Consider the following 288,358-nt stretch of genomic DNA (forward strand, 5'->3'; position numbering starts at 1 on the left):
ACACTTGCACTTATTTCTGCAAAATAAGTAAGATAAAAAAAAATTGAGGGGATCGGAGGACAAAGCGCATGAGTGCGGTTTTTGAAAAAATTGAGATCATAATGATTTTAATTAAAACTAGTCTTGAAATATATTCTTTGAAAATTTCGCTACTAAAATCCAATTATTAGGCATCAAAAAGTGAGTTTGAACTTTCTTTCCGCTTTACGGCTGTATGTAATTTTGATACTTAAAACAGGATTTTCTTGAAATAGCTAAAACCGAACATGCACCTTTATCTCTAACTCAATTCAGGACAAAATCAAATGAACTAAGGGTACAGACTTTTCCAGCTGCATGAGTGAAAAGGTTCAATTATTAGGTGTGAGCTCTCTCATAAAATAGGTGATGCTAAATTTAAGGGTTTTCAACCCCCCTCCCCTTCGTAACGCTTTTGTATCATAGCCTCCTAATCTGTTCTATCCTTTAACATGAAAAAACAAAGTGGAGTAACACTCCCTTCAAGCCGCCTCCCTCCCTACAGCACTATACCTATTATACATGGTGGCCCAGACCTACTGCACCAGGCCTTTTTTTCGGTTAATTTGGGTCGTACGAAGTCCAGGATCGCGGGGATGAATAGGGAATCGACCCCGAGGAATCCGAATTGCATGGTCCCAGAGCCCCCCTGGCGCCCCTTAGGGCGTAAAGAGGGGGGGTGTCCGTACTTCAAAAGTCAGGGTTTATGTCAAAATTTTGAAATTATTTCATCGGAATTAGAACGTACGGAAATGTTTAACTTAAATCGTCACCAAAAAATTCGAAATCGGTCCATCCGTGTCCAAAATACCGACCCTTAAAGATAGGGGACAGAACCCCCTTTCAAAAAAATTCAAGTTCGTTAAATTGACGTGGAGACTCGGAAAAAATGTGTATTCATGGGTAGTTGACCCCAAGGAATCCAAATTTGAGGGTCTTGTTGTCCTCAGAGACTTTTCTGTCGGTATTTTGGACACGGATGGGCCGATTTTGAATTTTTGGTGTCGATTTAAGTTAAACATTTCCGTACGTTCTGATTCCGATGAAATAATTTCAAAATTTTGACATAAACCCTGACTTTTGAAGATGGACCTACCCTTTGCCCCCAAGGACCGCCAGGGGGGCTCTGGGACCATGAAATTCGGATTCCTTGGGGTCGATTCCCTACTCATCCCCGCGATCCTGGACTTCGTACGACCCAAATTAACCGAAAAAAAGGCCTGGTATGGTAGGTCTGGGCCACCCTGTATATGAACAGCCCATGTGCCATGTGTTCAATTATTTCTACCCTTGATGGTAATTACACAAACATAGTGAAAAATTATTCATTATTGTTTGGATCACTTGAAGGTAAATAAGCACCGAATATAAATTAGACAGATGAATTTATTATAAAATTTTTGATGAGAGCAGATGAAAATCATTGTGATTGTGTGACAATGTAGTGTACATTATTCAAAGTAAGAATGTATCAGCTAGGCAACTAGACACATGAATGCCCATTATGAACCATTCTAGTTACGCTATGGTCATAAATAGCACAAAAAACCATACCTATATGGAGTTTTTACTGTTTCTTACTTTAAGACATAGTGACTATTCTAGCGCTAACAATACGTATCTTTAATATTTTGCTTACATAATTTACAACATAGCTAGAGAGATGGGTGATCTTTTAAAACTCTTGATTTCATTCATGTATCATTCGATTTGGAGTACTTCAAGAAGAATACAATACAAAATGCGATTAAAGATTTAATTATGGATTACAATCGATCAAACAAAATGACCGATAATTAAAATACAATAGGTCAGTTGTACTGGTCATAGAATCATGTTTTGATGATTTCAGGCTAGATCAGAAAAAATTGTAAGACCTACCAGAACACTAAAGTATCCACACTCAATAATAACGATGAAAAAGTCACCCCTCCAGGAACACAGCATGAGGGCGTGAACATCGCATATTATAGTTTCTCCCACCTTCATTTTATCCATGGGTTACGAGAAGCGACCAGTGCAAATGCGTTTATCACCGACTGATGAAACCAAGGTGGAAGGAACCGTGCGGTATGTTCTATCTTGATAGATGACGTCATACGGGTTACGAGATGGATACCTTTGTTAATGTTAGACATGGAGACTAAACGTTTAGACCGATGTTATTATTTTTTGCTGATCCATAACTTTGGACCTTCAAAACGAGATTCTGTGACCAGCGCAGTTGAGACTGACCCATTCAAAAATAGATGATCCTTCAAAATGTTTGCAGGACCAACCGAGACAGATATGTGGTAAAGTTTCAACAATTTCCCGCAATAAGTTGGTTTCCTACATCTAAGAACTCGGAATCCATTGAACCTTTATAGTTGACCATTGAAGTATTTCTTCCTCGTGGTCAAAGTTTAAAATTTTCATCAAAGACCTTGCAAAAAAGAGCCTTTGAGAGCTTTTAGCGGCTCATTGTCGATATAAGTGAATGTCGAAAGAAATGAATTAATTTCATCGGTGCTTCACGGTCAAATATCACAGAGAGTGCTTCCAATGATTAATTGGCCAGAAGTGAAAAACTATCCTAATTTCTTCAATTTGATTTCATCAGAGGATGTCACAATCGTGGGAGCTGGGCGCTTTGCTGTTCCAGTAAATATTTCAACCTGAAACAAAAAAAATGCCATGGAAATGTCATTATAAAAACAATAATCAGGTAAAAAAAATAGTAAATTTTCATGTGTATGGGAGAAAAACAGAACAGTCAGCCATTACCCATTAAATTCAGCAATCATTAAATGCCGTCTTGCCGATCTCTTATGTGGTTCAGCATGATTAATTTTTTAACCAATAATGTCTCTGTGCGTCAAGCAATACGCATTGGTGGAGCGCTCACTTTTTTGCGCGACGTTAAAGTCTCTAGTGTTTACAGCATTTAGCCGTCTTGGGAATCCCTCGTGTGTTTCAGCGTTATTAAATTTTTGACTAAAAATGTCTCCATGCGTCGAGCGATGCGTATTGGTGGAGCGCTCACTTTTTTGCGCAGCGTCAAAGTCTCTGAAGTGATTACGCTATTTAGCCGTCTTGGGAATCCCTCGTTAGTTTCAGCATTATTAAATTTTTAACTAATAATATTAATAATGTCTCCATGCGTCGAGCAACACCCGTTTGTTCGTCGATACGCTTCTGTTTCTGCGCTGCGTTAAAGTCTCTGCAGTGATTCTAATTATTAAAATTAAAAAAAAAAAAAACTCTGATCCAATTTGAAAAAGAATATTGAATTCAACGGAGCAATTAGTTTTTTTTCTAGCATTATTGGTACGCGAGAAAATCAACAGGATACTTTACTACTTAGATTACTACTTTACTACTAGATAAATCGCGCATTTTCTTAATGCTCGCGGGAATTTGCCAACGAAATGTTTTATGAATCAACCGTGGTCAAAGCAGACACCAATTGCACAACTAACTATTCGAACTCCAGAGTCGTCATGTGGTATCACTTCAAAATGAAGGAAAATCATACGCAACATTCCGCCTGAGCCTGACGGCCTGACTCAAATTTTAGACGTCTATGAGTGGGGGTATTCTGCATACGACCATAGAGAAAAAAAGGAGGTGTTTGCATTTTGGGCATCTTGGACTTTTTTTGATGACGTAGGTCAGCGTAGGAAATTTAGCTGAATTGGAGCCTTTTTTTGGGATTCCGTAATCCGTAACTGATGAGAATATTTATGAATTCGATTTTCTGAAAATTGCAAGCTCTTGGAAACTGCTTATTTTTTCATTGCGCTATCGTTTCCCTGGTAAAAATTGGCAGTAGAATCTGTGTTCCAAAATACCATAGACCTAAAGCCGGCTGTAAGATTTTCAATAGCTTCTATAGCCGGCTGCACAATATCTTATAGCCTTTTATAGCCGATGGCGATTGAGCAACAGCCAGGCGATTAAGTGTATGCTACATGTTACTAATTACGGATGCTAGGAATTAGCGAGTTTTTGGACAACCGCTCTATTTTTGGGCCGTATCTTGATTTATTTTGGGCGGAAAGCTCCGTACTTTTGAAGGATGCCTGCCATTCCTAATATGTTGGAGTGCCTTCAATTTCGTATGATACTGTGCAATACCTCTGGTGTGAAATAGTTGCTTCAAGCGCCGTGACACGCTGCGACGCGGCGAGCGGGCAGCCGGCGCGCAAAGCGCCTACGAACCTAACAGGGATACTTCACGCATTGCGCAATGCGTGAAGTATCCCAGTTAGGTTTTTAGGCGCTGGTGCGCGTTTATCGCTGGCAGCACGCCACTCCGCTCTGTGTTATGCTTCAATATAATCTTGCGGAGTCAGCGTTTTTCAACTCATGATTTTGAAATGTTTGCACATCCTGTATGGATTATTCTCATTTTAATTGATGAAAAAAAATATATATTAAAGGAAAATATAATGTGTGTTTTGTGAATATTATGTTGGCTCCGTATCAAACTTGATGATTTCCAAAGCACACGAATTTCTACACAATTTCTTATAGCTTTTTTTAGCCGATGGCGATAAAGTGTAAAGCCCGGCGATAGGAACTATAGCCCAGCTGCATACTTTTTTATTGCTTCGTATAGCCCAGCTGCATACTTTTTTATTGCTTCGTATAGCCCGGCTATATGATTTGCTCCGCTTTCTACAGCCAGCTATATGATTTTCTATTGCCTTCTTTAGCCGGCTATAAGAATTCCTATGGTATTTTGAAACGCAGCTCCTATCGCCAATTTTTACCAGGGTTACTAAGAAAAACTGTTAGTGTCCAACACATGCAATAGAATGTATATGTTTTACCCCCTGAAAAAATCCGACGAATAGTTTTGATTTTCTGAGGTTTTGAAATTCGATTATAGACTTGAGCTGAAATTGCGTTTTCGGGCGATTAGGCATTTCCTGTAAGGCATGAACAGATGAACACGCGCGGCTAAAAATCTGACCATTTTTCAAAATGCTCAACTTCTAGCTTGATTCCATGTGGTTAGCATAGTTTTCCTCAAAACAATTTTCGAACACGCTTTTTCATACTTCAATGTAGCCACATACGCATTTGTAATCAGTCATATGCTCAATACGTTCTTGAATCAACTCATGATATAATTTCAAGCATTTTTTAAAGAATGATTTTTTCCCTTAAATTACACCATTTCTAAGAAAATCGATGATAAAACTCATCGTACCGACCTACGTCATCAAAAAAAAGTCCAAGATGCCCAAAATGCTAACACCTCTTTTTTCTTCTCTATGGTCGTATGCATAATACCGGACTTATAGACGTCCAAAATTTGAGACAGGCGAAAGGTTGCGTAAGATTTTCCATCATTTTGAAGTGATGCCACATGACGACTGTGGAGTTCGAATAGTTACCTAGTTCATAGTTGTGCGATTGGTGTCTGCTTTGACCATGGTTGATTCATAAAACATTTTGTAGGCAAATTTCCGTGAACATTAAAAAATTGCGCAGTTTATCCAGCTGCTTTGTAAAAAACATACAGAGACTATACGTGACTTTCGTCTAATTATCACGGCTGATACGCGATGTTTCCAGCGGTTTTGCAAAAAATTGAGAAATTGCGCATTTATCATCTCAATATCGCGGCAAATACGCGTTTTCGCTAGCGGTTTGGTAAAAACATAACAAGTTACCCATTTTTCACAGAATTATCGCAGCATTCCTAAATTTAAAAAAAAATTGAAAAAGAGGAGGAGCCAAGATATGCCTTTGTTTTAATACGACAATTTACATGCTGCCTAGAAATATTGTAAATTATTCCCGGCCCAAAGAAGAAAAAGTAGAGAAAAAGGAGAAAAAACTAAGTAGGTAACAAAGAGCAGTTAGTTGTTAATATTTCAATTCTTTCAAGTTGAACTAGGACACAAATTGTGGATTCAATATTTACAACACTTGCTTTGCAGCAAAAAATTCCCAAATACTCAGCAATGCTGACGCACAGTGCCGGTTCGCGATGGAGGTTCTAGGTACTAAGCCGCAGCCCTGTGAATATCCCTGACTTTTCCCTTACTTTCCAACTGGTTTTCAAATTCCCTGACCCTTGCAGCCGTACCAAATTAAAATGAAATTGTTAATATGTTAGCTGGGAGCTGATTACTGTAATTTTTGTTGTGAACATTATGTTTTACATGAAATTTGAAGGAGGAAACATATCGATGTGCAAAGTGCAAAAGCACGTATCTCCGTTCATAGACTGTCTAATTGTCCGCATCCTAAGGAATGTCAAGAAATTTTGATGTCTTTTTTCCCATCATGTGTTCACTGCAGTGAAATGCATGTTGGAAATTACAAGGGTTGTAGAGTTTACAAACAGATAAGGAAAAATCGTATAGGTAAACCCAAACCCAGCGAAAAACCTGCTACTTTTCTGATTAGAGCCCTCGAGAAATTTGACAATCTAGGAAAGTTCATATGCAAGTGTTGACAATTTGAAACACTGCAAGGGAGATAGGTGCTTGGCACTCTGGCCACCAATGTATCAAAATGTTTAAGTTTGTACCTTGCCTACTTAGTGCAGGAATCTAAAAGAAAAGTGGATACTCGCATACCCTTTCTTACCGTAGAGAACAGTAGAATCTCCTAGCTAGCCAATGAGAGTCTCCGATCTTAGACTAGTCGCAACGGAGCGCAGAATGGACTAGTACCGTTGTGCAGAGCATGATGGGAGAATATATATCTTGCGCAGTGGAAAGAACAGTAAGTTTTCTCGCTTTTTGTGACCTTCACTTCAAGCTTGATTATTTCATCGAGGAAAATTGATATTCAGTTGAAAGTTTTAGAAAACATACTTCATCATGCTGTCCAAACATTTAATCCATAAAAAAGTTTCATTTCTACTCTCACAAAAAGGAATTGAACATAGAAAAGTGGGATTTCCCCATAAGAGTATGTGGTGATTTTAATTCCCGCTATGAGCGACTAGTCCACAGCTATATTGTGCGAGTACTCACTTTTCTTTTAGATCCCTCTCCTAGTGGTCCATTGTGAGAATTAAAGAAACTGTCTTACCTTGGCCTTCTTCTTCGCCCTTTTTTCTATTTCAGCAGTTTGAGCTTTCAGCAACTCATCATAATAGGATTCTTTCCCCCACTTTCCTGGGTCATAGAGTGAAGGAGGATAATTCGTACCAAGTTCATTAATACCACAAAACTGAATTAACTTCTCATAAATGCTTGGGTTGCGGAAGTCTTTCCTGCTTTGGATCATTTTGTTGGTGTCAATCCTCTTTGTTTTCATTAAGTCAAGATATTTGTTAATTTTGTCTTGAAGCTCTTTCGAGCACCGTCCTGGTGGTTCAGGTGGCAACTGAACATCATCGTCTTTGGTATCGTTCAAAGTGCTTTCATCGATTGAGGTTTTACTGGGATCCTCAGATATATCCATTTCGTCATCTGATGCTACTACATCATCGTGGCCGTACGATACAAGTCGGGACAGAACTTTGTTGCCAGTCTCTGTTGTCTTTTTTGGTCTAGGTGGTGATGGAGGTGATTCTGGTTCTTTAGTTTCATTGTTAGCTTTATTCTCACTTGAGTGTCTGCGGTCTGATTCATGAAATTCTTCTTCGCCTTCTGAGTCAGTGTAAGTGCCAGCCAAGGAATCTAGCGCAGCCATTTTGATCCACTTACCACTAGCAACTTTTCGATTATGTTCACTATTAAACTCGCAGAAATTTGAGAAACTATGATGAGATACAAAACGAAGCAACTACAACGACAACAAATGACGCGAGAATGAAAACATCGATCGGAAAACGTAGAAAAAAGAACCTCAACCAGATATGCACAACACGAAAACACAAACATAACCTATAAAAGCTCAGACAATGTTGTCATTATCTTGCTGACCAATCAGAAAGCTCAGTTCACATTTTAAAATAATGGACCACGCCAATACCACCACGCTGATCTGGCAACATACATTGTTATGATGATTTCACTACATAACCTCCAAAATCTGACAATACTTTTGCCGCTCTTTCTCGGGTAGTTTCTTTTCTTTGCTCGCATCGTTTCTTAGAGGAAAAACAGTTTCCTTTTTTATGCAAATACCATCAATCAATTCTAGTTCTCAGTGTTTTACTCTCCTGCATGTTATCAACGGTTTTTATATCTCTGCAACATTTTTACAAAACAGGATTTCCTCCAATCCATTGAAGTATACTCCTGTCTCCTGTCATCTCATTGCTTCGCTAGCAGCTTGAAGGTATAAAAATCTTACTCATTTTACTCATTTACATTCCTTAAAGTTGCGTTGTATTGACCGGCATTAATGCGTTTACTGAGCACAGAGTATAGAACGGTTCCAGTATTAGCTCTGGAACTTGCAGTTGAATATCTATGTGCACAGTACGAACATAGAGAAAAAAAAGGAGAGGGCTTTTTTTTTTATCCGTGGAACGCATGGATCGCGATATAGCGGTTTGGGCTGGTTCAACCAGCCTGAACCAACCTCAACCTACCTCGGAAGAGGGATCCGAGCGTTCCACTGGAACACATGGAACAGTTGGATCGCGCCAGTGGAACGCGATAAAAAAGTGATACACGTTCCGTTGTGGTCCACTGTGGTTCGGATAAAAAAAAAAGCCCTGAGGTGTTTGCATTTCGGGCATCTTGGAATTTTTTTGATGACGTAGGTCGGTGCGGTGATTTTTATCATCGATTTTCCTAGAAATGGTGTAGTTTATGGAAAAGATGCATACTTTATCAAGTATTTGAAATTAAATCATGAGTTAATTTAAGCAAAAAAATCGGACATTATAATCCGTTTTTCATACTTCGAATTCCGGATTTTGTTGGCCAGGTTGTACCGACCTACGTCACAGGGTAAACAAACCTCAAGATGCAAACACCTCCTTTTTTTTCTCTATGCAGTACGAAGACGTCATAATGCGGCAATCAAGCTGCATTTATCAGCTGCGCTGAAAGTTGCATTCACGTGAATGTTCTGTGTGAGCCAAATTTTTTTTCACGCATTACCTGTATAGCCCAAAACGATTGATGAATCTTCAAAATTTCTCTGAAGATTTTTCTTAGAGCTGCCGTCTCTTGTCTCAGACCATAGACTTATAACACAATCTAGGCCGGACCTCAGGCAGGAAAGGTAAGACAGCTAGGGAGGTAAAGCAGGGTAAGGACGCGTCCACAGCTTATTTAATGCAGCCTGATATACGTGTCTTACCACCTGATACTCATTGTAGGAGCATGGCTGCGCCAGCACAAGTCTGTTTGGCTCGAGGGTGGTTTACTTTCACTGGAAATTTAACGGCACTTAAGGCTGCCAGCAGCATACTTGGACCAGAGACCAAGGGCAGCTGGATGATATCAGTTGCTATCGCCTCACCGAAATATCCTAATATGCTGTCTAGATTGTGTTATATGTTTATTTTTCAGACAATAACCTCTTCACTTTTCCAAAATAATTTCTCTTTTGGAGAAACATTTTTTTTTTGTCCAAAGAAAATGTAGTCTTGAAAGAAGATGCCAACTTACTCTTGACAATTTTTCTCTGCCTGATGATTGGGAAAAGTGCGTCTTACACTCAGGCAGTAGCTAATGGTCCATACATTGAAAAGACAATGAATTAAATTGTGGAATTTTCTCCAAGAATTTTTTTGCTCAATTCCTTCTTTTTGCAAATTAAAACAAGGAATGGAAAACTGAGGCTCATCTACAATATTTCTACTTTTTTGAGGGGTCAAAGGGAGCTATGCATTTTTAAATAAAGGAAGGGAGTTTAGACCTGCATATGAGTCTTTTGCAGGGTGGAAGGGGCAAGAAACCTGATTTTTAGGGTATTGTGTTTTATGAGTGGCCCATATTATTGTATCCTACACTTTGTCTAGAATTTCTCCTCTTTTCATACCTCTGATCAAGCATTTTCTCTTACAGAATGGGCCGAAAAAGCGAGAAAAACAAGGAGAAAATCCTGAAACGTAAAGAAGAGAAAGCACAACTTACAAAAGCATGGGCTTCTATCAAGAAAGCGAATCAAATTGATGATCCACTTGCTGAATTTCCAGTTTTCCACAAGTACACTAAGGATGAAAACGTTTTTCTCCTGGAAACTAAAAAATTTGAAGCCGTAGACGCTGACACAATGGACTGGATTCTTGATCTAGAAAAGAGGAACATGGAAGATATGTACAACAACTGCAGCTGGGGCTGGAGTGATGAAAAGAAAAGCGATGAGATGAAAGATGACCGTGCTAGGTATTTGATAGCTCGAACAGATTATGGGAAACCTGTTGCTTTCTCTCATTTTAGGTTTGATCTTGATTACGGGTTTGAAGTTTTGTACTGTTACGAACTACAACTGGAAGAAAGTGTTCGTAGGCTAGGTTTAGGTAAATTCATGATGCAAGTTTTAGAGCTGATTGGTTTTTCAAATCGTATGCGTAAAGTAGTGTTAACTAGCCTGAAACACAACCCTCACGCCATGGCATTTTTCACCGCCTTGAATTACACAATGGATGAAACTTCCCCTGATGAAGAATATGAAGGACCTCAACCCTATGTTATCCTCAGCAAAACAAACAAGAAAATGTTAAATTTCTTCTCCTAAATCTAAGTAAGCACTTACTATAGCTCTTGCCACATTATTTTATTAACTGATTAAAACTCTACAAATTTAAATGAAAGATTTTGTCATAAATGACACATGTGACTGCCAAGTGTTGAAAGCATGGGAGAATGCATGATTAGTTTTTTACTTTTTCTCATTGTTTCGTAGTATAGAAAATCAGCCTCAGTGTCTCACTGAACTTGACTGTTCCAGTAAAGTGACTTTAACTTTAGGCCTGTTTCCAGGCCAAAAATGCATTTTACAAAACATTGATTTTCCCCTAAGTAATGGCAAGTTAAGTAATGGACGAAATGAAAAGAGTAACATAAGTGTTTTAATTGTCTATGCTCTATTGATTGATTTCTTGTTTTAGCCAATTGATTCTGAAAAAGTCTAGTGTTGCATATCCTATCTGCTTTGTTCCCGGTTCAACTCATTGATGTGTCACTTGCCTATGAATTGTAAAAATGTTCGCACAAAATTTCGAACCATGGATTTTGGATCAATTTTTTTTCCCCGAGTCTATCAGATTGAGTATTATGCACACCTTTCTGTCATCCTATCTAACTTACAATATCACATCATGACGTCAATTAGTAATTAAGCTTTCCTTTGCATGATCAAAGATTCAAAAATGAATAAACCTCATTCTCTACAAATTGTCTTGTCTTTTTTTCTTCAAATTTTTTCCCAACCTGTAATTTCTTTGTTGAAACTTTGCTATACCTAATCATAACGGCAATTGATGACTTTGGTGAGTGCAGTATGAAGAATATGCATATGACACTCCTTAAAAAGTGGTTTATTGTATCTTTTGAACCAACTTTTTCCCCCGTAAACAAAAAAAAAAACACTTCAACTCAATTTATATAAGTAGTTTGGCAACATAAATGCACTTTTTTTGAGCCAAAACATTCTTGTACATCAAAATTTGTAATTCCTTTTTATCAGAAGGTCACAAACATTTTATAATCCTCTCTTCATCATTAGTGAATTTGACAGGCACTGTTTGAAAATTGAGCCAGGATAGAGGGGGCAAAATAAGCTCTTATTTGTTTATAAAATTAACTAACTATTAAGCCTACATATACTGCTAACATTCAAAATTTACCCCCAATTATTGGGCCTCCAGTGACGTACTTTGTAAGTACTTATTACTTGCAGGAAGAAGTAAAAATCAAAATTTAAGATAAAGAAAGAATCATCTATCAGTTGAAAATAACAAATTTAATTCATTTTCCTTACATATAAAAGTATCTATTTACAGTAAGTATGGAAATATGTAAAAAAATGAAATGCAAATAAAAAATCAGACCTGCTCCGGTAGTGGTTTTGAACTGGGGCGTATAGCAGTTGCGAATATTCTCACACCCTAGATATGATTACTCCGATCGAATAATCTGAACCATAGATTTTGCTACAAGGCAGAAATCACTACTAATTCTAATAAGAAGCTCATCCTAAGTAAAATGTCCTTTAAAACAGATAAGCAACATGTTCATAATTGCATACTTTCTGTAATGCAAATTTGGTACAAGGGTTTGTCTTTTTTGTGTTACCTCATAAGATTGTAAGAGATTGGGAAACTTAATGAAATGTACAGCAAGATATCAGATGCAAGTGCAAAAATTGTCATGAACTGCTATCATGACCTAGCTTTACGTATTCATCCCCTGTCTCTGCAACTATCCAGAAAAATCTTAGATAATATTAGGAAGAGCGCAAAGACCCATTTACAATAGATTTACTAGCAGTGAAAAAAAAATACAAAGAGGGCATAAAGGAGTAATAATTGGGTTCTAAGTTTAATGAAGAGTAAAAAAATAAGTGATAGCCTAAATGGAAGATATCAGCTAAACACATTGAAAGAATTGACCACACCTTTGCAGGCAAAATATTTTAGAACAGGAAGGAAAATTTGATAAGACGGTACAAAGACTAAGTTCTTTCGTTGAAACTGTAGTAAGAATTAAAAGATATCACGGGGACTAAAATTAAAATTTTTTGAAAGCCGTCCATCTAGACGGAAATTATCACTAACTGAAATGAGATCATGATTGCACAAGTTGATTTACCTCAATACAAACGGTTGGCATGGTTCAGAGCTAAGCAATTACATAAAAAATTACAACCGACAAAACATCCAGCACATACTTTTAAAAAAGCCATAAAATAAGTAGGTAGTTAAAGCATTTGAGAATTTTTAACTTCACAAAGCAGTTATTAAAAAGGAACTTGTCTTTCTGTGATCTTCCTTGACCAATAGAGCTTACATCAAAAACAATTTAAAAGTTTAAACTTGTGACCTTCACCATTTATTTAAATTAAAAATCTTATTACAGCTTCAACAGTCGAGAGAATCCATTGGTAGGAGAGTTGCTGATACTAAACTGGATATGCGCAATGACTTTGACCAAAATAAGCTTGTTATCAGTTCTCTCTCTCTGCAACATTTTTGTGTTCAATGAGAGAAACTCCATGGAATAATAACCAACCAATGCCTTTAAATGTGGTGAGGATAATGGAGTATGCAGTTGAATAATCATTGAAGCAAGAGTTACTGGTTTGCAATAAAATATTTTCTCAGATCAAAATCGCTAAGATTACAAGCCAGGCATGTATTCTAATTTCCAGTTTACTTGTGCCCCTCTCCGACCAATGCCTCGAAAATATTGCGAGAAATAGTTCCTATTAAAGAGAGTGTCATAGACAATTAGTGTTTGACAGACTTACGAGTAAAATTATACAAAATAACAAATCAACAAGTAAAAAATAAACGCTAATATAAATACAAACCTAGCTCAGGTATTGGAAGCAAGTTTAGGATCTTAACTCTTTCACAAGGATCGTTTCACATAAAGCTGAATATCAACTGAACGAACGTAAAATCGTGATTGGAATCATGTTTTGAAAAGTGGTTAAAAATTTCCAAAAACTGTTCTTAAAAGTGAGAATTTCATGCATTTGAAAGGTGTTGAATACATGAGATCAACTTCACATTGCAGGAGAGACATCATCTATACTCTAGAACTAAGTAGTACAGCGTAAGGAGTGAATTCACATTATTATTTTTTTTTTTTTTTTGGGTACAATTAAAACTCTCTCTCTCCAGTTCTGATTCCCTCCTCGAAGTCACTTTGGTCTTTTTATGGTGATGATTGGTTGTATAATTAAAGCCTGAGACCTTTACACTTATTTGAAAGGCCTTACGCTTCAGAGATCTTCAACTTTCTGGCTTGGTTTCCACCATCTAAATGAGCCCATCAAAATGGGTCACACGCAATTGTTGAATGTTACTATCAAAATTAAATGGCGTTGCTACTTTTTGATCAACATAAATCACAAACAGTATATCGAATAAATATCGATTGATTCTCAGCTGGTGATTAATGGTGATCAAAACTTAGAGACACCTCTTAATTCGGATCGTTAACAACTCAGAAGTCGCATTGATGACCTATTATGATTGTGAAAACCAAGTTTATGGATAAAAAAATTATAAGTTTAACTTTGATGAAACTTTCCAAAACCTTGGCATTAGATTATTACTTTGCTGAGCTAGAATACAGCGGAACGTCTTTCATCACTTGAATTATTTTACACTTACTCTTTACGAAAGTACTACTAATTGTTGCAAATTATCGAATTGCTGCTCGCATGTGGTCTTATAAGTTTTACCAGCTTTGTGTTGTATTTTGTTAGGTTTTGTTATTATACAATAATCACATCCAACATGTCAAGAAACATGGTACTGTTCCTCATTTTCAAAATGTTCGAAACAGGTTTTTAAAGTACAAACTAAATATTTACAGGTCTTGCAGGCTGCATTTGCGAAATAATTTCGGAAAAGAAATAAACAAAATTTCACCTCTAGCTTAGAACATTCTTTGACACATTAACATTTTATCATTATGTTCTTGAAAATGTTCCTTGAAGGAGGATCTATCCAGTTCTGCTTGATAACAAACAGGAATGTAAAGAGAGCTAAAATGATGAGGGAAGGAGAGTAGTGCATCTCTTGGACTTGAGGTAATGTTGGCGACACGTGTCCTAATACATGGAAATTGACCCAGAATGGAGCGCCCACTGAACAATGAATCGAATGTACTGTTGAAATTACAATTCTTCTTTTGCTGCCTTGGCTGTTCCTTTACGGTCGAAGCCTTTCAGCTCGTTGGTCGCATGCTTAGCGATGTACTTGACAAAATCGTCAACTTCTCGGCCACCCTGGGAGAAAACAAATCAAAAGAGATAAGTAAGTATGAAACTAGTTAAACGAAAAAATGAATGAAGTGCATAAAGAAAAATAACTTAACGTTTCAGAGGATCATGGTTGGGGAATATATAAATTAAGACGCACATAGTGGGAAAATCAACAAAATCTATGTAAAACGAAAGTTAACCTACAGCATACATGGAACTACTTACAGTAAAAAACTAAAACAATTTTGGGAGCACCTTGTACCCTTTCTTAGCGCATATGCATGAATCGTTGAACACTCATCTTATTTTACTGCAAAATGAACTGAAAAATAACTAACAGATACCGTAAGTTTTCATACTTTTCATTGTATTTAGGAGGAATTGAAATGTGTTTGTAAATTGGAAGTTCCATTCAGGCATTATAAGTTAAGCTGGATAGCATCCATTCAGGCATTAAAAGTTAAGCTGGATAGCATCCATTCAGGCATTAAAAGTTAAGCTGGGTAGCATGCAAGAATCAGTCAACTAAATGCATTCTCAATTCTTCCCTTCAATTATAATTTTGAGTTGACTTTCAAGCTATTGTACCTTTAAAAAAGCCTTCATGGTAATATATAGTAATATTATCATAAAAATCCTGTTTTTCAGAATCATGAAAGTAAAACTTTAGACAAACTTACATCATAGCGGACTGGACTAGATTTAGAGTCTTTTGGGAGCCAGAATAAGGTTGGGAAACCTCTTACATCATACGTTGAAGGTACATCATTTGCAGTGGCGTCCATCTTCACAATAGCTACATCTTCATCTTTCAACTGCACAAACAAAAAAATAGGAAAATTAGGATTACAAGAAAAAAACTGCACTTAAAATGATAAAAAAAAAAAAAAAAAATTGATTGCTCATAAAGAGGCTGTAAAATGCAGCAAGTTTAGGTTCGCTTAAAATTTTGGTTCAATAAAAAAATAAAAATAAAAAAAGAGGTCTTCCGATTATGAGTAAAGTTTTATTAATCTCCGTTTCATGAAGATGACACTTAAACATAAGGCACATCCAGCCGCCCAAATAACTTTTAAATTTCATTTCATGTAATGCCACAACTACAGTTATCAAAAGTATCCAAAACATTTTCACAACCAACATTAAAATGAGGCATATGTCACAGAGTTGTCAACATGTTTAAAGAAATTTTTCACCGCTAGAGGATAGCGACATGCTACAGTGGAGATGACATAAATTCAAACAAAAGCAGTGAGAATTTTGAATTAAGAATTTTATGAGAAGTCAAAATCATCAAGATGAATTTTTCGATTCAATGACAATTGTTAAAATTAACCACAATTACGATTAAGAGTTTGATTGATCGCGCAGCTCTAAATGTTCATGATGAAATTAGATAAAAACATATTTCACAGTCATTGCATTTCCTCCTCAGACCATCTTCAAGCATGATTCATAGAGAGAAAATTTCATGGAAGATTACGGTTCACGAAAGTTTTCCCATTTAAAAAATTAAACCATTCATAAATAAACGGTTTCCACGACTGAAGTTTCATTTGAGTGGTCACAATGGGCTTATTTCATTCAGTTACAAATCAAACACGCACAGTACCTTTTCTCCCAGTTCATCAAAGACTGGAGCTAACTTCTTGCAATGTCCGCACCAGGGAGCATAAAATTCAACTAAAGTGTCTTTGCCGTTGTTGATGACAACATCATCAAAGTTCTTGGCAACAGCAGTGATGACTGGTCCACTGTTGTCATCAGGGATTGGTTCCGATTTTAAGTAAGGTTCAAGTTCGCCATCCTTCAACTTCTGTAGGAAATCTTCAAATGTTTCAACTCTGGAAGAATAAAAATAAGTCAAGTCAGATTAGAATTTATGTGATTGTGACGTATGAATGCAGTAAAGACCATTGTTTTTGCCGTTGGTATTAATTCAGACCAAGCTACTAACGACCTTGGCTGGTGTTAATATTGATGCTGTCAAGGGTGTTTTTCTTTTTTTTTCTTAATTTTTTTTTTCATTTCTGTTTGTCATTTTTTTAAAAAAGCAATTTTTTGAAAAGCTTACCAATACTTAAGGCAATTCTATGCTTGCTTAAACTGAAATACTATACCTTGCAGCATTATGATTAAAGTCCTTTGATTGCAATGTTACTAAATTGAGATAGGACTGATGCGTTTAAAAAGTAACAATTTTTTGACTGAATATAATGAAAATAGGAGGGGAAAAAATACAATAAAAATTGGGGATACTGTTAAGCAAAAAATACTGCCTTTAATACAGACAGTGATTTGAGTATCAAATACAACACTATTGCCTGGAGGAAAAAAAAAGAAGGCCTGATAACGCTAATAAGCTGCTAGCATTGGATACACTTAAGTTGCACGGCACATTCATTAATTTTACTTGAAAAACACCGAGGACGAAAACAGGATGAGAATTAAAAGAGAAAAATCCTGTGTGAAATTTGAGAAAAATTTTAGTTGACCAATAATACAAACAGATACTGTATGCTATATTGTACATCCATGAATGTGGGCCTAGACTATAAAATATAGTATGCATCAGTCTACTACAAGACTTTTCAACCGTGGAAAAATTTTAAAAATTTGATAAAAATACATGCGGAAGTAATAAAAAAATTCATTACTCTGCTGCCATGTCTTTGGCAATCTCTTGATTCCTGATATGGTCAATATCAGGAGATTTTCCCGGTAAAAGATTAAAGCTAAAAAAATTATAATATTCTATTTAGACTGCAGGACAAAGCTAATACTTACGAGAATTCTTCTTTCAGGATGTATTTTTTGGAATCTTTAGAACGAGCAAGTATGACAGGTTTGTCCGTAGGGACAAAGTCAAGTCCATATTCATTTAATTCGTGTTGGAAGTCATCTTTGGCACTGATGGCAAATGTGAAGTCATCCTTGAAGTTCTGGGCAACTTTCAGGATTCTATTACGCCAGTAGTTGGATCCTGCAAATAGAAAAACAAATAATGAGAAGATATGGGACTAAGTCTGACAAATGATGTTAGAAATTTTAATTTGTTTTTATTCCCTGACATCTCCTGAATTTTTCTTGTTTTCCAGGAAAAATTTCTCCAATAAAACCCCAAAATGTTCTCTCACTTTGTTCTAGATTTATTAGAAAAACAAAGTTTGTCTTCTAAGTTCTAAGTTCAACATTTTATAATACATCAACCATTGTATAAAATAAACCATTTGATATTTTGTTTCATTTTTCAAAGCTGAGTCAACAAACTAAGAATTTAAAAATAACTGGATATCTGAGCAGAAAGAGAATGAATTTCCTGATGAATTCCTGGTTTTTCGATAATTAAGTCATAATGAGCTTTGAATTGAAGTTCTTGAAACTTACATTCCAAAGGAGCATAAACTTTCTCTGAGCAATAATCAACAGAGAAAGCAGCTTTGAATTTTTTTCATTCTTAGGAAGTGTTCTCACTTTCCGGAAAAAAATTGAAAGAATGCGTTTTGTTTTCACTGCCAAAAAATTGCATAAAAAAGAGCACTTTTCTGTCTTTTCTTGTGTTTGGTTTCATAAGCATGAAGTAATATTTTACAAAATGAAAAAGATTAAAAAAAAAGGAGTTTAAATTGAAATATTTCTTGATGTCTGAAGGCCACAAAGTTGTGGATTTTCTCACACCGTGGGCGAGCCAAGACTTTTGCTCAGCCATTTTCGGCACCCCTCTGGCATTTTTCAGGATTACTAGCTTACCTTTGGGATTCTTGACGTAGTCTACAGCATAGTAGGCAATGACATATGGTGCTTTGAATTCATCTTGATTCTCCCTAGTTCTGTGTCCGACTAGTCCATGCCTGAAAATTTTAAAACAAAGTTGTATATAATTACTTTGCTCTTGGCTTCCGTTGAAAATGTTAGAAACTTGGAATTCTTTCCTACTCTCAAATAAACAAGTTCGAAGTCTCAATTTTCTAAGGAAAAAATCTGATGAAGGGTCAAAATCCAAATCATTCATTGATAGGCTTGGAGGACAAGACTTGTAAGTGGAGTTCTTGCTATTTCAAAAAACACAAGTTTAAAGTTTCAAAATTACATCAAGCCTTATGGTAGAAAGGAAGTTTAAACTCATTTTTTGAAGCTTTGAAGTAGGCTTTTAGTCGTGAATTTTACTTGGAATATACTTTCTAACTAGTTTTAGTGGAGTTAATGAATAACTCAATTTTTTTCAAAAACTACACTTATGCGCCTTGTCCTCTAAACCCCTCCATTGATCTGTATATGTTTTAAACAAGTTTTGTGCACTCAGGTTATACTGAACTTGCCTCTTGAGAGGCTTTACGACTATAGAAGCAAAATACTGATCACTTAATGCAAAAAAATTTTGTAATTAGATGAAGCATTACACACACTTGCGAGTTTGACATTAAAAGAAAAATTATGACTTACAAGTTGGATGAGATCCAGGCCATGACTTCAGCATCATTGTCTTTGCCGCTGTAGGTGACAGTGGGTTCTTCAAATTTGTTCTTCAAATGAGGTGCACGGAAAATGATGATATGGTCACTGAAAGTCAAAGCGTTTTTTTAATAACATAAGCCTGAATCGAATTGTTCTCCTTTGCAGCATATAAATGAGCAAGTTCTTTAAACCATCACATGGAAAGAATAGGCACTTGAAAAGAAGAGCGTTGCAGAGAGATAATTAGCTAATGGCATCCACTGGTGTAATAAAGATGGAAATAAAGAGCATGAAATGACTGCAGATAATTAAGCTCCACAAGAGTGTTGCCAAATTTTCCTTTTTTTGTCCTACAACGGTCATGAGAGTGAAAAGAAAAAATCTTTGACGTATGCAAAGTGCAGTCCCTTCAAATTGAATCAATCATGAACCTATTAAGATAAAGTTTCCTTTATTTCTGTCACAAAATTAAAAATTGAATCGGTTGATTTTAGATGCAGTTTGGCAAACCTTAAGTAGCTAAAACAAAATTGGCAACTGTTTGAGAAGTTTCTCTAATGATGCTGAAAAATTAAGAAACAGAGGCAGAACATAGGAACTACAATACTGATTACTGAGCTCATGGAGTCTGCTCATGGCAGCATTTCAAAATTAATTCTCAAACATTAATTTTTTGCAGTGAAGCAAACTAACGTCTATTGTATATTCTTCTCAAAATTCAAGCTATCAAAAAGATGTGGAAAAGTTCATTTGCAGTCTAGGTATTACAAAAAAAAATTCTAATAGAGATATTGTCAGCTACACTTGGCACTTGTTCATATTCAGTTTGCAAGCAACCGCGATGCAGTTGTCCAATAGGAATAAAGGATTAACTACTGCGCTCTTGATCGGGCTGTGTTCAATCCTCAAATGCTTGCAAGCAGAATGTAAACAAGTGCCTGCCAACTTGGCAGACAACACTTCTAGGATGACTTATCTGTTAGTATCACCGTGAATCTAATCATTTGATTTTCATCAGAATTTTTTTTCTATTCAATATCCTGATCTGTAAAGGAATTTGTAACCACTCCAAACATATCAATTATTTACCATCAGTTGCAAGTTAAGATAAACTGCCATTCCAGCTGATTGCTTGATGTTTATTGATACTTGGTTTTGTTCATTTGAAAAAAAGATGAAAAGTGGAAGAAAATTTGCATCGCCCCTTATTCATATTTAAATTTATAGATTTTGTTTAGCTATCAGTGCCTTGAAAAAAAATAGGTAAAGAAGACTTTTCTAAGATTTAAAAATTCCAATTTTAAAAATGCTTAACTGCTTTTCTAGTAGAAAAAAATCTAGAACCACTGAAGAATAAAAACCTGTTATGCAGGCAGACAAGAATAATTTATCTTCAATTCTGATCATTAAGACAAAAAGAAAGCAGAGAACCAGAACAGTATCTTACCTAGCCTTCTGTTCCTCAAGCACCTTTGAGTTAGACGTGTGAGCAAATCGGTACTTCTCCTTTAACTTATCAGCCAACTTGAGGAAGACACCCTTGAGACCAGTTTCCTTGGCAAAGAATCCAATAACAGCATGTTCGTCCTTGCTGATGAAGGCCTTCAGATCCTCGACAGAGGTGAGTTCCTTAGAAGCAGGCTCAACCTGAGATCTCATGTACTTGACAATACCATGGGCTTCTCTTGGTCCGTTGTATTCTTTCCACATTTCTCCATTACGGAAGATCTTGAGGGTTGGATAGCCACTGACTGAATGCTTGTTGCAAGTCTCTTTTCCTGCTTCTGTGCAGTCCACCTACCAGGAGAAATTCATACTTGTTCTTAGCGTAATTTTCAAGATAAATTATAATTCTGAAATATGATGTGTCACAGGGGCTCAGAAAATGTTAGGGCATATAAAAATGTTTTGGTTTTTCAAGACAAGTGTAGGTACTTGATCTTGAGGGACAAGTGTAGGTACTTGATCTTGAGGAACCAGTGGGAGGAACATTACATAAAATAGTAACGAAATCTAGCCGGCGCCAAATTTCTAGATATTCCCTACATAATCCTTCAGATGCTAGAAATACGAAGAGATTTTATGTTTTTGACACTTGAGGAAACCATGACTTTTAATCTTAATGTGTCACACATTTAGGTTATGAGTGGATGCTAAAAGAGCTGAGTTGAGTCACCTTCCTTCATGAAAAAGTTTACTTCATTCCGCTTGCAGTTCAATGAAGGCTAATTTTATTGTTAAATTCCTCATTTCCTCAAGAGATGGCACGAGTTTTTAGGAGCCAAAAATTAAGTGAGGTTCTCATTGAACATAAAAGTTAGGTAGATCGTATCATATAATTACATACCTTTGCTAGAGTGATAGGTGGGTCATTGCCAACAAGTAGAGATGCCGCTTTGGTATACTCCGGTTTCAGTTTCTTACAATGTCCACACCTAAAATAAAAAGAAAGCAAAAGATTTTGCTACAGTACTGATCGTAAAATAATTTAAATTATAACAAATCAAAAGACTCAGAATTTTTTAGGAATACCTCGTGGTCCTCAGTATGGAGCTCAGTTTTAAGATTTCAGTTGGGTGGTGTTATAAGTACTAATTGTTATAATGATGGACAGTTGTATAGGTTTACAAAATTAGCCAAGTTCAAACCAATATAGGAAATTCATGGAATTGAACAAATACAAGGAAGATCTGCTTAGAAAGACAGACTCATGTAGCTTCCGTAACCTACTCTGTTTACTGAAAGAAATCACCTTTCATTGCTTACTAAATAGGTTTGCTATGAGGCTTGCATCCGTGCACTTTCTCACCCCACTCCGAGTAAAAGGCAGAACTGATTAGATCCAACTATCAGCAAGATCTCTTCCCTCAGGTAAACCATACTTCAGGAGTCAACAGATAACTAACGGGTGAAGAGATGATCCTCGAAATGAATATATTTCTGCTTACTCTTAGAATTGAAATACTAATTATGTACGGCAGATAAGGAATGAGAAAACGTGTTACGGTTCTCGCTACCAAGGCAAGCTTGAGAAATGTGCATCGAGGTGCTAGACTTGACATGAGAAAAGAATCAATGAATTTTTCCAGCCAACTGCAAGGCATGGGAGGTCTTGAGGAAACTCAGGTGCGTAAATGGGGAAAGTGTCAACTGAGTGATTATGAAGTGATACTGGATAGACAACGGACAAAAAGACTAGGTGAGAAATATAAGGTGCTGGAGCTTTGAATGATAAATTCACTGACGATCAGTGAGAAAGAACGAATGACAAGGCAGCTTGAAGATGCGATCAGCTTAGGATGAAATTTAAGAAATAATTACCATGGTGCGTAGAACATGACAAGCACAGTCTCATGTTCCTGTATCCTAGTTGAGAAATCACTATCCGTTAAATCTAATTCTTCTTTACAACTAACGTAAACTAGTAGCACAGAAAAGACAAAGGCCAAAACGAGAGACCTCATGATTAATTTTAACAACCCGATATTCGCAAAAAGTAAGTAGTGACGGAGCCGGCTTCGAAAACTCTTCCAAATTTCTGCGGATGATAACCTCTCTAGGGCTGAACAAAAAAGACGTGTCGCCCGAATATATGTGATATTGTGGCGAACTCTGATTGGCTGTCGTGTGGCCAATTGGAAACATTGTGTATGACTCAGTGTTGCCGCTTCACCGCTTCCGTGCAGGATTTCCTGGAAGAGAAACTTTTTAAAGTGGCACTTTAGACGAGGGGGGTAAGGGGAGAAGGGAAAATAGTATAATAATCTGAATAAACCGTCTCTGATAAATTGTTCCAGGTAAATGATCCACGTAAACGACAATTACAGTGGAACTGTGATCGGTAGGTGTACACCTGTACCTGTACACTTAAGAGTTCCTTAATTCATTTTTATTGACACACATAGATGAAAATACAGGTGCATGAAAGTGGATTAAATCTTAAAATTTTGTGATATTTTCTTAAAGTTAAGGTTTATCTGCTATCCTTCTTTTTTTTTTTTTTTTTTTAAATTTTGGGGACAGCACTTGATCAATATTCCAATTTTTGAAGCTACTGAACATACTACGAACAGCTCACAGACACAGCAATTCTCTGGTCTCTGCATACACTTCTGCGGCATACACTTTTATGCACGTCCAGCAGAAAATATATTAAAATTATGTACAAATGGTCAGAATAAAACTCTGTGAAAAATGGTGTGGTGCCAAGAAAATCAAAGCAATAATGTGTTTCAATAGAGACAAAAACAAAAAAAAATATAAATTGGAAAAAAAAAATTGTTCTATTCAATTCATGTAAAGTTTAACAAGCAATCTTTCATTTTTGATTAGGTGAAAGCTTAGAGTTGTGTTCTATTTTCGACAAAAAAGAACTGGCTGCAGTCATTTTACAGCAGTCTACAGCAATCCTTAAGCTGAGCATGATCTAATTACTTGTTTGACACAGCACAATGAGATACAGTCCATGTAGACAGAGGCTTGTAGAGTTATAGACAGCTAAAATAAGAACACAGGTTAAAAAAGAGCAGATTGTTTTATTATTTCTGTTCTCATATCTTTAAAAACAATCATCGAATGAGTAAAACAGGGAAGATAGAAAAAAGTACAGTTTAGAAGAATATAATAACTTAAAATTAAAAAATCTTGGCAGATGAGAGTTTTAAGGTACAAAAATTCGAATTTACAGAAATCTGACAACAGAATACACTGCAGAAGGATGTGTAAAATTAGAGGTAACCGATTCAGGGATCAATTCAAAAATCCATTTTAAAATTCTAACAAAGTTCGCAAATGCAACCAAAAAATAAGATTGTTAAAGCTGAAACTGAATTTAAGATAAGTTTCTCGTCAACCTCACTCTTTGTGGAGACACATTTCATTGGCTTTTTTGAAATGTAAAATATATCACTGAGCTGAAACTGCTCTGCTGGCCAAGCCAATTGAAAGCCCTAGATCGGACTTACATGCAACCACAAATCATCCTGAATATATTCAAGTGCACCCATTTCTCCAAGCAAAACTTGGCTTTTCGGGACAAATAAAGAGTTTTGGTATTGTTCTAAACTTCTAATGGAAACAATTAAATTTTAAATACTCGAGCACTTATCATACTTGCTTCTTTGCGCAACCGATTGCTCAATTTTCAAATAACGGAAGACAGGGTTCGTTTTTTCACGGCCAATGACCATTACCCCTTAAAGTAAAGAGCATCTTGGACATCACTCCCTCTCTCAAGGTAGCTCTGGCATGTATCCGGGATTTGCGATTTAAGTGTTTTTCCGTATGTGATATTTTGCAAGAAACACGATGGTGGAACTAATTTTCCCTCAAATGAACTTAAAAAAAGCTCTCAAAGTTATGACCGCAGTGAAGGAGTTCTCTCTTGTTACCCTGAGAGACCCCCTCACTACCCAGTCAGACTCTTCATGCACAAATAGGGAGCAAATACATCAGGAGGGTTGCGGTGCTTTCAACCTTGGAGTCCCCAAACAAAAGGGCGACCCCTCTAATGTATTTGCTCCCCACCTGTGAATAAGAAGTTTGGCTGGAGATGGATTTGGACTCTCAGCGTAGCTTGGGGGATTCCCTCCACTACGTGTTCAACATTAAGAGCTTTTTTGAGCTTGATAGTTACTTTCAGAGAAAACCATTGGCACCATCAAGTTTCTCACAGAATTTACAACCAAAAAAAAAACTTAAATTGCAAAGCCTTGACGCATGTAAGAGCTCCATTTGACATTGATGGATTTCTTAAACACAAAAACTATTATTAAAATCATTGCTTAAAGAATTTCACTCCAAGAATAGGAAAATGCTTACTGAATGGAGGTAAGGCAAATTTGACTGAATGTACTGTTATTTTCAAAATGATTAATGTTCTCTGGTCAATTTAAAAACTAACTCGATTCTGACAATCTTTCAATTCGAGCACTACATCTGCTACTGGATCTACTGGTATTTACAGATGGTGTAGAGGGTCTATCGTCCGATAATTTTTCGATCACAACACTACATCTGCTACTGGATCTACTAGTATTTACAGATGGTGTAGGGGGTCTGTCATCTGCTAATTTTTCGATCACATTGCTACATCTGCTTGAATTCACACCCGGAGTAGACGGTCTGTCATTTGGCAATTCTTCAATTGCATCACTACTCCTACCGTTACATCTACCGTTTACTGTTGGTGCGGAAGGCTCAGACTCAGCATCTTCTGGTCCGCTCTGGTTGGCCTGGTGCACTTCAGCTCTTACTTCTATCCTTTCCATTCTGACACTACACCTGCTAATATTGAGGAGTTCTGGTTCTGGCTGGGGTTCTTGTTCCGTCCTTTCTTGGGCTCTTGCAGCGTTTTCTTGCTCTTCTAAAAGCTGGAGATCCAACTCCACCTCTTGAGCTAATTCTTTGTCTGCAGCTAATAGAGTTTTCAACTGAAAATATACGAAAGAAAGTCAGAAACCAAGAGTCTAACTCCTCGTAAGCAGCAGATGGAGATTGCAACAGGAAAAACACAAATGAAAGTTGAAAACCAGCAGTTTATATTCCTTAGTGTGTAGTAATTTTTAATATCTCAGGATTCTAGTGGTTTCCTGAGTTTCGCTGAATGGTAAATTAATATTTTCAAGGAAAAAAAACCTCTTATCCTTCACCATTACGCCTACCAAAAATTCAGCTGATTGAATCTACTTCATTGGGTATCTTAGTACGATTCTTCTTATTTTCAAGTTTTTTTTTTTTTTTTTTAAATCAGATGCCAGGTGCCTCTTTTTTTTTTGCCGAAGCAAAATATTTGAATTGTTGTAGGCGTCTTTATCCACAACGAACACAGGTACTAACTGCATTTACACAAAATGTTTGTAAATTAAATTGAACAGAATTATGAGGAGGTGCAGAAAATGCCCGATTTGGCAAATCTTGAAAAAAGTGGAACATTTTACCGGGCCATATTGCTATAAAACTGCATGTTCGGCGTTTTGGAACTTCCTGCACCCCTAGAACAGGAGTCTGGAACTTTATGCTGAGACTGGACCCAAACCCAAACTTACGCACTTTTAGACTGCGACAGAAGTTCGGCCATTTTGACTCTTCCATTTACTTTACGTGTAAAAGTGACGTCAGACAATCTGTTGCATTCTAAAAGTGCATAAACTTATTTGGTATGGACAATATCAATTTGTCTTCTAAACTATTTTGATAGTATACCAAAAGTTGATATAATACCACGATATTTTGGAGGCTATGTTGCATTCAGTTTTGAGCCAATAAAGGGCACAAAATAGCATTTTGATCCCACAGTTCCAAGCCTCAAACCTGAAAGGTTAAAACTATAAATAACTTTTCCTCAGAAATACGTTTTTGAAATGCATACTTCCACCCATCATCGTATTGTGAAGTAGGATAGTTAAAATTTTCCTCCAGTACTTCTCTGAGTGATGGTGCTAACGTTTCAGTCTTGAGTTTATTAATGTTAAAGGTAGTTTTTTTTTTCCTTTCTTTCTTTCTTTCTTTACCGTCCTGCTTGCACTTCTTGTCCAAATTCCCCCTTAACGGTAGATCACGTTCTTATAAGTTGCCCACTTTATAAAGATATCCGAAAACGTTTTTTTCCCTACCCCTTACCCTCTCTTAAAAATTTACTTCTGAATACTCATCCTGTAAAACTTTTTGAATTTATGCGCTCCACTAATCTCAGAATTTAACCTTTCCCCTCAACCCTTTTGTATTTTTACTGATATTTCCATGTAAATTTATTACTGTTTACTGCCTTCTTTAGAGGTGTAAATGGCCTTAGATGCTAAAGCACCGCTTTATAATAAACTTATATTACTACTACTACTACTTTCTTTCTTTCTTTCTTTCTTTTTTTATTTTTTTTGTGGAAAGTGACAGGCATTGAAAATTGCAGAGCTCTTTTGATGTTGAAACTTACCTCATTCTTATAATCTTTCATGAGTTCTCTTGTGAAGAGCATCAACTCATTCAGTAACAACTTTTTCTGCTGAAGGACTTTCTTTAGTCGAATGATGATAGGGACAATGAATTCAACAGCCTGCGAGCGAACAGCCTATATAAAAAATAACGGAAAACTGTTACAAGACCATAATGATGTGTGTAGAGAAGAACTTATACTTGAAAGAACAATGTTATCTGTGAAGCTAACTTTTAAATTATTTGCAATTTGTTCAAACTCAACTGTAGCAAATTGAAAACTTGGAGAAAAGCTGACCTTTTTGAGACACTTTCTACTCAATTGTGGTGATTAAGTATAAGAAAAAATTTAATTAATTGAAAATTTTCAATTTTTCCTTATCAGAATTTCAGAACAGCGCTTTTGGACACTCTCGAAAAAAAAAATGAGATAAATTTTAGAAAAAATAATTATCATGACAAATTATTCCAAGAAAGCACAAATGATGTCCTATTTTTGTGCAATAGAGTCTTTGCCTTAAGAGTAAAGAGAGGTGGCTATTTGTAATGAATTAATCTTCTAAAATAATACGATTTTCTCCCAATAATTTTGAATTGTTTCGAGATCATAACCACTCATGTTAATGTCACCTACTTAAGATCATATGTTGGTATTTATGCATGAATGTTCAAGTTCAAGGATAAAAAATCAGTGATGGTTCGGTAAACGTCAAACAGATCATTCGGTATTGATACTACTTTTATTATTGATACTGATACACGGGATGACATACTGATTAATTGAGTGATTTTTCATACCTGGTTCAAAACTGCTTTGGTGACAGCGATTTCATATTCTTGTCTCTCCTCTCCGAGATCGTCATTTTCTGGTTCCTGCATTGGCACGGGCCTCAATTTAATTTCTTCCGAACACAATACATGCAAAGCATCTTTCAAAAGTATAATTCCTTCATTTTCAAGTTTGATTTTACCATCTGCCACACCATCTTAAACAAAAAAGGTATAGAGATTATGTTAAATGAGCTAAAAGACATGCACTGGCCCTGCCCAGCAATATGAAAGGTAACATTCTCACTTGACACTTTTCGACACTTGAGAATGATTTCCTTGGAGATACAATCATTGTGAAAAAATCATCCTTGACTTAATAAAGTAGCTTGGATTATTTTCTTCGGATGGCAAATTATTTGGACGTATTTCTATCAAACGAAACTATGTGCATTAAGACATGAGCCCTGAGACCCATAAGAATACATGCATAACAGGGCTCACGTCATAATGCACATAGTTCCGTTTGACAGAAATACGTCCATATCACAGTATTTTCACGCCGTTTTAATGACCCTGTTTCCTGAGATATTTCCTATTTAAGAACATTCTTCATTGAATTGTTCTCTTAAATTAGTTTTCTTCAAGAAGAGAGCAACCTCCTTAACTTTGAATGTTACATTTCTGGTGTTAGTTCCAAATAGTATGAACAAGGAACAATTTGAAAGCAATTATCTGCTGCACCATTTTATCAAACAACATTTATAATTTTTGCAGAATTGCAGAAAAGTGAAAGACCCTTAGGAGAAAATAATTAACAAGGGCTCATCTGGCAACCAAGTATGAACTTTTAGCGATCCAAGTTTGAATCATTTGCACATTGATTTTTTTGTGGGGGTCTAGTAACGTTTTGATGAGCAACCACAAATTCTTCAACATGGACAGACAAACAAACATGCTCTATTCCAGTCATCACAAGTCAAATTAAGTCAACACTATGCACCTGTCTAAACAACAGAACTTACTGCTCTCGAAATCATGAATTGACACTTTCATTTATGGCCCATTTTTTAACGTTGATGGACCAGGTATTCATGCCTGATTTCCGATTAAATTTTTTTTCAAATTTCCTTTAAAAAATTACTAGGCATCTGACCGAAAAGAAGAGAGTCAAACTATTGCAATGGACTATCACAAAAAACGTATTGATATGAAAATAGTAATAACAGATACTTCACTGTGTTATTCAGCAACTAGAGGAAAGATATCCAACCTCTAAAAAATGTCAGATGCTTTTATGGAACTATTTTTATAGAGCGCATTTTTAATCAGTCAGCAAATAAAATTATCTTTAAGCTCGTGTTTTCTTCGGTATCTTGGAGAAAAGGTTACCAAGCTGATTAAAAGGACAACACGCACAATACTAGGAAATTTGACACAAACTAAATTTTATGATTTTATGATATGATGAGTTTTTAAAACCGAACTTTCTACAGGCCAATCTTGAGAAAATCGGGTCTTAAGAGTGCATTTTTTGGCATTTGTACTTGCATTATCACTGGAAAAATGTAGGTAATTAAGGAGCAGGCCATTCTTCTCTCATCTTGCGCCAGCCGGAGAGATAAGACTGCATGTCACCTCAGTTTAAAACAAAAAGCTCTACATTGATTTACAATTAGCCACTTATTCGTAAGATAAGACATATTAAATTGCCAAAAAAGCACATTTTAGACCTAACTCTTGATTTTCTACTCATCAGTAGACAAAAGGTTTTTGTAAAATAAGAAACTATCTAATTTTGTGAAATTATATGAGACAGATGTACAAATTTACCTAAAATATCCGCACAGAGCCTCATGAATATTTTCAGTCTGTGCTCGTCTGCAACATGCTCCAACATATATTTGTAGATAAAGTAACGTTTTCCTTGATTGGCCGGACCTTCCAATGAAAATACCTCCCTTTCACGGCTTGACATCTGCATTTTACAATACGCTGGATGATCCTGTGGACAAAAAAACGTCATTACTAAGTCTACAAAATTTAAAAAAAAATACTGAACAGAAAAATTGTGTAAGACCTAGTGTGATATAAATTACATGATGAGAGAAAAATCATGATTTATGCTAATAACGGACAGCAATACCCCAATTTTGCAGCAACTTGTGACTAAGACCCTTGCTAGTTATCGAAACTATCACATAGATGGAAATTCATGGCAAACGTGAGAGGTTATGGAAGGTTCTCTAAAAATTTATTGGAAAAAATGTTCGTTCAGAGGTCAGAACAAAGTGAAACTTTGCAACCAAGATACAGAGTTTTTGAGTTTTACTTCCTCTCGTTTTAAGCTAAATCTATTAATCATAAAATATACAATGGACTTACATAATAAGCATTATAGTAGAAGAGGGATTCAACAAAATGCTGAATGATGAGAGACGGGTTATTTCGTAAAAAATTGTTAACGAAACAATCGGAGATAACTTCTCGAATTTTCTCATTATCATCGTTGAGTCTACTGAGCAGGTGGAAGAAAACAGGACAACGTAGTTTTAGGTAGTCTTGCTGGATCAAATCAATTAGTAGCATCAGCGTAGTGGATCGGACTTTAACTTCGGGATCACATAAGCAAACACATATTTCTGGTATGAACTTTTCTACCATAGCTGTGTACCTGAAAGAGAGATTGAAATGCATTTTACCTTCAAATGATAACTTCAGGACTATTGAGCATTGTTACTGATTATTTTCCTAAAATTCTCGGGCCCATTGCAAGGAGGAAAAAGTACTCACCTGCAACTGTCACACTAACGCATGCAATTTCTCGCGTTTCTTTGATTCATTAGATCTTTAAGAGATTTTCAAGGATTTCATTTGTAAATCTGATTTTGATTGTTTCTAACTTTGATTTCCTCTCGGATTAACATGGACTCAGTGTTATTCTACCATTCTGTAACTTACAAGATTGGGGCCACGTTTTTAGTGTTTTTTCCCCCTCTTAAATGTCAAACTGGGTGAAAAATAAGCATACCGTATACAGAGATCTGCCAATGCTGTGATGGTGTTAATTTTTATCTGCGGCTCTCTCACACGGCGTAGCAGTCGTCCAAACAGAGGAACAAATTCTTTTGCAATCAAATCTGTCTGGAGGGCAAGGCGCCCAAGGGTGACAACAGCCATTGCAGGTAGAAGTCCAGTCATGAATCTCATTCTTACATTTACACCTAAAAGGATTTTAATTAAAATTATTGGAATGCATGTGCACATACTAGGTTATTCCTTCAGTCAGTATTGATTATTGTGATAATTTTTGCTCTCAAAATTTCAACATTATTTAGTTTCTACATCTAGTTAGACTGGAAAAATCTTGATTAAATGATTTAATGATTTAATTCAATCTTTCGTACCCCCCTTTCTTACCTGTTTTTATTTTTTATCACTTTTGATGTAAATCTTTTAATTCTATTGTAACGTTATTGAATGACAAATAAACAAAACAAAAAAAAACAAAAAAACTGGAAAAATCACTTTATCTAATTATTTTAGTTTGGTAGCGTTGCTTCCATATTTTCTGGAGAGAAGTTGTAGGGATTTGATACTTTTGACAGATATTATAAAAAATCATTGAAAAAATGAATAATGTTTTTATGTTTTTGTCAGATATGCTGAAGCACGATATGAAAGAGTAGAGAGAGACTGTGTCTTGGTGAAATTAAAAATAAGACCCAACTTAAGAGGAGGAGACTAAGTGTCCATATTTCATGACCTACGTAATGTGAATTCTCAATTTAATTCACGACCTTTCTGATAGTGATCTCTTCTAGTGATTTTAATGTCAACATTAAGTTTGAATGAAAAGTTAGGATAAAAGAAATAGTAACTTTACATACCGAAGGTAACGTCTACAAGGTTTGTGATGGAAGTGATTGCTTTTTCACTGATAGGTCGGCCTGTTGGCCAGAGTACTGCAACACACCCTAAAGTAAGAATACGACGACAAAGAAGTTCTTCGTCCACCTCTTCAACCGGAGTGTTCTTATCCAATTTTTCTTCAATATACCGCTCACACTCCTGAAAAAATTATAAACTTGACGTCAATAATGTCAAGAGAATTAAGTCAGGAGACATTTTTGTTTCTCTAAAAAAGGAGGGGTTTCTTAGCAAATTCTTGTGTGTGAGCTATCAGCACACCTTGTCCTGAAGTACCTTTACGGTCTGATGAGGCTGCTATTTTTCACAATGGCTCCCCTGGTCAAAACATAGTTGCCTGGTATGTCTGTCCATTGCATTGTTATTCCTGTAAGCTGATTTACATGGTAATAAAGCATTTTCTCCAGCTCTGAAAATGACCATACTGCCAGTAAAACTACTAGTATTCTGATCATTTATAATTTTTGAAGGAAACATTCTAACAGCTTACTGAAAATTTAATAAGACGTCTTCACGCATAAGTAGAATTTCAAGGACATTATGGTTTAAATTTTGTTCTGTTTTAGATTTTCTTGACGAAAAATTAATTTAACAGCCGATAATCATTATTTATTTATTATCTTTTTAAAATAGCTAAGGAAACAAAGCATGCACTTGTCATTTAACTCAATATATAAACTTAAGAAATAAAAGATTTAATAGAAATTCTCCACTCAAAATTTTTCCAACGAAGGATATTGATTGGAGAAAAGAAAGAATACAGATAGTAAAAATTGAGAATCAACTACTGGACTAAATTCTACACCATAAGATTAATACACATCCCTCTTAGTGGCAAGAGAGAAAGATTTGTTTCGCACTCAACGGTGAAAAGCACAGGTAAAAATGTGGCCACTAATATCAAACAATAGAGAATTTTCAGCTGTCTGAAATTGGATGAATTTCGTGTTTAAGTGGAAACTACTGAGTCAACTGAACTTGAGGGTACCCTCGGTTCATGAATTGAACAATTATTGAGAAAATATGACAAAATGATCTAATCTGCTAAAATACGTATGTTTAAATGGGAAATGCTGCCAGATGACGTCACTAGGCGGTGCATTTTCTCACTTTTAATGCTATTTTTATACTATTTCCCACATCAGAAAAAAATTGTAAAAAATACTGTGACATCAGCTCTTTAAGCACTTTCAGATGAAGCAATAAAGAATTTGCATGCAAATTCTCCATTTAGTAATTATTTCATCTGCCCCACAAAAACAGTCCCGACATGTTCGAAGACACAAAAGCGAAAAATTATGGACCAAAACATGATGCCTTCTCAGCTGAGGGCCATGCCTGACCAAGATCTTTCAATCCATGCACTGTTAATAGTCTTAGCCCAAGTATCAGATAGTAAAATGCCTTTGTTATGAATTGCTTTTGAAATTAAAAAGCTAACCTGAGTGATGGATACAGCTAAGTTTCCTTCACCATTAGATATTGATCTAATATCAGCAAGCAGTGCTAGGATGTCGAAAGATTGTAGAATGAGCTGATGAGGTATAGAAAAATTTTTCAGAGCTGGTAGCAGCTCTGACACAAGATTATTCTGCACTTCTTTGCTAAGTTTCTTGCAAGTAAATTTCAATGAGTCCAAAACCATTTGACCAACATATATATCAGCCTGGAAGAAGCAATTGAAATTCAGTATGAGACAAAACATTCTAAAGTAGGTAATATCACAACAAAGATGAGTTCAGGGCAGAATATATGTAGTTTCATTAAAAACACAACTGTATGCTCTCCATTGACAAAAATGCCTTTGACTGATACTAAAAGATACAGGATAGTCAAATACTCAATTTGAAAGAAATTTGCCCACAGCACTGATATCGCTTTTCTTGCAGAATGTCTCACTTGATGATTAGTGGTCTGACATATCCAAAGTTTCAAATAATAATTATCTTCTAGTTTTTAACCAAATGAAGCTACCGATTTCTTGGATGATAAAACACACAAGACACCTTTATAATCTTTGAGACTTAAGGAATAAAATTACACCAAGATCTTATTTTCAAGGATAAGAGAAAAGACAGCAAAATAATACCTCTCTATTAGCATGGATGTAAGTAGCATAGTACGTCATTATGAAATTTGGATTGTTGATTTGGTGGTACTCCGTCATGCAAACCACAAACAACCATGCGTTTGCGTTATTTTCTGTTCCAATATGAGTTTGAAGAGTATTAATCAATGCCTGACTTAAGTAGAAAGAAAAAACATACACATTAGGCCAAAAGTAGTAAGTTTTAGACAAAAGAGGACACAGGAATACGAATGTTTCTACTTAAACTTTGAGGGCGTAAGTTCAGCTGTCATTCAAGTGCTAATGGGTCAGAGGCACCCATTTATTTCAAATTCATTTTCTGAACGTAGGGAATGTACTTCACTACTAGAGATTTTTGCAGATTTTTCAATCCTAAAGGGAAAAGAAACCTTGTCTTGAAAATGCCAAAAATGGGACCTATTTTAAACAATACTTTAGATGGGTACAGGTGAAATAGCCAGGCAGGGAAGAGCGTTTGCTGATTGACTGAACTCCGCTTGAGGCATCGCTTTGCTATGTCAACTTGACCATCATCTTTAGATTAATCATAGTTTAATAAGCTTTTTCTCCCCTTAGAAATGATTTTTTGAATTTTTTCAAGGACTCAAGGTTTTTTCACAAAATTTTACATAAGAGATTCTATCCTAGAACCCTGCAGGAATGATCCGAGATGCTGAATAATTTGGAACATGAACCTTTGATAAAAGATGCGCGCTTTATATCCTCTGCCATTAGCAAACTCCGTTTAATAAATGTTAACATTCCTCTTCGTAAAGGCCCTAAATAATGGAAGCAAGCCAAAGTATCAATTACGCAGCAACAGTCTCTCTTAAAACACTTCAAAGCAAAAAGGTCACAATATAGCAAATGGATATCCATTACTCTTTAAAAAATGGCTAAATCGTTACATGGAAGGAATTTAGTTCAGAGAAGCGTAAAAAGTAAACAATCATCACTCAAATGAGAGAATTTTCTTGGAAAATATTTTTTTTCATTTTACTCAATAAAAGAACTTACTTAAAGACATTAGACGCAACCCAGTGAGCACAGGCAAAGCGTAAGTACTTGCGGAGATTAAATTCAGAAATGAGACTCAATATTCGCCAAGGCAGCTGTGTCGGAGGAGTAATAGACTGATTATGCGGCGCCATGTTGTCAATTAGTAGTTGAGCAAAAACCTGAAAAATTGAATGAAACGTAATGTAACTTTTATTAACATTTTTTGTTGATAAGCTTTCACAATTCTGATTTCATGGCTTTAAAAGAACTAAAATTACCATACTCCAGATTTGGAGTAAAATATATATTCATTACATTGTGACAACTCCAAAAATTTTGAGTTTGCTGCAGGAAGGTCATGCTATAAATAATAAAAAATTAAACCAAGATTTGAGACAGTGTAGTCCTTCACATTTCATTGTGTTTTTGAAGCTACAACCGACACAGCCAGTTTCTTTAAATTAAAATACTATACAGGGGTGCAATTTTGCAATCCTAGGATTGCTACAAACTTGTGGCAAATTTGAAGGTCACGAGGCAATTAAAAAAAAAGATTTCTTTTTTTATAAATTTAATTAAGTACGATTATTATAAAAATTAACAAAAAACACTTACTTCAAGCACTTTTTCTTGAGCCTTTTGCTCAGTGTCAAATAAAAGAGGCAAGACTCCTTGTACCCAATATTTACAGACTAATTCATTTTCAGGATAGCGCTCCAAAAGAGTTGTCATACACTGAGTCAGAGATTTTCTGATTAACACAGATCGATCGCGGCAGTTTTCTGTCAAAACCTGTTAGAAAATGAACCATAGATTAAAAAATTTCAAAACAAAATTAAGAGAGTCCTTTCATGTACCATACTGTTTGGCACTTCACAAACCTCTCAGTCATGTTCAACTGCAGATTTTCTTGACTTTTCCATGATTAAATGGCCTTTGTTCTGAGACATAAAATTTGCAGATGGAAATTAATCAGCTGCTTGAATTGAATTATGAAAGACCAATAAAGCTGCACTTTATCTGTCATTAGGCTAAAGGATTTCTTTAGCATGAGAAGTTACTGCAATGTTTCTGATTCATACAATGTTAAAAGTTTTAGACATGATCAAAATTTGTCCTGAGTTCAGCTATTTATCAATTTATAGTTGAAAATAAAGTACATAGTTCTACTGTGAGGAAATAACTGAAATTGACAGCTGCAGGCTAAAGTATCACAAGACGCCATAGTGCAAAACTTCGCAAACTTGTCCAGTTTTTTACCGTATAATTCCTTTGTCATCAAGATTAATGCCTGAAATTTTCGTGAAAGTCTGAGCAACAGTCTCAAAGAAAAATTAAAACAATATTAAGATATCTGGCAATATATGGTCCAGACATAAATTGTGCTTACAATACTTTGGCCAGAGGGTGACAAAATAATGCGAGAATTACCTGAAGGAGTTCATCATTCATCCATCGAGGATGCAAGCAACAGATAGAGGCTAAACACATCAATGCTGATTTCTTGACAAATACTTTATTATCTGCTACAAACACATCCAAGAATTTCAGGACAATTCTGGCTCCAGGTAATGGATTTTCATTCCATTCTGTTTCTTCTTCAATGCATTTGAAAAATTCATTAAAATCTGGGAAAGATCGTTTCAATTCTGCTTTGGTCACATTTTCATCTTCAGTCTGATACGGGGTTACAAAAATTCCCTCAATGACAGCTCGGATATTTGGGTTATTCGACGACAGGGCATTTGAAAAAACAGTGAGTGCTTTTGTTCTTACAGAGGCTGCATTATCTTTGCAACGAGATAAGACAATGGCGATTAAAAATGGATATGTGGTGTATTTTATCAAAGGAGAATCCTCATTTGTGAATCTTACTAGCGCTTCTAATATGAGTCGTGACATGATTTCTAGCGCATTGATACGGTGCTTGACATTGTCACTGTGGCAAAAACTATAGATCCAAATAACAGTTTGGCCGTAAATATCAGCAGGCACAAAACTCAGTATTTCAAGAATTGTTGATACTGCTTTTATGCGCAAATCTGCTTTGTCAGGGATTAAAAGACATAAGTGTTGAATAAGAACTCTTACACCAGGGTAAGAGGCATCTCCTAGAGTTTCCATCAAGTGCTTCATAAAATTAATCACATTTTCTTTGATTGTCAGATGCTCTCTGGCAGCTTGCTTCTTTTCAACAAGAAATGCTGGCATTAGCTCTTTTAAAACTGCACACACAACCTCAGGAACTTCTCCTACATCTGGTGAGCAAAGAGCTTTTAAAACATTGAAAGCATTCATTGGTAGAGCATTAAAACCTGTAGCATTTGTCTCATATTGTGTTATCACAGTGCTCTTCTCCAGTCTTGTCACTTTGGCGAGCCATTGAATCAAAGAGGCGAGGGACTCTTCTTGAGATCGGAAATTTATTTTACGGAAGGCATAGGTGAATCGTTTCAAAAGAGCATTCAGCCATTTTTCAAGGTGAGATCTTTCTTGATGCGATAAGCTTTCATTGTTTGTTTCGTCACCATCTAGGGAATCATCATTTGTCCGATGTTGAATGTTGCTAGAACGTGTTTTAACAAGATCACAAAACTTTTCAAGAACTTCTAGGACTGAGGAGAATAAAATTGAGTTAAAAATATGGAAAACTTGACTTCCAGGAACAGCTAATAACATCACATAGACGCTGATGGCACTTAAAGCCGTATGCCGGGCATCTTCGTCGTTTGATTCTGATTTTGCTTGATGAATAAAATAGCTAAGTAGACATATCAGGGCCTTGTGTCTAATTTCTTTCTTGATTAGGTACTGCCAGGACTTCACGTCGATATCATCAGCAATGGATGATGTGTTAAGAGATAAGCGTGCTGTACTTGCAGAATCATCAGATTCTAACCAAATCTTGAAGCACACAGAGATTTCATCTAGAACATCGACAACTATGATTTCTTCTAAATATGCTTCGTACTCCGGTGGTAAAACATCTATCTCAGAGAAAGAATTATTCCAAACATTACTGACCCATCCAGTGGGAAGCTTCTCCAACCCTAGTTTATCAAGCGCACTTATCACATCCATAGTGGGTCACTGCACCCTTAATCACTATAATTGAATAAATAATTTAGAGGAGTCAAGTTTGACCGAGAACTAATGTAAAATTCCGAGATAAACGATAATATTTGCATAATTTGGACAAGAACTACATGATTGTACCAACGAGATTGTACACACCACACCACTTTTACTTTTCGGACGTTAGGAATCAAGTTTGAATTGATAGCAAAACATCAACATAACCTACAAGATTCTAACGCTTACACTGTTGCCGTTGTGTGATTACAATTTAATTTCAATGAAATTTTTATTATCTCTTGGGGATTTTCAATTTTAAGGTTCCTTGCATTTTAAATTATAAAAATTGCAACAATGGTTATTTAAAAACAGATCTTCTTAAAGACATTTTTGGAGTTATGAGACTGTGAATTATGTCACATGAGACAACATTGTTACCGTTTCTGAAGCTGATTGGCTAGTCGCTTCCCGCTTCAAATGAACAATAATATTTATGCGGGAGTACCAACACCGGAAATTTTTCTCAGGTAGAACATTTTTACCTTATTAATTTAGGTTGTGGAATTAAGTCATTGATTTCATAAAATTTTAAATTTGTGATTGATTGAAGCGTGGCTAAAGTGAATTCATGGAGAAGATCTAACGATTTCCTAATTCCTAAGAGAAGCATATTTCTCTTTCTGATGGTACCCATGATGGGGCATCTGCTATCGACAAATTCAAATTTTTGGCGGGAGTGACGATGAGCGCTAATCAAAGACACAGTGCTGCTGCACTAGTAACAAAGTGAATCACATTTAGGAAAACGGAACGAGCGCGATTATGTACAGCGTTTCCAAAACTGTGCAACTTCCTCTTCCTTTTAAAAGACTCAATAAGTGGACAGTATTAAAATTTGCACAATTATTTTCCTTTAAAATTGACAATTTTTTGGTGGGAAGCATATAAAATTTGCTGTTCTCTGAAATTGTTTACATTATTCTGAGGAAGCAACATTTTACAACACTGTAATCGCACTGGTTCCTTTTTACTAAACGCGATTCTTTATTATTTATTTTGGACCTCTTTTGATGGAGATCACATTGTTGTGTACATCAGATTACGCCTTTATAAAGCGACCATTTCGAATGAAGATTGATGGGAAAAATTTTGCTAGGTACATGAATTCCGTTTTGGTCTATATGCTACTTGAAGAGTGGCTGTGGTTTTTAACTTATAAAATGGGACTAATGCTTTCATTTGACCTTCCTCTATGTCTGTCTGATTTAATACCTCTTTTCGAGAGCAAACTTTTTTTTCTCTTACAACAAATCTTTCATCTTTAAGATTGAACAGAAGCACTTTAAAAGTTCGCAAATCTCTTCCTCGTTAAAATACTTGCAAGGGAAGAAGGTATATTTTGCTGACATACCTCCGTTATTAGAATTCATGCCAAATAGGTTTATGCACTTTGGGAGTGTGACAGAAAATCAGCTGTCTTCGGTATATTATTGAATTTAAATACAAAAATCAAGATACCGGATCCTCTGTTGCACTTCTAAAGTGCGTAATCTTACTTTTCATAGACTCTAATTTTCTCGTAATTTCTCCTATTTTTCCAAACAGCCTTGATAATTTATGAATTTATTTATGTAACCAAGATTCTTGATTACAAGAGCTCTAACCACGGCTGGATAGAAGAACCTAAAATTGGGAAATTTGTAAATTTTTTATGAACTTGCCGTGCTCTATGAAAAAAATTTTTTTTTAAAATGTACCATCACCGAAAAAAAAAAATGATTTTGATTTGGCATTCTGGATGTAAAAAAAAGTGTGTGAGAACAGCAGTTACTTTAGCAATGCCAAGACGTAAAACTAACTGCTGTGGTGGGTAATTCAGCATTTTAAAAGTTCTGGCTCACTTTTCATCATCCAGAATGCTAGATGGACGTGTTTCTATATACCGAACGGAACTATGTGCATAATGACGTGAGCTCTGTTATTCATATATTCTTATGGGTCTCAGGACTCATGTCTGAGTCGCGTTTAAACTCGGGTGCTGGGCGGTCACTTGCGTGATCGCTCTCACTCCAAGTTCTCTTTTTTGCTGCTCCGTCGTGTTTCATCGCTTCAATTGTGCTCCATCCAGTTTAGAAACAAGTTTTACACCCTAAGCTTCGAAACATCCGTGTGCTACTATCTGAACTCAAGATTTTTATCCTTTAAGACCATAGTAATTTTTGTGCACCATCTTGGGTTTAGCCAACAGTGCTTATTGATAATGATGTGATAAGTGGCACTCGGGAACTATCACATCTTAGATTAGACTTCTTCGTTACGTAAGACCTATACGCGACTCAAGTGAAGGCTGTGACTCTTTGCTGCTGCTAGAAGGTGTGAGAGGGGGAAGAGCGTTGTTTGCTCATAGGAAGGGGATATGCCGGTTTTATTGAATGAAGTTTTGGCCACTTCCCCGGCTTCCCACAACTATGTGTGTCCAGTTAGGCCAGCGTTTCGACTCTACTTGAGGACTCAAGGTGCTGGTGGAAGGGTATGGCTGACATGCGAGGAACGTGACTAACTTTAGGGGCGGGGTAAGAGGCATCTCCTAGAGTTTCCATCAAGTGCTTCATAAAATTAATCACATTTTCTTTGATTGTCAGATGCTCTCTGGCAGCTTGCTTCTTTTCAACAAGAAATGCTGGCATTAGCTCTTTCAAAACTGCACACACAACCTCAGGAACTTCTCCTACATCTGGTGAGCAGAGAGCTTTTAAAACATTGAAAGCATTCATTGGTAGAGCATTAAAACCTGTAGCATTTGTCTCATATTGTGTTATCACAGTGCTCTTCTCCAGTCTTGTCACTTTGGCGAGCCATTGAATCCATAGAGAAAAAAAAGGAGGTGTTTGCATCTTGAGGATTTGTACCCACCTACGTCATCAATGTAAACAAGACGCTCGTTGAGGGTTATGTTGACGCTGTAAAAACGGACCATAATGTCCGATTTTTTTACTTAAATCAACTCTTTATATAATTTCAAGCACTTTTTATAGAATGACTTTTTCCCTTAAATTACACCATTTCCAAGAAAATCGACAGGATAAAAACGTCGCTGTACCCAATGACGTCATCAAAGCTATAGATACTCTATGAAAAATTCCAAGATGCCCGAAATGCAAACACCTCCTTTTTTTTCTCTATGCATTGAATCAAAGAGGCGAGGGACTCTTCTTGAGATCGGAAATTTATTTTACGGAAGGCATAGGTGAATCGTTTCAAGAGAGCATTCAGCCATTTTTCAAGGCGAGATCTTTCTTGATGTGATAAGCTTTCATTGTTTGTTTCGTCACCATCTAGGGAATCATCATTTGTCCGATGTTGAATGTTGCTAGAACGTGTTTTAACAAGATCACAAAACTTTTCAAGAACTTCTAGGACTGAGGAGAATAAAATTGAGTTAAAAATATGGAAAACTTGATTTCCAGGAACAGCTAATAACATCACATAGACGCTGATGGCACTTAAAGCCGTATGCCGGGCATCTTCGTCGTTTGATTCTGATTTTGCTTGATGAATAAAATAGCTAAGTAGACATATCAGGGCCTTGTGTCTAATTTCTTTCTTGATTAGGTACTGCCAGGACTTCACGTCGATATCATCGGCAATGGATGAAGTGTTAAGAGATAAGCGTGCTGTACTTGCAGAATCATCAGATTCTAACCAAATCTTGAAGCACACAGAGATTTCATCTAGAACGTCGACAACTATGATTTCTTCTAAATAGGCTTCGTACTCCGGTGGTAAAACATCTATCTCAGAGAAAGAATTATTCCAAACATTACTGACCCATCCAGTGGGAAGCTTCTCCAACCCTAGTTTATCAAGCGCACTTATCACATCCATAGTGGGTCACTGCACCCTTAATCACTATAATTGAATAAATAATTTAGAGGAGTCAAGTTTGACCGAGAACTAATGTAAAATTCCGAGATAAACGATAATATTTGCATAATTTGGACAAGAACTACATGATTGTACCAACGAGATTGTACACACCACTTTTCGGACGTTAGAAGTATAAAAGTTGTTGTTGGTTTGAGTATGGTGCAATCTGGCTTTTGGCCAATCGGCGACCGTTGTAGCGTTGTGATAGCGTGGGGGCGATCGGGAGTGTACTACTACCAATCGCAGGGGTTCATAGAGCTTGGCGAGGCGAGGGAGGCCTCGCTGACGACCTTCCAAGTCGGTGAGGTAGTGGGGGGATTTCCTGTTGGCTGACAGCCGAGCGGGTGATTTGAATTTACTCAGCTTTAGTGAAGTTGCTTTGTTCCGTTCCTAACGGGTGCTATTGCCGCGAGGATTTTTATTTTTATGGGGAAATTTCTTTTCTCGACGTGTGGTTTAGGGTTTAGCTTGATAGTGATTTGGAAATTGTTTGTTTCTTTGATGGGTGGTGAATTCTATGAAGTGGTGGGGAATATCTTAAGGATCTCCTGTGTCTGCAGTAAAGAATATGTCGAGTATGTGTCGTCTTTTTAGTCTTCTTTGAGTTTCGCTGTTGTCGAGTAATGACAAAGCCAAATGGCTGCGATGGCCTTCCAATCGATGAATGTGGCGTAAAGTCAGTTCTTTTACGTAGTCTTTGACTAGTGGAATGCGAGCATTTCTATGGATCACGTCAACGAGTTGGTACTTGTGGCAGCCAGTTATTATACGGAGAAATTTATTCTGCGCTGTTTGAAGAGGTTGTAGATTGGATGGGGCGGTAGTGCACCAGATTTGAGAGCCATATGACCAGCAGGGTCGTATGACTGTTTTGTACAGGAGGAGCTTAGAGGAGAGAGGGAGGGGGCTTCGGAGGAGCCAGGAGTACTTATGAAATAGGGCATCGAGCTGTTTTCGCTTGGCAATTATGTGGCTTTTCCAGGTCAATTTTGAGTCGAGATGGACGCCTAGGTATCTTGCAGAGTCTTTGATTGGAATCTGGACTCCGTGAAGGAATACAGGGGGGAGGGGAAGCTTGCGGAGCGTGAAGTTGAGCATAGATGATTTGGTGGCATTAAAGGAAATTCTCCAAATAAGGCTCCAGTCTTGAAGTTCGAAAAGAATATTCTGTAACTCATCAGATACCGTTTCAGGGCTATTACGAGAGGATAGATAGGCTGTGTCATCGGCAAAAGTTCCAGTAAAGACGGTAGGAGAGGTGGGCAGATCGTAGGTAAACAGGAGATACAGAAAAGGTCCCAGGATACTTCCCTGTGGGACTCCTGCTGAAATTTCTCTAGCATCTGAAAGGGCGTTTTCTATGCTCACTGCGAAAGAGCGGTCAGCAAGGTATGATTTCAGTAACAGATAATATTGAGGGACAAGCGTTTTAATTTTGTATAGGAGTCCAGGGTGGTAAACCTTATCGAACGCACTTTGAACATCCAGGAAAATGGCTCCACAGTATTTGCCCTCTTCAAGAGACCTGGTTATATAGTCGACTACTCTATGGATTTGATCGATTGAGGAATGTCCTTTTCGGAACCCGAATTGGTGGGAAGGTAATGCTAATTGCGGGCAATCAAGGAGCAGTCTTTTTAGCAACAGCCTTTCAAATAATTTACCAAAAACAGAGAGTAGACTAATGGGCCTATATGAGGATGGATTATGTAGAGGTTTATCAGGTTTGTGGAATGGGAGAAGAATAGCGAACTTCCAGGCTGTTGGGAAATAATTAAGTGAAATCATTGAATTGAATAATGTCGACAGGGCGGCTAGGCCTTTCTGTGAAAATTGTTTCAATGTAAGGCTCGTAATTTGGTCATGTCCTGGGGTTTTGTGGTTGGGTAGGGATGCGGCTGTGGAACGAATTTCTGATGGAGATATGCGTTTGATAGGGAAGTCTAATGGTAGGGGAGATTCTAGGAAGGTGGATATAAATTGGGGAGGGGGTTCGTTGTTGACTGGAGTGAAGACTTTTTGAAAGTGGGAAGCGAAAATCTGAGATTTTTTCTCGGGAGAAGAGACCCAATCTCCTGTGTTGTCTAGTAGGGGGGGGGGGGGGGGGGGGCAAAGGGCGGCGGGGGCGTGAGAGTGATTTGCTAATTTTATAGAGGGAGTAGTCTGAGTCTGCGAAAGGGGCCAATTTTTCGATAAATTCATCGAAAGTATTCTTTCTATACTTGGCCTGTTCCTTCTTTATGCGTGTCGTGAGGGAATTAAGTTGGTTTTTTAAAGCTGGCGTCCTCTGGCGTCGCCACAATCCTCTCAAAACTCTCCTCTGCTTAATCAAGTCTCTAATTTGTAGTGGTACGTTTATGGGGGATTTTACTACTATTGGTTGGGCGGTTGCTTCATTCAGAGCGTACTTCACTGTTTCTTCAAGGTGGGAAATTTGATTGTCTATGTCCTCAGTTGTGGGCAGGGTGCGCAATTTGATTTTTTGGTCAAATTCATAGCGGAATATGTCCCAGTTAGTGCTCTTATTATGGAGACAGTGTTTTTTTTTTGCTTGAAGACAAAAGATTTAGAAAGATTGAGAATTACCAGGGAATGATCAGAAGTTTGCTCTCGGGTATCCTCGATGAGAGTATAGTGTGGGCTCAGTTGCTTACACAGGAAAAAATCTATCAGATCTGGTGAACGATTTAAATGCACGGGCCAATAGGTCGGGTCCCTCCCAGAAAGCGTGGAGACGGACAACTGCGTTAGCACAGATCGAAGGATTCGGCCTCTGCGATTGAAAGTGCGAGAGCCCCAGCTTGGATGTTTGGAGTTGAAGTCTCCTCCTGCAAGGAAGGAGGGGCCTAGGAACTGAACAATAAGGTCTGTGAAGTGTTCGTGGTTGGTCATATGATAAAATTCAGGATTGGGTGAGACATAGATTGAGGATATTCTGGTTTCCCTATTGTCTAACAAGACTGAAATTGAGCAGCACTGGATTGCAGGAGATACAAATGAGGGCAGCAGGTGATGCTTTAGATCTGACGATATAAGGATCCCTGCTCCTCCTCGACGAATGTCCCCATCTGGAAAAGGGGTACTGTAGAAGCTATACCCTCTGATTTTTATGGTTTCTTGAGAAAAGAGGTGAGTTTCAGTTAAGAGTAATATGTCGAGTGAGTGAATAGTGAGGTAGTCTTCAATGGTAGATTTGCTTTCAATGATCCCATTGACATTTAGCAGGCCAATTCTAGCAAAATTGAAGTTCATGGAGATTTGCTAGGAGTTGGTACAAGAGCAGTGAGTTGTTGGAGTACTTTAGAGAGTTGTTTTCCCTGTTCTGCTAGTTGTTTCTGCAGTAAGCAATTTTGTTCCATTAGTTGTTTGTTTTGTTCGGTAAGCAGAGTTATAATGGCTGTAAGTTGGTTTGGGTCGGATGGTATTGTTGAGGTAGTGGCTTCGGCGTAAGTTCTTTTGTTTTGGTTTTGGTTATCCCGGTGTTTAGATGTAGGGTTACCTGACCAAGGAGGAGTAGGTTGAGGGTTGGTTAAGGGGGGTGGTTGCGTGGGTTGAGGGATGGTATAATCATGGTCTTGGGGTACTGGACCTCGCGAGAAGTTTGCTGTTGAGGTGACTTTCTTGGCTTGGGGGCAGCCTTTGTAGTTGGCCGGGTGATCCCCAGTGCACAGGATGCATTTGGCAGCTGAGGTTTTTTGTCACATTCGGCAGTTTTGTGCTGTCCCAAGCATTTAACGCATCTAAAGGGCATTGAGCATCGGCTCTGGACGTGGCCATAACGTTGGCATCGTCGACATTGTGGTTGCCATGGTGATTTTTTAGGGCTTTCTATTTTAACTACCTGATGGCAAAGTCCTATAATATTAAAAAGTTCTTTGCAGTTGTCTTGTTTTTCAACGTCTACGAAGACAATAGGGATTGGTTCTAGGTGTTTATTAAAAGTATTGGGTTGCCCCTGAACCGGGGTGAGAACCTGTTTTTGGGCTCTATTAGTTCTCAGAACTTTGAAGCCTTTTGCTTCAATTTCTGTCTGGATTTCCTCAAGTGAGGTTGAGGTGTGAATGCCCTTAATGACAATTTTGAATGGTTTCTCTTCCGGCAGTTGGAAGTAAAAGAATTCTGCTTCTTTGGCCTTAAGGGCTTTTTGGACTTTTTGGAAGTTTTCAACTGTGTCGAATTGAAGTTTAAGCATGCTTCCAGATAATTTGACGGAAAAGTCTTTTATTTGGAGATCTGTGGAGATCCAGCGGGAAAATTTTTGAATATCCGATATATCGCTAAGGAATAGGGGCCTCGGTTTTACCATGTGGAATTCGGTTTCTGTTTCTTTAGTGAAGGTTTGGAATTGGTTTTGGGTGATCACTGCACCTGGTGTGATTACATTTTTGGGTAGGGAGGCTGGTTGAATTGATAGCAAAACATCAACATAACCTACAAGATTCTAACGCTTACACTGTTGCCGTTGTGTGATTACAATTTAATTTCAATGAAATTTTTATTATCTCTTGGGGATTTTCAATTTTAAGGTTCCTTGCATTTTAAATTATAAAAATTGCAACAATGGTTATTTAAAAACAGATCTTCTTAATGACATTTTCGGAGTTGTGAGACTGTGAATTTTGTCACATGAGACAACATTGTTACCGTTTCTGAAGCTGATTGGCTAGTCGCTTCCCGCTTCAAATGAACAATAATATTTATGCGGGAGTACCAACACCGGAAATTTTTCTCAGGTAGAACATTTTTACCTTATTAATTTAGGTTGTGGAATTAAGTCATTGATTTCATAAAATTTTAAATTTGTGATTGATTGAAGCGTGGCTAACGTGAATTCATGGAGAAGATCTAACGATTTCCTAATTCCTAAGAGAAGCATATTTCTCTTTCTGATGGTACCCATGATGGGGCATCTGCTATCGACAAATTCAAATTTTTGGCGGGAGTGACGATGAGCGCTAATCAAAGACACAGTGCTGCTGCACTAGTAACAAAGTGAATCACATTTAGGAAAACGGAACGAGCGCGATTATGTACAGCGTTTCCAAAACTGTGCAACTTCCTCTTCCTTTTAAAAGACTCAATAAGTGGACAGTATTAAAATTTGCACAGTTGCACAATAGACCACTAGACACGGTACGAATTTAAGCATTCTGATACATGTTTCTTAACCAGAATTTCACGTAGAACACGATTCGCGCAACGAAAATTATTGAAACCAACTCCTTACGGAGATATTAACACTTTTATTTCACATTGGTTACGAGGCAGTTCGCTATGATAAGCGGTCCGACTCGGTCGATGTTGATCAAGCGGCTCCCTTATCAACTACATTAATCTTCATTGTGTTCCAACGTTTGTGAGTGATATGCCGGGCGGTGGCAGGAAACCCCTCCCCCCCTCCGGCATAATCCACGTCGGAGTGCTGTGTCTATAAACGTGAACAATCCGCCCAACTCAAGTTCCTCAAATCTAAACGACTGGCTGGAAATACCAAAGAAACCTCCCACATAGCACAGAATATTGATATAATACTACAATAGTACTGACACGTCAGTAGTGTCAGTATTTATAAAATGCTGATGTATCCTGATTTAATATTATATCAAGACTATGCCAGTATTTATTAGTTACTGATTTGGAGCTGTCAAAATATTGTTACAGTATTGGCCGAAAAGGTTGATTTCATATGGAAATCAGGGTTATGACAAGGTCATCAGAACACTGCAGGACACCGACAATATGTATGCATTACTACCTTAACACTGACACGTCTGTACACTCAGCGCACTCTGTCAAGTAGATATGAAAGTTCAGACGATGGTCGTCATTTTCATAGTACTACACATGTATTACATTTGAAACATGAATTACACAAGTATACAAGTATTGAATATTATAAACCACTTACTTGATGTCCTGCGACGTTTAGTAGCGTAAAATACCCGGACGCTCTCAGGTGGATTTGAACCCGAACCGTGGAATTCCTAGCTCAGTATTCTGCCATTGAGCCACAGGGAGCTGATGGTGTTTCGGGTTAAAAACATAGAGTACAATAGAGTCGCAAAGTACTGGATCGCCGATGAAGTCACTTTTCGAGGCTGTTTTGTCCAGTTCTCCGGAGACTAGTGTGCGGCGACTAGCGATGACGCATACGCAGAGACTCGCGCTCAGCGCTCCCCACTCCCGACAGTCCCGACTCGGCTCCGTTCGTCGGCTAGACACACACTGAACCAGCTAAAATAAGTAGGCCGGTAATAAGTCTGAAATTGAGTCCATATATGAATATTATCTCGGAGTAACATACATTAATGGATTCATTATGGCTTTGAATATCTATTTCAAGCAAAATTTGCACAAATTAATACCGATGGAATTAAAAAAAGTCGAAAAAACACAAGCAGTCGCTGATTTCTCCATAAGCCACCGTGTAAAAAAATGCCGGTTGGTTCACACTTGGTATAAGTCAGAAATTAAATTCCTATATGAATTTTATCCAGGAGTAATATACATCAATGGATTCATTATGACTTTGACTATCTAATTATAGCAAAATTTGCACAAATTAATATCGATGAAATTAAAAAATGTCGAAAAAACACGGACAGTCGTTGCTTTTCCCGTAAGCCGCCGTGATAAGAAATGCCGGTTGGTTCACACTTGGTATAAGTCAGAAATTAAATCCCAATATGAATATTATCCAGGAGTAATATACATCAATGGATTCATTATGGCTTTGACTACCTTTAAATAGCAAAATTTGCAAAAATTAATGCTGATTGAATTATGAAATACCTAAAAAACACAAGCAGTTCTTGATTTCTCCATAAGCCGCCGTGTTACAAAATGCCGTTGGGTTCGCAAATGGTTCACTATTTTCGGAGCACACGCGGCTCGGAAACGCCTGTTCATGGATTGGCTTCATCGCCGCTCCAGTACTTTGCGACTCTATTGTACTCTATGGTTAAAAATCACGCCTGTTAAGGCTGTTATAGCATGCATAGCATCAGTGCGCGGCTCGACTTTCATCATAACTTTGATTAACACCGTGTTTTCTTAGGCTTCCTTTTCTTCCTATATTTGTTTTTCATTTTTTCGTGTTAATTTCTTCTCGTGTTATTTTTTTTTTTTACCTCGTCAGCATTGACTCAATACTGTTGTTTGATATATTAATTGAAGGTATCAGTGTTATATTCATGCTGACGCGGTATACCTTTTAACCGACAATCTTAATATCATACTGCATTAGTGTTGGTGATATCATGTCAACATCCAACAATATGTATCAGTATTGACATAAGATTCTGTGCTATGTGGGCTGTCCGTCTTCCCCATCATACTGATCAAGATTGGGAAATCAGGTGTAGAATCTATGAAGTGCAAAAGAAATCTAAGGAAAATCAATTGGAAATATTATCCTCTGAAACTTTAGATTCAGATATGGATACGAATAATATACCGTCATCGCAAAGTGTTTCAACGTCGCAAAACCAATTTGTGTCAACGCAAAATAAATTCTCAATTTTAAATGAACTTTCTAATAAAGAGTCAGAAGACATTAAACCACCACATATTTTCATTAAAATCAGTGCATCTTGTGCGGACCACTCAGCATTAACTGCGTTTTTAAAATCAGCAAACATTTCTGTCAATGAATTTATGATTCAACTCTTAAATAAAAATCAAATCAAATTATCACTCTCGAAAATTAACCATTATGACGAATCACTCTTTTACGTGAAAAATCTATAGAATTCTATTCTTACCAAAAAACCCAAGATCGTCCTTATCGTGTCGTGTTACGCGGTCTTCCCATTTCAACTCCCGGCCCCCTCATAGCCGAATTTCTTAAAAAACACGGTCATGAACCTGTTCGTATTCACTTGTTAAAACATTGGAAAACAAAAGAACCCATCCCACTTCGAGAAATAGACCTAAAAAAAGCGCCCTCTAATAAGTTTATTTTATAAACATTAAATCTTTCTTCTGTGAAAATCAACATTTCAAAATTACTTTTGAATCCCCTCGACCAAAAAAATACGTGATCCAATGCCTAAACTGCCAAAAATATGGTCATTCACGCAATTTTTGTGCCCTTAAATCTATCTGTGTCAAATGCGGTCAACCACATAAATCAGAACTTTGTGACAAACCTAAAGAGGCCCCGTGCTCTATGCGGTATTACTGGACATACTGCAAACTACAGAGGATGCTCTATCTCTCAAGCAATCAGGAAAAAACGTCTCGTGGACAAGAAACCAATTTTCTGGAACCATCAACCAGTCCCTCAAAATCAACCTGGCCCAAAATATCAGTCTGGCAAATCATATGCAGCCGCTACAGCTTCCAAAGGAGAAGCATTAAACACTCCAACACCGGATATCATCAATCTCTTATCTCAATCTCAAGCTCAAATTAATCAATTAGTTAACCAAATTTCAAATCTATGTTCTCTTTTAACTCAATTTCTCTCGGCACACATTCGCTCTTGAAAAGCCTGTTCCCCTTTATTAATTTACTTAAGACGTAAAGTCTTATAAATAAATCCTCACGCCTCCAAATGTTCCGTTAAACGGACATTAAAGGAGAAACGGTTTGTTTTTGACGGAAAACCCGTCATAAACGCAACCTTAAAAAATGGAACCATTGTTAGCCAATGAATAACTAGGTTCTACTTTCCACCTGTTCATCTTAGGTTGGTAACTAATAGATTAAAACTAGTTTACTTAGAATATATATAGACTAAGAATTAAATCTAAACTTTTTAAAGACGAAAAGTCTAAAAGTCTACATGTACAATTGTTATATTTTATTTGTGCAAATAAATAATAAAAAAAAAAATTGGTTACGAGGAATTTGAACTGCCCGCTCACAAGAAACTCAAAGCTCTACGTGAGTCAAAGCGCGCACTACAACGATTTCAGCAAGCTTCTCAATCAAGCAATGTTCATTTCCCACCATGTGTTTTTCAAACTATAAGTAATTTGCTATAGCTGAGCCAAAGCGTCAAGATTGAGGTTGCCAGATTTTTTTATCGCAGAGACGTTCATGATAACGTTTAGAGCGCGATGTGAATCACGTAGAGCATTGAGTTTTCATGAGCGGGTGATTTCAATTCACGCACAAGAATCATCAGATATCTTCAGAAGGAGTTGATTTCGGTAATTTTCGTTGTGCGCATCGTGTTTTATGTGAAATTTTGGTGAAGAAACATGAATTAGAATGCCGAAATTCGTACCTTGTCTAGTGGTCCATCGACAATTCTTTGGTGGGAAGCAGATAACATTTGCTATTCTCTGAAATTGTTTACATTATTCTCAGGAAGCAACATTTTACAACATTGTAATCGCGCTGGTTCCTTTTTACTAAACGCGATTCTTTATTATTTATTTTGTACCTCTTTTGATGGAGATCACATTATTGTGTACATCAGATTACGCCTTTATAAGGCGACCGTTTTGAATGAAGATTGATGGGAAAAATTTTGCTAGGTACATGAATTCCGTTTTGGTCTATATGCTACTTGAAGAGTGGCTGTGGATTCTAACTTATAAAATGGGACTAATGCTTCATTTGCCTTCCTTTATGTCCGTCTGATTTAATACCTCTTTTCGAGATCAAACTTTTTTTTTCTCTCTCTTACAACAAATCTTTCATCTTTAAGATTGAACAGAAGCACTTTATAAGTTCGCAAATCTCTTCCTTGTTAAAATACTTGCAAGGGAAGAAGGTATTTCGTTGACATACCTCCGTTATTAGAATTCATGCCAAATAGGTTTATGCACTTTGGCATTGTGACAGAAGATCAGCTGTCTTCGGTATATCATTGAATGTAAATACAAAAATCAAGATACCGGATCCTATGTTGCACTTTTAGAGTGCGTAATCTTACTTTTCATAGACTCTAATTTTCTTGTAATTTCTCCTATTTTTCCAAACAACCTTGATAATTTATGAATTTATTTATGTAACCAAGATTCTTAATTAAAAGAGCTCTAACCACGGCTGGATAGAAGAACCTAAAATTGGAAAATTTGTAAATTTTTTATGAACTTGCCGTGCTCTATGAAAAATTTTTTTTTTTTAAAATGTACCATCACTGAAAAAAAAAAAAATGATTTTGATTTGGCATTCTGGATGTAAAAAAAAGTGTGTGAGAACAGCAGTTACTTTAGCAATGCCAAGACGTAAAACTAATTGCTGTGGTAGGTAATTCAGCATTTTAAAAGTTCTGGCACACTTTTTATCATCCAGAATGCTAGATGGACGTATTTTTACCAAACGGAACTATGTTCATTATGACGTGAGTTCTGTTATGCATATATTCTTATGGGTCTCAGGACTCATGTCTCAATGCACATAGTTCTGTTTGGCAGAAATATATCAAAATCAACTTCACTAATTTTGCGTTGTGATACTTCATCGCCAGCATTGGCTAGTGGTTCATAGGAAGCTAGAATTCCTTCCAAATTTTGTATTTTTTTGACAGATTTCTTAAAAGGGACTCTCAGTAATGAAACAAAATCAAAATCAACCGAAATAGTTTATTCTTATAAATACACTAGGAGCAACATTTAAACTTTAACAAAACTTAAAACTAAAATAAATAAACGATCTATTAACTAGATTCATCATCAGTAACTTCTTCGACAAGAGGTACCTCCATATGTTCTCTAATGGCATTGTTCAGTCTAAGCTTGAGCCCAGCTTTTTGTTGAGTTGAACTATCAACATTGTACCTAAGAGGAATGTACTTGCGCTCATTATTTAATTTATTGATCTTTTCCACCGCCAGGTGCGGAATCATTATATGAAAATTCCTATACTCGCTTGCGCTAGTCTCTAAGTCTGATTTGGGGGTTTTGGACCCTTCATTTTCACCCTTTGAATTTGTATGAGTGCCTAGGAAAGAGGTGGGTAGGTACCTCAGCCTCCGCGTGGTGCGGTCTGATTTTTGGTTGGAGGAATTATTTTGACTTGATTCAGTTATAAACGGGGAAAATGCGAGCCTTGCATACTTTTCTGCTTGCTCTAAAAATTGAATCAGCCGTTGTGGTAAATACTGTACAGTTAAGGCAGAGTAAGATCTCTCTGAGGACACAGGAATCTGTGTAAATTTGGTACTATTTGTCCGCCAATGTTGCCAGGATTCGGTCGCTCCAATTGACGGAGGATTCAAATCTTGCTGCGGCATCCAACCTGAGTCATTGACTTTGATGCCTCGAGCGCGGATCATCGGGGCTTTGGTGGACGTTGCCTTCAAGATAGGCTCTTTGATTTCCGCCCTGGCAGTTGTCACGTTGCGGTGTAAGAACGCATCACTCTCACCATCTATCACAAATTCATACGGTCGGTCCGGTTTTAAATTAATCGATTTCTCTACATAATTCTCACTACTACTATTGTCATTTTTCAATGAGTAACTGGAACTTAGTGGTATACTAGGTTGTGTAACAGCGGAGGGCGCAGAGGCTGTAGAACCTCCCGTAGAGTTTAGAACTTTATCTTTCGCAACGCTGGAAAGTGTTACGATGTTGTTCACTGTTGACTCGGTGGTGCCATTTTGCAACAGCTCTGGTTCAGAGGTTGTAAAATTTTTGGTCGTATTATTGTTGGAGTCAGTGTATTCTGCTTGCAAGAAGCCGCGTCCACTGTTTTCAGGGTCATACTTTCTGAGAGAGTCAATGCTGTTCCCTGGATTTCCAATCTCTGCGTAATCAATGACAGGCTTCCATTCTACATTGTAGTAATTGGATTCTGCGTTTTCTAATTTGTTTTTGTCCGACTCCCTCTCTGAGCTTGAATTTCCTGTGAGAACTTCATCGCCAATCTGTATCACTTGAGTAAGAGGTCTGTATTTTTCAAAAGAGTTGTTGTAGCTGTTGGCAATAATGTTATTGTTGGTATCCTGAAAAATAAAAAGAAAAGACTAGATCAATAAAAGATTATGAAAGTTTCTTTCATCGAAATTTTGATGTACAGTTTCTATAGGATATACAATTGTTTAGCAAAACTATCTGGAATATTCACAAGTAAAAATACGAAATTAGAAAAAAAATGTCTTTCAGTTAAAATGTTCTTCTGTAGGTAAGTGCTGGATATGTGTTAGTTTTCTTTCCTTTTTTCTTTTTTTTCTGAGGCACAGTAAGTACGCAATAGAAAAATATTTTATTTTTATACAGCAATAATCTCCTAAAACTAAGACATCCTCAGCCTGAACATTTTGGGACTGGACCTCCAGTGTTTTCCTTTCACCTGTTTCATCATTATCAAAGTGTACCTATGGGGGACTGGCTGGGGCTGTCCATAAATGAAAAGTATGAAGATAAGAGAGGTCTTCAATAGAGTTACTCTTACTTACAGAGAAGGACATAAAATGCACTTCAACAGGGGAAAGAAAAAAAAATCAGGAAAATAGCTAGACAGTTAAGAAATTTATGGACAGATTTAAAGTTCATAGTGAGACTATATCTTGTGAACAGATATTGAGAATGTCATGCTGCGACTTTCGTGAATCATTAAAAGAGGGCCCTGACATAAAACTGGAATTGTATTACTCAAATTTAGATTTTGCAAAGTCTACAAATTCTATGGATGATTAATGAAGTGATTGATAAAATCTTATATTCATGGATCCTGGCTGTATTTTGACAGATTTTTAAGAAGATTTCAATTGCACATTTTGCAAATATAATGAAAAAAAGGCAAGTGATGTACCTGCTGTAGTTTGGGAGCTATGCTTATACAAGAATAAAATGTGGAAGAGATTATTACAGGGGTTTGTAATTGTGCTAAGATTTGCACTTAAAATTCTGACAACTGTTGAAAAATAGGAACCATGTACTTACATTATTTGCTTGCCAGACTTCATCTGAAATTACGGAGTTGCATTCACCGGATAGTAATGGCAGGACGATGCCAATGCCCGATTCCAAAACTAAATCTTTTTTGCACACAGACAAACTGGAAAAAAAAGCAACACAATTTAAGATGAATGAAATGACAGCAACTTGGATAAAATTCAAATCCACTCAGGCGACGTCGATTAGGCTGGGTAAATGTAGATGATTGGATCAAATCTTAATTTGGGTAGTCAATGAAATATTTGGGGGGGGGGGAAGAGGGAATCCGATGATAATAAACACCATTGCGAATGATGTGAGACAATATTATAATTTGATATGCCCGCATAAAAATAAAACTCAGCATTTTTACTGCTATAATGGTGATTTTTCTCACTAAGTTCTAAGGAAATTTTAATTTGAAAACTGTTCTTTACTGAATGTCTTGAATTGTTCGTGAAAAATGCCGAAAGTGTAACCTTCCACATCGAAAAATTGCAATTCCTCCTATATGAAAGTATTGGGGGGAAAAAATGATAAACCTCTTTCTTAGAAACTCTTAGATACCTAATAATTTTTTTTCCCCGAAGAAACAAGATTCTCTTTGTATTTTTCCAAAATTTTAAAGCAGTTGACCAATTTGTGCTGTTCCAAATAAACCTACTACATCTTTACCTGACACTGTAATTTTTGCTCTTAGTGCATCCTTTAATATTTTGATAATTGAATATTTTTCATCCACCAGATACATATACAAAACATTCCGCTTATTTCAAGACCGAGCCTGGATGATATCTATTACACTCATAATTAATACCGACTTTAAGATTAATTATAAGCGAAATAGATCAAAGTAATCCAACTTTTAATGAACTGTAACATCTCAACAGCCTTTTCTCAGTGTTATCTATTAAAAAGGAGGATATAGTAATTGAATATTTATTCAGAACAATATGCACACCTTTTCCCAAATGTATCAGTGAGTGTGACTTTATCAATACTCCATCTTGGGAGTCCACTTGATAACCAGCCGCTGTATGCTATGTAAAGAACTTGGACCGCTCGAAATTCTTGAAGTGCAGGGTGAGGAACGATAATACGGCTTACGGTTCTTCCAGCTAGAAGTTCTTCATCCTCTTTTCTGCATTAAAAGAAACAAACGTTAGGAATTACACACATGATTGTAAAGGGGTTACATGATAAGAGGGGGGAGGGGGGTATCTAGAATTCTTGTATTCAGTAGGTAGGTATTGCATAATTAATGGACTGCCCTCACGAACTACCCTGTTGATTGAAACATACGCACAAATTGGAGTAAATTTTGGTCATTCACTAAAAATTGACCTGCCATTGAATCTCAAAACACTCTGCCGTGATTTCTTGTTCCAGATGAAGTTTTTAAGCCTAAAAATAACGAAAGAAAAAATGCATAAAAAATTATTACAAAATGCAAAATGGACGCATTAATGCTAAACGGAACTATGTACATTGGATTTGTGTGCAACATAGTTCCTTTTAGCATTGATATGTCCAAATGTGTTGGTAAAAACATTGATACTTACTCTTTTTTAAAGCTTACCAAGTTCAAGTTTTATGGGAAGTCAAGACAGAGGTTCCAATTTTAAGTTGATATTTGTTTTCATTAAAAAGACAACATTTATTTAGAGTTCATGCAAACCAATCAAACAGTAGTCCTTTCGTTAAATGATTGTAATAATGAAAAAGGGTAGTAAATATGTTCTGCCAATTTTGGAGTACCAATTTCGGAGCAAATTAGAGTGCATAAACGAAGTAAATTCAACTAAAGAAAACATGAAAATAAGCTCTATAATTGCATAGGAATGCAGTAATGATGGAGGTACACTTACTGAGTGATGGTAAAAGTTTCATTCAGTTCGAGATCACCAATCAATGTAACTTGAATTTTTCCGAAGCTAATGGCAGGAGGAGTTATAGGAGTGGTTTCAATTTTCACGAGATACTGATGAGCTGAAAATTAAAAGACACAATGCAAGCTGAGTTAAAATATAATTTAATATGATGTTGCAAATCTTCAAAATACACGATACCTAGTCTCTTGTTTGAAGTAACCCCTGAGCAAAAATGGCCAAATTTAAAAGAGCTTTTGTGTAGCCAATCACTAAAAATTTCTGACTTGAAACTTCGATTAGAAGCATACCGTTGGGAAAAGGATAAATGATGAAGATTTATTTTTATAAAAACCAAAAAAAATTGACCTTCTGAAACATTAAGGGCTGCTGACGAAAATTTAGGGAAATAAGCTTTTTTTGAGAAATTGTTTGTGGCAACGAGCATCCTCATCTCTCAAACCCCACTTCCAGGGCCACATCTTTGAATGGATTCATCAAATATTGAAAACTGTTTAACTTATGATTTTGATCATGACTCCTTTTCTAGATGAAACCTCTCTTTGTAATACTTGTAGATGTAAGGAATGGCTTCTAAGACTTTAAGAAAAGGGAAGCATAATTCAACATACTCTAGATGAGTACCTAAACGTTGTGGTCCAGTAATTTTGGTATTAAATGGTAGGGGAATTCTCTCTTGAAAAAGACGAGCCAGGAGGAAGGGTTAGGATCTAACTGGCAGTTCCACAAAATAATACATTAGAATTTCAGCCAGTGATAAAATGAAAAGGATATTCCCCTGCGTCAGAAAATACGTGCCAAAGCATGCTATTTACATTTTTCCTTTTTATCATTTGTTTTCTTCCTAATGCAAAATTTTATACCCAACGTATTATCGTTTAAAAAATTTGCCCCCCCCCCCCCCCTCGATGCAGCCAAGCGTAGGTAAAAGGCCTAATCACAGGAGATTAAAAACCAAGAATTGATCAAGACTAAAAAGTATCTATTGAGTTTCTACTCTCTTAAGACTTTTTTCCTGAAGAGAAGACTTTCCTCTCATGATGCTATTCATTCCTAGACAAAACAAAGAAAAATAATATTCAGTCAGAAGGGATGATTCAGAAAAAATCCTACCACAAAAAGGCTCCTCCTCCCTTGTCAGCAAGTAGAGTGTTCCACGGCCGTTGGATTTATCAGCATAGTAGCCCATATTACCACACTCCGTTTCGTCTTTGCAGGTGAAACATTCACCCTTCAGGTATTTGTCATAGGATTCACAGGCAACAGCAGGAAAATGACAACGCGGTGACACACTGTCAGTGAAGAATTTGTACGCTCTGCGGTGGTTGCACAAGCTTCGTCCATATACTTCTGAGGCAGCTAAAAACCAAAATAAATCGAATATATTATAAAATAAATAAATAAAAAATAGATTCAGGATTACCACTGCATGTGTCCCCTCTCACAGTCAAATCTTTTTAGAGATTCATCGAGGTTTATATAGTAGATATGTAATCGTCCTAAATGTCAAGAATAAGTTACTTAAAGAGCACACATCTACTGTTGTACAACAAAATTTTTCTTCAAATTTCATCAAACATTTCATCAATTTTAACGAATGTAGACCATCAAAATAAAGCTTGTAAGCTCTGAATTATCTATAATTTCCATCATCTACCAGCCACCGGCTACACAGGTTTAAATAATCTAATGTTCATTGTATATAAGAAAATATCCAAGAAAAATAAAAGGAAGAATTCGATAATTAGGCTAACTTAATAGTTGCGTACCTAAACTAACCACCTACAGTGTAATTAAAAATGTGGTACATAGATTGAATCAAGCATCTACTTACACCATAAGATATCGGTAACAGCTCCTACAAATAAATTAGTACAGCCTTTCTGCATTCGACCTCCATTTGGGTAAAAATCCACGTGGCCCATTGGTTGCCATGAACCAAGACCTCCCAATATTAGATTTTCTCCGTTTGAGTGAATCACATCCACAAATTTGGCATCAGTGGAGTCTAATCTTGCTCTTGGGTCTTGGCTCTCGAATAATGGTCCAGCTGGATCCAGACCTAATTAAAAATCAACAAAAAATTCGGTTGATTAATAAGAAATTCCACATGATTTTTCGTAACTAAGTAGTTCATTCATTTTTAAAAAAATTGAAAGATCAGAATTTGTCTTAATTGAATGTGTTGAGGAATGAGCATATTCACTTTTTGCTCTAGATCAAGACAGTTCAAAGTGTGTATGATATCATTTTTCATGAAATACTTAGCTTAAAGTGTATCTCCTTTTAAATAAAAAAAGGCCGCTCACATTAGTCTGAGTCTTCTTGATGTTAAAATCTATTGAAAAAGTCATAAGATTAGAATAACTCATATTCTTCAGTAGAGCCACTGAGAAAAATGTTAGCGTACCTGTGATACGGCTGAGATTTTTGAGTTCAGCACCGGCAAACCCTGCTACATGGGCACCAAGACTGAATCCAATCATATGTACGTTATCGATGGGTAATTTCAATTTCGTGTGGAGGCCCTCGACTAACATGGCAACCTGCTTCCCGACTAGCCTCGTGTTAGCTGCTGCTCGCACATAGTTTGGGATAGTCGCTCCGTTCTCCCAATCCACACATATCACATTGCAATCTTCCTGTAAAACAAAAATTCCAACTTAGTCGACAAAATAACATTAATACCTGACCATGATCAAAAAAGTGATTCCTGCCTAATTTTGCGATTCCTAAAATACATTTCATAAAAATACTTGAAAAGGCAATACATGCTGCTAATGCTGGCTGTCATAGGGGGGGGGGGCAATGTCATGTGCATTTTAGGTGATCATTTTGAGATTTAATGACATTTGGCCTCCATACCCTCCCCCCATCCCACTTTGGCCTAATAAAAGTTTGCCTCCTCTGAACACACTTTTAACAACCCCACAGCTTTGGCAGAAATAAAACATCTTAAAAAGCCTGTAGCTTATTTTTTGGGGCTCTAGGGGGTTTTCTGTCAAAATCTCAAAAATTAGCCAACCTGAGTCCTTGAGGAGCATTTTGCGACAAAAGCATTGAAATCGAATTCAACTTTTTGCAATTAATTTGCAATTCTTTTACCATAAAATTGTGACATACTTGCATAATCTGGTTACCAAATGCCGATTTGGAACGATCAGACGAAAGATTAAAAATTTGCAATGCACAAAAAAGTTGCAATTCAATTTTATTGTCATGCGTGTCAATAATAGGTGCCCCTTCATTTAGCTGATAGGCAACAGGTACAACACTCCAATACGGTAACGAATAACGATAATTTTATCATGTCATCGCAATTTATTGCACCATCTCTTACTTGGGTCAACGAATATCACCTAAGTATACTGCTATAAACACAGCGACAGACAAAAGAGAAATGGAGTGATCCTATTGGTTGAAACAAGTGGTATTTTACAGACTAAGGGAAAAAAGATGGACTGACTATAAGGAGTATCTCGCGAGTTGCCATTCGTTTGTCTACTACATACTTACTCCACTGTAACCACCTGCTTCCATCGATAGGATTGCTTCATTTTCCATTTGCCCTCTGTGTCTATCGTTTAGAAAGGTTGCGATTTGACTATTCATTCTTATGTAAAAGTTCGCGAGAAACACGATGGTGCCACTGGTTTTCTCTGAAATCAACTCCCAAGCTGAAAAAAAAGCTCTTAAGTCGAGGCCAAAATGGAGGGGATATCCCACGCTATTCTGAGAGTCCACCTCTACATCGAGACAAACTCTCCATGCAAAGATAGGAAGCAAATACATTGACATGGCTGCCACTTTATTTGGGGACACTAAAACCGAAAACACGACATCACTGCTAATGTATTTGCTCCCTATCTTTGCATGGAGAGTTCGCCTTGATGTAGAGGTGGACTCTCAGGATAGCGTGGGATATCTTCTCCATTTCCGCCTCAACTTGAGAGCTTTTTTTAAGCTTGGGAGTCGATTTCAGAGAAACCCAGTGGGACCATCGTGTTTCTCGCAAACTTTTACATATGAACAGGGTGTCTAGTATTTTTTAATTTTGAAAAATCCTGATATTTTTCTGATTTTTCCTGATATTGCATAAAAAATTCCTGAATTTTTCATTTTGAAAATCCCTGATATTTTCCTGATTTTGCTCGACTCCAGGCACGGTAGGCAAAAAACAGTAAGACTTTCTCCGCTGAAAAGATTCGCGTAAGAAAAATTCCTGATAAAACGTCCGAATTTTCCGATTTTCCTGATTTTTTTCCTGATCGGCCAAAATTCCTGATATTTTCCGATTTTTTCCTGATGCTAGACACCCTGAATTGAATAAATGGTCAAATGACAAATTCCTCACACATCGACGGTGAAACTAACAAGGCACGTATCTCGTTTGCGGTGTTTAAAAATCTACGCTCGCATTTTATTTTTTTAAAGTCGACCAAATCAATATCATTCCTTGAAATTTTCACAGAATTTTCTCCGCACAAAGAGAAAAAATCACAGAAATTATCAAGACTAGACGTTAAGTAGTTTTTCATTTAAAAAATAAAGTATGACAGGAAGTCTGCGACGTCGCAAACCGAGATACGTGGTTTGGTAGTTTCACCGTCGACATGCAACATCCCCATTGGATTGGAGGTATATCTCACCACGGTCATGAGAGCGGAGCGCATCTCGTAGACCCAGACGTTGGCGCAGGAGCTCCCGAATCCGTGGACGATGACTTTGGTCGGGGCGGAAATGTTGAAGGCCTTGCCGGCCCAGTCCCAGACGGAGGACATGTTCCCGAAGGAGACGTCCAGGAGCGGCGTGTCCCCGCGACGCCCTTTCCGCGAGTTGTAGAGCAGGAAGCGCGTGTTCACCTCCTGCGGGGAGCTCGGCAGCATGTCGATGTACCCGTACGGGCCCGACTCCTGGAAGCAGCCCACAGACTGGTAGCAGATCTTCGACTCGGCCCGCCGATGCCTGCTCATTCATGAAACATGAATTCACAAAAATGAATAATAAAGAAACAGTATGAGAAAAACAAGTGAGACATCAAAAGGCAAGGAATTGAAAGGCGAGGAATAGATTCTAGAAATTGAGTTGTGGCGGTTGATGAGCTCCATGCCTCATTGATTACACCACGAGACTAGATCAACTTTCTACCGATGCGATATGAACAAGACGTTTCTCATCGAAACAATCTATGGAGCTTCAACCGAGGGCTTTGAAATTCCGTTAATATTATTAGAATATACAGTTTACTGAATCTTTTAAACATTATTGCTGATTTTACACAATAAATAGATACTATAAGAGATGAGTTCGAACGCCCATTTGCATCCAATAGTGTTGAAGACAATTGCTCTCTGGTAATTACGTCATGCTGGCAATACTTTTTAGGGTCCAGTGTTATAAAAACATAAACCTTGATTATTACGATTAGAAACGTAAGCTCCCGTTGCATATTTTTTTCCTTTTCGAAAGGAAAGCAAACCAACCTCACTATACATATGTTTTAAATTTTTACAGGATTCACGCAGTGAAAAAAAGTAGTGAATCTTTTCAGGGAAAAGCATGAAAAGTTTTTCTCTTGAAAAATAAGGTATGTGGGAAATCTGTAACATCATGCACGGAGATGGTGATTATCTTGTTTCAATCAACGACGACGATTCAATTCCAACTGGTACCAGCTACGTGTTACGATGGCTGACTAGGCAACTATTACAACACAGAGGAACTGCGTGGTATCGTCGTAAATTGAAGGCGCGCTAAGAGCGCGTCAAAGATCAAGCATTCTCCGCTTGAATTTTCATTTTAGATAGACTGAGGAAAACCGCAAACATCCACAACTCCATACCGCTCTTCATAACTTTCAACCATTCTCATTGACAATTGACAAAGTCTATGTTTTTCAACTGTGTCATATTTTCTTTAAGTGAACATCTTTAGAGGTGGAATCGCTCATCTTCACCAAATAACCATTGAACAATGCGGTGAGCGAATACAATCAAAACAAGGTCTTCAAAATGTTAAATCAATGACTTAGTAGAATTTAGTCCAGTAGTTGATTCTCAATTTTTTAGTAGTTTTCAAGTAGTTTCCACTTAAACACGAAATTCATCAAATTTCAGACACCTGCATATTCTCTATTGGACTTACTTCTACCGAACGGAACTATGTGCTTTATGACGTGAGCCCTGTTAAGCATATATATTCTAATGGGTCTCAGGGCTCATGCACATAGTTCCGTTTAGCAAAAGTACGTCCAATTTAGAAGATGTTTGGACGCGTTAGGACGAGAAAAATGAGGAATAGACTTACCTGTGGTGTTTTTGTTTTTTGTAGTATTCGGTGACCGAGTCAAGGACAGCTTTGAAGATTCGCGCATCGTTCACTTCGTCAAGTGCTTCCTGAGCAGGGCTAGCCCACTGCGACCCACAACTCCAACCTGCCAAAACACAAATCATAAAGTTCACTTTTAAAAGTGTCGAACAAACACCCAAAAAGACAAAAACAATGCTTTTAGCGTAGACGGTTGAACTTTGAAAAATATTTCGATCGTGGTTTCTTCTTAAACACTTACGCTCTTCTTCTCCGATAACTTTGTCCGACTCCATTACAACCGGACTGAGTTCAGCAGAAACAAACCAAGGCACATTTTTGAAAAAAATGAGTCGTAAGAGATTTTGAGTTCAGCGAGTGATATACTTTTTGGGATGAATCCCGGATTTTTCAGGTCCTACACATCACGCCTTTATGTTCAGGTAAAAATTGGATTACATTTTTCAATAAGGAACCACTATCTCTGGCTCTTCTTTAAAAGCATCTTTCTGCACAGGGAAACCAATGCTTCTTTAAAAGCACCTTTCTGCGCAGAGAAACCAATGGCATTTGTGTTGTTTTTAAAATGAGCCAGAAATAGTGGCTCTTTATAGGAAATGTGACCCAATTCGCCGTCTCCCGGGCGAAGGAACGTAACTCCATTCCAAGGTTGCCAAATTGATTCAAACAATTACTTCCTTTACTGAAAGGTACATGTGCAACTTCGGTTCGAAGCTTTCCTGATTTTTGCATTAAACCGGAGGAAAAATCCTTGAAATTCTCAGTCAGGAACATCCAAGATTCTCCCAGTTAATATGCAATATGCGAGGAGAAATTTGGCAACATTGAATCGGAGTTACGTTTTTTCGTGACGGAAACGACGAATTGATCGATTAACTACAGAATCACTTTCGTCAATCCCGTTCACACGTTAGAGATACTTCTTCGTGTTTATTCATCAAGATTTACGTAGGGGCCAAGCAACAGCGACGGACGAGCGGTATTTGGGTCAATTTTTGAGAATGAGGACGATCCCACCCTTGGGAGCCACCGTTACTCACGTGTCACGTATTTACCCGTTGAAAATGGACCCGAGGAGCGTGAAGGCGTGAAGCTGTTGGTGTTCCCCTTCCGCGGTGCGTGAAAAGTCACACCGCCAATCATCATCGAAACCGAAGTTGGGTCGCGGAAGGTCACGTGCCTCGGAGCCTGAAATCCAGCCTCGCCCGACTTTGGACTTCGGGATTCGTGACTTGCAAAGTCCTGACCGGGTCCAGCTCCGGCCCTGCGACCGGGATCGGAGTCACCATCGCCGCACGGTGGATCGAGTCAATAGGAGAGGTCGGACAAAATTAAGAAACTTTAAAAGCTTATCAGGAAGTCTACTAAACTGCCGTGCTAAGGAAGAACGCCGTATGAGCCGTTGCCAAGTTTCCTCCGATTAAAACCGAAATTACTTGGGAAATTCTGAATATTAATTTTTCAAATTTTCAGACGATTTTGTGCACAATTTAATCTAAAATATCTGAAAATTTCAAGGAAAAATATGCATAAATTTTGTCAAAAATACAGGTTTTCTCAATGGAAATGTGGCAACTCTTGAATGTTCATACAGCGTTTTTCCTTAGCCCGGCAGTAAAACAGGCTGTCCAAAAACCAGTACTTTTACAGTGCATTCCTAAAAAATTCAGCACCTCCTCAACAGAAGAATTCAGCACTTTTTCAGTACCTCCAACAGACGAAATTCGAGAATTTTCAAAAATTTGAATTTCCCGCTCAAATTGCCGCAAAAATGGAAAAAACTCCGGATTTTCCGGCGAAATTTCTGCACTTTTTCAGTACTTCCGGACCGCCCTTGAAAAATCAGTGCTATTTCCGGATTTGTAGACACCCTGCGACTCCGTCGAACTAAAACTTTGAGATTTTAAAAATGATTCCATTGGTTTTCTCGTGAAATTTTCTTCTAGAGGCACCCCTCAAAATTAAAAATGAGACAAATTAAACAACAAAATTTGCAGTATAGGTCAAAAATTTCACGTCCGACCTATCTGATTGACTGGATCCACTGTGCGCCGGGACGCAGGACGCACGAGGGACTCGCTTCGGAAGTATTCTGGATTGGTTCGAGCTGGGGCCACTTGAGCGGTTTTGATGAGTCAGTTACGCTACACTGCAGTTGAGTGCACTGAAAAAAAACTCCGGCCGTGGAAGCCGTACTTACGGGCTATGCCGTCCGCGTTCTGGGCTCAGAAGCCGAAAGTTTCGGGAGTCCGGACCAATCGAAGCTACGGCTCCGAGCACCCGGAACTTTCGGCGTCTGGGCCCGGAACGAATGGTATGTCTTTATAGCTACGTGACTTTTTTTTCAGTGTGCAGAAAACTGGAAATCTCAATGCAGAGGGAAAAAGCTCATTGGAGCACCATTTTCCTTCAAAGAGATACGCAACACTAGTTACGACCTTCAGCAATGCAACTGCATCTTTGGGAAAATTGTGCTCGAATGAGCTTTTTCCCTCTGTATTGAGATTTCCAGTCTTCTGGATTTTAAAGCACGTTGGCCACATTTCCAACTTACTGTCCACTCAAAAATATTCCGATCGTATTTCGAGGAGATACTTTGAGTCATTTCTTCTTTTTAAAAAAATAACAAAAATACTCGAAGAACTTTCAACGTTGCAGTGGAGATACGAATTTTTCAACTTCAGTCATCACCATTCAAATCTTGTCCAAAAAAACAAAAAATCAGAGCTTCAATCTGCGAGAAATGAATTCAGCAACTGCCTCTGCATTCGACAAAAAGCCCGATTCGAAGCCTGCCTGACATAAGGGCGTAATAAGACTTGACGATGAACCCTACTGTCCATGTAACTCAATGCTTCCTCAGACTCATCTCAAATTGAATCAGTGAGTTCGAAAACACACCAACTCGGAAAAAAAAAATTGTTCAGGAAACACCTCAAACTGCGCAACAGGCGAAGAAGTTAGTTTGAGAAAAACCTTTTTGGTGCCAAAGGACAAGTACTTAGAGACTTTGTAAAACACCAAGTTGAAATCGATACACCATGTTTGATGACAGAGAATTAAGCGTTGAAAAATTTCCGAGTTAGTGTGTTTCCGTTCTCACCGACTTTCAGAAATTGATTTTTCATAGTCTGCCCAGAAAAATTTATATCTCTCGACCTGAATAACGCTGGAATATTTATATAACTTGCTGGTACAAAGGTATACTGAACCGGAAAAAGAAAACCGCAAAATTGGATGGTCACCCGTTTCCCTTTAAATGGCCAAAAATTGGTAATTCCAATGAAATAATTCAATTTTTCCCTTTTCCCGTCGCTGTTTCGAGCACTTCCGATTGAAATTTCAAAATTTCCTTTTGGGTGCAGATGCTTCTATCCACAAGTGTTACTAAACCGTTAAAAAATGAAAATCGAAACAAACCCGAGTTGGTGTGTTTTCGAACTCACTGATTCAATGGTAGTTACGCCCTTCTGTCAGCCGAGCTACGAATTTGACCATTGACCCCCCGACCCGGCGTGTCGTTATCCGGCACGGTCAAGATTTTGCCGGGCGCATTCCACTGCAGCAGGGCGGGAAGCGAGCCCACGACGCACAGTGGAACAAGCTAAGATACGAGATCGGACATGAAATTCTCGGCTAAAATTTCAAATTGTGATGTTTATTTCGTCACAAATTCAATTTCAAGGGGTGTTTTTGAAAGAAAATTCCATGAAAAACCAATGGAGCCACTTTTGAACTTTCCTCCCTATATTTTCGATAGTATAAGCTTTCAATTCAATTTCAAGGGGTGCTTTTGGAAGAAAATTTCATGAAAATCAAATGGAACCACCTTTGCACTTTCTTGCTTTATATATTCGATAATGTAAGTTCAATTCAATTTAAAGGGGTGTTTTTGAAAGGAAAATTCATGAAAAAACCAATGGACCCTCTTTTGAACTTTCTTCCTTCATATTTTCGACACTATAAGCTTTCAACTCAATTTCAATGGGTGTTTTTGAAAGAAAATTTCATGAAAACCCTAATTAAGCCACTCCTAAACTTTCTTGCTTCATATTTTCGATAATATAAGCTTTCAACTCAATTTAATGGGTGTTTTTGGAGGAAAATTTCATGAGAAACCCAATTAGGCCACTCCAAAACTTTCATTTTTCATATTTTCGATAATATAAGTTTTCAATTCACTTTCAAGTGGTGTTTTTGAAAGGAAATTTCATGAAAAACCCAATAAAGCCACTCCTAAACTGTCTTGCTTCATATTTTCGATAATATAAGCTTTCAATTCAATATCAATGGGTGTTTTTGAAAGGAAATTTCATGAAAAACCGAATTAGGCCACTCCTAAACTTTCATTTTTCATATTTTCGATAATATAAGCTTTCAAAGTTGCCAGACTTTGTGAGACTCCTCCTAATGATTCGGTCCATTGTGCGCCGGTCCGGGCGGCTAGAAAATAGACGCAGCTTCCGAGGTGGCCACGACGGGGGCAGGGGGCAGAGAGCAGGGGGGCACCGGGCAACGGGGGCAGGGAGAGTAAAGACACAATGACCTATTGAACGGCCGGGTACTGTTATTCATCTCGTCACATCCACATCACAACCTGAGCCGGTGACGTCATCCCCAAATGATCCCAACGTCTCGCACCGGTCTCCTTCCTTCCATCGAGGTCTCCTACCACACTCGCCCCACCGCACGGTGGAACGAGTTGTTAGTTGAGATAGGACATGATCAAAACCGCGAATATGATGTTTATATGTTAGAGAAGGGGCGAAGTAAGCATTCTCCACTGAAAAAAAATTCTCGGCGTTTTTACCGCGGTCTGTTGGTACCTTTACCATCTCACTTTTTTTTACCAATTAGTGGTAATTTTACCAAGACAGACTGGTAAGCTTACCTAAAAACCGGTATTTTTACTGTTTTTTTTTTCAGGTAAGAATACCACTTTTATTGGTAATCAATTCCCGGTGACTTCGCCATTTTGTCTCGATAATTCTACCCAAGTCGATAAAAAATATTGGCGCTTTTACCAAGGTCCAGTGAAATTACCGAGAAAGTCAATAATTTTACTGAGATTTCTCGGTAAAATTACCAATTCCATAAATGGTAATTTTACCAAGAAAAAACTGGGATCCAATAGAACTCTGAAATCTTGGTAATTTTACCCTTTTCTTAGTAAATACACCGAGATTTTTTTCCAGTGTGATCTCCTTATCCAAATTTTACTTCGAACAAGATTCGCGCGATGAAAGTCACCAAAATTATCTCCTGACTAAGATATTTAGCGTTATTTTAGACGTAAATTCAAACCTACGCTGAAAAAAAAGATTGGTAGAACTTACCATTCCTTCACGTTGTATTTCACACAGCATCAATTTAGAGTCAATTCTGCTAGACAAACAGGTAAATCGTCACTGTATACTGGTACGGGGAACCATTCCTCTGGCAAAATCGACTATGAATTCATGCTGTGTATAATACAGCGTGAGGAATGGTAAATTCTACCAATCTTTCTTTTTTTCAGTGTACCTTATTTTGCCCTTATACTTTCCTCCCCGTGAGTTAAAGTCCCTCGACAGTGCACAAGTAGTTACAAAATATAAGCTGTGACTGATTATGAAAATCTAATGCTTATGAATTCTTTTTTGCGAGGAAACATGACACCAAAACGTGTATACCCTTTTTGCTCTTACTTTCCTTACCGTGCGTTTAAGTCTCTGGGCAATGCACTGATCGATACTTAGAACGAGAGGTGACTGATAATGGGAATCTAATGTTTATCAATGGACCAGTTGAAAAAAGTACGAACTGAAGCATTTCTAATTCATGTTTCCTCACCCAAGTTCTACGGAGAACACTATTCTTCCGACGAAAATCACTGAAACTGACTCCTAACTCTGCTGCATTTAACGTTTTTTGAAGCGTAGATTCAAACCTTCCGCTCGTGAAAAAACAAAATTCTATGAGTCAAATCGCGCACTAAACTTAACCGTATAACAGTCTCTGCGGTATGAAGATATGGCAACCTCAAGCTTGAGGCTTCTGCTCAGCTGCTGCACGTTAACTTTTGAACTCCTCCGCGACGGAAATTTTCGTCTTGGACTTTCAAAAAGCTTCATTTTTGGTGTAATTTATTTGGGGGAAAAATGGGTGCTGGTAATTTACTTTTGGAGACTGATCTTAACTCCTTAGTACTTCTGGATAAAGTATTAGAAAGGAGAGAATGCTTCAATTTGCACCTTGTCTGTGGTCACGATAAACACTTCTACAGGCGTATTTGTCAAGGAGGCTTTTACGCTTTGCATCTCACTTTTTTTACCAATTCTTGTACTTCTCGCATGAACAGAGGTACACAATACAACCGTATTGTCTGTTTCATTTTCATGTAAAAAATTCTCGCATTTTTACACGTCCGTTGGTACCTTTACCATCTCACTTTTTTTACCAATTATTGGTAATTTTACCAAGACAGACTGGTAACCGGACCTAAAAACCGGTATTTTTACTGTTTTTTTTCAGTAAGATCCACTTTTATTGGTAATCAATTCCCGGTAACTTTGCCATTTTATCTCGGTAATCCTACCACAGTCGATAAATAATATTGGCGTTTTTATCAAGGTCCAGTAAAATTACCGAGAATGTTCAATAATTTTACCGAGATTTCTCGGTAAAATTACCAATTCCATGAATGGTAATTTTACCAAGAAAAAACTGGGATCAAATAGAACCCTGAATTCTTGGTAATTTTACCCTCTTCTTAGTAAATACACCGAGATTTTTTTTTCAGTGCGCCATGTCCGAGCTCTGCCATCAATTCGCTCCACCGTGCATCGGGTCCCCGCTCTTCCGGACGGCTTTGCGCCACCGATCAGGTGCCCATCGCGAGGAGGCTTTTATGACCCGACCGGGTTTTGGTAGTCGATAAAAATCATAACCCACATTATGAAAACAAGGTATCTGGAAGCGAATCTCATTCCAAGGTTCGGAGCCACTCTGAAGGCTCTACCTCGTCCCGTCTCGCCGATTATCAACCTGGATTTAGAAGTGAAATTGATGAAAGACTTAATGGCACAGAACTGTTTCAGAACCACCTCGAAAAATGCGTCAAAATAATCTATCAAAAACCTGGAGCACAAAGTTCAAAGTTGAATCGATTTATTGCACATACACTGAACAAAAAAACCGCTAAAATCAACACATGAAATAGTGAAAAAAGGTGACAACTCATCAAAATAGATTAAGAACACCGGGTTGATTTTACTAATTTGGTGATTTGTCACCGTATTTTAGCAATTTTTTTTTTCAGTGTATAGTTGCACATATTAATGCACATAGTTCTGTTTGGCAGAAATACGTCAATTTCTTCTACCAAGATCATCATATTGCGGAGCAGGGCCGGATTAAGGGGGTGGCCACATGGGTCGCGGCCCATGGCGGCAAATCTAGAGGGCGGCAAATTTTGCAATTTTTTTTAAATGTAGGTATAAAAAAATATCGGATTTAGAAAAAAAAATTACAAACGAGAAAAGGCGACAAAATCTCTCATTCCCTGAGAGTATAGTAATTTTTAATTTTGTCGTCTTTCAGTGATACAAGAGACAGCATCTTTAAGTAGTCGAGTTAAGAGAGAAACCAAACACGCAATTTGGCCTGGAACGGCGCGGCGCAGAGAGCAATGATGACGAGGACTTGAGATGAAAAGGAGAAGCCCTCGGCGCGGCGATCGGCATGTAACACATATTAGCGCCTACAAGACTGCACGAATACTTCACGCATTGCATCAAACACAGTGCAGTCATTGCGGTCAGCGTGAAATGGATAGCGCCTACAAGAATGCATGAATACTTCACGCATTGCGCCAAACACAGTGCGGTCAGCGTGAAACGCATGGCGCCTTCAAGACTGCGTGAATACTTCATGCATTGCGCCAAACACGGTGCGGTCTGCGCGGCGCGGCGGCGGAAGTTAAAACCATTAAACCACATTCATGTTTGTTCTTTCATAATTTTTTTGTTCATTTCTTATGAATGAAGGCCTTGTCCACACAGAGATAGGTTTACGAAACTTAACTTTTGCTAGTAGTGTTGACAGGGCATTCCCAAAACATGTGTTCAACACGAGTAAACGCGTCTTATGCACCCCTCCCCCTCCGGCACGTTCACTTGATGGTTTTTATTGATGTTTCAATACGAATGAGAACGAGGCGGCAAAATACAGGCGGCCCATGGGCGGCAAGTAGGTAAATCCTGCCCTGTTGCGGAGAATTTCAATTCAGTTCGATTCAGACTTGTATGAAATTATTTCAGTTACCAAGCATTTTGGCAACGTCTCTTTCCTGTCTATATGGCATCCGTCGGAAAATGAACCAGCGCCACTAGCGGTTAAAACTAGCGGTTTCAAAAACCTATGACCCGGTCTCTGTATAAAACCACAAGTTTTAGAACAACGATCAGACGGACAGCTTACGTGCGTCCATAGTAGGCGCTGTTGTGATTGAAGACGAAATATTTTAAAGATTCCTAGCGGGTTACCCGAGAAACAAGCAACCCCCACACACAACTCGATATCAGGGATCGACACCATTTTCCTGTATTTAAAGGCCTGTCGGTAGCAACGCTAATACATGTATAAATTAAAGTATAAAACAGAGTATAGCTATAGCGCACTGCGGAGTTTTAATAAAAGCATATTTATTGTATCATTCAAAGCCTTAAGGATTTCAGTTAATATTATACAGTATACTATGCGTTAATGCGTCATCATAGGTTAAAAATGCATGTCTTACATGATTCCAATCAAAAGTTAAATGCGAGAAAACACTTTAGGTAACAGGTAGCGGATTCTCAGATGGTCATTACGAAGAGGAAATTTTGAGACTATACCTCTGTTTCACCCGTTTATATTGCTCGCATAGGCAGTCTCAAACATACTTTGTTTCTAACGACTGCATATTGACGGTAAAACTGCAAAAAACGCGTATCTTGTTTGCGGAGTTTCGAAGTCTTTGCTCCCATTTCATTTCATCGACAGACGAATTGAATGCTCGAAATTTTTGCACAGGGCTCTTCAGACATAGAGGAAAACTCATGGAATGATTTAAGAAATGACGTTGAGTACAATTTCTTCATTTGAAATTATAAAAAAATAATTATAACAGGAAATCAGCTTCGTCGCGAATCGATGTAAAACGCGGTTTTGCAGTTTCAAGGTCGATAGACTTGGAAATATGAGAATTATTAGGGGTAGAATTTCAGGTGACAGACATTTGGACCGTGTTGAACAGAAAGGAACCAAGCCACATCAGCTATTGCCAAATTTAATAGGGCAAATTAACTTCTTCCATGAAAACGATTATTCGGATTTTCGTGCATATTTCAGTGAATTTTTGTCATAGTACGAAGCGAATTCCTCAACGTTTTCAAAGGGATCCGCACATACCTTCTCTCGTAAAAAATTAAATTGCCCAGTTTTTGGTAATAGTTGATGTGGCTTGGTTCCTTTCTGTTGAACGTGGTCCATTTTCAATAGAGATGTTGCATGTGTGAGGGATTTGAGATTTGACAATTGATTCTTATGTAAAAGTTTACGAGAACCACGATGGTGCCACTGGTTTCCACTGAAATCATCTCCCAAGCTCAAAAAAAGCTCTCAAGTTGAGGCCAAAATGGAGGGGATATCCCATCCTGCCCTGAGAGTCCACCTCTACATCAAAACAAACTCTCCATGCAAAGATAGGGAGCAAATACATTGACAGGGCTGCCACTTTACTTGGGGAACTCTAAAACTGAAAACACGACATCCCTGCTAATGTATTTGCTCCCTATCTTCGCATACGGAGAGTTTGTCTTGATGTAGAGGTGGACTCTCAGGATAGCGTGGGATATCCATTCCCATATCCTCCATTTTGGCCTCAACTTGAGAGCTTTTATTGAGCTTGGGATATGATTTCAGAGAAAACCAGTGGCACCATCGTGTTTCTCGTGAACTTTTACACAAGAATCGATGGTCAAATCGCAAATCCCTCACACATGCAACATCTCCATTGATTCCATTTCATTCATTTTGTTTCCATTCCTTCTTTCAATTACAGCCGGCAAGAGCGCTGAGTATGGTTGCATTGGAGGGCAAGCCTGACTCGGAAGAAGGCGGTCTGCTGTGCCACGCTGCGCTGGACAAAAAGTAGGATGTTTCAGGTTCTTTGGTCTTCGGTTCATGCCAGTTCACGCCACTTGCACCTGCTGACCCCGTGCTGCAATGCCCCCTTGCTTCTCCGCCTCTCTTTGACTTTTTGCAGCGACCACGCTATATTTTGAAGTTCTTTCCAAGTCTTCATGCACTTCAAGAATTTAATCTATTTAATCGTCTTCAATTTTCGAACATTCGTTGAGCACATTAATGAAAGAAAAATCCTTCCAAAGGAATATTAAATGTGTGAGAGTCATGAAGCCTTCTGGACTTCATTTCCTCTCGAATCCATTGCTGCCCCCATTTTTTTTTTTGGGGGGGGGGGGTGTCTATAACCCTACGAGTGTATCAAAATGAGCTCGCTCATATCGTATCGCTTCTGATTCTGAATCCTGACCCCCCCCCCCCCCCAGCAGATGCAAATGAGTAGCAAATTAATGAAAAATAATAAGTAAAAGATGGAAAACTAATGTTGTCCCCATTAAAGTCATGCTTTCAGGCATGCATGTGGTACAGCAAAGTATTTCGGTGGCAAAGAAGAGAAGAGTATAATCACCGACTTTCAAAGGAGGAAAACACTCCGGAATAAACTCTCGCCTTGGAGGGGTTCCCGAAGTTTTCCCCGTAGGCATGTCAAAAGCTGAAACGATTAATGATGGTTAACTAAGCAGTGCTTCGAGGTGATTTGTTAAAAATGCATTATTACATTTTGTGGAATGATGACCTGCTGAGATTTGTCGATAGAGCGCAACGGGTGGGGTCAGAACAATTTGAACATTTTGAGTGTCCAACAAAGGCAAGGTTTCGCTAAAGGTATACTAAATTTACCGATTGTTCCAGGTTTCCCCCGTTTCATGAATTTGTCTCCCTGAAAACCGTACCGATAAAATATTTTCATTTATATTTTTTTATAAATGTTTGTTCTAGAGTTAAAGAATATTTATCCGTAAAAATGAAGCAAGAGAGAAAATTTACAGTCTTCTTCTTAACGTATGGTATGACATTTTCAAGGATTTTATTTCCGACACTATCAGATCTTCCCAGATTTTTGCTCCTTGCATTTTCCTAAATTTTTCAGGCTCCGGCCCGAGTACTGTTGCATACACGCTCGAATCTCAAAAGAATGAGACCTATCGGTTGATAAAAGTACGCATTTATGTTAGAAGTAATTATAACATAAATTAATTAAATCTACAGGAAATACGAAGTCCACAAATCAGATGCACGAAGTTCTTTTTGATGCCAATCTTTTGCACATGGTTCCAACTAGCATAAATCCGGAGGCGGATCCAGCAATTTGGCAACACCGGATTTCCTCCATTTAAACATATGCTAAATAATCGATTTTTGTCATAGCATCTGGCCCCTCCAAACATCGATTCACTTTCATAGGCTTAAATGGAGGAAATCCGGTGTTGCCAAATTGCTGGATCCGCCGATAAATACGTCAAAATGAGTGGAACTTAGGATATTACGGGAACCATTAGAATTGGGACAGGTAAACTACTCGCGTGAATATAATTACGAAAGAGCGATGAGGCGAGTAATACTGACCCCGGTTTAACTTCCGGCTCCCTGCCGCTCGGAATCGTTACTTGTTACCGGTAACGTGTAACTTTATGCAACACACCGTTGGGACTTCGTGAGCGCCGCTGCGAGAAAGAGGAAGCTGCTTCGGGACCGAGGATGCAGTTGCCAGCTATTATACGACCACCAGCGGACTGATTATCGAAATTGATGGACAAAGCTATAGACGAAGGAGCCATAGGGAGTATGGAGCGAGCCTATTGGTTGAAATGGGTGGTTCCTTTGGACAAAAGGAGAAAATTATAGACTAACTGTCGGGTCTCTTGTGGGTTGCCGTTAGTTAGTCCATTGCGACCACCCGATTTCACCATCCCTCCATATCCATTTTGTCTTCTTTGTCTACTGCTTTGTCTATTAATTTCAATAATCGACCCGTTGAGCAGCGGGCTGATTATTGAAATTGATGGACAATGCTATAGACGAAGAAGCCATAGGGAGTATAGAGCGATCCTCTTGGTTGAAATGGGTGGTTCCTTTAGACAAATAAGGGTGAAAATGATAAACTAACTGTCGGGTCTCTTGTGGGTTGCCGTTAGTTAGTCTATTACCTACCTCCTTTGTCCATTAAAATTTAAAATCACCCGCTTCCACCAATGGGATCTCCATATCTCTTTTGTCTCCTTTGTCTATAACTTTGTCTATCAATTTCAGTGGCGTGGCGTGCTTTGCGATACACCGATGTTCTGCCATTTAAACCTATGGTAAAGAATCGATTACTAAGGTGCTCGCTGCGAACACCCTGATTATCGATCTTTTTCCATAGGTTTAAATGGCAGAACAATCGATAGATCGCAAGGCACGCCACGCCACTGATCAATTGGACGTATTTCTATCAAACGGAACTATGTGCATTCACACATGGGCCCTGAGACCCATAAGAATATGTTCATAACAGGGCTCACGTCATAATGCACATAGTTCCGTTTGATAGAAATACGTCCAATTTCAATAATCGGTCCGCAGTTTCGATTGCATGCAAGCAGGGATGTCGTATGCTGCCGTGCTGAGGCAGAACGCAGAGGCGCGTCGTGCTGTGCGATTTATCGATTGATACGCCACTCAAGCCTACAAAAAAAGATCGAATATCAGGGTGTTCGCAACGGACACCTTTACAATCGATTCTTTACCATAGCTTCAATGAGATATCGATAATCGATCATTCACGCCACGGCATTGGAAGAACGCAGTATGAACATCCAGACGTTGCCATGGGTCCTTCGATAAAAAAATTATTTACCGGGGAAAATGTTCACATTTTTCTTCCAATTTTTCGGACATTTTCCCCCGCAATTTAAACGGAGTAATCCGAAAAATTCGAGGTAAAATAAGGACGACTTTCCTCAAAAATACATGCTTTATCCAGAGACGTTTGGCGACTCTCGGGTGTTCATACGGCGTCATTCCTCGGCACGGCAGTGTGAGATAGAAGCACTTCAATGAGGTTTTAGCTTTTTTTAAAGAGGCATTTCTGCCTGCACCATCTGAACGACGAGACATCGTGACGAGTTTTCTGGGATTTAGGCATTTCCTGACTTTTCGATGACTTCTTTAGATTTTTGTGCATAAAATTCCTTGACCTTTCAATGTTTTTTTCTTTCACCTCATCTTGATTTTTGATAAAAATTCTACTCCACCAAGAGGGTCTCGCGAGCAAAGGAGGACACTCCATCAAGGGAGGTCTTAGAGACTTTCTCAGCTTCAATCAGGGGCGGATCCAGCAATTTGGCAACAACGGATTCCCTCTATTTAAACCAATGTTAAATAATCGATTCTTGGAGGGGCCAGGTGCCCTCCAAAAATCGATATACATCGCCATGGGTTTAAATGGAGAAAAACAGTGTTGCCAGTTTGCTGGTTCCGCTAATGGCTTCAATAGAGGGTTCGGAGAGACTTCATTAGTTCCAAGAAGAGAGTCTGAAGGGCTTTTCTGAGAAAATGTTGACAAGATGGATTATCTCAGGAGTCATTTTGAGCTGCTTTTACAAAACCATTGATTGACATATATTTCATGACTTATGAATTACTTTATTTTTTGTATTTTGTTCTAATAAGACGCAATTTGATATTTAGGAAGACTCCTCCCATTTTACACGGAGGGCCAAGAAGATTTCAGGGGACCCACAGTCCCACACCCACGCCTCCCGGCTACCCTACTTCCGCCTTTGTGACAGGATGATCTAATCTGCTAAAACACACGTGCTCAAAGATAATGCCACTCTAGCTAGCTGCTAGTTAACTCGACGCTGATTTGAGTTTGATACAGCTCAGAGCAGAGCAAATTACCTGTCCCATATCTCGCATGCGCTTCATTAAGATGCAGTCCCGGACGACTCGTGTCATTATTCACCTCGGGTGCCCGATGAAAGTGATAAAAACGGCGGCCAAAAGCAGCGGTAACGCACATCAGCGCTGTCGTGCTCAGGAAAAACGCCGTATCAACCCTCAGGCGTTGCCGAATTTCCTTCGATAAAACACGAATTTCCTGGTAAATTTGTGAGTAGTTTCCTTCCAATGGAGATGCTGCATGTGTGAGGAATTTGCAATTTGACTGTTGATTCTACTGTAAAAGTTCGCGAGAAACACGATGGTGCCACTGGTTTCTCTGCTGAAATCAACTCCCCAGCTCAAAAAAAGCTCTCAAGCTGAGGCCAAAATGGAGGGGATATCCCGCGCTATCCTGAGAGTCCACCTCTACATCAAAACTAACTCTCCATGCAAAGATATGGAGCGAATACATTGAAAGGGCTGCCACTTTACTTGGGGACTCTAAAACTGAATACACGGCATCACTGCTAATGTATTTGCTCCCTATCTTTGCATGGAGAATTTGTCTTGATGTAGAGGTGGACTCTCAGAATAGCCATTTTGGCCTCACTTTGAGAACTTTTTTTGAGCTTGGGAGTTGATTTCAGTGAAAACCAGTGGCACCATCGTGTTTCTCGCGAACTTTTACGTAAGAATCAACAGTCAAATCGCAAATGCCTCACACATGCAACATCTCAATTGTTCAGATAATTTTGTTCGCAGTTTCAGCTAAAGCTCCTGAAAATTTCAAGGACAAATCTTCTTAACGTCCGACATGAATAAAGATTTTATCGAAGGAAATTTGGCAACTCTCGAATGTTCTTACGGCGTTTTTCCTCAGCACGGCAGAGCGGGGACGGGGCCCAAAACGAGCGCCCATTCATAGAGCGTGCGGCCTGCACGGCCCCATTTTGGCCTACTTGGGCCTCCGTCTGTGTCTGCGATGCACCATTCGACCCCCCCCCCCCTCTCCTATTCTATTCGCGACACTGGATTCCCAATGGGCAGATTGGGGACTCCCGAGGGGAAGGGGGTGGGGTTGAGGGGGCTCTCGCATGGCGCGAAGTTCCCGTACTTCTCACGTTCCACCTGATTCCTCGATACCACGGTCCATTTCCGTGTGAGTTCCGACCACAAAGCTACGCTGCCAGGGTTGTCGGTTGAACTTGGCCTCCGGAAGTGGAGAATCGAACACTTCCGAGCGTCTCCTGAGAAATCTCCCGGCACTTGAAGACATCGCGGGTGTGAAATTAAAGTGGTGCGTACCCGAGATTCATTAAGCTGTCACATGATCGAACTTAGTGCATTGGCTCCAAATAGAGAATTTGCAGGTGTTTGAAATTCGATGAATTTCGTGTTCCAGTGGAAACTACTGAGTGAACTGAACACGAAGATACCCATGGCTCATGAATTGAACTATTATTGAAGACGATATGACAAAATGATCTAATCTACTGAAATGCATGTGTTTAAATGGGAAATGCCGCCAGATGACGTCACTAGGCGGTGCAGTTTTTCACTTTTAAATCTATTTTTATACTGTTTTCCTCAACAGAAAAAATTATGAAAAATAATGTGAAATCACACTGAAAAAAAAAGTAGCTTGGATCAAGCATGATATAATTCTTGAATTTGCCGCAAAGAATTTTCTTTATCTTGCTTTAAGCTGGCTTTTTATTGATTCAAGAAAAATAATGCTTGGGTTAAGCAAAAAAGTAGCTTATATTAACCAGCAAAATTCTTGATTTAAGAAGAAATACTTCTTGGCGGCAAATTTAAGATTCTTTTTTTTCCAGTGCAGCTCTTTAAGCGCTTTCAGATGAAGCAATAAAAAATTTGCATGCAAATTCTCCATTACTTTCAAACTGTCTTAATAACAGGAAATGTTCGTACACAAAACCCTAAAACATGAGCGCATGAGTCAGCATTTCATAGTACTTTCAGCGGTTGACTGGCTATTTGAGAGGCCGCAGGACAGATAGTCATTCGGAGGGCGTTCTTGGGCGGAGGGGGGGGGGGGGTTGTTCAGGTGTTCCAAGGGTGGAGAGGTGCATGCAGGGTGGTGCTATAGGGCAAGGGAGCATCACGAAAAGTCTCGCGCTGATAAAAATATTTGTGTTCTTGCGTTGACTTTGGTTAATATAGGAAGTGAAACACGAACCAAAAAAAATGTTGTGTTGATTTTGGTACAGATTGCGGTGTATTTGGCGTAGAAAACAATAGCCTGTGTCACACTATCAAAATACTCCATCAAAATGTCAAGGTCAAGTGCTATGATTGGTCCAAGTCATCGAATAAGCCAATTACAACACCTGACCTTGATATTTTGATGTGACACAAGCTAATGGAGAGTGGGAAAGTGCATTCCTCACCACTCGTTTTTTATTAAATTTATAGAAAAGAAATATTTTAGAATTCTAAGAATTCTTGAAAGTAGAATTTCTAGAGATTTCACACAAGAAAACTAGCTGGCATTCTCTCTTGAAATTATCAACCGAAGGCTGGGGTTATTCTGTGTTTTACTTCCTGTCCTAACCAAAATTTTGTGTTGAAATTTCTGTGTGTTCTTTCGTCGGGCAACAATCTACTCCATGGTTGGTTTTGAGTCGCCTTTCGTAGTATGCAATGACCGGTGCATCGCCCAGGGACTTTAACGCACAGGAAGAAAAGTGAGGGCAAAAAGGTGCGCGCTTATGGTGTCTTGTTTCTTTGCAAAAACGAATCGATAAACATTCGATTATTATAATCGGTCACCTCTCGTATTATGTATTGCCTTGCGCATTGTCCAGAGACTTAAACGCGCTGCAAGGAAAGTAAGGAAAGAAAAAATTGTCATCGGCCGAACGATAAACATTCGATTATTATAATCGGTCACCTCTCGTATTATGTATTGTCCAGAGACTTAAACGCACTGCAAGGAAAGTAAAAAAAGAAAAAAAATTGTCATCGACCGAACGATAAACATTCGATTATTATAATCGGTCACCTCTCGTATTATGTATTGTCTTCCGCATTGTCCAGAGACTTAAACGCACTGCAAGGAAAGTAAGAAAAGAAAAAATTGTCATCGGCCGAACGATAAACGTTCGTTTATTATAATCGGTCACCTCTCGTATTATGTATTGTCCAGAGACTTAAACGCACTGCAAGGAAAGTAAAAAAAGAAAAAAAATTATTGTCATCGGCCGAACGGTACACATTCGATTATCATAATCGGTCACCTCTCGTATTATATATTGCCTTGCGCATTGTCAAGAGACTTAAACGCACTGCAAGGAAAGTAAGAAAAGAAAAAAAATCGTCATCGGTCGAATGTTGACACGACATTTCGTTACCCTCTGGCCAAAATATCACAAGCGCCATGTGGCGTTTCAGAATTTTCCGCCTCCATTTTATTTTTTCACACAGAAATTGTTGGTTGAATCTGTTTGAAAATTTCACCGAATTTTATCGGCAGCGCAAAGAAAATTCAGTGAAAGTTTCGGACAGCTTCTTTGAACGATTTCCCTGTAAAGAAAGAAAATGGCGGCGGAAATTTTGAAACGTCGCATGGCGCTTGTGATACCTCGGCCGGGAGGTGACGATTTTTCCTTGGCGTAAGAAATCTTGACAATTACATCTGACCAGCGGACTGATTATTGAAATTGATGTACAAAGCTATAGACAAAGAAGACATCGGGCGGGAGTATGGAGCGATCCTATTGGTTGACGTGGGTGGTTCCTATAGACAAAGGGAGAAAATGATAGACTAACTGTCGGGTCTCTCGTGGGTTGCCGTTAGTTAGTCTATTACCTTCTTCCTTTGTCCATTGCAACCAATCGCTTCCACCAATAGGATCTCTCCATATCTCTTTTGTCTCCTTTGTCTATAGCTTTGTCTATCAATTTCAATAATCGGCCCGCTGAATCAATAAGACTTTCTTATTCTTTTCGGACTAACCCGTTAAAAATATGCATAGAGTATAGGCCACTTGGACGATAAGATCGGGAGACGTAACCGCTTTTCAAAATCCCCGTCGAAATCGTCAAGTTGCTCACGCAACGCGCGCGCGGTCCCACCGACCCGACCGAGCGGGACCCGAAAACGGGGCGCAACTCCGCCGTGCTGAGGAAGAACGCCGTATGAACACTCGAGAGTTGCCAAATTTCCCTTGATAAAACGTGTATTTTGGACGACATTCATGCGCATTTTTCTTTGAAATTTTCAAATATTGTAGATCAAATTGCGTACCAAACTGTCTGACAATTTCGGGGAAAAACATTCACAATTTTCCGAATGATTTTGGTTTCTATCGAAGGAAACATCGAAGGTAAATGAACTTCCGAAGGTAAATGAACTTCCGAAGGTAAAGGAGTAAATTGCGTACAAAGTTGTCTGAAAATGTTGGAGAAAAATATTCACGATGGAGATGTTGCATGTGTGAGGAATTTGCGATTTGACTATTGATTCTCATGTAAAAGTTCGCGAGAAACACGAAGGTGCCACTGGTTTTCTCTGAAATCAACTCCCAAGCTCAAAAAAAGCTCTCAAGTTGAGGCCAGAATGGAGGGGATATCCCACGCTATCCTGAGAGTCCACCTCTACATCGAGACAAACTCTCCATGCAAAGATAGGGAGCAAATACATTGAAGGGGCTGCCACTTTATTTGGGGACTCTAAAACTGAAAGCACGGCAACCCTGCTAATGTATTTGCTCCCTATCTTTGCATGGAGAGTTTGTCTCGATGTAGAGGTGGACTCTCAGGATAGCGTGGGATATCCCCTCCATTTTGGCCTCAACTTGAGAGCTTTTTTTGAGCTTGGGAGTTGATTTCAGAGAAAACCAGTGGCGTCATCGTGTTTCTCGCGAACTTTTACATAAGAATCAACAGTCAAATCGCAAATTCCTCACACATGCGACATCTCCATTTTCCCATTAAATTCTTTCTTATCGAAGGAAACTTGGCAACGTCTGAAGGCTCATACGGCGTTCTTCCTTAGCACGGCAGAACTACTCGTCGCTTGCGTAACCCTTCTGGAAAGCTCGTCTCCCCGCTCGAGCTCACACGAAAGCTGCGTGAGGCACGACGAAAATCGAGGGTATCCAAATCGAGGGAACCATCTCCATAGTGACACGAGCCCTGTCAACGCGCACTCTTACGGGTCTCAGGGACCAAGTCATGGTGGAGATAGTTGGTTTTGGTTTGGAAACGTCCACTTATTCCCCACACGAACGCAAATCACGCAGCTCGTTCGATTGGGTCGTGGGACATCGGTGATCGCTATTGCTGATGGTTTGAAGTTTGACGAACTGAGGTGGTGATGGATGATTGGTTTTATTTCGGCTTATATCATAAGTGTGGTTTCGTGATAGGTGTTGATGTAAGGGTCATAAACACGATCTATTGACGGGTTTGATGTGGCGTCATGTGCTGAAAGCGAAATCACGTCGGTGAGATCAGCGATCATAGAGTCGAAACTATGAGCACCTCGACGGTGAAACTGCAAAAACGCGTTTCTCGCTTTGCGACGGCGACGCTCCGGACCTTCCGTCATAATGCGTTATTTTAATGGAAAGTTTTCTAACGTCACTTCTAGGAACTTTTAGACTTTGCAAATTGTGTGTTAATTTACTATTTAGGTTGTCAACATATTCCGATACATTTTTACTTCACATTTTTCCAGCTCTCAAAAAGTCCATTTTTCAATTTTTTTAACCCTTTTTCCCTATCTTCTTCTATATCGACATTAATTTTAATTACTGAACTTGCAACTGATAGCTACATAGATTATAGCCAGCCAATCACGCGTTTGTCTCCCACCCGTGACGTCAGCAAGACTATATAAGCGTGGGTTGCCCTAAAATCTAGGTCTGTCTCAATCACAACGTCTGTAATCTTATTCCATCTCTCTGAACTCTTGTGATTTTTCTGAACATCTAGACCCGTGGAACGTACACGTACACTCTCAATCTCTCTCTCGCGCCCTTCAATAATTTTGTGCCCTTTCTAGCGATATTACGTTTTTCTATTAAAGTGTTTTCTTTTCCGAACTGTTGTGTAATATTTGTGCTCAAATTTTCCGATAATAATATAATCGAATCTAACTCGAGAAAACTCAGTGTCATGACACGTTCGTTTTCGGTTGAGCCCTTATAGTCACACAGTTAAGACGTTTTTGCTAATCTGAGGCACATCATAAAGACATGAAACATATTCGCAGCAGTACCCGTACTGTCTCCCAGCCGCAAAAGCTGGTTACACATCGCTACGCAGAGTGCGAAAATAGTTATTTACTCTAATCTTGGAACCCTTGAAATCAGGATCAATTTTGGACTGACACAACCGCATCTGACCAACAGCGTCGAAAAGATCTAGAATGCCGTCGAAAACGAAGAAGTGGTAATTCTAGACTAGACGTCGATAGGAAAAGTAAGCTCGAACGAAATTAGGTGATGCGTGATCCAGTTGATCATGAGTTACGTAAAAATCGTCAAAGCGTTCTTCCATCGCTGATAACTCTTCAGACTTGACATGAAGAGAAAACTCAGGCTCTCTTCAAAATGTGGAGAGGTGAAGTTCTAAACTTAAGTACGCCTCTCGCCCTCAGACCGAGAATTAAGGTCAATTAAATGTGAACTTTTCCTTTTTCATGCATATTATTATATTTTAATCAATTAATCGTGTACGTTGTGGTTGTGGTGTCGTGAGAAGTATTGTTGTATTCAGTCATATTTTAGAGCAGGCGGTAAGTGAATATGCGTATGGTGAATTTTTAACGGCACTGTTTTTGCAGCAAGTTGAGGAGTATTCTTCTTACTGCAAAGAGACGCCCTGGCATGTTAAAAATCGTGTAAATGAGCTAAAAAAATAATGATGATTACTCACCGATGCACATGATTATAACCTGGAAACAGATTATCAGGAGTGAGGTGGGTGCACAACGACTGGTCATGGCCAAGAGGCCCCTCAATCGGATCCGTAGCAATTAGTTGTCACTGAAACAAAAAACAAAAAATAAGACTCTAAATTAGAATTTTTGTAAACGGAGAAAAACAGTGAAATGAGTGTTCATGCAAATACTTAGATTGGTAAAAAAATATAAAAAAGACTTTATTCCCTATTTGAAAACTGCGTTAAGACCGCCATATTCGAAAGGGACAGCATCAGAAACTTCGCGCTAAACTTCGATTTTAGAAACTCAGAAGTGATGAAATTATGCCACATTGAAGTCAAGATGAAGACTGTAAGACAACATGCTCGGAAAAAATTCAGAAAATTTTGAAAAAAAACGATTTTTGAGATTAGACAAATTTCCTTCGAAAATTTTGACGGTTATTTTTGAGAAAAACCATACGCGTCGTTCTAAATTTTTGCAGATTACCTGGTCTCGGTTGTTCTTCTTCTCTATGTATCCTGACTTGGTTTTTTTTCCTCATCCGGGACAAAGTGGTTTTCCCGTGTTTGGCTTTTTTCTTCTTTGAAAAGAAAAATTAGTTTTACTTCAAAAGCTGTTAATTCCGGCAAAATTTTTGAATCTTGTATTTGATTGGTTGTTTGACATACAGTAGGTATATATAATTCGACTTTATTACCCAAACTTTTGGCAAGGTCCGCAATATTCGAGAAAAGCGGAGCATCAGCGTAAAATATCAGCGAGAAAAGTCATTCTCAACGACATATAAATCCTTTTCGAGAGCGTCGAACACAAACTGAGGTCCGAGCAGAATTATCATCGTCCAATGAGCCTTGGGAAAATTTGATTCCCACCGCATGGAAGGCAAGGACTGATTTGAGTCGATAAGTGAATCCCCAAAACACCGAGCCGGAGCGTGCATTGACCGCGGCTGAAATTATTTCGCCTCAATTTTGGCTAGCGCTTTATGCTGCCGTGCTAAGGAAGAACGTCGTATGAACATTCGAGAGTTGCCAAATTTCCTTCCATAAAATGTGCATTTTTGAGGAAAGTTAAGAATATCTTTCTTCGATATTTTCAGAATCTTTCTGTAGAATTGTGAACTAAATTATCTGAAAAATTGGGAGGAAAATATTCTTAAATTTACCAGGAAATTCGCGTTTTATGAAAGGAAATTCGGCAACGCCTGAAGGACCATACGACTTTTTCCTTAGCACGACAGTATGAGTGGCGCCCTTGAACCGAGTTGGGTGCAATTACGAGGAAAACTACCGCTGGAATTGCAGCGCGCATTTCGTAATCGTCGTAATCCAGCCACCCGCACTAATGTCAGCGGCGCACAATGGATCGAGTGAGTTGAGTGGGGGAGGTCTGACAAAATTTGGAAAATTTAAAAGCTCATAACTCCGTTCATACAAAATTTTGAGGCTTTCAGTGACTCCATTGGTTTCCGCGTAAAATTTCCGTCTAGGTGCACCCCTTAAAGTTTAAAATATGACGAATTAAACATCAAAATTTGCAGTTTTGGTTGAACATTTCATGTCAGACCTCTCTGATTGACTCGACCCACTGTGCGGCGCAGTGTTTGAGCTGGCGGGATGCACAACGACAGAGCTGTCACATTTTTGAACGGACGCGCAGATACGCTCTTGATAACGGCAAGCTCTCTAAAGCATTAAGGCATGGGCGGAATTGGGACTTTTCGTGGGGGCAGGGCGGAAGGAAACTTCGTCAGAGGAGTTTAAGCAGACCAGAGTTGCCACAGAATGTAGAAAATGAAATTCCCCGACATTTCCCTGATTTCCCTAGCACATTTTGGTGAAATTCCCTGACACTTATATAAATGCCAGATGGTAAAAAGACATATACAAGGGCCCACGAACGATGATCCCTGAGCCGCGGTATTTCTTGCAAACACTGGCAACAGCGACACCCCGGCCCGAACCGATTCTCGAGTTCGGGACAATGCCGAGCCGAGCCACAATCGAACCCTAATTACTTACGCGTAATTTACAATTTCACCCTCCCGCTAGAAAAAACCAAAATTTGTTGAGAGTTGTGTAACATATTTTTAGCAAGTGTTTCGTTACTCTCCTTTAAAACACGAGTAAAAAGAGGCCTCGTTTATAAAAATCGGTAAAATAGCAGCAAAGTTACAGTTCGAGATACGATGTTATAAATAAAAATTGGACTTCGCTTCAAAAAGGAAAAAGAAGGAAAAAATAAAAATTGTATATAACAATTATGTATGATTTAGCTCAGAATTTTACGAGCAATCCAACCATGTAATGGACGAAGAGATTGGGGCAAAATTACAAGAAATTGATCTTTTACGAAAGGGCTTCCTATGAAGAATTTTGACCTGAAGATAGGGGTAGAATAGCAGCAGTCCGCATACAATAGCTTTTCGCGTTCACAATACCCGGTCTCGTCGATGTGCGTGCTCGACCCTGCAGCGTTGTCATTTACATGGTCCATGCGTTTATTCGCCCGATTTTTCAGGGATCATCGTTCGTGGGCCCTAGTATAATTAGAAATAGTTTTCAGGCAAAATTTGTCTTTCGAAATGTCAAGCCCATTTTGAAAAGCAAATAAAGGTGACGTGATGATTTTTCCCTGACATTTTCGTCATTTTTCCTGACATTTCCCAGGTTTCACTGACTTTTTAAAATTCCCTGACATTTCCCGACATTCCCTAACTGTGGCAACCTTGCCTGTAGAGGTGGACTCATGGGATTCTCTCCAAGGGGGGTTTCGGGGATTTCCTTAGCGCTAAAGGGGTTCATGGGAGATTTTGAAAAATCGAGTCGGTTCAGTAGCAATTTTGGGCTGTTCTGACCAACGAATTGATCGAATTGACATTTCAAAGGTGCAAAATAAAGCACATTTCTTCTCCAGCAAAATCCCTCATATTTCTCGGGAGGAGCCAAGTAAATTCGGGGGGGGGGGGGGCACGCCACCCCATACTGGTTCTGCCCACGACTTTAGGGCCGTATTCATAGTTGTTATTTAAACAGATCATTTCCTTAGGGACGACCTGTATGGTTTGCATTGTAATTGAGGGAGGTTTGAGGCCACCGTAAACATATCATCCCTAAAAGCAAACAATTTTTATGAAACTCGAGTACAATTCGATGGTTGCACAATCAATGCTAGATCTTAACAATGGATTACAATGATTCGCGACTCCGGCAAATACAAAATGCAGAAGAAAATATGCTGCAGATTTTGAAAATTTTAAGGTAGATCCCTTTATCTTAAAAATTTCCAAAATTATTAGATTTTTTTCCTAGCTGCTTTGTGTTGCTTGCAGTAAAAAAGCACTAAAATCCGTAGTAGGAACCTACTTCCACAGTTTGACAGTTGCACTGTACTCAAGTTCCGCGAGAGTTGTTCGTCCAAATTTCGTATTTTTTGCGGTGATAAATCATTAAAAACCCCTGGTGACGATCTATTCCTGAAATGTGCTGCCGAAATTTACCCAAATTTCTTAAAAATTGTACTTTTTTTATCCTACATTAGCGATACAATACGCCGATTGTGACAAAAACCACCCAATTCATTTTTCGCCCACTTCACCATGACGCATCACGGTGGTTTTAACGATTATAGGATCGAATTTTTCGAAGCAACAGCGCAAATCACCGTTCTTATTCGGGCAATCGTTTATTTCAATTAAGAGTTTCCAATTATTCCAGGCCACTTAGCGCGGGCCCCACGTTTAGCCCGGCGCGGCGACTGCAAGTCAAGCTCCGGTAATTCCGGGCTCGTGTCGGCAGAAAATGACGTCGCACAGCACGAGGGCCCGAGGGGGGGGGGCGAGGGGGAGCCGAGGGGGCGAAGGGGACCTCTTTACGAGAACTGATAATTTGCCCACGAGTCGCGCGCCCGAGTGCCAGAAGCGCGGGAAATTTTTAGGAAGAGAGAATTAGAAGAAAATCTGATGCGCGAGTTCCAACTTGCGGCTGGATCCTAAGTCCAACAATCTAATTTTTTCGCAGAATTTTGGGAGAAACGCGACAGTGCCACTGGTTTTATCTGAATTCAATTCCCGCGCTCAGAATGGAGTCTTGCCATGACTGTGCGATGTAAACTGCCGTACTGAGGAAAATGCCGTATGAACAAACACGGAAAAAAAGTAGCTTGGATCTAGAGTCCAAACTCTTGAAAACGATGACAAGAAAAAATACTCATGATTCAATCGAATTTTCGCTTAAATCAAAAGGAAATCCGCTCAAATTAAGAAGCTTGATTGGTTCTTGATTTAAGCAAAAATCCGATTGAATCAAGAGTATTTTTTATTTATTTATTTTATTTATAATTCATGTACATAAATGCCACACGTTGTGGCTATAATACTTGTCAACCCCACCCCCCATAAATATTACACATTAATATAATATAGGTACGTAAGAACACAGGAAAGCATTAAGAATATTACAAAATTTTACAAAATAAAATAAAAGGTATAGTAAATTACAGTTAAATATTATTAAAAAAATCATTTAAAGAGTAAAAAGCCTTGCCAACTAGTAAGGCTTTTAGACCAGCCATAAACTCTCTTACTTCCCATTTCTGAAGAGCTTTTCTCAGGTTCAAGGGAAGGTTGTTGAACAGTCTGATGGCAGTATGAGACACAGACTGTTCAGCAACCTTCAGGCGAACAATTTCATAGTTGACGAAAGGGTTTCTCATGTTCTTTATCATGTCCTTACGAATCAGGCCGGTGTCAATGGCAAATTTTAGGCTGACTAGAATAAAAATAGATGGAAGAGTTAAAAGTTGGTACTTTATGAATAAGGGTTTACAGTTTACAGTTACAGGGTTTTTCTTGTTAATGTTTTTAAGAGTATGGAATTTAGATCCAAGCGGTTTTTTTCCAGTGTTCGGGAGTTGTCAAATTTCCTCCGGTAAAATGATTTTTGTTGAGGAAACTGATGAAAATTTGTCCTTGAAATTTTCTGGAAAAGGTAAAATTGCGAAAACAATTTGACAAGCAAAAATACTCTTGATTCAATCGGACTTTTTCTTGAATCGAGAGCCAAGCCTCTCAGTCTAAGCGGATTGCTTTTAGATTCAAGCAAAAATCCGATTGAATCAAGAGTATTTTTCTTGTCAAATTTGAGAAAACGGACTCCCGATCCAAGAGACTTTTTTCCGGTGCAGACCCACACTGAACAGATGTCCAAAATCGGATGAATTTCATTTTTCAATTTGCAGCCGTATACGTCATCTGAGGACGTCTTCTTGTGACACGTGACGTTGACAACTAAGAAAGAAGAGTGACAACGATGACTAGGGGAATTTTAGCAGCACGACGAAGCGTGGAGTATCCACCGATGACGTTGCAGCGGCAATAAATCATCCAACAATCAGCTCACTTCCAACTTCCACTCTGACACTCCGATCATTGGATGTCGCTCAAACCTGTCAACTCGCTCGCGATTTCAAAGATCCAGTGGCGTGGCGTGAATTGCGATGTATCGATTGTTGTGCCATTTAAACCTATGGTAAAGAATCGATTATTAAGGTGTTCGCTGCGAACACCCTGATTATCGATCCTTTGCCATAGCTTCAAATGGGGATATATCGATACATCACAAAACACGCCACGCCACTGCAAAGACCATGTACGGGGGGGGGGGGGGGGGCTATCAAGTTTCATATGACAGATGACTCCCTTGCAATTCCTGAAGAGTGTTGACAACCAGACAGTAAAGCCCCCCCCCCCCCCCCCCCCTACCGTTGTGTTTCTTCTTCTTTCACTTTTTTTATTTTTTATTTAAGGCTACGTTTTTCTCTACACTCCATGTAATAGTAGGGTAAATGGATGGATTTTGGACCCAGGTAGAGTTTAGATCGCACGCGCCAAGGGTGCAAAAAATCCTCGATCTGGCGGGCAACTAATAGCGTAAAATTGGGGAAGGGGCAGCTGGATCGCACCAACATGATTTTTTACGGATTTTTGACTTTTGAATCCAAAAATGACCTTGCTTTCATTCTATCCTTCACGGATTTTGGGGCAAATCTGAATTTTCCCCACCTGAGATGGTTTTTTTTTATTAAAACACCAGAAATGACTAATTACCATTTACTTAAATAGGAATCATAAAAAGGAAGGAATCCAGCAATCCTCGATCCACAGAAAGATATAATTGATTTATTGACTAGAGTAATCTGTACAAATTTTAAGAGACTTCTATATTTTTTTATGAACTACATGATCAATAAAGCAGCAATTTCACGTCTGAAATTATTAGCCAGAGCGAGTAGAATCCATACTATTTATAAGCATTAGGACACTATTAACTTCAGAAAAAAGCTCGACTCTTGGGGAAAATTCCAATTTTTCCGGGGCAAACCGAGCTGATTCGAGGTCATTCTCGGAATCGGAGCTAAAAATCCACCAAGAATCAATTCTGAACTTTTTGGCAAACCAACCCGTGTTGACTAGTGTCATTCATACGGGAAAAAGTACTGATCTTCAAACTTATCTATTGCCTCGCCGGCCAGGTTGGCCTAGTGATCAGCGCGTCTGACTCTAGGTCAATAAGTCTCGGGTTCGAATCCCGGTGGTGGCGTCTAATTTTCACGGAATTGACGAGTAGATCTGCTGAAACAGATTCTTCTCGGCCCTAATCCTGGAAATTGGAAAAGCCTGGAGCATGGAGATCCCACGATGTCTACGGACACTAAAACATTGACTAAAGTTGGCTGAAGGTGCTAGACAGAAAGCCATTAAACCAGCAGGAACAAAGGGAAAAAAAAAAAAAAAAAAAAAAAAAAAAAAAAAAAAAAAAAAAAAACTTTGCCTCCCCGAACGAACTGCTTACATAGGAAACACACGGTCTCCATAATGGACGTATTTATGTTAAAAGGAACTATGTTACATGTAAATCTTATGGACGTAGTTTCTTTAACATATATAAATAATATAAATCCATAGTTCCAACAGTTTTGATCTTCAAACTTGTCTTTCGCCTCTCCCGAACACACTGCTCATATAGGAAACGCGAGGTCTCCAAAATGGACGTAGGTATTTATGTAAGAAGGAACTATGCTGCACGTTAATCCTATGCACACAGTTCCTTTTAGCATAAAACACGTTCAAATAACTGTCAAAAGGAATTATGCTGCACGTTAATCCCATGCACATAGTTCCTTTTAGCATAAACACGTTCAAATAACTGTCTCCAAACACGGCCCTTTCTTGGAACCTAACCTAAGAATTGTTACAGCACACGAGCGTCACCAACTGTCAAGTTACTCAAAATTCACGGACGGTTACAGGTACATATTACGAGTTTCACCGTCACAAGGCGCTGATCATGACTTCAGCGCTCTCTCTTCGGCCGCCGCCGCTCCTGGTCGATAGTCAAACTTTCGAAAGGAGGCGCGGACTTTTTTTTTGAATAGAGGACCGTGCAAAAAACTCCCACTCTCTTGGTTTTAGCGGAGGAAACGGCGTGAATCTGCACCTCATGTCTTTGTGTCGTTCATGCGGCTCCGCGTACAACTGCCAATTCACGAGGCAAACATCCAGTTCCGGGTGACGCCATGCGCGAATTAGTGAGTTTCGCACCAGTTTTTCGCTTATCCGTTGAGTTTCTCACTGAGAAAAATACCTGGGAGGCCTTGAACTTTCTTCACATGAGGCTCGGTGGGAGATGATTTTGGAGATTCGGCGGTTCATCTTCACTGAAAAAAAAATCTCGGTGTATTTACTAAGAAAAGGGTAAAATTACCAAGAATTCAGGGTTCTATTTGATCCCAGTTTTTTCTTGCTAAAATGACCATTTATGGAATTGGTAATTTTACCGAGAGATCTCGGTAAAATTAGTGAACTTTCTCGGTAATTTTACTGGACCTTGGTAAAAACGCCAATATTTTGTATCGACTGTGGTAGGAGTACCGAGATAAAATGGCAATTGGTTACCGGGAATTGATTACCAATAAAAGTGGTATTCTTACCTGAAAAAAATTGTAAAAATACCGGTTTTTAGGTAAGCTTACCAGTCTGTCTTGGTAAAATTACCAATAATTAGTAAAAAAAGTGAGATGGTAAAGGTACCAACGGACCTTGGTAAAAACGCCGAGAATTTTTTTTCAGTGTTGATAGCAGCCACACTTGTGCCTTCTTCTGATGATAGCTAGCGAGGCGCCATCAAGGAGAGCAGAACCGATTGATCCATCTACAAAGGTGTTTTTTTAGAGAACACGTACGCACTAAAGCTGCCGTTTCATCAAGAAAAACAAAAGCGAAAAATTTCATGAAAAAACATAGCTTAGATTGGAGAAATAATTGTCTTCTTTCGTTCTTCTTTTTACTGGAATTTGTTGTGTTTGGGGGAGGGGGAAGGGGAGGAGAGAGGGGGGAGGGGGAGGGGGTTAAAGAAAACACTTGTGAGTACAAGGCTTCGTTAGTTTAACATAAGACTTTTTATTTCTCATTATTTAAAGAAAAGTAACTTTTGTCTTTGAAAGTAACTTGTGGAGGGGGATCATACGGGGGATCATACGGTGTAATCTGCCCGATGATTTGTGGGAGGATCGATTCCGATGGCGATTTGGAGTCGCAGAGCGCTCTAGTGCGCTGAGGTAGCGGCTTGATATGTAAGTACTTTGTCTTCCGATGATACGTCTGATTCTCGACGCATTTGAAAAGGAAAAAAGGGAAAAAAACTTCATTTGACTACAATCTTAAATAACAATCTTTCAATCCGAAAAAGTCTGTACACCGTCACAGTCACAGTCTGTTGTAAAAGTCTGTAATTTTCCTTAGAATAAAAGAAAATACGTTTTCCCTCCTTAAATTTGAAATATGCTTGTAGGCATTCTTGTCAGTGCTTGATAACATTGCCTATTAGACCCTTTGAGAATGACATGCACCAAGAAAATGTCAAAACATTGAAAACTATCGCCTTCGATTAGTTTTTTTCGGGTTTTGCACGTATTTCCCTACGAGATGGATCGTTTTTGACCTGCATGATCGATGGGCTTTTGGAAAAACGAAAGCTGATAATTTTCCTCAACGAAATTTGGCAACGGTGCAGCGAGTAATTGCCTACGTAACACAAGGCGCACGCGCGACTGAGGTGGATCGGTGCACCCGATTAATTACAAATACACAATCCGGTAGCGCGCGCATCTAGCGATGCGATGCGATGACAACGGGATGAGATAAGATGCGATGAGATGAGCGCACGGTTGCGTAAACGGCGCGGCGCTGCCCGGGAAAATGGGGCAAAAGACGACGCAGGCGGAAAAGAGTCGCCGCGAAAATTGAGGGCGAAAGGTCGCGGATACGCCAGGGTGATGTAAACATAAGAATACTGAAGGGATTGGAGAAGGAAATCCAGCTTTAGGAGCATTTATAGCGAAACGTATGGTGAACAAACTGATTTTGGACTTAGGTGGATGAGATAAACTTTTGAATCAAGATAATATAAGTCCAGATCAGGGGTGTAGAAAATGTGGAAAAGTCCCTAAAATGTGGAAGGAAGGCACATTTTGAGGGGCTAAGAGTCGAAAATTACAGGAAAACAGAAAAAAAGGTAATCCTTTTTTTCAGATTGATGGGAAATTTTGAGGAAAACTGCCCCTTAGAGGAAACGATGCCCCTTATTCGATCTTCGTTAGATGCTGCGCTGAGACTAATGTGAATGATACAACTATATCAACGCTCAAGATACCCAAATTGCCTAATCTCTAATTGAAGGAAATCTTGCTTCGTAGTTTCCATCGTGTCGACTCGATTGAGATTTGCAATAATGCATTTAGCATTTTCAAAGCATCAAAGGTACTCTCGTCTGATGACAGTTCAGCACGTTAGTAATAGACGTCCTCAAAGCATTAGGCTAAGATGATCCCGGAGAGTAACTTGTGTGCGTGAATCAAATTTCCTGCATTTTATGAAATTCTCCGGGAATGTTCGATTTCAATGAGGTTTTTAACGAAATTGAAATCCCTAACGTGTTTTTTTTTTTGGTTTTGTTTTTTGGTTGTTTTTTCCGTCACTTAGAGCCCTAGGCCGGCTCATGAAACATATGGATGGACGGACAAAAACGCCTGGCAATGAATACAACATAAAGTTTCGCCGTGAATACGACTTCCCAGAGAGCCTAGGGTCCAGTCTTAAAGCTCGATGAGCATCATCAAATGGAGAAGTTGCATGTGTGAGGAATTTGCGATTTGACTGGTGATTCTTATGAAAAGTTCGCGAGAATCACGATGGTGCCACTGGTTTCCTCTGAAATCAACTCCCAAGCTCAAAAAAAAGCTCTCAAGTTGAGGCCAAAATGGAGGGGATGTCCCACCCTACCCTGAGAGTCCACGTCTACATTAAGAAAAACTCTCCATGCAAAGATAGGGAGCGAACACATTGACAGGTCACCTTATTTGGGGACTCTAAAACTGGAATCACGGCAACCCTGTCAATGTATTTGCTCACTATCTTTGCATGGAGAGTTTGTCTTGATGTGGTAGTGAACTCTGAGGATGGCGTGGGATAACCCCTCCATTTTGGCCTCAACTTGAGAGCTTTTTTTGAGCTTGGGAGTTGATTTCAGAGAAAACCAGTGGCACAATCGTGTTTCTCGCGAACTTTTACATACAAATTAACAGTCAAATTGGAAATTCCTCACACATGCAACATCTCCATTACTTCTTAATATAGGTACTCTACCCCGCTCCCCGCATCGTCCGCCATTTTTGGGTCTTAAGGGCTCCATTCACCCTCAGATGGCTGAGCCAATCAGAGGTGGTAACACCAGTGGCCATACTCTCTTAATATAGACGCTATTAGTGCCACGTCACAGTCGGTATCGATTGTATCGAACTGGATCCAAACAATCAAACATAACCTCATCTTGACACCCTCCCAGAATTTCACTGTCAAAAGCCAAGAAACTGGAGTGGCATAGGAGTGGCCTAAATCATGGTGGCCCTCGTGGGTATTTTCACCTTTCTGAAACTGCTTTATCCCGTCAACTTAACAATGCGGGAACGTTCCGCGATTAAAAGAGCTGTCTCTAACACAACTTTTTTCTCAAACTGGGCGAACTATCTCTGAAATTCTTTGGTTTCATATTGAATAGTAAGGTTATGTTTGATTGTTTGGATCCAGTTCGATACAATCGATACCGACTGTGACGTGGCACTAATAGAGTCTATAGGTGCTCTACCGCTACACTAGGGTGATGACGATAACGATGACGTGTAGCTGGCGGTGGTGTCCATGGTGCTGCGCTGGGCGCCGGGCGTCGCCACCGGTCGCGCCTGGGTGATTGGTGTCGCTATGAGTTGGCAGCCGAGAGCACTTTCTCCTCTCGCCCGGAGTACGACTCCGGCGATGGCGATGGACACGAGACCCAGGCCCAGACGTCCAACACCGACACCGGACAGGGGACACGGGACATCGGACATCACACATGCGTGCGCCTTGTCGCCTCGCGTTTGCCCGCTTCAAAAGTGATTTCGCGACGCGACGCGCACTGCGGACGGTCCGCCGAAATTCCGATCGTGACGGTCTTGTTCTTGTCGCACGAGCCGAAGACGATGCGCCGAGATCGATGGAAACTGGATCCGATCGAATCGAACTTGAATAGAGTCCCTTTATAGAGAGAGTTGAGACAAGGCGGCTTATGGATGTCACAAACGGGAAAAAAGATTACACAAATAGGACTTTTTTTGTAATCTTTGATCATCCCATTCCCGAATTCCTGTCTCCGTTGGCTCCATAGCTCCTCGCCGTACCCCTGCCATGCTTCGTAGAGACCCTTTAGAGAGAGTTGAGACAACGCAGCTTGTGGATGTCACAAACGGGAAAAAAGGTTACACAAATAGGACTTTTTTTGTAATCTTTGATCATCCCATTCCCGAATTCCTGTCTCCGGTTCCTCTCTCATTCCATTTGCTCCTCGCCGTACCCCACCGGGCTTTGTAGAGTCCCTTATAGACAGAGTTGAGACAACGCGGCTTATGGATGTCACAAACGGGGAAAAAGATTACACAAATAGGACTTTTTTGGTAATCTTTGATCATCCCATTCCCGAATTCCTGTCTCCGTTTCCTCTCTCATTCCATTTGCTCCTCGCCGTACCCCACCGTGCTTTGTAGAGTCCCTTATAGACAGAGTTGAGACAACGCGGCTTATGGGTGTCACAAACGGGGAAAAAGATTACACAAATAGGACTTTTTTTGTAATCTTTGATCATCCCATTCCCGAATTCCTGTCTCCGTTCACTCTCTCATTCCATTTGTTCCTATACCCCCCATTCCCCGGTCAATTCCAGTTTATAATCTTTGCAATTGGTGAAAATGTAATTTTATTCCCGTTTGTGACACTAAAGGCCTAAATTACGGGACTCGATCAGAAATGGATTCGCACTGCCATTACTCTCAGTATGCGCTCAGTTCCTTTTGATTTAATGTCAAATCCCGCTTTTCCATTTTCTCAGAAGGAACTATATCCACTTTTAGTATATTGTTTCTTATCCGGCTCACCACGAGCGCACCCCATCTTTCTACTTCCACATAGTTCCTTTTAGCATAAATGCGTTCAATTCCGAGTTATCCCCTTTGAAGTTTCGACTCACTATCTCCCAATTGACCACTAGACAAGGCACGAATTCAAGCGTTCTGATACATGTTTCCTAGTCAGAATTTCACGTAGAGCACGATTCGCACAACGAAAATTACTTAAACCAACTCCCAACGAAGATATTAACGTTTTTATTTCACATTGGTTACGAGGAATTTGAACTGCACGCTCACAAGAAACTCAAAGCTCTACGTGAGTCAAATCGCGCACTACAGCGGTTTCAGCAAGCTTCTCGGTCGAGCAATGTTCATGTCCCACCATGTGTTGTTCAAACTATAAGTAATTTGCTATTGCTGAGCCAAAGCGTGAAGATTGAGGTTGCCAGATTTGTAAATCGTAGAGACTGTCATGATAACGTTTAGCGAGCGATGTGAATCACGTAGAGCATTGAGTTTTCATGAGCGGGTGGTTTGAATTCACGCATCAAGAATCATTAAATACGAGGGGCGTTCAATAAGTAAGTATCCCCCCTCTCTAAAATCAATAGGAATGGACCAATTTGAAAAACTTGGGCTCAAATCTTCCTTAGGATATTTTGAGTTCAACAAAACAAACTGCAACAAAATCGGACCATGTGCGGCCGAACGCGAGCCGTTTGAACGCGCCGAGGTGCACGCCGCTCCCGCCAAATCCGCGGAGATTTGAAGTCCGCGACAAGAGGAGAGCTTCTCTGCCAACGCTTCAGTCGTTCATCACTGACGAAAATCAAAGAAGTTTTTGTAGAATATACCTCACCTCTCCACATAACCAGCTCGATCCAAGCAGGTCTGATACTGATTGTGAGACTAAGAGAACAGCTTTTGGATACCACGCGTGTTGAAATCTTTCAACTGGCTGGGGATGAAAGTGTTGACGGCTTGTTTGACCTCTTCCACTGATTCAAAATGAACTCCCCCGAGTTCAGATTTCAGAAAGGAGAATAAATGGTGGTCTGGTTTGCCATTTATCACCATATCTAAAATCTGAAATCGGGGGAGTTCATTTTGAATCAGTGGAAGAGGTCAAACAAGCCGTCAACACTTTCATCCCCAGCCAGTTGAAAGATTTCAACACGCGTGGTATCCAAAAGCTGTTCTCTTAGTCTCACAATCAGTATCAGACCTGCTTGGATCGAGCTGGTTATGTGGAGAGGTGAGGTATATTCTACAAAAACTTCTTTGATTTTCGTCAGTGATGAACGACTGAAGCGTTGGCAGAGAAGCTCTCCTCTTGTCGCGGACTTCAAATCTCCGCGGATTTGGCGGGAGCGGCGTGCACCTCGGCGCGTTCAAACGGCTCGCGTTCGGCCGCACATGGTCCGATTTTGTTGCAATTTGTTTTGTTGAACTCAAAATATCCTAAGGAAGATTTTGAGCCCAAGTTTTTCAAAATTGGTCCATTCCTATTGATTTTAGAGAGGGGGGATACTTACTTATTGAACGCCCCTCGTATCTTCGTAAGGAGTTAATGTCGGTAATTTTCGTCGTGTGCATCGTTTTTTTCGTGAAATTTTGGTTAAGGTACATGTATCAGAATGCTGGAATTTGTACCTTATCTAGTGGTCCATTGTAAACCACCTCTTTGATACCCGACTTAGCAGCTCCCATTTGCAATGAGGAGCTTCCTCTTCGAAACGACCACTTTGACCCAATGTACTGTTTGGTGTCCCAGTGACAGAGGCCGAAGAACCAGAGCGGTCGGTGTGAGCCTGTCGGCGGATATAGGCTCCCGATCGGCGCGGCCGTTCCGGGCGGGGGCGTCGCCACCGCGACGGACGGACGGACGGAGGGAGGCGGCGGCGAGCCTGAAAACCGCGAACGGCTAATTGACCTCAAAATCGGAGGATGCCACAGGGCGGCGGGGCTTTAATTGTTGCGTTAAATCCTCTAATTAGAGGCTAATAAGAAAGATACGCTCGCACAGGAGCGCGTACACAGTGCACACACACAATGGAAAATTTGTGTCAGAGCTGCGACATCCGTCGCATCGGCCCCGGCCCGAGTTCACACGAACCGGAACGAGGGCCGCCGACGCAGACCCGATGCCAGATTTAACCATATATGACGAGATAAATTTTCGCAGCCCGAATATTACGTAAAAGAAACACAAAATAGGTACAGGCCTCAAGGCTAAAAATAACGAAGTTTAAAACATACTACGGTTTAACCATAAAAAGTTTAAAACCATAAAAGTTTAACCATATGAGGACTTATATGTAACAATAGCGAATTTGAAAAATTACCTTTTCGAAACACATTCAAAAAACTGTTTTGGCATCGAGAAAATTTTGAGAAAATACTTGAGATGTGATATTCGACATCTATACATTATGCCAGAGCCAAACATAATTATTCAATTTTTGTGTGAACAAAACAGTTTTTTAAGCGTGTTTCTAAAAGGTAATTTTTTACATCCGCCATTGTTACATATAAGGTCTCATATATATAATACAGCCTATTTTTCAAAACAATATAAATTGAACATGAAATTGCAGAATAAACGATTAATAACCCGCAACGACCTTATGATTAAAGTATCAATCTATAAAGAAGAAGAAAGATTTGATACATTAACGGTTTCGACATTAAAAATAAGAGTGACAATGGTTGCACAGTTTGCTGTACAGGTTCTACTGATTAGAAAAAAACCGAAACGAGTAAACCTAACTTTTATACAAAAATAGGAGGTGGGAAAAATTTGCGGAAAAAAACCCTGTTTTGCGACGTGGTCGAGGAGATCACTGCAGATCTGGTATATTACCGTGTTGGTCTTATCGTGGTAATGCTCTGATCACAACATGGAACCGCGTTGATAACATGTTAAATAAAACTGAGATGTTAAACATGAGATGGTTAATAAAACTTGCGTTCAGAAAATTGTTAGCACTGCCTTTTCTCGGCGCTGCAGCGGTGCAGGTCATAAAACACCCTTATTTCAGGCAAGACTCACTGGAAAAAAACACATTGGATCTAGAGTCCAGACTCTTAAAAACATCGACAAGGAAAAATACTCTTGATTCAATAGGATTTTTGCTTAAATCAAGAACCAAGCCTCTTAATTTGAGCGGATTCCCTTTAAATTTAAGCAAAAAACTGATTGAATCAAGAGCATTTTTTCTTCTCAATGTTTTCAAGAGTCTGGACTCTAGATCCAGAGTTTTTTTTCCAGTGCTTCATTGAAAAAAAAGAAGAAAAAAAAAAAAAAAACTACGGCCATGCTAGCTGTACTTACGTGCTATATAGACATACCGACCGCGTTCCGGGCTCAGAGGCCGGAAGTTCCGAGCGTAGCACCCGGAGCAATCGAAGCTACGGCTCCGGTACTCGGAATTTTCGGCCTCTGAGACCCGAACGGACGATACGTCAAACTGGATTGCATTTTGCAAAAAGGAACCACTAGCATTGCAATGTTGCTAAGATTGTGCAACTTCATTTGTCTTGGAGGAAAACCCCGATTATCCATTAATAGTTTCTATTTTACTCGCTAAAAACTGTAAATTTAAGACAAAAATTACCATCTAAATTTCATAGTTTTCACGATTTCCGCAATTTTATTGCAAAAGATGAAGTTGCACAATCTTAGCATCATTGCAATGCTAGTGGTTCCTTTTTGCAAAATGCAATCCAACTAGCCCGTAACTTTTTTTTCTGTGTACGAACGAGTAGGAGGTTCAATAGCATCTAGAACCAGAACCGTGAGTAGGGCGATGCTATGGAGCCCATAGATTCGCAGCGGGCCCGTTTATTTGTGCGTCGTCATACGAGGACGGTGCGGAGCGCGAATGGACGCGAGATGCTCTCGTTTCCCGGACCGGAGTAGTGAATTGGAAATGGAGAGACCTCCGCACTGGCCAAATCCAAATCCACGCACGAATAAATTGTGACACAGCACCAGCAGCACCGCTGCCGCCGCGACATGCTTCCAGCCGTCGTCTTCTAGAGTCCCTTTATACCCAGAGTTAAGACAACTCACTTTTGGTTGGGCTGAAAGTGGCCTAAAAAAAAATCCAATTCTGATTGGTTCTCGCTCATGGAGGCCGAAACGAGTGCACCAAGATGGCGGTACCTCGAATGTGAACAAGAATAATGAAAATATTACCTAATTGTGGTTTATCAAGAGTAAATTGTTATTTCCTTCGGTCCAAAATGAAAATAGATTAAGAAATTATTCACAAACCAATCTCATTTTCTTTTTAATTGATCAATTTGTTGATGTTGTTGTTTTTGTGTGACAGACATCGCAGGATTCCTGATCCTTATCCCTCAATATCGTTCGTTTGGGTGCACTCGTTTCGGCCTCCATGGCCAGCCAAGGCCGGCTGCCAGTCAGCTGATAATCGAGTTGTCTTAACTCTGGGTATAAAGGGACTCTATCGTCTTCAGCTCTCAGTTTCACTTCCCGATTGTCAATGCGTCCATTCCCGTTTTCCGCGGTGTCAACTTTCGGGATCGCCGCGGAATCGTTTCAGCTAGCTGATTGACTATCGAATTTGATCGGAGATTGATCGGTAGCGACAAAGCGATAGACAAAGGAGACATAGGGAGAGCTATCCTATTGGTGAAATGGGTAGTTCTGATAGACTGAGAAAGAAAATGATAAACTAACCATAGAATCTCTCGTGGATTGCCGGTAGTTAGTCTATTGCCTACTTTCCTTAGTCCATTGCAAAGCGATAGACAAAGGAGACCCAAGGAGTATGGAGCGATCCTATGGATTGAAATGGGTAGTTACAATAGACAGAGAAATAAAATGATAAACTATCTATAGGGTCTCTCGTGGGTTGCCGGGAGTTAGTCTATTACCTACTTTCTTAGTCCATTGCAACCACCCGCTTCCACCAATGGGATCCCTTTATATCCTTTTTGTCCTCTTTGTCTATAGCTTTGTCTATCAATGTCAATAATCAGCTCGAGTTAGGGATAAAAATGAAAGTCATGCAGCTCTAAATGAGGAAGAAGGGTGCGAATAAACTTGTACAACTCTGCCGTGCTAAGGAAGAACGCCGTATGAGCCTTCAGATGTTGCCATATTTTCTTCAATAAGTCAAATTTACAGGGAAAATTGGACGTATTTCTGTCAAACGGAACTATGTGTATTAAGACATGAGCCCTGAAACCCATAAGATTACATGTATAACAGGGCTCACGTCATAATGTACATAGTTCCGTTTGATAGAAATACGTCCAAAGTGTGCATATTTTTATACAAAATTTTCACAAAAATTTTGTTCGCGATTTAATATATAATATTTGAAAATTTCGAGGAAATTTGTGCAGAACTGTCTTGACAAACACATGTTTTATCCGAGGAGATTTGGCAACTCTCGAATGTTCATACGGCGTTTTCCCTTAGCACGGCAGAGCTGTCCTGCCGCTCAAATTGCATAATCGTTCGAATGAAAGGAGCACTCATGATTTACGCATTTATTTCCCTCGCGAAAATTATCAGGAGCTGTTCTCCTCACTACATATGTTGATATGAAGCGCTGTCACCGATTCTCGTCAAAAACAAACGGAAAGAGCAGAGATTATGTCAGAATTGGAGTAGAAACATCGTGCTCTTACCGCGGCTACTTCCCAGAAACCAGGGTATCGATTCGTTTTGTCGCCCGATGTCCCGTATTCGCGATTTTTCGCGTTTTCCTCCAAATCAATTTCCGCAACAAACGAAATCAAGCGCGAAACCGGCCGCCGCACAGTGGATCGAGTCCGTAGGAGAGGTCGGACAAAATTTGGAAACTTCGAACGCTTATAACTCCGATTGTACAAAACTTTAAGGCTCTGAAAGGGGTTTCATTGGTTTCCTCTTAAAATTTTCTTCTGAAAGCACCCCTTGAAATTTAAAATTTGACGAAATAAACATCAAAATTCGCAGTTTTTGTCAAATATTTCATATTCGACCTCTCTAATTGACTTGATCCACTGTGCGCTGATCGTGATTCGGGTTCAGCGGAGTGGCATGGCTTGCGATGAATCGATTGACCTGTCATTCAACCCTATTGAAAAGGATCGATTATCAGGGCGTTCGCAACGAATTGATGGTTTACCATAACTTCAAATGGGAAAATATCGATAGTCAATTACTACGCCTCGCCGATGTTCGGGTTCTATGTTGTACGGCAAAGGAGATGTACACAGAGAAAAAATAATCTTTTCTTTAAAAACGATCCCGGAAGATTTCAGGCCTCACCTGATTTTTTAGTCGTGGTTGAAATTACACTTTCGAGCTATCGATTTTATCGGATTCGATAAAAATGCAGCATGGTTATCAGGATGCTCTTCTGCATTACTAGAGAAGTTAACAAGCCCCCTTTCTTTAATTTTATTACTATTCTTTTCCACAGCAGGACCGATATTATTTCCTATCTGTGGCTGTTCCATAAACGAATGGCGGGAACAATAATCGAAAATGATTTTTTGAAACAAGGCATGGCTATCTCAACTAGAATCGATTACTCATAATGGATTTAAATGAGGAAAATAGTTACTGAAATCGAGAGGTGCCTTTGTTTCCCATGTTGGAGAGCTTTAAGAGAAAAATCAGATGCAAAATAAAGCATATGAAGAAGGAAAAGATAAGGTCAAAAAATTAAACTGTCATGCTTCCATTATCCAGCTCAGCCTCTTGAAACAGCCAAAAGTCGACTCAGTCACCTTCCTCATGGACTACATTATTGCATTACGTAATTTTTCCTTGACATCTTCTGCAATTAATACTTTCATCCTTAAGATACTCATTTGCTCGGCTTAACCGGGAAGATCGAATTTAACCATTCGAATAATTTGGAGTCATTTTAAAGGGAGAATAAATCCACTAGGTCTCATTTAGATCCTTCGGACCGAGAGAGGATGACCGCATAACTATAAATAGATAAGGGCTGTTGCCAACTTTTGATGATTATATCACTTGTTGCACTTTGTGCAAGTCTTGCCATGATATACGTCTAAATTGAAAATACTAATTTAAAATTGACCTCATGTTTAAAAATGAGTAAATAGGTTTTATTTCATGATTTCAATGTAATTCCTGGTCCAAAAAATCAATTAAACAATATTTTAAATCTTTTCAAATATTCTGCTAACAACGTCCGCCATTTTTCGGGGTCCAAGAGGCCTAGGATGGCTGAGTCAACCAAAAATGGATCCCTTGGTTTTCCATTATCTCCCGGCAAAGGTCCTTCGAATTACTCAACTGGACGTATTTAAATAAATGAGGAACCATTTCCATTGTGACATGGACCCTGTGACCTATAAAAATACAGTCATGGCAAGGCCCTTGGCCCATTTCAGGGTGGTAAGAACTGCTTTCTTTTGATTTAAATACGTCCAAATACTTGCAATGATGAATTCAGTGTTCGAAACTCACAGGCGCCAACAGGCAAAATGCGCCTAAAAAATCGGCCATTGCGCCTAAAAATGAAGGCTCTGCGCCAACGTAGCCCGTAAAAATTGCCCCCTAAAAATCTGAATTTTCATATCAGGTGATTATTCGAAATTTTCAGCACTACAAGTGAAAACTTTTTCTATTCTTCACGATTTCATCCTTTGCATTTGCTTTTGTCTTCCCCCAGTGACAGCTACTTACTAGTTATCTGTTACGAAAACATCTTGCATCTAACTTTTCACTAAATGCGCCGTAATACGTAGGCAAAAAGGTAATTTGGCCCCTACAAAATCTTCAATGGCGCCTTAAAATCAGGCTTGATGCGCCACTTGGCTCCTAAAACTCAAAGGTGAGTTTCGAACACTGATGATAATTATGGTCAGTGCTGAAATAGTTGAAATCAAAGTTGACGTCGATGTGAATTTATTAATATTGATATTTAGTAAGAAATAACCGGAAGCTGGTGTTAAATTCTAACGGGCGAAGCCATTTGAAATGCAAATCCAAGAAGCAATCGCGTTGTCTGATATTGAGGCGCACAAACTCGTTCCGGTCATCGGAGGAAGTTGTAATGGAGCTAGCTTTTCATATAGAGCCTCGGCTGGCAGCGGATTAAAAAAAGAGCGACGCTTTGGTTTCCTCTTTAGAAGAAGCCTACTGTTCTGAACCTATGTCCTTAATTTTTTGACGATTTGTTTTTTCCCTTTTTTTACCGCAATCGCATTCAAGGGCCTCTTCCAGTTCCGGATGTTGCTTGAAATCTGAAAATTCATCTTCTAGATCTGCCGTGCGACGCAAAAACGCCGTAAACGCCATGTTACATTTTTTGGAAACAATGTATCATAGCAGGAAAACTTGTCTACCTCGGGACAATGTTTTTACACAATTCTTTCGCTAATAATATCAAGCACTTAACTTGAAAATTTGAGGTGCATAGGTAAAACAGTTTTTGTTTTATAAAGTGTTCACTTCCAAAAATTGAGGGAAAATATTGATGGATTTACGGCGTTTTTGCTTAGCATGGCAGAGATGAGGCGCAGACGAGACTGCAGCTTTTTGAATGAGGAAACAGGGAAATCTACTGCGGAAATGAATTCGAGTAATTAATCGCTGAATAAAAATGAGGATTAAGAGAGGACGAATTGTAAATAAAGGCGTGTCATTTTGATTTTCAGAGAATGTTAACGGTTGATGGAAAGCTAGTCATATTTTTAACAGTTTTCAGTTATGGTCAATGGCGCACTACATGGAATCGATGATTGCTATGGGCTACATTACGGAAAAATTTCAAGGGGAAAGGATGGGCTAAATTTTGCTAAAGCGGCCAAATTTGCGTGGGAGGGGAAGAGAGACGCAAAACCAAAAAACGGAAAGTTGGAATTTTTTTAGCCAACGTGCTTTAAAAATCAGCATAGAGCTGGAAATCTCAATACAGAGGGAAAAAGCTCATATGAGCACAATTTTCCCTCAAAGAGATAAAAAGTTTGTGAAAACTAAAAAAGTCGAGGAAAAATGCCCTAAATCTTTGCCAAATATTTAAGCATTATTCTTAAAACTGCGCTTCTTTACCCATAAACTTCAAACCACTAGAATTCCGGCAAGATTCAACATATTGGAGCGTTTTCTGTGCCATTACTTTCATAAAATACTTCCTCTGAGAACTGACACCGATACCTCAATTTTTAGCTTGTTTCAATTTTTCGTCAAGAAAGTTCCATTTCCCTTGGACGGTCTCATACTGCAAATAATTAGTTTTATACTAAACAAGTTAATGTTACTAGTACTATTCATACCATACTCCTATATCGTTGAATTCACTTGTTATTAGATACGAACACGACCATATCTTGTCTGTGAAGCCAACTTTTTTCCGAAGACGGGGGATCTATTTTTAAGGCGCTCAGACAAAACATCCAATCGTTAAACAGACATGGAGGATCCCAACACCAGCTCGATAACTACTAGGCCGGTCAAAAACCTGTCAAAAGTCACAAATAAATGATGCAAGGACCCGAGAGCAACTACCGAAAATTAGTCAGATTTTATCGGCCGTTCGTCGCCTCAAATGAGGTTGTAAGAAACTCAATAGTTGTAAAAAACGGTCGGGGGATGAGGTAAAAACTCGGTTGACATGCCCAAAAAAACCACTCCATTTTTTCCCCGTAGCTCATCCGCAGTTCAAGGTCAAGCCAATACGAGGCAGATTCCGCCCAGATGTAGATAATCATAAACGACGTCTCGGGCCTATGTTGTCTTGTTAAAAGTTTTCGATAGTTTATACGACTTACAAAATGCAGGTACCGCACTTTTAATGATGATGAACCACTAGACGAGGTACGAATTTAAGTTCTATTTTTCTTCTTCAAAGTCTCACGGAGAACACGATTTGCGCAATGAAAATCACCAAAAAATTAACGTTTTTATTTAGCACACTGGAAAAAAACACATTGGATCTAGAGTCCAGATTCTTAAAAACATCGACAAGAAAAAATACTCTTGATTCAATCAGATTTAAGCTTAAATCAAGAACCAAGCCTTTAAATTTGAGCGGATTTTCTTTTGATTTAAGCTTAAATCTGATTGAATCAAGAGTCCTTTTTCTTGTCAATGTGTTCAAGAGTCTGGACTCTAGATCCAGTGTGTTTTTTTTCCAGTGCACAGGTCCCAAAAAATTTTTATTTTCACCAAAAAAAGAGAAAAAAGAGTCCATGTAGTGAAATCGTGCACTACTTAGATTTTGGTAGACTCCTGAACAGCAAGAAACAACTGTGCCGGAGTTCCTAGATTGAAAATGCTACACTGGAAAAAAAAACACATTGGGTCTAGAGTCCAGACTCTTAAAAACATTGACAAGAAAAAATACTCTTGATTCAATCGGATTTTTGCTTGAATCAAAACGAAATCCGCTTAAATTAAGAGGCTTGGTTCTAGATTTAAGCTAGATTCTGATTGAATCAAGAGTACTTTTTCTTGTCGATGTTTTTAAGAGTCTGGACTCTAGATCCAATGTGTGTTTTTTTCCAGTTTACATTTTCATACGGCAGAGGCTTACGGTAAAGTTTAGTGTGCAATTAACTCAAACTCTTACGTTATGGTTTTGAGAAACTTGAAAAACTTTTTCTTACCCGGGCGTTTAAGTCTCCACGGTATATAACAGCTACGGAGTATGAGAGGACATAAAGTTAGGTACATTTTCTCTCGGAATTTCCTCAATGCATGATTTTCCTCCTTTTTAGAGAAACAACCTTTAAACCTTAGAGAAACTTCTTCTTGCTTGAGCGTTTAAGTCTCCACATTTTAAAATCTTAATTTCAGATCATATTTTTTTTCACATTTATCGTCCGAGTTTAAACTCTTAGAGTTGCTAATCAACATATGTTTAAAAATTCACTGAAAGTTGTTCTGTACATGAATTATTAAGCATTTTATGATCCCGAATTTGCAAGACATCTGTAAGCTCACATTGATTGATTTTTTTTCTCGTATGTGTTCATAACTTTAAATGAAGGATACGTTTCATCCTACTTTCTGCTCGATTCAATGAATGTATTACGATTAATTTCTTCATTAACTCGTCTGTTTGATAATTAATTATTATTCACTCATAATACATGATATACGTAAAGGAACGTCCATTCATTTCTTACTTAGAGTAGCAGTTGATGTCAGTAAATCATAAAATGTATAAAGGCACCATCAAATACGATTGATCAATCGCTCTTTAGTTACAAATCACGTCATTGATACTAACATAATTCGGTAAGTAAGGATTTAAAATTAATCGAAATTAAGTTACTACCAAAGTCATACATTTTTTTACTGTCTAGTTGATTTTAAAATTTTGCGAAAAATACGATGGTGTTGCCGATTATTATTAAAATCAATTTCCAAGTAAAAAAAGAAGGTATTGAAGCTAACAATAAGTTCATGATAGAGATGTAATCCTGCTTTAAAATAGAGTCTTCCTCTCCAGTTAAATTCTCTATATAGCAATGAGGTAGCACACAGTAGCCTGATTGCCATGACTGTGATCTAAAAATTACAGCTCTTGACACATATGTAGAGTGACGTCTTTATTTGATCCCACTAAGAGGGAAATAGAGATAACATTAGGACTTAAACGTTTCCGCACTTGAGTGCATGATAAGACGGAAGAGAGGAAAACAATTCTAGATGGTTTTAAGGGTTCTTGCGGTATAGTTTGGCAAATGATTTTCATACGGCTGATTTTGCGTCAGAGTATAGCCATTAGGTACTTCTTAGTGGAGGAAATTATCTAAAAGACTTGTGAAAAGACTCCCTTTTCCTCAGGATCGTCTTATGCACAGAGGGAGTGAGAGCCAGGTATCTTCCAGAAAAATGATCCGGATAAACGCATTTCTCATAAAGCGTATTCCATTGTTATCTCAATTTTGAAATATTTTCGAGGCTTAGAAGTTGACAATTTAAAAACAAAAAAAAAAAAAAAAAACAAAAGAGAGAGAGAAAAAACAAAAAGCTTAATCAGGGACCTCGCGAAAATTCGTTACCGTCCGGCCGAGGTATCAAGCGCCATGCGACGTTTACAAATTTCCGCCGCCATTTTATTTTTTTCAGAAAATTTTTTGGTTGAACCTGTTTGAAAATTTCACTGAACTTTACCGGTAGCACCAAGGCAATTCAGTGAAATTTTCGGACAGCTTCGTTGAGCAATTTCTTTGAAAAAAAACAAGCGGGAAAGTTCTAATACTGTCGTATTAGAAAAGCGCTCAGGTGTTAGTAAATGTATTTAGTGAAGAAAGGACGTATAAACTCCGTCGACTTGGCTGGGAAATGGAAATAAAACATCAGCTGATAGCAAACAAAGGTTACCAAGGAAACCGTAAACGCGTATTTTTGTTTCCCGAAAATGAGCTCACCGTTGAGCTCATCAGGCGCGTTTTTTTTAGGCTTCATTTGAGTTCAACGATCAATTTCGATAAGAATTACTCTACCGCTAAGAAATTTTCTTATAGACAAACGATCGAAACTACCTGCGCATTACGTTAAAAGCATAAAATACAGTTTTCACAGCTTTATTTATTTTAAAAATGGACCCCCCCCCCCCCAAAAAGCCTACACATCGATGAGCTGGTGCGCCATTTAAACGCATTAGCACTAGTATACTAGTACTCAGAGGCAAGTCGAAATCAAAAAGCGCTGCCTATCGGCTGAGCGCTTAATAAGATGGCGGCAGAAATTTTTAAACGTCGCGTGGCGCTTGTGATACTTCGGCCGTAAGGTGACGAATTTACGTTAAAATTTCGGAGTCCCGTCTATTCTCCCTCATCAACGACAAAAAACCATTTTGTCTCCGGCAACACCGGTTCAGGTTCTCAGAGCTCATGAACCGTCGAGCAAAGAGCCAATCCCTCCTCTGAGAACCCGAGCACCGCGCGCGAGCAATAAAAAGACCTCATAGTCTAAGTTCAGTGCAAGTTCACGAGCAGTTTCTCAAGGTCCCGCGGGAAAAGTTCAAGAACCCAGCCTCGAGCGGTGGAGAGGATCTCAATCCAATGCATCTCAATGGCCAGGAGCGAGGCAAGAATGATCGATTATCGATATTTCCCCATTTGAAGCTATGGTGAAGCATCGATTATAAAGGTACGCCCTGTCTATCGATCTTTTTTCATAGGTTTAAATGATGGCTCGATCGATAGATCGCAAAGCTCGCCACGTCACTGTCGGATCGCGGGGTCGGGAATATTTCCCAACCCGGTCGGTATCGATGACCGCTGGCCGTGTCAAAATTTTGAGTTCGGCGGAAATTTTAGAGCCCAAATGCGGACAGTCACCTCTCGCCCTCTGAACCTTGACTTGTGTTTCGGGAGTGTTGAACTCAAAGTCACTGCGCGTGTCATTCTTAATCGCGTAAGACATAGCGGGTATACTAGATTCTTGGTGATTTTGACCATACGTCTAATAGATCTATACTGCCGTGCTAAGGAAGAACGCCGTATGAGCCTTCGGAAGTTGCCAAGTTTCCTTCGATAAAAACCAAAATCATTGGGAAAATTGTGAATGTTTTTTTCCGAAACTGTCAGACAATTTGGTACGCAATTTGATCTGCAATATTTTAAAATTTCAAGGAAAAATATATGTATAACTTTCATCATAAATACATGTTTTATTCGGGGAAATTTGGCAACTCTGGAAGGTTCATACGGCGTTTTTCCTTAACACGGCAGTATAGTAGACGTATTGTTATCACAAATGGGAATCTAGTACTTGCTTTAACTATATTTCCTGGAGAGCATACTACAGCTAAACAGTCCAATACCCACTAACATTCTTTTGTATCAGCGTCTTGTGTTTGGAGCTAAAAGCTATCGGATTCAGATGTAATTCTATGGCCTTTATTTGTACACTGGAAAAAAAAACCACATTGGATCTAGAGTCCAGACTCTTAAAAACATCGACAAGAAAAAATACTCTTGATTCAAAGAGGCTTGGTTCTTAATTTAATTAAATCAATCAGATTTAAGCTTAAATTAAGAACCAAGCCTCTTAATTTGAGCGGATTTCCTTTTGATTTAAGCTTAATTCTGATTGAATCAAGAGTATTTTTTCTTGTCAATGTTTTCAAGAGTCTGGACTCTAGATAAAATCTGTTTTTTTTTTCCAGTGTACGTAAGTCAGATTATCGATGGCCAAACTGCGAGTCCATGTATCTCCGTTGCGGTTCCAAAATTTCCGATCCTATTCTACTTTTTTCGAGAGAAACAAGCCAACTTTGCAGCTTAAAATTTTTGAAGAATATTCTGCTATAATCCAGAGGAAAAATCAAGGAAGTTCTCAAGAAAATACAATGTGTTTAAAAAAAAAAAATAAATAGAAAGATAAAATCAAATAAAAAATAAAGTATTACAAACAATAGAATCGCCCCAGTTCCCTATATGCCTTCTTAATCCTACCGTTTTGTCTATAGATTTCATTAGATAAAAGATAGGTAGAGTTTACCTTGAGTCGTTGATGGTTGGTGCGGAGGGAAGACGGAGCGGGAGTGCCCAAGCTCGTTATATGAGTTGCGTCTGAAAAATCGAGCGCAGCATAGTTTGCCACTGCCGAGCCAGCTTGATCCTCGATCCAAAAAGGATGCAACAAAAATGCGCCTGAAAACATACAAAAAATATATCCTGTAAGGAAAAATTCTCTGTAAAAATGTGCATAATTTTATACGATGTTTAGTCCCTGAATAGAGATTTACCTTGAAAGCATGTCATAAAATAGGAAAACAATCATATGCAAAAATGCGCCTAAAAACAAACAAAAAAATATATCCTGTAAATAAACATAGTTTCTATTGAGTTAGAATAGCTGAAGTACATCAAAAAACAAAAGTAAACGTCGCACGGTGAATCGAGTCAATTTGAGAGTACGGACAAAATTCGGAAACTTTATGAGCTTTTGACTCCGTTTATACACAACTTTGAGGTTCTAAAAATGATTCCATTGGTTTTCTCGTGAAATTTTCTAACCCAAAATTGAAAGTTGCCACTCATAGGTTGTTCAGAATCGCGAGAAAAAAAAAAAAAAAAAAAAAAAAAAAACCGGACACATTTTGTTGTTTCGAACAAAACACGTCTCTACTCTACGTCACTTACTACACCGTCTTTCTTTATCTAAACCCGCCCCCCCTCCATTTCTCTTTCTCATTTATCCTTCACATTTCTCCTTCACATTAATAACAAACTTCTGTCTCAATGACCACCAACTTGAAGCCTCCCCCGCAAGGAGCTCCTCCGCCTCCTCCACACCACCAATCTGTCAACAGTGACCGCGGACGGTGGACACGTAAATTAAGCAGGTTTCTATTCAACATTCACAAAGAGACTTTAACGCGCGATAAGGACTCTAGAGAGGAGAAAGTTCCCGCTCAACACAACGAATCTTGGACGGGACTTTAAAGTGGAGGTTGAATAAGACTCCTCAACTGTCCGGCGACGTGCTCATAGAGATGGATACTATTTCTCTCCCCTCCCCCCCCCCTTTCGCCCTGCCTATCTCTGCGCAGCAATTAAACTATATAACAGACACAAAAGAACGTCCTGCCCCACAGTAGACCGAGTCAATAGGAGATGTCAGAAAAAAATTGGAAAAAACGCTTATCACTCCGTTTAGACAAAACTTCGAGGTTCTAAAAGGGGCTCCATTGGTTTCCTCCTGAAATTTTCTTCAATGGAGATTTTGCATGTGTGAGGGATTTGCGATTTGACTGTTGTTCCTTATGTAAAAGTTTGCGAGAAACACGATGGTGCCACTGATTTTCTCTGAAATCATCTCCCAAGCTCAAAAAAAGCTCTCAAAGTGAGGCCAAAATGGAGGGGATATCCCGCCCTACCCTGAGAGTCCACCTCTACATCAAAACGAACTCTCCCTCCATGCAAGGATAGGGAGCAAATACATTGATAGGGCTGCCACTGCCACTTTATTCGGGGACTCCAAAACTGAAAACACGGCAACCCTGCTAATGTATTTGCTCCCTATCTTCGCATGGAGAGAGTTTGTCTTGATATAGAGGTGGACTCTCAGGATAGCGTGGGATATCCCCTCCATTTTGGCCTCAACTTGAGAGCTTTTTTTGAGCTTGGGAGATGATTTCAGAAAAAACCAGTGGCACCATCGTGCTTCTCGCGAACTTTTACATAAGAATTAACAGTCAAATCGCAAATCCCTCACACATGCAACATCTCCATTAGCACCCCTTGAAATTTAAAATGTGACGAAATAAACATCAAAACTTGCACTTTTAGCCAAAAATGATATGCCCGACCTATCAGATTGACTCAGTCCATCGTGCGCCGGTTTTCCACTCATTTACATGGGCACATACAGCCGTGCTGAAGAAGACCGCCGCATGAGTCATCAGGCGTTACCAAATTTCCTTCAACAAATAACGAATTTTCAGGAAAATTTAGGAATATTTCTTTGCCACTATTTCAGAGGATTTCGTCCGTAATTCGATCCGGAAAGTCTGAAAATCGCGAGGAAAAATATTCATAACTTTCTTCAAAAATAAATATTTTCCGAGAGGAAATTTGGCAACATTCGAATGCTCATACGGCGTTCTTATTGGGCACAGCGGCGCACCGGGCTTCTTGTTTCGGGTGGACCGCGGAGAACCGCGTACCTCGCGCAGGGATCGCTACGTGCGTAGGCGGTTTTTGCTCGGCACGACGGAATGGTTTAATTAATTGCACGATGGAACGCGGCAAAGCGGGATTCGCCGAATCGGGGAGACACGCGCGAAACCGTATTCCGCGCGCGAATTCCGACTTTTCGACCGTTTCGGTGCACGCTTGACTAATTGATGAACGCGGAACTGTTTTCATGCGTGCACTGGATCTGTAATCGAGGGGCAGGGGGCTGCAACCAGGCCCGCCACATTCTATCTCGGGCTCTGGTACCAGCTATGAGGTCCGGGCCCCAGAACTGGCACCCCCCCCCCCCTCGAAATGAAAATTCCCGCCAATGAAAAATGGCGAGAATTTCAAACTTAGCAGAAAATGGTGATGTTGCATGTGTGAGGGATTTGCGATTTGACCATTGATTCTTAAGTAAAAGTTCGCGAGAAACACGATGGTGCCACTGGTTTTCTCTGAAATCAACTCCCAAGCTCAAAAAAAGCTCTCGAGTTGACACCAATATGGAGGGGATGTCCCACGCTATCCTGAGAGTCCACCTCTACATCGAGACAAACTCTCCATGCAAAGATAGGGAGCAAATATAGTAGCAGGGTTGCCGTGTTTTCAGTTTTGGAGTCCCCAAATAAAGTGGCAACCCTGCTAATGTATTTGCTCCCTATCTTTGCATGGAGAGTTTGTTTTGATGTAGAGGTGGACTCTCAGGGTAGGGCGGGATACCCCCTCCATTTTGGCCTCAACTTGAGAGCTTTTTTTGAGCTTGGGAGTTGATTTCAGAGAAAATCAGTGGCACAATCGTGCTTCTCGCGAACTTTTACATAAGAATCAATAGTCAAATCGCAAATCCCTCACACATATGCAACATCTCCATTGAACTGAGCGGGAAATGTTGAATCATGGTCTGTTAGAAGGGTTAGTGAATCGAAGGTGTGCTCCTTTGCATCGGACTATCCAAAAGCGACGAAACTCTCCGTTCCGTTTCGTTGCAGACTTGGCATGAAGTTTGAAATAAACGCCGATTTTTTTCATTCGATTCTTATTGGTCCAATCGCTCCCGGCCAGAGGGAGATCAGACAAATGAGAGCCGGGTATGAAAATCTTATCAACTTTTTTGGTAGTTCTTTTGTCGATGCGGGCCTAGGAGAGCGCGAGGCGCCTTCTGGGGGTTGCACTGAAAAACAATTCTCGGTGTTTTTACCAAGGTCCGTTGGTACTTTTACCATCCCACTTTTTTTTACTAATTATTGTTAATTTTACCGAGCTGGTAAAATTACCTTCTTGGTAAGCATACCTAAAAACCGGCATTTTTACTGTTTTTTCAGGTAAGAATACCACTTTTATTGGTAATCGATTCCCGGTAACTTTGCCATTTTATCTCGGTAATTCAACCACAGTCGATAAAAAATATTTGCGTTTTTACCAAGGTCCAGTAAAATTGCCAAGAAAGTTCAATAATTTTACCGAGATTTCTCGGTAAAATTACCAATTCCATAAATGGTAATTTTACCAAGAAAAAACTGGGATCAGATGGAACCCTGAATTCTTGGTAATTTTACCCTTTTCTTAGTAAATACACAGATATTTTTTTTTCAAAGTGGGCAGCGTAGCGGCCAGGGGTATGCTACAGCCCCCTAGTATATCATATGATTGACGTGGTTATCGGTATCGATTATTTCCGTAAGGCTCACGATTCACTATCATGTGACAATTTTGGTCCCATTTTCTTCAAGTGCCCCTATATTTTAAAAATTAATTGGAAGAACAGTTTTAGGCATTTAACCTGAAAGCTCTCACCTCTCGTAATTTCCTCGAAGGTTACACAAAGCGCTTAAATCCTTAAACCCTCGCTAATGAGACAAAACGGCACATTAAACCGATTTTCAAACAGAAATAAATTTCAAAGTCTCGAGTGCCACACAAATTATTGCTTGTTCGCGCTATAAAATACCATAATTAAAATTGCTTTAACAAGAAGCGCGGCTGTAGATCCACTCACAATTGAGGCCAAACAAGGAAACAGCCTCTTAAATAAGTCTAGAATTTGCCTATCGCCGAAAGTTCATCAGCCATGCGCACGGGAGGTGAACGTCAGCAGTCCTTTGCGTGCTGAAGAACGCCGTATGAACTACAAGTATTAGAATGTTGCCAAACTTCTCCCGATAAAATATTTATTTCCGAGACGACGTACGGATATTTTTTCTTCGAATTTTCCAGGCGCGCTAATTTGAATTACGAACAAAATTCCATGAAAAATTCAAGTTGAAGACCTCACAAAATTTCTTGGAAATTCGTGTTTTATCAAAGATGATATGGCAACGTCAGAATGTTCATACTCCGTTCTTGCAGGAACTACGAGTATTAGAATGTTGTTAAACTTCTCCCGACACTGGAAAAAAAAAACACATTGGAACTAAAGTCCAGACTCTTAAAAACATCGACAACAAAAATACCCTTGATTCAATCAGATTTAAGCTTAAATCAAGAACCAAGCCTCTTAATTTGAGCGGATTTCCTTTTGATTTAAGCTTAGATCTGATTGAATCAGGAGTCCTTTTTCTTGTCAATGTTTTCAAGAGTCTGGACTCTAGATCCAATGTGTTTTTTTTTTCCCAGTGGGTAAAATATTTATTTCCGAGACAAGTTACACATATTTTTCCTACAAATTTTCCAGGTGCGTTAAATGAAATTGCGAATAAAATTCCATGAAAAATTCAAGGTGAAAACTTAACAAAATTTCTTGGAAATTCGTGTTTTGTCGAAGATGATATGGCAACGTCACTGTGTTCATACGTCTTTTTCCTTAGGACGTGACGTGAGTCCTCGGGTCCGTTTTTTTATTTCAGGAGGATGAGTCGCTTATTCCAACTGAATAAAACACCGAGACAGACGGTCGTAAAAATAAACGACAGGCATAATTCGTCGCTCGATCGAGAGAAAAAAACCCGCTTGATTTCACTATCCCATGAGTCCTAGGAATAACGGAACTACACCGGCATCAGGACTCGCACTGATATTCGAATACGCGAGACCAGGTTAAATAATCGTTACGTTTGCGCGTAGCCCCCGAATTAATACATTTTCAATTACGGTCTCAACAGAGTGGCGACTGCATAAATCAGAGCTGAGTTATTATGCGAATGAAGCTAATTGTCCTTGAGTAATTGAGGGTAATTAGGGATCATTTCAGGATGGAAGGAAGGTCAGGTTTGCGTTTCATGAAGAGCGGTCCAGCTGGAGTCAGTCGTCATGAATAAACAGATCAACGGCCTCGTTTTCAAACAACGGTGTTTCAACTACTGTGTGTACATACGCGCCTCGATGATGGGATTAGAGGGATCGGCGAGAAAAAGAATTCGCCTACAACACACATGAGCGAGGTAACGGTGCATGTATGTGGAGGGCCTTTGCTCTACACATTCGATCTTGATGTCAATTATCGTTGATCATGCTCAGTAAGAACTGAATTATCTTTATATGTGTCTTGCTAATGAAATACTTCGCCTGCAACGTGCAGGAAGAAACAACGGTGCGTTCTATCATGGGCCTTTGCATGCACTATTATAGATCGTAGTTTCCTGGAAGAAGAGAAGTAATACCATTCAAAGGTTGCAAAATTGCCACAAAAAATTCTTTTTTCTCCAAGAACGTCCCTGTGCAGTTTTTGTCTAAAATTTTGCTGATTTTTGCACGGGATCAGTGAGTTGAAAAATCAGTGAAATTTTCAGTTGGAAATGCCCAAGATTCACAGTCAAAGTTGCCATTTACGAGGGGAAATTTGGCAACATTGAAATGTAGTTGCGTTCTTTAGTGAGGGGAACGACAAATTATCAAATGGGCATTGATTGTGTTCAATCCGAACTTAAGTAAACCTGTATCGACAGTTGTTAAATTTGAATGTTTAGGATCCCGCGGCAAAAGTTCGATAAGTGTTCAAATTTCAGAAGCGGATCCAGCAATTTGGCTGCACAGGATTTCCTCCATTTAAGCCCATGTTAAATAATCGATTCTTGTCGGAGCACCTGGCCCCTCCGGCAATTTGATACAATGCCAGAGGTTTGGAGAAAAAACAATGTCAAAATTGGGAATACATTTTTACCTCTGATAGTGAATTGATGTTACATTCATAAGCTTTCTTGGTTTCTTTGAGACGTCTCAAAATCTTCACTGCTAATCCATACTTAAGAGAGGTTACCATTCAGTGAATTTTCTGGAATTTTTTGTTTTCAGCTTTGTAAAATCATGAAACGGATCCAATGAAAGTTTCATCGAATTCCGTTCAATCGCTTTAATTACAATGGATGAAACGTTAGCGGAAACTGAGACACCGCAACCAAGAAATGCCTTTTCTGCACCCAGCGCTTCCATTATAACCTTAAAATTATCGAAACCAGACAATCAGAAAGTTTAAGTATGTGGAAACCAGACAATCAGAAAGTTTAAGTATGTGCGACTTAACGGAAGCCTCAGGTCATCTGTAAACTCTGAACAACAGAAAACAGGAAAGCAAAGTCTGAGAGCTGTCAACTGGAGCAAGAACTAATTACCTTCTTTAAAATATAATTTAAAGTTCAGCTGTTTTAGCTGTTCTTTTCCTTCTCGCTAAAAAAATAATAAATAAATAAATTGAACTTAAAAAATACTTTTTTTGGTAGTAAATATCAGTAATGTCAAACGAGCTGAACACCTGGAGGCAGGTGAAACATTCTGACCTATAGAAATAAATAAAAAAAGATAATGCTGCGTGCAGCAACCTGAAATGGACCGCGTTTAGCAGAAAGGGACCAAGCCACATCAGCTATTGCCAAATTTAACTGGATAGTTTTTTTTTTACAAGAGAACATGTATGCGAATTCCATTGAAAATTTTAGGGAATTCGCTTCGTGGTATGCAGAAGATTCACTGAAATTTGCACAAAAATTCGAACGACCGTTTTTATGTAAAAAATTAAATTGCCTAATTAAATTTGGCAATAGCTGATGTGGCTTGGTTCCTTTCTGCTGAACGCGGTCCAAATGTCATGACAAAATTCCGAAGTGCTGACAGGTAAATCGCACACCTGACGTACGGATACCGAGAGAAATATGTTTAACCCACTTAAAACGCCCGGCGCAACGTCCAAACATCACAAAACGGACGGCGATCGAGGAAATAAAGGTAACTGGGTGAACAAACTTGGTCGACATCGTAAATTGAGATCATTGTGTTACACACATTCCCGATTGGTGAGTGTGTTTTTTTTTTGCGCGCGACATGCATGTTGCGCAAGAGACCTCGCGACAAACTGCATTTCCGGTTGTATAATCCTCGGACGTTGGGTTCATAAAAGTTTATGCGATCTCGGTCACCGCTTGAGGCGGCGCTTAACGCGGATAGAATGTAGGTGAGTAGGTATGGAGGTCCGTTTTTGTGAAAAAAAGAGCACTATAAAATAAAATAAACACAAGGAAGAAACAGTCCGCAGCCAAGAGCAGTGAAAATATGTATGCAAGTCAACTATTCAAGGCAGACGTAGAACCGATCACCTTCGGTTTTATTCAGCAATATAAATAAATGCTGGAAGATACGTAGATATATGCTACGAATAGACGTGTAGATAAATAAACAACAAAAAAATTGGGGGGGGGGGGGGCAGGACCCGCTAGCCGATATATAGATAGAATAAATCATGCGCCGATATTTTCCAGACATGAAACTGGGAAGTTCGATCGGCAATCTATTTGTAGTTTCCATTTATGTATCTCGTATTGCGATAGCCTTCGAAATGGGAAAAACGCATGAGAGTAATATAGCATTAGTAAAGGGTGTTGCAAGTTGCAAGAGGATGGCTACGATTTCCATCAACAGTGTCTTATTTTTAGTGTAATCACAAGAAATATAGTGAAAAGTGAGAACGCCCAACAATTTCCTTGTAAAAATATAAATAGCAAGTGGAAATTTGACTACCCTGAAATCTAATTACGTTCTTTAACCTGTGAAACGACGATAGCAAAGTTAGGAAAGAAAAGTTTTAAACCGTGAAATTTCTAAGCTCAGGAGTGACCTTGAAAAAAGAAGGCAGTTTTTAAACGAAGTTCGTCTGCTAAGAGAATCCCAACAAATGAAGCTCTTTAACGTAATGCGCTAAAATTTGAGTCTTATACGGACTGTTTCGTTCAATGTCGGTCGAGAATATCCGTACATTTCTACGGTTAAGGCACGACTTTTCACAAATCAGCACAGATAAAATTAGCGAACCTGAAATGGAACAGAAGAACGTACTGTGGTGCCGAGGCAGAACGTCGTATGAGCGTTCAGACGTTGCCATGTTTCCTTCAGTTAAAAACGAATTTACACAGAAAATTGTGAATATTTTTTGTGAAAATGTCAGGCAATTTTGTTTGGGATTTACTCTAAAATACCTGAAAATTTCAAGGAAAAATATGCATGACTTTCCTTGAAAATACATGTTTTATCCTGGGAAATTTGGAAACCCTCGATGGTTCATACGGCATTCTTCGCACGGCAGCGCAGCGTAGACAACCCGCGGAGGTGTGGAATAACGTTAAATTGCACTCTGAGTTGACTGCACGGCTCGGTGACTTGCGATGAGCGGAAAATGCACCGAACAATGTTGCCAGTTAGAAAAAAACTCGCCTTTTTTCGCCTCGACAAGATCTCCGACCACTCTCATTGTAGTCCGATCTAGAGAAGTGACCGGCAACAGGAAAAAATCCCTTCACTCAAAAACTCTTGGTGTTAAAAAATGGATACTAGCCAGGTTGCCACAGAATTTAGAAGATGAAATTCCCTGACATTTCCCTGACACGTTTTGGTGGAATTCCCTGAGAATTGAAGATATAGCAGATGGTTAACAAGACCTTATTAGAGATAGTTTTCAGAGCAAAATGTGTTGTTCGGAACGTTGAATCCATTCTAAGCAGAAAACATAGGTGACCCAGCAATTTTTCCCTGACATTTTCGTCATTTTCCCTGACCTTTTAAAATTCTCTGACATTCCCTGTATTCCCTGCCCTGCCTGTGGCAACCTTGACCAGCACTATCAGATTGTTCTACGAATCCTTTGCGACAAAAGACGCTCAACAATGTAAAACCAAACCGGAGTCGTGGCAGTTTGTAGGTTCAAGTTAAAAAAACGTAGCTTTAAGAGGAAAAAAAATAAAACTAATTAAAACCCTAATCCATCCTTCTCTGCTCTGCCATAGACGTGGCTAGATCATTGTCCTTTAGGGAAGGGACCCGGTCGGCCGATCCCCTAGAAAAGTAATTCCCGACCCTAACCTAGGCTGAGGGATATGAAATACGTCCCCGACAGAGGGCGGCGCGAGAGATTCCTCCTTTGTGAAAAATTGACTGCATTTTAGATGCAAATTGAGACTACGAATACGATAACTGTTGAATTTCGCGCTGAGCATTTTCTTGCAACAATTTGTCAAAAGTCGAATTTCTGCGAATAGACTTGGTTCACTTTCTGGAACTGATAAACGAGCTTACGAAAATCACGATACAAAATATTCGAATACTTAATTTTATGGTTTGATGAATTGCGGCCGACGCACAGTGGATCGAGTCAACAGGAGAAGCCGGACAAAATTTGAAAACTTTAAAAGCTTGTAACTCCGTTTATACAAAATTTTGAGGTTCTAAAAGTGGCTCCATGGGTTTTTCCGTGAAATTTTCTGCAAGAACCACCCCTTGAAATTTAAAATGTGAGAAAATAAACATCAAAATTCGCAGTTTTAGTCAAAAATTTCATGTCTGACCTCTCTGATTGACTCGATCCACCATGCGACGTTTGCATCCATCCACTTTTGAACTCACCTCGGCAGCTGGGGCAAAAATTTCGGATGTGGTTCTCATTGTTGCCAGCACGAGGATCGAATATTAAAGTAGCTTCGAAAGCCGAAGGGAATATTTCGTTTAATTGGATTACATTTTGCAATAAGGAGCCACTGTCCCTGGCTCTTCCACAAAAGCAAATATCTGCATAGGGAAACCAATGGCATGTATATTGTTTTTAAACTGGGCCAGAAATACTGGTTCCTTATTGCAAAATGAGATCCAATTATAAAAAGGATTGGCAGGAACTGCATTATGAATCCTCCAGCGGAAATTCGACAGAACTGGATCTTGTTTCAAATGTAGGTTACTGCACCGATTTCTCATCAGTCATCGCCAGGAACCTTACAGCGGTAATCCCTGAAAAAAGCATTTGCATACGGAGAATCCGTTGATGCATGTCTTGATGGTATTCGGTCCTTTGAGTTGGATTTTCGCGTTACTCAGTAGGATAACAAATCATTTCTTGAGAAACTAGGCTGATTTTTTGGGGAGCACGACAACTGGTGCTCAGTGAGCGGTTGAGCAGTGCGGTATTTACTGTTGTGCACAGTGGCGTGGCGTGAATAATCGATTATCGATATCTCGCCATTTGAAGCTATGGTAAAGAATCGATTACTAAGGTGTTCGCTGCGAACACCCTGATAATCGATCTTTTTTCATAGGTTTAAATGGCATAACAATCGATATATCGCAATTCACGCCACGCCACTGGTTGTGCAGTGTTCACGCTCAACGGCCGGAACCGATGCTTGCGCTTTATCTGCTCCGCGAAGTTTGCCAGATTCGATGAGAAAATCCCGGGTAGTAGAATGAGTCCATAGACTGATTTAGTAGCTATGTCATTCGATATAATATCGAATCCTTGGTTCAAATGAATCGGGACATGCGAAAACCACTAATGTCCATTTTTCCAGTCTTGAGTTTTTTTGAGTTCATAATACTTTTAAAGAGTTGATACAATGATAATCGTTGTGAAAGGACTCGTTTTGGGATTAAAGAAACCCGAAGACGAGTTTTAACGCCACTTTCGTGGTTGCAACAAACTCCGGAAAGTATTATGAACTCAAAAAACTTAAGACTGGAAACATGGACATTAGCGATTTTCGCACGTCCCGATTCAAATGTAAACAAACACAGAACCTTGTTTCTATTTCGCGCCCTTTGTCATATGGTGGTAAAATGCGTCCACTTGTGTTCTCACAATCGAAAGTTCTTGTGCGTTTCAAGTTCAGCGAACATTGTATAATACAATGTCCAAAAGTTTTTGTTGTTTTGTTGTTTTTCTTGTGTTCAATGAGTCTTCAATTGATTTATGATCGGTCAATGACAAAACTTTAATACAGTAGCACAATAACTCATGAAAGAATTCGCACATACATGAGGTTATGTTAGTTGTTTGTTTGTTTGTTTGTTTGTTTGTTTGAACCAGGAGTTCAATATTATATCGAATGACGTAGTCACTAAATCAGTCTATGGCGCCACGCAAAAGGCGAATTTTTGCGATCAAAAACCTATTCCAGACAATACTAACCAGTGTTTATAAATCCAAAATGAAATGGGTCACTAGACCATGAACGATTTTTGATTGGCGAATACGTATTTCTATAGGTAGATGACACGTAGTACACGATGCGTGCATTAAAAACGCAGACAAAGAATCGGTTGAAATACGCGGTTTCAAAAACATGACTTTTCTGCAAAATTAAAACGCCCCAAATTCGTGCTGAACCGAATAAAAAATGTCATCCAGCACCAACCAGAATCTCCGTCTTCAACTTCTGGCAACTTTTTTTCCTCTTTTTTTTTCTCTTTTTTTTTAAATTAGTATGAGCCAATTTCCTTTGTAAAATCAATGATTTCCGATCGTGAGCATTCGCCCATAGAATCATGGTTTGACGGTTAATGTAAAATAATAACACTGGAAAAAAAAAAAACACTTTGGATCTAGAGTCTAGACTCTTGAAAACATTGACAAGAAAATGGACTCTTGATTCAATCAAATTTAAGCTTAAATCAAAAGGAAATCCGCTCAAATTAAGAGGCTTGGTTCTTGATTTAAGATTAAATCTGATTGAATCAAGAGTATTTTTTCTTGTCGATGTTTTTAAGAGTCTGGACTCTAGATCCAACGTGTTTTTTTTTCCCAGTGAACATCAATCGCATACGCAAAGTTTCTGTCTATGTGCAATGATGATGAACAAATCGGTGACCACAGGAAGATGCTTATCCTCGATTGCGACGTTGCAAACGTCAACTAATGTTTTAATTTTTCAAAAGAACCGGCTTGGCAACCGGGGTCGGGTTAAATACTGATGAACCTGATTCCTCTTTCTCGGTTTGCGCAAGTAATTTCCGGCAATTTTGCGAGGATCTGCTTTAGTCTGGCGGCAAATTCGCTTCAATTAACGAGTTTTTACGGTCGGTTTCGTGGAGGAGGTCTCGTCAAAGTTGAGTGATTGAAAACTTGCGACCAGCCTCACGGACCGTTAGCTTCACGAGACACAGGAAACCACACTCGAAAGGTGAAAGGTTTAAGGATTACTTCAGGCTCTCGTCGGAGATGCTCTGAAAACGTCGTGGTTTCATGAGTTCATGTTGACGGGCGCACTCCTGAAAACATGTACGTGAAATTCAGCGTTTCAAAATCTCTTGTGTTCATGTCGTTATCATAGTTACAAATGAGACACATGTTGATGCCAAAATGACACTAGCATGATATTGTTATGTTATATCAATACTTTACATGAATATAATACGAATGAGAAAAACAAATTCATCAATCCAACATCTTTTGCGCACTCCTGAAAACATGTACGTGAAATTCAGCGTTTCAAAATCTCTTGTGTTCATGTCGTTATCATAGTTATAAATGAGACACATGTTGATGTCAAAATGATACTCGCATGATATTGTTATGTTATATCAATACTTCACATGGATATAATACGAATGAGAAGAACAAGTTCATCAATCCAACATCTTCTATTGTTCACCTCCAGAGGCTAAATCATTTTGGTTGCGGGAATCATCCAGAGACTCAAACGCTGCGTAGGAATATAAACTACGAGAAAAGTCTGTATTTTACATCTACAAATCGCGGAAATGTTTACAGCCTTGCGCGATGATTCTCAAAAATTTAAGCGATTCTCTTCAAATAAGATGATAAAATTGTATTAGGGGACTTGAACGCTCGTTAAGAAAAAACAAACAAAAACGATGAAAGCCTACTAAAATTTTCCGACAAGTATTTAAAAATACAGAGTAAACCATGCCCATGTATACTGCCGTGCTGAGGAAAAACATCGTAAGAGCATTCGAATGTTGCCTAATTTCCTCTCCGAAAATATTCATTTTTGAGGAGAATCTTGAACATTTTTCATCGAAATTGTCAGACACTTTAGATCAAACTAGGGGGCTACGCCCCCTGGCCGCTACGCGGCCCAACCCCCTGAAGGCGCTCCGCGCCATCAATGGGCCGCTTCGCGGCCCTATTTTTTCCCTCCTATCAGTGTTAGTTTTATTTTTCCCCTAAAAAATTACGATATGAGGTATACTTCAATTTTAAACTTTACTTAAAATTACTTTAAAATTAAAAGGACGCGTTTTGGAATGACTGCTTGATGAAATATTGCGGTAAAACAATGAACAATGATAGTCAGGCAAATGTTTCCATAATTCGGGGATCGAACCCACATCGAGTACAATGTGGGTGCAATCGACGTCTCAGACGACTCCGCCACCGCTCAGCGTGAGATCGTAAGCGCGAATCTTGTGTAAATAAGTGTAGAGCTGATGCGCATAGGCTACACAGCTACTGCGCAACCTCCTCGACCACTGCGCATCCTCCCGCGCATAGCGGTAGCAGTACCGGAGCATTCTGTAAACTCACTCACTTTTATAACGTGATTTTAAAAAAACCTGGGTCCTTTTTCCAAAATCTGATTACAGCGGGCTCATCTAGGGCCTATTACCTGTCGATTTACGCAAAAATCATGGAAATCGGCCCGGTAGAACGCTCAAACGAACTATGACAAAAAATATAAATTTACATTGTTTAAATGGGAGAATTCGCAACTTTACCACGTAATATAAAAAAACCTGGGTCATATTTTGAAAATCTGAAAAGAGTTGGCTTATTTAGAGACAATTGCCCGTCGATAGCCGCAAAAATCATGAAAATCGGCCCGGTAGAACGCTGGAACTAAGCGTCACCAGTTTCGCAAAATTAGGAGGTCTTGGAGCTTATAGTATAGATTACCAGCAGAATTTTCAGAGAAATCGAAAAAAAAATTGTCGACAAATTCTTAGAATTCGTGATTTGTCGAAGGAAATTGGGCAACGTGTAAATGCTCAAACGGCGTTTTTCTCTCAGCATGGCAGTATACCAGGGTTGCCACAGTTTGCCACAGACTTTAAAAAATGAAATTCCCTGACATTTCCCTAATTTACCTGACACATTTTCGTAAAATTTCCTACCAATTGAAGATATGTCACATGGTTAAAAGAATCATAATTTGAAATAGTTTAGGAGCAAGATTTGTTGTTCAAACCGGTTCTAGAGAGAAAATAAAGGCGACGTAACAATTTTTCCCTAACATTTTCGTCCTTTCCCCTGACATTTCCAGGTTTTCCAGACTTTTTAAAATTCCCTGACATTTTTCCCGGTACTCCCTGAAGGATGCCACCCTGGTACACGAAAAACCGCTTCTTCGGAGGCAAACAGTCACCGTAAACGATTCATTTAATGGACTGCATTTTACAAAAATGAACCAAGAGCGTTGCAATGTTGCTGAGATTGTGCAACTTCTTTTGTCTTAAAGAAAAACCTGATCATCTATAAACAGATTCTGTTTTTTAACCTAAAAACTGTAAGTTTAAGACAATAATTACCATATAACATTCATATTTTTGCAAGATTTTAATACTGTTACTGCAAAGGATGAAGTTGCGCAATCTTGGTAACATTACAAAGCTCTTGGCTCCTTTTTGCAAAATACAATCCGAATATCCCAACGCGTTAGGTTTTTTCTGCTCTTCAAATAAATTTACCGAATGGATGAATTACCTGAAATGCACGCTTCATGAGAACTCATTTCTTTCTGGCGCGATCGCCTCCTTTTCTGCCGTGCTAAGGAAGAACGCCGTATGAACATTCGAGAGTTGCCAAATTTCCTTCAATAAAATGTTTATTTTAAGGAAATTTATGAATATTTTTCCTGAAATTTTCAGACACTTTGGGTGAAATTGCGAATAAAATTATCTGAAAAATTGGAAGAACATAATATTCATAAGTTCACCGGAAAAGCCGTGTTTTATCAAAGGCAATTCGGCAACACCTGAAGGTCCATACTGCGTTCTTCTTTACTGCCATGTTAAAGAAGAACGCCGTATGAACATTTGAGAGTTGCCAAATTTCCCTCGATAAAACATGTATTTTTGACGCAATTTAAGATATTTTCCCTCGAGATATGTTATAGATCAAACTGCGTACATAATTGTCTGGAAATTTTTGAAAATAATTTTCAGAATTTTCCCAGTAAATTCTGTTTTTATCGGAGGATATTTGGCAACGTCTGAAGGCTCATACGGCGTTCTTCTTTAGCACGGCAGTTTTAAGGCGGCCCGTTCTTCGGGACCGAAATCATGTCTCGTTCACTCCCTCGCTTTCTGTTGCCGCATTCATAACCGTCCGTCGACGCATCCATTTTCGTCGGCCAGACGCTCCCACTCAAGCTCGGGATGTTCTATAATCCGCCGCCATGAATAATACATTTCTATGCTTATTTACTTTCTCAAATTCGTTCGCGAAACCGGCTCCGCGCATGCATATTGCAGATTCGCGAGGATTTCTCACGCGAGAACTGTACCAGCCCCTCCTCCTCTCGAGGTGGCCCTCAATGAGTCACTGGTCCAATGGTAAAACTCTCAAGTTGGCAGCGCTGTTGTTCCTCCTTTCATAACCGTTATGAAGTATCGATATCGATGAATTAGCGATTAGCGTGTTCGACGTCATGACCAAACAGCTTGTCTGGTGCGGTCTAGAGTCCCTTTATGCTGAGAGTCAAGACATGTGAATCCATTTCTGATTGGTTCCCGTATTTTAGGCCTTCACAGTGTCACAAACGGGAATAAAGATTACATTTTGGCCGATTGCAAGATTATAATCTGGAATGGACCAGGGAATTAAGGGTTCGGCAAGGAACAAACGGAATGAGATAAGGAACGGAGAAAGGAATTTGGGAATGGGCCGATCAAAGATTACGAAAAACGTTCAATTTCTGTAATCTTTATTCCCGTTTGTGACTCCGTGAGGAGGTGTTGTCTTGACTCTCAGTATAAAGGGACTCTAGGTTCCTCCTGGGAGGAGCCGAAAGGGCTTCGACTCCTCCCAGGAGGAATCCAATCAAGGGTGAAAGGGTGGCGATAGGGGGTTTTGGATGAGATGAGGGAGTGTCAACTACCTGATGAGTTGTGGGAGGACCAAGTTTTGTGGCGATTGGGTGTCGCAGAGCGCCGTAAAGCGCTGTGAGAGCGACTCTTATGTATGTATGAATTTTATGCAGTCTGCCTCGAGAAGTATCGATTGTTTTGCATTGAATGGACGGGACCTAATCGTGTTGCAGCTCGGAAGAATCGCAACCACTGCACTGATCCCTTCTACTTGCAGGTGCAGGGATTTAATTTTTACGAGCCAATACTGCTGTGCTGAGTAAAACGCCTGAGCTTCAACATTGTCAGTTTCATGTGATAAAGAACAATTTTTTTATGAGTCGACTTGTTATTGATTTTGCTTCCATAATTTATAGATATTTTTCGCCCGGAGCAGAATTGGCCAAGCTCTTCCAGTGTACATTACGACTCTATGTACTCTAGCCGATAATACGTAGTCCTCTGGGTCAGGTTTGTTTACATTCGGCCAACTTTGGAGCTCCATGATAACCTTGATAAACCAATCAGAGAGCGGCACAGAGATGGCGATACTCTCCCGTGTACAGGTACTCAGGAGTAAATGACGCGTGGTGTTCGATGTATTTTTTTTCCTCCGATACACCGTGCTCTTTTTTAGCATCACGATCTGCATGAAGGTGAATGTGCCGTTTTAAGCAGTGGCTTGGCTTGCTTTGCGACGTATCGATTGTTATGCCATTTGAACCTATGGAAAAGGATCGATAAACAGGGTGTTCGCGGCGAACACCTTAATAATCGATTCTTCACCATAGGTTTAAATGGCATAACAATCGATACATCGCAATTCACGCCACGCCACTGGTTTTAAGCTGAGTGTGAACGCACCTTTACGGCTCGGCGTTTCGAAGCTGGAGCGTGTCCGGCCGAATACGGATCGGGTATTTCAAAACGGCAATTACAGTTATCGATACTCGTCAAGGTCGCCGCGATTGCTGCACCTCTATCAAAAGACGGAGATGAGCCCCAGAGCGAGCGGGGCGCGAGCGCGAACGCGCGGCGCATGCGAACTTTGTCGAGCGCCAAACGCGGCATTTTTCGTGCGGTTTCTTTTAATTCTGGCGACGGGAGGCGAGTGTTGACCAATACCGTTTCGTGGCCACGCTCGTGTCAATAGTTGACACGACATCGACACTTGGACCGGTGTTGACATTCGACAGGCCCGCGGCTCCGACCCGACGCCCGGCCCGGCCCAGCGTCGAGGCGCAGGTCGTCGTTGCCGCCAATATCAGAAATCCTTGAATTTTTACTTTCTCGCTCCCCTAGGGTAGAGAGGAAGTATTGTCATCCTCCAAGAAAAAAAAAAAGTTGAAATTTCATCATTTCTAGTTTTGGTTTCTCGGAAAATGCCGAAATACAATCGAGTAGTAAATCAGCCGGCAAAGTTGACCTTGTGGTCAGCGCGTCTGACTCAGGGTCAATAGGTCCCGGCAAAATACTGTGAAATCAACTCTTTAAGCACTTTCAGATGAAGCAATAACAAATTTACATGCAAAGTCTCCATTAGAGCTTGAACCAGAAAAGAGGAAATTCTCGGTTTTTAGCACCGAGTTCTTGAAAACGCCCCTGATTATTTCGAATACTATTCATACCCTGACGAATCCCAAGATTTTCCGGGTTTTCCAGGTCCTTAACATCATGTCTCACACGGAGAAAAAAACCTCGTGCGTGGGACCCGAAGTTTAGGTCATATGGATCTCTGAAGTTTTCAGATTGAGCATCTGAACACTTTAGGTCTAGCGGTCGAGGCTCGGATCACACATCTGAAACTTCAGTTCTTACATCTGAAGTACTTCAGATGTGAGAACCGAAGTTTTTCGGATGTGAGAACCGAGTTTTTCGGATGTGAAAACCGAAGTACTTCAGATGTAAGAATTGAAGTCTCAGATGTGTGATCCAAACCTCAGCAGCTGGACCTTAAGTGTTCGGATGCTCAATCCGAAAACTTCAGAGATCCATATGACCTAAACTTCGGGTCCCACGCACGAAGTTTTTTTCTCCGTGCAGCGAATCACCTTGTAGCCTGGACACGCTGTCATATGACGATCCACAACCCATGATCGACACCGCAATTCCGACGTCCATCACACGGTAGCGGCTCGCATTTCACCGATTGCCGCTCGGCTCGGCACGGCGCACAGTGGAACGCGAATTAGTAGAAGAGGTCGGACATCAAATTTTTGACTAAAACTGCAAATTTTGAGGTTTATTCCGTCAGATTTTAAATTTTAAGGGGTGTTTTAAAAAGTAAATTTCACGAGGAAACCAATGGAACCACTTTTAGAACCTTAAAGTTTCGTATGAACGGAGTTATAAGCGTTTAAAGTTTCCAAATTTTGTCTGACCTCTCCTGTCGACTCGATCCACCGTGCGGCGCGGCAGATCGTTACGATTCTTTTTCCCACCGAAGTGGCCGGACGGCGCGGAGGTGAATGGAGCGGGCCGCGGGAGTCTCAGAACTGAGGCGAGCCGAAAAATGAATAGCGAAATGGATATGTAATTAAACTGTAGCAGGGAAATATGGGTTGATGAAAGAAAGTTGATGCGGTGAGGCGCGGCGCGGCGCAGCGCGACGCGACGCGGTTGCGATAGAGAAAGGACGCCGCACCGCCGCCAGATTTCCGATAGAGTTCCGATAACGTCACACGGTGGATCGAAACCTGCAAAAAGTCGGACATGGGCGATTCTCACAAATAGTCATTTCATTGATGTAAATGTCTTCCCAAAGAGTTATATTTTATGATACAGGTATTGGTTTTCAATTTTTTAACCCCAGTTTAACGCACACAGCCTCCTAAAGTGGCTCAGGCGGCACTCGAAAAATGTTGCCTCACTCGGGACAAACCGTTCGCCTGTTGGTATTTCCCTCCGATAGATTTATGACAATTTCTGACTAAAGTAGCTTGTCCGCCTCCTTAAGTAGAATATATTTCACTAATAACAAGTTAAAATATCGCTATTTTTATAAGCGGTATTCTTGCTTAAAAGTACCCTCCTCAATACCGTAAAAATAATAATATAGCTAGACTTTTAACTAGCTATTTCAGCGTATTTCAGGGAAACCTTTGTATAGCAGTGTTAACTGATCCCTGAAGATTCATTATCAAGAAAAATTGGCTGCTCCAAAGTGCCCCTTTGGGAATAAAGCTTAAATGATTTTGAAAAAGTGAAGTTCATAAAATGGTGGCTCGAGAGAATTCGAATTTCACAGGTCTGTGGCGAATAAACAACGGGCATTTGATAGGTGATCTGTATGTAATTTTCAGTGCTGAGTCCGAAAATGACCTTGGTTTTTCTCCAACACCCACCGATTTTCCGGAAAATTGAGATTTTCCACTTAAATTGGACTTTTCGGGAAATGTGATTTTCCGTAAAACTGGTGCATGGTAAAGAGAAACCAAGGTCATTTTCGAATCCAGGAGACAAAAATACATGAGAAAACATGCCTTGCGTGGTTAAAAAAATGTCCACGTTGTTCCAGATAACGGGGTTTTCCTCTCAAATGTCCTAATCGACGCATATGATACTGATCCGTTTGTTTTGCGTCTGAAAAGACGGGAAAATTATATCAAATTGGTGTATAATGGAGCATTTTTCATCTACTACTTGATGCTAAAGTCAAAAATGGCCTAAATTCTTTTCTATCTTCTAACTATTTCCCAAAAACTCGCGTTTTTTGACATCGGATTTTTTTTTTTTTTTTTTTTTTTTTTTTTATGTTTAATTTCTTCGGAAAATTAGAAGTTAATAGAGAAATTTGAGGTAATTTGAGCTTCAGCAGCAATCATTAAGCCGAAGAAGCTCCATTAGATACCTAAGTATAAATAAAGGCAGTGTACAATGGTGACTCGCGGGGCCCTTAATTAGGAAGGCTCGGATAATACATGATTTGTGTTGATTGATGTGTATTTGATTTGTATTTTTCTCTCATATTTTTCCCCCCTGTCATTTTCTTTTGTTAGAAAGCTAAAAAGGTGCCCCAGGAATGAAGGGGAAAGGAGATCCTCTGTTTTCCTCTCAACATTTTCGGATTTCTATTCATTCATTTTTTGGGGGAGAGGAGGGGGAATGGTAAAAGAGATGAGTAATATACGTTTTATATACGATATTTAAACATTTTACCGGAGAGAAAAGTCCATTGAACACTTAAAACTTCGATTGAAATGAGTGTAGAAAGTTTAAACTTATCTGTTGTTAAACAATATCTCTTTATTTATCTGAAATTGTGCCAAAATACATATCTAAACCCAATAATCAGGAAAATAGTCATCAAAAATGAAATCTGCGACGAAAAATACATAAGAATCATGTATCCTGATTTGTTTTATGAGCGCAAACACTACGTAAATGAGCAAACCAAGTCGCGTGATGTGCCATGTCCGGCCTGCCCTATGACTCGATCCACCGTGCGTCACTGCAAATGGAGTAATTTCATTCGACGTTACGATTAGTCTGCGGCTGATTGTTGAAATTGATAGACGAAGCGATAGACAAAGGAGACGTACGGAGTATAGTGCGATCCTACTGGTTGAAATGGGTGGCTCCTTTAGACTAAATGACGGACTAACTATACACTGAAAAAAAAAATAGCTTGGATCAAGCATGATAATTCTTGAATTTGCCGCCAAGAATTTTCTTTATCTTGCTTTAAGCTGACTTTTTCTTGATTCAAGAAAAATAGTGCTTGGGTTAAGCAAAAAATGTAGCTTATATTAACCAGCAAAATTCTTGATTTAAGAAGAAATACTTCTTGGCGGCAAATTTAAGATTCTTGTTTTTCCAGTGTACAGTCTCTTATGGGTTGCCGTTAGTGTTAGTTAGTTTTTATCCACCTTCCTTGTCCACTTGCCACACCTTGTCCTTCATATCCTTTTTGTCCTCTCAGTTTATAGATTTTTTCCATAAATTTCGACATTCAGCCCGCAAATCGCAAGTCTACTGACATTTATGACAGATGGGGAGACTTTAGAAATCGGGGACAGAATATCAGAGGAAAGAGCGGGAAACCGAAGGAACAGAAGAGAGGTTGAATAAATAGAGAGGAACAGAAAAAAGGGAAGAGAGGGAAAAGAGGAAGAAAAACGCGAAAAACGGAACAATGGGAGGGAGAATAGGAAGAAGAGGAGAAGGAAGAGGCAAAAAAGATAGCTCTCTTTCTTCTTTTTCTTTGCATGTTTGCCTTTTATTTCCTTTCTTTTCTACGTTTTCTTCCTCTTCTCTTCCTTCCTACCCAAAAGTTTTCCAATTCCGAAATAGTTCTCGATAAAATCTAATTTTCAGGCAAAACTTAGAAGCATCATAAAAATAGCCCTGACTGAAATGGCCACAATCCTGACGTTTATTTCGTTATAATGATAAATGAAATACATGTTGATTTCAATATGATACGCGCAGGATATTGATATGTTATCAATACTCTACAAACGAATTCAATACGAATGAGAAAAACAAGCTCGTCAATCCAAAATGTTCATCTCCAGAGGCTCAACCATTTTGACCTTATAAAGGAATTATTCAGAGACTTAAACGCTGCGTAAGAAAAATAAACCACGAGAAAAGTCTGTATTTTACACCTACATATCGCGGAAATGATTACAGCGTTGCACGTTGATTCCCAATAATTCAAGTGTTTCTCCTTACACGATAAAATTGTACTTGGAGACTTAAACACCCGTTAAGAAAAAACAAACATAACCTATGAAAGCCCACTAAATTTTACATACACGTTTTTAAAAATACGAAGTAAAACATGCCCATGTGTACCAACAATTAGTTTGTAGGAAGCATTCAGTCATCGTAAACGGTTCATTTATTATCCCAACGCGACTCGCACCTTAAGTTGTGGCTTTGAAATGACGACCATGAAAGATGCCCATGAAAGTGAAAGCTGGGAGAAAAGCTACAAGGTTAAGAAGATCAAGGGAACAGAGAGCTAAGTCGGGGGGCTCGTGGATGAGCCGTTACTGTCGAAAGAGTTTTGACCAGTAATTGTAGAGACTTCTCTGCCTTAAAAACCTCGAGCTTGATGATTCAGCTCCATTCCTGATCATGCGGGGGAACGGACTAAGTAAACAGAATAACTATTTTCTAGAGTCGTTTTCGCATTTTTACAACTTTAAGTTTTGTCTCCACGGGACGTTTCATGCGATTTGTCCCGAGAAAAAATCTCGCTTCAGGGTTGCCACAGAATTCGGAAAATTAAAATCCTTGACGTTTCCCTGATTTTTCTGACAAATTTTGGTGAGATTCCCTGACAATTGAACAAACGCCAGATTTTTAAAAAGACATGGTAAGAAATAGTTGTCAGGCAAATTTTTTTTGTTCGAAACGTTAAACTCACTCGGGAAAGCAAATAAGGTGATTTGACGATTTTCCTCTGACATTTCTCGTCCTTTTCCCTGACTTTTTAATATTCCTTGACATTTCCCGGTTTCCCTGACTGTGGCAACCCTGACAATTGCGAAGTATTAAGTAACATCGTCATTACTAATCACTGTATACAAATTAGATTCCTTATGGAGTCCTCAAAGCGACTAAAGGAGAAGAAGAAGAGATTTTGTCATTCCGTTTAGCGGGGAAAAAGCCAAGCTTCATTCCTGCAATGGAGATGTTGCATGTGTGAGGGATTTGCGATTTGACCATTGATTCTTATGTAAAAGTTCGCGAGAAACACGATGGTCCCACTGGTTTTCCCTGAAATCATCTCCCAAGCTCAAAAAAACCTCTCAAAGTGAGGCCAAAATGGAAAGGATATCTCATCCTACCCTGAGAGTCCACCTCTATATCAAAACAAACTCTCCATGCAAGATAGGGAGCAAATACATTAGCAGGGTTGCCGTGTTTTCAGTTTTGGAGTCCCCAAATAAAGTGGCAACCCTGCTAATGTATTTGCTCCCTATCTATGTATGGAGAGTTTATTTTGATGTAGAGGTGAACTCTCAGGGTAGGGTGGGATATCCCCTCCATTTTGGCCTCACTTTGAGAGCTTCTTTTGAGCTTGGGAGATGATTTCAGAGAAAACCAGTGGCACCATCGTGTTTCTCGCGAACTTTTCCATAAGAATCAATGGTCAAATCGCAAATCCCTCACACATGCAACATCTCCATTCAAACCTGCGGGACGAATCCATGAAACATCCCGTGGAGACAAGGCCTTATCATGCTAAAACTTCTCAAAACACAGACAAGGAGTAGAATAATGTGTTCCTAACTTTTTATTTCCAGGGAACATAAACTGAATTTCACGCTTCTAATGATTTAAAATAAATAAGGACTCCAAAAATACCCTAAGTACTTAAGATTCATCACTCATTTGCAAAAATCCAAAATTTTGATCGATAAAACCGGTTATCGTTTTCCAAGCTCATCAGGCAGGAGTAAAATATCATTTGTATTGCGGTCTGACAACCGAACCGACGCCGCCGTAGCTGAATGGCGACAGGAGAAGCGTTTCTGTCGTGACTTCATCAGCTCGGTTGTCTCCCACCAGCGTAAGAACATAACGACGGTGAAACTACCAAACCACGTATCTCGTTTGCGGTGTTTAAAAATCTACGCTCACATTTTATTTTTTTGAAGAAGACCAATCGATATCATTCCTTGAAATTTTCACAGAATTTTCTCCACACGAAGAGGAAAAAACACAGAAATTTCCAAGACTAGACGTTAAGTAGTTTTTCATTCAAAAAATAAAGTATGACAGGAAGTCTGCGACGTCGCAAACCGAGATACGTGGTTTGGTAATTTCACCGTCGATAAGTACTCGTCCACGACCGCGGTCGACCACACCACATTCACCCATCGCTCGACTGACCGCTCCTACTATTGACGATCAGAGAATGATGCGTGATAACCCACCCACACAAGCGTTTCTCTGACCATTGACTTTAGGAACTTTCCCGTAAGAGGTAAAATTAGAGAGAAAAATAAAAAGGAAAAGAAAATTCAATGAAGTTTTAAGTCAGTCAGATTTTCTGCCTACAGGCTCAAAGACTCACTGGTAAAAAAAAACCTCTTGGTTCAAGAGTGCAGTTTCTTGTCGCCGGATTTAAGAGTCTGGACTCTTGTTTCAATGCAAAATCTGCTTGAATCAATGCAAAATCCGCTTGAATCAATGCAAAATCCGCTTGAAACAAGAGTTCAAGACTCTTAAATCCGGCGACAAGAAACTGCACTCTTAAGTCAATGCACCACGGCATTGGTCCAAGAGGTTTTTGTTACCAGTGTAGGATAACCTAGACGGGATGGAATAAATCAGTGGCGAGGCGTGAATGATCGACTAACGATTCGTTCTAATTTGAAGCTACGGAAAATAATCGATTATTAAGGTGCTCTTTGCGAACACCCTGATTATCGATCCTGTTCCAAAGGTTTAAATAGCAGGTCGCACAGGTGACACGCTACCGGAATATGTTTTACTATTTTCGAAATATTGGCAATATTTCACCTATTTATGCCGTTTAAACCTATGGGTTTAAACAGCAGATCGCTCGATAAATCGCAAAGCACGCCACGAGTATAATGATTTTTTGACCGGACATCAAGAAGTTCGGATCGTAGAATGAAATTTTATCCTGGCCTAAGATCGAGAGATTATCTGGGGAACAGTGAGCTCACATCCAGGAACCGTTTGATGGATCGTAAATCGGCGACTTTTACGAGACAGCGGTGACCGTACAAAAACCTGAGGGCGAGCACAACGGGTCGATTTTGGAATCGTAATCGAATGACCTTCATCAATAAACCCCTACTATAGCAATGATATTTATCGATGGAGGTCGATTCGAGATTCGATAATCGATCCGATGGTGTTATCCGATTGATGGTCGTGACACATAGATGACGTCTGGCGTTTGTCGGGCGCGCGACCACCGAGCGGTTCCGCTCGCAGCTTTGCCATTTAGAATGCCATTTTTTTATTTTTTTTTTTGTCGTTAAGAGTGTAATAGAGTCTCGACTATCCGCAATTTTTCCGGTGGCTTTGCAATTTAAAGGCGCCAACTTCTGTAATAATTTCTTCTAGAAATGATGTTTGGCGAAATAACTTCTTAGGAGTAAAATATATTCACATCTAACGGAGTGCATAATTAAAAATTTAATTATTGGTAACAATAATTAAATTTTTGTCCAAAATCTGACGATATTGCGATCGCTATGGACTACGTTTTGATATCAGGAGCCACTGACCATGGCTCGTTTTAACGACAACAATTTTCCATCGACGACGACATATCGTCGTATCCTGGACGAAGCAACTTATCTACAGTTGGACGTATTTCTATCAAACGGAACTATAAGCATTAAGACATGAGCCCTGAGACCCATAAGAATATACGCATACCGGGGCTCACGTCATAATGCACATAGCTCTGTTTGACAGAAATACGTCCATTAAGTGTCAAAAATAACTCTTGTAAACAGTACACTCGCTTAAAAAATCTTTTGGGCAGGTCCAACTAAAAGTGTCGACGATTTTTTCCCTGGTCAAGAATTTACAGGGGTCTGAAATTTGATAAGTCTCGTGTTAAGGTGGAAACCACCGAGTGAGCTGAACACGAGGATATCCTTGGTATATAAATTGAACAAATAATACAACAGGAGATAAGTTTAAATGAAAAATTTCGCCAGCTGACGTCACTAGACGACGCATTGTCTCACTTTTAAATCTACTTTTATCGAATTTCCTATATCAGAAAAAAATTATAAAAATAAAAATACTGCGAAATCAGCTCTTTAAACACTCTCAGATGAAGCGAAAAAATTTTGCGTGCAAATTTCCCATTACACTAAAAAATTAGTAAAATTTTGGACGGAATTTGTAGGATCCTACTTTTATAAGAATAAAAAAGAAGAAAACAAAACAACAATAACAACAGCAGCAACAGCAACAGCACCACCACCACCACCACCAACACCAACACCAACAACAACAACAAACAAAAACAACAACAACAACAACATCAGCAGCAACCGCAGCAGCAACAGCACCACCACCACCACTAACAACAACAACGAATTATTAGAATTGATTTTGCAATCTTGGAATGGGTACGTTCCTTCGTCTGGGTGGTTCCTCATTGGAAAATGAAGTTTCTAATGCTTATTCAAACCACCCTGTTGAGCTACAAACTTCATTTTCAGGACCAACTTGGCAAGAGAGCGGGCGCATGGGACGCATCCAGACGCCACGGCAGATTCGGGCGTCGCGTCGCGGCGGAGCGGGTGATGCGGGGTGGGAGCGTCTCCTGCACTTGGGTTCGCGAGGAAATGAAACGCGCGAAAGGCCCGCGACGACGCGCGCGCCGTGCGGTTTGGACGCGGAATTTGGGTCAAGAACAGTCCGAGTCCGACTCGGCGAACGCGACCCGCGGTCTGGCGCATGCGCAGCACCGCCCGGTCCAGATCCCGCCGCCACCGCGGAACCAATCAACGACCGTGGTGCTCCAGACCCCGCTCCGGGTTTCGCTAGAGTCCCTTTATATACTGAGAGTCAAGACAACACCCCCCATGGAGTCGCAAACGGGAATGAAGATTACAGAAATTGAACGTTTTTTGTAATCTTTGATCGGCTCATTCTCAAATTCCTTTCTCCGTTCCTTCTCTTATTCTGTTTGTTCCTTGCTGAACCCGTAATTCCCCGGTCCATTCCAGATTATAATCTTTGCAATCGGTGAAAATGTAATCTTTATTCCCGTTTGTGACACTGTGAAGGACTAAAATACGGTAACCAATCAGAAATGGATTCACATTGTCTTGAGTCTCAGTATAAAGGGACTCTCGGTTTCGCAGGGACGCTAAGACACTATATTTTAGAGACCCAGCTGGTATTACTATAGAAAGATGTAGAGTACCTGTACAGCGAGAGGATGGACAGGTGTGAAAGTCCGAAAATCTATCAGGCCTTCACCGATGCTTCTGCGAATAAAGTTAGGGCCCAGAAATGCAGCCAACCTATGAATTTCAATTACCCAGAACGTTTTACTAATACTATTGTTACGAACCGTCGGTAATAAAGCACGTATTTGACTCAGTTTTTGCATAAATTTACTCATTTTTGCGGAAGAACGGTCGTATCTGTGCATTCTTGGCCATCTTGGTTAGAATCGGAATTCGCAGACTCTGCAGACTGGCAGTGTTTCGTGTGTCAGAAGTATGGCTGCACTTTTGGGCCCTAAGACCTCCATGAAGCGATCTGTCCATACTCTCGCTATACAGGTACTCTAGGGAGAGGGTGCCGACTGGTAGAAATACGAATAAGGCCCAAAGAGGGAGGCTAACCTTCAAGCACGAAAAACACTGGAAAAATCCCGCTGATGATCCTCAGATTCCAAAAAAAAAACCAAATGCTTATCAAAGCAATATGGTCGAAAATGTTCATGAGTATGCTTCCTTCCACAAAAATGAGTAAATTTACGCAAAACTTATGTCAAATATGTGCTTCACAGACAACGAGTCACAACCAGGGTTGCAATTTTTCAAGAGAATTTAAATCTTGAGATTTCATGGGAAATATTTCGTGACATTGCAGAAATAAATGAAAAATATTCTTCAAAATTAAATGAAAGGCGACTGGTTTTTGCATTTTGGTGTTTTTAGTGCGCGATTCATACCCAGCCCCTGAAAATATAAATATTTCAGGTTCATATTTTTCATGTTTTTCACAACTTTGAAATTTCATGAAATATTTCACGGAAATTTTCAGTATTTCATATTTTTCATTTCTACCGCGCGTGCAACTCTGGTTGTAACGACAAAGATGGTTAATCATTATGATTTGAGTTCATGGGTCGGTATGAGCTAAGGTAAATGAAACGGACTGCTCCCGACCCTTTCGGCCATGCAGAACTCAATCGAATCTCCACTGTTTTCAGCTCTCGCCGCCAGATCTGATCTGAGATTTGAATTTCAACAATTTTGCAGTATTGCCTGAAAACTATTATGGACGTCTGCTGTTGATAAAAATGAACGAAAAACCACCTCATTAAAAGAAAATTGATTTTCATTCTTAATCTTAAATAATTCTTTTGTCCTTAATTTATTCGTTAACACAACAGCGGACGGTCTTATTTGTTTTCGGTAAAGACAGCGATATTGTTGAAATTCAAATTTCGCGCCACAGCTCTAGCGGCGGGAGCTAAAAGCCGAGTTCTGGCCGCAAGGGTCGGGATGAGCATATCTACGTTTCACTTACCTTGGATATAGCTTCCATGACCGAACCTCCAAAATTACCAACATATCTGTACAACATATGAGCTCTCTATTTTAGAGACCCAGTACTAACAACCCATCGCCATCATGCCTTGTGACTGGGCGGGACAAAAGTTTTATTCAGAAATTAAGGCTGTTTTTTGGCCTGATGATGATTGATATGCAGCTTGCAGAGCATATCATTTGCCGCAGTATGAATGATAATTTGACTACATTTTACTAGATTTAAAATTTATGGAGATACCGGGGATCGAACCCGGGGCCTCTCACATGCAAAGCGAGCGCTCTACCACTGAGCTATATCCCCTGTGGGTGCAGGGCGCTGAAATAGCATTATTTGACAAGTCAGTGAGCAAACATATCGATGGTGATAATAGACAAATGCATTTACATCTCAATTGCAGAGGCGTGGCGTGCATTGCGATCTATCGATTGTTATGCCATTTAAACCTATGGTAAAGAATCGATTATTTAGGTGTTCGCTGCGAACACCCTGTTTATCGATCCTTTTCCATAGGTTTAAATGGCATAACACTCGATATATCGCGAAGCACGCCACGCCCCTGCTCAATTGTGGTAGTCGCGGCGTTTTAAAGTTTGTATAATTCCCAATCCCAGTTTATTATCCTTAAAGAAATCTAACGTTCACTAAGAGGATTTTCTCCTCAATTGAGCATAAGGAAGAAAAAAGGCATTTCACGGGAAAATAGTAACTGTTAAAATTAAAAAATTCTGAATTTTACACCCACACAGCGTAGAAATTACATCCTCGCACGTCCATCCCCAAAAGTTGAAACATTTCACTCGACAGGAAATTTAATGTGTACTCGGAGAATTAAACGCCCGATAAACAAAGAGGAAATGTGGAGGAATCGAGACAAAAATCACAGCGGACTTTTTGTTTGTGATTACAGTATTGAATTTTGCCCAATAAACTTTGGATACGATCAAATCATCGGTAAAATTTTGCCTAATTTGTTCCTTTTATTCTCAAATAAGGTTCCGGTGGATTCGAACTTGCCTATGTCTTTAAGACATTCGTATTCGAAGAGTTTTATAACTGATATAATTATGCACGTTTCTCATTACGGCATTCCATTTTCTCTCTTCCGAAAAAATAAAAGGGCATAATGACTGTGCGATCAGTACACAGAGTCGAAATCTCCGAGTCAACACATCGTCGCTACTATGACGTAAGGGCGTATCTCGAGTTCTGCACGAGCCCTAGAAAGCATGGATTTATATGAAAAACAGGGCTCACTTGGGACTTGAGAGACGCCCTTACGTCACACTGAAAAAAAATCTCGGTGCATTTACTAAGAAAAGGGTAAAATTACCAAGAATTCAGGGTTCTATTTGATCCCAGTTTTTTCTTGGTAAAATTATACCATTTATGGGATTGGTAATTTTACCGAGAAATCTCGGTAAAATTATGGAACTTTCTCGGTAGGTAATTTTACTGGACCATGGTAAAAACGCCAATATTTTTTATCGACTGTGGTAGAATTACCGAGATAAAATGGCAAAGTTACCGGGAATTGATTACCAATAAAAGTGGTATTCTTACCTGAAAAAAACAGTAAAAATACCGGTTTTTAAGTAAGCTTACCAGTCTGTCTTGGTAAAATTACCAATAATTGGTAAAAAAAGTGAGATGGTAAAGGTACCAACGGACCTTGGTAAAAACGCCGAGAATTTTTATTCAGTGTGAGAGACGCCCTTACGTCAGATGGGCGACAATAAAGTGACGTTTGAAGCCGAAAGCCTTCACACGTCCATCACCTCTCAATTTGCTCATTCATTTGAATTATGAAGGGCGGATTAGTGTCACTTGACGGGCATAATATCGGAAGCTGCGTTTCCCGAGCTTTGTAGGAAACGAGGGAGTTAAGTATGTTGAGAGCGCCTGTCAACTCTTCGTGGCGAGGCTCATGTTCAACGAACCGAAAAGTGAAATAATTATATGTGTGATGGTCAGCGAACTGCTATATTCGGAGTTAGGTTTGAAGGTCTAGGTTCGTAGGTTTGTACTGCCGTGGTAAGGAAAAGCGCCGTATGAGCCTTCGTACGTTGCCAAGTTTCCTTCCAAAAAAACCAAAACTACTGGGAAATTTGTGAATATTTTTTTCCAAAATTTTCAGACAATTTAGTACGCAATTTAATCTAAAATATCTGAAAATTTCAAGGAAAAATGCGCATGAATGTCGTCAAAAATACATATTTATCGAGGGAAATTTGGCCACTCTCGAATGTTCATGAGGCGCTCTTCCTTAGCATGGTAGTGTAATTCTGCGCTTATGTTTTTTCGCTGGAAAAATAGAGATAACATACAGGGAAGCCTTCGTGGTGACGTTTAATTTGAATCTGTGTTGGGTGGTATTGTCATTATGCCGAGGAAAACGAGTTCAACGATGGAAAATTTCACGCTGTATAACTTGAAGAAGTTGTGAAACTAAAAATTAGGGATTGATGTTTCACTTTGGACAATGGCGATAATTCCCATTCTATTTAGTCTATGAATAGAAAGACATGAAATGCAGGAAAGAAAGGAACAATATTTGAGTACTGATCATTGATTATTTTGCCTTTAAATGTGATTAGACACTTTCTTCTCTGTAAATTGACAGGCAAATTGAGGAGAGCGCATAGTGAAATAAGTGGCCTTAGTTAGGTTCAGCTAGGTCACGCAACTAAACTAACTTCTCGACAAAGCGTAGAGTATCACAAGAAATGAAGGAGCTCGAAGTCGAGATGACGCTTTTGAAGGCCATTTTCCATCAAACCCTGGGCTTTTCTTTCATACCAGTTCTTCTATGGGCGTGGGCATTTGGGCAATCTTTATTCTTTTTCTACCTCTTTTTTTTAAAAAAAAGAAAAAAAAAAAAGCCGGTCGTGGTAAAATTAAACTCAGATGCCGCTCCTCCCCATTACTATAGAAAAAGAGGGGGCGGGAGTTATCCCGCCATTTGCTGGCAACTCATGAAGTTCGATTTACTTAGGTTTCAGAGATCTTCAAGGAGGAAATTTTTTCTTCCTTCAATGCCGTCGGAATCTCTCAAATGGAAAAGTTTCTTTTATTTCTCCTATCAAAATGGCTCCCCTAGCTCCCCATGGAATGAAATTGAATTAACTGACAAAAGTGAGGTAAAAACGGATTCTACGATGAAATCATCTCGTAAATCCATGAACGTCACCTCGAAATTCCGATCAGAACGTGTAAAACTGGCCGAAGGAAGCTAGGAAGAAAGGCGGCCGAGCATTTGGTCGTTACACGATCAAATTGAGCCATCAAATTGAAGCTCTGATTGGTGGAAAAAGACCTGAGGTGAGGATGCGACCAATGAGAGGCCCAATTTGATGGCTCAATTTGATCGTGTAACTGAACCTATTCCCATGTTTCCCTCTACTGTGCGGAGCGCGCGTTGTCATGGTGACAGCATTTCGCGCTCGAGGCTCGAGTGTCAAACTCCTCGATCAGCTGATACGAAAGAAATCCAACTTTCTTCATTTCACACACATACACATACACATACGCAAATAGCCTGTTCTTTTACTTCGCAAACTTTTAAACTTTCTCTCTTGTGGTATATTTTGGGAAATTTCTACCTCCTGGAATGCCAGGGCGAAATTTTTCTGAGTTTATCAGTATAATTATTATACTGAAATTTAAATTTTACGTACCAAAATTGTTAGCACAAACGTAAGGATCTCACTCTGAGGTCGTAACATTCGATGTAGAACTAGGATTATAATTTAAATCATAGCTAACTGCCGCGCCGGGAGGGGGCTCTACCTACAGGGTGGTGAAGAAAAGAGCTTACCATATCATTATTATTTATAGAATGTGCAAACAAACGTATCTTGCCCAATCCATTGACACAGCCTAAGAGGAAATAAATGTAGTGTACCGTGAAACGTTAGAGGCGTGTTAATGGATGAAATTTGAGGTTGAGCAGTAAATCTGACATTGTCGTCAGCAAACATGGGCGAATAAAATGCAAAAAGAATAACGTTTGATGAAGTCCCTATTAAGATGTATCAAGATGTCAACCTATAAATCAAACCGCATGGTAAAGAATCATAATTAGACCGAGCTTATCAAAGAGGAGCCAGCCCACATACTTTTTTACAATACTTTTTCAATACTTTTTTCAATACTTTTTTTCGACTTTCAGTTTTTGGCAGGAGAGAATGTACAACTAATAAATATAAAAAAATTATAATAATAATAATCGGCCTTTATTTTGCAAAATATATTTTCTTTACATTTAAATATCATTGGCATACCCCATGGTGGGAATTCCCACCGTCCAGGGGAGAGAATGTACAACTAGAGAAACTCAAGAACATTCTTAACTCATTTTTTTAAAAAAATGTGGGTTGGTTCCTCTCTGATGAACTCGGTCCAATTGGGTTCCGGCCGTTTAATGCGTTAAATCTGTCCATTTTACCTTTTAATTTCTCACCCTCGGCCTTGTCTCCACGGGCCTTTTCACGAGATTTGTCCCAGGGAAAAATCCCACTTACGAAGTTGGGAAAAATATTGAGTTAATCAATATTTTTCCCCAGTACCAAGTATGGTCCTTTTACTCCTAGGACCCACTGAGAGAGGAAGAAGAAGTGTAAACAAATTGTGCGATATTTTGTTGAATACTCCATTGTTCATGTTTGCTTCGTTAAAATAATGAGTCTAATTGTCAATTGAGTGCAATTATCATTTTAATCCCGGTTTAATACTCGACTTTAACCAACTTATCTTTCCGCGCAAATTAGTCGCAGGACCGTATGAGCCTCGTCCCGTGGAGACGGTAACTGGGAAAAATCCCAGAAGTTTCATTCCTGCGATTCGAACTTGGGACAAATCCCATGAAAACGTCCCGTGGAGACAAGGCCCTAGTCTGACCCACAGACAACTGCTGATCAGTGGAACTTTCAGTGATATTTGGGACTCACGTTCGCCCTGGAAATTCGGCCAACGACACCGCAAGGCCGGACTCACGGTTTTGGGGCCTCTTCCTGGGTCCCCAGAATCGGCGCTCGGCGCCGTAAAAGCTGCCAGGCTTCGGATTTCTTTTCTCGTTTACGATCGCGTAATTGCAGCGGCGAATTATTTTTTGATTTGCACGATAATGGCAGGGTCGCGTCGCCGCGCCGCGCCGCGACGCTTCACTGCCTGGCGCGTCATTAGCATGTTCTTAGGAGACGAGACATTGTCTCGCTGTCTAATTTTCTGACACCGAAAATCGATGTTGCCATATCCCTGATCGAAAGCTGAATATTTGACACAGAGGAAGAAAGCTACGGTCAGTTAGACCGAACTTCGATTCATGCGGCACACACTGCCGTGCTAAGGAAGAACGCCGTATGAACATTCGAGAGTTGCCAAATTTCCTCTCAGAAAATGTGTATTTTTGAGGAAAGTTATGGATATTTCTCCTTGACATTTTCAGGAACTTCAAGTGAAATTGAGAACAAAATTATCGGAAAAATTGGAAGAAAAATCTTGACAAATTTTCCCGAAAATTGGTGATTTACCGAAGGAAATTTGGCAACGCCTGAAGGTTCATACGGCGTTCTTCCTTAGCACGGCAGCATAGTGGATCGATTCGATCTGAGAGGTCGGACATAATTTTTTTTACAAAACTGCAAATTTTTATGTTTATTTCGTCACATTATAAATCTTAATGGGCGTTTCTACGAAAGTTCTGAGAAAGATTTACGAGGAAACCAATGGAGCTGCTTTTAGAACGTCAAAATTGTGTACAAACGGATGATTTGTAAGCTCTTAAAGTTTCCAAATTTTGTCCGAACTCTCACATTGACTCGATCCACTGTGCGGCACATGTAGTGTAAATTAATCTTCAGACGTTAAAAGAACAATCTAGAGGAATGCGAAATGCTCAAAACTCCAGATTTACCTGTTTCTGTGTTGATAAGAGAGGTTGCGAGAGCCAGGAAACAGCTTTAGTGACGTCATCAAAAAAGGCCTCACCTGGAAAAAAAAATAAATAGTAAAATGATTAGAAAAATGAGGCATACTTTATGGTAAATTTTAACTTTTTTAAGGCTCATGGGTGAAATAATTAAAAGTGACCAGCTATGCAATTTAAATAACATTGAATGATTAGAACCTAAAAAAAAGTGGTTGTGCGGCAAACACTGGTAAAAAAAAAAAAAAAAAAAAAAAAAAAAAAAAACCTCTTGGTTCAAGAGTGTAGTTTCTTGTCGTCGGATTTAAGAGTCTGGACTCTTGTTTCAATGCAAAATCCGCTTGAATCAATGCAAAATCCGCTTGGAACAAGAGTTCAAGACTCTTAAATCCGGCGACAAGAAACTGCACTCTTAAGTCAATGCACCGCGGCATTGGTCCAATAGGTTTTTTTTACCAGTGTAATGTCGGACTGACACATGTTTCACGTATTTTATTCTTCTCCTCTTTTTTTGAGATGCCTGACTGCACAGTGCACATCAAATGGAGACATTCAGGCTGGCTTAAACCCAACTATTCAACTCCCCCGAAATATCAAAAAAGAGGCTTCCTTTCTCTCTCATCTCTTCGTGGGTTCACTAGTCACCTTCACCTCTTGGTCACTTTCAATTAACTCTTCTCCATAGTTTACTTTTCTAAAAATGTTCGACAAGAATCGATTTTTAAAACTATAAAACAGTGAATTCTGGGAATCGGCTCAAAACCTTGAGCCTGTGATAACTGCCACACACTGATAAAAATATTTGTGTTCTTGTGTTACTTTTGGTCATTGATAGAGGAGGTGAAACACGAAGTAACCAAAATTTTTTGTTGATTTTGGTACAGCTTGCGGTAAATTTAGCGCAGAAAACAATGCGGAGGGACTGAGGTCGACCGAGGGCTTGGGTTATTATGGGTTATTTTGTCTTTCACTCCCCGTATTAACCAAACTATTGTGTTCAGCTTCCTCTCTGTGCATAGGTGGTTCGTCAAGCTCAAAAGAAGTGGTCGAACTGGCATGCGATATATCGCATCTTCTAGGTCAAAAATCTCGGCAGATTTTGAATTTTCAGCAAAAAAAAGGACGATAGCCCCTGCTGCGCATGAGCGTAAAGAATCATTCTAAACCCAAAAATCGGCAAAATTCAGAGAAATGAAAGCAGGATAGTGTTTGGAAAAAAACCTAGCATTCGATACAAAAATCGATAGCTGAATCGAATGCGAGATTATCTCTGAATTTTGCCGATTTTTGGGTTTAGAATGATTCTTTAGGCTCATGCGCAGGGGCTATCGTCCTTTTTTTTGCTGAAAATTCAAAACCTGCCGAGACTTTTGACCTAAAAGATGCGATACATCGCATGCCGGTTCGACCACGTCACTTGAGCTTGACGAATCACCTTAAGCGTCATCGGGCTATTAGTGAACTCGTTGAAGACGGTATTGACAACAACAACAACAACGACGACAACAACTTGGCGACAGTGCAGAGTGTTAACCTGAGTGGGTCAACTGTTCCGCACATCTAAGACGACCGATCGTTACTCCAACGTATAAAAGCAGAAGAAAGAAGAAAAATGGTCCCTCTTCTTAAACGATCTGCATCATTAAACCGAAATGTGCGGAGTGGTCATCGCCACGAATTTCTCGAATTCATCGGACGGTCGTTCGAAAACCCGTGTGCATCGACCGCCACCGCGGTGCATCTTCCTATTCGCGGTTTCACTTTCCCGCGGAGTCCTGAATGCTGACTCGCGATGACAGGAACAACGTCTACCCGCATCGCGGCTCATCAGGTACAGTTGTGTGGGGTTATGATGAGTTTTAGATGTTGTGACTGACGACGACGCCACGCCGAAAACCGTCTTGGAAGTTGGATCGGGGCAACACAGCCGAGGTACCTCAGTGATCATGAGGAATCGTAATACGACAAAATATCTGCCTCTGATGTACAGGGCTTGTGCTAAGGAAGAACGCCGTATGAGCCTTCAGACGATGCCAAGTTTCCTCCGATTAAAATCGAAATTACTTGGGAAATTGTGAATATTATTTTTTCAAACTTTCAGACAATTTTGTGCACAGTTTAATCTAAAATATCTGAAAATTTCAAGGAAAAATATCCATAAATTTTGTCAAAAATACAGGTTTCATCAATGGAAATGTGGCAACTCTCGAATATTTATACGGCGTTTTTCCTTAGCATGGCAGCATACAGGGTGTCCCAAAAGTCTTCCACCCCCTATAAAATTTGCCGGATTAATATTTTGAAACAAAACTTTGGGAGTGTTCATATACTACTTTCTTACATCAGCGTTAAAGTCTCCATGTTGTAACCGCAGTCGTAGACATTCCCGTATGGACATCCCCATCAACTTTATACTATAGCTTGACTACAGAATACATCATAGGCAGGAATAGTCATGGTGCCATTAATTTAGATGTATAGTTTCAAATATAATTGTAGATGCACTGAGTGTCATGGCAGCCGTGACTTTTTAATATGAGTTAAAAATGATCAACTAATACGTTTGCACTACTAATAAATTCTCGAGTTACAGGAGATGCAGTGAGGATTGGTCAAATGTAACCCTTTCACTCATCCGGCTCCTCTTTTCTCTCCTTCCTCCACCACTAACTACCATCTCTCTCTTAACCCCTTCCCGCCCTTTTTCCTCACAGATAAATAAAAGAGGAGAAAGATAAAACAAATTTACCACCCTTCTCTCTCTCACCCCTCCCGATTCAGACGATTCAATGAGAAGAAACATAAAAACTCATATATACACACACGAACAAAATCTTAATTGCATCCTGGAACAATTCGAGGAAAAAGTCCAGAGCGTTTGTAATTGTGCCCATCGTCTATACTATAAGCTCCAAGACCTCCTAATTTTGCGAAACTGGTAACGCTTAGTTCCAGCGTTCTACCGGGCCGATTTTCATGATTTTTGCGGCTATCGACGGGCAATTGTCTCTAGATAAGCCAACTCTTTTCAGATTTTCAAAATATGGCCCAGGTTTTTTTATATTACGTGGTAAAGTTGCGAATTCTCCCATTTAAACAATGTAAATTTATACTTTTTGTCATAGTTCGTTTGAGCGTTCTACTGGGCCGATTTCCGTGATTTTTGCGTAAATCGACAGGTAATAAGCCCTAGATGAGCCCGCTGCAATCAGATTTTGGAAAAAGGACCCAGGTTTTTTTAAAATCACGTTATAAAAGTGAGTGAGTTTACAGAATGCTCCGGTACTGCTACCGCTATGCGCGGGAGGATGCGCAGTGGTCGAGGAGGTTGCGCAGTAGCTGTGTAGCCTGCCCATCAGCTCTACACTTATCTACACAAGATTCGCACCGAAGATTCCACGTCGAGCGGTGGCCGAGTCGTCTAGGACGTCAAATGCGTCCATTTAGAACTCGGTGTGGGTTCGGTCCCAAGTTAAAATCTTAGTTATTAACTGACCATCACTGTTCATTGTTTTACTGCAATATTTCATCAAGCATAGTCATTAAACGCGTCCTTTTAATTTTAAAGTAATTTTAAGTAAAGTTTAAAATTAAAGTATACCTCATATCGTAATTTTTTACGGGAAAAACGAAACTAACACTGATAGGAGGGTAAAAATAGGGCCGCGAAGCGGCCCATTGATGGCGCGGAGCGCCTTCAGGGGGTTGGGCCGCGTAGCGGCCAGGGGGCGTAGCCCCCTAGTTTTATAACTATTTACGAACTTTCCTCATAGGTGCTGCATGAGCGTCGCAGGCTCCAATCAGACTAACTCTCTCTAACGAGGCTCCAGATACGGCCCAATACCGTCGGCGCAGGCGCGTGCAGTTCCTTATTTCACTTTCTTCGACGTCAAGGTCGGATCTTTACGACTCTATTCTCCTATTCAAACCGAGCCTCCGCGGCGGGATGCATCCAGCACTTTCAAAGCGCGTAACAAGGAAAACGTAGCTCCAGGTGCGGATCGAATTTCGACCCCTCGCACGGCACGAGATACGACCGCACCGCTAGCTCCAGGCCGCGACCGCCCTCTAAGTCGAAACCGCGCAAGGGCCGCAGGATCCCTGGCGCGGATACGCTGCCTGGCCCACGCATCCGCTTCCTAGTAAAAGTAAAAGATTATGCATACGAAATGAAGGACTTATTTACTTTTACTCGCAAGTGCTCTCGGGTTTAAAGAGTCATTGTCCAGGAGAAAGGGAGTGGAGAAAAGGGTGCCGAAGGACGAGCGCCCGGTCGGAAGCGGAAAAAATACTCCCGGGGGGCGAACGGGGGGAGGAGGGGGGGCGTCGCGGTCGGAGGAGAGAGAGAGAGGCGCGCGGGGAGGCAAACAACTTTCTCCGGCAAGGTCGTTTAACACTTTCATAAACTAGACCGATTGTGAACTGAAAATAAAAATAAAAGTTTACGGACAATTGGGATGCGGCGCGCGGGGCATTGTGCCCGGGTCGGGCGTCGAGCGTCCCTTTCAGCCTCGCCGAGGAATTCCGTGAGACGCGGTCCGCAACGTAAGGTGTTGCGTCACGGCCGGACTTTACGGGGGGTCCGCGGGCCGCCGCCACCGCCAAAAAGGCGTCCGACACGCCCTCCGTTTGACTCATCTGGCGCGCTTGGAGGATCCGTATCCGTGATGGACGGGGGTATCCGGATGTCTAGGGCTTATTAGAGTACCTATATTGAGAGAGTATGGCCACTGTGGTTACCACCTCTGATTGGCTCAGCCATCTTAGGCTAAATGGAGCCCTTAGGACCCAAAAATGGCGGACGCCATAAATTAATGTAATGCAAAATGACTCAAAATGTAGTTTTCTTTGCTTATCGTAACGAGAAATTTACTCAAATGCACTATTGCGACATCTTTACATATTTTTAAGGCTAATCGTGTGCAATTTTTGAGAAAAATTATCTTAGATGTAGTAAGGTTGGCAGCAAGTGCGGTTGGTGATAACCGTCAAAAGTTGGCAATGACCCCCCTCCCATCCACAAAAACCAAAACAAAGCACCGCCATTTTTGGGTCCTAAGCCTCTCCATGGGGCCCAGTGGCCATACTCTCTCAATATAGGTACTCTAACAATAGGCAGACGTCAATGATACCTTCTTTAAGGTTCAAAACTACCAAGGCGTCAAGTGTAAAGGCATTTGCGGGCAGATTATTGAAATTATAGATAGACAAAGCCTTAGACAAAGATGACAAATTGAAAACCAAGTTATCTTATTGGTGGAAGCAAGTGGCTGCAATGGACGAAGGAGGTAAGTAATAGTCTGACTAACGGCAACCCACGAGAGACCCTACGGTTAGTTCATCATTTCCCCTTTAGTCTGTAACAAACACCCGTTTCAACCAACGGGATCGTTCCATACTCCCTATGTCTCCTTTGTCTATAGCTTTGTCTATCAATTTCAACAATCAGCCCGCTGCTACGTTAAATTGCAGTAAAATTGCTCTAATTCGCCAAGGCCACAGGCGGTTTCAAGGGGAGAGGGTATGGACAAGGGACATGGATTTTTTTCCTTAAGCCTTATGTAAAGTTTTCAGCTCAAAATGACAAATCGCCCCTTTTGCAAAAAGTGCGATATCGGCGGCTGAAATGCGACCCCCGTATCTCCATCGCGATGTTTCAGAATCTAAGAGAGAGATGGTAGTTAGTGATGGGGGGGGGGGGGGGGGAGAAAAGAGGAGCCGGATGAGTGAAAGGGTTTTTGGCCAATCCTCACTGCATCTCCTATAACTCGAGGAGTTCGTTTTGCATTATTTTTAATTCCCGGTAAAAAACCTCTGAAGTTCGAAAAAAATTGAATTATTTCCCAAATTTTTTGGTCTTTCTTACAGATGACGCGCGTTTGAATGAGGTTGTATGTGTGTGTTTTCTGCGGCCAATTTCATGAGCAAGCGATGAGATATGATCGAGTTAAATGTAAATGAAAATGCCGAGTGTGATCTGCTGATGAGGTCTAATAAAGCCCAAACCGGTATAGATCTCTCGGCGTGACTCCAACTTAATAATCCAATGCAAACAGCCTGAGCTGAACACTCTCCCCCCTCAGTTTCGTACTGGTGCGCATTAGAGTTCAAAGAATATAATTTTGACTCTAATTTTAATTTTTGGAATTTCTTGGCTTTGTTTCCCCGCGAAATGGTGTGGACCCAGCACCGTTTCTCCACCTTGTTAAATGTAAATGCATGGTGTAATAATTAAGTTCTTTAATCTTTGATCCCATCACATTATTTCTAGGGCACTAGGAGGAGATAAATAAGGTCAGTAAACTGATGATGACATTGATAATGACAGGTAATGATTAACACAAATATATGATTAATTTGTTAGGACCAAAAGTACATTACAATGCTGCCGATATTGTGCGAAAAAAAGCTGGCTGCAAAGTCTAGACCAACTGGAGTTTTTCGCCAACCCGCCAAGTAATGCTTCCGCAATTGGTCTAAATTCATGATCGACGGTTTTGAATTCTAAGTACCTCTTATCGCATTGCCATCCCAACAAAGAAAATCTTAGAATCGCGCCGATTTTTACGGCTCTCTTCCGTAAAACGTTGCGCTAGATACGATGTTAAAGGGAACAAACTGTGCGACACAACACTTTCGACCTCTAAGTAGCTCAAATTGCAGAACAATCAGTATTGAGGCGCACCATATCTTCTCGTTTTTTTCACTGTTGTCAAACCTATAGCACTCAGTTCGAAATTCTATCGAGCGTTTGACTCCATTTGAGGTACCTTGCGATGATAATTTATTAGTAAAGCAAACGTATTAGTTGATCATTTTTAACTCATATTAAAAAGTCACGGGCTGCCATGACAATATGTGCATCTACAATTATGTGTCTATAACTAAATTAATGGCACCATGACTATTCCTGCCTATGACTGTACTCTGTAGTCAAGCTAGTACATAGTTCACAGGGATGTCCATACGGGAATGTCTACGACTGCGGTTATAACATGGAGACTTTAACGCTGATGTAAGAAAGAAGGAGCATGTTTTCACCAAACTAATTCGGTAAACAATGCATATAGATATTGCTCCTATATAGAAGGATGCATTAAATATAAATGGATGTACACTGTGTAGAGCTTTGTACAGCCACGTATTTTTTTTTTTTTTTTTTTTTTCATTTTCATTTATATGTAATAGATATCATTTGGACCACATTTTGCAATAAGAAGCCACTATTTCTAACTCATCTTGGAAACAGCATATGTTCCATTGATTTCCCAATGTAGAAAGGCGCTTTTACGGAAGAGCCAGAGGCAGTGGTTCCTTATTGCAAAATGCATAATCCATAGTAGATTGAATCAATAAAAATTAGTTTCAATCAAAATAATTCGATAAATAAATGCACTGGAAGCTTGAAGGGATCCCTAATCTCGAGCTGAGGCGACGCAAATGGAAGTATTTCAGCCAAACGGAACTATGTGCATTCAGACATGAGCCCTGAGACCCTTAAGAATATATGCATAACAGGGCTCACGTCATAATGCACATAGTTCCGTTCGGTAGAAATACGTCCAAATCATCTGTGCGGAACTTTCCCTCTCGTCGCCATTAAAATCGAGAGTAGCCTGTCGATTCGGTCTTCAACTTTTCCCAATCGGATTTTAATGACTCGTTATCTGCCGCACAAATGCAGCCGAGAGATCGGGCCGCCTCACGTAACGCGTAACGCCAGACTCGCCTTTGAAGCGGCTTTCGGCGATTCGTGACGAAATTTCCGCCGAAAGCTCTCGTCGGGGGACCTCTTTTGTCCGACAACACGCAGAGCTTTTTGATCAATTCTCATTAGAAGAGAGACATCGATTCGGTGGAATCGTGAATTTGATATGAAAGCTCGTTTCGCCCGTGGCGGTAACGTTCGTTTTGCACAGAATGTTTAGAGGCAGGAATTGAGGTAACTCTAGCCAACGAGGTATTTTGGGTCAATAGGTCCCGGGTCCGGGTTCGAATCCTGATTGTGGTATTAAGTTTTCCTCAAACCTACATATATAGGTCTGCTGAAACAGATTCTGTTTGACCTTCATCTCTGAAAATTCAAGTGCCTGCGCGGAAGCTTGGATGAGAATAACTTCTTTCTCTATTATACATCAGGCTATATTAGGTTGTATGCAGCAGATTTCATTTGGAATATAAGCAATTGACATCATTAAAAACATGAAATGAAGGGAGAAGAAGGGGAAAGAGAGAAAAATAAGTATCTTTTCTCTGTACCCCCCTAGAGGCCTATAGATTCGGCCCTAGAGATAGTCATCATTACGTTCTTCCGTCTGGGAAACGACAATTTATAGACGTTCATCTCACTAAATTTTGAGTTTGAGAATCGCATCTTGCAGCTAGCAAAAGCTTTATAAGCCCTCAGCTTTTTAAGCTCCGTCGCGAAAGTTGTCGGAAGTTCAGAGTTTCCCTCCTTAAAAACCGTGCTTATCGTTTGGTCGTCACCGAAGGCTGCTTCCGGGAGCTTTCATTGCGTCAGACACCTCTGCAAGTCATTAAAATCCTAGTTGGAAAAAGTTCAAAACTCGACGAAAGCGAGTGACTGTCGATTTTTACGGCATCGAGAGGGAAAGTTATCGGATCAGAACAAAGACGCTCCGGTGTCCGATGAGGTCATCATCGACGAGAGGTGAGCCCGCGTTGCCAGACCGGCAGTTTTATTCGGGTTTTTAAACGGTGCAGCCGGCGAGTGGGCCGATTATTGAAATTGATAGACAAAACTTTAGACAAAGGAGACATAGGGAGTATGAAGTGATCCTATTGGTTAAAATGGATGGTTTCTATAGACTAAGGGGGTAAATGATGGACCAACTAAAGGGTCTCTCGTGAGTTGCCGTCAGTTAGTCTATTCCTTTCCTCCTTTGTCCATTGCAACCACCTGCTTCCTCCAACAGGATCCCCCCGTATCCCTTTTGTCTTCTTTGTCTGTAGCTTTGTCTATCAATTTCAATAATCGGCCTGCTGCGGGCCGATTATTGAAATTGATAGACAAAGCTACAGACAAAGAAGACTTAAGGGATATGGAGGGATCTTATTGGTGGAAGCGGGTGGTTGCAATGGACAAAGGCAGTAGTTAGTAATAGACTAACTGACGGCAACCCACGAGAAACCCGACAGTTAGTCCATCATTTTCTCCCTTAGTTTGTAGGAGCCACACATTTCAACCAATAGGATCGCTCCATACTCCCCATGTCCTCTTTGTCTATAGCTTTGTCTATCAATTTCACTACTCAGCCCGCAGGTTGGCCTAGTGGTCAGCGCGTCTGACTCTAGGTCACTAGGTCCCGGGTTCGAATCCCGCGGTGGTGGCGTCTAATTTTCACGGAATTGACGAGTAGATCTGCTGAAACAGATTCTCCTCGGCCCTAATCCCTGGAAATTGGAAAAACCTGGAGCATGGAGATCCCACGATGTCTACGGACATCGTGCATGACATTATGACAAAACAACTCAATTTGTACGGCCATGTCCAGAGAATGGCAGGAGACAGGTTGGAGACAGAAGGTCCTTGATTAGGTTCCTCCTGAGAGAAGACGCAGAGGGCGCCCAATGAAAGGTTGAAGGGAGAAGATTCAAGCGGATATGTTAAGGTGCTCAATGCCCCAAGATTTGTGGTTTGAAAGAGAGCAGTGGAGGTTAGGAGTCGTAGAGCGCGAGGGAGTGCTGTAAAGCGACTTATATGTATGTAATGAAACAACGGTCGTAATACATGTAAAATTTGGCACCGAGTATCCACAAGAAAGGGCAGAAGGGGGGGGGGGGGCAGCCTGGGGCACCGGTTGTTGTTTTCATTGAGGGACCCCCGCGCCGCGCCGGTCGGCGAGATAACGGAGTCGGTTGAAGGTGCAGACGCGCGGTAGTAAAACCCATCGTCCGAACGGTAATCGAATTTGGCCCTGAAGAAAGAGTGGAGGTCCCTGGCCGCGCGTCGATTCATCACTTCATGAGTCCCTAAGAGGAGTTTCCAACGGCTGTCGGTGACGCAACGAGGTCCGTAATCGCCGTGGATTACGGGCGGCGACTCGTCTACGGAGCCGCGGTCCGCGCCGAAATAGGGCTGGACCGGATGCAGTTGAGATGCACATGCGCACTGCACTTGGTCTTCAGATACATCGTATACTTGGATTGCATCTATCACGAGAGGAACTTTCTTATTGTTGAACGCGGTGTCAGGTCGTTACTGATGGTGAGAAGTGAAAAGCTGAGTATGCAGCGAGGATATCTGAACGGTATACTACAGTGGCGTAGAGAAGGGGGGGGGGGATCCAGGGGTCGGTCCCCTCAAACAATTCTATCTTTTACAAGAATGCACCTGTGGGATTATCTCCCAAAATTTGTCTTATATTTTAATGAGATCAGACGAAAAATCAATGAAATCTCCAGTTAGAAATGTCAAAGATTCTCCTGGAAAAAATACAAATTGCGAGGGGAAATTTGACAGCACCGAAATTTAGTTACGTTCTTTTGCGAGGGGAATGACGAATTGAGAAACAAATTATGTACCATTAGTTTCCTTATGCACATGAGTGTTTTTACAAATGAGCCAGAAATTGTATTTCTGATTTACAAAATGTAGTCCAAATGTAGTTACGTCCTTCCGTCTGGATAATGACGAATATTGGTTAGAGTCCCCCAGAGTTCAGCCATCTCGATTATCAGGTGGCCTGCGGGCAGATTATTGAAACTGATAGACAAAGCGATAGACAAAGAAGACATAGAAAGTATAGAGCGATCCTATTGGTTGACATGGTTGATTCTTATGGACTAAGGAAAAAAATGATGGACTAACTATCAGGTTTCTCGTGGGTTGCCGTTAGTTAGTCCATTACCTACCTCCTATGTCCATTGCCACCACCCGCTTCCACCAATAGGATCCCGCCAAATCCCTTTTGTCATCTTTGTCTATCAGTTTCAATAATCGGCCTGCTGGGCTGGTCATGGTGTCACAAAAGTGTGCACCCAGACGAACGATATTGAGGGATAAGGATAAGGAATCCTGCGATGTCTGTCATCCAAAAACAACAACATCAAAAAAACCAGAAAACTGATCAAAACATAACCAAAGAAATTGCAATAAAATAAAATTAGATTGATTAGTGGATAATTTCATAATCTATTTTCATTTTGGTGCGATGAAAATAACAATTCACTCTTGATAAACCACAATGTAGTTATATTTTCATTACTTTTGTTTACATTCGAGGCACCGCCATCTTCGTGCACTCATTTGTGACTCCATGAGCGAGAACCAATCAGAATTGGATTTTTTTTAAGCCACTTTCGGCCCAACAAAAAGAGAGATGTCGTACCTCTGGGTATAAAGGGACTCTAATATCGGTGTGACATATGGTCTATTTTTTTCTTTTTCTTTTCCTTTTTTTTATTTTTTAAAGGATAGGTCGTGAGCCTCAGTCGTAAGATGATTAGGATTGGCAGGCAGCGTTGCCAGGTTGAAGATAAAGAGGTATTTTGGCCGAAACGGCGGGCGGGTTTCTCAAATCGGGCATCCATTGGACAACAGCGTTGACAAGCTCGATCGTCTCTCGTCTCTCGACTTTACCGGTACACCTTGAGTGATCTCGAGCTTGGATGGAAGGCGTGCGAATAACCTCAAAGTGGAGCGCTTCGAAAAAAGTTGATCGGATCAGCAAATGTCGCTCGCATTTTCTTCCCAAGGTGATTCCGCCCCGCTCCGACGCACGGTGGATCGAGTCAATACGAGAGCTCGGACAAACTTTAAACGCTTAAAAATCCATTTACACAATACTTTGAGTGTCTAAAAGTGGCTCCATTGGTTTCCTCGTGAAATTTTCTTTTAGGAGCACTCCTTACAACTTAAAAAGTGACGAAATGAACATTTAAAAGTGCAGTTTCAGTCAAGAATTTCACATCTGACCTCCCTGATTGACTAAATCCACTGTGCGACGTGGACTCTACCGCTCATCGCTCTCGTGCCCATGTGACCTGCCCCCAATCACCGCGGCGGGCTGATTATCGGAATTGATAGACAAAGCTATAGACAAAGAGGACAAAGCGAAAATGGAGCGATTCTGTTGGTTTCAACGGGTGGTTGCTATGGCCAAAGGAGGTGATTGATAGGCTAAATGGCGCCAACCCACTAGAGACCCGATATTTGGACCGCGTTAAACAGAAAGGAACCAAGCCACATCAGCTATTGCCAAAGTTAACCGGACAATTTAGTTTTTGACGAGAGGACGTTTGTGTGGATTCCTTTGAAATTTTTAAGGAATTTGCTTCGTACTATGGAGAAAATCCACTGAATTTTGCACAAAAATCCACACAACCTTTTTCATGTAAAAATTTAAACTGCCCGGTTAAATTTGGCAATAGCTGATGTGGCTTGGTTCCTTTCTGTTTAACGCGGTCCATTTAGTCCATAATTGTCTCCCTTACTTACGCTATGACAGCCAATCGTCTCAACCCAATACCTAACCCGACGGAAATCGCCCCACTAAAAATATAGATTCCTTGGACTGAGGCCCCATATTTTCAACAGCAGGCTGTCACAATTTTCATTTATTTCAAAGTGCCTGCCACTTAAAAGCTGCAAACTTTGAAAACCTCACTCGATTTTGTAAAAGGACGACTTAATTATCTCCAAACCTACGGACCGAGGGTCAATATTCATCGATCATCGTCCAGCGTCCAACAATTGTTCCCTGTCGTTGTTCTAGACAATTTTCTCGGATGTAAAAATTCCTGCCACTTTAAAGCTACTTTGAATACCTCACTGATTTCTATACGGATTTGACTCGATTACCTCCCGACCATCCCCCGACTTTCACCAAACCAACGATCAACTACCAACGTTCACCGCTCATCATTCGGCGTCCGACAATCGTCACACGTTTTTTCCCTGATGATCCTCTCAATCGTCGATGAAAACATCTCGCACCAGCTCAATCCTTCGGAGAGCAAAAGTGAGTTGTTGAAGTCGTACATGGAGGATGTCCTACATCGAGATAGCATCGCATCAGTCGCCTCGCAGAATTTCAATCGCTCACTCACGACGCAGTTCCATTCATCTGGCGATGATCATTTCGCGATCGAAATCGAAAAATTCTCTTTCGCGGCGGGAGCGTGCGCATAGCAATTTTCTTACGCACGAGCGAAATCAGAGAGCGATTCAACGCCCTGTAATCTCAGGTATAGTTCCCGAGTTGAGTTGGAGAAATTTTTGCAGATGAGAGGCCATCCTAGCAATGTGCCTCCACGACATTCTGATTCCTTTCTAATAATTGGGTGAAAGGTCAGAGGCGGATCCAGCAATTTGGCAACACCGGATTTCCTCCATTTAAACCCGTGTTAAATGCTCGATCATCGTCGGAGAACCTGGCCCCTCCAAGAATTAGATAGATTTATTTCTATATGCTTAAATGGAGAAAAGAAATGTTGCCAATTTGGCTCACCTAACCGAAATTTGATTCCCATGATCGAGAACTTTGGTTAACTGAACCAAGAAAGTTTGATGTTCAATATGAACCGCAGTTCAGTACCTGTAGCCGAAGCATTCCGTAGTCCTTGAAAAATTGTCGGATCATGCGAGTGATTTTCCCTTATTATGATCTGCTTCATCTCTCTCGCGAGTTTTTTCTTCTTCTTGGTGTCTTTTTTATGGCCTAGTTGCATGCTAATTACTTACTTAACAGCTACATTTAGCACGAATAATAGCAGCCCTTCACTTCACCGTAATGATCGAAAGATCAAGGTTTGGGAGAGAAACGCCTTCTAAACACACTCTATTTTCTTACTGCGCTGATCACTGGAATTTATTCTTTTACTGCAACGATTTTACTGGTTGAGCTTTTTCTGGCTTCGGCATTTTGAGGTGAAGGAAAATCAAAAGACGCTTTGAAGTCGACACACCTGACAATGAAAAGAGAGAAAGAGAGACGCAAAAAAAAGAGTGGTAAAAATGTGAGGGGGTTGCGTGTGGCCCATCCTGTTCTTTGAAGGGTACTTCTACATCAAACTATCCGAATAACATTCGTGCGAGGTATGGATGAGTGGGTTAGGAACATCCGGTTGTAAAGGTTTCGGTGCCAGATAATAGTGCCAAAGCTACTGTTTTATGCTGGCTGCAAACGACTTTATGAGCTTGTTAAACTTGAAACGAGTAATTGAGACTCCCGGCTCTTATGAGCCTATAGTGCATCTGCTGTTATAGCGTTCGACTTATTCGTTTACTTTTAAGGAGAGATTTGTCCTGATAAATCCTTTACCTTTACTATTAAAAAAAAAAAAAAAAAAAAAAAAAAAAAAAAAAAAAAAAAAATCCTTTCCTCCCTTCAATTGCTAGATTTTCTTGAAAATGATGAGCGATTGGCTGATGCACAGGTGGTTGATCCTAATGACTAATGACTGGTGCTTGGGACCGCTAGCTGCAGTAATTTGCGGTATTCTCTTTGACTTTTAGACACTATTACAGTAGCGATTTTCCGAGGAATTATGACTGTATGAAATAGGAGAAAAGAGAAATCAAAATCACGAATTCTGGAAAAAACGAACATTACATTTTTGTGGTGATTTTTGGTTCACAAACCCTATCCGACGAGGCTACCGATCTTTTGGACGCCATTAACCATAGGATCCTAACTAACTTACAAATTGCCTAGGTCCGTGAACGATCTTTAAGCGACAAAAAAGCTTTTTTTCACACTCTTTCTACAGAATAAATTTCATAAAATAGGGGTTACCATTTGAAAACAAGTTGGAGGCCCCTGGGGCCTCCTTCGGAGGAACCCAAAGTTTTGACTCCCCACAAAAGCCCCCCCCCCCCTCAAAAAAAAAAATAGGATTACCTGTAAAGATAGAAACAAAATAACAACTAATTGGAGAAGCAGAGTTATTCTGCCGTGCTGAGGAAAAACGCCGTATGAGCCTTCAGGCGTTGCCAAATTGCCTCAGGCAAATCACTAATTTATAGGAACATTTTTGAATATTTTTCTACCAATTTCTCAGATAATTTTGTTTGTAATTTGATCTAAAGTGTCTGCAATTTTCAAAGGAAAAAATGTATAATTTTCCTCAAAAATAAACATTTTATCGAAGGAAATTTGGTAACTATCGAATGCTCATACGGCGTTCTTTCTTAGCACGGCAGTATTGCACTACAGATGTCATTTCATTACGTTCTTTTTAAATCAGCCTAGAAGTTCGATCAGCCCGCAAACACATCTCTATACTATCCTTCGTGATGGAAACAAACAACAACTGATTGAAAAAACAGCGTCGTTGCACTAATGATACTATTTTATTTACGCTCTTTTTCAAATCAGCCGTTAGAATCAGAGGCATGGCGTGAATGATCGATTATCGATATTTCCCCATTTAAAGCTGTGGTAAAGAATCGATTAGTAAGGTGTTCGTTGCGAACACCCTGTTAATCGATTTTTTCCATAGGTTTAAATGGTAGATCGATCGATGTATCGCAAAGCACGCCACGCCACTGGTTAGAATGAGGCTTGGTGCGTGAGACGGCAACCTCGTCTGATTGTGTGCAGTAACTTTTGATGATCGCGCCACGCGTCGTACGACCAGCCACGCGCCGCTGTTGCCAAGTATCTCGTGTTCTATTGTTTATATTATCGAACGCAATGCAACGAAATGGTGGGCTGAAACGATGGCCTTCTATGCATTTCATAACGACTGAGAAGTTCTGGAGCCAATTTGCGCGTGTGAGTCTGTGAGTGCCAAAAATTCTTCACCCACGGAATCCACGTTCTGGAGGGACGCCCACCATCGGCGGATCCAGCAAATTGGCAACATTGTTTTTCTCCATTTAAACCTATTGAATTGTATCGATTCTTGGAGGGGCCAGGAGCTTTGACAAGAATCGATTATTAAACACAGGTTTAAGCGGAGGGAATCTGGCGTTGCCAAATTGCTGGATCCGCCTCTGACGCCCGGCAGTCTTGATTTCAAGCGCGCCGGGCGCATAAATTAAAATAAAATGGTTCATTTAATGATTGACACGACTAAAATTTACCAAAATGCTATTTAACAGGATACAAGCTAGCTATTTTTACGCGGGAAAAAAGGTCGGTTCCACATACCGAAGTTCAATTCATAAGGAACACGGTATAGTTCGGTTTGCGCATAACTGAATATTCGGTGTGCTGCACCAAAGTTCGATAGTTCTGACGGAACAGTACGGAACAGTTCGGTAGAAATTACCAAGCAGTTTCCGGAAACCAAATAGATCGGCGATTTTTTACCGAACTAACTTCATACCGTGTTCCAGACCGAGCTTTTTTTCAAAGAAATTCAGTTCAAAAAGTGCCAAAATGTTTGATTACTTAATACCTCATGTCTTTGTGAACCCATATCTTTTGCTTTGTAACTATGAAACACACCTTTTTTTTAAAATGAAAATTAAAACCGATAAGGAAACTTTTATTGGGGTGTAATTTTAGTTTCTTTGGAAATTATATGTTAATTGGATACTGTAGAGAAATTCTAAGTCAAATCCTTAGAAATACCTTAGTAACATTCCCATCAGACTTCAGCTTTCAGAACCAAACCTAACCATCGACAATGTTTTCAAAAAGAGTTTTTCTATGATTTTGTCTAATTTGAACCAATCCCCAGTACTTCATCCAGAACAGTTGTTTGGCATGGAATAAATTATTATACGAAATGTTGAAACACCGCAGTGTAAACATACCGTGCTTTCTTAGTTTCACCATCAGTCCAAACGAGCCTTGAACAATTCTTCCGACACACGCTAAAGTTTGGACACAGGACAACGAAGCGGGCTATCGGAATGCAATTTTGGGAGTTAAGAAATTTTGACGACACAAGATTAAGATTTTGATGCATGCGATGAGACCAACTCCGTACTGGTTTGGTATGCTACTGTGCAAAAGAAAAATGCCTCGTGAGGCTTCGCACTATGCCAAATTTCCCCCGGTAAAATTCTTACTTTTGAGGACAGTCATAAAATTTCTTCTTAAAATTTTCAGATACTTCAGATAAAATAGAGAATAAAATTTTATAATGTTAATTTCAATATGTTAATTGGAAACTGAAGGAAAATTCTTAGTCAAATCCTTAGAAAAACCTTAGTAACATTCCCATCAGATTTCAGGTTTCAGAACCAAACCCAACAATCAACGATGTTTCCAAAATGTGTTTGTGTTTGAATAAAATTTTCTTAAAACTTTTGGCGAAACAATAGGAATGTTCACCGGTCACCCTGAAATTTCGTTTTTTAGCAAAGGAAATTTGGCAACGTCTAAAGGCTCATACGGCGTTCTTCCTAAGCATGGCAGTATGTGTTGAAATCAGCTCGGGTTAACGCCTATCTCTCATTTCAACGACTGTCATATTCGACAGGCCATCAAAATTGATAGCGCACTGAGCTGGAGCTTAATTATGCGGTGAATAAAGTTCACTCGAGCTTCTGAAGTGCCGCGCATTGCACATACGGTACGTTCACGGCGGGTTCTCGGATATCCACGGTTTGAATATCCGCGACTGGGATCCGCGTATAGATCATTTGATCGATAAAAACTGGAGCTGTTGCTCGTGATACAGAATTCGACTAAATTTTGCAAAATGGAACTACAATTCCTAGCTCATCCATAAAATTACTTGTCCACAGAGGGAAACTTTTGGCACCTACGGTGTATCTACAATGAGCCAGAAATAGTAGTTCTTAATTGCACAATGTAGTCCAATTTTGTTTTGGCACCAGTTGAGTTCCACATTGTATAGGCAAAAAATGATAAAATTAGTCGCAAAAATTATTTTACTTAATTTTTTATTAAAATTCGTTTACGTCGTTCGAATATAAGAGATGGAACCTTCCAAAAAAATAGTACCTAGATATTGTCATCCACTGTGGAAGAGCATGACACGATTTCCCGCCTTTATCCAATCAAAGTTTCGAGTGGAGCAACCAGGTCAAGTTTGACTACTTGGATTGATCCTTTCGATTATAATAGGAACTTTCCCCAAGACGGCTGAAATGGAAAATTCCATGAAAAATAAGAATTTGAAATTTAAGACTATTTTTCATGAAATTTATGAGCAGTGTTCCCGGGTGCTCCGTGTGCGAGATCCGTGCGCTCTCCGTTCTCCGTGCTGCTATTGGCCGAGCGTCATTCCGTAACGTCAAGCGTACGGACTAAACAAGATAGGGAAGCATTTTCCCATAAGGTTTTGGTCCGCACGCGGTTCGTGTCGGTATAGGGAATAATGTCCGCGCGGCACGGATAAATCCGTACGCTTGGCATCACTGTTTATGAAACCTTTGGAAATTTCACGTGAAAAAGGGCGATTTCAGCAGGGTGATAAGTCGTGATTGACATAGGTTTCTCAAAATTCGCAAAGCTCGACGGTTCAAAAAGTGGCGATTGCGGAGCTACCCCTGAGGGTGGGCCATCAGAATCGGGTCGATGGTGGCGAGGATGAGACTGCTTGGACGCGACGCGGCGTTGGTTTGAGCTCAAAAAGAGTAAAAGGGCACGGAGCTCGCGGAGATGACATTTCCTTAATCTGATATCTGTCACGCGAGCCCGTCAGATCGCCATCGCTCGACGAGGCTCTAGAATTCAGCTCGGATTCCACCCGTGGTGCCGCTTGTGGCAGGGAGCTTTCGAGCCCCGCTTCCACCAACAGCCTGCGACGCGAAATCAAATCGCGCGGAAGAGATGCGCGACCAGGGACGAAGATGTCAAACCTACATGCGGACCGATCATTGAACTTTTATGAACGTCGATTGGTCAAGAGCCGCACGCGATTCTGCGTGGGTTCACGTGAGCCCATAGTCCCATACATGGAATTAGAGATGGCACTAAAACTGCAACAACCCAAAAATTTCGATTTACTTTACAAATGCCATTAAAATATAACAAAAAAACATATAAAAATTGACGACAAATATAAAATTGAATGATTTGTCCTCGATTTTATGTTTTTTTTTTATTTTAATTTTTTTTTTGTTAAAAAAATACATTAAAATAGCATCCGTGAGTTTGATTTTAAAAAATTACCAGGTTTCACTATCTCCGGTCTCTCTCCTGCCTCTGAACCCTTCGATGGAGATGTTGCATGTGTGAGGAAATTGCAATTTGACTGTTGATTCTTATGTAAAAGTTTGCGAGAAACACGATGGCGCTACTAGTTTTCTCTGAAATCGACTCCCAAGCTCAAAAAAAGCTCTCAAGTTGAGGCCAAAATGGAAGGGGTATCCTACGCTATCCTGAGAGTCCACCTCTACATCAAGACAAACTCTCCATGAAAAGATAGGGAGCAAATACATTAGCAGGGTTGCCGTGTTTTCAGTTTTAGAGTCCCCGAATAAAGTGGCAGCCCTGACAATGTATTCCCTCGACGACATCCGAAGCTCATCATCTACCTCGCAGGTAAGATGACTGTTGCTCCCATATAATTGTCAATTGAATCCCCGAAGGTAAAAGTTTTCCAAGAGGCCAGTGGAGGGCATCTCTCGAGGCGATGCGCGTCGCCAACGTATACAATGTCGGGTGTGAGGTAGGATTAAAATCATTGCACGTGGTCAGGCGTCTATGCTACGCGACGGACTTAGCGTCGCGCGCTGCCTGGGGAAGCGTGGCTTCAGATGGAGCTTTGAACTGCGCGCGGTCGTGGCCGTGGAGGGTTTCAGTGATTATGTCACGCTTCGATACATCGCAGGATCGGACGGCGAGATCGCAAGGTGATCGTAGACTTCGCAGTCAGCGAAAGGGAAACGAATTGCTAGGGAGAGAGGTCTCCTCGTTGAGAGTAATTGTAGAATTCCACGTTTAGTATCAAAAAAAAAAAAAAAAAAAAAAAAAAAAAAAGAGTCTTAAAATTTTAATTTGAACGAGTCAGAGGTTTTCCACTACTTGGCGGAGTTCACCGAATCATTTTCTTGCTCCGGATCATACAAATAAAATCAGAGGCCCAGAAATTTAATGACATCCCGAAGAATATTAAAACTAAAAGGGATTTTTCTCCTCCTTTTCTATCTCTTTCTCCTGAGGATGTCCATCCCTCCATCGACGAAGTTGAGGAATCCGGAACCCCCCCCCCCCCAAAATTAAAGATGCCTCCCTGAAATCTGGAGTGACTGCACTCATTCAGTGGTAGGCACGGGGTGCGGGAGCCGGAACCTCCTTCTGAAAATTAGGAGATTACCGGACGCGCATGTCTTCAGAACACAATTCTAGGCCCTTCGGGGTAACTTTTATCTTTTTCCAAGACAGTATTTTTTACCTCGATTTAAGGATAAAATACAGGGTGTTTCAGACCAGCCGTACCAGGCTTTGTTCTCGGTTGCTTCATCTTCAGATCTCCATCTTCCCCTCCTCCTTCACATCTTCCTTCTCCTCCTCAAAATCGGAAGACGAAGACGTAGGTCAAAAAAACCCGAGTCTGCAAACTGGGGTTAAACTGCCTTATTTTGAACTAAAATCAGACAAGAATTTGGAAAATTTCCTTGACGAGGAGGCGCCTTTTTCGGCGACCAGGAACTGCCGCGCGGCGACGCTACGCGTTCCGGAACAGGAGCGCCGAAGTCAAAAGACAGCTGCATAATCAACAGGGTTGCCAAAGTTCCGAATCGTCGAAATAATACTTAAAATACACACGCACATATATTATAGTGTATAATATGTATACATAAGATACATCCTTCGTCCGGACGCGACAACGATGCAAAAGCGACAGAAATTGAGTCTTCCAGCCGCACAGTGGATCCAGTCAATTGGAGAGGTCGGACATGAAATTTTTGACTAAAACTGCGAGTTTCGATGTTTATATCGTCACATTTTAAATTTCAGGGGATGCTTAGGGAGGAACATTTCACAAGGAATTCGACGGAACCACTTTTAGAACCTCAAAGTTTTTTTATAAACGGAGTTACAAGCGTTAAAAGTTTCCGAATTTTGTCTGACCTCTCCCACTGACTCGATCCACTGTGAGCCGGTGCGAAATAAGGCCATTACTTAATTGTCTCCACCGCGGTCTACCGAGGAATGCAAACATAATTCACACGTTGGAGAACAGAGGAGCGCAGACGAAAAGGTAGACACGGGTCTATTTTTCAAACACTCTAGAGATCGGGCAAAAAACGCTTGAAAATTGGGTTGACGGTGCATGACCGCATTTCTCTGAACTTCGCCTAATTAGCTTCGGTTGACACTGAGGTCAACGCACGACTAGTTCTGAAATTGAGGACGGTCACCGAGGAGCATGTGACTATATCAAGAGTGGATTCATCATTTTAGGGCACTGCCAGAATACTGCAAAGAAGAAAAGGGTGTTAGAACAACACTTCTCCGTTAGTTAGAGGCAAATGGACCATTAGACAAGGAACAAAGTTAAGCAATCCGATACTTGTTTCTCAACCAAAATTTCACGTAGAACACGCTTCGCGCTATGAAAATTGCTGACATTATACTCCTAACCAAGAGATGTATATATTTTTTGCTGGCTTATTGGCTTCTGTTCCGTTAGGAGCCAACAGTCATCTATAGGGTAGATTTATTGTTCGTAAACATCAGGGCGGTAGGGACATCCATGCTCCAAGCTTATCAAATTTTCAGGGATTGACCAAGATATTAAATGTTTCTGGACGCAAGAATTCGATTAATTATCGATTATTAACCATGTTAAATGATTGATTCTTGTCGGGGCACCTGGCCCCTCCAAGGTTCGATACATTTTCATAGGTTTAAATGGAGGAAACCCGGTGTTGCCAAATTGCTGGATCCGCCTCTGCATGCAATGTGCAGTGGCGAGGCGCGAAAGTTCGATTATCGATTTCCCCCCATTTGAAGCTGCGGTAAAGAATCTATTATTAAGGAGTTCGTTATACGAACACCTTGTGTATCGATCCTTTTCCGTAGGTTTGAATGGCAGATCAATCGATAAATCGCAAAGCACGCCGCGCCACTGGCAATGTCTACTTCCTCTTTTCACTTGCTGACTCACGGGAAAGCTCGTCCGGAACAAATCAGTCTTAGGAGCAGTCAGTCAGAAGCTGGCCGGAAATGAAAGGAATACGAGAAAATTGTATCCACTGCGCCATCTTCAGGTGAACAACCGTTGTCCCGGAACAATGCACAATTACATTCGTACAAATCACTCGCACGTTTTTTCGAATCATGTACAGCAATCGTACGAGTAACATTCATAAGGGGCGTTACGATTCTGGATTTCAGTTGAATCAAAACTCAAAGCGCTAACGCAGTTTTTACTTTCTCGCTTTCCTTGAGAGTAGAGGCAATATTGTCATTTAAAACAAAATAAATGATGGAAAAAAATAAATAGTAAAAAAATAATAATAAGAAAAATAAATACTTAATGAAAGAATTAATGAAAAATAGAAAGAAACAGCAATGGAGATGTTGAATGTGTGAGGAATTTGTGATTTGACTGTTGATTATATTGTAAAAGTTCGCGAGAAACATAATGGCGCCAATAGTTTTCTCTGAAATCAACTCACCAGCTCAAAAAAAGCTCTCAAGTTGAGGCCAAAATGGAGGGGATATCCCACGCTATCCTGAGAGTCCACCTCTACACAGGGGCGGACTGGAAGTCGAAAAGTTAGGAGGCGACCTAGATTTTGGGGGCCCCTCCTGTCGTTCGGGGGCCCCTCTAAGGAGATCCGGGGGCCCTCCCCCGGAAAATGTGGAAAATTACACACTTTTTAAACGCAATTTTATGCATTATTGGAGTCAAATTCTACAGTATTTGAACTTCAAAATAACCCATTCTCAGGATTCTTCGGGGGCCCCTTCATCACAAAAGCTTTAGACGACCTTTCATGTCACTTAAAGACAAATTTTCAAGGATTTTGGGACCTTTTAGTGACTGAATAGGATAAAAAAATTACAACATTACAGGGGTAAAACCATAACTCGAAAAAAATTCGCCGCGGGGGCCCCTTCGGGACCTCCGTGGCAAATTGTTAGGAGGCGATCGCCTCCCCGCCCCCATGGCCAGTCCGCCCCTGCCTCTACATCAAGACAAACTCTCCATGCGAAGATAGGGAGCAAATACACTAGCAGGGATGCCGTGCTTTCAGTTTTAGAGTCCCCAAATATAGTGGCAGCCCTGTCAATGTATTTGCTCCCTATCTTTGCATGGAGAGTTTGTCTTGATGTAGAGGTGGACTCTCAGGGTAGGGTGGGATATCCCCTCCATGTTGGCCTCAACTAGAGAGCTTTTTTTGAGCTTGGGAGTTGATTTAAGAGAAAACCAGTGGCACCATCGTGATTCTCGCGAACTTTTACAGAAGAATCAACAGTCAAATCGCAAATTCCTCACACATGCATCATATTCATTCTGCGCGTTTTAATGCACATGCAGAGAGATAACCCCAATTTGGAGTCCTAAGGAGAAACTACGAGTCCCATAGTCATAGTAAAGAGCGCTATGTTGGTAGGAGCTGCAAATATTAAATACTTAACTCGAGGTAATTTACGATTTGTAGGCTAAACTACTACATCATGGTGAGAACGCAATGACACCGGATTGGTAGTTGATTATACGTCTCGTTTACTTTCTTATCCTTGAGTTTGAGTCTCTGGGAAGGAGCCATAGAGATACTAAGAATCGAGTTTCCATACGTAGTAACATTACTGTAATTATCAGAACCATAGAATTTTTTCGGTGCGCACGTCGCAAGGATTGGCAGGAGCTTCCGTAAAATTTATATATTGAAGTGGGTGCGACTTAAATTTAATATATCTCTCCCTCTCATACTTTACCAATTAAGTATCTGGGAAAGAAACGCACGATTTACAGGTTACGCACTTCATAATCAAAAGTATAAAGACTTGGGCTCCGTGATTCAGACCCTGTGGAATGGATTGGTAGATTTATACGGCTCGTTTATTTTTTCTTATCCTTGCGTTCAAGTCTCTGCGAATGAGCCATGAAAAGCTGGCAAATGTTGATTGGACCGATTATTTTCCAAATCACGTAAGCGCCAACCTCTATTTTGGGGGTTGTTTTCTCTGGTGTAATCATTAGTCAATCATGTCTGATTTCAAAATATTAGTCTGAAAGAACATACATTTTTTGGAATTCGAAGATTATGAATAAGGGGAATAGAACGCGTTTTCTTGTTTTCTCGCATTAGCACATTTGGCGCTAAAGTGATTTGGAAAATACTCGGTTCAATTGGGTTTCTCGCTACTTCACTATTTAATCAATTTTAACTCTAAAATACTCTCAAAGAATCAGTTGTTGAAATATTTAGGTGCTTTTTGCCAAAAATGATGCAGGAACAACCCGTCTAGCTGCGGTGTAGATACTTACAATATTTCGTTTGTTTTTTATAAGAAGACACAGTTTTGCTAGACTCCATCACAGACGATTTAAAATAATAAAAACGTTGCTGTCTGCACTGAAAAAAAAAGTTCTGCTCATGGGGCTCCTTAGCTTTCTTTGTTACAGCTACAGAGGTTTCCGTCTTGAGGACAGAGCACTCTGTACTCACGACCGAAGCTCTATTCTCTCAATAGAACAGGTCTGTACGTACAACAAAGAAATAGCAGGAGCCCTGTGGAGAGGAGGCTCTGTCATCAGCACCGACTATATTTTTGCGTGTGTTAAACACTGGAGCATCATAGAGAGAAAAAAAGGTGTTTGCATTTCGGGCATCTTGGAATTTTTTTGATGATGTGGGTCGGAACGGCGACTTTCATCATCGATTTTCTTGGAAATGGTGTAGTTTACGGAAAAAAATGCATTCCACATAAAGTGTTTGAAATTATATCATGAGTTGATTTAAGCAAAAAAATCTGATGTTATAGTCCGTTTTTCATACTTTGAATTCCGGATTTCGCTGACCAGGTTGTACCGACCTACGTCACAGGGTACACAATCCTGAAGATGCAAACACCTCCATTTTTTCCTCTATGCTGAACCATAGCGAGTTCTCCTTGTTTAGCAATTATTCTTCGCCATCTTTCATCCGCATATAGGGAGAGGAGGGGGTTGGCACCTCGTGCAGAACTCTCACATGCGGAGTATGACTGAGGTCCTACTGTATTAATTTCCGATTGTTGGCGTATTAGACTCTGTGTATGAACGCATTCATTCAAATCTACGATGTACGACAACTTTCTCTTGACGGTGACCACTACGAACCGGATGACGATTCACGAGCAAGGATAACACGACACAAATCATTTCAAAACTAATCAATGCATCACTCGCCGCGGACAAAATGGCGTACTATGAAATTTAAGAGGGACCCTGGCCTCCGTATGGCTCAATGCTTTCCAAGGCTCACGTGGAAATGAATTTGCGCCATTCTGTGAGGACGGTGATTAAGTCATTCTTGGCGCGTTACGTGAAGTGGTTCTTGGCGGGTTTGAAATACAGTAGTTGGGCTAATCCAATGTTCGTCACCAGATGCAGATCTTCTGATAGCATCACTGATGTTTTCTCCTTAGTACGGTGAGTTCGATCGAATAATAGCCAAAACCCTGCACTTTTTTATTAGAAATTGCCGCTTTCAGGGATCATTCTTATGATCATAAGAAGCCCTTTTAGAAGGGGAACCACTCTGGGGTCCGTGCAGGAACCAAGATGACGGCCGTTAAAGATGGCCGCCAAGCTTTTTTTCAGCGCGCTATATCTCGGAAACTACGTGTCCGATTTTCGTTTTCTTGGTCTCGTTTTGAAGCTAAAATACTTCTACAGGAGTCTACGTCATAAATTTTCTCGCCTAAGGCACACAAGAATGGTCATTAGGAAAATGTTGAAATTTTGAATTTAACCCAATTTTCAAGAAAGTTTAATTATTTAACACGCTAGAAAATGGCGATTTTGTCTGCTGTAACGGCGATGGGAAATTATCTGACATTTAATTTGATACCAAATAAATTTTTTTGCGTCAAAAAATGCACCCGCTAGATAGCGCTATATCTCTCACTGACAAATCGAGTCAATGGGCGGCGTCCGTTATCGCAGTTTCAGGTATAAATGTACGATGAATCTACAGATGTCGTTTCGACTCAATAGTAATGCTACTACGCGTTATGGATCAATTTATTGCATTATCTTGCACATTACGATAATTAGTGCTTCTAAACCGTGGGGTAGCGCAGCATGGTGGCAGATCTCATCCCTAGATCACATAAAATCACCTTCAGAGACGGTCTTGATCAGTCGTTGCCGGAAGAGAGTAAAAGGGAAGATCTTTGACGCCCCATTTACTGATATTCATTTTTCGCTAATAACTAGAGATTTATCTCAGCTATTTTAATAATTATTTCAAATCAACTTCACAGAAATCCTCACTGAAAAAAAAAATTCTCGGCATTTTTACCAAGGTCCGTCGGTACCTTTACCACCTCACTTTTTTTTACCAATTATTGGTAATTTTACCAAGACGGGCTGATAAAAAACCGGTATTTTTACTGTTTTTTTTTCAGGTAAGAATACCACTTTTATTGGTAATCAATTCCCGGTAACTTTGTCATTTTATCACAGTAATTCTACCACAGTCGATAAAAAATATTGGCGTTTTTACCAAGGTCCAGTAAAATTACCGAGAAAGTTCAATAATTTTACCGAGATTTCTCGGTAAAATTACCAATTCCATAAATGATAATTTTACCAAGAAAAAAGTGGGATCAAATAGAACCCTGAATTCTTGGTAATTTTACCATTTCCTTGGTAAGTACACCGAGATTTTTTTTTCAGTGCTCGCCTAAACATCTCAGAAATCCGACGCCGGCCGTAATAGGAAAAAACCACCACTAAACGCACCTTAGTAACTAATTGCTGTTTTTCACCAGTTCAAAGTCTTCTGCAGTATATGGACACTAATTGCTCGCTTTTAACGTGCAGTCGCAGGAGGACTTTTGCTGGGCCACGTGCAAGGCTGCCATTTCAGCAACTCGACACGACCGTTGATGACGGAGTCTCAAGAAAAAATTGGCCAAGTTGGCAACGCCGGGTCAAATATGCAATCAACGGCACAATGAGTGGTAACGGGCAGTTTTTTTCCGTATGTTGGGCACAAGCCGCGCTGAAAAACTGGTCGACGAAGCTGAAATTTCGAGAGGAATACGGAAGAGAGAGTTTAAACTGGCCGTCTTCAAATCGAAAGGAGCTATCTCCGATAATACCTGAGCCCTGAGACCCGTAAGGATGCATGCATGACATGGCCCATATTACAGAGGAGATGGTTTCTTTTGATTGATAACTGTTCGACTTAACGGCGGCTTCTCGAGTACACGCGGAACAGGTAAAAAGTCTCCTTTTTACGCTTTATGGGGGATTAAATCCAGATAGCACTTTCGGATGCTCTGAAATAGCGGTCTTTACCGCATTTTTTGTCGCTTATTTGTATCGGTTCGGACGAAGCACGGCTCGAATTATTTTTTTTTTCGGACGATTTTGGGCTGAAACCCTGCCCCCAATAGCAGGAATGGCAATTTTTGTTCTGACACGTTCGTCAAACTGATACGGGCAATATCAACAAAAGTGCTGTCAGATTTACTGGCAAAAGTTGCTTTGTTTTTTATGTCAAAAAGCCGCTTATTCAAAATTGAATGGATTGACCCAAAGTCAGCCTAACTACACTTCAAGTTGCGTAAGTTCCTCTCAAATTGTATTCTTTTCAACGGAAGACTGAACAACAAACCGCCTTTCTCTGATTTTTTTAAGTATAGGTATACATTCACAAAATTTCAATTTAGAATATTATTTAGTTTTTGTTGAGAAATTATAGCGAGAGAAAAAGTAAGACAACTAAGACGAGTAAGAATCGCTTCTCCGGACTGATCATTGAAAGTGATAGACAAAGCGATAGACAAAGATGACAAAGGGAAAATGGAGCTATCCTAACGATTGAAACGGGGGTTGTTGTAGACTAATTGGACTGCATTTTGCAATTTTGAACTATAAATTCTGGCTCTTCCGGAAAAACACTTATGTGCATAGGGAAACTAATGGCACTTACGTTGTTTTTAAACCGGGCTAGACTTTATGATTCCAAATTGCAAAATGTAGTCCAATTGTAAGAGGGGAAAACAATGGATTAACTATAGGGTCTCTCGTTGGTTACCGTTGGTTAGTCTATTACTTACCTACTTTGTCCATTGCGACCATCCATTTCCACCAATAGGGTCCTTACATTTTCTCTTTATCACCTTTGTGTAAATCTTTGTTTATCAATTTGAATAATCTGCCGAAATATAATTTAAATAAGATGATCTATAATAATCAAAATCTATAAACACCAAAAATATATAAAAGCATAACGCGCGCGTTTTTTTTACTGAGAAACGCGATTCTTCAACACGGCTATGAATAAAAGGGAGGGAGACCATCCCATCAGCTTGTACCTCGGCACCCTAACGGCAAAAAAAGAAGGTTTTAGTGAAGGTATACGATTCAAAAAACTTGTTTTCTTCTCCTACATGCCCTCGCCTTGAATACATGACACCCTTTCTTGAGGATCTATCGAGAATCGTGTTATCCAGTAGCACGAGCTACAAGAAACAATTCGTCGCCGCGTTGACGAGAGGGCCCGACTCCATTTTTACGGGGATCCTGGGAGGTACTGGGTTATACGGGATACAGGGCTCGCCTTAAATGGATATGTTGCATGTGTAAGGAATTTGCGATTTGACTGTTGATTCTTATGTAAAAGTTCGCGAGAAACACGATGGTGCCACTGGTTTTCTCTGAAATCAACTCCCAAGCTCAGAAAAAGCTCTCAACTCGAGGCCAAAATGCAGGGAATATCCCACGCTATCCTGAGAGTCCACCTCTACATCAAGACAAACTCTCCGTGCAAAGATAAGGAGCAAATACATTGGCAGGGTTGCCGTGTTTTCAGTTTTCGAGTCTCCAAATAAAGAGGCAGCCCTGTCAATTTATTTGCTCCCTATCTTTGCATGGAGAGTTCGTCTTGATGTAAAGGTGGACGTGGACTCTCAGGATAGCGTGCGTGATATCCCTTCCATTTTGGCCTCACTTGAGAGCTTTTTTTGAGCTTGGGAGATGATTTCAGAGAAAACCAGTGGCACCATCGTGTTTCTCACGAACTTTTACAATATAATCAACAGTCAAATCGCGAATTACTCACACATGCAACATCTCCATTCTTATGAAAAAGTTCGAAGTTCACCGCCAAAATCCATCAGTGGACGTAAGTAGAAGTACAGTGCATTAATTTTCTTGTCTTATAGCTATTTTTGCATACCTTTCAAAATTTGTGGATGCGGCCTGCATACCAGTGGCGTTCTGGGCTCTTCCTGATGGCCGATCTGATTTTTGTGTCCGTCTTTAGAAACTGTTTCGCGCCAACTTTCTCCGCAAGCGCGCATACTTGCAGTGATAACATTGACTCGGATTGTACAAGACGGTATTTCCGAACTGCCAACGGTTACGAGAACAAGACCAGAGGGTGAGAAACCTTGGTTGCTCGATTGTAGCGTTCACGCCAAGTAACTTAATGAAAATCTTCAGCACTTTCGAGGATGGTTCAATAGTGTTGATCGGCCAATAGACTGATTTAGTGACCACGTAATTCGATATAATATCAAACTCTTGGTTCAAACCAAAAAAAATATAAACTAACATAACCTCATGTACGAATTCTTCATGAGTTAATTGTGTTACATTATTGAAAGTTAGTCATTGACCGGTCATTATATCGATTGAAGACTCATTAAACACAAGAACTTTCGATTGTGAGAAACATGTGAACGCATTTTACCACCATATGACAAGGGGCGCGAATTAGAAACAAGGTTCTGTGTTTGTTTACATTTTTACCAAGGGCTCGATATTATATCGAATGACGCAGTCACTAAATCAGTTTATTGGTAATTTCTAAATTATCTAGTCATGTATTTAAAATGCCCGAACGTCACATCACGCTGAAGTACATAAGGTAAGTATTTGTACACAAAAAAGACCGAGAAACACTACGGAATAACCTCGAAAATATGTTCCGAGTCAATTTCGCAATTCATTTTGTCTCTTGATTTGCAATTTTTACTGGCAACATAATTGCTTTTGAAGTTATCTTGAGATGCGTCTCGATCAAATTTTGAGTGAAAATGCCTTTCGAACTGCAGAAACGACGTAACACACGTTTGGTGATTTTTAAAGAAACTGTCCGAAAATCCAGACACACGATACCTTCATTCTTGTATTTAACTTAAATGCTGCGATAAAAATGGGTTCTCATTGGCTTCATTTTTTATATTTTTACACACTGAGAAAAAACTATGGCTTATAAACCTATTAGAGGTAAATATGGAACACCACTAATAGTAGTACCTCTACATATAATAATAGCACATATACCTTAGTTATGGTCTCTGTACCTTAATTAGGTACAGAGACCTTAGTATGGTTCACAGACCGAGAATCATTAGTTTATTTACGACTATTATAGGTGTTCCATATTTACCTCCAATAGGTTTATAAACCATAGTTTTTTCTCAGTGGCTCTGTCAAATATTTGGTCAAGAATAATGTTGTTTTAAGTTGAGTGGAAGTTAAGAATATTATATTTATTTGTCTGATGCTCTCTAAGTAATACTTTAAAAGCAAAAATGTATAGTACTAGAGTGAAAATATAAAATGATCTTTTGCGCTTTGTTGTTACATTGTGACAAGGCTTTATTTTCATGATAAGTCAATGATTTTGGCGCAATATGGCAATTGGGGTTGCAGTCATGTCAAGATTCCGCGAGCCCGTCGTCTGCTGTGGTCTTGAATTTGAAGGAAAGTGAACACAAGATGCGAAGTTGCCAAACCGTCGTTTCAACGATAGTTTATTTTTTATGCTTCCCTTACGGGATTCTAAAACTGCGATAAAAACAAGGTAACACTTCTACACTCTCAAATCAAAAGTTAAAAGACGTATTTTTTCCACTCCCCGATCAGAAAAAAGCATCATATTTTGGTCTTCATTTGAGAGAGAAACCATCAAGAGCCATCAGTCGTAGATCCAATAGAACAAATGGCTGTAAATTTAAAGAGCATGACTTGTGTCTGATAAATCATGTACGGTCAGACGAACCCGAATCCCTACATTTGATCTTAGAAAACGATACGATTGAAACATGCCAACGGAAGATAGTACACGAGATAACATCAAAAGATCAGTGACAACAGTAAACAACTTGCCATCGGTTAGTGAGCTTTGGACGAGTAAAGACAGAGGATCGAAGACCAAAGTTGTGCAGGTAAATGATGGTACCTAAATTACGGTGAAGCTTTTGGTCTACCTTTTGATTTGAAGGCATTTTGTGTGATCTTCCACAGCTTGTATTTTTCGAATCAAACTGACAAGGCGTATCGAGGGCTGACGATTGCAGTTCAATAATTGTCAGGAATGAAAAGTTCTATTTAAAAGTTCTCACTGATCAGACGTAGGATATTTTTTTATCTGAATGTATTTCGAAAATTCTATAAAGGATACTACTCAGGTGCTATTTCTGAACCTCACAATCAGACTGCTTTCTCAAGCAATTTGGAGTGGTTTAGAGTTGGTCATAAAAAAGGCGGGAAAATACGCCTGGGACAGCAGTCTTACGGCCTTTCTTTAGACAGTAAGAAACTTTGCGATGCAGCCCAAAAGATGTTTTCAATTTAGAGATTACACGGAAAGTAGGGAGTGAGACACGTTATGCGTCATACAAAATTTTACGATCTTTAAAATTTTGCTTAAAAAAGAACCGAGGTACAAATTTCCGTTAAATCCAGCAGAGAAAGATTTTGAGTCCGCAGAAAAATTTATGGAATTATAAGCTATAGACATTCTCAGCAAAATAGACTTTGCAAGATGCAAACAACCCCTAATATAAACTACCCTTCTTTTTCCCTAATTCATCGCTTCTCTAATCACACTAAAAGCTAAAAAAAGTCACAAACCTTTTTTATTCATGAGCGACGCAAGACGAGGATAAAGCACCACACCTACACACACACGCACAATTGATCAGAACTTTGTCAAAACACTTCCCATATTTGCGCGAAACTCAGGCGCGTGAACTTTGACCACCAGTAGGAAGAAAATTGTAAAAAACACCGGGAGAAGAAAAATTTTCGGGGGACACTTCACAATTCCCGCGGGAAACAACCCGAGCACAGGACGACTCCGATAAGCCGTCGCGTTATCAGTGATAAGAAAAGAGTTTCGCGGACTGCCTCGAGAGAGAAGGAAAGCGCGATCTGTGCGCGTGAGGAGAAATTGGCGTGAACGTAGTTTTAGAGTCGACGTCGTCTTCGGAGACGAAAAAGCAGGTGAGAGAGCGACTTGCGTTCGGAAGAAAGCTGAGTCTTCGACTGGTACTCGTCTCGACGGGCGTCGGAGCGGCGGCGTCGGGACGCAGGGCGGGCGGGGAGGGGGCGGTTTACCGGTTCACGCGCCAGGTCCCCCCGGTACCGCCTGCCGGCCCGGGCGAGCGGAAGGGGGGACTGCTACCTGTTGTACAACGGTTATACCATACTTTGTGGGCGTATCGGGTAAAGTTCGGCGAGTAAAAAAGTGTCGAAAGGCGCCAATGATACAGTACGACCGGAGGACGTTCAATATCCGCGGATCGAAGTGTGAGAGAAAGGCGCCTGTGAAGTAGGGTGCATACAGAGAGACGTCCATAATCCGCGGACAGGAGAAAAGCGCCAATGGAATACATGATACAGGGTTATTCAAAATTCACGCACCACTGGCCATGGGGGGGTGGCCATTTGAAATTTTTAGACGCCCCCCGCCCCTGATCAGGGGCGGGGGATCAAAAACTGGTAAGTACCTTAAAACAGTTTTCCCTTCGATATGAGGAAAAACGTCAAAAACTGCAAGTCGATATCTTAATTAGAACTATGGTTTTGGCCAGTGGTGCGTGACTTTTGAATAACCCTGTATGTAGTAGGATCAGAGGACCTTCACTATCTGCGCATCAAAGTGTGAAAAAAAGGCGCCAGTGGAGTAGGGTGCATACAGTGGGACCAATTCTTGTGAAAGAAAGGCGCTATTAGAGAAGACTGCTTACAATATGATCTCCAATATCCGCGAATCGACATGTGGAGGAAAGGCGCCGATGCAGTAGAATGCATACATTAGGATTAGGACCTCCATTATCCGCGAATCGACATGTGAAAGAAAGGCGCCAGTGGAGTAGGGTGCATACAGTGGGACCTCCATTATCCACGAATTGACTTGTGAAAGAAAGGCGCTATTAGAGAAGACTGCTTACAATATGATCTCCAATATCCGCGAATCGGCATGTGGAGGAAAGGCGCCGATGGAGTAGAATGCATACATTAGGACCTCCATTATCCGCGAATCGACATGTGAAAGAAAGGCGCCAGTGGAGTAGGGTGCATACAGTGGGACCTCCATTATCCACGAATTGACTTGTGAAAGAAAGGCGCCATTGGAGTAGACTGCTTACAATATAATCTTCAATATCCGCGAATCGAAATTTGGAGGAAAGGCGCCAATGGAGTAGAATGCATATATTAGGACCTCCATTATCCGCGAATCGACGTGTGAAAGACAGGCGCCAGTGGAGTAGGGTGTATACAGTGGGACCTCCATTATCCACGAATTGACTTGTGAGAGAAAGGCGCTATTAGAGTAGACTGCTTACAATATGATCGCCAATATCCGCGAATCGACATGTGGAGGAAAGGCGCCGATAAAGAAGAGGGTATACCGTAGGACCAGAGGACGTTCGTTATCCGCGGATCAAAGTGTGAAAGAAAGGCGCCAGTGGAGTAGGGTGCATGCGTCGTTAGAGTAGATTGCATACAATAAGATCTCCAATATCCGCGAATCGACATGTGAAAGAAAGGCCCCAATGAAGTAGAGTGCATACCTTAGGACCTCCATTATCCGCGAATCGACGTGTGAAAGAAAGGCGCCAATGGAGTGCAGTGCATACATTGGGACCTCCATTATCCGCGAATCGACGTGTGAAAGAAAGGCGCCAATGGAGTGCAGTGCATACATTGGGACCTCCATTATCCGCGAATCGACGTGTGAAAGAAAGGCGCCAATGGAGTGCAGAACATACATTGGGACCTCCGTTATCCGCCAATCGACGTGTGAAAGAAAGGCGCCAATGGAGTGCAGTGCATACATTGGGACCTCCATTATCCGCGAATCGACGTGTGAAAGAAAGGCGCCAATGGAGTTATGGGTATACGGTAGGACCAGAGGATCTCCATTATTCGTGAGTCGACGTGTGAGAGAAGGGCGCCAATGGCTTAGAGGATATACAGTAGGACCAGAGGACCTCTATTATCCGCGATTCGACTCATGGAACAAAAGGCACCAATGAAAGATCTCCATTATTTGCGATTCGGACTATCCGCGAGCCCCAGGTAGGAAGGTTTCTTCCGTTTTTTGATGTATTAACTATAAACGTATGTCCATCCGAATGGTTTTTGGTAATATGAAACATGGTATAAAAAACTATCATTAGGTCTATTGACCATGGACACATCGATTACTGTGATAGGTTGATTGATATAACTGTTTGATATTTTGCAGCTTTTGTCCAAATCTGCTGTCTTTCCATGTAATCATCCAATTGAAAACATATATTGGGCTACATTGGAATTTTTTTTTTTTTTTACTACCTAAAGGAAGACCGAATGCTGTCCAAGACTTATTTTCTCGCTTTTCCTATGATCAACTTTAATCCGCTTCATATCGCTTGAGGAAAAAGTCTGAGGTTTAATCACAGCATCTGAGTATATATTATCTCCTGCAGAATGTACTAAACACATTCAGATAAAAAAATTCCCTCAGTCTGATCAGTGAGAACTTTTATATAAGGCCTTTTCGAAGCCGTTTACTTTTTATTTCTAACGGACATTGAACTGCAAACGTCAGCCCTCAAAATGCCTCATCAGTTTGATTCGAAAAATGTGAGATAAGGAAGATCACAGAAAATGCCTTCAAATCGAGGGTTAGGCCAGAAGTTTCACTGCAATTTACCATTATTTCTCTTCTCAAGTTTGCCTTCCTTTAGCTTTCTGCTGAATATTATAGCCCACCATCTAAAAGTTGATTACAAATAGAGCTAAAATGATGAACTTGACTCAACCGACTAAATGACTTAAAATGGAATATTGAATTCAAAATTTTTAAGAAGAAGAAATGACACCATGAAAAATTTACAAGATGATTTTATATTTTTCTGCTTTTGGTACATGGTTAATTAGCAATCTACCATCATAACTTAGCGAAGCAACGATCCACGGATCCGCTGAGGACCACTCGACACAATAAACTGAATCCTCATGCTCTTCAAAAGTTGCTATCACATCATCAACATTCTTGTCTGATTTAATACTTTCACTTGGCTTGTTACTATTTTTGACATCCAAATCACCCATATTTTCTACATCCTCGTCTAAAATATCGTCGGCCTGATTGTACGATGATTCTGATGAGATACTGGATAGACAAGTTAATATAACTTTCATATCACTACTAGACGTTGCAATTAGTTGATCATGGTAATGATTGTACCTAAGGCTCCACACCCAGTGAGCATGGTCCGATCGCGTGATCACAGGCTTTGTGAGATTCCGCATATCCCAGAATTTTGATTTCCCATCGTCCCCGCACGTACCGAGGAAGTGTTGTCGATTTGGATTGAAATCCAAGTCACTATGGACAAAGAGAATATCAAGTTTTACTGAAGGCTCCTTATACAATATAATGATAATTGAAGAGAGAAAATTTGAAACTAAAATACACATACGTAAGATTTTAATAAGTAGCCTGGGTTTCAATCAAAAACGACCTTTTTACATCCTGAGATACTTCCAAGCAAAAGTATTTAAAGCTTTGCGAAGAAAACAGAAAAAACCCATAAGAAATGAAACTATGTGCTGAAGATAAGAGACCGGTTCTTTCGCGTTTTGAAGCAATCTAAATCCAGAGGATGATCCTAATCACAATTGCAAAATTGCACATATTAAAAGTGAACAAAGCAAATCAACAAGATTTTCACCGAATAATTTACATACCACAGATTGCGGATGCAAGAGACATTAGAAATGGAATGATGAGACATCCCAGTGTGACACCTTTGAAGTGAATTTTTAATCACTTCTTTTTGATAGATCTTCAAAATTATAAACCCAATAGAACAAGATCAGTCAGTACTTTGATTTTGACTGGTAATAATAGCAGTTGTTTTTCAATATCAACAAATAAGTGTCATATCCTCATTTAATTTCTTGGTTTAGTGCAAAATTAGTCATCTTGGTCACTTTTACTCAACTTTCAGAATGAGACAGAACATGAGCCATGTTACACCTTGCATTCATTTTCGATAAAAAATGAAAATGGAAAACCTTCTACTGCTTGATGAAACCGAACTTTTAAGGTACCTAATACTTGAATCCACCTAGACTTAATAATTGCTTGAAACTGCCTTCAGCATGGAAATTTCAACACATATAAGGAACTTTTAAGGAGATCTTAAGTCAAGGTAGTTTAAAGGTATGTCTTCAAATTTGAATGAAAAATTAGCCAATTTGGCAAATAAATTTGAAGTTTCAATAATTCCTCCTGAAAATTTTAAGGTCAAAACAATGAACGCAGTGAATGCTTCCAAATTCGGCCGCTTTTTGAAATGTTTGCAGTTTTCACCAGTAAATACTCTTACTTGAAAAATTGCATTGAATCATCATGATCCACAGATATGAGCAATAAGATTGATATCCGAAAATTTTCCAGTTTTTGCTGATACTGTTTCTGTGTTAGAAAATTGGACAGTTCCTATTTGGCAGATTATCTTACAAAAATGGGCAATACTTCTGGAACAATTATTTTCATCCACACTGACGGATTCTTTTAAGCCGTATTAGAATTGCAAAACAAGCTTTTTTCACTTTCTTCTGTAATTTAAGTGAGAACCTCTTTTTTGAACTTATCTTCCTGATAATGCATCAGTAATAAAAGTCAAAACCCCTTTTATCAAAATCCTGGCCCTGGATAAACGCTTTTCCCTCATATCTCTGCAACCAGCCAAAAATATTCCCAAGTCCAATGAAAGACTCCAAATTGTTCTCTTACGTCTCATCGGATAAAATTTTGGTTCGACTCCTAGTCATACAAGATGATGCAGACTTCCACCACCTCTATCCACATGCAGTACATTGCACCTACTTTAATTAACTTATCTCATGAATATAATGCAAAACACTTACCGAACAAACTGTGAATGTGCTTCTTGAATGACCCAAACTTGACTAGACTGCGCTCTTAAATCCCAACCGCGGACAAATGTTTCATTCAGTGTAGCAAACTGAGATCCAGACTGTTGAGGATTAAATTTTCCTGAGTAAAACTTTGGTTGTCCTGTTAAATCAATCAAAAGTTAGGCAAAATTAATTGAACGAATGGAACATTTTTACAAATTCAAATTTTTTACAACATCCAAGATTAAAACTGATGACACATAATGCCCAGATTTGACTTCTCGCTGTTCTGAAAGCAGCTAAAATGATGAGGCACCTATGATTGTTTCAGCAGGAAAGATACATATTTTGGAGGGGGGACGACCTCACCCTACAAATAGTAAATGAATTCTATTATTTTTTGGCGAATTTGACTTATTTTCCATCAAATATTACCTGCTATACTATTACTTCAAAAAAGAAAATATATATAAAAAAATAATAAATTCTGGAAGTACTAAATTTTCCTTCTCCTTTCCTCTGAAAGCCGCTCCTCAGCAACTGCCTGAATTACCTCATTGATAATGCATGACATGCAATAGATGTAAAGTTCAGGATATGGTAGTAGAAAAACAGTAGTAAAAAAAGGGGAGGGAGGAGAGGAAAAAGAAATTTTATTAAGAGTGATGGAAAAACTATATGTATCAAAGGCTTGTCTTCGACTACTTGGAACTTTTTGGAGTAAATGATCTCCATCCATTTGATCTTCTAAACATGAATATGGTCTAGGTGAAGATACCAATGAAAAAAGCAAACGTTGCAATTACACTAGGTTTATGGAGCTAGTCAGACACTAAGAGAACATGGAAAAAATTAAATTGCTGATTTAACGATTCAATTGCTAAAATAAGTGCGTGCAATATTTCAACGTAGATTTCACAACAAAAAAATGCTACTTTAATCACTGATGTAAGCTAATTTAACCACGGGGGTGGTTAAAGTAGCATTTTTTGTTGTAAAATCTACATTGAAACATTGCAGTCACTATTTTTAGCAATTGAATTGATAAATCAGCAATTTAATTTCTTCCAGGAAGAGTTGAGTTTGTCTTAAAATGGTACCTTTTCCTTCCATGACTGTTTCTGAGGTTAATTTGGCGGAATTTTTTCCCAGATCCCATAGGAGGATTTTATTTTCTACAACTGAAGCTAATTTTGTCTGGTCGGTTGGATGGAAAGCAGTGACCTGAAAGAAGAACAAAAGAGAGAAAATTTAACCAATAGCTGGAGCAATAAACACTTTACAGAAGTAAAGATAGCTGTATTAATTGTTTGCTTTAATTACAACTTTTCACAGAATAAAAACAAAACAAAAATTCCTGTTGAATCTTTGTCTTATTTTAAATCATCCCCATGATAACTTGGTGAAAAATCTATTAGAGAAGTTGATCAAAATAATTTTTATAAGATTGTAATAAATATGTAAATTACTCAGGAATTCTGAACATCGTAAACTGGCTTTGATTTAAAACTGAAGATCTCATCTCATTTTTCATGCCACGCTTTGAGATGCGATTTAGTAAAGGACATATACTTTAGTAAATCTAACTTATGAAGTATTGAACAGTATCAGTGAATCAAGTCCTGTCATTGAATGTTGGCGGTTAAATGTAGCTCATCCTTAAGAATTCCTGAATATAAAATATATAATAAGAAAGAAAAAGATTTACCTTAACTTCTGGACCGTGAGATAGAAAATCAAAATCGCAAACTTTTTCCAGAGGTAGAAGAGATTCACTCGTTCCATCATCATTGGGTAAACGCCATAAGCTGGACCCCATGGTGCACTGTAGTTCTGGTGAGGTCACAACTGAGTTGTAACATGTGACAAGAAGACTTGCATCATAAGGAGAAGAAATCAGAGACCATATTTCTCCGGCATCATGCTGATATATCTGAGAGGCAAATAAAAAAAACAATAATTCGATGAAAAATAAAGAACATTTAAAAATTTTGCAACAAAGCTTTTCCCCCACTGCTGATTCAATGATATGGCTCGTTTGAAATAACATGGAAAGGATGGCAAAATCAATTGATCTCATTCCTCTCTCTCGATGACCTCTTTGGAAGAAAAGCCAAGAAAAATGGTAAGGACTACGTATAACCATGATAAAATGAGCCATCCTCTCAATCTTCAAAATCAATTGATTTGGATGATAATGAAACCTATTGACTGGGCACCAACTTTTTTAGGCTGAATCTTATTAATATTCAATAAGAAAAAACTTGGCCGTGGCTTTTTTTTTGTAATTTGTAACTTTCTTTGCTGCAAGGTACAACCCCTCTACCTCATACATAGACACTTTGCTTCCCCGTACACTTCCTTTCTCTCTTCAATTGGTTGTGCCAGCTACATCGTTAAAATCGCCACCAAAAGTAGAAAAGCTACCATCGTCAGTTATTCCTTTATGCTCAGCATTCCCACGGTTAGTTTCCTTAAAATTGATTGATTGTCTATATTCTCTTTAAGAAACTAGAAAAAATTTTGTCACGTATTACTTGACTCAGGTTATGCAATAAAAAGAATATGGAATATGCCAGAGGAGGAACTACGAAGGAAGAATGAGAAACAACATAATCAGCCAAAATCAGCCTTTTCCCCAAATTAAGTTGTTATTTTATTACAGAGGAAGAGTTCAGACACAGCCTAAACTCTGAATACTAATAGCTGTGAGAGCTGCGGCACAGCAGAGAGTGGATTTACCTCCCATAGACCTTACATAAAATACATATTATGAGAAGCAGCTATGAGGTGGGTAATATTTCAATAATTAAAATGTATACTAACTTTTGCTGACATGTCATTTGTTTCCTCATTCAATTGGACGATGTGAACTTGGTTGTTAGACATTACCAGTGATTGAGTTCCTATCAGGAATCCAACTGAATCTGTGTCAGCTGTTAGAGCAGACAGAGTTCTTGCCTGTAAACATTAGAGTTTAAATGCTAGACTCAAAGGAAACTTATTGAAATAAATCTCACAAAAATTATAGATCGATAGCTGAGTAGAAGCAGGGGTGCAGAAAATACTAAGCTTTCCCCAATTTATAATTTGCCTTCCCCAAAATTTGCTGAAAGTCTTCCCCAATTTTCACAAATTTTTACAGCCTTTCCCAATTCTGAGTGGCCACGTGATCATGATCGTGTGATCGAGAACATTCCGCTCCCCTCAGTAGATGAAGCTAACAATAGGTAAGTATGATACACTATATAGCTGTTTAAGGCGTAGAAATTATTGGCTAGGTACTTATCCAATGGTTGATGCTTTATTTTAAGCGGATAATAATAGATTCTCAATAAAATGAGTCTTGGTGCCAGGGCCGGATTTACCTATGGTGCATCGGTGCAGATGCACAGGGCACCAGATTTTGGGTTTTTTTTTCTAAACTCTGAAAAAAATTGAGAATTGCGTCGAAAGTTCAGAAACTCTGATTGTTGATTCATTGTATTGCGTTCCATCTTTTAAATGACCTGACCCTAGACTTTAAGGGTCAAACTTTCTCTTAATTTCGTAGTTAACAGTAACAGGAACAGGTACCTGGTTCTGGTTTCTGCCCCAGAATCATTCACTCACTCGAAAACTTCGTATTTAGTTAAAGTTAGCACGTAGTAACCAAAGAAGACCGTCGGGTTGGGAAATGTGCGGGTGGGGATGGGAAGACGTGCAAGGGGGGTGCCTCGAAAATTTCTGCACAGGGCGCCAAAAACGTAAATCCGTCCCTGCTTGGTGCTGATTTGAAGAAAAAATACATCACAGTAATCTCTAGTTGAGAGAATTAGGTTCACGCCAAAACATTTACTCTACTTAGGAATGCAGCAAAAGATTAATTGTCTTCCTTCCACTAAGGAAAGTGGAATAGAGCAGTTTATGTCTCTGAGATCAATACTAAGATCATAAGAATATATTACAAGTAGATCAGAAAAGGCTAATGAACTGAATTTACAGTGCAGGTGGTCGACTTGACTATCAGCCATGAAGAGTAGATAAAAAATTGTAAGGTATACCTTGTACTCAAGACCGTAAATAGCTATGTCCTCCTTCATATTTGGGTTTTTTTACACTGGTGACAAGAGTCCAAAAGACTGATCAAAGTTAAAATCTTTGAAGAGGAAACTGTACAAGTATGTTGTCTTCAGTTGCTACCTAAGGAAATGGTCACGTCTTTTTAATATACGGATGACAACACTGATACTTATTATTTCGCTGACAAGATGAACTAATGATTGCGATTTTGAAACACTAAAATAAATATAAATTCACACAAATAACGCTAAGAGAGTATTTACTTTCCCGATTTCGTCGCAGGAGCAGGTCTGTTTACATTTGCCAAGAAACCTAACCAAACTTTCAACGATGACGATGATGCAGTGCTGCCGTATTAGGCACTTATGTTGCCAAATTGGAATTAAGCTCCGCTCCACATTTTGGATCCCCCCCCCCCCCCCCCCCCTTTGCCAATCAACAACTTTTACACATTCGACGGTAAAATTGAAAAATCACCTCGATAATGTATAGTGCTTCGCTCCTTCACTTGATAACATAAAAATATACTAGAGCCCGTTTCAGACAACCTGTCCTATTTTTATTCGCTGGGGGCTGCCCCCCCCCCCCCCATAACACCAGGAGAATCCCGCCTCCCCTCGTTAAAAAGAGGGTCTGGGGGGGCCTCTACCAAACTATAGTATTGACCTTTAGATTCTCAAGAATTTTTTCATACGCTATGTTTCAAGTCGAGTCTAATTCACTCGTATTTAAATACATGGATTTTGATAGTTTTGCAAGTAATATCCATGTTATTTCTATGTTTTTGAAGGTAGAAAATACCTTTCCTTTAAAAGAAAAAAAAAGGGAAAAAAATTCACCTTTTAAGTGACATACTGACATATTCTCAACCCCCCTCCCCCCTTCCTCATCCTATGTAAATCTTCCGGAGGAGATCAATATTTCTCGGCTTGCGATTTCTAGGAGAGACATCTAGACATGTTTTTACTTTTTTTCTCTTTTTTTTTAAAGTAATCATTGATTTGGATACATCACAGCATATTTTGAAAAAAATTATACCTAAATTTTTTCATCGAAACTTCAACGCGCGCGAGACGTGCAGAACTAACACAACATGGAAATAGAGCAAGGCAGGGGAAAGGATGGGTGTTGATGACGGCGCAGAAGATACAACTATTCATGATTGATGGTTGTCCGTGGTGCATCTACAAAACTGAAGGCGCCGTGGCGCGAGGCGTGAAATCGCAACGCTTCGCTATAGGCTGCCGATGAAGTGTTGCTCAGATTCGAGAGGAAAGTTTAAGAACGAGGCCCGAATACGTCTCTCTCATTTACGGCTTTGATGACACTCCATTTTTTCAGTTTTTCGATATTTAATGTCTTTTTTTATGATGAATTTTTAGACCTGTATCTCAGGCTCATTTGTAGCAGCCCCATGCGTGAGCCACGTGTTTTCAATGTACCTACCTATTGTGAAATTGAAACATACACGTCGTGAATGTACGTGGTTTTCCCTAATCAATCAATGAATCTTCGCGCGGTGAAAAAGTGTAATATGTGCGTGAGTTTTCAATACGAAAAATAAGAATGAAACAATTTACTGGAGTTATTTCTCCCCGTTCAAGACCCATATCACACGGCAGCTTTAAAACACTTCAAAACTAAGAGGAGAGAGAGCGAAATAATCGTGTACTTAGGAGCTTGATAATATTGATAACCCCGTCTGTCAAATTTTAAGGCTTGTGAGTCCTCGTCAGTATACATTATTCATTACAAGGATCCACTAAGTTATCGCATCTTTCGGTTATACAAGCTTGGATGACCCTTTTTGGTTACGATATTTTTTTCAGCTGCTTTTGAGGTAAGGGAGTAATGAGACAATATTTCTTCTCCACGTCTTAAAATAAACTCGCCGCATATTAGTTGATTCTTTTTTCATTTATTTATCTTAGGTTGGCAATCTGCGCCTACCTTACTCCAACTGATGACGTACAAATGCGAGAAGATCAAGACCTGAATGATAAGTTGGACGGATCATGCTAGCATGATGCTGCCGGAAGACCCCTTGCATCCAGTGCCTTGGACAAGAATGGATGAACTCTCGGCAAAACTCCGAATTGATGTACCTATTTCACAACCGGTAAGTGGGCAATTCTACGAAAACTGTCCAATTCCAGTCATGATCGTTTTATTTGTAAAATTTGTGATAAAAAGTCTCACATTTCAACAAATATGATGGAAAATGAGTGTTTTTAACGAATTATAACCATTACAATTGTCAGTGGCGTAGGAGGGGGGGGCCAGGGGGGGCCTGGCCCCCCCCAAAATTGGAAATAGTATCATCTGGCCCCCCCCAGAAATTCTGGATGGTGCAAAAACACCATCTTTCACCTAATTCATAATTCATATCTTTATTTTTTGGTACATGACAAATGCTCATTCGTTCATAGTTACGTCTTGCTCATTATATTATATTTTACTTTGCATGGGCTTTTCCTAATACAGAACAATGATTCTGGCATTCACTAAACATTTATTTCGCAATTTTCACACAAATGAGTGGTTAAAAGTGAGAAAATAAATGGAATAACCTGTTGAATGCAACAATTTCAAAGTATTTTAACCTTAAAATGCATAAAACTGGGTGAATTTTATGCAGAAATTGAAGGAAGATTAACGCCATAAGTGCCTCGAGATGCGCTCAAATAGAGTTAAAATTTCAAAAATTTTCCGGGGGAGGCCCCCCGGACCCCCCGCTGACCTGGGGGGTATTCCATACCCCCCAGACCCCCCGGTGGTGGGGGGCCAGGCCCTCCCCAGCAAAATGGCCTAGCTACGCCTATGACAATTGTGTAAATTGATGGATTACGCTTCATTTTCACCTTTTACTGCTTAAAATGTCACGACCGTCCCTGTCATGCATGGTAGGTTCCAATGTTTACAACCTCATAACTTTTGTTTGGTCTGATACATTTTTCTGATTTTCGCACTAATTTCATCAAAAATGCTTGCAGTTGAGTAAACAATGCATTTGATTACGAAAAACATATGTCATCCACCAAAAATATTTCGAAAATATGCTGTCATTAAGTTTCACGTCACGACCGTCCAAGGTATTTTTGCCTGTCACAACGGCCGCTAGGAGCTATTAAATCGCTGCGAAAATGATTTGAGGGTGTACAAGTGAAATGAAGTGAAGTGTTCTTATGGTGCAAGCTTGCACAGTAATCGCCCAAAGTCATTTTGAAGATTCTACAACGATTTGAAAGGAAATTATACTTAACTGAACCTTTTTTTGCGTCACGACCGTCACGTCCTTTATTTTATGAAGCGTGTGATATTCTGAAAAATCTTTGTGCCCACTTTATAGCCCTTAATACCAATGGACCACTAGACAAGGTACTAATTTAAGCGATCTGATACATGTTTCTTAACCAGAATTTCACGTGAAAAACGATTTACACAACGAAAATTACGGAAACCAACTCCTAACGAAGATATTAACGTTTTTATTTCACATTGGTTACGAGGAATTTGAACTGCCCGCTCACAAGAAACTCAAAACTCTACGTGAGTCAAATCGCCCACTACAACGGTTTCAGCAAGCTTCTCAATCGAGCAATGTTCATTTCCCATCATGTGTTGTTTAAACTATTAGCAATTTGCTATAACTGAGCCAAAGCGTCAAGATTAAGGTTGCCAGATTTTTATATCGCAGAGACTGTCATGATAACGTTTAGCGCGCGATGTGAATCACGTAGAGCATTGTGTTTTCATGAGCGGGTGGTTTGAATTCACGCATTAAGAATCATTAAATATCTTCGTAAGGAGTTAATTTCGGTAATTTTCGTTGTGTGCATCGTGTTTTACGTAAAATTTTGGTTAAGAAACATGTATCAGAATGCTGAATTTCGTACCTTATCTAGTGGTCCATTGCAAGTTTACCAACTTTCGAGAATGTACCTCATTGCTGTTGAGTACACCCGCCGTTTTTGTTTAAAATTTGTCACGACCGTCACAGTCACGACCGTCGCACCGCATCGGATATTTAGTGAAAATTTCTCATTAAAAAAAAATGCCTGATAAAAAAAGGTACTCGTACAGAATTTTTAAGCCTGATACTGTGCTGAGCTAAGAAAAAAAAACTCTCGATCCAAAATAACATAGTTGAATTTTTAGTTTTTGAGAGGTCAAATTGGACAGTTTTCGTAGAATTGCCCTGGTGCGTTGCCCTGGTAATAATTGGCAGTAGAATCTGTGCTCCAAAATACCATAGACCTAAAGCCGGCTGTAAGATTTCCAATAGCTTCTGTAGCTGGCTGTACAATTTCTTTTAGCCTTTTATAGCCGATGGCGATTAAGCAACAGCCAGACGATAAATTTTATGCTAAACGTTACGAAATACGGATACTAGGGCTTAGTTAGTTTTTGGACTACCGCTCTCTTTTTGTGCCGTAGTATCTTGATTTATTTTGCGAGGAAAGCTCCGTACTTTTGAAGGATGCCTGTCATTCTTAATATGTTGGAGCACCTTCAATTTCTTATGATACTGTGCAATAAATCTGGTGTAAAATAGTTGCTTCAGACGCCGTGGCACGCTGCGGCGCGGCGGGCGGGCAGAGAGCGGAAACGCGTATTGGTGCCTTCAAACCTAGTAGGGATACTTCTCGCATTGCTCAATGCGTGAAGTATCCCTGTTAGGTTTGTAGGCGCCAGTGCGTCGCCGCTCCGCTTTGTGTTAGGCTCTAATATTTAGTCTCGCGGAGTCAGCGTTTTTCAACTCGTGATTTTGAAATGTTTGCACATTCTGTATGGATTATTCTCATTTTAATTGAAGAAAAAAAATATGTTTTCAAGGAAAATATAATGTGTGTTTTGTAAATATTAAGGTGGTTCCGTATCAAACTTAATGATTTCCAAAGCACACGAATTTCTACACAATTTCTTGTAGCCTTTTATAATCGATGGCGAAAAAGCAACAGCCAGGCGATAAAGTGTAAAGCCCGGCGATAGGAACTATAGCCCGACTGTATACTTTTTTATAGCTTCGTATAGCCCGGCTATATGATTTGCTCAGCTTTCTACAGCCAGCTATATGATTTTCAATAGCCTTCTTTAGTCGGCTTTAAGAACTCCTATGGTATTTTGAAACGCAGCTCCTATCGCCAATTTTTACCAGGGTGTTGCTAAATCGAAATTAATTTCTACGCGTTTATTATAATTTACTTACTCCATTGATTCTTACAGTCTAAACTATGGTTTATTTTGATTGATACATGCAGAAATTTGCGTGCGTATTTTATAGCTACGAGGGCAGTACAAAAATTTATCAACTTTCAGGTTTATGGAATGGTGGAAACTGCCCTTCGATGGAAAAATACCGACGCCTCGAAAAAGATTGAAGTTTACACCACCGGTGAACGCTTTGAAAGCTCTGCTATTGTTGGGGTTTATAAAGTAACGGTAGGCCATCAGCTAATTTCATTTCAAATTTCTAAAAAAACAAACCAGGGCACACGGTTTTACGCGATTCGCGCCATTTTGGACTCAACTTTTCTGTTTCTCTAAGACTTCTCAGAAAATTCTTTTCAGGAGGATCCTCCTAACTCACAGATGAGAGTTTGTGCTGGTAAACGTATTATCTGAAGGCATCGGCTTGATCCTCAATCAAATACGGTTCTTATGACGTCATTTAACCTTTAGATGCCAAAGACATTTTTATGCGCACCCCATTCCTCATTTGCCATATCGACGGTGAAGCTAACAGATATCGTATCTCGTTTGCGGTGTTTAAAAATCTCTGCTCAAATTTTACTTTTTTGAAGGAGAACAAATCAATATCATTTCTTGAAATTAGAAGAGAGTTTTCTTGACGCAGAGAAGAAAATACATGAAAGCTTTTAGAAATTGACGTTTAGTAGTTTTCTATTTAAAGAAAAAAGTATGACAGGAAGTCTGCAACGTTGCAAGATACGTAGTCTGGTAGTTTCACCGTCGGTCCTAGAGGAGATAGGCAGGTCAATTAGACCCAGCTTAGGATTTCTAGGGGTAGTCGTCTAAAAAATCCTATGACCAGGAACATATTTCTCGTCAAAACATCAAGTTTTAGTTGTGCACCCCACCCCTCCCCAAAATGATTATGAACCCGGAAACATCACAGTAAGTCCTGAACTGCTTTCAAATTTCAAAAATAAGATGAGGCACCTGAACGCGCGGTTATGACAGCGCAGAGCTACAACTATTCAAGCTTGATGGATGTCCGTGTTGCATCTGCAAAATTGAAGGCGCGATGGCGCGAGGCGTGAACTCGCAATGCTCCGTTCTATACTGCCAATAATAAGGCGTTGCTCAGATTTGAGAGAAAAGTTTAATAACGAAGCCTGAATACGTTTCTCCTGTTTTCGGTTATGCTGACAGTACTAACACTTGATGTTCTTCTATTTTTCAATATTTGATGCCTTATTCTTTTTTTACCTGAGGCTCGTATGCAGCGGCAGGGTTAAATATTCTGAAAATGAAACATGCGCGTTGTTAATTTGTGGGTTTTCTGAATCAATTAACGAATTTTTGCGCAGTGAAAGTGTGCAATATGTGCCCAAGTTATCACGACAAAAAAAAGGGAATGAAAAAAAAATCATCCAACAATTCACTGAATCTCTTTTTCCGGTTGGAGAATTATAAAAGAGTTTTAAAACACTCCAAAACTATTAAGAAGAGAGAGCAGGTAAATCGCTCATGAGCTTGATAAAACACAATATCTATAGAATTAAAGCATGCGAAAGGAGACATGCGTTGATGACGGCGCAGAGATACAACTATTCGTGCTCGATGGAAGCCCGTGTTGCATCTGCAAAATTGAAGGCGCGATGGCGCGAGGCGTAAACTTGAAATGCTGCGCTCTAAGCTGCCAATGAGGCACTGAAAAAAAATTCTCGGCGTTTTTACCAAGGTCCGTCAGTACCTTTACCATCTCACTTTTTTTACCAATTATTGGTAATTTTACCAAGATAGACTGGTAAGCTTACCTAAAAACCGGTATTTTTACTGTTTTTCTCAGGTAAGATTACCACTCTTATTGGTAATCAATTCCCGGTAACTTTGTCATTTTATCTCAGTAATTCTACCACAGCCGATAAAAAATATTGGCGTTTTTACCGGGGTCCAGTAAAATTACCGAGAAAGTCAATAATTTTACCGAGATTTCTCGGTAAAATTACCAATTCCATAAATGGTAATTTTACCAAGAAAAAACTGGGATCAAATAGAACCCTGTCTTGGTAATTTTACCATTTTCTTAGTAAATACACCGAGATTTTTTTTTCAGTGGGTGTTGCTCAGATCCGATAGAAAAGTATGAAAAACGAGGCCCGGATACATCTTCCCTATTTCCAACCGTATTGACGTCAGTGGCGTGGCGTGAATTGCGATATATCGATTGTTATGCCATTTAAACCTATGGAAAAGAATCGATTATTAAGGTGTTCGCTGCAAACACCCTGTTTATCGATCCTTTTCCATAGGTTAAAATGGTATAACAATCGATGTATCGCAATTCACGCCACGCCACTGGTTGACGTTAGATTTTTTTCTCTATTTTGAATTTGATGTCTGGTATTTTTTTGAGGATGTACACTGAAAGCTCGCTGAGTCAAAATGTGTGGGGACCGAAACAAAATTCGACTTAAGCGGCAATTCGTCTTAACCGATTCTCCACTTAACTCATGAATGTGTTTAGGGACCGAAAACAAATTCGACTCAAACGGCATTTCGTCATAGCCGTAGCTCAACTTAGCGAGCTTTTAGTGTATTTCGACGGTGAAACTACCAAACCACGTATCATGGTTTGCGACGTCGCAGACTTCCTGTCATACTTTATTTTTTAAATGAATAACTACTGAACGTCCAGTCTTGAAAATTTCTGTGATTTTTCCTCTTCGTGCGGAGAAAATTCTGTGAAAATTTCAAGGAATGATATTGATTTGGTCTACTTTAAAAAAATAAAATGTGAGCGTAGATTTTTAAACACCGCAACCGAGATACGTGGTTTGGTAGTTTCACCGTCGATTTGTAGATGTACATCCAAAGCTCGATCATAAGTACTGATCCCACACAACTCGCGGAGCACGTGCTTTTGGCAAGCTTCAGGTAAATTTGACTCGGCTTGAGTTTCTGAAGGGTTACACTGACAAGCTAGTTATGAATTCTTTCCTCTTTTTCCCTTTAGGATTCGAATGACTACAGGATTACATTGCACTGCTTCAACAAGGAAACCTCGGCACTCAAGAATGCGTTAATAATGACAAGCAGAATAGAGTGGAAGTCGCCTAAGACGACAGTATTTTTCAATGCATTTCATGCTGATTTACTATCAATTGTGAATGAATGTCTCTCTACACACAAGTTTCAAATTTTTACAAAAAGAAACTGCATATACAAATGGAAATCTCCCGAACAGCTTGTTGAACACGAAATCTCGTAAGTTTAAGAGTGATAATTATTTCTGTTTCTATCTCTTTTTTATTATTTTAAACCGAGTTTGTTAGATCGCACAAATCTTTTCCGGGGCAACGATGTTATCAAATAATAGCGTGAATTATTAATCCGTAGGGTCGAAAGTTCAATTTTCTGTTTCAGTGAACTTAATCTAATGATCACCATTCTTTTGATAATGTGAATTTTCGAGGAAATCTTTTTAATTCACGGTATTTAACCTTTTCTCTATTTTCATACAGCTGCCCTGAGGATGTTTTTCTGGCACCTGTGAACCTTGAATCATTAGATATGGTTAGAAGGCACCGAGGCCAATTCCCTGGAGTGGAAGAATTTGTTGCAACGCTTATATTGCACAAGCCAAGCCTGGGAGTTTATTCACGCAGAACTGGAGAGCTTTGCGCCTGGGTTTTATGCAATGAGTACTACGCATTGGCCTCACTTCACACACTAGAGGCACACCGCCGAAAAGGCTACGCGCAACTCCTGTGTAACGCATTGAGTGAACAGCTTCTCCGATCGAATATCGTCATCGGAGCTTTGGTGGAGGATACTAATATTCCCTCGCTAACTCTGTTTAAATCTTTGAATTTCAAATCTATTCAACCATTCCACTACATCTCCGCGGCTCGTTCAGTCACAGCCAAAGAGTGAATAATTGTTCATTTTTAGGAATTAATTCCGTTGGATATAAACATTTACTGCCATGCTGAGGTTTAAGGCCGTATATGAATATTTAGTGGTTGCCAAATTTCTTCTAACGGCATATATTTTTTTAAACGTTTCAAGTTTACTAATTTTAAGTATGAACACTATTTCCAGAAAAATTATTTAATGGAAAATAGTCACAAATTTTCCTGAAAACTGGTGTTTTCAAAGGCAAGTCGCCTAAACTTGTATACGGCGTTTTGCATTGGCGTGGCAGGTTCGATCAGCACTACTCATTGCTTTATTGCGAACAATGAAGGGCTGTGCATCAAATAGTGAGGCTAAAAAAGAAGGTTGAGATCAGTGGCGTGGCGTGCTTTGCGATATATCGATTGATCTGTCATTTAAACCTATGGAAGAGGATTGATTAACAGGGTGTTCTTATCGAACACCTTAATAATCGATTCTTCACCACGGATTCAAATGGGGAAATATCGGTAACCGATCATGGTTGAGATCTACTACCCTACACCTATAGGGCCTAAATATATTCTCTTGTCTCTTTCTTTGCTTTATTCTCAATAAACGTATACGGACTATACAGACGTGATGAATAGCTATCATGAGGAATCAAAAGGAAGAAACACATAAAAAGGATTTACAACACTTTTATAACAAAGAAACAAACAAATAAGTTAATTCAACTCAAGAGTACAAAGAACAAAGGCTCAGTTTGAAAACTGGATGAATAAATTAATAAATAAGTGAAATAAATTACAAATAAATTAATGAAACTTCAAGTAAATTAAACAATATATTATTTTACATAGTCGGAACATTTTTCGTTTAATCGTTGGTGGGGGGGGGGGGGGGAGTATTGAATTCAGAATGATTGTGATTTACTGACACCGTTCTGAAAATTTCTAAAGGAAATTTAAGTAGATCCGAAAATTTTGGATTTGAACGGCAAGTAAGGTAAGCAAGTCAATGCGCCTTCATATCATAACACATGCAACGCGTACAGGCGAAGTTGCATCAGGAGTAAACAATGAGGACTATTCTCAGAATTAAAGGCCAGGAAGGGGAAATTAGGGTCAATGTGGTTTATCACTTCATTAGAGGTTTTCAAAAATTGAACACATTCACAAAAATATAATAGATGCATGGCGAATCACCGTGTAAACAAAAGACTCAGCCTTCCAATTCCGTTTAGCTCCAAATGCAGTCATTGCTCAAGCTAAAGAGCAAGTCGATGGTGAGGTTTTCTTGGTTTTTTTTTCTGTTTTTTTTTTTGCGATTGCAGTTGCAGAGAAAACTATTTGCGGCATTCCATTTCCACATTATTCGTGTGTCATATTTATTTACACTAGGAAAATCCAGTCATCTATACTCTCAGGAGCCACGACTTTATTTTCACCACGAGAAACATTCTCTCTGGTTTATAATTACGTGATTATTTCAGTTGATTTTCTTTTGAAAAACAAAGAAAAAGGTGGGAGGAGAGACCGCAATTGGAATTCCCGTGATTCTAGCTTCATTGTCAATGTGCAACTCATCTTTCGTCAAGTTATTTTCAATATCAATTTTAATTTGCTGAAGCCGTGTAGGATGAAATGGCGGAGTTTAATGATTCACTTGCATGCAAAATCAGAAAGTGCGGAGGTTCCGCAAAGTATACGGACAGAACAACAAAATGTGATGCGTGAAACATTTCCAAAACGAAATGGTAATGGACCAGTAACAAAACACGCAATCACTTTCGTCGAAGGGAGTAACCAGCGGAAATCGGGGAAATGGTGGACATCGGAGATAAGTTGCATGGTGCATATTCATGATTCAATAATTCCAAATGCACTTGAGCGGTTGGGGCCTTGGGTCACAACGGTGAATTTGATTTGATCACCAATAAACCAATGTGCTGATCGATCGTTTCGGTAACGTCAGGGGAACCGAACCTCGTTCTGGGTCTGTCAGTGTGACATCAACGTTTCTCGATCTCCTGCAAAATGAAAGAACAATTCATGTTTTGTAAATCGCATTTTACTACGCATTGTCAATTTTTCAACACTTAAAATTTGGGCAATTTATTTAATAAAACAGTTTATTTTAAATAATGGAAGTTATCTATTCTTTCAGAATCGACGGTTCTTACAGGATGTCCCAGACCACCCGCAATAAGCTAATTTCTCGGTTTTTAAATTAAATCAAGTTAGATAAGTTAAATCGAGTTAATTAAGTAGGAGAAATCGAAAGCCACACATCGCCTTCAATTTATGATACTTTGCAGTACCTCTGATGTGAGTTAGTTGCTTCAAGCGCCGTAGTACGCTGCGGCGCGGCGCGGCGGGCTGGCATTGGCGCCTACAAACCTAACAGGGATACTTCACGCATTGCGCAATGCGTGAAGTATCCCTGTTAGGTTTGTAGGCGCCAGTGCGCCGCCGCGCGCAGCTCCGCTTTGTGTTAGGCTCTAATATTTAATCTCGTGGAGTCAGCGTTTTTCAACTCATGATTTCGAAATGATGATTCCGTACAAACTTAAGGATTTAAGAAGCACACGAATTTCTACACAATTTCTTATAGCCTTTTATAGCCGATGGCGAAAAAGCAATAGCCAGGCGATAAAGTGTAAAGCCCGGCGATAGGAACTATAGCCCGGCTGTATAATTTTTTATCGCTTCGTGTAGCCCGGCCGTATGATTTTTTCCTCTTTCTACAACCAGCTATATGATTTTCTATCGCGCCTTCTTCAGTTGGCTGTAAGAACTCCTACGGTATTTTGAAACGCAGCTCCTATCGCCAATTTTTACCAGGGTTAATGTGCCTAAACCCCACCATATAAAGATTATTCTATTGATTTGCGTCCGAAAGAATGTAACTTTTTCCTCCACTATATAAATGACCAGCTCCGTTTGATGGGCTTAGAGTACAAGGCGCATAAGGCAGTTTTCAAAAAAATTGAGATTTTAATTATTTCAATTAAAACTAGTCTTAATACATACTTTGAGAAGAATTCGTTCCCAAATTCCAATTTTTAAGCATCTAAAAGTCAGTTTGAACTTATGCGCCTTGTCCTCCGAGCTCCTCATTTAGTTCTTGCCGTTAATACCGAAAATGACCTCAGTTCTTCCAGCGCCCCATCAGTTATTCGGAAAATGGAATTTTCAAGAAAAAACGTTTTTTCAGCTCAAAAAATCAGGTATAATTAAGTAAAAAAATTGGGGAGTAGGAGAGCGTAAAGTGATGCTATAGTTTCGTGAGATTCTACGAAATAGATGAGAAGAAATTTCTTACTTGTTAAACAGCACGACGACAACTCCACCGTCGGGGTTGATAACTCCAAGCGAAAAGACCTTATCAGCGGAGTCGGGGGCGATACCTATCCTAGAGGCGCCTCGACGAATGAATTTTGAAAAATGCCCCAGGGCGTAGAACATAGGCTGTTTGTAGAACTCGTCATTGTTCGGGTCTACGATGATCGGTGAGTCCACGAAGTTTTTCGCCCAATTGGGACCTCCTTGCTTGTCCAGGGCTAGATTCCAGTCCACCCAGCCGGCGACCCAGTGATGCAGGTCCTGTAATGTGAAAAGGTCCATTCAGAAAACGGCTTCGCTAAGTCCCTTGAAGGACGATTAGTTTTCGTTTTGTTTTTCGAACATTCCTCTCTACATTGAAGCAGCTTAATTCACAGGAATTTACAATACGATTACAACTTAAGCTGAGGAAAGGGTGAAACTAGATCCTAACCGCCACGCGGCCACTTCCCTGAAACTCATTCGCATCTCAGGCATTATGCGTTATACGTTACGCATTATTCTTATGTTTTTATATTATATAGACGAATGTTTTGAAAAAGAAAAGGTTAAGTTGTTTATGTTCGTCTACACCCAACAATGTCACTGCGATTCAATCGAAGGTGGTTTTGGAATCCACAGCGCCTGGCGTGAAACAATTAAAGGTCGCTTGCGAAATTACATTAATTTTTCGCGATAATTTTTTGTTTCAATAAATTGCCTTACAGAATTTCCGGCTCCATCAACATGAGATGGAAACAGAATTAGCACGGACTAAGATAAGTAAGACTGGGATGAGTAAGCCATGGTTTCAGACGCCTGATAAAAATTCCGCATACAACTACACATACTCATCAGATGTCTAAGTTGCATAAGTAAACAGTTGAAGGCGCTCTGACTTTCTTAAAACTTTAACAGCGAACAGCGATATAAAACGTTCAGAAATTAGTGATATCAATGACGGAAGGTGACTCGCGACGACTTCGTATTTTTACTGAGACCAATATCAAAGTTCCTCATAGTGTTTCGTCCAAAAATATCCTTCAGATTCTCTGTTCAGTCTGAGAAATACCGTACCAAATCAGTGGGTGTCAATAAGTCCAAAATCCCTTAAAATTTAATACTTCTCAACTAACATCGGCGGTGATCTGTCGGTGGATTTTTTACTAGTTATTTCTGCGAGTACGTTATCAGCACAGTGTAGACAAATTCCTTTTGGACATCCTCTTTTGTCATAGATAGACATTTTTCGAGTTTTATGTTGATTGATTTCTGTAAGTGTATTATCAGCAAGGAGTGAAACAACTTTTTTTTTGAAAACCCCTCCCTGTTATATTAACAGTTGTTTTTCTAAAACGTGTGTACATATGATATTTTTTTTCACTAACGAAACGTGTATTTAAAAGGTCTATGTTAGAAAATTTTCAAGTAAGTTTCTCTTGTGTTGATTCAGATTCTACTGGGGTAATAGCGTTGATGATGCCCATTTATTAACATCCGTATTAATAATGCATGATCAATAAACCCTCTCCCCAAGCGACGATATACGTGCTTAATAAGCTGTTATATGCTTTCGTAATACTGATAACTAATGCGTCTTTGGTTCTTACGATAGGTATGATAAAATCTATACATATATTACCTGAATTACGCTTTCAATGTAGGCTTCTGCACGCTTCCATGAACCAAGCTGAACCTTTTTCCAATCCCACGGCTTGTCTCCTGCATAAAAGAAACAAACGATGATGGACAATGGACAATTTTGTAAAATTCAAGTAGGTACTTTTTATGAGCATTGACAATGTAGCGATTGTTAGGTTTTTAATTTTAACTAAACAAATTATCAGATTTGTCTGACGTTTTCTCGTTGTTGTCAATGCCTGCGAATTACCTGGGGCCTTGTTCACATATATCGTCACCTTCCGGCCAAAGTATTACAAGGGCCATGGGCGTATACAAATTTTTAACGCCCTTTTCTTTTTTTACAGGGAAATTGTTGATTGAATCTGTTTGAAAATTTCACTGAAATTTATCGGCAGCACAAATATAATCCAGTGAAATTTTAGGACAGCTTCATTGAACAATTTCTCAGTAAAAAAATAAAATGATGGCGGAAAGTTTTAATCGTTCCATGGCGCATGTGATACTTTGGCCAGAGGGTGACGATATGCTCATTATATATGTAGCCAAAAAGAGGTTGTAGATTACTTTACCGTTGCAAGCCTCCGTATTGATGATGAATTTGTCGGGGAATTTGGTGTGCGTTCTGTCGAGGACGTTTACAGGAACGATGTTATCTAGATACCAATGGACTCCTATGCCATCGACAAACCGAGCTGTGTTTGGATTCCGCATTACCTGCGTCATGGAAAAAAGAAAATAAAACATATCGTTCTGAATTTGTTTGATAGTCATGGGCGTAGCTAGGGGGGTCCTGGGGGGGCTGGCCGCCCTCCCCCAGAAAAAACGGGATCCTCCATTCCTCAACCCCCGCCCCGCTCTCTTCACCACGAGAGGTGGTCCCATGCCCCCCCCCCCCCAGAGAAATTTCCTAGCTACGCCCCGTTGATAGTTCGTAAAATTAGCACCTTATAATATGGAGGAAGTTTTCCAGAAGATCGAGATATGCGCGTAAAACCCTAGAAAACAGCTTTTTGCCCTTTTTCTTTTTGAATGAATTGATTTTTTCAATCCAAGTTCAAGGAGCAACTGCTGTTCAGTTGATTGAAACCGAATAATTACAGTAGTGTACGCGTAAATGTAAAGTTGTCCCTCAGTTATTCAAAAGTGAATGCTGGAATCCATTCTTCGTTTTAACTCTTTTTCACCATCATGAATTCCTATTTTCTCTAAGATAGGCGTTTCTTTGGGGGATGCTCTTGGAATGACTTGAAATGGAGGATAAAAATGTTAAATTTCCGCCGGAAACCATTGTCGTCAATTTGTCATGTGTCAATATTTTTTTCCCTTTTTCCCCATTTTTTATGATGGAAATCGGGCACTACCCAAGGTAAAAAAAATTCAGCATTGCAGCACATTTTTTCCCCTCTTTCACGCAGAAAACGTTGAACATAGTGGCGATTCTGGAAAATCGGCAACACTGTTTATCCTCTATTTAAATGGTTATAGGACATTTCGTCAACGATTTTTTGACCGCGCACCTGTTTTTTCCAGTAATTTACGTCCACGCGTTTTTTCGGCACGGGAGTTTTGGTCCACGTGCCAGTTGAGACCCAAAGTTAATTGGCCCATATGTAAATACAAACGACAATTAATTGCTCACGACGTTTTTGGATGAAAATATATAATGTCTTGGAAGAATGAGGGTTTGCTTGTTTTTTTTATTTTGTCTGTTTGGTCCAACGGAGAATAATAATATATAGTTGAAAATTTTGGTAAAAATGGGGGAGCGTCAATTCCATGAGACAAAATGCACTAAAACTCTCTGCACCTCTTTGGTGTAACAGTACTTAATTATCTCTCGAGAAATTTCCACCTTGTTATACCTGAACCGGATAAACCTCTATATTTGCCTCAGCTAAAGGCTCTTAAATTTTTCCTGTGCACGATGAGTATCTTGATTTATTTTGCGAGGAAAGATCTGTACTTTTAAAGAATGCCTGTCATTCTTAATACATTGAATTTCGTATAATACTGTGCAACACCTCTGTTGTGAAATAGTTGCTTCAGGCGCCGCCGCACGGCGGGCGGGCGGCCAGCGCGGAACGCGCATTGGCGCCTACAAACCTAAGTGGATACTTCAAGCATTGTGCAATGCGTGAAGTATCCACTTAGGTTTGTAGGCGCCAGTGAGCCTCTCGCGCTGGCAGCACGCCGCTCCGCTCTGGTCGGCTTTAATATTTATACTCGCATAGTCAGCGTTTTTTAGCTCATGATTTTGAAATGTTAGCACACTCTGCATTGATTATTCTCATTTAAATTGATGGGAAAAAAATATGTATCAATTTATCAAAGGAGAATAATAATATAATGTGTGTTTTTTAAATATTGGTGGTTCCGTGTCAAATTTAATGATTTCCAAAACACTCTATTGTCTCTGCATCGTTGGTTTTACTTATGTTTAAATGGAGAAAAAACAGTGTTGCCAACTTTCAATAATCATCGCTAAAAAGTTTTTTTGTTCATGTTTCACTTACGATGTCCATCCACCATGGCAGGAGGATCCGTTGATCGTCCAGGCCGATGATGAGCGTCTGATTGTGGCGGGAACTTCGAATGCTCGGTCCAAGGTTTTCTGAGATCCACTCGCTGTGTGCCGCAGGAGTCCAGCCGAGGGAGTTGAACCGGTTGATAGGCACCATCCCGTTCAAAGGCTCGTTACCTGTCGTTACAGCCCAGAAATTGACTCCAGCTTTGTGGTACTCGTCCAAGAATCTTCGGCGGAAAATGGGATGAACATAATCAATGATAGGGATTAAAGTATATCAAGTGAGAGTGCAAGTGCTGTAGCACAAAAAAAGAACCCCCCGTTGGAGCAGGCTGAATGGAGCGGGGCGGGTTCCCCCATCCCCAAGTAGCAGTGATTGCTTTAAGTTGTGATTTGATCGGAGAATGTATCGCGATTTTATCGATGTCGTTGCAACATTATCGGATAAAAAGTTTCGATAAATTGCGATTTTATTGATGGAGCTGTGTTGCAATATTTTGGAACAAAAAAGAGATAAAATGTCGATTTTACTGAACGCAACTGTATAGAAATAAGATTACGACAAGATTGAGGATTATCGCTCAGATGTTGATCCAAGCAATTTTATCGCAATGGACCACTAGACAAGGTACTAATTTAAGCGATCTGATACATGTTTCTTAACCAGAATTTCACGTGAAAAACGATTTACACAACGAAAATTACGGAAACCAACTCCTAACGAAGATATTAACGTTTTTATTTCACATTGGTTACGAGGAATTTGAACTGCCCGCTCACAAGAAACTCAAAACTCTACGTGAGTCAAATCGCCCACTACAACGGTTTCAGCAAGCTTCTCAATCGAGCAATGTTCATTTCCCATCATGTGTTGTTTAAACTATTAGCAATTTGCTATAACTGAGCCAAAGCGTCAAGATTAAGGTTGCCAGATTTTTATATCGCAGAGACTGTCATGATAACGTTTAGCGCGCGATGTGAATCACGTAGAGCATTGTGTTTTCATGAGCGGGTGGTTTGAATTCACGCATTAAGAATCATTAAATATCTTCGTAAGGAGTTAATTTCGGTAATTTTCGTTGTGTGCATCGTGTTTTACGTAAAATTTTGGTTAAGAAACATGTATCAGAATGCTGAATTTCGTACCTTATCTAGTGGTCCATTAATCGTAAAAAAATTGCTACTTAATTTCAAAATATCGCGATTTTTTCGTTAAAAAACGCTACTTGGTTCAGGTGTGCTCGTTTCAAAGGAATTTCCTTTTAACATTCTTATCATAATTTCCTGCTGTATGCTTATGCTATTAGCAATGATTATGTTACGATCAATTCCGAGACTCTGTTTCTATACTATCTTTGGGTCATCCCAACTAAACCGAGCTATACCGTCTCGGATGGTTGTCAGTGAGGACTGACCCGAGGGTAGGAGCGGAATCCCTGAAAATAATCGTAGTCCGGGCATAATCCAACAGAGTCAATATAACAATGATAAGAAGAAAAATTTTCACCGTATGAAAACTTGGATGCCACTGAATTTCTTCTGAATGATCGCACAACTTTTTAAAAACAATCAATATTTAAGAGACACTTTGAGGTTTTCACCCCCCTTCCCCTCTCCCCTTCCTAGACATCAGAAAGAAACCCTCGCACCTTTCATTTGTATTACTTTGACATGGTGTGTCTATCCCCACTTTAATTTTTCAGAAAATGTCGGAGAAAGCCTGAAAAATAGCTGGTGAAGTTACATTTATTAAAAAAATATCATTGTGTCGTTTTCCTTATGAAAAAGGGAGGCTTACGTATATGACTGAGCTTCGGCTCCTTTTCAACCTCTCGTAAGTTTACGTAAGACGATCCTAGACCTTTCCCCAGTCCTGCACAGCCATGCTAAAGAAGAACGCCGTGTGAGCCTTCAGGCGTTGCCAAAATTCTTTGGTAAAACTCGAATTTCCTAGCGAGTTCACGAATACTTTCCTCCCGATTTTCAGATAATTTTTTTCACAATTTTGCCTAAAATTTCTGTGAAAGAACGCCGTATGAACCTTCAGGCGTTGCCACAGTTCCTCTGATAAAACACACATTTCTTGGTTTTATCAATATTTTTCTCTCAATTTTTCATGTAATTTCGTTTTGCAATTTCTCCTGAAATTCCTGAAAATATCAAGGAGAAAAATTCGTATTTGTCCGCAAAAATATACACTTTATGAGAAGAAATTGGGCAACTCTCGAATGTTCATACGGCGTTTTTCCATAGCACGGCACTACAGTATCCTATGCCAATGGCGTGGCGTGCTTTGCGATTTATTGAATGATCTGCCATTTAAACCTATGGAAAAGGATCGATAAATAGGGTGTTCGCAGCGAACACCTTGATAATCGATTCTTTACCATAGGTTTAAATAGCATAATAATCGATAGATCGCAATTCACGCCACGCCACTGTCCTATGCGTTATACTTAAACGGCTCCTGCAATGGTTTGAATTTTCAAATTATTAAGTATGCAACCACATGAAACGTTAGTGAAAAATGTAGCATACCTTATGTGATACTGGGCCCAGGCTTGATTGAAATCCTTTTTCAGGAATCCGAATCCACTGAAATCGTGATTGGTCTTCATCCACGGAGGTGCGGTCCATGCTGTGGCGATTAACCTCACTTCCTCGTCACTCATGGCTTGAGCTCGATGCACCAAAGGAATCTAGACAATTTTCAAAACAGATATGTTATAATGAGCATGATTTTGCTCAAAACAGCTCATTTATTGCTTATTGTCTTTTTGTTGAGATTCAATTAGTGGGGTCCCGAACGCTGAAGAAAAAGTTACGGGCTATATAGACTTACCGTCCGTGTTCCGGGCTCAGAGGCCGAAAGTTCCAGGTGTTGGAGCCGTAACTTCGATTGCTCCGGGCGCTACGCCCGGGACTTTCGGCCTCCGAGCCCGGAACACGGGACGGTGTGTCTATAAAGCCCGTAAGTACGGCCTCCTCGTCCGGAGGTTTTTTTGGTTAAGAGAAGCGATTATGAATAAGGTCCTAAACCCTGCTCAACACGCATGTAATTCCACGAAGATGAGGATTCTGACTCTACATGTTGTGTCCAAACGTCCAAACAAAACACATTGAATTGAAAGTACAACAAAGAAGCGAAAATGAATAATATCGCAAAATTCAAAGTAAAATATAAAAGTTTCCATAAATACGGCTCATCTTTGCCCTCATTTGAATAGTTGGTAATCAAATCCGCACGAGAGATGAAACATTTAAAATGAAGTATTGGGGTGAAACGATCTTAAAAGTGAAAGTAGAAATGAGTAAAATAAAGTAAAACCACAGTATAGATTAAAAGAGATGTAACAATTTTGTGCGTTAAGTTTTTTGGAGTTCAGTTCTTTTTTTGCTCTCAGAGGCGGATCCTGCAATTTGGCAACAGCGGATTTTCCCATTTAAAGCTATGTAAAATAATCGATTCTTCTCGGAGCACCTGGCCCCTCCAAGAATCGATATATTTCCATAGGTTTAAATGGAAAAAAGACAATGTTGCCAATTTGCTGGATCCGCCAATGTTTGCTCTCTTCCTTTGTAGATTAATGCTAAATTTTGGTTTGTAGAACTTGCCTTGTACTTGTAGTCCTCTTTGGTAAGATTGAATAGAGAAAGCGAAGCGTCATTCTCATGATCGTCGTACGTGTATGTGTAGGTTGAAAAATCGGTTCCTGCTATGGGCACGCGACCAAAATTGTACTCAATTCCTTCCGGGGAGAAGTAAGACCTGCAAATGAAAGAATCCACGCACTATGATTCTCGATACTCAATGCGTTCAAAGTTGTTGCATCATGCACCCTAGGGCCGCAGATTTTGAAGTCATAGGATGTCAGTTGTACTAGACAAAAGGGAAAGCTAGTACTTGTCATTTCATGGCAAAAGTTGAAAAATGCATGCCTAATTTCAAGCTACACATGCAACATCGATGGATGAGAACGAGAAATGCGTATTTGTAACGTTGCAATTTCCACTCATTTTTTTTTAAAGAAAACAGACCAACAGTTCCCTTTAAATTTTTGTGATTTTTATTCACTACTATTACTGATAACTATTACTGACTATATACTGATTTTTATTGGAAACGATTTGAATAATCTCCAAGAGGAACCCCTGTAAAATTATATTTGCGTTATTCAACGTAGTATAAAAGCTTATTCACCCCAAAAAAGTCACTAAGTTAAACTCAGAATTATTTTTAAATAATTTTGTTTTTAAATATATATAATTAAGGTATATTTAAGAGGTCAACTTTTAGTTTAACAGCATCTGCTCACACTACTGATTGGCGAAAAAAGAGATTTAACTTAGGAGTCTCTACCATGAAAACATTGAATGTCTCTAAATCAAACAACTTGAGTAGGTATAAGTATTACGGTTTTCTATTTCTCACGGGGATCGTTCTAAATATTCCGGTTTCAGTGGGGTAACAGCTCACCATTCACCTTTATATTCATCATTCTCGATCCTATTGAACGTCATTTGGAAGACTAGGTTCTCTAAGTATTTGCAGAGTATGAATATGAAGAACCAACCTTAGTAAATTCTCTTGGGTCCTTTTGGTTAGCGACAGAATGTTGATACCTGCCGAGTCGGTAAATGCACCACCAAACCCTAAGATTGACTGGAACTTGTGCGTCCGTTGAACTAAGAACTCGACACCTGTAAGATGATCATTCCAAATGAATTTATGATATAAATAATGGATCGAGGTAAACAGAGTTGGGAACGATAAAGCACCAATTGAGAGAGAGGACTTTAATTTAAGTTGCCCTCTTAAGATGGGTTTACAGCACTTTTGAGGACAGTGAGAACAGTTATTACTACTTTATATAATGTAAAAAATATAAATAAATATATAATGTAATGTATAATACAGCAATATTACCATACTATTGGAGCGATATTGAGCGATTAATATGCATTTGTCGAGAGGATTTCGAAATCACTCCATAAAACAATTTAGCGTTTTTCCGTCCAAAAGAAGTTCAATCCACTCGTTTTCTCATCAAGAGGGGTATGACGTTGAAAAACTAACCATTTTTGATGTTTTGGCTGGAGTCAAAGAATGAACCGTAAGCCGGTTGGAAACGAAGTCCCTCCTTGCTCGACGTGTACATCTGATACGTCCCAACGGGAATTTCCTTGATCTTCGGCAAAGAGTCACAGTAAGTTGAGTTACAGACACAAACAACGCTGTCATACTCGTACTGCCGTGAAAGACATTTGTTCCCTCCTCCTGTGGGGAAAATACATAAGCTGGTGAAAATTCATAAACAATAGAATAATAAGCTGGACATTTCTGCCGTGGCACAGTGGATCGAGTCAATAGAAGAGGTCGGACAAAATTTGGAAACTTTAAATGCTTATAACTCCATTTTTACAAAACTTTGAGGTTTTAAAAGTCGTTTCATTGGTTTTCTCGTGAAATTTTCTATCAGAACCACCCCTTACAGTATAAAATATGGCGATTTAAACATTAAAATGTGCAGTTTTAGTTAAAAACTTCATGTCCAACCTCTCCTATTGACTCGATCCCTTGTGCGTGGTAAGGAAAAACGCCGTACGGACCTTTAGACGTTGCCAAATTTCCTTTGATAAAACAAAAATTTCCTGGTAAACTCATAAATATGTTCCCTCTAATTTTTGAGATAATTTTAATCGCAATGGAGATGTTGCATGTGTGAGGAATTTGCGATTTGACTGTTGATTCTAATGTAAATATTCGCGAGAAACACGATGGTGCCACTAGTTTTCTCTGAAATCAACTCCCAAGCTGAAAAAAAGCTCTCAAGTTGACGCCAAAATGAAGGAGATATCCCACCCTACCCTGAGGGTCCACGTCTGCATCAAGTCTCCATGCAAAGATAGGGAGAAAAAACATTGACAGGGCTGCCACTTTATTTGGGGACTCTAAAGCTGAAAACACGGCATCACTGCTAATGTATTTGCTCCTATCTTTGCATGGAGAGTTTGTCTTGATGTAGAGGTGGACTCTCAGGATAGTGTGGGATATCCCCTCCATTTTGGCCTCAACTTGAAAGCTGTTTTTGAGCTTGGGAGATGAATTCAGAGAAACCAGTAGCACCATCGTGTTTCTCGCGAACTTTTACATAAGAATCAACGGTCAAATCGCAAATTCCTCACACATGCAACATCTCCATTTCACTTGAAGTTCCTGAAAATTTCGAGGAAAAAATGTCATAACTTGCCTAAAAAATAAACATTTTATCGAAGGGACTTTGGCAACTTTCTAATGTTCATACGGCGTTCTTCCTTATTAGCACGGCAGATTTCATCTCAAGATTTTTATAAGCTAGGTTTCCTCTGTTGCACCAAGAGAAAATTTTATACAAGATGGCTCACAGTACCCATTAACATCGTGTTGCCCGCGAACCTAGGCAGGCACTCATATACTTTAATTAGACTGATTTCTACCAAACAGAGCTATATGCGAGTGGGTAAAATGGGGTTATGATCGTGGTGAGCTGCAAAAGAAACAGTGTAAAAGTGGGCGTAATTCGTTTTGAAGAAGTGTAAAAGCTGGATTTAAATTCTGTCAAACGGAACTATGTGCTAACTGTAAGCTCTCATGAGCCGTGGGCATTGGGACAGACAAGAGCGTCGGCTTCGTCTCCGCTGACGTCACTGGCGCTTTATAATTCCCATTCATTCTCACCGCCCGATAACTAACGAGCACACCCCATATCTCCCACCCGCACATAACTCTGAATTATGTGACTTGCTGAAGATCCTAGCTTTCCTACGAGACAGTTTTATCATGTAACTGGGCAATCGCGCAATTTTTTCTTTTTTCACCACGAGTGGTAATTTTACCCAACGCATGTTCGGTAAGCTCAGATTCGGTAAATATTATTACCAACACAGTGAGGTGCGGTGAAGGACATTCTCTGGTTAAGACATAATGCCGCCGAACATCTTATCAAGAGGCGATAAGGCCTTCGTGTTACACACATGCAAAAAAATCCTTGAATCCTTTTTAAAGATTCAGTAATGTACTATGTTCGAAATTCCTCCTCTCTCTTTCCCTTTGTCTCACATTGAAGTGTTGACTGCTTCATGTAGAACAATAAGAGCGACATAGAGATGGAAGTGTTAAAATATCATCTTCTCATCGCACTAGGCCCTTATCTGAGTAAATGCAGTCGTAGGTACATGCTCATCGCACTTTTGAAAAGGAACAGTTGAGAGGACACATTAAACAAAAATTGTTAGTAAATATAACTACGCACCGCCTTTTATCCAGAATACAAACAGTATCCAAATGAACAGGTAAAGATTCCATCTCTCGACCATTCTCTGAAATGAAACAAGCCATTGAAATTAAGCTCAGTTTTATAGGCAGTGAAACCGCATGCAGAATTGCCTATCTTGTTTGCATTTCGCATTGTTCCAAAATCTTCGCTCTCAAGTGTTATATGAACCGCGTTTAACAGAAAGGAACCAAGCCACATCAGCTGTTGCCAAATTTGAATGGGCAGTTTAATTTTTTACGAGAGAACCATTGTGCGGATTCCTTTGCAAGTTATGAGGAATTCGCTTTGTATTGTATAAAAAATTTACTGAAATTTGCACGAAAATCCGCCCAACCGTTTTCTTGTAAAAAATTAAATAGCGCGATTAAATTTGGCAATAGCTGATGTGGCTTGGTTCCTTTCTGTTAAACGCGGTTCATATAACCAATGGAGATCAAACCAACACTATATTGTTTGAATTCCTCACAGAATGTTCTTCAAATACACACCAAAGAGCAACTTTAACATCGCTTTCTGGCGCTCTGTGACATCTAGCCTATCAGGGAAGTTTTTAAGGAAGAACTTGAACATTTTTTCCATTTAGAAAAAAATTGTATAAAAATTCTGCGGCGTCACAAATTGAGGTACGCGTTTTTGTAATTTTATCGTCGATGTATTATGATACAGGGATATTTTGTTAAACATCTCAATTTCAATTTATTTGATATCATTGGGGGTGGATGTACGTTTAGATATTTATTCTCCGTGCATTTTTTGTTTTCAATTTTTTTAATGATGCCTTAGTACAAGACTTGCTGATGATAACCGCATATTATCTTATCAAGAGAAACAATGAAACAAATAAAACAGTCCAGAGAAGCAGCAAAGGCTACGGATTTCTCTATGCTTCTCATTCTCCTCTTTTTCTCTTCTTCTTCTGCTTCCTCTTTTTCTTCTTTTTTGCATTCAAATAGCATAGATTCCCAATAAATTGCGAATACATGGTATGATATGAGTGCTGTTGCATCGGAGTGTCGTGTATGTTGTCTATTGGCTGATTGAAGGGGCTCATCTATGAGCGATTAAATCTCTAGAGATTTATTGCAGTAAAATTGAAAGTTGCAATTATTTTTGAATCGCAAATTACCCTCTTTTCTCACACATGGAACGCATTTTATTGATCGTTTAAAATCGGTATTTATTGATTAAATGATGGAAACAATTGCAATTTTGTGGTAAAACAAAAATTGCAATTTAATTTCAATAAATTATGCTACCTGGGTCTGTGGTCTACAGTGATATCCTGCTTTTAACGACTGACAAGGTTATTCAAACAAATAGTGACTTTTCTCAATACATGCACCAATTTTGGCTTGCCCAATCTTCACAATTTAAGTCACTCTGTTATCTAAACTGTCAAATGGCTCACGTTTGAGGTGATAAGACCTTACGCAAGGCAACGGCTCAAATACGATCCCTACACCTTTTTTTAAAAACAACCTGGGAATTCCGTTGTGATAATGATTCTTCTTATCGCACAGGAAAGATAAGTAGGCACTATGGTTATTCCCACCAAATCGAAAGCATTTGTGCAAAAAATCTCATCGTGAATTAACCGTGTCTGACCGGCTCCTGATCAACTCTGACCATAATTCTGTCGCACAGTTTAACCTTGACCTGCGATTATCAATTACAAAGTCGCAGCGCACGGCTCTCCGAGGATGCCGTTTCTGTTTAATAATGCTTAAAACTGGTTTACAGTTGGTTGATGCGTCTATTTTAGGAGAAATTTCATATTAATTGAACCGTTTTCTTACGAAAGGGTGAACGCACTAAAACCTCGCGATCACTTAGATCGCATTTAGCAGATAGGAACCCGCGCTTATACAGCGTTGTAAAAATGTTGCATCTTCATAATTATCTAAAAAAATTTCCCAGAATGGCAAATAGTTCTGGCTTTCCCCCAAAAAGTGTTAATTTGAAAGGAAAATAATCGTGTAAATTTTAATACTGTATACACATATTAAGCATTTTTTTTTTCTGGAAGATTCTGGAAAAACCGTAATCGCGATGGTTACTTTTTGCTATATCTTATCCACTTATCTATCATGACCTTTACTTCTATGACCTTTTCTCCACGGGACGTTTCATGGGATTTGTCCCAAGTTAGAATCGCAGGAATGGAACTTCTGGGCTTTTTCCCCGCTACACAAAACAACAAAATGTCTTGTTCTCCTCTAGCTGACAATGAGTCGCCCTTCGGACTCCACAAAGACCCTTCATGGTACTGGGATTAGCATTGACTATGACTGAATATTTTTTCCAACTCCGCAAGTTAGATTTTTCCCTGTAATAAATCCCACGAGACGTCCCGTGGCGTGAATTGCGATAAATCGATTGTTATGTAATTTAGACCTATGGTAAAGAATCGATTATCAAGGTGTTCGCTGCGAACACCCTGTTTATCGGTCCTTTTTCATAGGTTTAAATGGCATAACAATCGATATATCGCAAAGCACGCCACGCCACTGGTGGAGACACGGCCTAAGGTTAACGAGACTTGGGTCCTTCCGTGAATGAACGGTTCATTTCAGGAGGCGAGATTCAAACGGTGTGCGGTTAGTTTCAGCTAAAATTGTTATTATTCATAAAATAACTATTGAAAATAAGATTATTGTGACAGGCTCATATTTTTTATGGGCTTTTTGGCTTCGCTCAAACAGAATATGACGGCTGAAGTAAAAAAAAAAAAAAAAAAAAAAAAAAAAAAAAAAAAAAAAAAAAAAGCATTTGAACTTAAACTCCAAGCGTGAACAAAAACGACGAAAATTAGAGCGTTTGAACAAAAGCACCTCTTTATAAAGCTCGGCTTGTATCTTAATATGAATCAATCGAGCACGAGTTCTCGCTTCACTTTCTCAGCACGAAATCACCGAAGATGCATTTTATAGGAGATCGATTTTCAAAGCCTCGTCGACAGATGTTGGCAGTCAATTTAAAAACGGACGATCCTTTCGGATGCATAATTCGGGCTTTTTCACATCGCCTGACAACGGTACGCTCTGAATTTTGATGGATCCGAGATTAACCTCTGCGTTACCATTAGCGACACCTCCCACTAATCGAGCCGTTGAAAAGATGTTTGTGTTCGACCCATTAACATGTATCAAGTGAAAACAATGAGTGGCGGAGAAAGTCCTCTCTCCAGAAGGAAGGTTGAGCTGGTTGGTTTTGAGGAATTGTTTTCTGGTTGCACGTTGAGTCCTGTGATTTGTGAAGAGTCTCGAAGATAATTAAGAGAGCAAGTCAAACGCAATTTTAACGTCTATAGATGGGTCGTGAACCAAACTTGCAAAAAACCATAAGAGGCCAGAGTGGATCATGAAAAATAAATAATCATAAAAAACCTCGGTCACGAGTGGTAGACTACCATGACATAAAAAAACGAGGCCTGAGATTACGTTTCTCCCATAACTTTGGCTCACGCAGCCATTGAGAGCACCACTACAAAATTAAGACAAATAAAACTAACGCAACGTAGAAATGCAGCAAGGGAAAGGATGAGCGTTGATGACGGCGCAGAGATACAACTATTCGTACTTGATGGATGTCCGTGTTGCATCTGCAAAATTGAAGGCGCGATGGTGCGAGGCGTGAACTGCCAATGCTCCACATGGCTCCACTCTAAACTGCTAGTGAGGCGTCGATTAGATTCGGGAGAAAGGAAGCCCGAATACGTTTCTCCCCTTCGGGTGTGGTGACACTCGGTTTTTTTCCATTTTTCAATATTTGATGTCAGATTCTTATTTTAAAATGTATTTGTAGACCTATAACACCAAGCTCATAAGTAATGGCACCATGACTCCCCTCGAAGAGAAAGCCGGGTCAATTTAATTCTTGAGATTGTTGGCGCAGCATCGTCAAGCGCCAGCTGTTTTCAAGTTTTGTTTTTTCAGTTCCCTCTTTGGATCTCTTTCTCTAGTTCAGTTCTGTCTGTAACCTCGTCAGATAAAGGTGTATGAAAACGTCCCTCGCTGTGTACTTTTTCTTTCCCTATTACCTTTAGAGATTTCTAGGAGTTGTCGTCCAAAAAAATTCCTCGACATTCATTTTTTTCTCTTGTTCTTCAATTTGATTTCTGATTCTTTTTATAAGATGCATTTGTAGACCTATGTATCTGGACCAAGTTTATCAGAAAGGAACCATCCCGCATCAAGTTGACACTGAGAAAAAGAGGTTTGAATTGTATTCCTCCATGAGACTCAATATAGAAAGTAAACTTTAACCCCGTTTTTCACAAATTAATATTTTTTTTCGACTTTGAACTTTTGACAGAAAAAAATAAACAACTAGAGGAACTCAAAACAATTCTTAACTCAATTTTTTCGAAAATGTAGATTGGTTTCTCTCTGATGAACTCTGCCCATCTACAGCTTGTAAGCACCGGTCTCATCCAACCTGCGGGCCACGTTTTTTAGCAAGCCTCGGGACAATTTGACCCGGCTGGGGCATCTAAGGGTTAATAAGCAAAGTCAACGAAGCCACATCTTCTGCGTTTACGAGAATACATACCATGGTTTCTTCTGGCAAGGTTTCATACAACAGTTATTGAGTAAATTTTTCCTCGGTTGGCCAAAAAGTGTTAAAGTTGAAGATACCACAGTATACTCCAATTACTCAAACTTATCGCATAAATTTATCAGTCACCCGCATTTGTCGGCATATCATATTATTTGTTTACAAAACTGGAAGATGTAACCATCAATAAACGATTCCCTGACCCGCGCCAGTGACTCATGGCATTGCAATAATGGATTCAGAAGGTCACAGAGAGATAGTCAATACAGCCGTGATTGCCCTCTTGGTCAGCCTGGGTTTTTGACTCGACGCTAGCTCTGATCAGGGCCGGATTAAGGGGGTGGCCAAGCCACATGGGCCGCGGCCCATGGCGGCAAATCTAAGAGGCGGCAAATTTTGCAATTTTTTTAAATGTAGGTATAAAGAAAAATCGGATTTAGAAAAAAATTACAAACAAAATCTCTCATTTCCTGAGAGTATAGTAATTTCTAATTTTATCGTCTTTCGGTGATACAAGAGACAGCACCTTTAATTAATCGAACTAAGAGAGAGACCTAACACACAATTTGGCCAGGAACGGCGCGACTGAGAGAGAAATGATGACGCGGACTTGAGATGAAAAGGAGAAGCCCTCGGCGCGGCGGCCGGCATGTAACTAATATTAGCGCCTACAAGACTGCACGAATACTTCACGCATTGCATCAAACACAGTGCGGTCACTGCGGTCAGCGAGAAACGGATAGCGCCTACAAGAATGCATGAATACTTCACGCATTGCGTCAAACACAGTGCGTTCAGCAGCTGTCGTCGGCGTGAAACTCATAGCGCCTACAAAACTGTCGGAATGCTTCACGCATTGCTCCAAGCACGGTGCGGTCTGCGCGGCGCGGCGGCGGAAGTTAAAATCATTAAACCACATTTCTGTTTGTTCTTTCATAATTTTTCGTTCATTTCTTAAGAATGGAAGGTCTTGTCCACAAAGAGATAGGTTTACGAAACTTAACGTTCGCGCAAAGTTCGGTGAATTTTGCTAGTAGTGTTGACAGGGCTTTCCCAAAAAATGTTTCCAACACGAGTAAACGCGTCTTATGCACCCCACCCCCGCTGGCACGTTCACTTGATGGTTTGTATTGATGTTTCAAAACAAATGAGAAGGGGCGGCAAAATACAGGCGGCCCATGGGCGGCAAGTAAGTAAATCCGGCCCTGGCTCTGATTTGTTTTACAGAATTATAATTCAAACATTATGAATGATTCACATGCACCACACAGATTGCGGTAGGCGTGACGTTTAGGCGGGTAGCAGACAAACGCGAGGCGGATCCAACATCGTTCAGTTCGTTCAGAGTAAAGTGGAAGATTACCTCAGTTTCGACAGGGATAAAGACCGATTCTCGAAATAAAAACTATGGACAGGATAGGACAGTTCAAATATTTTCCTCCGCCGTAAAAATAAGAAAAGAAAAAAAAAACTTATCTTATTCTGACAGAAGATTAAGATATTCACATATGATGAAAAACCGAATGGCATTTTCGTCCAAGGTGATTCCCATCTATTTCAACAGCTAGTTTCATTCTACTTGATCAAATTGTCTGCTGTCCTCCAAATGACGTCCAACCAAATAATTTTCGAGAAAAGAACAGTTCCACCATGAAAATAAATTTCACTTTTAAGGCGTATGTATGGCTTTGGATTATATCATGGAAAAATACTCAAAAAAATAAACGTTTAAGAAAATGAAAACTTCAGAATTTGGAGCTGAATTTTTTTACGTTAAAAAGTATCCCCAATGATCGATTTTTGGCCTCATGTGGTGTAGTGGTTGTAGCGCTTGCTCTATAATCGGGAGGTTCTGGGTTCGATTCCCGGCCAGGTGTCCCAAGTTTGATGGTCTTAAACAACGGTTACCTGGGGCTTGCTTGATTACGGGACGAAGGGAGATGGGGCTGTAGGGATGGTAAAGCCCAGGATTATCCCTCGTGGGATACTGGAAGTGTGAAAAAAAAAAAAAAAAAAAAAGAACGAAGTCAGTTATTCAAGAATAAAAATTGTAACTATTGGTGTAACTAAAGGTATGCCTTTTTGCAATGCAAAAAAATTGCAACTTATTTTAAATATATTGCAATAAATTTCAAAAAAAGGAGCCCCTTCAATCAGCAAATAGACAACATACACAGCATTCCGGCACAATAGCAATAATTTTATCTTATACTACTAATAAGTCGCTTTTATAGCGCTTCCGTGCGCTCTGCGACATTCGACCGCCACTGATAGCGATCCTGCCAGAGCTCCTCCGGCAAATCGCTTCTCCTCATTTCCCGCCTTATTCCCTCAATCCACGATTTGGCAGGGCCAATTCTCGTAATTTTACCTTATGCCTTTCTAAATTATTGCAATATGTGCTACCTGGGTATTTGCCTGGGCATTTTCCAAAAGGCCCGATTCATGCGTTAAACGCTTGATATTATAGCCTTCCATTATTACATGCATTTGACTCGAAGAAAACCTATCAGAATATACGGATTGCATTTTGCAAAAATGAACCAGGAGCTTTGCAGTGTTGCTAACATTGTGCAACTTCTTTTGTCTTGGAAGAAAAACCTGATTATTCACATTTCACTCCCTAAAAACTGAATGTTTAAGACGAAATTCCCACGTAAATTTCATATTTTTTCATGGTTTCAGTAATTTTATTGCAAGGGATGAAAATGCACAATCTTAGCATCACTACAATTCTTCTGGTTCTTTTTCGCAAAACGCAATCCATATAGAGGAATGCCGGGCACTACTCACGTGTGGAAAATCCAGGGGCACTTCTCACTTAAACCGACGGTGCGTAACGCGTTGATCACTAGGGTTAACCGGTCACTTCACGTTCACTTGCACGTTAACGTCGACGCTGACGGACCCGCGATGCGAACGTCTGCGCGATCGCGGCTGGACTACCTCGGAATCAAAAGCTCGCGACTGGCGTCTCCTACGAACGCTCGGCGGATAAGTCGGATTTGTTTACATCTCCGACTATCGTCTCGGCTACCCCCACCCCTGGCGCGGCGCCTGCATAAGAGTCTTTTGATACAGGAGCATCCGTTCTTCCGCTTCGTCGGAATGCCCTTTCAATCCGTTTACAGGATATTCAGTTGATGCAACCGGCGCCATCCTCATGGGGAACGAAAATAATGTGATGCAATGGGCAGCGTGGCATCTTACGCGGTCCCGCAGAGTGGCATCTCGCATCCCTAGTAGCAGAACCATAGAAGGAAAAGATAAACATTATGCACGAAAGTTAATTTTTTTATACATACAACGCATGTATACGAAAGTGTTAAAAGTGAACATTCTTATGTAACAATTATACAAAAAAAAGTCATAATTTTCGTGAGCTTTTCGCAAACATACTGAAAAATCTTATAACTCGAGAAAACCTCACGAAAATGATGACCCTTTTTTTATATAATAGTTACATAAAAAGGTTCATTTTTAACACTTTCGTATGCATGCGTTATATAAAAAAATAAAAAACTTGTCTATAAAAAAATTACCTTTTCTAGCTTTTTTCATTTTTCATATTTCATGGTCAAATCTGAACTTTGAATTTTTTTTTATATAAGCGTTACACGTTTTTCATGTAAAACTACCATTTAGATAACAGATATGTTTTTTTTTTTATACTTTTTTAGAAAAATAAAAAATTTGTTCTGCTACTAGGGGGTGAGGATGGGGAGAGGGCTAAGATGCAGAACATTTTCTCCCTTAGTCTGTAGGAACCACCTGTTTCAACCAATGGGATTGCCCCGTACTCCCTATGTCATCTTTGTCCATCGCTGCGCCCATCAATTTCTATAATCAACCCGATTATTGCAATTGATAGACAGAGCGCTGAGCGACAGAGAATGAAGACTAAAGAAAGATAGAGCAATCCTGATGGTTGAAACGGGCGGTTGTCATGGACTTGGCGGAAAATGATGAAGTAACTACAGGCTCCCTCGCGCATGAGTTGCCTTGTTGGGTTGGTTAGTCTATTACTTAGCTCCTTAGTCCATTCCAACCATCCGCTTCCACCACCAGGATCGCTCTATTTTACCACTTTGTCTCCGCTGTCTATCAATTTCAATGATCGGTCCGCAGGTGGCCATGAAGGCTCTTTTTTGCCATGAAATTTAGAATTAAAAAAAAAAAAAAAAAAAAAAAAAAAAAAAAAAAAAAAAAAAAAAAAAAAAAAAAAAAAAAAAAAATGAGGGACAAAGTTTACTTTTGCATTATAACAGTGGAAAAACAAGGATGAAAAACGGGTAACAAGACTAAAATGTATTTTAGTCTTGTAAATGTATTTTAGGAAGAGACAATTATCTTCCTCTCAGATCCCGGCCACCACCATGTAGGGCTCAGGTTTTTTATCGTTATTTCTTTTAAATTTTTATTATTTCCGACTGAAAATGACTCGGTTTTGAGTCGAAACGTCTCGGGTTTCATTAAATGTGTATTTTAGCCTTGTTTCCCGTTTTTCATCCTTGTTTTTCCACTGTTATTGTCTTGGGCTGCTCTTAAAAAATTGTATCTTTTGAATTATCATATCTATAAGATTCTGACTCTGCTCTGAAGTTTTAGCATATGATATGGTTGGTATCGGGAGTCCGAGGACGGGTATCATCCTTGCTCTCGCTGAAAAACAACTAAAAATGCCTAATTTTTTGTCTCCCATTATTTTACTTGCGCTACTTTCTATTTTTGTTTATAACTTAAAATCAGTTTACATTTCGTTAGCAACCGAGTAAATTCCATGAGTGACCATGAGCAGACGCTTTATATTATACCCATATGGTATCATATGAAGATGAACCGAAACTGTACCTTGCTGAAAGTCCTTTGGAATAAATCATGATTTCGATTCCCTAGGTTGGGTTTGAGTCCTTCAGACAACGAAAACAAATGCCGAATACATTGGTCGAGTTAGCGTAAAAACTGAAGTAAACAAGCAGAAAGCGTAAAACATGTTCTTATTAACATTTCTAAAATCATACCCTCATTTCATCTCTCTAATGTGGGTTCTGGTCGGGTATGCAACTAAACTAACTGTAGGACGAAGAGTAAAGTATCATCTGGGAATGAAGGCACTTTGAAATGAAATGGTGTTTTCAAGGTGCTACGCGGATGAGACATTCATTTCATATATTTTATAGTGGAACTAAAGTGGGTTACTCACTTTCGTAATTGGTTTCTTAAAAGTATTCAAGATCTCCGCTTGATTTGAAGCGCTGAAAAATATTTTTCAATCGGATGAAATAAAATCCCTCGCGACGAGGACTGAAGAAACACAACCGAAAAATATATTATTTTTTTTCCATGATATTTTGTTTCCCATATGTTTTATTCTTTCTACTCTAGCTAATTTGTCTTACCAGATCTATTATCAAAAGGATACAATGTAAAGCTGAAACTTGACGGAGCAGCCACAAATATTAAAATATTGGAAAAAAAACTGATAATCCATAATAAATAAAATAAATTACCTATTAGAAAAATTCTCGAAGATTTTTTCTCTTCTTTTAAAAATATATTTTGAAGAAAGTTTCACTGGTGTAACGAATACTTATTCAATCCAAGTAAGTTTACAGATAATCATGCAAATATGATGTTAAAACCACGAAAAATATCATCGAAAATATTGCCAAAATACTGTTTTCCCCTGATTTTCGGGAAAACTAAATGGTCGCAGTTTCGCAAAATGAAAAAAAAAAATAAAAACACCATATAATGTGCGAATAGTTCATAAATTTTTAATTAAATCGTAAAATGAATGTAAAGCCTCGAAATCAGCGAAATATTTGATTTTGGGCATTTTCAACCGAATTGGCGAGAAAATGCATTTACCCCAGAAAACTATGATAACTTTCACAACTTTATCAGAATGCATTTTCGGTGCAGTATATAATTCTCATCCTCTATTTTTTTGTCGTATTTTATATTATTCGAAGAACATGATGTGCACGGGAAAAAAATGATGATTGCTGAAATGAGATTACTGAATTTTGTAGGTAGTTTAAAAAAGTGTCCAGCGTGTTTCAATGTAGATTTTACAACAAAAAAATGCCAGTTTATAACCACCCCCATGGTTGAATTGGCTTTCCATCGTAAAATGTACATTTGAAACATGTCGGACATTTTTTTAAACAATTTAATTGTTAATCCATTTCTTTTCGTGTGTAACTAACGAGCTATATTTAGAGCCCCGATGCAAACATATGATGCCACACTGATGGGCTTTTGACCCTCGCCAACGGAACTTAGAAAGTTTTACAATCATGCTGAGTAGCCGGTGATCACTCCTGAATCAGACGCGCCTGAGAGATGGGAACAAAACAGAGTTCTGATCAGTTCTTTGTTCCCCCGGGAAAGAGGAAGTGCGTGAGGCGGAACAATGCAGTTCTCTTTGTTCCGGTCTAATTTTTGGATCTTTTGTTTTAATTTTAGCCGATTCGGGAGCCCCAGGGGGGCTTGCACGTAATGCACAGCGAGAGAAATTATCAAATCTTTCTCTGAGGCCCGCAGTGTTTTGGGCGTAGTTGTCTTTTCGAGCAAAATTTCACTTATATTTCATTGGTTCTCACTAGAGTCCCTTTATACTGAGAGTCAAGACAATGTGAATCCATTTCTGATTGGTTCCCGTATTTTAGGCCTTCACAGTGTCACAAACGGGAATAAAGATTACATTTTCACCGATTGCAAAGATTATAATCTGGAATGGACCAGGGAATTACGGGTTCGGCAAGGAACAAACGGAATGAGAGAAGGAACGGAGAAAGGAGTTTGAGAATGGGGCGATCAAAGATTACGAAAAACGTTCAATTTTTGTAATCTTTATTCCCGTTTGTGACTCCATGAGGGGTGTTGTCTTGACTCTCAGTATAAAGGGACTCTAGTTCTCACAGGATTATAATCTAGGCAGTTCCTTTGTGTGATACACAGAAAAAATGAAATTGGTTATTCAACAATTTGTAGTAAAAGAAAAAGTCTCAAACAAGTTTCAATGTAGATTTTACAATAAAACATGCTAATTTAACCACCCTCGTGGTTAAATTAGCCTTCCACTATTGTAAAATGTACTATTGAAACATGTCGGACATAATTTAACAATTAAATTGTTAAAAAAGCAATACATTTTTTCCGTGTAGTTGTTCCTGCAACTCACTCTCCACTATCCAACTAGGATACAAATTTTACAAAATTATCGGAATTTTATTAGTATGAAAACTGTATTTATTGCCGTGCCTATTTGCAAGTATTTAAAGTTCATATTATGTAATAAGTTTGAAAACGTTTAAAATGAGATAGAGGATCCATCATCTTGATCCTTGTTCTTCATTTCAATACCTCAAAAAATAGGATTTTCCAGATCAATGATGCATGCTAAAATAAAACGGATGTAATTATCAGAAAAAAATAGACCGCTGGCATGCCTCATGACTTTTCCAACTTTTTCTGATAAGAACAAGATTTTTTTCGGATTTAATTTCGCCAAAAGCGTCTTGTTTGCACCCAATTACACGTTTCAGGTAACCCTGGTAAAAATTGGCGATACGAGCTGCGTTTCAAAATACCATACGAGTTCTTATAGCCGACTAAAAAAGGCTATTGAAAATCATATAGCTGGCTGTAGAAAGCGGAGCAAATCACATAGCCGGGCTATACGAAGCTATAAAAAAGTATACAGTCGGGCTATAGTTCCTATCGCCGGGCTTCACACTTTATCGCCATTGGCTATAAAAGGCTATAAGAAATTGTGTAGAAATTTGTGTGCTTTGGACATCATTAAGTTTGATACGGAACTACCTTAATATTTACAAAACACACATTATATTTTCCTTTAAAATGTATTTTTTTTCATCAATTAAAATGAGAATAATCCATACAGTGTGTGTCAAAATCATGGGTTGAAAAACGCTGACTCCGCGAGATTAAATATTAGAGCCTAACACAAAGCGGAGCGGCGACGCATTGGCGCCTACAAACCTTAGAGGGATACTTCACGCATTGCGCGGCGACGCACTACTGGTGCCTACAAACCTAACAGGGATACTTCACGCATTGCGCAATGCGAGAAGTATCCCTGTTGGGTTTGTAGGCGCCAATGCGCGTTTCGCGCTCTCTGCCCGCCCGCCGCGCCGCAGCGTGCCACGGCGTCTGGAGCAACTATTTCACAATAAAGGTATTTCACAATATCATTCGAAATGGAAGGCGCTCCAACATATTAAGAATGACAGGCATCCTTCAAAAGTTCGGAGCTTTCCTCGCAAAATAAACCTAGATACTACGGCACAAAAAGAGAGCGGTAGTCCAAAAACTAAGTCCTAGTATCCGTATTTAGTAATGTTTAGCATAAACTTTATCGTCTGGCTGTTGCTTGATCGCCATCGGCTATAAAATACTACAAGAAATTGTACAGCCGGCTACAGAAGCTATTGGAAATCTTACAGCCGGCTTTAGGTCTATAGTATTTTGGAACACACACTCTACTGCCAATTTTTACCAGGGAAATTCTATATTCCAGTCAAAGTTTAGATCATTCTCGGCTGTATCAGTCAAAGGAGACAATTCTCTCGGTTAGACAAAAAAAAAAAAAAAAAAAAAAAAAAGTCCGTATAGATGCAACAGAAAAATTCAAATTAGGTAAAGGGCTAATTTTGTTGTTTGACCGGGAACTTTCTTATCAGGATAGGTGGGGAAATTTCTTGAGCATGTAAAAGGCACAATCCTCTGTAGTTTTGGCTGCTGGATCCAAAAAAGACAGCTGTTTTACCCGAGTATGCACCAGTTTTGCGGGAAAACTTGGAGACCTGGAACACTCAGACGATTTGAGTCCTTAAGTATGAACCCGTCCTCCTGAAGAAGGTATTAGTGTCCTGAATCTCGAATATTTTGCGTTGCAGGCGGATTTCCACATCCACCGTTTCCACACGGCCGTATGTAACTCTAAAGGAACTATTTGCATAGTGACCTGAGTCCCGAAGTCCATCAGAATGCATACACGACAGAGAGTTTATGCACTGAAAAAAAAATCTCGCTGTATTTACTAAGAAAAGGGTAAAATTACCAAGAATTCAGGGTTCTATTTGATCCCAGTTTTTTCTTGGTAAAATTACCATTTATGGAATTGGTAATTTTACCGAGAAATCTCGGTAAAATTATTGAACTTTCTCGGCAATTTTACGAGACCTTGGTAAAAACGCCAATATTTTTTATCGACTGTGGTAGAATTACCGAGATAAAATGGCAAAGTTACCGGGAATTGATTACCAATAAAAGTGGTATTCTTACCTGAAGAAAAAACAGTAAAAATACCGGTTTTTAGGTAAGCGTACCAGTCTGTCATGGTAAAGTTACCAATAATTGGTAAAAAAAAGTGAGATGGTAAAGGTACCAACGGACCTTGGTAAAAACGCCGAGATTTTTTTTTCAGTGTGTCTTAACAGAGCGTTCAGTGTGTTTTTCTTTAAGCGTCCACATTTATCACTTGGTTCTTGGTTGATTACTCACTCAAGGTTCAAGGATCGAGAGCCAAACCTAAACTTGGTGCGAACAATCTTGGAGGTCGGGAAGATTGTAAGGTGCTCGTATCTCTAAAAACGACTATTTCGACATTCGTCCTTTGCCATGGCGACGGCGGAACTCCAAAAACGCGTATCTGGGTTTGTGACGTTGCGGACTTCCTATCATTTTTAAGTTTTCAAATGGAATCAAAGTATAAGAGACAATGGGAGCGGAGATTCACAGTTTCGTCTTCGATGTATACGTGTTGCTTCATGCACTGTGGCTCGATCGATGAATCGATATCGAATGACCTTGATCGATAGAAAACATTGCTAAGATAGGGATTTATCGATCAGGACCACCATTCGATAACGATTCAACAATCAACCCGCAGATGCACTAAACCCCCCGATAGTCCAACGATTTAACATCAAACCACACAGTCATGTATCGATGGTCAAAGTACAAAATCATGTATCTCGATTGCGATGTTTCGAAATTCCTGCTCCTATCTTCTTTCCACAAAAAGCAACAAAGGCAACATTTTAGCTTGAAATTTAAACAAAAAATTCTACTGATACAGAAAAAATATCAAGGAAGTTTTTCAGTGATTACGTCGACTAATTATTTTCCAGAGGAAAAATAAAGTATTGCAGGGAGTATGCAACGTCGCAAATGGAGATAAATTCACAGCGAATTTCAAGAAAAACTGTTGCTCGGTTCTATGCACAAAAAAAATGGAAAATAAAAGTAGATATGCAGCGTAACGATAAGAAATACTCATTGATTGGTAAATCTGAATCCTAAATCTGTAGTAACGGTAGTTGTGAAAACTAGATGGACGCACAATGACAGGTACCTTGCTCCTCACTTACTTTCTTATGGATGTTCTCTGGTCTCTCCAAGGTTCTGGTTTTGCGTTGCGCTGAAGCCAATGCTTCAAAAGTAGCTATAACAACCAGACTTCGGAGATACCAATTAACAATCCTAGCAGTCACCAACTTCTCCAGCAAACCTGCATAGTTGTCTATTAGCAGCTGAAGAAGCAATGGAAACCGTATTTACCTATGACAACAAAATTTTTTCCATCGGAACTCTGACAGTAAGTATGAGGGGGAACTATCACCTTTAAGGCATGTTTCTCCATGAATTTTCTTGTTGTTTGGCATTAAACTAAATAGAACTCATGGAAAATGAAGCAAGACTTTACAAGTAAACATGTGAGGTTCGTCTGCTGAAAAAATAGAATAAGGTCTAAAATTCCTAATGAACATCACCAAGATGGTTCTGCCACCAGCAGCTCATTTTTTAAGGCACGGATCAAATTACTGTGGTTATCTATTATTCTCACGGTGCCCATCAAATTATAGGTAAGAAACCTTGTCCTGTAATAATAATGGCATGGAATGGTGGGCTCTAATTGGTAACTTGACCATCCCCAATAAGTTATCGAAAGAATTTACTTCTTATAAGATCCTTTGCGAATAAAGCCAAGTAAATAATATGCAGATAAAAGTCCCATGTGATGTGTGAAGTGTATTTGTATTCAAAGGGAAGGGATGAAATGTTCAAAAGGTAACGTCCAAACTTGCAAAGTTGTAGAGGTTCTAGGCACAAATTGGACAAGGTGCTGCTAAGAAATGACTAAATGAATTTTTTATTGTTATTAATTACGGAAAAGAGGAAAAGAGAATCAGACCGAATGCCAAAATTTGAAAAGTGTAGGAGGGTGGCATAGAGAAAAAAAAGGAGGTGTTTGCATTTCGGGCATCTTGGAATTTTTCATAGAGTATCTATAGCTTTGATGACGTCATTGGGTACAGCGACGTTTTTATCCTGTCGATTTTCTTAGAAATGGTGTAATTTAAGGGAAAAAGTCATTCTATAAAAAGTGCTTGAAATTAAATAAAGAGTTGATTTAAGTAAAAAAATCGGACATTATGGTCCGTTTTTACAGCGTCAACATAACCCTCAACGAGCGTCTTGTTTACATTGATGACGTAGGTGGGTACAAATCCTCAAGATGCAAACACCTCCTTTTTTTTCTCTATGGGAGGGTGGTGTGGGAGCCGAACCATCTTCGAGATTACGGGCGGCGAGCGGCAACCTGATTGGCTACGAAGATTGCCGAGCACGGCCGAAGGCCTACTCGCCGCTTGGTAGGTGTTGACGGCGGTTTGACAAACAGCAGTTTTTGGTGAAATGTGGTCCGGAATATCTGGGCCAATCTGTTCACTCAGCGATGAGCGTAATTTAAAATCATGGAATCCTAACCTCTCGATTTGTTTTTGTTTTTGTTGAGTTGAATTCCAGAATTCATCATCGCTCTTTTGTCTCAAATTTCAAGTATTATTCCTTTTTCTAAGACCGTTTCCTTCATATTTTAGTCTTTAGCTAGTATGTTGGATAGTTTTAAAAGCAATTTTAGTTCACACCGGCTCCGGAAATTCTTGGTTCTGTGATTAGTTCGTACAGGTTCGTGGTACCTTGACTATGGCCGGTTCTCAACGAGAGGCAATTCAGAAACAGATTCTTCAAGATTGGGTCAATCGTGAATACATTGAAGTCATAACAGGCTCCATCAAAAGAATCACGGACTTCTTAAACAATTTTGGTAACTTTAATCTTCTAATTACCCTAGTTACTTATCATCGTTCGTATTGACTTTCAACAGGTTCCGATTATCCCTTTAAGGAACAATAAATACTAGAGCTGATTTGTTTTTTCCAGTGGGGGTTTTTTAACATTAATATTTAATGATAATTCAACTTGTGATTGTTGCGGAGAAACTTCAATAATTAGACTGCCTTTGGGACTGTGGAACTGAACGCAAAAGTTTCCATTCTGAATATCTATTCTATTATACTCAGAGGGCTTTTTTTTATGCGGATCGCAGTGGAACGCGGTGGATCATGATGAACATTGGTATTTTTTATTCCGTTCCCTATCGGTGATCCAAGCGTCCCAGGTGGATCAGGGTGGAACGCTGGATCGCTCTTCCGAGGTGGGGCGAGCTCGCGATCCTCTGTGATCCTAACCTAATGCAAGGAAGTTGCCGTCCCCAACAAATCAGAACAATAACAAATCAAACCAAATTCCAAGTTTGGATTTTTTGTCACTTGAAACACTTTGGATCGGTCCGGATCGCTCAGGATTCCGATCCAGTTCGTTCCACTGCGATCCACCCTGATCCGCAATAAAAAAAGCCCCCATGTTATTGAATACACTCTAAGCCATCTGATGATAATGTTCATCTACTGTCTGCAATAACTGTGCTACATTGTCCATTGCCCCTCTATTATTCTTTGCTAGAGGTGTCATCATATAAGTCATTCCGTTCGCAAGCAACTGCGATGCAATTGTCTAATAGCAATCGAGGATTGACTATGCTCCTGTCAACACTTTTCAAATTTTTCTCCAATATTCATTTTCATTTCATAAAGTCTATTTTTCGGTTTCAAATCTTCTTTTCTTATCATTCAGTCCATCTACATTAATTTTAATTACTGAACTTGCGACTAATAGCTACATAGATTATAGCCAGCCAATCACGCATAGGCTTGTTATCTCGCCACCTGTGACATCAGCAAGTCTATACAAGGGTGCGTTGCGCCCAAATCGAGGTCTTTTTACATCTCTCAGACCTGTGAGACGTTGGTCCCCTCTTGATATCTTTTATTTTGAACTTTATTTATCTTCGCCATTCTTAATTTAGGTATAACATGGTGTTTCAAAAAGTTCTCAAACGTAAACCAAAAGCTCTTAAACTTTGACAGCTCCACATTCCTAACTCAATATTGCTCTGTTTTCAAGCAATTAATTGTTGTCCTGTTCTTTCCTTTTCTCAACAGATATGTCCTGTCGCTCCAGATTGGCAGTACTTGATACAAAATTGACAAATCTGGAAAGAAAAATTGAATATCTTGAAGCCAGAGTAAGTCTCACCAAAATATCATTAACAACATTTCTAACTTTAAAAAGGTCTATAATTTTTAAAGAATTGTAGAAGTAAATGTATTATTATGATCATGAGTGAACAAAAAAGAAGAAAATTGTAGTTTTTAGTTCATGAGTTATTGCTCAATATATCTTACTCCAGGTGTATAAAATCATAAAGAAAATGCATTACGCATAATGCTGGAAGCAGGGAGAGCTTGGGGGGGGGGGGGGGGTTGGATCGCAAAGCAGTGATGGGATGTGGCCCCTTAGATGAAAGAGAAAATTGAATAATGTGATGGTATGCCGAAGGTGCTTACTTCGTTGTGTATTAAATTCTGATGCATTTTGCCTGTTCAGGCATCTTCAGAGAGGTAGTAACAATGACCTTTAAGCTTTAAAAAACTTTCCACTTCCATTTGGCATACCATCACATCATTCATTTGAACTACAGGTGCAATATGCATATCAAACTTGAAAGAGAAAAGCTTGGATTAAGTACCCTGCAGTAACAGAAAAGATGTGAGAAAGTCTATATAAAATGTAAACAAATGAACTACTACACAAGGTATGAATTTAAGCAATCTGATACATGTTTCTTAACCAGAATCTCATGTAAAACCCAATTTGCGCAACGAAAATTACTGAAACCAACTCCTAACAAAGATATTAAAGTTTTTATTTCATATTGGTTACGAGGAAATTGAACTGTCCACTCACAAGAAACTCAAAGCTCTACGTGAGTCAAATCGTACACTACATCGGATTCAGCAAGCTTCTCAATCGACTAATGTTCCTTTCCCACCATGTGTTGTTCAAACTATAAGCAATTTGTTAAAGCTGAGCCGAAGCGTCAAGATTGAGGTTGCCAGATTTTTATATTGCAGAGACTGTCATGATAACGTTTAGCGTGCGATGTGAATCATGTAGAGCATTGAGTTTGCATTGAGCAATGCTGAAATTCGTACCTTGTCCATTGGTCCATTGTCCCAACAATTGAAGGATTCATCTCTAAAAGAGGCATGTTCGTAAGTAATGCAAGGGAAAAGGTGAGGCCTGGCTGTGACAAAGGTGTCATAGAAAAAATCTTGAGAAAAGCGTTGGCACTGGCCTGACAGAGGCTTGTCACGCGGATACTGCTCTAGACTTCTGCGGGCTCATCATTGAAAGTTTATAACAGCCTGATGAGACATGGAAGTGCGATATATTGCATGGTTAAGATGAAGCTTTTTCCTGTCTTGTTGTGCCGACATACTTTCAATTATCGCTGATGGGCTATTATAAGCAGAATATTCAAGTAGGATCCAGGGAAATCATAATAAAGTCACATATCTACCAGTGATAACAATGAAATAATAAATATTATGATTCTAAAAAGATTCAATGCAAGCCATAACTTCTGTAAAATTGATGGTGATCATGCATGGCCAAGTTTATAAAAATCTCAATCTAAAGATTGATGGAAGCTTACAAATATCCATGTGATAATTTTTTTTTTTTTTTTTTTTATTCCAGCAGAGTTTCAAAACACTCCGAAATACTCCGGAAAGTACTCCAACAATTATTTCCTCTAATCCTATTTCATTTTTTTCACAGGTTACCAAAGGAGAAACCCTCACCTGAAATGATCAGATCCTCAACTCATTGAGAAGCCATAAGATATTTCCTGAAGTCAAATTAGAAATCTCTTCATCTACACATATTCATCTTGTTTTTTGTATATAGTTCGCTAATTTGTAAGTCATTTTCCTGACTTTTTTATAAGTCTATCTACTTTTTAATTTTGTTTTTCAACATACATTATTCTGTAGCTTAATACTTTATTTGTTTTAAAATTTTTCTCACACCAGTTCTCTCAAAAACTATTCGGTACAGCCAAATCCTTGCAATTGAGTCTCTAATGTTTTTGCTATTTTGTAAATTGAGTTTTTGGGATTTTTAATTTCTTAGGGGAGGATATTTTTCAATTTAACTGTATGTAAAGTTATTTTTTTGCTTAAAAAGTGAAAAAGAAAGAAAGATGCAGCCATACAGTGATCAGCCAGATAAACTTCAGAAAAGGAAGTTCAAAAAAATGAAGCAAATGATATCTGATAAGCTGCAAAACTTCAGAGACGAGGAGGTCTCTGACTCAGAACAAGTAGATCTAAGTATTGAACTTCATCCCATCAAGCATTATGTTGATGATAAAGAAGAGATGATAGAGCAAATGTTCACTTCTCTAGGTCCAACATTGATCCAAAACATGTTACCACCCTTGTTGAAGACTGTTCCTCTAAACGAACTGAAAGCAGACTGTTTGATCCAACTCTTAGGAATGTCTAAAAAACGAATTTTCACTTCAATTGATGGCAAGGAACTTCAATCATCATCAGAGTCAGATTTCGACTCAGATGCTTCCTCCAGCTCGGAAAAGAAATCGGTAAAGTCCAAGAAGGTCCCAGTTCAGACCAAAGCTGCTAAACGTAAATACATCATCGATGCTGATACTTTAAATGTAAGTATTGACAATGAGGATGATCTCGATAATTTATCGCTAAGTGATGGGGAAACATCAAAAACATCCAGGAAGCGCAAGTCTACCGAAAAAGTAAAAAAATCAAAGCATAAGCAGCCAAAACATGCAGAAAATGGTTTTGTAGAAGTGGAGGGTGCCTCTCCTATCAGCATATCTAGTAATGAAGGAAGTGATGCTGAACGAGATGTAAAGCCTGTTGTTCCAAAAAAAGGTCAAACTCTTCTAGAAATCCTGGAATTGGAAATGAGGGCCAAGGCAATTCGCTCTTTGTTGAAACAAGGCACTTCTGGGTCACCCCAACCAGGGAATGAGTCTGAAGCAGGTAATAGCCTATTTGACCCCAACATCAAAATAAAACCTGAACCAAGAGAACCTGAACCTGATCCAGATATAATCGAAATAATTGAACCTCCGCCACCTCAACCAATTGTTGTCGACTCAGAAGATGAGAGTGAGAAGCCGAATTCAGATACTGAAACGCCAAAATCAACATCTGTCACCGATACTGCAAAAGCAGAGCCAGCAAAATCCGAGGCAGCCACTGGTAATAAAGATACTACACCTAATTCTACTTCCACTTCAAATGTTACAGATAATGCAGAAAAAAGTGATCCAAAAACACAAGGCCCCTCATGGTCAGAGCGATATCTAGAGAACAAAGAAACAGAAAAATTAATCAAGACAAGCAAGATGTGTACCAACATCAGGAAGAGGATGAGGCTTGTGCGATCTATGCACCAAAGGCAGCATGTTAAAGAAAAAGTAGATATTCCAGTTGTAATTGGTAGTATCTCTGAATATAAGCAGCTAGTGGGGAATGAAAACTCAAGCAATTCCCTGAAATCAGGTGAAAACGAAATCCCAGAAACCAATGAATCAGAAACTCCAAAAGATATCACTACTGAAGTTCCTGTCACAAATGAAAGTTCCACATCTATCACCTCAAATACAGACAAAACTGATTTAGTCTGCAGTGATATTTTGGAAATTGATATTTCGATAGCTGACCTTGATCCAGACTGTAGCACCAACTCATCTGGGTCAGGTACGAAAAATAAGAAGAGTGAAGAATTGATAAAGGCCGTTCTAAATCCAGTAAATGATCTCAGAAGTAAGGGAATCAATGTGGACATTGCAGTAACAAAAGAAGGAGTCATACAAATTGATGAGGATCAAAAGGCAGAAAATGAAGCACGCAACAAAGAGAAGAAGGATGAAGCAACTCCAGACGCGGAAGAAAGAGGAATTGAAGCAAACTCCAATGATCATGACGAATGTCAAATTAAAGATGGAGGAAATGAAAATGAAAGTCAGAATGATGAGGCAGGAGACGGTGAGAATTCTTGTAAGGAGGGAATTAGTGAGAAGAATGCTGCTGAAAGAGAAAACCAAATGGATACACATACTGAAGAAAAAGAAATTGAGCAAAACGACAGGGATGAAGAGGAAGAAAACAGTGATCAAGAAGTGGTACATATTGATCTAATTGAAGATGATGATGAAAATATTGAAGGAGAAAAAGGAGATCAAAATCATGCTGAGGCCAGCACATTGGTTGGCGAATCAAGTAAAAAGGATGGAGAGAGCAGTGCAGTTAATGATGAGACAGAGGAAAGAGAGAGCAGTGCAGTCGATGATGAGAAAGAGGAAGGAGAGATCGATGAAGAGCCTGAGAAACCTGTCACCAAAGAGGTACCAGCCGTCGAGCGAGAGGAAGCACAAAAAACTCTTATGTCAGATGAAATTATTGTTATTGATTAAATTCATCGTTAGTTCTTATTAAAGTCTTTTTTACAAAATGCACCTAAAACAGACTGTAGCCTCCTGAGACAGCATTTCCTAAAAAGTTCACTGTGAAACGGTACTTTTGGATTTCAGGTTACTTAAAAAGTATCCATAATTATTAAGCAATAAATTATGCATGTAATACCCAATGTTTTTTTTGGTGACATAGCATCTGGAAAGAAGAAATGAATGCTTGTTTCATCTTTTCCCTGTCGAGAAAGTGAAATTGTTTCTCTCCGCTGTATTCAGGTTTTATAAGTGATTAAAAAATTATTCTTTTAAGCCATTTTATGTGTAGGTTTCCCCTGTCAAATTAAGTGTTTACGTATGCAAGTGAGAAGAGATTGTCTTTCAAATTCTGCAAGGGATTATACCAGAGATTTTTTATTTGAATTTTATACCCTTGGATTATATTTATCATCTGCCTTGCGGTGTGAACTGCCCATGAATGGCATTTTTAAAAAAACGAGCCGAAATACTGGTATTAAACCATTGCAATTTACAATCTATCCATGAAAAGAGAAGCATTTGCATTTTAAGTACCTGTGTCACAATGCAAATGGCTCGCTGCCAAATGTTCAGCAAGACTTTCTTCCACAATAAGCAGTACATACATAATGTTATTTTTCTCCATAAGATTTCGAAGAAAATTTTCCATTTCTATTGTTAACAACTTGCGTTCCTGACGCATTCACATATTGACATATTCACCCAGCAGATATTGACATATTCACCATGCTCCAGGTGTACTTTTGTAAGTTATTGTTCTTTGCTGCATTTGTACCCTCTCTGAAGTTGAGTCCGCAATGCGATAGTGATACATTAGATCATTTTTTACTCTTTTATTAGGTAACATCTTACTATGTATTTTATTGTCATTTTTATTTTCAATATAAATAATTCGGTCAAAGAAATTAAGGATTTTTTTCTTCAGTCGTATTCTTCCGGAACCTTTAGTGTCTTCATACTATCTCTCATTATTGAGATGTAGTACTGTATACTTCATTTGGTTTTACGCAACAGATGATACCTCCCAGCTAAATCAATAAAAAATAATGAACAAGGTAGTTGACAAAAATTTCATACTGCCCATCGAGATAATTAAGGCGGTCTGGTTGAAACAAATTAGGAACAATGTGAGTGAAGTATTTAGCTGCTGCAGCTATTATTAAATAAATCAAGTGAATGTGGCCAAAATACTGTTCAGAACTAAGTATTACTCCTCCCAATTTAAGCCACTTACTTACATTGCTTATCGACACATTGGAGGCGAACATGTATGAACGAGTGAGGAATCGTCACCTCCCGGCGTAAGTATCCCAAGCGCCACGTGACGTTTCAAAATTTCCGTCGCCATTTTATTTTTTACAGAGAAATTTCTCTGAATTTTCCTTGTGCTGCTGATAAAAGTCAGTGAAATTTTAAACACACTCAACCAACAATTTCTCAGTGAAAAAATAAAGTAGCGGCGGAAATTTTAAAACGTCGCACGGCGCTTGTGATACTTGCTCTGATACCTCCATTTTTGGCGATTTTAAGAACCGGCAACGTTGTATTAAATTTAAACAATCAATGCATTTTTCGGAGAATTGACAATGCTGCGATGAAAATCAAAGATAGTTTACTTCATCAAGAACATACGAGACGCTGAAATTAAGTTGAGAAGTAAAATAAACACGCAAAGCCTCCTCAGTCAGTATCACATGCAACTAACACTGTACGATTTTCAATATACAACGCCTAGATGTAACTATTCGAGCTCCCCGAATGTCTGTGTTGCATACGCACAGAGTTGAAGGCGTTTTGGCGCTCCAGTACGCGCCGCTTCACTCGCAGCGCAACGCGCGTCTTCAATTCTTAGTTTGTGCTACGAAGATATCTCTAGAGCACAAGAAATTGCTCTACCAATAGAATCGGCTCGTGCGAAAACCGCTAATGTCCATTTTTTTTCAATTTTGAGATTTTTGGGTTAAAATACTCTCGGAGGTCAGACACACTCATTAATGTAGTGAAAATGATTGTTCCTTAGGTTTGGAGCCCTTTTCAGGGGGGGGGGGGGGGTCCGAATCATGCGAAAACGGCTAATGTCCATCTTTCGTTATATGCCTCATTATACTGTACAACAAAACAAAATAAAAAATTTCTCCTGGACGACATTCGGTGATCTTTATGCATTTTGCAAGGCGCTGAATCCGAATATAACCTCCGTTTTTTTCCATCACCCTCCAATTTTCCGGAAAAGCCTATTTTACTCGGAAAAATGACCATTTTTGGACATTTTCAATGTTTTTTCGACTGTTATCCCCTGCAGAATGTAGGTAAAATTTTTCGTAGCTACGAGATTCAATTATGCCTATGTCTTTTTTAACTGATGAGTCCGGAAATGACCTCAATTTTTCCCGTTCACCTCACAGTTTTCCGGGAAAGCAACTTTTTCCCGGGAAAATGAGCAAATCCGACATATATTTGTCGTGCATGCAATTTATTTTTATAAATTTTCCTGGACCCGTGGTAGTATGTTACTTATGTATTTTGAGCTGCTAAATCCGAATATGACCTCGGCTTCTTTCTATCACACTGCAGATTTCCGGTAAAGCCGAGTTTTCCGAGCCTAAAATTGTGTATTGTAAAAGCTTTGCCGGATCGAAGTGTATTCAAAATTCATTGTACAAATGTCTCCGATATGTGATACATCGATTCCTTTGTATTTTGATCTGACGAATTCAAATATGATCACAGATTTTTCCGATCACCCATCATTTTCCGGAAAAGTCGCTTTTCCTAAGAAATCGCTCTTTTCAGATATTTTTGCGATGATTTTTCAGTTCTAAGGAGTTTCAACCTTATTTAGCCCGAAAGGCATACTGAAAAATATGCGTTTTTGATGTTTTAGAACCGTCCACGCACGAATCATGCGAAAACCGCTAATGTCCAGTTTATTGCTGGGAGTTTTGTGATGAAACTTATTTTAAGCACCGCAATTGTCCGGAATTTTATTTTTTTAACTTTATGTGAATGATAATCTACCGCTTTAACATCTTTAGAATGAATTTTGAAATTATCAAACGGCTCCAAAACTCGGCGATTTTTACGTATCATGCGAAAACCGCTAATGCCCAGAGTCCTTTCTTTTTAATTACACCGTCCCAGACTGAAGAGGAGCTGGAAACTGTTAAGGATCCTTTTCTACAATCCACTCTTGTAATAATCAACTTCTGAACATTTTTCAATCCCGCATTTAAAAGGTTTCTACAGTTTTTTGCAGTTTACTCAAAATAAGAGAAAATGGACATTAGCGGTTTTCGCATGAGCCGATTCAATTATGCTCAGCACATCGTCGTATCAAAACTGCAACACAAAAGATACACATCGTACGCATGTGTGAAACGAATGCGCGTAGTGAATGTCCGTTTAGTATAAACGAAGAGTTGAAGGCGCTCATTTGTCATTTTGGAACCTCGCTCTTCGCAGTCGCAGTGCAACTCACTGCTTGCGCCGATAATGAAGTGGACAGTGCCCGGAGAGTCAAAACGCCTTCAACTCCATGCGTATGCAACACGGACATCCGTAGAGATCGAATAGTTGAGTTGCATCCAGGCGTTACAAGAATTTCGCGAAGTGCTCGTCGGATGTAATACTGACAGAGGAAGCTCAGCTTGGTGCTTGGGTCTGTAGCTCAACTTAATTTCAGCGCTCCCTATTGTGCCGATGAAGAAAACCATCACTGATGTTCATCACACTGTCAATTTTATTTGTAAGTATATTTGCGCTTCCAAACAACCGTCGCAAACATATTTACTATTCTTTTGTGATGGTCTGTCTCTTGACAGACTATTTATACCTCGTAATAATTTAAAATTATTTTTACGTTGCAATCAGATTTCTAACATACCCAGATTAAGTTTTTTCATATCCGTTTCTTAAGTTTCAAGGGCAACCGTTTGCGCTAACGACTCCCTGCTTTTACTACCTCAAAAGCGCAAATCTTCATTTGCGCTATAGGAGTTTTACAAGTTTCTGTGGATAATTTTTCAGTTGTGACGATTTTGTTCTGTGAAATCACACCAATCCTTCGTACTTAATAACTTTAGATCTTTACTTGCTTGGTCAGGAGTTGCCACTGGTTTTCTCTGAAATCATCTCCCAAGCTCAAAAAAAGCTCTCAAGTTGAGGCCAAAATGGCCGGGGATATTCCACCCTACCTTGAGAGTCCACATCTACATCAAGACAAACTCTCCATGCAAAGATAAGGAGCAAATACAGTAGCAGTGTTGCCACTTTATTTGGGGACTCCAAAACTGAAAACGCGGCAACCCTGCTAATGTATTCGCTCCCTATTTTGCATGGAGAGTTTGTTTCGATGTAGAGGTGGACTCTCACGGTAGGGCGGGATATCCTCTTCATGTTGGCCTCCCTTTGAGAGCTTTTTTTGAGCTTAAGAGATGATTTCAGAGAAAACCAGTGGCACCATCGTGTTTCTCGCGAACTTGTACATAGAATCAACAGTCAAATCGAAAATCCCGTACACATGCAACATCTCCATTTCAGTTGAATTCTTCGTGAGGGGAAATGTGGCGTCGTGGCGCACTTGTCGCCTGCACAGCTGCACCGCTCGGCGCCTTTAAATCATGACTCGGCTAGCAATTAATCCACGCATCCCTCCCGCCCCTCCGATTCTCCACGCCCGCCGAGCCCCCTTCATCCCTTACAGGGCCAACAACAGGAACAAACGAAGAGTCATTCGGGTTCCGGCCCGGGGCCATTTTTCAAAGCGGCCAGTCACCACGCGCCCGTGCCGCTCCGAGTCCCAAATCCAAACTTCCAAACGGCCTCGGGCCTCGATTCTGTCGAACGCCAGCGGGCTGATAGGCAAAGGTATTATAGACAAAGAAGACACAAGGGATGCCCTGGTAAAAATTAGCAATAGGAGCTGCTTTTCAAAATACCATAGGAGTTCTTATAGCCGACTAAAGAAGGCTATTGAAAATCATATAGCTGGCTGTAGATAGCGGAGCAAATCATATAGCCGGGCTATACGAAGCTATAAAAAAGTATACAGTCGGGCTATAGTTCCTGTCGCCGGGCTTTACACTTTATCGCCATTGGCTATAAAAGGCTACCTATAAGAAATTGTGTAGAAATTCGTGTGCTTTGAAAATCATTAAATTTGATACGGAACTACCTTAATATTTACAGAACACACATTATATTTTCCTTTGAAATTTTTTTTTTTTTTCATCAATTCAAATGAGTACTATTCATACAGAGTGTGCAAACATTTCAAAATCATGAGTTGAAAAACGCTGACTCTGCAAGATTAAATATTAGAGCCTAACACAAAGCGGAGCGGCGACGCACTGGCGCTTCCAAACCCAACAGGGATACTTCACGCATTGCGCAATGCGTGAAGTATCCCTGTTAGGTTTGTAGGCGCCAATGCGTGTTTTGCGCTGGCTGCCCGCCTGCCACGGCGCTTGAAGCAACTATTTCACACCAGAGGTATTGCACAGTATCATACAAAACTGAAGGCGCTCTAATATATTAAGAATGACAGGCATCCTTCCATGCATGGAAAGAATTATCGACCACCCACCTCCTTTGGTAAGACTATTTGACGATTTTAATAGGTTTCAGGAGATTTTACGTCTCAATTGAAGTTGATTTTTTAGATAATCCTAAAATTAGACTTGGAAAGCCGAGGAAGTACACCTAAAGTTGAAAGCGCGACCGTAAACTTGAGCTTCAATGGAGGTAGGGATGGAAGACATAGATAACAGTGGCGAAGCGAGAATGATCGTATCGATATTTCCCCATTTGAGGCTATGATGAAGAATCGATTGTTCAGATGTTCGTTGTGAACACCCTGTTCAACGATCCTTTTCCGAAGGTTTACATGACAGTTCAATCGATATATTGCCACGCCACTGCTAAATAAGAGTGTAGGTCAGCAATTCAGCATAGTAATTTACTAATTAATGCTCGGAGGGTAATAACGGGCTACTGACAGACCAGCGGGTCGATTGTTGAATCGTTATCGAATGACCTTGATCGATATATTGCATTGTGAAGATAGGGATTTATCGATCGAGATCACTCGATAACGATTCAACAATCGACCTGCTAGTCCAGGTTCTTATGTACTCCCGTGGAACGGTAGGTGAAGCAAGTGTGGAAAATATCTTAATCTCTTCATTTCGATGCGTAAAAAAAGAATTTCGATGTTGTCAAGCTCAATTTTGCGTCTAACCCCCCAAAATCAAGATGGCGGCCAAAATGGGGGCTCGGGGGGTGAAAATTATGGAATTTGATTTTGATGTCATGATTGGGGTCAATTCTTATGTAATTTTGGTCGTAGAATCCGAATTTGAGGTCCAAAATACTCTCCGACCCAAAGGGATGCCCCAAATCCAAGATGGCCGCCAAAATCTCCAAGATAGGGTCAAAACTGCGATACGTATGTAAAAGTGCCAAGTAGGGTATCCTTGGTAGGGTTCTTTGGGTCGTAGATTTCACCTATGATGTCAAAAACTTACCACGGATCCATTGAAGCCCAAAAAAATCAAAATGGCGGCCAAAAGGGCTGCCGTTGCGGGGTGAAATATTTTGTTGAGACAAATATCGTCGAATGAGGTGTCACTGTATAGGTTTTTTGGGTCGTAGATTCCAAAAATGAGGTCCAAATAACAAAATAAGCTGATAGAAGTTCTCCAAAAGCCAAAATGGCGGCCATAATGGCTGCCGCCCAGGCATTGAACGCGTTTGAACAGTAGGGTGTCCCATTTTGGACGTTACAAAAAAAAAAATTGCGAAATCCAACAGAGATACCTGCCAAAAAGTTGTCTCATAGTTAGAAAAAAAAGCACAAAAAAATCTCAGGGTCGTAGCTAAAGTTTGAGTGGTCCCGCAAGGTACTTAAGATGTTTCACCGATTTCTCATCTTGGCAATCTTGGCGATCTTGCAGATTTTTTTTCGGTAAATGCAATCGAGGTAAAAAGTCGCAAATGCGGATAATGAGACTTCTGATACTATATTTTAAGAGAAAAATAACGGTTTGGACCCACGAGGATCAGAATCCCTCGTTCTTAGCTCTCAAAATGCAAAAATCAGCGATTTTAGCATTTTGTAGTCAAACTGCTGCTCGACCGTCGCTCGACTTAAATGTCGCGGCATTTGACGCGCTGTTTCACAATGATCCCATTGTAGGAGTAAAAAGTCCTTCAAGTATGTTCATTAGAGGTGTAAGAGGGTCACTTTGGCTAATTTTTGTTGCTTTTAAACATTGAGCTCATTGTTTAAAATGTTTTTTGTTTTTTTTTTTTTTTAATATAATTTTCCTGTTTTTCATCATTTTTTATAATGGTTTAAAAAGGGCGACTCATCTTACACCAAAATTGAACTCCTTTGGCGAACAATGTACGTAGATGGTCAAATACTACCTCTAAAAAAGTTTTTGGATTCAAAGCCTCCCAAAAAAGCCGATGTTGCCATATTTTATCCCCGGAAAACACAAAAAACTGAGTACCTATTTCAGTATTTGGAGGCTGTTCCTCACCGAGCTCATTGAGCAAATTTCAGCAAACCTTGAATTTTCATACGTTATGACCACATTACTAGTGATTATGTACATGTGTTTATCTATACAGCCTCCCACCGCGGCGCGACGTTGCCACATACCATCGATAAAATTCGATAGAAATCTGCGTTTCCTTAGATTTGAGCCATTTTTTCGGATATTGCACATGGAATACTTATGTAAAACTTAAAATGCAGTATTCAGAGATGGAAGGGGATCATACCTTGTGGCAATAATCATTATTTTAAGATCCTTCGCTTATTGACGACCCATTTCTTACGAATTCTAAGCATGATGTTTGTGATGTCTCCTAATCTTAGGGAGTGCAAACTCCTTGAAGGACTTTGGGAGGGTAGAGGCTGTTCCTCACCGAGCTCATTGAGCAAATTTCAGCAAACCTTGAATTTTCATACGTTATGACCACATTACTAGTGATTATGTACCTTTGTTTATCTCTACAGCCTCCCACCGCGGCGCGACGTTGCCACATACCATCGATAAAATGCCATTCAATGTTCAAACTGAATTATCCAAGCTACAGTCTCTCCGATTTTTGATTTTTTTGTTTTATACTTCAAGCTGAAGATATATACTTTTGGTTGATATCCTTTTTTCAATTGCTTTCGGACGGTTAAGGGCCTAAAAAAATTCAAATAAGCCAAAAAAATGTCAAAAATTGGTAAAAAAAGACGATATTACCGGCAGTGTGTGAGTACTTCATAGAACAGTGCATTGAGCGCGCGAAATATGCTCGTACAAGTAGAGTAACATCCTCGAATTCTTTTTTAGGGGGCCCGGCCCTTCCCGCATTGCAGGGTCCAGCCCTACCTTCTTCAGGACCCGCAGCCCTACCTTCTCCAGGGCCCAGCCCTATGTGGTTAGTACTCGGCCCCGCCTCAGGTAGGACTGGGCCCTGAGGCAGGTAGGGCTGAACCTTAACTTCAGCATGGGCCTGCCCCTTCGATGTTTAGGTGAAGCAATTTTACCTACCCCGGGTGTAAGACCGGCCCTGCCCCTTAGGTCCCGACCCTAAACTCGTTTTTTCCGTGGAGATAGAAGGGGATCATACCTTGTGCCAATATCCGTTATTTTAAGACCCTGCGCTTATTGACGACCCATTTCTTACGATTTCTAGTCATGATGTTTGTGCACGAGGATGCGACTTTCAAACATTGACCGTGATCTGCGGACCAAAACGAAACAGTGCCACATTTCAAAAACACGGGTGCTCAATGCTGAATTTTTGCCCACCCTTAAACCTAGCCCTCCCCCCCACCCCCGTCCTTCTGGACGGGTACCGATTGCTAAGAATGCTGCCTCGTAATTTCCCCATTTTCTTCTCAAACCGCAAAGTGGAAATTCCTCTACCCTCCCAAAGTCCTTCAAGGAGTTTGCACTCCCTAAGATTAGGAGACACCACAAACATCATGCTTAGAATTCGTAAGAAATGGGTCGTCAATAAGCGAAGGATCTTAAAATAATGATTATTGCCACAAGGTATGATCCCCTTCCATCTCTGAATACTGCATTTTAAGTTTTACATAAGTATTCCATGTGCAATATCCGAAAAAATGGCTCAAATCTAAGGAAACGCAGATTTCTATCGAATTTTATCGATGGTATGTGGCAACGTCGCGCCGCGGTGGGAGGCTGTATAGATAAACACATGTACATAATCACTAGTAATGTGGTCATAACGTATGAAAATTCAAGGTTTGCTGAAATTTGCTCAATGAGCTCGGTGAGGAACAGCCTCCAAATACTGAAATAGGTACTCAGTTTTTTGTGTTTTCCGGGGATAAAATATGGCAACATCGGCTTTTTTGGGAGGCTTTGAATCCAAAAACTTTTTTAGAGGTAGTATTTGACCATCTACGTACATTGTTCGCCAAAGGAGTTCAATTTTGGTGTAAGATGAGTCGCCCTTTTTAAACCATTATAAAAAATGATGAAAAACAGGAAAATTATATTAAAAAAAAAAAAAACAAAAAACATTTTAAACAATGAGCTCAATGTTTAAAAGCAACAAAAATTAGCCAAAGTGACCCTCTTACACCTCTAATGAACATACTTGAAGGACTTTTTACTCCTACAATGGGATCATTGTGAAACAGCGCGTCAAATGCCGCGACATTTAAGTCGAGCGACGGTCGAGCAGCAGTTTGACTACAAAATGCTAAAATCGCTGATTTTTGCATTTTGAGAGCTAAGAACGAGGGATTCTGATCCTCGTGGGTCCAAACCGTTATTTTTCTCTTAAAATATAGTATCAGAAGTCTCATTATCCGCATTTGCGACTTTTTACCTCGATTGCATTTACCGAAAAAAAATCTGCAAGATCGCCAAGATTGCCAAGATGAGAAATCGGTGAAACATCTTAAGTACCTTGCGGGACCACTCAAACTTTAGCTACGACCCTGAGATTTTTTTGTGCTTTTTTTTCTAACTATGAGACAACTTTTTGGCAGGTATCTCTGTTGGATTTCGCAATTTTTTTTTTGTAACGTCCAAAATGGGACACCCTACTGTTCAAACGCGTTCAATGCCTGGGCGGCAGCCATTATGGCCGCCATTTTGGCTTTTGGAGAACTTCTATCAGCTTATTTTGTTATTTGGACCTCATTTTTGGAATCTACGACCCAAAAAACCTATACAGTGACACCTCATTCGACGATATTTGTCTCAACAAAATATTTCACCCCGCAACGGCAGCCCTTTTGGCCGCCATTTTGATTTTTTTGGGCTTCAATGGATCCGTGGTAAGTTTTTGACATCATAGGTGAAATCTACGACCCAAAGAACCCTACCAAGGATACCCTACTTGGCACTTTTACATACGTATCGCAGTTTTGACCCTATCTTGGAGATTTTGGCGGCCATCTTGGATTTGGGGCATCCCTTTGGGTCGGAGAGTATTTTGGACCTCAAATTCGGATTCTACGACCAAAATTACATAAGAATTGACCCCAATCATGACATCAAAATCAAATTCCATAATTTTCACCCCCGAGCCCCCATTTTGGCCGCCATCTTGATTTTGGGGGGTTAGACGCAAAATTGAGCTTGACAACATCGAAATTCTTTTTTTACGCATCGAAATGAAGAGATTAAGATATTTTCCACACTTGCTTCACTTACCGTTCCACGGGAAGCTTTTTTGAACATAAGAACCTGGACTATGCTGGCGAGATCCGAGGTGGCCAAGAGACAGTTCGACCAACGAGCTATACCTCTAGAATGGCTACCGCTACCACATACTGCTGTGCTTAGGAAGAACACCGTATGAGCATACGAGAGTTGCAAAATTTCCTTTGCTAAAATTTTCATTTTTGAGGAACGATATAAATACTTTTCCTTGAAATTTTCAGGAAAGTTAGGTGAAATTGCGAACACAATTTACTATAAAATTAGAAGGAAAATATTCATAAGCTCACCAATAAATTTGTGATTTATCAAAGGACATTTGGCAACGCCTAATGACTCACACGGCGTTTTTCCTTAGCACGGCAGCATAGTGAACCTGCGCAACGCGAAGGGACCGGTTTCCGAAGGCGGGACTGCGGGAGGGAGGTGGATTAACTTAACCTCACAATTTGTTCTCGTTCCGATACGTTTCGCCCTTAAAGTGTGCATGTAAAATACAAATAAAGAAAAACAAAGCATACCATAGAGTATCTTTAGAGGGAGCATGGCTCTCGTGGGGGCATCAGTAGGGGGGGGGGGGGGGGTCGGAGGGAGGGCCGAAATTTGCGGGGCCTCTTCCCAGGAATGAGAGGGATTTTTCTATGTACATACGTGACACATTGATGGCTATGGTGCGAAACCACGTGATTCCGTTGCTTCAAAATTTCTAACTTTACTTTTTTTTTTTTTTTTTTTTTTTTTTTTTGAGAGAGAGAGAGAGAGAGAGAGAGAGAGACATGCCGACTTTAGAGCTCGACATTTAAGCGGAATAATTAATCTGCCAACAGAGTAAACATTCGACTTTAATGTTCGGGTCGCACAAGAACTTGTAATTTAATTATAAAGAAACTCACTTGCTCGTTTTTTATACCGGTCGGTCGCGTTTCGGTCTCGTCGCGAGACCATCATCAGCGACTGATCCACCGCTGCTGCTGCTATCGAATGACTACAGGTTGACAAATCCCCTTTCTCCAGCTCCCCTCTGATGATCGAGGGTTTTAAACATTAGGTTTGAAACCCCCGAAAAATCAGTGTTGAAGCTTCCGTCTTTATATCGATGGATATAAGTATTTCCCCAAGCTGTTAAATGGCACTTGTTGTTTACTTGCTTTAAGATCGAGAGGGGGGGGGGAATTTAATTTCGTGTTGTTTCTACCGCGCCGAGACAGCAGATTTGTTCGTTTCTTGCTTCCTGATGCAGTTTATGTGTTCTCTACCCCTTGTGTGTATGTTCCTTTTCGTTTGCCCAATATAGACTTTGTCACACTCGTTACATTCAATTTTGTATATACCGGCTTTCTTTTGGTCATTTATAACGAGTTCAATTTGAATCGACAGTTCTCCAAAAACTTGGAGGAGCCAATAGACGACCAAAATAAAGCCAGTATATACAAAATTGAATGTAACGAGTGTGACAAAGTCTATATTGGGCAAACAAAAAGGAACATACACACAAGGGGTAGAGAACACATTAACTGCATCAGGAAGCAAGAAACGGACAAATCTGCTGTCTCAGCGCATTATCGGGAGAAGCAACACGAAATTAAATTCCCCCCCCCTCTCTCTTAAAGCAAGTAAACAACAAGTACCATTTAACAGCTTATGGGAAAATATTTATATCCATCGATATAAAGACAGAAGCTTCAACACTGATTTTTCGGGGGTTTCATTTGCCGTTGAGTAGTTTTCCGTTTAAAGAGTAAAGTATGACAGCAGCCTGATTGTTGAAACTTTAACTGGCTATGTCAGCAAGATGAGACAAGACATAGCCCTATCTGAGCCGTGTAATACATCGATTTTCGATTCTTGTCGTGCCGAAATACATTTCAACAGGTATCATGCAGGTATCTGCGACGACGTCGCAAACCGAGTTATGTGATTGCGGACTTACACCGTCGATTTGACGTTTTCCTCAAAACTGTGTTTCGATGAGTGTATATTTATGGGTTTACCAACGGGTAAGAAACCACGACAGGTAACCAAGTGATGATAACATATTACCCGAGCAAACGAGTCGAGGATAATTAAGTGTTGAGAACAGGAGGAGCTAAATGCACACGTGTAAAACTGGGAGAAAAACACACATCATCTGAAGGGCTTGGAGGACAAGGCACATACCTGCAGTTTTTGCTATTTCGAGAAATACGTATTTGAAGTTTCGAAATTATATGGATCCTTATGGCGGGAAGAAAGTTCAAATTGACTTTTCCATGCTTAAAAATTGGAATTGTGGAGCGAATTTTTCACAGAACATGCATTAAGAATAGTTTTACTTGAAATCTCTAACATCTCAATGTTTTCAAAAACTGCACTTATGCGCCTTGTCCTCCACGCTCCTCGTCTGGAAATAATGATCTAGTACCCATTTCTGTCTGTTCTCGCAGAGGGGAAAGTTAAACTTACCGGAAACAGCCATTTGCAAACTATTTAAGCATTTTTCTAGGAGATTCGTGGCAGTTAACTCAGTGCCTCCTTAGGGAGTTAATCGTGCTTCACACGATAGAGAAGAATCTACAGATGTCTTGGTCTTAAAGCGATGCCGTAATTCGAATTTCTGCTGGACTGACACTGCTCTCTTTCGAATTGTGGCTACTCTGCGGACCATGACGTCTTACGCTTCTTCATTATTCTTCTGGCGTTTTGTAAGTTGCGTAACAACACATAAAGGGACGTTTTCTCACGTGGTCGGGGTTAAGTCCAATGAGGGGGCTTGGAGGACAAGGCATTTAGACACATGCATTTTTTGAACAAGTTGGGATATTAATGATTTTAACTAAACCCAGTCTTGAAATATACTCCGCGAAAAATGTGCTATCGATATCTAATTTTTATGCATCAAAAACTGACTTTGAACTTCCTCCCGTCATAAGGCCTCACGTGATTTTAAAAAAGCATCCTGGTAAAAATTGGCGATAGGAGCTGCGTTTCAAAATACCATAGGAGTTCTTATAGCCAACTAAAGAAGGCTATTGAAAATCATACAGCTGGCTGTAGAAAGCGGAGCAAATCATATAGCCGGGCTATACGAAGCTATAAAAAAATATACAGTCGGGCTATAGTTCCTATCGCCTGGCTTTACAAACGCTCTATCGCCATTGGCTATAAAAGGCTATAAGAAATTGTGTAGAAATTTGTGTGCTTTGGAAATCATTAAGTTTGATGCGGAACTACCTTAATATTTACAAAACACACATTATATTTTCCTTTAAAACATTTTTTTTTTCATCAATTAAAATGAGAATAGTTCATACAGAGTGTGCAAACATTTCAAAATCATGAGTTGAAAAACGCTGACTCCGCGAGATTAAATATTAGAGCCTAACACAAAGCGGAGCGGCGACGCACTGGCGCCTACAAACCTAACAGGGATACTTCACGCATTGCGCAATGCGTGAAGTATCCCTGTTAGGTTTGTAGGCGCCAATGCGCTTTTCGCACTCTCTGCCCGCCCGCCACGCCGCAGCGTGCCACGGCGTCTGAAGCAACTAGCGCGTGCTGCCAGCGATAAGCGCGCACCAGCGCCTACAAACCTAACTGGGATACTTCACGCATGGCGCAATGCGTGAAGTATCCCTGTTAGGTTTGTAGGCGCCAACGCGCGTTTCGCACTCTCTGCCCGCCCGCCACGCCGCAGCGTCCACGGCGTCTGAAGCAACTATTTCACACCATAGGTATTGCACAGTATCATAAGAAATTGAAGGCGCTCCAACATATTAAGAATGACAGGCATCCTTCAAGGAGCTTTCCTCGCAAAATAAATCAAGATACTATGGCACAAAAAGAGAGCAGTAGTCCAAAAACTAACTAAGTCCTAGTATCGGTATTTAGTAACATTTAGCATACACTTTATTGTCTGGATGTCGCCTAATCGCCATCGGCTATAAAAGACTATAAGAAATTGTACAGCCGGCTACAGAGGCTATTGGAAATCTTACAGCCGGCTTTAGGTCTATAGTATTTTGGAACACACATTCTACTGCCAATTTTTACGAAGGCACGTATTTCTTGAAATATCAAAGGCTGCACTTGGCTCCAAGTAAAAATTGGTCAAGTATATAGGTATAATTGAACTACATTTTGCAATTTGGAACTATAAATTTTAGCCCGGTTTAAAAACAACGTATTTACCATTAGTTTCCCTATGCACATAAGTGTTTTTCCAGGAAAGCCAGAATTTATAGCTCCAAATTGCAAAATGCAGTCCAATTAACGTGTGTCATCACTTGAGAGATTTCGCAATTTTATTTTCTGCATGTGTGGTGAACGTTCTGCGAGAGTTTAAAGAATGCATTTGGATGATTTTATTCATTCGAAATTAGCGTATTTTGGAAACTTACAATAGAAAATATGTGTTTCCGAAAATTAGTCCTCTTGTCTGGCCTATGATCCTGTCAATATTCACATTTATTAATCACTCTCACTTGTACATCCATGCTCTTGCTCTGCTCAGGTTTTCGCGACGGCTGTATTGATATGCTTATTCAAGGACGTGGAAGTACAATCACAAGTACGTATTTCAATGGTTACTCACTCCATCAAAAATTCTTCTCAATATAGAAATTTGTAGGCATCCACGAGGACTGGGACCAAAAATTTCGAAGAGTGCTTTCTGCCAAGTCAAGCTCTGAGAAATGGAGATGTTGCATGTGTGAGGAATTTGCGATTTGACTGTTGATTCTTATGTAAAAGTTTGCGAGAAACACGATGGTGTCACTGGTTTTCTCTGAAGTCAACTCTCAAGCTCAAAAAAAGCTCTCAAGTTGAGGCCAAAATGGCGGGGATATCCCACGCTACCTTGAGAGTCCACCTCTACATCAAGACAAACTCTCCGTGCAAAGATAGGGAGCAAATACATTAGCAGTGATGCCGTGTTTTCAGTTTTAGAGTCCCCAAACAAAGTGGCAGCCCTGTCAATGTATTTGCTCCCTATCTTTGCATGGAGAGTTCGTCTTGATGTCTCGACGCGAAGCGTGAGTTCTCAACGCCCTGCTATACGCTGCCAATGAGGTGTCGCTCAGATTCGGGAGAGAAGTTAAAAAAGAGGCCCGAACACATCTCTCCTACCTTCGGCTGTGTTATTCACGCAGTGCTTGAAGCACCATTACGAATAAGACAAACGGAAAAAAACACAATATGGAAATAAAGCGAGGGAAAGGATGCGCTTTAACGACGGCGCAGAGATACAACTATTCGTACTTGATGGACGTCCGTGCTGCATCTGAAAAATTGAAGGCGCGATGACGCGAAGCGTGAGTTCTCAATGCCCTGCTATTTGCTGCCAATGAGGTGTCGCTCAGATTCGGGAGAAAAGTTAAAAAAGAGGCCCGAACACATCTCTCCTACCTTCGGCTGTGTTATTCACGCAGTGCTTGAAGCACCATTACGAATAAGACAAACGGAAAAAAACACAATATGGAAATAAAGCGAGGGAAAGGATGCGCTTTAACGACGGCGCAGAGATACAACTATTCGTACTTGATGGACGTCCGTGCTGCATCTGAAAAATTGAAGGCGCGATGACGCGAAGCGTGAGTTCTCAATGCCCTGCTATTTGCTGCCAATGAGGTGTCGCTCAGATTCGGGAGAAAAGTTAAAAAAGAAGCCCGAATACGTCTATCTTGTCGTCGGCTGTGTTGATACTCGTTCTTGCTTCTTTTTCCAGGTTCTTGCTTGATTCTTTTATAGGATGGATTTTTAGACCCACGTCTTAAGCTCGTGTAAACCGCAGCACTGACACGGTTCTTATGGAAGTAATGGTGCTTGGAAGCGTCTAGTGGCTTTAATTTTTTTTGTTTTCTTTAATTTCAGAAGTCTGTCGGTCACTTCAATACGTTCAATTTTACAATTTTTTACTCTGTACGATTAATGAACTTTGAACCTATGAAAGTAGCGTAAACTTGTACTGCTTTGACAAAATTTTCTGAACCCCGCTCCACGAAGGGGATGCCCCATCAGGAAATATCACATTACGCTCCTTTAACCAGCCAAGGGTCTACGCCCTCAGATGCGAGCCAGTCCGACCCTGTTTCTCGCAAACTTTTTACATAAGAATCAACAGTCAAATCGCAAATTCCTCACACCTGCAACATCTCCATTACAATTGGAGTTTTCGATGGCCAGCAGTCTCTAATAGAAACTACGTGGGGGACGCCACAAGTCAAATGTGATAAAAAAAAAAGTATTTTTTATCAGCAGTCTCTAACACCCCACAAACATATGGACGTATTTTATGCTAAAAGGAACTATGTCACACGCAATCCCCATGCACATAGTACCTTTTAGCAGAAATACGTCCATATAATGATCTGCGCGGGCAGTTCGGTTCACGTTTCGTCGTCTTTTAGACAAGAGAACGTAACTAAATTTCAATGTTGTAAAATTCGACCAATTCACTAATTTATATAGGACACTGTAGGGCGTTTCAATTTGAAAATTTCCGTCAGTTTTCTTCGAATTAGTGAATTAAGCACTGAAGTATAAAGAAGACAAAAATCACTCGTCTGAGTTTTATTTCACTATTTATACCAAGTAAGTAGTTAAGTAATTGTTGCTATTAAACACCAAACCCGTAAAAAAAAAAAAAAAAAAAAAAAAAAAAAAAAAAAAAAAAAAAAAATCAATACAAATCTCGCTGTGTTGATAAATCTCAGATACCGCCTGACTTTAAACTTCTTGACCACCAGGACGGAATGACCCTTATTTTCGTTTATTTGTTTCTTACAAGTACGAGCTGTTTGCTTTTTTCCTTGTCATTTTTTGGAAAATAAAGAAAAAAGTAGCATTTATAGCATATATAACATTTTATTTGCTTTTTAACTTCTGTTTCTCATTTTATTGTCTTTGTATATCGTCCAAACATTGCTTAAAATGCGAACTAAGTGGGGCGCTATTTCCAAACTTGCCTGGAGGAGGACCTTCAGACGCCCTCTCCTTTCCTAGTAGGGCCCCAAATCCACTTTTGGAGAGTCCCGCCCCTTGAAAAATTTGGAGCCAGTCCGCCCTTGTTTTCAATAATGTGAGTACGTTCAATAAGACTTGACTAAGAAAAAAACTTCCAAGGATAGGACTTAGCATGAGCTCAAAGTGATATTGCCTCGTGGTCCCTCATATGAGGACTTTAATTTGATGTTACATCTCTAAAATTCACCTAAAAGGAACCGTGAATACCTCAGCTTTTTAACATGATTTCTTATCTAAAAGGGATCTACAGGAAATAACCTAAGTAAGTTGTTTCGTCAGCGGTGGGTTATACCAGATTATTATTATTGCATTTACAGAATGCAGCTGCGGAACTTGCCTTGATGCAACAATTCGAACAATTCATGGTCGAGCACGAGAAAGTATACGATTCACTGGCGGAGAAAATGAGGAGATTCGAAATTTTCAAGGACAATTTAAAGAAAATCGAAGAACTCAACGCTGATCCCGAGCAAACAGCAATATTTGGTGTAAACGTGATGGCGGACTTAACAAGTAGGTATGTTGAGTATTTACTTAAGGTTAACTAAACGTGATTCTTAAAGAGACCGCAAACAATATTCAACAGGCTACTCAACAAATTTCAACAGGAGAAAAAACACTTGTGTAATTAAGAATGTGTGAGTTTTCACATTGAATATTTTCAAACATTGACTATTGGCACAAATGGTGCACTAAAGCAGAGGCAACGGCTTCAAACGAGACACAACACACATTCAGTGGCGTGGCGTGGCGTGCTTTGCGATATACATCGCGATTGATCTGCCATTTAAATCTATAGTAAAGGATCGATAAGTGTTCGAAACAGACACCTTAATAATCGACTCTTTACTACAGCTTCAAATGGGGAGATATCGATAACCGATCATTCACGACTCGCCATTGGCGCATTACACATCGACGGTGACACTTCCAAATCACGTAAGTCGTTCGCGGTGTTTGGAAATTTCCGTTCCCGCCTTATTTTTATAACCTTCAAATGCTCAAGCCGGACCAAATTCGTCACCTTCTTTACATAAGGGTGTAACTACACTCGACGATGAGCCCTGTTGTTCATAAAACTCAATGCTTTCTCAGGCTCATCTCATACTTATAAGAACTTTCCCAGAACAGCAAATTTGTTTTGCTTCCCACCAACAAATTGTCAATTTTGAAGGAAAACAACTGTGTAAATTTTAATACCGCACAAGCATTGAGTATTCTCAAAAGAAAAGAAGTTGCACAATGTTGAAAACATTGTAATCGTTAGTTTCTGCTAGTTCCTTTTTGTTAAATGTGATCCAACTTTCCCCCCGAATCTGAGGCACACTTCATTGGTAGTATACAGTGGAGAATTGCGGTTTCAGGCCTCGTGTCATCGCGCCTTCAATTTTGCAGATGCAACACGGGCATCCATCAAGCACGAATTGTTGTATCTCTGCGCCGACGCCAACGCACACCCTTTCCCTTGCTCTATTTCCATGTTCTGTTGGTTCGGTTTGTCTTGTTTGTTGTGGTGCTTCAAGGGCTCCTTGAGCGACCCTTCCGAACACAGGTGTGATGGAATTAGGCCTCGTTTTATAACTTTTCTTCTGAATTTGAGCGGCATCTCATTACCAGCATAGAGCGGAGAATTACGAGGTTATGCGTCGCGCCTAGCGGCATCGCGCCTTCAATTTTGCACATGCATGAGGGAATTAGCACTAACAACGCGGCTGAAATACGAGGCGGAGTTTGTATTTTTGCGAGTGCGTGTGTGCCTGTCCCTTTCAAATTCTACTTCATGTTCCTAAAATCTCTGCAGAATATCCGCAGAAAGTGCGCATTTTTACGAGATTTGCAGAATTGTCCGCAAATCATCCGCGTTTTGTAGGATTTTTCGTGATTTGGCAACGCTGCATGTGTGTGTATAGATCGTGATCGACAGTGGTTCGATATATCGTCTGGTTCAAAACAAAAGAACATAATCTCAAACGAAAATTTAAGGATTTAAGTTGCAAAAGCTGAAAGTGAGAAAATTCATATTAATCTCACTTTTCATGCTATTTTGTACTTATAAGATTAAAAAATCTATCACAAAAACCCCGTTCCCCTCAGATTATCCAATGGACTTTCGAGGCTATGTTTATGTCGGAGGCAAATAGTCAAATCAGGCATTTTTTCAAATGCCTAGGCAAATAGTCAAATATTATTACTGAGATTGAAATTTTGATTTTTTACCCTAATTTTTGACCAAATAATTTGCTGCTCCTGTAAGAAAGAATTCTTTGTAAAAATATGCAGCATACAATAGTACTTTGAATGATTTTAAGATTCTGAATGCATATTTATCATGAAATTTTCAGCGCGTCATAAAACATAGAATTTTTAAAATTTTAACATTTGAATATACCTACTGAAGGCATGTAAAAAGGACGGAACAATGAGAGTTCGCAGATTTGAAGCATTATTCTTCCCAAAATATTGAAAACCCTTGAACTCCTCGCCATAAATTTACAGAATTCCGTAAACTGTCAAAATTTGACTACCGGCCTAGGCATTTGATAAAATGCCTGATTTGACTAATTGCCTTCGACATTTGGACGTATTTCTACCAAACAGACCTATGTGGAGGTGAGAAATTTCGGGTGTGCTCGCTAGTCCTCTGGGCGTAAGCGTGAATGAGAATAATAAAGCGCCAGTGACGTCAGCGGCAATGATGGAGCTGAGCAAAAAGGGGGAGCTGGTCGTCGGGGCGCTGTAACTCATGAGCCCTGTCCACAAGGCTCTCTTGCCATGCCCGCGGCTCATGAATCCCGCATTCAGTTGGCACATAGGTCTGTTTGATAGAATGTAAAAATCCCGCTTTACCAATTCTTCAAAAGGAATCACGCCCTCTTTTACATTGTTTCCTATGCAGATTTCTTGAGCACACCCCATATATCTCACCTGCACATAGGTCTGTTTGATAGAAGTACGTCCATTCAAATGTTGAGCAAATGGATATCGTCGATATTGTATCTGTCGCAGGCAAATAGTAAAATCAGGCATCCTGTCAAATGCCTAAGCAAATAGTCGAATATTCTAACTTAGATTGAAATCCTGTTTCTTTTCCTATTTTTCAGACAGAATAATTCATTGCTCCTGCAAGAAAAAATTCTCAGTAAAAATTTGCACACACGATATCATTTTAAACAATGTTTAGCTTCTGAAGGTACACTGATCTTGAAATTTTCAGCATGTCGTAAAATACAGAATTTTTGGAATTTCAACATTTAAAAATATGAGGAGCAATTAAAGAGGAAGAGACAAAAAGAGTGAAAGGGCTAAATCTCGCCCGGCAACGCACTTGACACGGGCTCGCTCTGGGGGCGTAAAGAGCGTGAATATTTCGGGGGCGCCTAAGAGGCGAAGTCTCCACCAATCCGCGAATTTTGGGAGCCACGGATAGCTCACATGGTTGAATGATGACAAGACAACAATTGATTGATTAAATGAATGAATGATTGATTTAATAATCATAGACAGAATACACGAATCAAATTTCAGAACAACGAAACCGAAAAACACAACTAAATCTTCTTCAAAATCTTCCAAACTTCCAAAAACTCTCCAAAACAACCGAAACTCAAAAACAGACAAAAAACTACAGCTTGCACACCAGGACTTGGCGGGGGCACGGTCGGACGACTCTAATGTGCTGATCCTCTATGCCGGGGGTCTCGCGGAGGCTGCTGACGAATTTTCACTCAAAACGTTGACGGAAGGGTTGAACCGCACTCAGTGACTTGGCGGGGGCAACGGTCGGACGACTCTAATGTGCTGATCCTCTATTCCAGAGGTCTACGGAGGTTGATTCGACACCGCCGAAAAACACTTTGAGGACTCAGGGATGGAATTTTACGTGCACCTGGACATTACACGGAATCGCGACATTTCCCATCCCGGCGAACATGAGCGACTGAGTTTAGAAATTTTCCGGAAAACGCGCGTCACCGTGCACCGCCGCTTCCTACGTCCCGCGCGTCCTGCCCCTTTACGCCAATAGCATCTCACGAAAAGTGCTGATCAATCTAGGGCTGGCCGCGGTTCACACGGGAAACAAGAGCAAAATCTAACCTATGACGTCACAACATTTCCTCCTCGCTGAGCCGCTGTCCGGCAAGCGATCCGCGCTATTCTCCCAGTACAAGGAGAAAATGAATAATTTTTAAGTTTAGGGCTCAATTTTCGTTTCAAGAGTTCGTAGGTTTGATGAGTTATTTCTAAAAAAAAAGTGAAAAATCGTGTGCTCTTCGCCATTAATTCACAACATTTTGTAGACCGTTAAAATTTGACAAAATGCCTGATTTCACCATTTGCCCGCGACATATCGATATCATATCGATCTCACCTCTTTGATGTATCGAACACGATCCATTGTGTAAAGCGGAGTTTTTGGTTGTGGACAGGAGAAGAGTTCAGGGCGACGTACCTTTCTTACCGGATGCCCGAAGACGCGCGAGAGAACTTTTTGACGAGATTAAAACTTGATCATGAAGAAGAGGAGGAGGATGAGGAAGAGTGGGAGGGCAGAGAGGGAGGATTTGGATTGCTCGAACGCAACAAGAAGACTACCACGACGACCACTACCACAACGACCTACCCGCCACCCACCAAAGGCCCTCCACCTCAGGCATGTACGATCGACTGGCGCAAGATCAGTCCCAAGTACCCGTCGGTCGATAATCAGGTAACCTAAAGCCTATACTGCGGTGCTAGGGAAAACGCCGCATTGGATCGAGGACATAAAATTATTGACCACACTGGAAAAAAAATAATCTTAAATTTGCCGCCAAGAAGTATTTCTTCTTAAATCAGAATGTTTCTGGTTAATATAAGCTACTTTTTCGCTTAACCCGAACATTTTTTTTCTTGTATCAAGAAAAAGTCAGCTTAAAGCAAGATAAAAAAAATTCTTGGCGGCAAATTCAAGAATCATCATGCTTGATCCAAGCTACTTTTTTTTCCAGTGCAGAAATACAAATTTTCATGTTTATATCGTCGCATTTTAAATTTTAAGGATTGCCTCTAGAAGAAAATTTTACAAGGAAACCAATAAGACCCTTTGAGAACCTCAAAGCTTTGTATAAACGGAGTTATAAGCTTTTAAAGTTTCGAAATTTTGTCCGACCTCTCCTACTGACTCGATCCACTGTGCGGCGTTTGAACTCTCAAGAGTTACCAAATGTCGTCCAATGAAATTTTTATTTTTGAGGAGAATTATGAATATTTTCTCCTGCGATTTTCCGATAGTTAGATTTAAGTGCAAGAAACAATTCTCTGGAAAATTAAACGGAAAATATTTTCGAGTTTTCTTGAAAATCAAGTCATTTTCCGAACAAAGCAACACCTTTTTTCGCCTTGGAAACCATTTGCGACTAAAAAAACCATACGTAAAACAATTTACGTGTGCAATTCGCCATCACGAAGGTTTTCCTGCCCGATTCCAAAGCAAATATTCATATATGCTACCGTGCTGAGGAAAATGGGTGTATGAACCTTTGTCAATTGCTATAGTTCCATTGATTGAATACGGATTTCACTATTAGCGCATATGAAAGGTCTGAAATTCACTCCTATCTATGCAATCTTCCTGAAATTGTACGCATTTCTTAGTCGGTTAGTATGGATGAGTTAGGGAGCGTTCATCAATTACTTAAGGCTCTAGAGGGGAGGAGGGACGTCATGCTGCTATACAAGGAGGGCAGGGAGGGTCATTGCCAGCTATACTTAACCCTCTACTTTTTTTTAAAGAAAGAAAGAAAAGAAAAAAAAAAAACCCCCACAAAATCCGGAATGTATCATCCTTTTCTTCACCGTTGTTTGTCATATCATCATTAGTATACTAAAAATCCAGCTATATTCTGAACAGTTTACCATTGTCGGGATTCAGAGACTAACGCAGAGTAGAAAAGTTGGATAGGTTGGCAACGGGTGATACAGATATTTCAGTGGCGTGGCGTGAATTGCGATACATCGATTGTTATGCCATTTAAACCCATGAAAAAAGATCGATTATCAGGGTGTTCGCAGCGAACACCTTAGTAATCGATTCTTTACTATAGCTTCAAATGGCGAGATATCGATATCGATTATTCACGCCACGCCACTGAGATATTTGGACCTCCAAGTGAGTGAAATTATTGAGTGGGAGTTTGTAACACCTATTTATTCCTACTATACTGCAACACAACGATACTAGTGTTACAGAATGGAGATGTTGTATGTGTGAGGGATTTACGATTGGACCATCGATTCCTATGTTAAAGTTCGCGAGAAACACGATGGTGCCACTGGTTTTCTCTGAAATCATCTCCCAATCTCAAAAAAAGCTCTCAAAATGAGGCTAAAATGGAGGGGATATCCCACCCTACCCTGAGAGTCCACCTCTACATCAAATAAATTCTCCATGCAAAGATAGGGAGCAAATACAGTAGCAGGGTTGCCACTTCATTTGAGGACTCCAAAACTGAAAACACGGCATCACTACTAATGTATTTGCTCCCTATCTTTGCATGGAGAGTTTGTCTTGATGTAGAGGTGGACTCTCAGGGTAGGGTGGGATATCCCCTCCATTTTGGCCTCACTTTGGGAGCTTTTTTTGAGTTTGGGAGATTATTTCAGAGAAAAGCAGTGGCACCATCATGTTTCTCGCAAACTTTTACGTAAGAAACAATGGTCAAATCGCAAATCCCTCGCACATGCAACATCTCCATTGATCGCATTAAAACATGTCAGTAAAAGGCAACACCGCGCAGTATTGAAGTGTTTCAATGCAGCCCATGCTCTTGTTTTCTTCAAGGCTAAAAGTGGCAGTGGATCACAGGATTGCAGTTGGAATAAAAGTCCTGACTGTACTACATTACAATATGTACAATGTAGTTGCAATAAAAAACCACTACGTCTGGCTCACTTTAGGGAGGAAGTGTGTGGCAATAGTTTCCCCATGCAAATGCGTATACTTTTATAATTTTTTGCAGGGAAAATGTGGGTCCTGTTGGGCATTTTCATCGGTTGGCGCGTTCGAGGTGTTGCTTTCTAAATCGGGGAAAACGGAAAAGCTGTCAAAACAAGGTAAATTGAATGATGGTTAGACATTATAACTGGTACCGAAATGATTTCTTCCACAAACCTCAATTTTAAATCTGGACTCAGACGTATTCGTGCAAACGGAGTCCAATTTGGGAATTCAAAAAAGAATGAAGAAAGGGGAAAAACATGTCTCTTGGTGAGGGATGGATTGAACTTTAGGATCAGAGCTCGGAGGATGAGTTTGAAAAAATCTGGCTCCTAAGAACTTTCATAAGTTGAATCGGCTTATGAGGAACTGTATGATGTCCCAAGAACATTGAACGTTTGAGACTCGGCGTTTTATAAAAAGCCGTAATGATGTAAGTGATGTAACTAATGTACCTAGTTTAGAAAAGGAAGACAGGGCATACTACGGATTCTCCTCCCAGCCCCTACTGAAAATAAAGTTTTTAAAGGGGAATCAAAAGACGTTGGGTCTAGAACGTTTCCGCATAGTTTGGACAACGCTTCAGAGACTATTGGATTTACAGTGTGCTAAACGGAGAAATTGCATTATTTTCCTTACTGCAATGGGAATTTGCATGACCTATGGGAAAAAATTTAGTAGATATCGGTGGTTTCTACAAAAATTCTTACAAAGGCTTTGAACAAACTTAATCCAATGTAATTTTTTAGAATTGTGTAGTGTTCCCACCTATACCTTAGTACGATGCCATGCCATGTTTCCGTCTCATATCTATCTCTATTCATTAGCCTAGCGCCTGTCTCACCTTCTCATCTTTTATCTTTTCCTTTCAGCACCTTTTTACCTTTTTAACCCCGCACCAGGTGGCACCCGTGTCCACGACTTCGGGACCTTGCGAACAACCGTCAGCCTGGCACGGATTGTTCCTTGCCTTTTTCTTCGCATTCTTTCCCTACCTTTTTCTTCGCCGCCTTTCTCTTCATGATGATCATCCCCTTGGCCAGAGCAACCAGGACACTCTGATTCCGGCCATCGCTTGGGCCACCATGCGACGCCCCCGCACAACGGTTAGATTTAGTGCCACTCTCACTAGTGCTTTTGTACATTTATCGATATGTACATTTGTTTGTTCGTACGAGATCCGTTGTTTCCGTTCATTTCTCTCATCCTCACACGACACGAACACAGCACACTAACAATGGACCACTAGACAAGGTACGAATTTAAGCATTCTGATACATGTTTCTTAACCAGAATTACACGTAGAACACGATTTGCGCAACTAAAATTACTGAAACCAACTCCTAACGATGATATTAACATTTTAATTTTATATTGATTACGAGGAATTTGAACTGCCCGCTGACAAGAAACTCAAAGCTCTACGTGAGTCAAATCGCGCACTACAAAAGTTTCAGCAAGCTTCTCAATCGAGCAATGTTCATTTCCCACCACGTGTTTTTCAAACAATAAGCAATTTGCTATAGCTGAGCCGAAGCGTCAAGATTGAGGTTGCCAGATTTTTATATCGCAGAGACTGTCATGATAATTGTTTAGCGCGCGATGTGAATCACGGAGAGCATTGAGTTTTCATGAGCGGGTGGTTTGAATTCACGCATCAAGAATCATTAAATATCTTCGTATGGAGTTGATTTCGGTAATTTTCGTTGTGCGCATCGTGTTTTACGTGAAATTTTGGTTAAGAAGTATGTATCAGAATGCTGAAATTCGTACCTTGTCTAGGGGTCCATTGCAGCGAATTTAAAAAGGCTAAGTCCTCTGATCGGTTGATTTCTGCTCTCTTCGTAGAATTGGTAGATTGTACAAAGGAAAGCGACATGTGTGAAGGTGGCGAATTTGAAGCGGCTTTCAAAGTAATGCAGGACCCAGGTTTGACCTCTGAAAAAGAATATCCGTACAAAGCTGCGAATGGCACTTGCAAGTCTAAATTCACGGTGATAGAAAAACTGAAATCTTACAAAGACGTTTCAGGTAGTGATTCAAAATTGATCGCCGCTCTTCCAACCAGTCCTCTTGTCATTGCGATGAATGCTAATGACGATTTTCAAGTAAGTACCGTCCATATAATTCACATATATGATTATCATACAATAGTACTTGGAATTCAATCCGAAGATGTTTATGGTGTAAAAGAAATCTACACCTCTTCGGTTGACGGCCGTTAAAGTATGAATAAAGTAAATAGCAGGTGACTGAATAAAAAAATCAATAAATATGACCAGATCAGTAAAATAAATTCCTTGACTTTTTGCAAACACTTAAACCATCCTTTTCGCTTCGCGCTCTCTTAGGCCCGCTTCGAAAAAAGAACGACCAAAGAAAAATGAAGAGATTTTCATACCCGACTCTCATTTGCCCAATCCCCCCATGGCCGGGAGCGATTGGACCAAGAAGATTCGTATGAAAAAATCGTCATTTATTTCAAACTTCACGCCAAGACTGAAACGAAATAGAACGGAGCGGTTTGTCGCTTTTGAATACGATTCACTTACTCTACTAACAGAGCAAGATTCAACATTTCTCGATTACTTCAATTTTCCGCTAAATTTGAAATTCCCGCCATTTTTCAGCGGCGGGAATTTCAAATTTCGCCCCCCTTTCTAAGCTTTTTGGTCTCGTCTAATGTAAAAAAAACCTGGGTCCTATTTTCAAAATCTGAATTGAGTGGGCACATTTAAAGACAATTCTGTTCTCCGTACGCGGTCGAATGCCTTCTCCAAATCCACAAAACATAAAAATGAAGGCTTGTTGAACTCGATGGATTTCTCTGCCAATTGTCGTACCATGAATATGGCATTGTTGGTGCCTCTGTTTTTTCTAAACCCTTGTTGTTCCTCGGCCATATGCACAATCTGCTCCAAAATATCTATGAGAACGGATGTAAATAGCTTGGAGCACGTGTTTAGGAGCGTAATACCGCGATAATTTTCAGGTACAAATTTGTCACCTTTCTTGAAGATGGGAATTGTGAAACTATCCTTCCAGTCTTCCGGCATTTTCTTTTCTTCCAAAATTTTTTGGAACAGACGACGCATCCACACAGCTAGGACTTTTCCACCATATTTAACGAATTCATTTCCGATGCCATCTGGCCCAGGTTGGAATTTATAGTTCCAAATTGCAAAATGTAGTCCAATTTTCTAGGACCGAAAGCTCAAAGTACCATTTCCAACGTTTTGTATGTGCATACACAAAAAGACCTTGTGCATTTCCCAAAAAAAACAAACCTAATTGCGTCTTAAGACTACGCCAACGTGGCATTGTTCATTTATGATGTTCTATATGTATGTAGTCCGAATTTCTTCGAATGCAATCAGGAACTTTCACTTTTTGTATAGGCAGTAGTTTACTTTACTGATTTTTATTTTTATTCCTAGAGATTATACCAGCTGTTCTAGGCTCGCTACAGCGCGTTTTATTTTTCCTCTTGCTTTCCGTTTGTAGTGGTACATCGGCGGTGTTCTAAACCCTAAATCATGCCCTGCAGATGGACTAAACCATGGAGTGGTTATCATTGGACTGTGCGGAGGTAAGCATCTGATTAAAATGCTATCTTTTTAAAGTTCTCGATCGGCACTACCAATAGGCCAGTTTCTCGAATCCTGCAATCTTTTCCGAGGGAACGAAACTTAAATCTGCTCGGCAATTACTCCCCGTAATTGAGGAAAGTAAACTTCTTTTTTATTGAGTGTTCACCACGTTAGTAGTGTGTACGCTCTTTCCGGCCGTTTTGCAGCGGGTATGTTACTAATGGATCCATTGGTAAAGGCCCGCACTGCTCTATGGGAATCGGCGCCATTTTTCGTGGCGGGAAGCAATGCCTAGTTTCTCAGTTTTATTTATGTACCATTTCTACCTTTTTTCTCCTATTTTGTCCACTTTACGTAATGCCTGTAGGCTTGTCTTTGAGAAATTAATATCTTTACGATTTAAAATTCTGCAACGTACTTTTATTTAATGACTCTTTCGAGCATCGTTCAAATTTTTAGTCGTCGGAGATCTGAAAAAATTGTTGGGTACCAAGTACCCCTTTACAACATGACCCCTATGTTTTACTCTATGATGACAAGACATTCCTTATGTATGTCCTATTGTCCTATTATGTATGTTTCCTAGGTTACGCTCCACGTCTAGCTCAACAGCGTCTTGCAGCGCTCTCTTCTGTCCGCGCAAAACAACTTTTACATTTTAACATCGGAGATTCCCCCCCCCCCCCCCCCGCTAGATCGAACTACTGTAAATTAGAATTACAATGCGTTGTTGGTGATCATAAGAGAATTTGTGAATTTGAAGTGTAATATTTTCTTTTTCCCGTCGCCAATCGCCGACGGGACGGTGTTTGACGCACTGCATTAAGTATTCCCACAGTCTTATAAGCGCTAACATTCATTTTTTTAAAAAAAAAAAAAAATAAAAAAAAAAAAATAAAAAAAAACGAATAAATTGACGAGGTGTTACGGTGAACGCTCTCCAACGTCATAACGTTGGAACCGTCGTCTTGATTTTTTATTTACGGGAAGTTCAATTCACTCTACGCGATAGTGCTCACCTTGTGGCTCATGAAGTTATCATTTGATATTTTTATTAAATGTACTGTTACCATAATCATCTACACTGTTACTATAATCATCGGGCATGAGACATTTTCGAGCTAGAGCATGTTTTAGCTATTTTACCTTTATTGCAGATTTCCCTATTTTTGGACATTTTTTCGTTTTTCTCAAGATTCAATCTGTCAGAAAACTTTTACAAGTGCTGGAACTAGAAATTCGAATTTTAGAGGCCCGGTCGAGCACAAGTGAGGCACAACGCTGCTTTTTTGCCAAAGATTTGAAGTTTTAAAAAATTCGTCTTTTTTACTATTTTTTGCTATTTTCCCAAAAAACAGTTACACGGTGGCAGGTCTTACTGTTTCGATGATTTTAGATTTCAGCAAAAAATGATAAGATCTTCCCTAGTACCAAGCTATCCCCTCCAATATTATCGGGGATACTGCCTGACAAAAAGCACGGCGCATGACGTCATCTACCGCGGTGGCCCGTGTGGCGAAGTGCGAATGTGTATTCATCATGGTCCAGCTACACGATCAAATTGAGCCATCAAATTGGGCCTCTCATTGGTCACATCCTCACCTCAGGTCTTTTTACACCAATCAGAGCTTCGATTTGACGGCTCAATTTGATCGTGTAACTGAACCATTACTGATAAAAACATCCAAATGGGCCGAAACCGTGGGATGTACTATATCTGAACTTCCGGCATTCTACGAGGGTCATCCAAAAAGTAAGTTTCCCTACCTTGTATCTTTCGAACAAAAAGAGATAAATCAAATCGGTAAAAAGGCACATATTAGGCATACTCTAAGCCTTAAAACAAGCTCAAGTTTTTGAAAATCGGTTAAGGGGTTCGCGAGTAAACTTAATTTTACTGTGACAACCTCCTGTCGCCGCGTGCCTACCTCCGGGGTCAGGATGCGCGGAGAGTCGATTATAGAAGACTCGGGTTATAGCCTATACATCACATCAACAAGGAATTTTAATGTTTTCATTGAGTCGGCCTTACCTTACTTTTTGACATAGTCTCCACATCTTTTTTGATATTTCTGGTATCATCATAGCAGGTTCTTGATGCCTTCCGCGTAGAAGCTTTCGCCTTGACTCTGAAACCAGTCATTGACAGCGATCTGCACCTCTGAATCGGTTGAAAATCGCTTCCATCGTGGAAATTTTTCCGCTCGAGAACAAATGAAAGTCACATGAAGCTAAAGTACGAAAGTTTGAAGGATTGGGGAAAAATTTCCCTACGCAAAGCAACTGATTTGGGAGTGCAGATCGCTGTCAATGACTAATTTCGGAGCCAAGACGAGATCTTCTACGCGGAGGGCGTCAAGAAGCTGCTGTAATGATACCAAAAATGTCAAAGAAGATGTGGAGACTACGTCAAAAAGTAAGGTAACTACTACTAACTACTAGTAAGGTAGTTACTCAATGAAAACTTTAAAATTTCTTGTTGATGTGATGTATAGAGGCGATAACCCGAGTCTTCTATAATCGACTCTCCGCGTATCCTAACCCCGGCGGTGGGCACGCGGCGACAGGAGGTTGTTTCAGTAAAATTAAGTTTACTCGCGAACCCCTTGACCGATTTTCAAAAACTTGAGCTTATTTTAAAGCTTAGAGTATGCCTAATATGTGCCTTTTTACCGATTTGATTTATCTCTGTTCGTTTGGAAGATACAAGGTAGGGAAACTTACTTTTTGGATGACCCTCGTACTATAGAATATCGACGGTGAAACTATACCAGACCCCGTATCTCGTTTGCGGTGTCTAAAAATCTCCGCTTCCATTTTATTTTTTCGAAGGAGAACAAACCAATGTCATTCATTGAAGTTTTTACCGAGTTTTCATCGCGTAAAGAGGAAAAATCATAGAAGTTCTAAAGAATTGACGTAGAGTATTTTTTCCTTTAAAAAATTAAGTATGACAGGAAGTCTGCAACGTCGCAAACCGAGACACGTGGTCCGGTAGTTTCACCATCGATATGTCGTCATTTGACATTTTGGCCGCCACCGCTTTAAGGTGATTCGACGGTTGCCATTGTTTGTGTCAGAGCGACGTGCGATGTATCGCATTTCGTTCCATAATATCAGCTACTTGTCATTTTTTTCGAATTTCAAGATCGCACTTCTGTTGTCATGATATCAAATAATTCATGTACCAAATTTGACAAAGAAAGTCCACGTATTAAAGGCAGGGTTTTTTTAGAGGAAAAACCTTGTCTTTAATACGTTGAATTTCTCTGTCAAATTTGGTACATGAATTCTTTAGTCTCGTGACAAGAGAAGTATGATCTCAAAATTCGAAAAAAATGACAAGTAGCTGAGCTGATATTATGAACGAATTGATGCGATATATCGCACGTCGCTCTGACACAAAAAACGGCATCCGTCGAATCACCTTAAGGCCGAAAATGAAAACTGAAAAGTCTAATGTTCCTACTAATAGGCAGTTTCTAAGAAAAATATTCATTTTCCTCCGACTGATTTGTTACAGACTCATGTGCGCCCGATGACCCATTCATTCTCATTTGTTACCGTCGTGTCTTCTTATCGCGCTTATTTTATGGGGAAAACAACTTTATTCCTCTTTTACGAACATTTGGGCAACCTTTTTCAAGATCCTATAATTTATCTGTATTCCTCTCGACTGTATTGAGGCGCAGGGATACAGAAAGATCATTGCCTTCTCATTTTTCAAGTTGACCCTCCCATTTTAAAAACTCCTTTTCCCTCAGAAATTACGAATAAATACTTTTGTATGGCTCCGTACGTATAAATTGCCGCGGTTTTACGAAAAACTCGTGATTTTTACCGCTTTGCAAATTAAAACGCGATGTTGCCGAATTTACCAGCGGAAAACCCGCGTGGTCGCGGTAGAATGACCCAGCACGACAGTTTTACATATCGACGGTGAAACTACCAAACCACGTATCTCGTTGCGGTGTTTAAAAATCTACGCTCGCATTTTATTTTTTTGAAGTAGACCAAATCAATATCATTCCTTGAAATTTTCACAGAATTTTCTCCGCACGAAGAGGAAAAATCACAGAAATTTTCAAGACTGGACGTTAAGTAGTTTTTCATTTAAAAAATAAAGTATGACAGGAAGTCTGCGACGTCGCAAACCGAGATACGTGGTTTGGTAGTTTCACCGTCGATATTTGTAAATATAACTGAATAATAATTAATACAAGAAACTATAACAAAAAGTTTGGTTGCCTCACTTCATTTATTTGTTTATCTTCCCCATCCTAGCCCAGCACTAATAGATCTTTTGGGATTTTGAAACCTCCTCCTTTTACCGGTTTAAAAATGTTTAAATTCTAGAATCCTCAGGAGTCCCCCCTCCCCCATTGGGCATAATCTTCTTTGCTTTAATGATAGTAGGTAATGCAATTTTCCATGCATTTACTCATTTTTTTGACGTCTTCACTTTGTATGTTATTTTTCTGCATTTCAGATTCCTGGCTCATACGGAACAGCTGGGGTACAAAGTGGGGGACAGAAAAGGTAAGACTTTAAGTCGATGATGGGTCTATGTAGCCAAACTGCTTTTAGCGAGAATATCTGATTCGAGGCATTACGCTACATTCATTCTTTATAAAAAAAAACCAAATCAAATGGCTGCAAAGGCGAAAAAGATATCCTTTGTCAGTGCGCATTGTATTTCAGTTATCTTGTGATGTTTAATCAATGTAGTTCCTGAGAGGACCTGTCTCAGTGCCAAGGCATAAATGATCGATTAATACTCCGCGAGTTTAAATATTAGAGCCTAACACAGATCGGAGCGGCGTGTTAGCAGCGCAGAACGCGCACTGGCGCCTACAAACCTAACGGGATACTTCACGCATTGCGCAACGCGTGAAGTATCCCGTTAGGTTTGTAGGCGCCTATGCGCGTGTCACGCTGGCTGCCTGCCGCGCCGTAACGCTTTAAGCAACTATTTCGCGTCAGAGGCGTTGCACAGTATCCTACAAGATTGAGGGCGCGCACGAAATAACTAGTCAAAGAGGACTTTCAATTTTGACTGCATCTGTTACTGAAAAATGTTTAATTTGGCATTGGAGCGTTTCCTAGGCTCCCGCTTCGGTCTTCATCTTATCATATCCGTACAATGTACACATGAACATATCGACGGTGAAACTACCAAACCACGTATCTCGTTTGCGGTGTTTAAAAATCTACGCTCACATTTTATTTTTTAGAAGTAGACCAAATCAATATCATTCCTTGAAATTTTCACAGAATTGTCTCCACACAAAGAGGAAAAATCACAGAAATTTTCAAGACTGGATGTTAAGTAGTTTTTCTTTTAAAAAATAAAGTATGACAGGAAGTCTGCGACGTCGCAAACCGAGATACGTGGTTTGGTAGTTTCACCGTCGATATGTTTTTATCTGCTCTTAGAGTCTGTTCTCTATCATGACTTGATTCATGAATGAAATGTTTTTAAGAATGAAGGTAGTAGTAGTATGCATTTATTTTTGAGGTGGTTCCTGTCATTTAAATGAGAAGAAAAAATATGGACATAACATGTCCACAATTTGAACAATTTTGGACATATTCATAGTTGGACATTAAATCATGTGGACTTAATATAGACTGGACTTAATGTTTAGTGGACATAAATAGCGGTGGACATTTATTTAATGGACGAAAGGTAGGTGGACATAAAGTCCTGGAAGCGAAACAACGTGCATTTTTCTGCACAAACAAACAACTCTCTCATACGTCTCGTTTTTATACAAACGAGACAAATTGTGCTGTTTTAGCTACTTCAGTGATTTCATCCATATAAGAGATTGGAAGAATTTTGTAGGAATCTCGATTTCGAGCATTTGAGATTTTCGGCTCTCTTCGCTATCCCGGCAGATGAATCCCTTTGTGGCGTGCATTTGATGAGACACAAACATTGATTGAATTCCTTCCGACAGGGTCATATTTACATCAAGAGAGGAAAATGCGGAATAGGGCTCTGGGCGTATTCGTTCAAAGCCTGAATTTGTTCTTCACGTGGAGAAATTCTCTACAGCACCAGGAAGGCTATCTAGCAAGGATGGTCATCGATTCAATCACGCTCTCCCCACTGAGGAAAAACAAGTATTTCTATTCACGTGCAAGAAAACTATATAGAGGAATCTTACAATTGTTGGAAATATATAATTGAACTTAATTTACGATGAGTTTATTTATTATTTGATGTTCGAGGTGCAGGTAGCGTATCGAGGCCGCGGAGAGACCAAAGAGTGCACCCCCTTGTCCTTAATACCTACCCCCCCCCCCCCCCCCAAAAAAGAAGGGTATGGATTCGATCGACATGAATCGATCGACACTGATTCGATCAACAAATTATTAAAAAACCGATGTCGATTCGACCGACATGAATCGATCGAAAAATGAAAACGTGAATCGATCGACATGAATCAATCGACACCGATTCGATCGACAGTTAATTTAAAAAACACCCGTGTCGATTCGATCGACATGACTGGATCGAACAATGAGAACGTGAATCGATTGACGTGAATCGATTGACACCAATTCGATCGACAACCGTGAATCGATCGACAAACCGATGAATCGATCGACAAAAGCCGTGAATGGATCGACGGATCCGTGAATGGATCGACAAAAGCCGTAAATCGATCGACAAACCCGTAAATGGATCAAAATAACCCGTAAGTGGATCGATAAGACCGTAAATCGATCGATTTTTGTCGATGGAATCGGTGTCGATTGATTCACGTTGATGGACTCACGTTTTCATTTTTCGATCCGCTCATGTCGACGGAATCGACACCAGTTTTTTAATAATTTGTCGATCGAATCAGTGTCGATCGATTCATGTCGATCGATTCACGTTGTCACTTTTCGATCCATTCATGTCGATCGAATTGACACCGGTTTTTTAATAATTTGTCGATCGAATCGGTTTCGATCGATTCATGTCGATTGATTTACGTTTTCATTTTTCGATCGATTCATGTCGATCGAATCCATACCCTCCATGTGAAAGTAGACTAAGAAAAACAACCATCGATAAATTCTTCTATACGCAATTGTTTTTTTCTTATTCCATAAGTTGAGATGGTTTTCCAAATAATTATCGATAGCTGTCTCTGGAAAACCGCAACGTGAAGCCGATTTTTCCCCCAGGCGGGCGAACTTCGATACAGTCCACGCAATCAAAATGGCAACCGGCGCACAGAGGATCGAGTCAATGGACCACTAGACAAGGTACGAATTTAAGCAATCTGATACATGCTTCTTAACCAGAATTTCACGTAAAACACGATTCGCGCAACGAAAATTACTGAAACTAACTCCTAACGAAGATATTATCGTTTTTATTTCACATTGGTTACGAGGAATTTGAACTGCCCGCTCTCAAGAAACTCAAAGCTCTACGTGAGTCAAATCGCTCACTACAACGGTTTCAGAAAGCTTCTCAATCGAGCAATGTTCATTTCCCACCATGTGTTGTTCAAACTATAGGTAAGCAATTTGCTTTAGCTGAGTCAAAGCATCAAGATTGAGGTGACTGTCATAATAACACTCAGCGCGCGATGTGAATCTCGTAGAGAATTGAGTTTTCATGAGCGGCTGGTTTGAATTCACGTATCAAGAATCGTTAAATATCTTTGGAAGGAGTTGAATTCGGTAATTTTCGTTGTGCGCGTCGTATTCTACGTGAAATTTTAGTTACGAATCATGTATCAGAATGCTGAAATTCGTACCTTGTCTAGTGGTCCATTAGAAAGGTCGGACATGAAATTTTTGGCTAAAATTGCAAATTTTAATGTTTATTTCGTCACATTTTAGATATCAAGGGGTGTCTTTGGAATAATAATCCACGAAAAAATCAACGTAACCTTTCTGCCACACCACTTTGACTAGAGCCTCACAATTGGGTTTAAATGGAGTTATGAGCTTTTAAAATTTCCAAATTTTGTCCAACCTCTCCTATTGATTCGATCCATTGTACGGCGTAGGGCTGCGCCGAGCGACATCTCCGAGCCAGTTTGGAGGAAAAAATGGCTTTAGTGAGCATATTAGATACCATCCTCTGTGACGCAGCATCAAAAAATAAAAATAAAATAATAAATAATAATAAATGAAAACGAAAAAAATTAAATAAAAACTTTAATCCATTCGCAAAAGTACGCCCTGGTTAATGCGAATGAATGAGGACAACATTCAAGTTTTGATGCGTCTTATTTGGATCGCAATTAGCAAATGCCTTTTTTCCTTGTACGTGCCTCCAAAATACATGATATGACTCCTTGAGGGGCGGGCAAGTTTTACTGAAATTCACGTCGTCTTCTGAAAGTGAGCTACAATTTTTACCCCGAAGAGGAAGAAAATCGAGTTATCATTTTTTCCATACACGGTAGGTATGCCTATATGAGAGGCACCAGGAACGCCTTCCAAAATTATTGATGCAACCCGCACGACTCCGAAGTCAACGGAAACTTTCCTAAAGCGTCGCATAAGATTTTCCCTACGAAATAATCCCCTTCAAAAATGAATGATGCAACAAGCGCGTCCTGTATGACCGCGGAAGCTTCTCAGATGAGTAGTCTTTTGGAAGAAGAATATTTTGGCATGGTAAGAAAAATATTCAAATTTTTTTTTTCGTCTTCTCTTCTCATTTAACTCACTCTGATCCCCCACTAACAGAGGCGAAATTTTTTGGAAAGCAAGACGCACCCGGCACGATGCGTAAAAACAAGTGCGAAGAGAATGTGGCCTTCCACTTTGAATGACCGTTAAGAAGTACTTATACAACAAAGACGGTACTGTCACGTCACTGTCGGTACTTTCAAACTTTTTTTTCCTTCTTCTCCTCTCATTTTCCCCACACTGAGGATCAACCTGCAGATTGGACACTGCATTATGCGTCTGCATTTTGCAGCATTTTTGAAGTTTCAAATCGACCAATAAATCTGAGAAATTACTTTTCGCATTTCTGCCAACTTGTAAATCCACTGGAGAATCTGAAACATTCAATTGAGCACATGTGCAGTCGCTCTTAGCATCGTTTATGATGGAATGAAAAAAATCGTTCTTCACTTGACTAGGTCCGACTCGTTTCCATGTTTGTTCAAATTTTCATTTTGCCACACTGTTGAAAAAGATTTAGGAAACAGATGTTCGGGCTCACTGAGAATAAGGCCAATTTCCGAACTGATAGTACAGGATCAGATTAGAAAAAGTCAATGACTACGAGGAGGCTTCGTACACTTCCAAAGAAGCAGTACCGTATTTGTTGTACAAGTAGGTATTCCTTAACGGCCATTCAAAGTGGAAGGCCACATTCTCTTCGCACTTGTTTTTACGCATTGTGCCGGGTGCGTCATGCTTTCCATAAAATTTCGCCTCTGTCCCTTGGTAAAAATTGGCGATATAGCCGGCTAAAGAAAGCTACAGAAAATCATAAAGCTGGCTGTAGAATGCGGAGAAAATCATACGGCCGAGCTATACAAAGCGATAAAAAAGTATGCAGCCGGGCTATGGTTCCTATACACTTTATCACCTGGCTGTTGCTTTTTCGCCATCGATTATGAAAGGCTATAAGAAATTGTGTAGAAATTCGTGTACTTTGGAAATCATTAAGTTTGATACGGAACCACCCTAATATTTACAAAACACGCACGTTATATTTTCCTTTAAAAATATTTTATTTCTTTTTTCTTTTTATCAATTAAAACGAGAATAATCCATACAGGATGTGCAAACATTTCAAAATCATGAGTTGAATAACTCTGACTCCGTCAGAGTGAATATTAGAGCCTAACACAAAGCGGAGCGGCGACGCACTGGCGCCTACAAACCTAACATGGATACTTCACGCATTGCGCAACGCGTGAAGTATCCCTGTTAGGTTTGTAGGCGCCAATGCGCGTCTCGCGCTGGCTGCTCGCCTGCCGCACCGCAGCGTGCCACGGCGCCGGCGCTTGAAGCAACTATTTCACACTAGAGGTATTGCACAGTATCATACGAAACTGAAGGCGCTCTAATATATTAGGAAAGGCAGGCATCCATCAAAAGTGCGGAGCTTTCCTCGCAAAATACATCAAGATACTATGGCCCAAAAAGAGAGCAGTGGTCCAAAAACTCACTAAGTCCTAGCATCCGTAATTAGTGACGTTTAGCATACACTTTATCGCCTCTCTGTGAGTTGCTTAATCGCCATCGGCTATAAAAGGCTATAAGAAATTGTGTAGCCAGCTATAGCTATTGGAAATCTTACAGCCGGCCGTAGGTCTATGGTATTTTGGATCACAGATTCTACTGCCAATTTTTAACAGGGTCAGTGGGGGATGAGAGTGAGGGAAATTAGAAGAGAAGACGAAAAAAAAAATTGAATATTTTTCTTACCATACCAAAATATTCTTCTTCCAGAAGACTACTCATCTGAAAAGCTTTCGCGGTCATACAGGACGCGCTTGTTGCGTCATTCTTTTTTGAAGGGGATTATTGCGCGGGGAAAATCTTATGAGACGCTTTAGGAAAGTTTCCGCTGACTTTGGAGTCGTGCGGATTGCATCAATAATTTTGGAAGGCGTTCCTGGTGCCTCTCATATAGGCATACCTACCGTGTATGGAAAAAATGATAACTCGATTTTCTTCCTCTTCGTGGTAAAAATTGTAACTCACTTTCAGAAGACGACGTGAATTTCAGTAAAACTTGCCCGCCCCTCAAGGAGTCATATCATGTACTTTGGAGGCACATACAAAGAAAAAAGGGTACGGTGTGCATTTTGGTCCGATGAGGGGCTAGCATTGTACAACCAAATAAAAGGCCTGTCAATGGGGAACCCCGTTTCACCATTCATGGCAGAGATATTCATGAGCCATTTCGAATGCACCATCCTCAAAACCACCCCAGACCAATTAATAAAAATATGGCGCGGATTCGTTGATGACATGTTTTCCGTTATCAAAAAACACTACCTAATAGAGCTCTTGGATTTTTTGAACAGCAGGGAGAGGTTTATAAATTTCACTTTCGAGATGGAGGAAAATGGTCAAATTCCTTTCCTGGATACGTTAGTGATAAGATCGGGGAAAGAGATCAAATTCGATATTTACAGGAAACCCACTAGCACAGACACCTGTGTTAAAAGTGTAGGGTACAACCCTAGATCCCATAAATTATCGACTTTTATGTATGATTAACCGGCACCGGAGCATTCCTCTCAGTCAAGATAATTTTCACAAAGAAAAGAAAAAAAATTATGAAATAGCCATGAAAAATGGATTCGACAGAAAAACTGTAGATAGTTTACTTAGGAAAAATGAAAATACTACAGTCAATTATACAACCCTTACATCTCGAAACAAAGAGAAGAAAAATTTTAGAAGTTTTAACTATCACCCAAGAGTGAGTGACGAATTTCAAAAGATTTTTAATAAATATAATATAAACCTGGCATTTTATACATTTAACAAGTTTAATTTGAATCGACAGTTCTCCGAAAGCTTGGAGGAGCCAATAGACGACCAAAAGAAAGCCGGTATATACAAAACTGAATGTAACGAGTGTGACAAAGTCTATATCGGGCAAACAAAATGGAACGTAGACACAAGGAGTAGAGAACACATAAACTGCATCAGGAAGCAAGAAACGGACAAATCTGCTGTCTCGGCGCGGGAGAAACAACACGAAATTAAATCCCCCCCCCCCTCTCGACCTTAAAGCAAGTAAACAACCCTGGTAAAAATTGGCGATAGGAGCTGCGTTTCAAAATACCATAGTAATTCTTATAGCCGGCTAAAGAGGACAATAGAAAATCATATAGCTGGCTGTAGAAAGCGGAGCAAATCATATAGCCGGGCTATACGAAGCGATAAAAAAGTATGCAGCTGGGCACTACACGTTATCGCCATCGGCTATAAAAGGCTATAAGAAATTTTGTAGACATTCGCGTGCTTTGGAAATCATTAAGTTTGATACGGAGCCAACATAATATCCACAAAACACAAATTATATTTTCCTTTGATACATATTTTTTTTATCAATTAAAAGAGAATAATCCATACAGGATGTGCAAACATTTCAAAATCATGAGTTGAAAAACGCTGACTCCGCAAGATTATATTGGAGCATAACACAGTGCGGAGCGGCGTGCTGCCAGCGATAAGCGCGCACCAGCGCCTACAAACCTAACGGGGATACTTCACGCATTGCGGCGTGAAGTATCCCTGTTAGGTTTGTAGGCGCCAATGCGCGTTTCGCACTCTCTGCCCGCCCGCCGCGCCGCAGCGTGCCACGGCGCTTGAAGCAACTATTTCACACCAGAGGTATTGCCCAGTATCATACGAAATTGAAGGCGCTCCAACATACTAGGAATGGCAGGCATCCTTCAAAAGTACGGAGCTTTCCGCGCAAAATAAATCAAGATACTACGGCCCAAAAATAGAGCGGTAGTCCAAAAACTCACTAAGTCCTAGCATCCGTAATTAGTAACATGTAGCATACACTTTATCGCCTGGCTGTTGCTCAATCGCCATCGGCTATAAAAGGCTATAAGAAATTGTGCAGCCGGCTATAAAAGCTATTGAAAATCTTACAGCCGGCTTTAGGTCTATGGTATTTTGGAACACAGATTCTACTGCCTATTTTTACCAGGGAACAAGTACCATTTAACAGCTTGGGAAAATATTTATATCCATCGATATAAAGACAGAAGCTTCAACACTGATTTTTCGGGGGTTTCAAACCCAATGCTTAAAGTCCTCGATCATCGGAGGGGAGCTGGAGAAAGGGGAAATGTCAACCTGCGGGCTGATTATTGAAATTGATAGACAAAGCAATAGACAAAGAAGACAAAAGGATATGGAGGGATCCTATTGGTGGAAGCGGGTGGTTGCAATGGACAAAGGAGGTAGGTAATAGACTAACTAACGGCAACCCACGAGAGACCCGACAGTTAGTCTATCATTTTCCCCCTTAGTCTATGAGAACCACCCATTTCAACCAATAGGATTACTTTATACCCCCTATGTCTTCTTTGTCTATAGCTTTGTCTATCAATTTCAATAATCGGCCCGCTGAAGTCATTCAATAGCAGCAGCAGCGGTGGATCAGTCGCTGATGATTGTCTCGCGACGAGACCGTAACGCGACCGACCGGTATAAAAAACGTGCAAGTGAGTTTCTTTTATTTAAAATAAAAGATTAAATATTTCAAGGAAGTTTTTAAAAAAATTAAATTGATTAGTTTTCCGAAGGGGAAAAAATTGACAGGGCGCCTGCAACGTCGTAAACGGCGATACGTGATTCCGCAATTCGGCCGTCGATATATTCCATCTTTATATTCGAAATGTCAGGTAATTTGATCAGTTTTTCTATACAAGCAGCTCAAAAATTTCTCCTAGGATTACTAAATTTAAAAAAAAAAAAAAAAAAAAAAAAAATTCGAGTAGGCCCCCGGACCCTCCTTTTGAGCCCGAGAAATCTCCGAGGGCCGAAAGGCCGAGCCAGTCAGAATCTTTAATCCCCATTAAGACACTCTAACTTTAAACCATCCAGGTTCATCCGAGCAAACCTAACCTCTATGTATGTTTCCAAACTTTACGGAGTTACAGAGATATACCTAAGTACGTATTATAGAGGTACATTGCCTTGCTACGGAAAAACATCGTATGTGCGTTCGAATGTTGCCAAATCTCCTCTCAGAAGATATTTATTTTTGAAGATAATAATGAATTTTTTTCCTTGAAATTTTCGGATTATTCAGATCAAAGTACGAACCAAATTCTCTAAAAAAAAAATCGGGGAAATAATATATTGAAATATTTCCAAAAAAATTCTTGATTTTTCAAAGGAAATTTGGCAATGTTTCATTTTCCTCCTTTGTCGGGTATCAGATAATACTCACTTTTTCTTTTTCGCCCGATTTTGAGATTTCGGTCGTCAAACCTTAAACTAACACTATGGCCATTTCGGCTTTCACAGCCATCATCAGGTGATTAAAAGCCAAAAACGAACTAAATTACAACGAAACTGAAGTCAAAATTCGGCAATGCCTGAAGGCTCATACATTGAAAAAAATTCCCGGCGTTTTTAGCAAGGTCCGTTGGTACCTTTAACATCTCACTTTTTTTACCAATTATTGGTAATTTTACCAAGACAGACTGGTAAGCTTACCTAAAAACCGGTAGTTTTACTGTTTTTTTCAGGTAAGAATACCACTTTTATTGGTAATCGATTCCCGGTAACTTTACCATTTTATCTCGGTAATTCTACCACAGTCGATAAAAAATATTGGCGTTTTTACCAAGGTCCAGTAAAATTACCGAGAAAGTTCAATAATTTTACCGAGATTTCTCGGTAAAATTACCAATTCCATAAATGGTAAATTTACCAAGAAGAAACTGGGATCAAATAGAACCCTGAATTCTTGGTAATATTACCCTTTTCTTAGTAAATACACCGAGATTTTTTTTTTCAGTGTACGGTGTTTTTCCTCAGTACAGCAGTGCAGTTCTTCGGGTGCGACGCGACGCGGCGCGGCGTCACTGTGGCAACGGCGGGCGTGACCAATCGGAGGGCGCGAAGTCGAGGCGAGCGGTCCTGGTCCGGCACGGCGAGACCCCAGCCTCCAGCATCCGAAAGCTCCTCTTGTCTGGCCGAGGAGCGAGGAACGACCAGTAGCGTCGCTCACCCTCTCGCGTCAAGGTGCGTCCCGCGATCTACCCCTCCGCTCCGCGTGCGTGCGGCAATCTACCCTCACGCTTTTGCGTCCGAGCGCTCACCGTCCATTTTACGTTACCGAATTCCACGTGCGGAGAATTTGTGAAACAATTGTTTGACGAGTTTCCAATCGGATCGTGTTTTATGTCAGGTGTAAAACCTGGTTATTTCATTAAAATCCAAGTGTTGTACGGTGAAACTATATGAGTGTTACTCAGCGTACCGGCAACCGTCGTTATTGTACAGTGCGTTCAAAAGTGGTTTTGGCAGCAAATTGAGTGATTTATTTTCGGTTTTTCAAGAAATCGGGAAATTTGGATGTTGTTTGATTTAAAATTAAATTTTTGACGGGAATCGTTTGAAGCGTTGATATACTAGAAACTGCTTTTGATTTTACGGAGTGGTTCTTGTGGATGGTTCAACGCGATTGTTTGACGATTAATAATTTTTGCTCTGGTTTCCAAAGGGAGATTTTGGTCGATCGGTGTGTGATTTTATGATTTTTTATTACTAATTGTAAAAAAAAGACTTGCAGAGCCTTTTCACAATTTATTGTTTCAAGTGTCAACGTTTTTTAGGAAAACTTGTTCAAAAGTGAAGAAACTTCAGATTGGATCCGTTATTATTGGAATAGTAGCAAGAATTAAGTACGCTACAATCTGAAGGGGAGCAATAGAAGACCAGGAGTTTTTTTAAAGGTATATGTAGTTATCACAAAACTTTCGTAGCGGTAATTTTTTTCAGGGAGGGATCATTCTCAAGTAGATATGTCTGAGGCAATAATTTAAAAGCGGCTTACTTGTTGTATCGATAAATCGTAATAATGAGCATTAGCATGAGTAATATGTGCCCTCTAAAGCACGTCTGCTTGGCTAGGAGCGCCTTCATTATTTCATGATACCATAGGCTTTGTCATGGAGTTAGTTTAGTTGCCTGTCCGATCCAAACCCAACTGAGGTTACGGATTTCACCACATTCACTCTTCACTATGTGCCTTTTATCACATGTTTTAGGGAGGAAGAAGTGTCCATTCACAATAACGGTAGCAATAAGTGATCTAATCTTTTTATTTTATTTCTGAATTTTACGCTTTTTTATTTATGTACGCGTGGCTTGCAAATTGCCGGAGATTGCCCGATGCCTGTGACAGATATTTGCATACAAAAAAAATATTTTACATACAAAAAAAAATATTTTACATGCAATTAAAATTCCTGACTTTATACCATGATGATTCTACCTTTAAGTTTACACACGGTTGCAAACCGACGTACAAAAGGACAAGAAACGAAACAATGATGTTCAATTATCGAATGGAATTCGCTTGCGGCGGATTCCTTGGAATTTTGAAAATTCTCATATTCACTGGAACTCTTGATGCCTTTCGTCTACTTAACGGATGAGCTACTTACCTCAGGAGGCTCCCTGCGAGACCACGATGGCGAATCGTTTACCGACAATGCACACTCATCTTGAATGGGCCCGTATACTCTATCGAAATCACTCGTGCTAGAGGGAAACCATTGACATCGTACCACCGGCCACTAAAATAAAGTACACAGTGAGAGCTCACAATGAAATATAATTAACTTTTATTCATCGCAAGAAATCCCCCCCCCCAGAAAATTTCGAGCCAATACAAATAATTCGTTGCAAAGAGAAACAAACTTGCACAATAGATCAGTTTTCGGATATTGGACGTAAAAATCAAGAGGGAACTACTAGATAGGGTGAAAAATTAAGCCTGACAGTACAACCGCATCAAAATTTCACGCGTAAAACATTATTGAACGCATCTAAAATATAAACATAACATAACTGAGACATAAAGGAGGAATAAGCGTTTGTAGTGTATGAGTATGAATACTTTATAAACAGTAAATTCAAATCTCCTTGCAAAAATACTATAATCAATAAAGGCAGAACTAGCCCTTGGAAACAATCCATGCGTTAGGCAAACAATATAACTGGAGCTTGCATATTTTCTTCTTTCAAAAGAACAAAACAAAAAAAATCATATATTTGCTACCAAGGAATATTTTTTCGTGAATCAAAAATGATGCTGCTTGATGTTAGCTATTCTTTTTGCTTATCCCAAGCATTTCTTTCTCGTTCCTGGAGAGAGATTTAGCTTGAATCAAGATGAGGAAAATTATTGGGGGCAAATTCAAACATTTTGAGCCAAAGATTTATTTCTTTCAGTGTATCTTTGACTTTGTTGGAAATATGTTGGAGTGTCCTGTGGTTGAAAAGACTTTGGTATATGTTAGCATTAGTAAATGTAGGAGTTGTCCGCCAAATTTTCATGCCCAGCATATACTTAGTTTTTGCCAATTTCAAGTGAGCCCTGCGGTATGGAGGAGATTGATACCTCCATGTGCTAGTATAAATAACTCTCCTACTGAGCCCACGAAAATCTTCGTAATAGAGAATTTGCAGGTGCCCGAAATTTGATGAATTGCTAGTTTAAGTGGAAACTACTCAGTGAACCGAATACGAGGGTACCCTTGATTCTTGAATTGAACAATTATTGGAGAAGATATGACTAAATACGTGTGTTCAAATGGGAAATACCGCCAGATGACGTCACTAGGTGGTGCATTTTCTCACTTTAAAATCTATTCTTATACTATTTCCCATATTACAAAAAAATTATAAAAAATACTGTGAAATCAGCTCTTTGAGCACTTTCAGATGAAGCAATAAAACATTTGCATGCAAATTCTCCATTCCATTCAAATGTTGTTTTTTTTTTTTTCAATGAAATAATTATTTTGATAAAAATTCTGAAGCTTTTCCCCTACAATTCTCAGGAAACAAAAAAAAAATTGCAAATGAAAATCTCTGATTATTTTAAAGAGACTAATTAAAAATTTTAACAGATGAGTATATTGAAACTTGACATCGTCGAATTGTCTATGCGGCGTTTTTCCTTAGCTGTTGAGATGTTCGCGTGTTGCGTGACCTTAACGTGCCAATGTCCGACTCTTAGAGATTCGTAACGCCTTATAAACTTTCGCCACTGATTAACGCCAACCTATAAGAAAGTTTCGGTACTCGCATGAAATATTTTTTTCCTCTCTATATGAAAGCTTTACTAACCATCGAGAAAACTCGAATTCATTCGGTACACGGTGAAAATGGATTTGCCTTTATTTGGCTGGGTAGGCAAAAACGGTGTCCTTCGAGCAGCAATCTGAATAACAAAATTAATTGAAACGCATAGATACAAACCGTCCAGCCAAAGCAAAATAGTTGGATTCCCTATTCAGCCTCATGAGAACATAATTTTGCCTATTCTGTTATATGAAGGCGAACGCGCTTGATTTGAGAGCTCATACATGTGATAGAAATGAGGCAGTGGTATTTCTCGCCAGATGACAACACTGTTCTTCCTGTTTCCCAACCGCGCAATGAGCACTGTCAGAAATCTGGTGCTGGCAACTATATATTTCAGGGACAAAAGAGACACCCTCCAGCTAGGGTGCTTCAACACTCTAGAAATTCCGACGGTTGGCTCAAAGGGCTCCGACAGGACTCTTGTATAGGGGCCCCCAAAAACTAGAAAAACCCATCTAATGGAGGAATTTAGGTTAGTTAGCCCCCCCCCCCCCTCTCCCGAGAGGAGGGACCCTGAAAACGCATCAGCAGCCCTAGAACTTTGCTCGGCAATGGCGGAGGCTCTTACTTTCGGGGCAAACTCCCAATGGCGTGGCGTGCTTTGCGATATATCGATTGTTATGTCATTTAAACCTATGGAAAAGGATCGATAATCAGGGTGTTCGCACTTCGCAGCGAACACCTTGGTAATCGATTCTTTACCATAGGTTTCAAATGGCAGAACAGCGATATATCGCAAAGCACGCCACGCCACTGCAAACTCCAACATTAAACTGTTGATCTGCCTACCAGGAGGATGGCTGGATGGCTACACGGAAATAATGAAATTGCTGATTAAGCAATTTCGTAGTCAAAGAAAGTGACAGCCATATTTCAATGTAGATTTTACAATAAAAGAATGCTAATTTAACCACACCCGTGGTTGAATTAGATTTTCTTCTTTGTAAAATGTACATTTGAAACATGTCTGTCACTTTTAGTGTATTTTCCGAAGGAAATACACTATTGCATTCTCCCATGATGTCGAATCCAGACCTGAGACATTGTGAAGAGCACCGATCACGGGTCGTAGATCACGAAAATATATGCCATTCAAATTCATGTGATATATGTATGTATATATGTATGTATGTATGTATTTCCGCCTTTTTAAGATTTTTCGATTTTTGAGTAGTTATATCTTTCTTACGTTGAAAGATATTTTGACCAATTTTTTTTGCATTTTGTAGAGACTCATTAGAACTACTATTCTGCGAAAAAAATTGAAATTTGAGGCAAAAGATTTTGAGGGGTGGGGCTCAAAAGTGGGGGGAGGTCAAATCTTGTCCACTCGATAACTCGAGCGAAAATAAATATTTTGAGCTGAAATTTTTACGAGTGGTAGTTCTCCCCTAGGACTGGTTTGGTATTGAATTTGAGCTAAATCGGCCGAGCCGTTTAAAAATGGCGAGCTTTGAAAGTTTTAGGCGAGGGGGTGCGCGGCATGAGGGGAGCCGGCCGGAGCAGGGCCGCACAGTGGGTCGGGGGAGAAAGTTTTTGGACAAACTGATCGTCGCACAGTGGGTCAGGGGAGAGAAGTTTTTGGACAAACTTTTCGTCGCACAGTGGGTCAGGGGAAGGAAGATTCTGGACAAATTGTTCGTCGCACAGAGGGTCAGGTTAAATGATCTGTTCTTGAACAAAATCTCACCATTTAACCGTCACAACCTTTCGCAGCGCGTTCGCTGGCAACGTACGCAACTACCATCTTGTGCTCAAGAAATTAATTCATTCCCTTACAGATTGATCACACCCCCCCCCCCCCCCCTTCGGAAAATACACTCTTCCCGCGGTGGACGCGCGGGTCGCTTAAGAAGACAGAACAACTGGAATGGACACTCAAACTAAAAAGCGCGCGCGAAGCGCGCGTCCTGGGGGGGCTTGGGGGGGCGAAGCCCCCCAAAAAACCGGCGCGGAGCGAAGCGGAGCGCCGGTTTTTTTTAACAATTAAATTGGCAAATAAGTAATCCATTTTTTTCCGTATAACAACGTGCTGAGCATTTCGTATTGCAAACATTCCGAAGTTTGATAAACTGGTTTGGCTTATCACGCCGACCAAAGTTCAATCTATACTATAAGCTCCAAGACCTCCTAATTTTGCGAAACTGGTAACGCTTAGTTCCAGCGTTCTACCGGGCCGATTTTCATGATTTTTGCGGTTATCGACGGGCAATTGTGTCTAGATAAGCCAACTCTTTTCAGATTTTCAAAATATGGCCCAGGTTTTTTTATATTACGTGGTAAAGTTGCGGATTCTCCCATTTTAAACAATGTAAATTTATACTTTTTGTCATAGTTCGTTTGAGCGTTCTACTGGGCCGATTTCCATGATTTTTGCGTAAATCGACAGGTAATAGGCCCTAGATGAGCCCGCTGTAATCAGATTTTGGAAAAAGGACCCAGGTTTTTTTAAAATCACGTTATAAAAGTGAGTGAGTTTATAGAATGCTCCGGTACTGCTACCGCTATGCGCGGGAGGATGCGCAGTGGTCGAGGAGGTTGCGCAGAAGCTGTGTAGCCTGCGCATCAGCTCTACACTTATCTACACAAGATTCGCACCTAAACCCTCATGTCGAGCGGTGACCGAGTCGTCTAAGATGTCGGATGCGTCCGCTGTGAACTCGGTGTAGGTTCGATCCCCGACTCATGAAATCTTAATTATTACCTGACTATCATTGTTCATTGTTTTACTGCTATATTTCATCAAGCAGTCACTCCAAAACGCGTCCTTTTAATTTTAAAGTAATTTATAAGTAAAGTTTAAAATTAAAGTATACCTCATATCGTAATTGTTTAGGGGAAAAATAAAACTAACACTGATAGGAGGGTAAAAATAAGGCCGCGAAGCGGCCCATTGATGGCGCGGAGCGCCTTCAGGGGGTTGGGCCGCGTAGCGGCCAGGGGGCGTAGCCCCCTAGTATCCATCTATAGGCGGTTATAACGATTGTTGCTGCCCTGTAATCGTCCATCAGGAAGTTGAATTCCCGGAAGTAAAAGTTTCCACACTAAAAAAAAATTCTCGGCGTTTTTACCAAGGTCCGTTGGTACCTACCTTTACCATCTCACTTTTTTACCAATTATTGGTAATTTTACCAAGACAGACTGGTAAGCTTACCTAAAAACCGTTATTTTTACCGTTTTTTTTTCAGGTAAGAATACCACTTTTATTGGTAATCAATTCCCGATAACTTTGCGATTTTATCTCAGTAATTATACCACAGTCGATGAAAGATATTGGCGTTTTTACCAAGGTCCAGTAAAATTACCGAGAAAGTTCAATAATTTTACCGAGATTTCTCGGTAAAATTTCAATTCCATAAATGGTAGTTTTACCAAGAAAAAACAGATCAAATAGAACCCTGAATTCTTGGTAATTTTACCCTTTTCTTAGTAAATACACCGAGATTTTTTTTTTCAGTGTACCTGTCGCCAAGAGGTCAGTGGAGGGCCTCTCTCTACCTCTGACTCTACATTGTAGGTATACACGGAGAAAAAAACTTCGTGCGTGGGACCCGAAGTTAGGTCATATGGATCTCTGAAGTTTTCGGATTGAGCATCTGAACACTTAAGGTCTAACTGCCGAAGTTCAGGTCAGACGTCTGAAACTTCAGTTCTTACATCTGGAGTACTTCAGATGTGAGAACCGAAGTTTTTCGGATGTGAAAACCGAAGTACTTCGGATGTAAGAACTGAAGTTTCAGATGTCTGACCTGAACTTCGGCCGCTAGACCTCAAGTGCTCAGATGCTCAATCCGAAAACTTCAGAGATCCATATGACCTAAACTTCAGGTCCCACGCACGAAGTTTTTTTCTCCGTGTACACTTGTTCAATTCTTGAAGTGCATGCGGCTTTCTCTCCTAAATGCATGCGTATCATGAGTACTACTTCCAAACTGTGGCTTTCTCTGATTACAGGGCCATCCCGTGCTCGACTGGGCCCCGCTCGTGCGGCGGAATGATGGACGCGACGCGACGCGGCCCGGGCCTCGTTTTCGGTTTGGGACTCGGCCTCGGCGGAGTGCGGACATAAATCTGACGAGCCGCAGCCGCATCCACTCAGGCACCATGGTCGCCGTCCCGGCGGGGGCCCTCCTCCTGCTCCTGCTCCTGTGTCACCAAGCAGCCGCCTCCATCAACGCTAACAGCTCGCTTGTCTACACTAATTTACTGTAAGTTATCCTTAATGCCCCTGTTTTAGCCTCTTAATCTGCCGTTCCAAGTAACAACACCCCACGGGCATTTCAATGATGCCGGATTTCATATGTGATGGAATCTCCAGCAGTGTGTCTTGGGGGTCGTTCGAGTATCACGTGAGCCATTCAAAGGTGGAGAGGGGATCTAAACTAGTCGCACAGTATCTTACGAGGGGAGGGAGAGCAGGAGGGGGAGGGAGGGAAGAGGGAGGGTAGGAAGAGGGAGGGTGGGAGGGAGGGAATTAGGGAATGAGGGAGGGAGGGGAGGGGAGTGTAGGGAGGGTAGGGAAGTGTAGGGAGGGTAGGGTAGGGGAGTGTAGGGAGGGTAGGGGAGTGTAGGGAGGGTAGGGTAGGGGAGTGTAGGGAGGGTAGGGTAGGGGAGTGTAGGGAGGGTAGGGGAGTGTAGGGAGGGTAGGGGAGGTAGGGAGGGTAGGGGAGTGTAGGGAGGGTAGGGGAGTGTAGGGAGGGTAGGGGAGTGTAGGGAGGGTAGGGGAGTGTAGGGAGGGGAGGGGAGTGTAGGGAGGGGAGGGGAGTGTAGGGAGGGGAGGGGAGTGTAGGGAGGGGGGGAGAGTGTAGGGAGGGGAGGGGAGTGTAGGGAGGGGAGGGGAGGAAAGAGGGAGTGGGGAAGAGGGAGGGGAGGGAAGAGGGAGGGGAGGGAAGAGGGAGGGGAGGGAAGAGGGAGGGGAGGGAAGAGGGAGGGGAGGGAAGAGGGAGGGGAGGGAAGAGGGAGGGAGGGAAGAGGGAGGGGAGGGATAGGGAGGGGTGGGGAGGGGAGGGGAGTGTGGGGAGGGAGGGAGAGGAAGGGTTAAAATCCAAATCTTTCTTTTGTCTCCCACTATCAAGGAACAAAAATCACATTAAAATGGCTTGTTCTATTTATATAATTTTAGGCTGTCTGCGTTATTTTCCAAAACATGTGGGAGGAAGGGGGTTCGACCGGTCTTACGTGAGTAAAAAGAGGGAAATACGATGTTGCCTTACAAATGCTTTACAAGGGGATTTTAGAGAAGGGTCGAAAAGTCTGCCAAAATGACTTGCTTGAACTTAGGTGGAGACTGAAATGATTGTCCAGAGCACTATCCTACTGAAAAAAAACTCAGTGCCTGTGAAGCATTGGGTCGTAAGCGATTAGAATGATTTATCTCTGAAGGTGGTAAAAGCGCTGGCGAACTTTAATTACGCTTAAAACTTTTAAAAATTTTTTGAATAACTCACACTTTCACTAATTGGTTATTTTTCGGACGCGTCAGACAGCTGAGTCAGCTGATGATGGTGGCCCGGAAAAAAAAGAAATTTGACAACATTAGAATGCTTATACGTCGTTTTTCTTCAAGACGGCAGTAATCTCCTCGGCTAAAATATAAAATATTTTATTTTTCAAAAATCCAATCAGAATTCCTCTATGATTTTTCTTATTCACCCGATTAAATTCCGCTCAAGACTCACAAACAAAATTAAGAAATACACTTACGAGCTTTTCAAAGAGGTCATCGTTTTTCAAAGAAATTTGGCAACAATAGAATGCTTATACGCCGTTTTTGTTCAAGGCGGCAGTAATCTCCTCGCCTAATTCCTGCCTCCGGTTGGGGTTAAAAAGTCCGGCGGGCAGGGTGCCAAAACTCGAGCTTTTTTCGGCAGCTCGTTGCTGTTGACGAATCGAGCCTTGTGGTCTGATAATGGGGTAATGGACCAGACCGAAATTCAGAGGCCTTTCCCGACTGGACTTGACGATAGCAAAATTAGCACGGATGTAGGGGAGGGCGGGGGGAGTAAGCACTTTTGAACAACTGAGATATGGATTGCATTATGCAAAAAGGAACCAAGAGCATTGCAATGTTACTGAGATCGTACAACTTCTTTTGTCTTGAAAGAAAATCTGTTCATCAATCGACATTCTCCATTTTACACGCTAATAACTGTAAATTTAAGACAAAATTACCATGGAAATTTCATATTTTTGTATGATTACAGTCGTTTTATTGCTACGGGTGAAGTTGCACAATCTTAGCAACATGGCAATGTTCCTGGTTCCTTTTGCTAAATGCAATCCATATTATAAACTATAATGTTTTCGGTTAATGACACATAAAAGAACTGGACTTCATTTTTAAACCTAATTTTAAACTTAATTTTAATTATTTCTTAAACACAATTAAAAACTACAATGTCTGGCTAAGTTTAGGAACAACGTAGGCACCATTAGTTTCCCTATGCACATAAGTGTTTTTACATGCAGACGAGCTAGAAATCGAAGTTTCTTGTCGCAAAATGAAGTCCAACTAAGAACATATTATCAGTTATTCACTCTCCAATTTCATCGTGAAAATTGTGATTTTCTCTTGTTGCATGCAAAACTTGCCACTGATAAATTTATATGTTTCTGAATACGTATTCACCATAAAATTCGGAGGAAAAAATCACTATGAATGCAACTTCGCGAAAAAACACTGCCGCGAGGCGCTACCGAGGGTTAGACCATTTAACAGTCAGGGAGAAGGCGGCACTCGCAGCATCTTAATTTCTAAAGATAATGATAAGTTTTTAAGTAACTTTTTAAGTAACTTTAGCTTTAACTTAAGTAACTTTAAACTTAAGTCACTTTTTTTAAGATAAGTAACTTTTTTGCCTGCAAGAACTCGAGAGAGTCATTCTTTTCGATTTATCCCTTCGGATCTAATTATTTTTCCGTGAGTTTCTCAAAAAACTAAGGTTGCTATATAAAACTATTATTTCTATCGTGAAATCACCCACTTACACTGGAAAAAAAACACATTGGATCTAGAGTCCAGACTATTGAAAACATTGACAAGAAAAAATACTCTTGATTCAATCAGATTTTTGTTTATATCAAAAGGAAATCCGCTCAAATTAAGAGGCTTGGTTCTTGATTTAAGCAAAAACTGATTGAATCAAGAGTATTTTTTCTTGTCGATACATTTGAGAGTCTGGACTCTAGATCCAATGTGTTTTTTTTTTTTTTCTTTCTAGTGTACTGCTTTCTTCCGTAGCACGGCAACAAACAGACGATGAATCCTAATGCTCAATGCAATGTATGTTGTGTCAGAGCCATACTTTTGGGAAGAGATACCTCCACATCCAACAACTGCTTCCTAATGATGATTGATGACCAACGAGTCAAGCAGTTGGTTTGACAAACTCTGACAATTTGTTGAGTGGTCTGCTTGACTTGTTGCTCATCAATCATCGTTAGAGGCCAGTTGAGTGTTGAGATGACAGTTCCCCAAATAAAAGGGTAGCACCCTTCTTTTATATTGCTTTGATGAGCATGGCGCTGCGCCTGATTGTGAGTTGATAACATAGTTGTGATGATGCCATGAAATTCGTCCCTTTTTGCACCTTGCGGTTGGAAATCCTTTGCGAATTTACTCGCGACGGCAATATCTCACCTCTTCAAAACCTCCCCCTTCTCCTTTGAAATAACCATTTTCATAAATTTAATTATGATTATTTGAAATGTTCGAGAGTCGAGACGGTGCCATGACTACAAACTCCATCGCCTCCGGTAAGGAGCCTCTAAGTGTTTGAAATCAGACGGCTGTTACCAGACAGCCTAACTACGTCATGCGTTGCCTAATTTTCTCTCATTTTAATTTTTCGACGAAAAACTGAGCAACATTCTGCCTCGAAATTTTGTGGGTATACATTATTAAAAATCAAAGGGGTGCCAGAGTCTCTATTGTGGCCAAAAATCCTGACTAATACACTGAAAAAAAATCTCGGTTTATTTACTAAGAAAAGGGTAAAATTACCAAGAATTCAGGGTTCTATTTGATCCCAGTTTTTTCTAGGCAAAATTACCATTTATGGAATTGGTAATTTTACCGAGAAATCTCTGTAAAATTATTGAACTTTCTCGGTAATTTTATTGGCCCTTGGTAAAAACGTCAAAATTTTTTATCGACTGTGGTAGAATTACCGAGATAAAATGGTAAAGTTACCGGGAATCGATTACCAATAAAGGTGGTATTCTTATCTGAAAAAAACAGTAAAAATACCGGTTTTTAGGTAAGCTTACCAGTCTGTCTTGGTAAAATTACCAATAATTGGTAAAAAAAGTGAGATGGTAAAGGTACCAACGGACCTTGGTAAAAACGCCGAGAATTTTTTTTCAGTGAAAATAGATTTCGCTCCACATTCATATCACTCGAGGTTTTTGGGCGCTGTATAGACTCCGACGCAAAATTTCACTCCAAAATTTTTTACAGTGTATTTTATGATCAAGAGGAAATTCTCAGATATGTCTTAGGTATATTTTTTCTTAGTTTTCGGAATCTCCGAAAAATTAAATGAAAAATTCAAGAACTTCTAGAGTCTTATTGGCTGGCGCACCCACGTACTTTTTGTGCCCCTCGCGACGGGCCTGATGACGCCTCCGATGAGGCACTGACATTTTAAAGCAGCTCTACCCTTCCATTTGGCGCACAAATTTATAACTCTGTGGTGTTCAAAGGAAAAACGCCGCGTAAACATTCAAAAGTTGCCAGATTTCTCGTTAAAATATTAATAATGGAGATGTTGTATGTGTGAGGAATTTGCAACTCGACTGTTGTTTCTTATGTAAAAGTTTGCGAAAAACATGATGGTGCCACTGGTTTTCTCTGAAATCAACTCCCAAGCTCAAAAAAAGCTCTCAAGTTGAGCCCAAAATGGAGGGGATATCCCACCCTACCTTGAGAGTCCACCTCTACATCAAAACAAACTCTCCATGCAAAGATAGGGAGCAAATACATTGACAGGGCTGCCACTTCATTTGGGGACTCTAAAACTGAAAACACGGCATCACTGCTAATATATTTGCTCCCTATCTTCGCATGGAGAGTTTGTCTTGATGTAAAGGTGGACTCTCAGGGTAGGGCGGGATATCCCCTCCATTTTGGCCTCACTTTGAGAGC

General features: G+C 39.8%; 11 protein-coding genes and 1 non-coding gene across 16 annotated transcripts in view; 5 read left to right on the plus strand and 7 right to left on the minus strand.

Annotated features, from left to right (window-relative positions):
• Positions 1-1,386: 1,386 nt before the first annotated feature.
• LOC109036775 (uncharacterized) lies at positions 1,387-7,885 on the minus strand. The gene is made up of 2 exons (XM_019051141.2): positions 7,060-7,885; positions 1,387-2,675 (listed from the first exon to the last, which is right to left on the minus strand). The coding sequence occupies exons 1-2, from the start codon at positions 7,663-7,665 to the stop codon at positions 2,589-2,591; spliced, it is 693 nt and encodes a 230-aa protein (XP_018906686.2). The 5' UTR covers positions 7,666-7,885; the 3' UTR covers positions 1,387-2,588.
• Positions 7,886-7,995: 110 nt separating this feature from the next.
• Naa40 (N-alpha-acetyltransferase 40) lies at positions 7,996-11,273 on the plus strand. Its single transcript, XM_019051142.2, has 2 exons — positions 7,996-8,256; positions 9,942-11,273. Exon 2 carries the CDS (start codon positions 9,943-9,945, stop codon positions 10,612-10,614), a length of 672 nt encoding a protein of 223 aa, XP_018906687.2. The 5' UTR covers positions 7,996-8,256; position 9,942; the 3' UTR covers positions 10,615-11,273.
• Positions 11,274-11,822: 549 nt separating this feature from the next.
• On the minus strand, positions 11,823-22,848 carry LOC109036774 (protein disulfide-isomerase A3). Its single transcript, XM_019051140.2, is given in 10 exon segments — positions 11,823-14,756; positions 14,758-14,841; positions 15,498-15,632; positions 16,430-16,661; positions 17,605-17,800; positions 18,568-18,668; positions 19,261-19,377; positions 20,720-21,069; positions 21,620-21,707; positions 22,594-22,848. Coding segments are annotated over 10 exon segments (1,713 nt in total). The 5' UTR covers positions 22,737-22,848; the 3' UTR covers positions 11,823-14,489.
• Positions 22,849-23,787: 939 nt separating this feature from the next.
• Cap-D3 (Chromosome associated protein D3) lies at positions 23,788-38,253 on the minus strand. The gene is made up of 12 exons (XM_019051163.2): positions 36,419-38,253; positions 35,603-35,779; positions 35,006-35,166; positions 33,989-34,142; positions 33,341-33,565; positions 31,860-32,040; positions 31,001-31,193; positions 30,355-30,643; positions 29,803-29,974; positions 28,000-28,187; positions 27,203-27,337; positions 23,788-25,703 (listed from the first exon to the last, which is right to left on the minus strand). The coding sequence occupies exons 1-12, from the start codon at positions 38,066-38,068 to the stop codon at positions 25,170-25,172; spliced, it is 4,059 nt and encodes a 1,352-aa protein (XP_018906708.2). The 5' UTR covers positions 38,069-38,253; the 3' UTR covers positions 23,788-25,169.
• Positions 38,254-52,516: 14,263 nt separating this feature from the next.
• On the minus strand, positions 52,517-177,939 carry LOC109036788 (uncharacterized). Of its 2 annotated transcripts, XM_019051161.2 has the most exons (13): positions 177,509-177,939; positions 145,562-145,635; positions 110,951-111,102; positions 83,982-84,091; positions 63,024-63,150; positions 61,367-61,682; positions 59,128-59,359; positions 58,552-58,779; positions 57,831-58,076; positions 56,697-56,817; positions 55,790-55,969; positions 54,835-54,949; positions 52,517-53,894 (listed from the first exon to the last, which is right to left on the minus strand). In XM_019051161.2, exons 4-13 carry the CDS (start codon positions 84,046-84,048, stop codon positions 52,605-52,607), a joined length of 2,922 nt encoding a protein of 973 aa, XP_018906706.2. In that variant the 5' UTR covers positions 84,049-84,091; positions 110,951-111,102; positions 145,562-145,635; positions 177,509-177,939; the 3' UTR covers positions 52,517-52,604. The 2 variants fall into 2 exon arrangements, with proteins under 2 accessions (XP_018906706.2, XP_018906707.2); XM_019051162.2 differs by lacking the exon at positions 145,562-145,635.
• Positions 139,879-139,950, minus strand: TRNAA-UGC (transfer RNA alanine (anticodon UGC)). Its single transcript has one exon. It is a non-coding gene; the product is annotated as a tRNA-Ala (tRNA).
• Positions 177,940-180,754: 2,815 nt separating the features above from the next.
• On the minus strand, positions 180,755-187,215 carry LOC109036795 (EARP-interacting protein homolog). The gene is made up of 6 exons (XM_019051168.2): positions 186,844-187,215; positions 185,627-185,761; positions 184,509-184,733; positions 183,901-184,024; positions 182,810-182,960; positions 180,755-181,259 (listed from the first exon to the last, which is right to left on the minus strand). The coding sequence occupies exons 1-6, from the start codon at positions 186,880-186,882 to the stop codon at positions 180,761-180,763; spliced, it is 1,173 nt and encodes a 390-aa protein (XP_018906713.2). The 5' UTR covers positions 186,883-187,215; the 3' UTR covers positions 180,755-180,760.
• A 66-nt stretch (positions 187,216-187,281) lies between these two features.
• On the plus strand, positions 187,282-196,578 carry LOC109036781 (uncharacterized). Of its 3 annotated transcripts, XM_019051149.2 has the most exons (5): positions 187,284-188,702; positions 188,794-188,981; positions 192,182-192,304; positions 195,066-195,316; positions 195,574-196,578. In XM_019051149.2, the coding sequence occupies exons 2-5, from the start codon at positions 188,859-188,861 to the stop codon at positions 195,983-195,985; spliced, it is 909 nt and encodes a 302-aa protein (XP_018906694.2). In that variant the 5' UTR covers positions 187,284-188,702; positions 188,794-188,858; the 3' UTR covers positions 195,986-196,578. The 3 variants fall into 3 exon arrangements, with proteins under 3 accessions (XP_072157899.1, XP_072157898.1, XP_018906694.2); XM_072301798.1 differs by lacking the exon at positions 192,182-192,304 and having other exon boundaries at positions 187,282-188,702; XM_072301797.1 differs by having other exon boundaries at positions 187,283-188,981.
• Positions 196,579-196,631: 53 nt separating this feature from the next.
• Positions 196,632-218,312, minus strand: Gba1b (Glucocerebrosidase 1b). The gene is made up of 11 exons (XM_072301796.1): positions 218,107-218,312; positions 210,733-210,799; positions 208,518-208,718; positions 208,015-208,141; positions 207,056-207,209; positions 205,979-206,139; positions 203,430-203,667; positions 201,486-201,630; positions 200,915-200,994; positions 199,274-199,554; positions 196,632-197,978 (listed from the first exon to the last, which is right to left on the minus strand). Exons 2-11 carry the CDS (start codon positions 210,794-210,796, stop codon positions 197,879-197,881), a joined length of 1,551 nt encoding a protein of 516 aa, XP_072157897.1. The 5' UTR covers positions 210,797-210,799; positions 218,107-218,312; the 3' UTR covers positions 196,632-197,878.
• An 8,799-nt stretch (positions 218,313-227,111) lies between these two features.
• On the plus strand, positions 227,112-230,512 carry HSPC300 (haematopoietic stem/progenitor cell protein 300). Its single transcript, XM_019051150.2, has 3 exons — positions 227,112-227,455; positions 228,693-228,775; positions 230,374-230,512. Exons 1-3 carry the CDS (start codon positions 227,335-227,337, stop codon positions 230,398-230,400), a joined length of 231 nt encoding a protein of 76 aa, XP_018906695.1. The 5' UTR covers positions 227,112-227,334; the 3' UTR covers positions 230,401-230,512.
• Positions 230,513-230,797: 285 nt separating this feature from the next.
• Positions 230,798-233,994, plus strand: LOC109036779 (uncharacterized). Its single transcript, XM_019051147.2, has one exon. The coding sequence runs from the start codon at positions 230,798-230,800 to the stop codon at positions 233,054-233,056; it is 2,259 nt and encodes a 752-aa protein (XP_018906692.2). The 3' UTR covers positions 233,057-233,994.
• Positions 233,995-246,274: 12,280 nt separating this feature from the next.
• Positions 246,275-288,358, plus strand: part of LOC109036796 (protein Wnt-5b) — a 135,804-nt gene continuing 93,720 nt past the window's right edge. The window contains exons 1-9 of one of the 2 annotated variants that reach the window (XM_072301220.1): positions 246,280-246,479; positions 248,288-248,344; positions 251,115-251,310; positions 255,225-255,505; positions 257,796-257,889; positions 259,622-259,881; positions 261,278-261,362; positions 265,853-265,902; positions 283,168-283,421. In XM_072301220.1, coding sequence (XP_072157321.1) covers positions 246,441-246,479; positions 248,288-248,344; positions 251,115-251,310; positions 255,225-255,505; positions 257,796-257,889; positions 259,622-259,881; positions 261,278-261,362; positions 265,853-265,902; positions 283,168-283,421 — 1,316 coding nt within the window. In that variant the 5' untranslated portion in view covers positions 246,280-246,440. Of the gene's footprint in view, positions 246,480-248,287; positions 248,345-251,114; positions 251,311-255,224; positions 255,506-257,795; positions 257,890-259,621; positions 259,882-261,277; positions 261,363-265,852; positions 265,903-283,167; positions 283,422-288,358 lie in introns of both variants that reach the window. The other variant, XM_072301221.1, reaches the window with a different exon arrangement.

This window comes from Bemisia tabaci, chromosome 6 (genome assembly GCF_918797505.1).
Source record: "Bemisia tabaci chromosome 6, PGI_BMITA_v3".
Classification (NCBI taxonomy): Eukaryota; Metazoa; Arthropoda; class Insecta; order Hemiptera; family Aleyrodidae; genus Bemisia; species Bemisia tabaci.

Coding starts and splice junctions, on each gene's coding strand:
- LOC109036795 (XM_019051168.2), bottom strand. CDS start 186,882: ATGAAGGAGGACATAGCTATTTACGGTCTTGAGTACAAG. Junction 184,734..185,626: donor CAAATGACATGTCAGCAAAA/GTTAGTATACAT, acceptor TTTGCCTCTCAG/ATATATCAGCATGATGCCGG. Junction 182,961..183,900: donor AACAGTCATGGAAGGAAAAG/GTACCATTTTAA, acceptor TTGATTTAACAG/GACAACCAAAGTTTTACTCA.
- LOC109036775 (XM_019051141.2), bottom strand. CDS start 7,665: ATGGCTGCGCTAGATTCCTTGGCTGGCACTTACACTGACTCAGAAGGC. Junction 2,676..7,059: donor GGGCGAAGAAGAAGGCCAAG/GTAAGACAGTTT, acceptor TTTTTGTTTCAG/GTTGAAATATTTACTGGAAC.
- Cap-D3 (XM_019051163.2), bottom strand. CDS start 38,068: ATGGATGTGATAAGTGCGCTTGATAAACTAGGGTTGGAGAAGCTTCCC. Junction 35,780..36,418: donor TGAATGATGAACTCCTTCAG/GTAATTCTCGCA, acceptor ATTTTCTAACAG/GTTTTGACAGAAAACTGCCG. Junction 29,975..30,354: donor TCTACTATAATGCTTATTAT/GTAAGTCCATTG, acceptor TTTTGTCCACAG/GATCATCCAGCGTATTGTAA.
- HSPC300 (XM_019051150.2), top strand. CDS start 227,335: ATGGCCGGTTCTCAACGAGAGGCAATTCAGAAACAGATTCTTCAAGAT. Junction 227,456..228,692: donor GGACTTCTTAAACAATTTTG/GTAACTTTAATC, acceptor TTTTCTCAACAG/ATATGTCCTGTCGCTCCAGA. Junction 228,776..230,373: donor TTGAATATCTTGAAGCCAGA/GTAAGTCTCACC, acceptor TTTTTTTCACAG/GTTACCAAAGGAGAAACCCT.
- Naa40 (XM_019051142.2), top strand. CDS start 9,943: ATGGGCCGAAAAAGCGAGAAAAACAAGGAGAAAATCCTGAAACGTAAA.
- Gba1b (XM_072301796.1), bottom strand. CDS start 210,796: ATGGTCGAGAGATGGAATCTTTACCTGTTCATTTGGATACTGTTTGTA. Junction 200,995..201,485: donor CAATACGGAGGCTTGCAACG/GTAAAGTAATCT, acceptor TCTTTTATGCAG/GAGACAAGCCGTGGGATTGG. Junction 197,979..199,273: donor GTCGTCGTGCTGTTTAACAA/GTAAGAAATTTC, acceptor TTCATTTTGCAG/GAGATCGAGAAACGTTGATG.
- LOC109036788 (XM_019051162.2), bottom strand. CDS start 84,048: ATGACCAGTCGTTGTGCACCCACCTCACTCCTGATAATCTGTTTCCAG. Junction 63,151..83,981: donor GGTTATAATCATGTGCATCG/GTGAGTAATCAT, acceptor GTGTTTTGGCAG/GTTGGAGTTGTGGGTCGCAG. Junction 53,895..54,834: donor AAGTCTGGCAAGCAAATAAT/GTAAGTACATGG, acceptor TTTATTTTTCAG/GATACCAACAATAACATTAT.
- LOC109036779 (XM_019051147.2), top strand. CDS start 230,798: ATGCAGCCATACAGTGATCAGCCAGATAAACTTCAGAAAAGGAAGTTC.
- LOC109036781 (XM_072301797.1), top strand. CDS start 188,859: ATGATAAGTTGGACGGATCATGCTAGCATGATGCTGCCGGAAGACCCC. Junction 188,982..192,181: donor ATGTACCTATTTCACAACCG/GTAAGTGGGCAA, acceptor ATCAACTTTCAG/GTTTATGGAATGGTGGAAAC. Junction 195,317..195,573: donor CTTGTTGAACACGAAATCTC/GTAAGTTTAAGA, acceptor ATTTTCATACAG/CTGCCCTGAGGATGTTTTTC.